Source organism: Eleutherodactylus coqui, chromosome 1 (genome assembly GCF_035609145.1).
Source record: "Eleutherodactylus coqui strain aEleCoq1 chromosome 1, aEleCoq1.hap1, whole genome shotgun sequence".
In the NCBI taxonomy this organism is placed as follows: domain Eukaryota; kingdom Metazoa; phylum Chordata; class Amphibia; order Anura; family Eleutherodactylidae; genus Eleutherodactylus; species Eleutherodactylus coqui.
The window spans coordinates 467962669-468241538 of record NC_089837.1 but is presented as its reverse complement, the minus strand read 5'-3'; the positions used below and the strand labels follow the sequence as shown (position 1 = coordinate 468241538).

Sequence of the window (278870 nt, the reverse complement as noted above, 5' to 3'; positions counted from 1 at the left end):
GTCTGGTCCTTAAGGTACAAAACAGCCTGGTCCTTAAGGGTTTAATAGTATAAAGACTAATATTGAAAGTGTTGGCCCTTTAATAAATAGTGTAGGAAAAAATGTGGCGAAAGCAAATATATTAAATAGTTTTTTCTCCAATATTTTCACAGAGGAAAATGAAATGTCAGATGAGATGCAGAGAGATAAAGTAAACTCTATTTAAGGACTCTATAGTGATAGGGTCTGTTCCACTGGATTGGCACAAAGTCAGTGTGGTGCCAATATTCAAAAGGGGTTGAAAAGTGAGCCTGGAAACTATAGGCAAGTCTTCAATTGTGGATAAAATATTTGAAGGGCTTCCTGGAGTATCTCAATGAAAATAGCTGTATAACTCCATATCAGCATGGGCGCTCCTGTCAAACCAGCCTGATCAGCTTCTGCGAGGAGGTAAGTTGTAGACTGGACTGGGGGGGAGTCACTGGAACTTGCGTATCTGGACTTTTTCAAAGCGTTTGATACTGTGCTGCATAAAAGGTTGGTTTATAAAATGAAAATGCTTGGTCTGGGTGACAATGTGGGTAAGTAACTGGCTCAGTGATAGAAAGCAGAGGGTTGTTATTAATGGTACATACTCTGATTGGGTCACCGTTTCTAGTGGGGTACGACAGGTGGCAGTATTGAGCCCTATTCATGTTAAAATATTTCTTAATGACCTGGTAGAAGGATTGCATAGGAAAATATCAATGTTTGCAGATGATACAAAACTGTGTAAAGTAATTAACACAAGAGAGGACAGTCTGTGTCAGGACTCAAACCCAGGAGCTCCTGTGCTCCAGGCAGTAGCTCACCCTGCTGAGCTGTTCAAGCACTCTGGATAGCTCCCCTGCTGAATCCTGTCCTTGTTCCCTGCCCCTGTTCCTGTTTGAGTGCTTGGCTCCGCCCTGTTCATTGATTGTACAATTTAAGCCTGGCCTTGTACCTCTTTCCTTGTAAGATCATTGTGCTCTCCGCTCATTGTCAAGCTCAGCTACCAATTCCTCCTCTAACTACAATTGCTACTTCTGTGTACTGACCTCTGGCTTCTCCCTGACTACGCTACCTGCATGCCCCTTTTCTACCACAACCAATACTACCCATGTACCAACCTCGGGCTTTCCCTGACCACGCTATCAGCCTACACTGGTTGCAACAAGAGACTCTGAACCTACACCTGATCATAACAATAAGGTTACAAATAGATCTGGATAAGTGGGGATTTGGGCAGAAAAGTGACAAATGAGGTTTAACACTGATAAATATAAGGTTATGCACATGGGCAGGGAAAATAAATGTCACAATTACACACTAAGGCCGCGGTCAAATGAGCATTTTTTTATGCATGAATAGGTGCGCGAAAAAAGCAGCTCCATTAGAATCAATGCTTTCCAATGAAAGTGTTCACATGTCCGATTTTTACAAGCCCGAAAAAAAAACGCATCGGCAAAAGATAGGACGTGAGTGCAAATGGACCCATTCACACAATTTTTCTACACGCGATGTGCGTTTTTTTTGTGCGGCTATTCAAGCGTGAAAAAAACGCTTGCCTGACTGAGCCCTAAAAGGGAAATCACTGGGCAAAGCTGACATGCAAAATGGTTTAGGGATTTTAGTTAACTATAAGCTTAACTGGAGCAACCAGTGTCAGGCAGCTGCTGCCAAGGCAAATAGGATCATGAGGTGCATCAAAAGAGGTCTAGGAACACATGATGAGAACGTGGTTCTTCCTCTTTACAAGTCACTGGCCAGACCACACATTTAGTATTGGGGACAGTTTTGGGCACCAGTACTCAAGAAGGACATATCAGAGCTTGAGCGGGCACAAAGGCGGGCAACTAAAGTAATAATTGGAATGGGCGGACTACAATACCCAGAGGGATTATCAAAATTGGGTTTAGTTTAGAAAAAAGATAGCAGAGCAGTAACTATGTATAAATATATCAGGGGTCAATACAGAGATATCTCCCATCATCTATTTATACCCAGGACTGTGATGTAACGAGGGGGCATCCTTTACGTCTAGAGGAAAGAAGGTTTCTACACTGACATAGAAGTTGGTTCTTTACTGTAAGAGCAGTGAGACTAAGGAACTCTCTGCCTGATGGCAAATTCCAATTGCCAGACTTGAAGTCAGGGAGGAATTTTTTTCCCCTTAAATGTGTAAACTTTGCTTCTACCTCTTTGGGGCTTTTGCCTTCCTCTGTGTCAACATGAGAGGATGGGGGGGGGGTGACAGGCTGAACTAGATGGACATGTCTTTTTTCAGCCTAACTTATTATGTTACAAGGACATTTTTGGGATGGTTTTTCCAATTTAAGGCTTCATGTCCATGACAAAAATGTAATTTTAAAAGCGGATCTTTAAATACCTGCAGATATCATTCCCCCCCACCCAGTGTGCGGGAAAACAACCGCAGCACGCTCCGCACGGACGGCTCCCGCGGCTTCCATTAAAGCCAACGGAAGCTGTACAGATCCGCGGTACAGCGAAACCACAGGAAAGCGGGAGTTTTAAAAAAAGATGGCATGGCGCATGTGCCCGGGAAGCCAGAGTCCTGAGCACATCCGCTATGCAGAAAAAAAAAGATCCAGCTGCCATGGAGGAGAGCCTCGCAGCGTCCAGAGAGGTGAGTATAATTTATTTTCTGGACTCATGTCTGCGGGCCGGGTAGAATCCGCTGCATGATTCTGCATGGGGAAACCGTGCGAGCCCGTGGACATGAGGGCGTTAAGGCCTCATGTCCACTAGGAAATTCGTACCCGCGCGGATTGTCCATGCAGAATTCTGCAGCAGGACCCTCCTTTTCCAGGGACATGAGGCCTGAAAATAGATTTTTCTTACCTGTCCGGACGCTGCGGATTCCTGTCCGTCGCGGCCGGATCTTCTTTCTCTCTGCTTGGAGCATGCGTTCGGCACGCCGGCAGTGTGCCGAGCACTCTTTTTTTTTCCTGCGCCGGAGAGTAGCAATTTAGCTGCGGGTGTACCGCGGGACCGGACGGCTTCCATAGGCTTCTATGGAAGACTGCGGGAGACCCGCAGAAAATGGAGCATGCTGCGTTTTCTCTCAAGTGCGGGAGAAAATGCAAATCCATTAAAATGCCATCCGTGGCTGCAAATTACAATTTAATTGCCCGCAGATGGCTAATGGATCCCTATGGGCAAAATTGAATGCGGATTCCGCAGCAGAATCCGCAATTCGATTTTGCCAGTGGACATGAGGCCTAAGTATATGTTCACACGTAGCGCAAATGCTGTGGATTTTCTGCATGTAAAATCTAAAGTATTTCAATACAAGCCATGTGGATGAGATTTTACCATTTAACATAAATAATAACCTCTAAATGTTGGTGCGCCAGACTATGCCTGTTGGTAAATACGGCTCTGCACAGACATGTCAAGCAGAGTTAGCCTTTTGTTCTCTACAATGGCAGGCGAGCTCTACATAGCACGATATTCCCTCGGCTTGGTTACTGCAGCTGTTTTTGTTTTTTTTATAACAAGCAAGCAAGCTGAATTAATCGAGAACACAAAACCAAATCTAGGCTTCTGTACATCTAGAGCTGCCAGCAACTGTGCAAAATAAAAACAGTGACTAATAAAGAAAGTCATTCAAATATGTTTCATTTCTAAATGTAGATATGATACCTTTTAATGGCTAACAAGAAGACATGATGTTATCGCAAGCTTTTGAACCTACTTAGGGCTCTTCCTCAGGCTAGATGGAATATAAATATACGTATAAGAAGGCATAGACATGGTGTGATTGATTTGCACTTACAACAATACCAGAACAGGATGAGCAGAGGAGTAAATACTTAATTAGTCCACCAGTAAATTGGTGTTAGGGGGTCACCAGACCTGTGTGCTATCTGTGCTACAGATTTCCCATATGCCTTCCCACCTAGCATGAAGCCTCTTGGGATATTGATGCCTGTGTTGAGAGTGTCAAAAATGGTTATAAAGTTGAACTCTCAAGATTCTTCTATGACATTGAGATTTAAAATTGCCTTTTAATATAGTAACCTTCATATGTTCTATATTATGTCCGTGGCTAGAAAAATGCTCCACCACAGGTAATTTGGTCTTTCTTTCTTTAATTGTGTGATGATGAGACCTCATCCTCACCTTAAGTTTTCGTCCTATTTCTCCAACATAAAGTCCCCCAACATTTACTACACAGGATCAGGTACACAACATCAGACGTGGAACTTGTGAAGTCCCAGGGATCTTATAGTCCTGTTGTGTGTTGGGTTCTGTATCTCAGCTGTGTTGGAGTCATCCCTATACGCCGGTCCCATGCCCAGATAAATGGGGAGGGTTACAGAAAGACCTGGGAACCTACCCTGTAAAAACTTCAGCTTGGAACCCCATGAAAGAGCTCTTAAATGATTGAGACATGGTATCCGATAATAGCTCCCCTCTCAATAAAAGGATACTCTAAATGCAACTGGGGAAGAGCAGAATTTGAGTACAAGTAGTCAGGGTTTTTCCCATGATGAAACTGGGAAAAGCCCTTGGGAAGCCCAGCTGCTGATGCGCCTCATGATGATGATGAAAGGAAAGGACATACTAGCAACATGGAATGTGCATGGCATGAATCTAGGGAGATTGGATATTGTGAAACGTGAAATGACAAGACTTGACATTGATATTCTTGGGATTAGCAAATTGCACTGAATGAGGATGCGGCAGCCGCGAACATATTTCAAACCTCCGGTGGGCCATTGAAAAAGCTTGAGAATACCAAAACAATATCTACATGTGCTTCATCGACTACATCAAGGCCTTTGACTGCGTTGACTATAACAAGCTATGGCAGCCCCTACAAGAGCTGGGTGTATGGGCACATCTAGTCAAGCTGATTAAATCCCTTTTGTACCAATCAAGAAGCCACTCTGAGAACACAGTATGGGGACACAGATTGGTTTGGGATCGGCAAAGGTGTCCGACAGGACTGCATCCTCTCACCCTTCTTGTTTAACCTATATGCGGAAGTGATAATGCGGAAAATGGACCTTGTCGAATTGGAAATCAGGGTGAAAAAAGGGTGGAGGAAACATCAACAATCTCCGTTATGCGGATGACATAACTCAGAAACAGCTGATATGTGAGATTAAAACTGAAAGTAAAAGAAGACAAAAATTATGACAACTGCTAAAAATGCCAAATTCAAATCATAATTGACAATGAGGCCATAGAATGCGTGCGAGACGTCATCTTTCGTCATTCAAAAATTGGCCAGGCTGGAGAATCTATGCCAGAGATAAAATGTAGGATAGCATTGGGGGGAAGAGCGATGCTAAACATGGACAAAGTCTGGAAAAGTAGGGATATCGGTATAGCAAATAAACGCAGGATAGTGCAAACCATCCTATCCTATCCCATTGCCATGTATGGATGTGAAAGCTGGACTGCAAGGGAAGCTGATAGTAGGAGGCTTGATGTGTTTGAGCTGTGGTGCTGGCGAAAGCTGCTGCGTATGCCCTGGATGGCGAGAGTGACAAACAGAGAAGTCCTGAACCGTATAAGATCACTGGAGGGGAAGATGACCGGGCTCAGGCTCACGGATTTTGGCCATGTAATGCGAGCAGACTCGCTAGAAAAACTATAATGCTTGGACAGATCAGCGGTAAAAGAAGACCCGGCCACCAAAGAACACGATGGCTGATACGGTCAGAGCTGATACAGGCATGGATATCACACAACTGAAAGAAGCAGTGCTAAACTGAAAAACATGGAGGGAGCTCGCCTTTAGGATCGCCGAGGGTCGGGAATAACTTAGCGATTAACAAGAACAACAACATCTTATCTGCGGTCAGTACATATGTGCAGGTTTTGCAGTTTAAACGAATGAACTTGAGCAATAATCATCCAGCGTACATGCAAAAAAAATTTGTTTACTATTCGTTCACTATTTATTATCACTGACTTTCAGTCAGCATTAAAAACACTGCTGGATTGCGGGCTTGTCGTTTAGTGTCAACGCTCACTGTTCGGCACTACACAGCCTTAGCTGTGACGTCGGCGCTCATGGAGTCGTTTCGATGAGTGTCGTCCTGTCTAAATGGGACATTAGAAAAGTATACACAAAGCATAAACAAACAGTGCGAAGTACAATAATATACATGATAGATGCTGTTGATGCTTATTTCGTGTGCGGCTGATCATAAAAAGATAGGAGACAATATAACTCTCACCGAAATCTATATTTAGTGACTATGAAGAATAAAGCATAGCCTTAGTTTCCTGTATATGAAAAAGCTTTGAGAAGACCAACTTTATTCTGTTTCTTTTAACCGCTATCCGAAAGTTTCACAGAATAAATCCTCCTTTAAGTCGGTCTCCTACACATCTTGTATGGAGTTCGTAGTTCAGTGTCACCATTCAGCACTTAAAAGTTGACTTTGATCCATCAAATCTCTTCTTGGACTTTGTGTCAATGTAACGTTCATCTTTGATTTATGAAAGCGATGCACTTTAGTGAGATGGACTGGAAGGAAATGCAGCAGATAATGGGTATTAATGTTGGCCATGTACAGTATGTAGGGGAGAAGTGAGATTGGACGAGCAATCTGCCAATCTGAACTGAACAACATAACTTCTGAAAGCAAACAAACTGTTGGCTTTAGAGCCAGTCTGGTATTGATAATAATGACATATGTTGATTTTCCACATCAATTACAGTCTGCCCGTCGGATTATAAAGAAACCTGCTCCATTCACTTTACATGTAGTTAAGCCGCATAATTTTGTGGTTACCATAGAACATATGTCAATCAGCCATAACATAAATGACCACTGACAACTGAAATGAACAACATTGATTACACTGGGGTACACAATTTTTGCTGACTTACATGTTAGAACTTTTGTGGGGTCTTAGATTCTGAAAATGACATTAGTTTTCCTCCATCAGGTCTGCTTATCCAGATATGACATATGTTCATATAAATGTATACATTGTGCACATATTGTATTATACATGTAATGACTGCCAATCAAAAGCTGAAAGTACAAAGATAAAACCCAAGAAGCCTTGAAGACAAATGTTGATGAAACTACATTGCTGTGATTTTCTGTGATGAGATGTTCTGGACATTCGCACTGGATGTTCCAACTGTATATCCCATTGTCCGCAGTCCTGTTCTTCCGCGGTCACCAGTAGTCCGCCATCATATGCGTATCCCATCGTCCGCAGTCCTGTTCTTCCGCGGTCACCAGTAGTCCGCCATCATATGTGTATCCCATTGTCTTCAGTACTGTTCTTCCACGGTCACCAGTAGTCTGTCATCATATGCGTATCCCATCGTCCGCAGTCCTGTTCTTCTGCGGTCACCAGTAGTCCGCCATCATATGCGTATCCCATAGTCCGCAGTCCTGTTCTTCCGCGGTCACCAGTAGTCCGCCATCATATGTGTATCCCATTGTCTTCAGTACTGTTCTTCCACGGTCACCAGTAGTCTGTCATCATATGCATATCCCATCGTCCGCAGTCCTGTTCTTCCACAGTCCTTATTTCCTGGTGAAATTGCTCACCCTGTTCATCACTTACATCACCAAGACAATCTCGAGATAGATCTAAAATGACTGTAGGTCCTGCAATTTGATGTTTATGTTACACCAAGTGTTCAAAAACAGGAGTGTGCATATTCTCCACAGGTTCACCGTAATTAGCGGCCTTATATTTCCCAAGAAAATGCTTTACAGCTATACAAAACAATGACCACCAACGTGGCTCAAAGTTGTCCACTGGATCTTGGAAATGCTGGTCTTTCATGAGTTCCCGGATTTGTGGTCCATCAGACTTTGCGATGGCCAATGGAGTTTCCAGACATTCAGCTCATCATGCCAAGCCTCAACACTGAATGCTGTATAACATGGAGCTTGGTCTTGTTGGTAGACACACAAAGGTTTACCAAAGTCTGTATATCCAGTGCCTTTGAGGGCGGACTTCACTACAACCAATGACACTAGTCCTTCCTGCAAAAACACCCCTAAATTGCATATCCCCTGCACCTGAGAGCACAGGATTGGTAGGTGTCACAATACTTTTGTCAAGATAATGTATTGGGCAGCAAGTGAACAGTCAGCTTTTTAAGTTGGTGTGCTAGTTGCAGGAAAATGTATTAACCTGAGTGACTTTATTAAAGGCCAAATTGTGATATTTAGATGACTGAGTCAGAGCATCTACAAAACTGCAGACCTGGTATGGTGTTTTTGATATGTAGTGGTTAGTACTTACCAAAAGTGGTCCAAGGAACGGCAACTGGTTAACTAGCAACAGGGTCATGGGCACATCAGGTCCCAGGGCGCAACATGATATAAGACATTAGTTCTATGGCTTTTGGGAACACACTGTTGCAGGTGTGGTTGGTTTGACTGGCTGATGGTGTGGAGTTCTCCAGCCAGCCAATTAACATCAGTCTTGTGCACATAAATACGAGCCCCTCTTACTAGAGTGTGCTTGACATTTATCCATTATACCTTCCCCTTTCTGGACTTAGTGTTTTGTATTATGCATACTGCTAGTTTGAGTTGCTTCCTCCACCTTCCCTGAAGATGGTCTGGACACCTGATTTTCCTGTCTGCATGTTCTGTGGGCCCCTTATTCCTTCCCTTTTATCAGGTGTGGCCTCCAGACATCTGATGTCCTGTTGTCAGGTGTGTGATATTTGACACTGTTCCTTTAACCTTAGTTTGCTGTCTGATGCTCTTTCCCCTTTCTTGGTGTGTGGACACTTGAACTAGCTCCTTTTTATCTATGAATGCGTCAAGTTCTGAATGGGGTTTCCCTTGGTCTTTGAGGGGAGCAAACTTTAGGTGTGAACAATGACTTGTTCAGTGTGTGTCTGAAGGTGTGGACTACATTAGATGTGGAGGGTCCTGTTCGGTGTACGTCTGAATGTGTGGACTATACTAGGTGTGCACAAGGTCCCATCCAGTGTAAGTCTGAAGGTGTGGACTACACTAGGTGTGAACTGCCCTGTTTTAGTGTGTATGTTGTATTTCCCTTGTCTGGTGTACCTGCCTTTTATAATCATAAATTTACAGTGCTTGGTCCTGGGCTCTAATCCCAGGCCAATGGTAAAAATATAGCGTCGAATTAAAGCTTCTGCAATGTATATGGGGCAGGTCATAACCTCGACTTTTAGTCCCACTCAAGGAACTGGATGAGAAGACTGAAGCAGTTTTTAACTGCTGCCTTCTTTATCGCAGACTACACAGCACTCAGTGACTGCTGTGTAGTGAAGAGAGAAAGCGGAAGTGCCTGGTCTTAAAGGGGTTAAAACTATGGGGAAAATTTACGAAACCCAGCATTTCTTGTGCCAATTTCCCCGGGTGCATGGTGTGCTAAATACATGAAGAGGTGCACGCCTCTTCATGTATTTGGCGCATCCACCAGTAACTTTATGTGCCTAGACAGAAATGTACGCCAGGTCAGACCTAGCTATAATTTACACCAGTTCTTAACTTCAATTATGCATAAATCTGCCTGTATGGAGCAACCACACCCTCACTGGACAAACCTCTCCACTTTTAAAAAGTGCAAAAAGGAGAAAAAGTTGCAGATTTCTGCGCAAATACACGTTTGCACAAACATCTGCAACTTTTTAATGTCAGAAGTTGGCGTAACACCTTTCATAAGTGTGGCTTTATGTTTACTCTGAAACACAGCAGAGGAAAATGTAGTGCCTTATTTATCAAAAGTGTCTAACAGTACAACCGGCTTTGTTGTTTAGAGCAACCAATCAGAGGTCAGGTTTCATTTTTTTTTAACAAATGCAGTTTTACTGTTAGGCAGTTTGGATACATGCGTTCTCCATAACGAGGGAGCCTGTTGGTATGTCATGCTGCCCATGGTTGGGGGCACTAGGTAACACTGCAGGCTTGGCCGTGCCATTCATCAGTGGGAACATACAATATTCACTCCAATGCAGAAATGTTTCATATGATTAAACAGAATGTGGAGCGCTTCCAGTTCTGCTTGTTTAATAGGCAGTCTTCTTAGTTATAAATGGGTTAATGTATACTTTATTCATGTATTTTCATTTCTTCTGCACTTTGACAGTCTGGGGGAGTTTGGGTAAGGCAGAGTTTTCGGCACATACAATGTCCTCCTACATGGCCACATGGGGCTTTAGATGTTACAGACACCTTGAGTGGGAAGAAACCAAGAATAATCTCGTCAGTTGTTTAGTGCCGTTCTGTTAGCAATTATAGTGCGGTACACAATCAATACGACCCGTTATCTTTAACGTGATGCGATCCACAGTTCTACCGTATCTAACCAAACACTACTTAGACTCCATTTACAACAAACGAATGAATGACGTTAGTTAGCTTGTTCGCACGGTCAGCCTGTTTAGACAGGCGGATACATCATTGGCTCGTTCAAACGAAAGTCATTCAGCCGTTCACATTCACTGTATAAGTGAATGAGAATGTCTGGACAAGCGCTATTTAACCCTTTCCAATCCACTGTCTGACGTCTGAAGACATTCTGATTGAAGACTGTACAGCTCTGATGTCGGAAGACGTCCGTCAGGGTATTCTCACTGTATTTTGCCGGCCGCTCTGTTGTCAGGGACCTCTCCAGCATGTCACGTACCGCAGTACTGGCTCTAGCCAGCAGATGATGCCATTGTATAATGGCAGAAAGAGAAAACCCCCTAGGAAACCCTGAATCGAAATCGGATCGCAAAGGGTTAAACTGAATTATAAGTTCCAAATGTGTTTTCTCTGCGTATTGCACGCGCTAAATTTTGCATATGCAACTATGTCCATATGAATCTAGCCTTAGGGTTTCTTTTACACAGGTGGAATTATTCCACTAAGACGCAGGAGAATTTGCAGTCTTAATGAAAATCCTCCACCAAAATCCGCAAATTCCGCTGCATTGTGGTGAAATAATTCCACCTATGTGAAAGAATCTGTAAGACTACACTCATATAAATGTACAATTTATGTTGTTACGCCACTTTCACAGGGCTGAGAAAATTGCGTAGGATTTGTGCGTTGCGAGACGCACAAATCTCGTACAAATCTGAACCCCATTCCTTGGAATCGTGGCATGTCCTATCTTTGAGCGTTCCCTCAGAATGCCTCGCTCATTATTTTCAATATGGCTGGAAAACACATCACACGGTGTGCAATGTGCATGTGAGTACGATGCAAAGTTTCCTATTGAAAACAATGGGAAACATTTGCTGATCCTTTGACGCGGCTGAAATCTTCCCCGGAGGTTCGTAACTGTACTGAAGTGATAAGAGGCATTTTTCACACAAAACGCCTTGCATGCACGGGCCTCAATCTGCCCTAAGTTTCCACATCAAAATCCACAATGAAATCCGCGCATGATTTTGTTGTGGATTTACTTGCAGAAATAGTCACAGATTTCACTCATTGTATTGAAATGAATGAAATGGTCTCAGTGTATATAGAGTATATTGTATAAAGATCACGAGGTCTCAATATATAATGTGACCATGCAAAGACATAAAATAAGACCTATTTAGAAGTCCAGTATACTGGATGACCTGCAGAAGGCTACAGACAGGCATTCTGAAAACCTGAAAGGAGAGGTAACACATGTAGGTGTGGTAGGATGCAATTTAAAAGTGTCAGTTCCTGCCACACTCAGGGGGAGGTTGATGGCTCAGTGGAGCTAGAAGGGCTACAAGCCTGAGGTCCTGTGTAGTCCAGTGGAGGCATTGAGACTGACAGGGAGGATGGCCCTAGACTCTCACACTGGTGGGGTACAAATAGATTGTGATATCCTGTACATATTTTCTGTGTTATGGAATAAAACTGGCAGGCATCAGATTTAAAGAAAGACAAGCCTCCCGAGTGTTTCTACACATGTGGTGCCCATTTCCTCATGGAGAGGTCGGATCCAAGAGGCACATAACCCCGGCTTGCCACATTTCTTAAAGTAAAATCAGGCTTGCAAAGGGCTGCAGGTTCAAGGATAGACCTAGGAGGTACTGGTGCGGGTTCCACCCTGCTCCCTAGCTGTGTCTAGTCGCAACCTCCATTCTGCCCTTTTCCACCATTGGCATCCCATATGTAGAGAAAGCACCCGTGTCTAACTGGCTGACCCACTGAAGTGTGTGTAATCACAAGGACATGTAAGATTCTTGTTGGGAGAAATCAAGTGACTGCTGCTTGGCAAACACCTTTATTTTCAACAGCAAACCGGGAACCAGCTTTGGCTTGTGTAAGGATAGACACATAGCACAGGTCTCAATGGTGTCTCTCATTGTTATGGACTTCTGTCTGAGCAGTCTCTTTTGTGTTGCCTAGGAAACTCTTCTATACTCTCCAAGCAGCCAGGAGAGTCTCATCCCAACTCCAGTGGACCACTTTAGCATAGGCCCATTGTCCTTGGTGGCAGCCTATGCGATACAGCTCCTTTCTGCCAAGTTGAGGCTCACAGACTGTGTCACATTGTGCAAATCTTGCGTCTCTCTTATAATACCTCCTCTTGTCCTATTCTCTGGAGAACTGCTGTGCCGCATGGGATTCATCACTAGTCACTAAACCTCTTAAAGAAACCTGTCACCAGGTTCATGCTGCCTAAACCACAGGCAGCATGTATTTGGGGTAGATCTATACAATGCCCGCATGTAATCGCTATAACGTAACGTTCACTACCCTACGGGAAGGAGACTGCTGCGAATGGACGCTACATAACAGGAAGACGAGAATCTGGCTGGCTGGAGGTGACGTGACCCCGGGGCACTGGAGGAGCCAGGAGAAGATTGGCGAGAAGATGCGGTAAGAACACTACCCGGGGAGGGATAGGTAAGTATAAATTTTTTTTTACTAATGACAAAACCCCTTTAACAACAGACAGCAGACTGGAGATGGACTGTACTTTAGCCTTGATTTAGGCTGCTTTCACACGGCCCAGAAACTCACGCAAGATTTGTGCTTTGCGAGATGCACAAATCTCGCACAAATATGAACCTCATTCTTTTGAATGGAGTCATATACATGTCCTATCTCTTTGTGTTCTTCGGAACTTATCGCCCATTAATTTTAATGGAACCTTTAATGCATCGCCAGGCGCTCGCATGCAGTGCAATAAGCATGCGAGTGTGATGCGAGGTTTCCCATTGAAATCAATGGTAAACTGTTCCAATCATTCAGCCGTTCATATTTACTGTATAAGTCATTGAGAATGTCTGGATGAGTGCTATTTAAACTGAACGATAAGTTCCAGATGTGTTTTCTCTGTGTATTGCACGTGCAAATACGTCCGTGTGAATCTAGCTATAGGGTGCTTTGACACAGGCGGAATAATTCTACTAAGACGCAGCAGAATTTGCAGTCCTGCTGAAAATTCTGCACCACAATCTGCACTGCTAATGTGCGGATCGGAACTTCACAGATGTGATGTGGGGCGTTCTTGCCTGAAAAACGCCTTGCATCCGCTGATAAATCACACGTTCACAAGCGCAGTATCAGGCCGAGTTTCACAGCCCAATATCGCACTAGCCCATGTAAGACCAAAAAAGTGAATGCAAGTATTTAAAGCAAGAAGCTTGATGAGATACACAGGCCAGGGCTGCCAACTGTCCAGAAATTCCTAGGCAGTAAATAGGGGATTTTTCCAGTTACTGTGATTTTTTTAAGGTGATGGTACTTAAGCAGTTTATTATGATTGCAAATTGAATCCTTTAATAGCCGTAGTAAATACTAATAATGAGATCATACCTGTATCTGACCTATAGACACTTATGAAGTTCAATATTGATAAATGTAAGGTGATGCACATGGGCAGGAGAAACGGAATATCACCAATATACACTAAATGGGGTACTGCCAGGGAAAAGTGATATGGAAAAGACCTGTCGGTACTAGTGGATTTTAGATTTAGCTGGAGCAACCAATGCCAGTCAGCTGCTGCAAAAGCAAATAGAGTCTTGGGGTGCAATAAAAGAGGTATAGGGGCGAGGGATGAGAATATTATTCTGCAACTATATAAGACACTTGTCAGGCCTCACATGGAATACTGTGTACAGCTCTGGACACCGGTGCTCAGGAAAGATGTAGCAGTGCTTGAGGGGGTTCAAAGAAGGGCAACTAAATTAATAAATGTAATGGGAGGACTGGAATACCCGGAGAGGCTATCAAAATTGGGATTATTTACCCTGGAAAAAAGACTGTTAAGGGGCGCCCAAATAACTATGTATAAATACATAAGGGGACAATACAAGGATCTCTCCCATGTTCTGTTTATACCCAGGACTGCGACGGTAACAAGAGGGCATCTGCTACGTCTACAGGAAAGCAAGTTTCATCAAAACAGAAGGATTTTTTTTTACTGTAAGAGCAATGAGACTGTGGAACTCTCTGCCTGAGGACGTGGTGATGGCAAAATCAAGTAGTTTAAGATGGAACTAGACGTCTTTAGACTGCTATGATATTACAGGATATAGACATTAAATAACCAGCGGGGTTGTTGATCCGGGTTTTGGAGTCAATTTTGAAGGAATTTTCACCCCCAAATGGGCTGAAATGGCTTCTGTCCCATTGGTTTTTTTTTATCAATAAGGGAGGGGGAACAGGCTGAACTAGATGGACACTGTCTTCTTTCAGCTGAACATACTATGTTTCTATGACTTAGACTCTTTATCATTCATTGCGGTTTTCCAGTTTGTGCATAAAAAACACCAGCTATTGGATGAACATAAATTGTCTAAAAAGTTATTGTCCCTTGGTCAAACAATACAGTCTCCCGAACAATCCACTGTACTTACAAACTAACATGCAACACCCATAATAGACCGGAGAATCCTCCCTATGACTATATATATATAATGTGTATCCATTTGTCATTTTACAATTGTGGATCGGAGTAGTGGAGAATTATGATTTATAGCAATAAATACCTTTCATGACTGTAAAAATAAAAGGTTTTGAACAGCGCTGATGAAATTATAGAGCCTGGTGAGTCAGTGGTAATGATACACATGTACCTGGAGCTTTGGTCATTTGAGATATGTTTGCCTCGAGGGGCCTGACGTAATGTACACTGAATAACTAAATGTAATCAGACAGGCAATCAGAAAGTCCCATCATTAGGAAAATCACAGATGTCCTTCAGCTAAACATACTAACTGGAATCTTTCGAATGTCTTCTTAGAGTAGACATTTTTGTCGTGACAGACAGCCTTTGTAGCTTAACCGTAGAACCGTGGACCTGCAATGAATTTTAAGCCTTGCATTTAAGGCCGCTCTCACACCGGCCGCTTTTTACCACGATTAGTGCGGTATCTCAATCAATTATATTGCCTTATGAAGTTCCGATCACATTAACGTTTCGGAATTGCAGAATACGCAGCATGTTCTATTTTGCCACGTATAGAGCCCATTGTTTTCTATGGTCGCATACTGGGACTAAATCACACCCATGTGTTTACGCCCTTAGACTACTGATACATAATAATACACAGTGTGCATTGGGCAGTCAGAGAAGCCGTTGCGGCCATCTCTGTCAATGCCCAAAGGGTCACTTTAATGGCCATGGCCGCAATCTACTACTTGTAAGATATTGTATATCACCAAGCAGCAATTTTTCTAACCCTGGACAACCCCCTCAAGCATTACACAATGCGCATTTAAAGTGAACCCAACAGGTTCTATGACAAGCTGCATACCTTTGCAGTTGCTCTCCTGTCCTGCTGACTCCATTACTGTTGTTATTTTTCTTGCAGGCTCCCAGTTCTCAGCGGAATACCAGCTGAAAACTCTGAGAACAAAGCAGCTGTTTGCATATACAAAGCAGCTGCTGTTTTCAGAGCTGTCGTCAGTGTCGCACTCTGACTTCATTTAACTCTTAAGTAGCTAATTAGCTACTTAAGAGTTTATGCAAATATAATCACTCGAAACTGTCACGAAGGGCTCTTTCACACAAGTGTGTATCGGCCGGCAGTGAAAATGCTATGGCATTACATCATACTGCAGGAGCGATCAAGGCATCACAAGTTCTTGTTCCCTCTGGGTACTTAAAAAAAAGTAAAAAATAAGTTCAAAAACATTTTACTAATTATTAAAAAAAGGGTAATAAAAGTAAAAAAAACATTTTTGCCATATTTCTAATAAAGGAGTCTAAATAATAAAACAAAAATACATATTTGGTATCGCTGCGTCCATAAAAGTCCAGTCTATCAAAGTAACGCATTATTTACCACGCATTGTGAACATCGTTAAGAAAAGATAAAGAACAACAGAATTGCGCTTTTTTTGGTCACCCCCGTCTCCAGGAAAAAACATTTATAAAAAGCGATCAAAAAGTCGTATGTAGTCCAGAATTGTACCAACGGAAATTACAGAACGTCTCGCACAAAATGAGACATCGCACAACTATGTCAACTAAAAAAAAAAAAGTTATAGCTGTCAGAAGATGGTGACAGAAAATAATTTTAAAAAATTTAATATATTTAAATAAAAGTAGTACTGCAAAAAAAACCATAAAAGTTTGGTACAGTAGTATTTGTAATGACCCATAGAATTAAGTTATCAGGTCATTTTTATCATTTCATTCCATTCAGAATTTTTTTGAAGTTTTCCAGTACATTATAAATTTAAATAAAAACTCAGCCCGCAAAAAACAAGCCCTCATACAGTAACGTCAATGAATAAATAAAGTTTTTAAAGGGGGCCGGGGTGGAAACGAAAATGGAAAAAAAAAGGGTTGGTCCTTAAGAGGTTAAATCTTCTCCGCTGTCTGCATAATGAGAATTTTTATAGAGATGTTTATGTGCAGTGATTTGAAGTTGTTTAGAATGAACATTTGATTTCTGTCTCCTCTCTCACACCTTTTTGCAATATACAAATGTAGCGGAGCTGAAAAGGCTATTATGTGCTAATAGTTAAAAGTTTCTTAAATGTATCTGTATCTACTAGAGATGAGCGAACGTACTCGTCCGAGCTTGATACTCGTTCGAGTATTAGCGTGTTCGAGATGCTCGTTACTCGTAACGAGTACCACGCGATGTTTGGGTTACTTTCACTTTCATCTCTGAGACGTTAGCGTGCTTTTCTGGCCAATTGAAAGACAGGGAAGGCATTACAACTTCCCCCTGCGATGTTCAAGCCCTATACCACCCCCCTGCAGTGAGTGGCTGGGGAGATCAGGTGTCACCCGAGTATAAAAATCGGCCCCTCCCGCGGCTCGCCTTAGATGCGTTGTGACATAGCTGAGGGACAGTGCTGTTGGTGCCGGAGCTGCTATAGGGAGAGCGTTAGGAGTTAGTGTAGGCTTCAAGAACCCCAACGGTCCTTCTTAGGGCCACATCTAACCATGTGCAGTACTGTGGAGGCTGCTTTTTGCAGTGTTGCACTTTTTTTTTTTTGGGTATATCGGCTGTGGAGAGCATTGCGCCCTGCAGCAATACTCCAGGGACAGAATTGTGTAGGCAGGGCCAGAAGACATATATTATTGATTGAATATACGCAGTGGTCCTTTCCAAAAAAATATTGGGCAAAAAATCTATTTGGCCTGCCTGTCACTGTGCTGCTCAGTGTTCTGGGTCCGTGTGTGCTGGGTGTAGTAGTTCTACAAATAAAGACGCAGCCAGCTAAGTGTTACAGCAGGAATGCGCCAAATTATTTCCTGGCTCAGAAATCACCGCTCTGTTGCAGTTAATAACAGTGCGACACTCTGCAGTTCTGTCACACACTCCAGGGCCAGAAGACATATATTATTGACTGAATATACGCAGTTGGCCTTTTCAAAAAAATATTGGGTAAAAAATCTATTTGGTCTGCCTGTCACTGTGCTCAGTGTTCTGGGTCCGTGTGTGCTGGGTGTAGTAGTTCTACAAATAAATACGCAGGCAGCTAAGTGTTACAGCAGGCGTGCGCCAAATTATTTCCTGGCTCTGAAATCACCACTCTGTTGCAGTTAATAACAGTGCAACACTCTTTAGTTCTGTCACACACTCCAGGGACAGAATTGTGTAGGCAGGGCCAGAAGACATATATTATAGATTGAATATACGCAGTGGTCCTTTCCAAAAAAATATTGGGCAAAAAATCTATTTAGCCTGCCTGTCACTGTGCTGCTCAGTGTTCTGGGTCCGTGTGTGCTGGGTGTAACGGTTCTACAAATAAAGACGCAGCCAGCTAAGTGTTACAGCAGGCGTGCGCCAAATTATTTCCTGGCTCAGAAATCACCGCTCTGTTGCAGTTAATAACAGTGCGACACTCTGCAGTTCTGTCACACACTCCAGGGTCAGAAGACATATATTATATTGACTGAATATACGCAGTTGGCCTTTTCAAAAAAATATTGGGCAAAAAATCTATTTGGTCTGCCTGTCACTGTGCTCAGTGTTCTGGGTCCGTGTGTGCTGGGTGTAGTAGTTCTACAAATAAATATGCAGGCAGCTAAGTGTTACAGCAGGCGTGCGCCAAATTATTTCCTGGCTTTCCGTAAGCGAAGTCAGCCTCCAACCACAGGCCAATAAGCGGCACATTTAATTACAGCGTTCTGTTTCTGCATTACTGGTAATACAGCATGCAGAGGGGTAGGGGTAGTCCTAGAGGACGTGGGCGCGGCCGAGGACGCGGAGGCCCTAGTCCGGGTGTGGGCACAGGCCAAGCTCCTGATCCAGGTGTATCGCAGCCGACTACTGCGGGATTAGGAGAGAGGCACGTTTCTGGCGTCCCCACATTCATAGCACATTTAATGGGTCCACGCGGTAGACCTTTATTAGAAAATGAGCAGTGTGAGCAGGTCCTGTCGTGGATGGCAGAAAGTGCTTCCAGCAACCTATCATCCACCCACAGTTCTGCGCCGTCCACTGCTGCAACTCAGAATCCTCTGGCTGCTGCTCCTCCTTCCTCCCAGCCTCCTCACTCCATGAAAATGAGACATTCTGAGGAGCGGGCAGACTCCCAGGAACTGTTCTCGGGCCCCTGCTCAGATTGGGCAGCAGTGGTTCCTCTCCCACCAGAGGAGTTTATCCTGACTGATGCCCAACCATTGGAAAGTTCCCGGGGTCCGGGGGATGAGGCTGGGGACTTCCGGCAACTGTCTCAAGACCTTTCAGTGGGTGAGGAGGCCGATGACGATGAGACACAGTTGTCTATCAGTGAGGTAGTAGTAAGGGCATTAAGTCCGAGGGAGGAGTGCACTGAGGATTCTGAGGAAGAGCAGCAGGACAATGAGGTGACTGACCCCACCTGGTTTGCTACGCCTACTGAGGACAGGTCTTCAGAGGGGGAGGCAAGGGCAGCAGCAGGGCAGGTTGCAAGAGGCAGTGCGGTGGCCAGGGGTAGAGGCAGGGCCAGACCGAATAATCCACCAACTGTTTCCCAAAGCGCCCCCTCGCGCCATGCCACCCTGCAGAGGCCGAGGTGCTCAAAGGTCTGGCAGTTTTTCACTGAGAGTGCAGACGACCGACGAACAGTGGTGTGCAACCTTTGTCGCGCCAAGATCAGCCAGGGAGCCACCACCACCAGCCTCACCACCACCAGCATGCGCAGACATATGATGGCCAAGCACCCCACAAGGTGGGACGAAGGCTGTTCACCGCCTCCGGTTTGCACCGCTGCCTCTCCCCCTGTGCCCCAACCTGCCACTGAGATCCAACCCCGCTCTGAGGACACAGGCACTACCGTCTCCTGGCCTGCACCCATACCCTCACCTCTGCTGTCCTCGGCCCCATCCACCAATGTCTCTCAGCGCACCGTCCAGCCGTCGCTAGCGCAAGTGTTGGAGCGCAAGCGCAAGTACGCCGCCACGCACCCGCACGCTCAAGTGTTAAACGTGCACGTAGCCAAATTTATCAGCCTGGAGATGCTGCCGTATAGGGTTGTGGAAACGGAGTCCTTCAAAAGTATGATGGCGGCGGCGGCCCCGCGCTACTCAGTTCCCAGTCGCCACTATTTTTCCCGATGTGCCGTCCCAGCCTGCACGACCACGTCTCCCGCAACATTGTACGCGCCCTCACCAACGCGGTTACTGGCAAGGTCCACTTAACAACGGACACGTGGACAAGCACAGGCGGGCAGGGCCACTATATCTCCCTGACGGCACATTGGGTGAATTTAGTGGAGGCTGGGACAGAGTCAGAGCCTGGGACCGCTCACGTCCTACCCACCCCCAGAATTGCGGGCCCCAGCTCGGTGGTGGTATCTGCGGCGGTGTATGCTTCCTCCAGTAAACCACCCTCCTCCTCCTCTTCCTCCTCCAACGCAACCTCTGTCTCGCAATCAAGATGTGTCAGCAGCAGCAGCATGACGCCAGCAGTCGGTGTCGTGCATCGTGGCAGCACAGCGGTGGGCAAGCGTCAGCAGGCCGTGCTGAAACTACTCAGCTTAGGAGATAAGAGGTACACGGCCCACGAACTGCTGCAGGGTCTGACAGAGCAGACCGACCGCTGGCTTGCGCCGCTGAGCCTCCAACCGGGCATGGTCGTGTGTGACAATGGCCGTAACCTGGTGGCGGCTCTGCAGCTCGGCAGCCTTACACACGTGCCATGCCTGGCCCACGTCTTTAATTTGGTGGTTCAGCGCTTTCTGAAAAGCTACCCACGCTTGTCAGACCTGCTCGTAAAGGTGCGCCGGCTCTGCGCACATTTCCGCAAGTCCCACACGGACGCTGCCACCCTGCAACATCGGTTTAATCTGCCAGTGCACCAACTGCTGTGCGACGTGCCCACACGGTGGAACTCTACGCTCCACATGTGGGCCAGGCTCTATGAGCAGCGTAGAGCTATAGTGGAATACCAACTCCAACATGGGCGGCGCAGTGGGAGTCAGCCTCCTCAATTATTTTCAGAAGAGTGGGCCTGGTTGGCAGACATCTGCCAGGTCCTTGGAAAGTTTGAGGAGTCTACCCAGGTGGTGAGCGGGGATGCTGCAATCATTAGCGTCACCATTCCTCTGCTATGCCTCTTGAGAAGTTCCCTGCAAAGCATAAAGGCAGACGCTTTGCGCTCGGAAACAGAGCCGGGGGAAGACAGTATGTCGCTGGATAGTCAGAGCACCTTCCTGTCTATATCTCAGCGCGGTGAGGAGGAGGAGGAAGATGAGGAAGAGGGGGAAGAGACAGCTTGGCCCACTGGTGAGGGTACACATGCTGCTGGCCTGTCATCCTTTCAGCGTGTATGGCCTGAGGAGGAGGAGGAGGATCCTGAAAGTGATCTTCCTAGTGAGGACAGCCATGTGTTGCGTACAGGTACCCTGGCACACATGGCTGACTTCATGTTAGGATGCCTTTCTCGTGACCCTCGCGTTACACGCATTCTGGCCACTACGGATTACTGGGTGTACACACTGCTCGACCCACGGTATAAGGAGAACCTTTCCACTCTCATACCCGAAGAGGAAAGGGGTTTGAGAGTGTTGCTATACCACAGGACCCTGGCGGACAAACTGATGGTCAAATTCCCATACAACAGCACTAGTGGCCGAAGGCGCAGTTCCGAGGGCCAGGTAGCAAGGGAGGCGCGGAGATCAGGCAGCATGTACAGCACAGGCAGGGCAACACTCTTTAAGGCCCTTGACTGCTTTATGGCTCCCCAGCAAGACTGTGTCACCGCTCCCCAGTCACGGGTTGAGTCGGCGGGAGCACTGTAAAAGGATGGTGAGGGAGTACGTAGCCGATCGCACGACCGTCCTCCGTGACGCCTCTGCCCCCTACAACTACTGGGTGTCGAAGCTGGACACGTGGCCAGAACCTGCGCTGTATGCCCTGGAGGTGCTTGCTTGTCCTGCGGCTAGCGTCTTGTCAGAGAGGGTGTTTAGTGCGGCTGGGGGAATCATCACAGATAAGCGTACCCGCCTGTCAACCGACAGTGCCGACAGGCTAACACTCATCAAGATGAACAAAGCCTGGATTTCCCCAGACTTCTCTTCTCCACCAGCGGACAGCAGCGATACCTAAGCAATATGTAGGCTGCACCCGCGGATGGAAGCATCGTTCTGTATCCCCATGAAAAACGGGGACCTTTTCGCTTCATCAATCTGTATATAATATTCCTCCTCCTCCTCCTGCTCCTCCTCCTGAAACCTCACATAATCACGCCGAACGGGCAATTTTTCTTAGGCCCACAAGGCTCAGTCATATAATTTTTCTAAACAATTTTTATACGTTTCAATGCTCATTAAAGCGTTGAAACTTTCACCTCAACCAATTTTTATTTTAACTGGGCTGCCTCCTGGCCTAGTTACCAATTAAGCCACATTAACCAAAGCGATTAATGTGTTTCACCTGCCCTCTTGGTTGGGCATGGGCAATTTTTCTGATGTACATTAGTACTGTTGATACAGCAATTTTTGGGGGCCCTCGCCTACAGTGTAATCAAATTAATTTTTAGCCCACCTGCATTACAGCTGACGTTACATCAGCTGTGTTGGGCACTGCAATGGGATATATTTATGTACCGCCGGTGGCTTCCTGGCACCCACCCATGCTGTGGGTCCACAGGGAGTTGTAAATGCATCTGTTTCCACTTCTAAAGAACCCCAGTCTGACTGGGGCATGCAGTGTGGGCCAAAGCCCACCTGCATTAAACATGACATTACTACCTCAGCTGTGTTGGGCAATGCAATGGGATATATTTATGTACCGCCGGTGGCTTCCTGGCACCCACCCATGCTGTGGGTCCACAGGGAGTTGTAAATGCATCTGTTTCCACTTCTAAAGAACCCCAGTCTGACTGGGGCATGCAGTGTGGGCCGAAGCCCACCTGCATTAAGCACGACATTACATCAGCTGTGATGGGCACTGCAATGGGATATATTTATGTACCGCCGGTGGGTTCCAGGGAGCCACCCATGCTGTGGGTGCACACGGAATTCCCATTGCGGAGTTGTACCTGCCTGTGACTATATATAAAAAAACGCGGTCTGACTGGGGCATGCAGACACCTTGACAGAATGAATAGTGTGTGGCACATAGGTTCCCCATTGCTATGCCCACGTGTGCAGCTCCAGATGGAGGTGGCACAGGATTGGATTTCTCATTGCTTCTGTACAGCATTGTGGGCTATCGCCCCGCCCCTTTTAAAGAGGGTCGCTGCCTAGCTGTGCCAACCCTCTGCAGTGTGTGCCTGCTTTTCCTGTGGCAGACGCACTTATAAATAGACATGAGGGTGGCGTGGCATGAGGGCAGCTGAAGGCTGGGCAGGGACAGTTTGGTGTGCGCTGTGGACACTGGGTCGTGGGGGGGGGGATTTGGCAGCATGTAACCCAGGAGAAGTGGCAGCGGAGTGTCATGCAGGCAGTGATTGTGCTTTGTTGGAGGTAGTGTGGTGCTTAGCTAAGGTATGCATTGCTAATGAGGGCTTTTCAGATGTAAAAGTTGTTGGGGGGGGCCCACTCTTGCTGCTATTGTGGATTAATAGTGGGACCTGGGAACTTGAGATGCAGCCCAACATGTAGCCCCTCGCCTGCCCTATCCGTTTCTGTGTCGTTCCCATCACTTTCTTGAATTGCCCCGATTTGCACAAATGAAAACCTTAGCGAGCATCGGCGATATACAAAAATGCTCGGGTCGCCCATTGACTTCAATGGGGTTCGTTACTCGAAACGAACCCTCGAGCATCGCGAAAAATTCGTCTCGAGTAACGAGCACCCGAGCATTTTGGTGCTCGCTCATCTCTAGTATCTACCTCACTCCCACTGGTGATTTACTGGAGTCCACATGCTTAAGGGAGGGGGAAGAGTGTAACATTGTGGTGGGAGTGTGTTGTACGCATCTCATTGGGGAACTATACACTGACTATACACTGCTTTGCTTACGCTGAATAGGGCCGTGCAGCGTATTGAGTTAATTGAGGTGTTTAATGCTTAAACACTAATATAATAATAAGACTGTCATTTCTTTATAAAAGAGATGTGTTTGTCTCTCTTTTCTTTGCCAGGTGTGTTCTCATAGCAATAAGGAACATCTGTTGTTTTTGGGTTATTATCACAGGCATTCTGTCTTTACAATGTGTCTGCTTCTTGTATTCACTCCAGACTCCCCTGTCACTGCTAACCCTCTTACCTTATTTGCATAACCACACCCTACTCTTTGTCTCTATCTTGAGGTCATAACTAAGGGTTCTTACCAACTAGCATTTTTTTAATGCCACAGTCAATGGGACTTTCTAATGTAAAAAAAAGGCATCGCACAAAAAACACAAAGCACAAACTTGTGAAGCGTTTTTAACATTAGAAAGTCCCATTGATATTTGCGTTAAAAAAATGCAAGTGGGTAGGAGCCCCCAGGGAGGTAGAATGGGTGTTAACCAGTCTAAACGTACTCCCTTACAATGTATGTATTAAATAAATAAATAAATAAAAAAATAAAGGCATACTCAGGAGATTACAGTGTGCAATTAATCAGATGGAGAAATATGCATGTTTGAGAAGATAGTGAATTAAAGTGTCTCTGCAAGTGTATGATGAAGGTTACAAGGAAATTGAATTGAAGGGATGTTTATTAGAGATGAGCGAACCTACTCGGCCACGCCCCTTTTTCACTCGAGCACCGCGATTTTCGAGTACTTCCGTACTTGGGTGAAAAGATTCGGGGGGCGCCGTGGGTGAGTGGGGGGTTGCAGCGGGGAGTGGGGGGGGGAGGGAGAGAGTTCCCCCCTGTTCCCTGCTGCTACCCCCGCTCCGCCACGCCTCCCCCCGCCCCCCGAATCTTTTCACCCGATTACGGAAGTACTCGAAAATAGCGATGCTCGATCGAGTAATTACTCGAAACGAGTATATTCGCTCATCTCTAATGTTTATGTACAGTAATTTAAAAGTTGTCCATATATAAAAGAAAATGGGATTTGAAAATGTGTGCTCCTTGCTTTACAAGACAATTAGGATGCAATACGTAGTGGTTCAATGTGAATAGTCTTTTTTTTGTAAATTTGAGTGTTAGTGTGAAGGGCCTGTACATGTGTTTTATATATATATAATGTGAACGTCAGAGTATTTGACCTGAAGTGTGAGAGATTGGCTCTAACAGATAGCCAGACTACAAGGAGTGGAGGTAGATGATGTAAGAAAGGGAGGGAAGAAGAGTATGTAATGGTTTTGCCTTCTCAATACAGACCAGTCTATCAAAGAAAGAACCAAAAATGTGTGATGCACAACACAAGAATATGGTGTATTCAAAATATTGGGTTTTACTTACTTAAATATTATTGACGTACGAAGCTAATACATAATGGATAATGGTGATCTTGTAAAAGTAAAAAACAGTTGAAGTTTACTCTCCCATCATTGATGCAATTGGTGAAAGGAGATGAAACTTGTTACCGGAGGCCTCCGCATTTGAACCCCAACGCAATGCTCTTCCACGAACCCTTCCCGTCTTCTGTGTATGCGCGTGCGGGCAAAATGATGGACACATGCGCAGGAGCCAGGGAGGGCCTGGAAAATTGAAAATCTCCTTGCTCCCGGCTACCAACGGTAGGCGAGAGCCTGCAGCAGTGACCGATGGCCTCGTTCAGCGGTCCCCAGTCATGTGATAAAAAAGTAGCGATCTACCTTAGGCTGGTCTCATACGACTGGATAGGAATTGCGAACTCCCCATGCATATATCCGTGGTAATACGCGGTTCAATCAAATGCATTGGATTACACAATTCTGCTTACATTAGTGGGTTGGAATTACGTAACCATGTTCTATTTTACAGCGCATATTTGTGACATAGAGCCCATTGTGCTCTATGGTCGAGGATATACCCACAGCCCATACGCAACTACATTGTGTACGGGCTGCATGTACCCACGTTATCGCTAAGTGATGGAGCAGGAAATATAAACAACAAAAAACACTATTACTACTGAAATCACTGTGGGGGATGCTATTACTACTGAGATCACTGTGGGGGATGCTATTACTACTGAGATCACTGTGGGGGACGCTATTACTACTGGGACCACTGTGGGGGACGCTATTACCACTGAGACCATTGTGGGGGACGCTATTACTACTGAAGCCTCTGTGGGGGATACTAATACTACTGAGGCCACTGTGGGGAACTCTATTATTATTGAGACGTCTGTGGAGGACGCTATCATTACTAAGCTGACTGTGGGGGACGCTATAACTACTGAGACCACTGTGGGGGACGCTATTACTACTGGGGCCACCAATATAGGGGTCACTATTACTGCACGGGATGATTTGCTGCGGAATTTGCAGTAGCTGTAGCAGCAAGTAGATGAGATTTTGAAAAACTCATCCACACGCTGTAGAAAAAAATCAGCATAAGACCCATGCGGATATTGACATGTGGTGCGGGGTTTAATTCCGCAGCATGTTAATTTTAAATACAATGTATATCAATTGCTCATCCAGCACTCCAGTGTTCCTCCCTGTTTTGTTTTTTTTAAACAGCCCTGTCCTTTTTATAACAACGGAGGTAAAAATCATATGTCGTGATACGCCAAGCCCCAACTCCTCCCTTGACCACATCCTCTGTCCCGCCTCGGGGCTCCACAAGAAACTTTTGCTTCAAAAAGGGCTTAATTGCTGAAAAAGTTTGGGAACCACTGCTCTATAGATATATTGAGTATCAAAGGGGGAATGTGGTAGCTGGGATTTGGATAAGAAAGGGTTAACGCAAGTAATATGGTGGGTGCTGTAAAAAGGAGGGCGGAAGTATGCCTATTTAAGGGCAGGAGATAAGACAGCAATTGTAGGGTTAAAGAGTATACTGCGCCTATGTAATACTATAGTGAAAAGTAACCAGTTTGTTTCTAGATAGCAAAAGAATGTCTTTGTGTGGAGTATGTATCCTTTTGTTGTTAGTTCAGTCTTGGGAAATAATTCCACTGAACACATATGTATTGATACAATTAAAGAAACTATATCTCCTGAGGAAACTGCCTCGGTATCTTTTAATCCCACTACACAACCACTTGACAAACGAGTGTTGGGTTCCAGGAATTGGCGAGAGCTAGTGTGGGTAGGAGAGTCTACAAGATCAACAACAGTGGTGATTGAGTCAGCGGGATGGCGGCAATGATGAGGTATGCTAAACCCTACTGTTGAGCGCAGGGATCTGTGGCCGAAAATGAAAGTAAAATCGCGGGAAAGCTCCGCAATTGAAATCAAGGCGCTGTGCAGAGCTGCTGTGTGAGGGAGGCCTTAGGGTATATTCGCACAGGGCAGATTTGCCACAGATTTTCTGTGAAGAGCATCTGCAGTGTTTCAGTAGGTAAAATCTGCTTTGACTACTGATGCGAATGTTACATATTTTGCTACAGATTATCTGTATATTTTTCATGTGGAGAATCTGCTGCAGAAATCTGCTCTCCGAATCCACAACTACTGCTTCAAATGTGCTGCGAATTTTATCCTTGGCATTGAAGTCTATGGCAGAAATTTGCAAATTTTCAGCACCAAATCCACTGCTAAAATTGACATCCTGTGGATTTAAATTTCGCACTACAGGTCAATTTCTACACTGACTTAGGCCAACTTCACACGGTCGTAAGTGTGGTATAAAGATATTGATAAAGTGTCACCCAACTCTTCATATCAACTTGCCGTTCAGGGCTATGGGAGAGTTGTGTGGAACAACTTAGTATTCTTAATCCCCCCTCCTTCCACTCACATCTCTGATTACATTTTCCTCAGGAATCCTTTGATAAGGATAGCAATAAAATTAGCTAGTGACAGGGGGATGCTAATCGCCCTCCTCCAGTGAGCATCCACACTTTGGATATTTCTCATAGACATCCTGGCTGCAAAATTCACATCAGAAGGAAATTTCTTAATAAGGATGATTGATCGTGCAGAGGTCCTAGCCCACTATGAAATATATTTTCAGAATCAGACGGGCCAGATGATTAAAATGCATCTACACACATTGAGGTGCGGGCCCCAGAACACCCCCAAATGGTGTATCCATGTACCTGGGTATAATTTTCACGTCATGCCTGGTATAGATAAAATCATAACTGGAACTATGCAAGGTATATATTCCCAATCGGAGGATCTCTCGCAGAGATATGGCCGAAAAAGGGGAATTATGTTTTTACACAAGTACCTATGCATTTACTCCACCCCTTCCTGGATGACATCAGAGAGGGTGGATGGAGGTGTGTTCTGCTGAATCTTTTATAACTCGGAGATCAACAAACCCCTATCATCAAACTTCGGAGATGTGCTACGGCGAATCAGAATCTTGGCGAATATCCCAATTCTGGTATCTTTCTTTATTTTCTCCTTGCTTTATTTTAAAATACTGTTTGTTGTTTATGCCTTTAAGCCTTATCTCATTGTAACATCCTTATCTGTATATTTTTGTGTACATATAGATATTTAGCATTGCTAGTCTTTTTTAGATTTAATCTGCAATTTATTAGTCAAGCCTGGTCAGTTTTAAAATGAACCATAACTTTGAAAATTGTGTTTATAATTCATAGTCCAGGTTCCAGCTTACTGGTAACATACAAACTGGTGGTTTCCAAAACTGTATTCCCAGCAGCATTCAGTATCATCCAATAAGGCAGGACCCAATTGATGCAATTGCGGCTTCAAGGGACTTGAGCCATAATCCCAATAGTAAAGTTCCAATAAAGAAAAGAATATGCGGTAGCCTACAGAGGTGCAATAGTATCAAAAAAGCTTTATTCTTCCAAAGCTATAGTAAGTGCTATGTTTCGACTCTAATATTGGGTCTTTGTCAAGCTCAGAATCTATATAGCCTCAATCTACAATATATATAAAACCTTACAGACTTTAAAACCAATCACATTAAAAAATCCCAAATACAAAAGACGTGCACAATCAGTTACAAAGGTGTAGTACATTTACATAAATTACATTCAGAACATACAAACAATACATTTAGTGATCAGGTGTGATACCTGCATCATCCAGACTCTCTGCAGGTCGGCGTCTTGTATCATCACTCGACGCAAGGCTGTTACTGATGACGTTTCTTTACAGGGCATCCGGTCTTTTTTAGTATAACATACTTGTTTGTTTCAGCACATGCGCCAAACGACGGCACTATATCAGTATTAAGTGTCGCCCCATATCCATTCACGCATGCGCGAGAACTCTCACACCTTCTGTAATCTCCAATGGGGCAGTCCACAATATCAACTCCATAGACTACAAGATGCAGGGTAATTGGTATAGCAACCGAATCGCAGATACCGTAAATACTGGCGTATAAGACGACCTATTAACCCCGGAGAGTCTTCTCCAGAGTCGGGGGTCGTCTTATATGTCGGGTATAAGCTGTAGAAAAAAACAAAACAATACTCACCTCTCGCGGTAGCCTGTAGTAGCGCCGCAGAACTTCGCTCCCTTCTCCTCGCCGACAGAAAGCTAATGCTGTGATTGGCTAACTCAGGCGGCGTCAGCCAATGAAAGCTGGCACTGCGTTAGCCAATCACAGCCATTCAATGACACCATTGAATGGCTGTGATTGGCTAACGCAGCGGCAGCTTTCATTGGCTGACGCCGCCTGAGTTACCTCATCGCAGCATTAGCTTTCTGGAGGCGGGGATTTCAAGCCCTGCGTCCAGAAAGCAATGCTCTGTCGGCGAGGAGGAAGGAGCGACAGCCTGCAGCAGAGACGCAGAACGCCACGGGAGGTGAGTATTGTTTTTTTTTTTTTGGTTGCAATATATCATAGAACATCAAATGGAATAGATCTTAATATGACTCCACAGGGATGTAATGTTCCATATTATATATATATATATATATATATATATATATATATATATATATATATATATATATATATATATATATATATATATATATATATATATATATATATATATATATATGATCACCAGCCGCATGTCTCTACATAGGGACAGATCCTGATATACCCAAAAAGTGCACCATCAATTATAGGATCTCCATGGACATTTGTCCTCGGTGCATCTTCCATCCACCAATAGGTGATATACCAATCCATGCATATCAAATATACCATTATGTACAGTCTACATACATTGGCCAAAAGGGCAACATATACAGTCATTAATATCCATCTCCCCCACCATTCGTATTTAACAACCGACCATAATATTCCATGCAGTCATTTATTTTCAGAAAAGTCAAAATTACATTATTTTCATAATCAGCATTATATTTAATTCATGAACACCAAAAGGGATGGGTGCCACTGCCGCAGGGGAGGCAGAGATGGACGGGATCGCATCCGATTCACCTTGTATATAAGTCCATAATAAAACAGAATAAAAAGGATTAGTCTACAGTATACCAATCATCCTATATACAGAACAATCTTCATATATAGAGAGCAAAACACAGAAGGATTCATGCAATTACAAGTGGGGTATATTCAAAGTTTAAGCCACATTGTATCTAATTCGAAAATCCACTTAGAGGGGTTGTCTGGCCATGACAAATGCATGTATACACTTCTGTATGGCCATTAAAAAGCACTTTGTAATATACTGGGTGCTTTGTAAATGACCCATACAGAAGTTATATACTTACCTAAACAGCCCCCCCATGCTTAGCATTCCCTCGTCCCTGGATACGACAAATTCCCCAGCCGGTCTTCTTTTCTTGTCGCGCAGGCACAGTAGCGCTTGTCGGCTCTCGGGAACGTTCGATTGATTCTTTGCGCATGTGCAGTTCAATCAGAAGTCTGAGCTAAAGCCAATCCTGACAGCAGCGTCCACCGGCTGACTGTCCTCAGCTGAAGGCTGTGTGTGTGTGTGGGGGGTCACTATTACTACTGGGGGCAGTATCGGTGGTCACTATTACTAGTGCTGCCACAGGGGGAGGGGATGCGTGGTGTCACTATTACTATTGGGGCAAATCTTGGTGGTTACTATTACTACTGGGGCAGTTATTGGGGGTCCCTAGTACTGCTGGGGCAGCAATGGGGGGCCCTATTACTACTGGGTCAACTATTGGAGGTCACTATTTGTGCTGGGGCAAATACTGGGGGTCACTTTCTGCTAGGGCAACTATTGGGGGTCACTATTACTGCTGGGGCAACTATTGGGGGGGGTCACTATTCCTGCTGGGGCAATTATTGGGGGCCACTGTTACTTCTGGAGCAATTATTCGGGGCCACTATTTGTGCTGGGACAATTATTGGGGGTTACTATTAATGCTGGGGCAATTATTGGGGGGTAACTATTTGTGCTGGGCAATTATTAGGGGTCACTATTTGTGTTGGGGCAACTATTGGGGGGGTCACTATTTCTGCTGAAGCAATTATTGGGGGTCACTATTACTTCTGGAGCAATTATTCGGGGCCACTATTTGTGCTGGGACAATTATTGGGGATCACCATTACTACTGGGGCAATTATTAGAGGTCACTATTACTGCTGGGGCAATTATTAGGGGTCACTATTTCTGCTGGGGCAACTACTGGGGGTCATTATTACTGCTGGGGAAATTATTGGGTCACTATTACTGCTGGGGCAATTATTGGGGGACACTAATTCTGCTGAGGCAACTATTGCGGGTCACTATTTCTGCCATCTCCCTTCCGCATATTTCCGCAGCAAGAAGATACCAAGCATGGGAAGCTGCCATTTTTGCTTGGTATTAATGTCAGCTGCACACGAGTAACTCCCTGATTTACCAATGGGTGTACCAACTTGTTTAGATTACAAGCTGGTGGTGGCAGCGATAGCGTGTAGGTATTGCTGAGTGCGGGCACAGTTAGACTACATCAGGTGGTGATTTGAGCTTTCGATTCACATGCGTGTAGTAGCCCGGGAAAACTGGGTACAAATCAGCCGGCATTCTAACGACTCCAAGCTTGCAATCCCGCAAAAGTAAGCGATGGAGACTCTGCCGTGACAATTGGTAGTGGCAAGTGTGCTCCAAGTACTTGATTTGTGACAAATCGTCAACAGAGGTTGGATCGCTCGGGGCCCCTCCGCTCTCTAACAGTAAGTGCAGTTATGCTTGCATTTCCGCAATGGGCATTTTTTTTTTTGTGCGTGTGTATTTTCCTCCCCCCAAAAAACACGTAAGATTCCAATTAAGTTAAATTACATTAACCCTTTCCAATCCAATTTGTATCCTGGTTTTCCTAGGGGGCTTACTCTTTTTCTGCTGTTATACAACACCGCTATCTGCTGGCTAAAGCCAGTACTTCATGAGGTGACACATTGGATAGGCTCCGACAGCAGAGAGGCTGGCATTCTACAGTAAGAGAACCCCGACGGATGTCTTCCAACATCAGAGCTGTACAGCCTTAAATCATAATGTCTTAAGACGTCAGAGAATGGATTGGAAAGGGTTAATATGTGCTATGTTTGTGCGCAATTTGCACATAAATAGTACATGCTGTGTATTTTTTTGCACCACGAAATGCGCACTCAAAATACGCTCATGTGAACAAACGCATTGACATCAATGGGTTATAATCACTGTGTATTGCGCACTCAAAGTCTGCGTGCGCAATGGCTTTCGTGTGAATAAGCCCTTACGCTTCCTACACGCGGGCGAACGTGATATCGTGCCGTGAAATTTGATTATCAGCAAGTGTTTCCCCTTTTTTTTCAATGGGACACCATGTGATGTATTTTACAGTCCCATTGAAAACCAAAAATTGGAGCATGCCACGATTTTTTCCCACAACGTGATGCGGTGCGGGGGAAAAAAAATAAAAAATCGCTCATGTATATGATTCGATTCAAAGCAAATGAATGGGGTTCATATTTGTATCAGATTTGCGCGTCTCGCTACGCACAAATCTGGCGAGATTTTCTCGGCTGTATAAAAGACGCCTTAGGGCTCCTACCGTGTTTCCCCAAAAATAAGACAGTGTCTTATATTAATTTTTGTTCAAAAAGGTTGAACTTTTTTACATGTATAGCTGCCTGGACACTATTTAAATTGACTTTTTTAAATTAACTGTTAGCAGGGCTTAATTTTGGAGTAGGGCTTATATTTCAAGCATCCTCAAAAAGTCTGAAAAATCATTTTGCATCCTCAAAAATTCTGGAAAATTGTGCAATGTCTTATTTTCAGGGTATGTCTTATTTTCAGGGAAACAGGGTATATCAACCTCGCCATGGCAGAGTATCGCGGAGTACTTCCATTGTGCCAAACATACCCCTACATGTGCAATCTTACGTTAGGGCTATACAACGACTTTTGCTACAACACGTGTTCTGTGACCAAAGACCAATGGAGTCGCAGTGGAGCCGCAGGTTGCCACCATCGCAGTAGCAAAAAATCCAATCCAGTTGGACGTTTTGTGACCGTCGTCACCACAACCTGTGATGTCAGCGCATTCCACAGCGATCTCTAGTCATGTGACCCCCATCACAGCAAAAGTCGCCATCTAGCTCTAGGCTTGACACTTGCGATTGTGATTTTAGCTGCGTTTTTTTTAACGCAAACGTCAATAGGTCTTCCTAATGTTAAAAACGCACAAAAATCGGAAGTTTCTGCGTTGCGATTTTCCTGCAGTGCGTTTTTAACATTAGAAAGTCCTATTCGCAGTCGCGTTAAAAAAAAAATACAACGATATCACAATCACAAGTGTGAAGGCACCCTTAGGCCAGCTTCACACAAGCGTATGCGGACCGTGTTTCCCAGAAAATAAGCCCTACCCTGTTTTTGCGGTTTTCGGGGAGGCTTGAAATATAAGCCCTATCCTGAAAATAAGCCCTAGCTAGACTACATAAAAAAAGGAATACATTACCCAGCAGGCTTGGTCCGTGTCCCTCCTGCTGCTCTCCGTAGCTCCGCCGCGCTTCTTGCACTCCTCGGCCGCTGACAGAAGATGACTTCCTGGTTGTGGCATTCATAAATCCCGCCTCCAGGAAGCGATGGCTCTGATTGATTTTTCAACCACTGCATCGATTGGCTAAGCACCGGTTGAAGAACCAATCACAGCCATCGTGTTGTGGAGGCAGCATTTATGAATTGGCCAATCAATGCCGTGGCTCAGCCAATTTATAAATGCCGCCTCCACAACGCGATGGCTGTGATTGGTTCTTTGACCGGTGCTTAGCCAATTAATGTCGCGGTCAAAGATCCAATCATTGCCGTCGCGTTGGTTCAGCGAGCGCTGCATTGATTGGCTTGGTGAACCAATCAGAGCCATCACTTCCTGGAGGCGGGATTTATGAATGCCGCAACCAGGAAGTGATCTTCTGTCGCCGGCTGAGGACGGCAAGAAGCGTGGCAGAACTACGGAGAGCAGCGGGAGGGACCCAGACCGCATCTGATAGGTATTGTAAGACATTCCCCGAAAATAAGACCTAGTGCAAAAAATTTATATAAGACAGGGTCTTATTTTCGGGAAAACGCGGTATTTGCGCACGCCTGAGCACAGCACTTTTGCGCACTGAGATGATTGCAGGCTTTCGCGTAGTTTGCTGTAATTTTTGCGCCAACAAGGCATGCAGGAAAAAAAGACGCAGCAATTAAAATGGCGACTTAGTCTTATGCGTTCCGGATGTCTTCTCTTTACAGTGAAATTACAGTATTTCACGCATGCCTTTGCGTATTGCACACATTTGCGACCCCCATTAACTTCTATAAGGAACATTGGTGCGCAAATCTTCAGAAAAACCAATATGTTCCTTTTTTTTTGCGCTATTGAAATGCGCTCGCAAAATACGGAAATGTAAACGAACCCATTGAAATCATTGGTTTCTATTCTCCGTGTATCGCACGGGTGCAAATACGCCCGTCTGAAGCCAACCTAGGACTCCTGACACGGGTGTATGCGCAATTGTACATACCTACGCAACGTATTTACGTCATGAGCAATTTTTTTTTAAACGTGTCGGCACATTTCACCTTTAGCGCCCGCAGGCCACGTTCATTGGCACGCGGCAGACAAGCACGCCTCGATTTAAATTAGTCTAACAAGTTCCAGATGTCTTCTTTTTCCAGCGCGATGACGCAGCCTACGGCGCATCTCCTTGTATATCGCGCTTACATTTGCGCACCCTCCCTTGGTTTCCATGGCGACCTTCGATGCACAAATACACAGAAAAATGCACGCTTGTGAACGAAACCCAAGAAATCAATGCGTTTTATTATCTTGCGCGCATAAATGCTGTGCCTGCCAAAAGACGTGCGAATACGCTGCGACGCAGAAAAAAAAAAGCGCTGCAACCTTGCATTAAAGCGAAAGCGGCCGGGACGTTGCAGCACGCGAAAAAAAATTCCATTCGCTTGTCCGTGAGTCGTCGCGGCGCTATGGCAGTGGGTTTTGGTCACCATATTGCCTGCTTTCTAACACAGGACTTCCATGCCAGCAGTATGATGGACGGCAGCCGCAGGGGACTATATACATGTGCTGTATACACGGCCGCGCAGCCCTGTCTCCTAGCAACGCTCACCAGTCGCCCCCGTTATATTAACCCCTCCGCTCACATCTGTGCTGCATCGCAGCCGGCTGTATGTCGTGAGACATGTCGTGGGGATGAACGACCCCTCTATGGGACAGCGCTGTCCCCGGGCAGAGAGGTGACGTTCTCCAATGGGCCTGCAGTGGGCGTGGCCTCCCCTGGTGAACCACGCCTCCTTCTCCTCGCGCGTCCCGGCCGCGCTGGGATCCTCATTCCCTACGTTGGACGGACCTGCAGTGCCCCATCCTCGCCGGGGTAGCTGACATGCAGTGAGCGGCTGCCCTCCGCAGGTGGCATGGCCATACCCTGAGCAGTGACACAGCAGCTGCAGCTCCTTCTCGTCCATGGGAGTGCGGAAGACATCTTCTCTGTACATCCACCAGCAGAAGGCGAATTAGCAATTCCCTAGAGCGGAGGCAATAACAAGGCGTCAGCCATGCCCGCGGGAAGCACCGAGCCCGAGTGTGCCCTCAGCTACCAGGTAAGATGTGCTGCCAGGATGCTGCAGGGAGAGAGAGAGGCTGCTGGCACTGGGCACAAATATGTGCTGCAACCTATTAAAGGGGGCAAGTGGGGGTCCTGCACTGGAACTTACTGCAGTGCAGGCACAGAGGGCTCCGGTGGACTTGGCACCGGCTGCAATGCATGGGACCTTTTTAGATGGCATCACTGCCAATGATGGCAAAGTGAGCTGATGGCATGGGCATATGCCCGCATGTTGCTTTGTAAATGCAGCCTATGTGTGTTCCTCTTTGTAATGTCACCTTGTGTGGAGGTCATTGGAGAGCGGTGGGTTGTGTAGCGTCCCCAATATCTTTCTGCATGGGCACTGCCAGCTGGAGAGGTGCTGCACCGAGCATCCATGCCATTTAGGTGCCCACATTCTCTATGCTTGCTCTTCCTAATATTAACTAGCCGAGCCTACATTGTGACGACGCTCCTGCTTTTAGGCCAGGTTGTTTATCTGGAATACCCATCACATGTATCCGTGTGCCCGTCCTGATCTGACGGCGTAGAATGGTCTATAAATAAGATCAGGGTGGCACATTGTTGCCTTCTGCAGGCGTGCTTCTTGCTTCTTTTGTTATTGGCCACTTCGGGAATTATCCTTTTGTTTCTCTAGGACGTGTTTTGCTTTAGTGCTGGATACAAAGTAACAATGACAGTTCCAGCTGGGAGCAGAGAGTAACATGTTCTCTCCAGGAGGTGCAGATTTATGTGGACGATTACCCCCTATGGGACCACTTGGGTTAACGGGCGGACAGAAATAGTATTCTGATTGACGTAGGGCTGTAAGATTTTATAACTTGGGCTATGGCAGCTAAATGGTTCCTGCCGTTTAGTTGGGATTTTGGGACTATTGTTCTCCATTTTATGTCCTACAAACAAAGACGTGTTCGTTGAAGATTTGTAAAGGGGACCATTACTTGTTTAGGTGATGCAGAACACAATGATTTACTGTCCAGGGGGACATGACCTTAGATCTGTCGAATGATGGAGAGGACATGCAGAAGGGGCATGCTGTATAATAAGGCTACAGTGGATATAATGTGGTTGCAGAAGTGTAAACACCCTCTTATATTTGGGGATATGGTTGTGTTTAGCATTAGGCTGGCTGCACATGATCGGGTCGGATTCCGCATGCGGGAGCCCGCTGCAGAATCCGACCCTGTGCCCTGCTGGCATCTGCAAGTACCTGTCTTTTCCTGTATTGTGGATGGTCCGCACCGCAAGCAGTCGGACATGCGCAGTACAGTTTGTTTTTTTAAATCCCGGATTTTTCCACGTCGTCGCTAGGCGATAATGCGGGTACCTGCGATCTTTACGCATTGCTGATGGCTTCCATTGACTTCAATGGAAGCTGTCCATGCGGAATCCGCACTAAAATAGATTCCGCTAGTTGAAAATAGCAATTGGTTTCTGCTTGTGTAGAGAAAAAGCGTTTTTACATAGCATGCTGTGGTTAGTATTTGCTGCGGTATCTGGAGGGGGACGCCCGCTCTGAATTTCGCAATGCAAATCCGCCCATGTGCAGCTGGCCTTAGGCAGTCACGTCTAGGCCTTGATCACACGGGCGATAGTCGCGCTGCGACAATGCTACAGATCGCATGTATGTGACGCTCATGCTGTCCTATGGGTAAATTCACACGTGTGATGGATTGTAGCATACGAAAGCCATGCACGAAAACTTCCTGGGTCCGGCGATATGCCTGCGATTCGTGAGGTTTTGTAGCCCATGTTTACCTATGGAGCCTCCCTCTCTGTTGCATCACACGAAAACATGATTTTCCTGTGGTGTGATTCAACTTTGACAGTAGGAAATCCTACCGTCAAAGCCATAACCTAAGCCCTAACTGCAGGCAAAAAGAAAAAAAAAGTATATATCACCTTAGAATGGCTGTCATCTCCGGCCGCTTCTTCTCCCTGGCACTATTCTCCTTCATCTCTTCTGGCCGGCGATTGAAAAATCCCCACCTCCTGGAAGCGCTGCCTCTGATTGGCTGACGCTTAGCCAATCACAGCCAGCGCTCGATGAACCAATAATAGCCATCCATCGAGTGCTAGTTCTGGTTGGCTAAGCGTCAGCCAATCACAGCCAGCCAGAGTGTGACTTTGTAGTGCTACAAAATCGCAGTATAAACGCGACAAACCCCAGCGATATCGCACGTACCAGCGATGCGATACCGCTGTGTCGGCTGTGTGAACGAGGCCTGAAACTCATGTTAAATATGTAGTCAGTACTCTGGTGCCATTATGTAAGATTCTGATTTATCCCATAATAAGTTCAGCTCTTTTAGGAGGATTTTCCTGACATTTTCTTAGTTGGTCTGTAAAGAGCTTCCAACACATTAAAGGGATCTGAATGTTGAAAGGTATCAGTCAGGAGATGGAGACCAAAAATTTCCAAGGCATTACATAAACCATGGAACACAGTGAGATGTCATCAAGAAGTGGATTACATTTGGCACAATAGTGACATTGCCAAGAACTGGACATTCCTTGAAGATTGGTGAAAAGACCAGAACAAAATTGGTGCGGGAGGCTGCCAAGAGGCCTACAGTAACACTAAAGGAGCTGCAGGAATTTCTGGCAAGTACTGGTTGTGTAGTGCAGGAGTCCCCAACTCCAGTCCTCGGGGACCACCAACAGGTCATGTTTTCAGGATATCCTATAGTAAGAACACCTGTGGCAATGTGTGAGGCACTGACAATAATTACATCACCAGTGCAACACTGAAAACATGACCTGTTGGCGGTCCCTGAGGACTGGAGTTGGAGAAATCTGGTGTAGTGCATGTGACAACCATCTCCCGTATTCTTCAGATATCTGAGCTGTTGGGTAAGGGGACAAGATGAAAGCCTTTTCTAACAAAGAAAAGCATCCAAGCCCGGCTATGTTTTGGCAAAACCTACATCATCTGCCAAAAGTATGTGGGAGAACATGTTGTGGCCTGATGAGACCGAGGGGGAACTTTCTGGCCATAATTCCAAAAGGTATGTTTGTGACAAAGCCAACACTGCGCATCACCAGAAGAGCACGATACCCACAATGAAACATGGTGGAGGCAGCATTATGCTTTGGGGATGTTTTTCTGTTGCTGGAACTGGGGCTTAAGTCAAGGTGGAGGGAATTATGAACCGTTCCAAATATCAGACCATTTCGGCACAAAACCTTCAGGCTTCTGCTAAAAAGCTGAAAATGAAGAGAAATTTCACCTCTCAGCATGACAACGACCGAAAGCAGACCTCCAAATCAACAAAAAAATGGCTTCGCCAGAAGGTGATTACTGTCTTGAAATGGCCCAGCCAGAGCCCAGACCTGAATCCCATTGAAAATCTGTGGGTTGACCTGAAGAGGGCGCTACACATGGATGCCCTTGCAGTCTGACCAATTTGCGCTTTTGCAAGGAAGAGTGGGCAAACATGGCCATGTCAAGATGGTTCAGACTGATAGACACTGACCCAAAAAGACTGAATGCTTTCATGAAGTCAAGGGGTACATCAACAAAGTATTAGTTTTAGAGTGTGCATATTAATGCAACCCCATTATTATATTTTTATTTTTGTTTTTCCATCCTAAGGCCAGCTGCACATGACCGTGACGGGCTCCGCCGTGGAATTCCGCGGCGGAGCCCGTCACGGCGCCCCCCAGAGACCCCATACTTACCTGCGGATTCGGCGGAAATCTGTCCGTGGGAAGGAGCCCTAAGTGATACCAAAAAAGGATTTTGTTTTTCAATAGAATTGTGCAATGGGTCACATTGAAGGTGAACATACATCTGAAATGATTCATCTTTGTCAGATTTTTTTTTTCTTTAAATGACAAAAACATGGCATTTCAACACGGGCATGTAGACTCTTTATATATTCTGTATTTTCCAGCCTAGCATTTGTAACCTCATGAAGCCACTGAGTACAATTGCACCTACTTTGTTTCGTAAGGTTAGGCCATATATAAGAACCCTAAATGTTAAAGGGTTTTTTTTGAGTTCTGTATTTTATATAGTTTTTGGCTCCTCAACACTGCGGCACCTGACAGGTGATGTCACCCGGCCAGAAGGTCTGGTGACGTCCCATAAACCTGTCACGTGGGTTTCTAATGTAGAAGCGCTGAGACAGGTTTACAGGACATCCCTGATGATGTCCCTGCCGGTCTTCCAACCCACGTGGCTGTTGCCACCGATGGAAATGGAGGACCAGAGAGGTGATTGGCGGCACTGAAAACTGAAACGGGCTGAGTGTAGGCACAGGTGGAATGATGTGTAAAGCACTGGGGATAGCAATGATATTAGGGGTGCAAAACAATTTAACAGACAGTGATGGAAACTGAAAAAGACCTAAGTTCTTCCTCTATATCACCCCTAACTGGACCTGACAGGAGAGCGGAGCACCTGCCCCAAAAAGGGCAACCCCGTGGCTGGAATCTGACTAGATTCCCTTACTATCCCTACATATAAAAGAGAAGATATAACAAAAGAGCAAGACAGATAAGACAAACAAAGGACAGTGTATGAGAGAAACAAAGATTGGTCCCAGAAGCTTGCATGCGCCTGGAGCCCATCAGTTGTCTCAGCATTGATATGGGTGCAGTGCCTGAATATTTGTCTTATTATTTTACAGATTTTACCCCCCATGCCCATTGTACTTTACTGCCATCGCTGTATGTGATTTCTTTCTGGTTGGTGGTGAGGGAGCTAATTTTAAAAGGTTACTTCACCAAAAAGATTTATGATGAATGTATGATCGGCGGAGATCTGACTTCTCTGACCCCCAGGGATCATGAGAGCGGCACACCCTGAATTCCCCTGCATATGTGTTATATTTATGGGACTGATGGAGATAGCCAAGAGGTGCTATCCCCATAGACAGCAAATGGCGTTGTGGTCACAAATGTGCACCTAGGAGTAAAGGCCCATTTACACCAGCCGATGATCGCTAAAAAAATTGCTAATCGGCGATCGTTTTAGCGATAATCAGTGCGTGTAAATCTTCTGCTTTTCAGGCACTGTTAGCAGATCGTTAAATTCAAGCTAACCTAAAAATCGTCATTCACTTTTATCAGTCGTTCTCCATGGGTTGTGCTGATAGCATTGTTTCCCTCTGGGAGAACAAAGGATCTGAGCGCATATAATAGCCTTGGGCTATTAGCTGCATTCAGGGAGGGCTTCATTTGCACACCTAATTGATATTTAAGTAGCTGAGTAGCTACCTAAATACCAATTAATTTTTATGCAAAATGATCGCTCAAAGCTGTCGCTCAAACGACAGAGCGTTCATTGGTCCGTGTAAGCTAGCCTTAAGATGTGCGCATGGACAGCCACTGCAGCAGGCAGCTTAACAACCATGTACAACAAACACAAGGTATGACTGCAATTTGTTGCCATGGAGACACACAGATTTGCATAAAAGCGGTCATCAATGAATGGTAGGGAAATTTTAATCAATGCAATTTGCAATTTTTTTTTTCATTTTAGAGGCACTGGAGGAAAAAAAAATGGTCGCAATCAGAGGCGTAACCCGAAGCTTTTGAGCCCCAATATAAAATCTGTAACAGGGCTCCAACTATAATGCTTTAGTCGTAGTACTTGGCTCCCCATGCGGGGAAGTTATGGCCTCCCTAAGGCCAACTGTACACAGGCGGGTCGGATTCCGCATGCAAAATCACTCAACGGAATCAAGCCCTGGCAGTAGCAGTGTCCGCGTGTACCTGCTGGCTTTTTTTCTTCATCTGTACTGCGGATGGTCCGCACGGCTCGCTGTCGGATATGCGCATATTTGATATATATGACGGCAATGTTATAACTTGGAAAGGGAATACAGGCAACCAAAAAAGGTTCCCGTCTTATTAGAAGAAGTTGGAGGTGTCCTCATACTGCAGACTATGTGCGTATACCATCCAACTCCTGCAGATTGATGATTAGGCGGATGCACGCTAAAAGTACGGGCTTTGGCATACAACTCTTCCATAGAAGTTTGTGGATGCGCCCCATATATACATTTCTTTTAACAACGTCTATACATTAGAGGGGTTTTCTGGGCTAATACTATTGATGACCTATCCTCAAAATAGGTCCCTAATAGATGATTGTCGGAGGGTCCACCGTTCAGGACCCTGGGTGATAAGCTGATTAGGCCCCCCACACAGGGGTACAGAGGGGAAGCTGATGTTCCGACTCCTGTGTAGTGACCGGCACTGGTAATTGCCGACACAGTTCTCGTAACGAGCGATGGACCCCAACAATCAACTATTAATGACCTATCCTCAGGACAGGTCGTCGATAACATTTGCCTGAAAGACCCCATTAAATGTGCTGTAGCTCAAGGCAATTCACACAGATATTTTTAGTCCGTGTATTTCACGAACGGCACGCGGTATAGCTATACGCACTGGCAAATTTTTTTTTTGCATATTTCAGTCCAGAATCGGATATGCTGTGGCCACTGCCTGTGGGAATTGGACAGCGCACGGATGTACGTCCATATGCGGTTAGCTGCGCCTACGTGAATACGGCATTAATCTTAGTTGTCAGCTGGATGTATTAACGTGTACCCATCATTATGTGTTTTTCATAAAGTAGTAGTACATGTAACTGTAGTATGAGTTAGCAGCCTATATTCCCTGTCTGTACATAGAAGGCAGCTGCTGCGCTGCGAGATCAGCTAGGGGACATCTGCTAAGCGGAGTGTTGAGGACGGATGGTATATCACACCTAGAAGAGTCAGGCCTGCGCGCTTCTGTCCAGCGTTAAGACTGGCAGGGGGGAAATTTACTAAGCTCTGCATTTCCGACACTGAGCTTAGTATAAATCCCCTAGTGCTTAATACATAAAGATCGGGAGGGGTAACATCACTGCTTAAGGAGAGCACCAAGAAGGTTAGTGAGAAGACTTATAAGGCCATCCATGCTCCTCTGGGAAATATGTAAATAAGAAAGATGGAACAATCCCTTTGCAGCGCCACCTATTGGAAGGCAGCATTCCTACAAATCAATGCCTGACCCTATATATATATATATATATATATATATATATATATATATATGATTTGCAGGAATTCTGCCATCCAATAGGTGCCGCTGCAGAGGTATTGTTGCATCTTCCCTATTTGCATATAGTACATGAAGAGTTGCACGCCTCTATGTATAAAGGTACATTTACACACAACAATGATCGCTCAAAAGCCATCTTTTGAGTTATAATTGTTGCATGTAAATGTGCACCCATCGTGTACTTACCGTGCACTTTTCATCCATTGCTGAGTTCAGCTCCGCTTACATTCCATCGTCCCTGATAAGAGGGACTGCATGCTGAGTTCTCTGCGAGCAGCGCTGATGACATTTTTACACTCACTTGTTCCACTATAGAACAATAGCGATATATTTAGAGAACAGACCACCCGCTGTTCTCTAAATACATGCAAATGAAGCTAGTTAGATACTAATGGGCTGATTAACCTATTAGTAGCTAATGCAAAATGATCACTCAAAACTGTCCGTTTCTGACAAATTGTGAGCGATCATCTGTGTGTGTAAATGCACCTTTAGACACTTTTCTGGCAGCTTTGTTTGCCTGGACAGAAATGTGTGCCTGGTCCCAACCAGGCGTACGTTTTTGGCATAATGTATTTTTAATTTGCGCTCTCAAAAAAAACCTTGCAGCTACAGTCCATACATTGAAATGGCTAATTAGCCTAATTAGTTTCATATCTTCTATTTCCTTGCGCAAATGTACAGGAAAATAGAACATGCCATGTATTTTTTTTGCACGACAGAATTGTGCACGCAAAATACGTGCTTGTGAACAAACCTATAGAAATCAATGGATTCTATTCTCTCCATATTGTGCAAGTGTTGTGTTTGCAAACACGCTTGTGTGAATCTGGCCTACCTAGGATAAGGGTGTGATGACGGGCACCAGGACCAACTGATTTTTGTGTGGGCGGCTTCCTCTCTCACTATGTGATATATTTGGTAACATGCCATTCTTGTTCTGTGACTGTACCGCCATATATCTGCTATTGTCTGCTCCTGCTATGATTCTGTGCAGAGATGGCGATGTGACGGAGCGACAGAATGTGACCTTCCGCTATCCCGGGGGGTGACGGCTCGCTCGCTTGGAATAAGAAGTATGATAAATATATTCTAATACAATCCCATGACCTGGTTTAGATGTGTCACTTACAGATTCTTTATCAGTTCCCCTCCTAGCGTAAATCCTTGTTAACCGACTAAGTGCAGGCGTAGATGCCAAAACCACAGCAAAGCTGCCTGGAAGGAAAGATTACGCAGATCAGATGTTGGAAAAGCAAAAATATACCAATTTTGGTTATTTTCCAGTGAGGCTTTACATATCGAGTAGATCATGAGGGTGGGTTTTACTAATAGTTATACTTCACTATTTCATCTGATGGTTTTGCGTTTTTATGCTGCCAGCAATATCCGGCTAGTACATGTATTGTAAGTTCTATAGGAACGGTAAGTCCGCAACATGCGTGTGTGTCAATCCTAGTAGAGCAAAATGTGATTGTTCTCAATAAGAGAAACCAAGTAATCTTGTAGATATGGTAGCTTTTAATGGCTAACAAAAATACATATTGTTATTGCAAGCTTTCAAACCTCTCATGATGCCTGAGGAAGAACCCTGAGTAGCTTGGAAAGCTTGCTGTAACATCATGTATTTTTGTTAGCCATTAAAAGGTATCATATCTACAAGATTACTTGGTTTCTCTTACTGAGAACGATCACATTTGAATCTTATGGAAGGTAATGTTTCAATGTATAGGGTGAAATCCACCATGATTCGGTCGTACAGTTTGCGCCGGAATCCACAGCAGAGGAAAGTATGTTGTGCTTTTTGCAATTACATTAGTCCTTTTTAGGGGATCTGTTACAAAGTGTATCGTAGCAAACATGTAATATCCATCATGGGTTTTGTGAAAACTGAAGCCATGATGCCCCTATAACCAGAAGCTCGTGCCAAGTGCATGATGTTTGATGTTTTTTACGTTTTACAGAAATATTGCCTCAAAGTAGACATCAAGTACATGGAGGACCACAATCAACCGTCTGTATCACCATTTTTCTTGTTTTCATATTCGCCTGCTTTTTTCCCCGGCTACCAGCTCTGTGAATTTGTCACCACCGCTGATGCCAAGTCTGCCTATACACGGGCATGTTTGCATTGCGGAATCCGGAGCTGGCATCTGCCTCCAGGTTTTACAGCAAATACTATCTATAGCAGTTTTTCCCAACCTTTTCAGCCTTGGGGCACCCCTCGGAATTTTTTTTGCTACCAAAAGGGGGTGTGGCTATAGTGTGGTCAGGAGTGTGGCTTATTATGACATGATTTTTACCTCCATTGTTATAGAAAGGACAGGGCTGTTTAAGAAAAAATACACAGGGAAGAGCGTTGGATGAGCTGTTGATATACATTATATTTAAAATTAACATGCTGTGGAATTAAATCCGACACTAAATGTCAGTATCCACACGGGTTTTGTACAGATTGTTTCCACACCGTGCTGGTAATTTTCAAATTCTCATCCACTTTGCTGCTACAGCAAAGTGGATGATAAATTCCACAACTAATCCACCCCATGCAGTAATAGTGTCTCCCCCACCCATGTTGGTGGCCCCAGTAGTAATGGCGACTCCCTATATTGGTGGCCCCAGTAGTAATGGCGACTCCCTATATTGGTGGCCTCGGTAGTAATGGTGACCCCCTATATTGGTGGCCTCGGTAGTAATTATTGCGGCCCCGGCAGTGATAGTTGACCACTATTGCGGTCCCGGCAGTGATAGCTGAGAACTATTGCGGCACTTTCCCCCTGCCGGACTGCAAGGTCCACTCTGGACACCCCTTGTCACTGTGATGGGCGACCTTCCAGCATGTCCCGTTGACCCTCCTATCAGTCACCCCCCCCCCCCCTGCCGCTTGCCTGTCTCCCCGCCCTGCCTGCAGTGCTGAGTGTCCCCGTCGGCCTCCTGTCTTTAAATCTGCTGCTCAGCCGTCTCGCCATCCTGGGTGCAGCGCTGAGTGGCCCCGCCGGTGTCCTGTCATTAACCCCACCACTCAGCCGCCCCCTCCCCCTCCTGGCTTGCCGTTCCTTTTTCAGCAGCAAAGTCCCTCCACCAATGCTGCGGACTTGAGTAAACCCCGCTGCAGTACAACAGGACCATTCGCCGCCACCGAGACAGCGAAGGAGCCGATACGCTGGAAGGTAGAGCACTGTGGTGAGTGGAAGACACTTCCATCATCCAATCCACTGCTTGGGGTGTGAGCTAGCCCTTCCCTGTTGGAGATAAGCCAAACCCTTGTCTCCACCTCTAAGTTAGCGTGGAGACAAGATACAACAATACTATACAACATTACGTGATTTCCAGCCAGAGAGCCGCGGCACCCCGGTTGGGAATCACTGGTCTATAGTATTCTATGAAAAAGCGCTTTTTCTTGCACACCAGCAGAAATCACTTGTGATCTTCTGCTCGCGGAGGAAAAAAAATCGCAGCGTTATCTATTTTAGTGCGGTCTCCGCATGGACGGCTTCCATTATAGTCAATGGAAGATGTCCAACCTTGCGGACAGGTCACGGATTCCACGTCATCGATTAGCAACGGCACGGGAAAATGTGTACTGCGCATGTCCAACGGCGAGCTGTCCGGACCATACACAGCACAGATGAAGAAAGAAGACAGGTACCTGAGGTCACCGGCTGGGCACAGGGTCGGATTCCGCATCTGGAATCTGACCTGGTCGTGTGCAGCCGGGCTCACACGACTGTAAATCGTGAGAGGCACATGCGCGGGATGCTGAAAATGCACAATTAAATTAAGTTAGAACATGGCACAATTTTCTTTTCACATGCATTTTGGGCAATATATGTGAGCTGAGCATGATTGCCTTTCAAGTATAGGGGCTTAGCGGTGGGTCCATAGGTGATTATAGAGACCTATTCTTGATCCTCAGGTTCTTTCAGAGAGGCAACATCAGTTTCCAAGTGGAAGTTGGTCCCGGCAAGGGTTGGGTTGACATTCCTTCCTCTTAATACGTTTCTCTTTTTCACCATCTACTTGTGCCTCTTTAAAATTTACAGTGCTGTTGGTAACGGCTGACCCCCAACTTGAGCGCTCGAGGGCCAGCGCTTCCCAGTTTTCGATGTAAATGCCACAGTTTTTAAGGTTAGCTTTAAGCCCATCTTCAACCCTTTCCAATCCACTGTCTGACGTCTTCCTACATTCTGATTAAAGCTTTTACAGCTCCAATGTCAGAAGACGTCAGACAGGGTATTCTTACTGTCTATTGCCAGGCACTCTGCTGTCGGAGCCTCCCTGTGCGCACACACTGGCTTTAGCCAGCAGATAGCACCATTGTATAACAGCAAAAAGAGAAAGCCTTTTTGGAAACCCGGAATCCAAAATTGGATTGGAAAGGGTTAAATCTCTTTTGCTGTCCACCAACATTCCGTTTTCCATTCTTGAGTTGAGAGTATAGTAGTTGCTTTGAGAGACGGTAGTCGGGCATTCGCACAATGTGGCCCGTCCAGCGAAGTTGATGGTGAAGGATCAATGCTTCAATACTGGTTGTGTTTGCTTCTTTCAGGATGCTTTTTGTCCGCCTGTCTTCCCAAGAGATTTGCCGGATTTTTCAAAGGCAACACTGATGGAATCGTTCCAGGAGTTGAGAGTGACATTTGTAGATGGTCCACGTTTCGCAGGCATATAACAAGGTTGGAAGGACAATGGCTTTATAAACAAGCATCTTAGTATCCTTCTTAATCTTCCGGTCCTCCAACACTCTGCTTCATTCGAAAAAATAGCTGCACTCACAGCTCAGTCGGTGTTGTATTTCAGCATTGATGTTTGCTTTTGTGGATAGGTGGCTGCTGATAGAGCACTTTGGTTTTCTCGATGTTCAGTGAGAAGCCAAGCTTTTAGTATGCTTCTGCAAGGATGTTTAAAGTGGCTTGTAGATCATCTTCTGAATGAGCACAGACTACGTTATCATCAGCATATTGGAGTTCAGTAACAGACCGTGTTGTGACCTTGGTTTTGGCTTTAAGTCTGTTAAGGTGAAATAGTTTGCCATCTGTCCGATAGATGATTTCCACACCGGTGGGAAGCTTCCCATTAACAAAGTGCAGTATCATAGCTATAAAGATGGAAAATAAAATTGGGGCAATGACTCAACCCTGTTTGACGCCTGACTCCACCTTAAATGGGTCATTTTGGGAGCCATTGCTGTCCACGACCATTGCCATCAAGTAGGAGCCGCAGGATATTCACAACTTTATTAGGGCATCCAATTTTCTTTTTTTGGAGGATGGTCCAAAGGGCATTGCTGTTCACTGTGTTAAATGCCTTTGATAGGTCAATGAAAGCCATGTACAGTTGGTTTTGTTCCCTGCATTTTTCTTGGAGCTGTCGTGCCGTGAAGATCATATCCACTTTTGCTCTGGAAGGGCAGAATCCGTTGTTGGATTCCTAGAGGATGTCTTCTGAAATGGGTAGAAAACGGTTTGCAAGGACCCTTGCAAGGATTTAATGCAATGTAACATATCATCATCCGCCTGCTCCCCATTGAGGAGATTGTGCTTAATCTGATTACTCCCCAGTGGTCTTACCGCCCAGGGAGGCCCTTCTGGAGTCAAATGACTCCGACAGCTTCGCCCACAGGTTCACTGGAACCCACAAGCCCCCTCACCACGACAAGGTGACAATTAGAGATGAACGAACGTACTCGGATAGGCACTACTCGTCCGAGTAATGTGCCTTATCCGAGTACCGCTGTGTTCGTGCTGAAAGATTCGGGCGCTCCGCTGCTGACAGGTGAGTCGCAGCGGGGAGCGGGGCAGAGCGGCCGGGAGAGAAGGAGAGAAAGATCTCCCCTCCGTTCCTCCCCGCTCTCCCCTGCAGCTCCCCGCTCCGCAGCGCGTCCCGAATCTTTCAGCACGAGCACAGCGGTACTCGGATAAGGCACATTACTCGGACGAGTAGTGCCTATCCGAGTACGTTCGCTCATCTCTAGTGACAATCCATCGAGGGGATTGGCCACCTATGGCAGATTGGTACAGTGTATTCTGCACGCAAGACCCGCATGCAGAATACGCTGTACCGACAGTCGTGTGAGCCCGGCCTAAATGGGTGACATTGAACTCTTAATCAGATCTAATGTCATCCATTGACTGTGTACAGCGGTTGCTTGATAGATTCATAGTGCTGCGAGCTGGATCAGAGAAGAGCCCAGACAGGCAAATGCAGGTGAATATAGAAACAAGAAAAGCAGAGATGTGGCTACAGCAGTGTTATATCTTACCTTAGTACTTAATTTGCATCTACACTGCCCTGCACTGCTATATAATTGCCTCTATGCTCCTACTTTTGTGTGTTAGAGATAAGGCCCATTTACACTCAATCTCTCAAAGATAATCGTTCAAAAGATTTTGAAGGTTTTGAGTGATTGTTTTGCATAAACTGCTAATGGACACTAATGTCCATTAGCCGCTAATCACCTGCATTTGCATGTAAATGAGCCTCCAGGACCTGTATGCAGAGATCCGCTCCTTTGTCCTGCAGCTGGGCTGCAAGCAGAGTACAATGGAATCAGAGCTCCCGAGGAGAATACAGCACCATGGACAGCAAACACGGCATGCGGTCTGTTTTATCTTATCTTCTCTCCGCTGAACGATAGATTTTATGCTCCCCTAAAAATCATCGTTCAGCCATAGAGTGAAGGATGGGAACATTTACATGCAACGATTATTGCTCAAATGATGGCTTTTGAGCGAATTTTGAGCGATAATCGTTGCGTGTAAATGGGCCTATAGGGAAGAAGAATCTCCTCTTTTCACAGTGTAAGCAGACCTCATAGCAGCTAGTTTCCACTCACCAACTCAGAGAAAGCTAAGAATTAGCAATAAAGCCTGCAGAGAGAAAAACTGGGGGAAAAGCCATACACAAGTCTTATATAATGACTAGAAATACCGACACTTCTCAAGTGCACAAACAGCTTATTCTGAAAAGCTAGATACGCTTTAAGCAGTTGTGAAATGAAACAAGTGGTATTTGTTTGCCCTTCATATCCTTTCCATGAAGCCAATCCCTAACCTTGTTTGTTAACAATGTGCTGTAGTTTATCTGGAAACCTACGCTGCCGCTCAAAAGTCTTTGAACACTCTTACGGTTTAAGGGCAAAAACATTCAAGAAGAACACACATATTAGGGAAAAATAAAATGTTATATTTATTCATAGAGTATAAGAAACAAAACCAAAACATCGACAGTCAGACCTTTTCGATTGGGAAAAAAAAAGCAAAACTTTTTTTAAAGAAACCAAAAGAACCACCTTTAGGCCGGCTGCACATGACCGGGTCGGATTCTGGAAGCAGGATCCCGCACAGAAATCCGACTCTGTGCCTGGCTGATGACCCCACGAACCTGTCATTTCTTTTTCTGTACTGTGGATGGTCCGGACGCATATATTTATATTCCACAACACTTCTGCTCGATTCAACCCAAACAACCAATCACTGTGAATCAGCCAACCCAAACAACCAATCACTCTGAATCAGCCAACCCAAACAACCAATCACACTGAATTAGCCAACCCAAACAACCAATCAGGTTGTGAATCGAGCAGAAGTGTTGTGGAATATAGATATATGCGGTCCGGATGGCTTACAGTGTTAATTGCGGAAGGGGCACAGTTCGGATGGCTTCCATTGACCGCACGAAAATAGAACATGCTGCGATTTTACTTTTTTTTTCTTTCCTCTGCCAAGGGAGAATCACAATTGATTTCCGCTTGTGTGCAAGAAAAATACTTTTCCATTACATGTTATGGACAGTATTTGCTGCAGGACCCGGAGGCGGATGCCTGCTCCGGATTCCGCAATGCAAATATGCTTTTGACTACTTTCGGCATCTTAAGGACAAGATTTTGTAAAATGGTTGGCTCTTATTGCTTCCCTGAGGCTTTTAATATATTCCAGAAGCTTTCTTGAGAGGCTGTACGCTGTTATTTCATGGTTCAGTTCTTCCTACACAAGTTTGATTGGGTTTAGATCAGGCGATTGTGGTGGCCATTCTGTTATTTTCAGGGTACCCTCTTCTTTCTTCACCACGTAGCTCTTACAAAGCTTTGAGGTGTGCTATGGGTCATAATCTTCCTGCGTAATGAATCCCTGGTTGATCAGTTGTTTTCCTGCTGTTAGGTGAACAAGAATTTTGTGGTGCACTTTGTGTTAGAGATTTCCATTTGATTCAATACAGTGTACTCGCTCCACCATAGGAAAGATGCCCCTAAACCATTATGGACCTTAACAGTTGGCGTACCACAGTTGAACATCATCGTTTTGTTCACCGTGCGTCATACTAATATTTTTCTTATGCCCCAAGCACCTCAAATTGTAACTCATTCGTTCACAACACATTTTAAAAATCTTCTTCGGTCTAATTCTTGTGTTTCTGCTCCCATTGCAGTCTTTTCTTTTCATTTCCTGCCTTGAGAAATAGATAGAATTGCTGCGTGGAAACCAACAGGTCAACTGATTTTAGGTCTCTTCTGGATAGTTTCCACAGTTACCTGCTTCTTACGGCCCAAGCTGAAATCTGCTTGAATTTCAGGAGCAGCGTGACTATGAAAGCAGTGACTTACCTTCTGGTTTCATAATCACCCAAGGTCTCCCACTTCATGATCCTAGTTTCAGGAAAACACTTGATGGTGTATGCGGCAATGTCACCAATGGAAAGACCTAGTAAATACGATGCTAGTAGCACAATCCAATTGCCCCACTTTTAAAAGTGGGGCAATTGATGGCAGTCACCTGGAGCCAGAATCCATGGATCCAATCTAAAGTGATAGAAGGAAGATGTGATGGCATTCAAGGTGCAAAATTCCAAAGTTTTTACTCCTCCAATGACCTAAGAGCCGCACTGTTTCGACCATGCTTGACAAAGACCTTCTTGTCAAAACGGTGCTACTGTTAGGTCATTGGAAGAACAAAGACTTTGGAATCTTGCACCTTGAATGCTGTCACATCTTCCTTCTATCATAAATGGGAAGACCGTCCTTGTTGTAGTATGCATTGATTAGAGCTCTTGATTCTTGATCCACATTTGCTCGCAGCCGGGGAACCATCTCCTATAATACCCCGACTATAACTCTTTATGACCATGTTGGTTTCTATTGGTCACATGATATCAATAATAACGATAATTATCTTTATTCCTTGTTATGAAATACTCATCTCTCACCTTTCTATAGTTGATTTCAAGTAGCTAAAGTATCAATAACCCACTAGAAATGCAGTGGAAATATTTGCAAACAACGACCCGGCACCTTTTAGTGGCTAACAAAAATACATGATGTTATTGCGAGCTTTTGAAACTCTTGAGTCCTTCCTTAGGCATTACCTTTAGGAGGCTAGAGATTATGATGAGAGATATGTAGCTGTTAACCTACAGTAAGGCACAATGTCCACTTGCACGCACTGATTCCATCTGCTGAATCCCGCAGCAGAATCCAGCCGTGCCCGCAGACATGGACAGGAAAATACATTTTCTTACCTGTCCTGCTCCAGCGCGGGTCTCCTCTGTGCCGGCCGGATCTTCTTTCTTCAGCACGGCGGATGTGTCCTGACGTGCTGGCCCACGCGTCGGACACATGCGTGGTGCAATAAGTTTATTTATTTAATTTTTTTAAAAATCCCCATGCTTATTTGCGGCACGTTCACAGTTACAGCTGTGGCTGTGCCGCAGATCGGACGGCTTCCCTTGAGTTCAATGGAAGCCGTCCCTGCGGGACCCGCAGAAAAGTGGAGCATGCTGTGATTTCTTCCCGGGCGTGCGATCTGCACGGCGTGAAAAAAAATCACATGCTTTAAATTGTCTTGCGGATGCTAATGCATCCCTATGGGTAGCTTGATTTGTAGATCTTCTGCACCAAATCCGCCGTGGACATTGGGCCTAAATGTGATCTTATAGTAAGACAATATCCTCAGGTTTTACTCATTAGTATTTGTCTCGAAACTCCAAATGCTCTTGGTGGCCAAAGACTTTTAACAGGTAGTATAAATGGGCTCATAATGACTAACATCAAATGGGGTGGAACATCTAGGGTTAGAGTCCCCCTTCCAAGTGCCCCATGTACTGCTTCTACAGTGTGAAGGCTCTTGCATCTAAGGGTCTGTTTAGACCTGCCAATTTCTCGTTTGAATGAGCCAACGATGTCAGAATTCGCTTGGGCAGCCTGTTTATACAGACAGATACATTGTTGGCTCGTTCAAACAATAAATCTTTGTTGTTCACAGTCGAATGAGGAAGGACTGAACGATCGATTTTTAAACCCAACTATTAGTGAACGAGCCAACGATGATTTTTATGTCTGCATAACATGAAAGAACAAAAAGCAAAACAATTTTTGAATGATAATTCGTTCCGTGTAAAAGGGCATTAAAATAACCTTATTGCCAGGACTGACGGACAGCCGCATACTGAGCAAGGAAAATTTCAATTTCTATGAATTTTTACAGGATAATAGTGGATTTTCATGCTATAGGGCTCACAGCTGTATTACTGCTCCGTTTTGTACAAAGCTGTAAAAGTTGTCCATGGGGTTTCCATTGTACCTCCAGTATCCGATGTACAGCAGTAGTGCTGTGGGACATCTCTGAACATAAGCGGTACGGATCCGTGCGCTGCCCTACAGCCAACTGTCAGCTATAGATGAGATCTAAGGCTGTCTCATTTTTCTGATAAGTCTTGCACCTTTCACATCTGCTTATGTTTTCACCTCTAGGCTGAAGTTAATTTTTGTTGCAGACTAAAGCAAATCCACAAAATTGTGCAAAAGAAAGCTGCTCACCCTGCAAGGATACAATGGAATGGGGGGACATAAACTTCTTGTGACCTGAGCGGTTGACGTGCTTTTCTCTTGTACTGTCGCTTCACATTGAAGTGCGACATTTCTTTTCTGGAGATAAAATGAGCAACAAGCAGAGCTGGTATTTGGCGGAACTTCATAGAGGCTTCTGAAAAGACCCCGACACAAAGGAGATAGTCATATCTAGAGTGATTACTCAGCTATTTCACTTCCCAGTAATTCTGTCTATTTCTTCTTATAGCTGGGAACCCAGCACAGTAAAACTCTATTAACCCTGCACCCTGTTGTATGGAAATCCTGAGGAGATGGCACGCAGCAAACTTATCTGATAGTCTAGCAGTTGTTGGGTGCATGGAAGGGGGTGCGATAAGTCTTTGGCCACTCCAATGGTTTAGAATATTGGATAATTATTGGAATTTGACTGCAATATGAAGACTATGTATCAACCCCTGGTTAACCGTTTAGGCTGCCTTCACAGAGAATAGATAGAGAATAGAACCCATGGATTTCTACGTATTTGGGCCCCATAGAAGTTGATAGATGGTGCACTAATGCATGTGCAATACTTAAAGAGATACGTGAAACACTGCATAATTGTGCAGGAGAAAAAACGTATCTGGAACTCCTTAAGCTTAATTAGCCATTTCAATCGGTGCGTCTTTGATTGCTGTGCACAAACGAACATGCCTTGCAGGAGTGAAAAAAACAGTAAAATACTCTGATGGTCTCGCGAAAAAAGCATCATTCATTACACCCCCCCCCCCCAAAATAGCATTTAGGAACACACAAATTATACATGCGCTCAAGTGAAGCCGACCTTAACGACATGCCCAATTTACACCCTCAGGCCTCTTTTCCATGAGTGTAGGTAAATTTACGTGTGCCCGCTGGCACCGTAGAAACGCGTGAATGGGTGCACAAATCTAATGTTTGTGCGCCCGTTCAGACTGCACGGGCCTAGTGTATATACGCCGAGGCTGCATTGCTGTTGCCACCCCTTCCCTCCTCCTCGGCGGCTCACCTCCTCTCTCCTTCCCTCTGTCTGTTTGCAATGGGAGTGGGCGGGAGCGGGATAGAGCTAAGCCCCCACCCCCTCCTGTCCCGCCCCCTCCCATTGCAAACAGCCGGAGGGGAGGAGACAAGGGGGAGGAAGTTTAGCAGTCACACTGTTAAACTCCCTCCCACCTTACTTCTCTGGCCGCTGACATAGGCTTCCATAGGAGCCCATGCAGCGGCCAACGTATTCCGGCTGGGAAGATAGTTCCAGGACTATCTTTGCTGCCCAGCATAAAAGCGCCCAGCACTATATTTTCCGGCCGGAGGCTTTTACGCAGTTGGAATATGCCTGTGTGATCTGATGCATTGGAATCCAATGCATCGGGTGGTAGTGTATATCGGCTGGCCGTGAAAACGGCGGCCGATATATGCTCATGTGAATAAGCCGTAATGACAAACTAGTTTTTGAGTTTCTTTTATCACATTCCTAGAAAAATTAAAATTTATGGTTCTATCAACATAAGGCCCCCTGTCCACGGCCATGATTTTGCGGGCGGTAAATCGCCGGCGAATTACGCAGGCTGAAGCTTTTTACAGCGTTGCTATGGAAAGCGCCAGCACCGTGTCCACGAGCGGAGAGTCATTGAGATTCTCCGCTCGGGGCCGGCAATTCGCAGCATGCTGCGAATTGCCCCGATTCTCCGCGGTCAGCCTTTCTGTCAGATAGGCTGACCTGCGGAGAACCGTGTGCCGCCTCCTGCTCACGGGCGGCGGCTCCCACGGCTGAGATCCACCGCGGGATACCGCAACGCCCGTGGACAGGGGGCCTAACTGTATTATAGAGGGATAAATTGGGATAAATTGTGTTTTTGACATCATTTTGCGGTACATATAATGTATTGTGTAACTTTATGAATTTTTGGGGGGAGATTGAAAAGAAATGCCATCTTTTTGTTTTTTGTATTTCACTTTTACGGCGTTCGGCTTGCAGAAGAAATGTGATAACTTTTTTTCCGGCAACATCAAGTTTCTAAAACGTTTTATGTTTTGCTCTTTTGTATACCTCAAAATCCTTAATAAAATCTACAATTTTGGCATGATTTATAATAATTTTAAAAAACAGCGTCCACCTCGTGACCTAAATTCTGCAACTTAGTACAATTACATTAATAAAATTTTATATAGTTTTAATATTTTACTACTTTTTCAAGCTTAGTGTTTTTTCGTATCGACGCATTCAAAGATCCCCTAAGATATTTTTTTTTCTCTTCATCAGTGGTGCCGTGTAAGGCGTTTATTTTGGTAGGACGAGTTTGTATTTTTATTGGTACTATTTGGTGATTCATATGACTTTTGATCGCTTTCTATTCCGTTTTTTTGTGAGGCAAGATATGCAAAATTAGCTATTCTAACCATGTTTTCCTATTTACTCTTTATTTTCATGGTGTACATCATGCGGGTTAAATAATCCACTAACTTGACGTGGTCATTATGAATGCTGCAATACCAAATTTGTGAAGATTTTTTTAAAAATAGTATGGGGTCTAGTTTTTATAATACACTGCAATACCTCAGTATTGGCCAATAAGACCCAGCCAATGGCTGAACCTCGGCCACTGTAGATGGTAGACCTGGAGGCCATCTTCAAGCGTCTGTATGCCATAGCAACCAATCAGAACCACTTCCTCTGTCAGCCTTTTACATGTCGCGGTTGCATTGTCTATGCCATGTAAGAGTTAAACAGCTGGCATCAGAGATTTCTCCAGCTCCAGTCATTAGAGCTGGAGCCTAGCTGTTGTCAGACAGCTGAGCCCCTAATCTTACTGGTATGGGAGGTCCGTGTCTGTATTCTGATGCAGCACCATGAACAGGCTTCGAAATAAGGCCTTTGGTAACCGCCGTAAAAAGGCGTATGGGTGGTCACTAAGAGGTTAAATTACTTTGCCTGCATAGTGCCCAAATGCTTCTAATATTGGATTAGTCACCCTTTTTATCGCCTTATCGCTGATGAAGCTTGACTGTATAGGTTCACAGGGAGCCACGTAGAAACGGACCTTCATTTGGACTTTACTGATTGAGTTCTGATCCAGATAAATAACGGTTTAGGCCTCATGTCCACGGGCAAAATATGATTTAAGATCCGCAGCGGATCTCCCGCACGCGGATCCGCACCCCATAGGGATGCATTGACCACCCGCGGGTAGATAAATACCCGCGGATGGTCAATAAAAGGGATTTAAAAAAAAATGGAGCATGAAAAAATCTGGACCATGCTCCATTTTCGTGCGGGTCTCCCGCGGGGACGGCTCCCGCGGGCTTCTATTGAAGCCTATGGAAGCCGTCCGGATCCGCGGGAGACCTAAAATAGGAATTTAAAAGTATTTACCCATCTGGAGCGGACCGGGAAGGTCTTCTCTTCCTCACGGCCGGATCTTTCTTGCTTCGGCTCGGCGGATGTGCCCGGCGCATGCGCGCGGCACGTCGACGACGTGCCGGCGACGTGCCGCCGGCGTGCCGAATTCATCCGCCGGCCGAAAAAGAAGATCCGGCCGTGAGGAACAGCTGACCTTCCCCGCCCGCTACGGATAGGTAAATTCTTTTAAATTCTTATTTTAAGCGCTCATGTCCGGGGGGCAGGAGGGACCCGCTGCAGATTCTCCATGTAGAATCCGTAGCGGGCCTGATTTTCCCCGTGGACATGAGGCCTTACACTTCCATATTGCGCTGGATGCTCATGTGATGCTAGTCATTCACTGGCGGTTCATTGCCTGTAGTTCACATTCATTCTGTCCTAGGGGTTTATGTAGTTGCTTCTTTCTGAGGTTGGGATGGGCTTGTGCTTCTACACAGTAGTCAATCTGAACAGACCGAGCTGCGGTGCGTTAGTGATGGGGCAGCCACTTACTAGTCTCATCCCAGACTACACATGCATTATGGCGATTACATGGAGCGATTCTTGGGCGCAGAAATGCCAGCGATTATAGTTGATTCCTGCAAACTGAATTATCATTCTGTGTAAAAGGGTGCTATCTCTTTGGCTTGACTCTTCACGCGATGTACTGTCACGGTGTGCCTTGCTATCTGGGGGGTTTAATTACATTTTGAATTACTTTGCAATGGGTTTTGTTTGTTAAAGCGACCCTCCCGTCCTGGAGAAACAAAGATGGCCACACCGCTTCTCTGACAACCTGATGAACACTGTGTATTAGTATGTATTGGCAGTCCAAGACAATACATGCTGCTCTGATTGGCCACTGCTGTCCACATGAACATCACTGGCCAGTCGGAGCAGCATGCAGACTGCCAGTGTATACGAATACACAGTGTTCATCAGGTAGTCAGAGAAGTGGTGCAGCTATCTTTGTTTCTCCAGGCTGGGAGGGTCGCTTTAAAATAAGAGATTAATAATAGAGATGAGCGAACGTACTCGGTAAGGCCGATTTCACAATCGAGCTCCGCGATTTTCGAGTACTTCACTACTCGGGTGAAAAGTACTCGGGTGCGCTGTGGGTGAGCGGGGGGTTGCAGACAGGAGTGAGGGGGAGAGGGAGAGAGAGAGAGCTCCCACCTGTTCCGCGCTGCTACCCCCCGCTCCACCACACCACGCCACGCCCCCCGGCGACCCCCGAATCTTTTCACCCGAGTAGTGACGTACTCGAAAATCGCGGTGCTCGATTGTGAAATCGGCCTTACCGAGTACGTTCGCTCATCTCTAATTAATAACTTTTCAATGGGTTGCTATCACAATCGAGCTAAAATGTGCCCCATTTGTAGCTTTGACTGCTTTCAGACAGTGTAGTTAAAGGGGTGGTCCACTCCCACTCTGACCTGCCCTTTTCCTCATCCTCTCTCATTTCCTGCTGTAGCGATGATGTCCTGACACAGGGACATGTGACTGCTGCAGCCAGTGATATCAATGCTCTGCTGCAGCAGGAGGTAGAGTGCGGTGGGGAACCTGGCACATTTAAACCTGAGCAATGCGGGAACGGGGGAGATGAATATGGCTATTTTATGTTTTTACACCATACTAAGAAGTTTTCAAATTTTTGTTTTTCAGCCAGACAGCCCCTTTAAGCTGCTGTCACAGATCATATCTGCGTCCACTGGGCTAATGTCAAGGCCCATTTAGACACAACGATTATCGCTCAAAATTCATTCTGTCTAAATGCACGGCCATCGTTCACTGTTCACGCACTATTCGTTCATTGCTGATTTCTAGCAAGCTAGAAATCACTGATGACTGTTATCAGCGCCGCACACTGATTCTCTCTGCGGGATACTAGCTGATGGCATTCTTTCAGCTGGTATCCCGCTGGGACTTTTCAGCAGGATACCAACTGATAGCTTTGAGGACAAAGCAGCTGTTTGCATATACAAAACAGCTGCTGTTCTAGGAGTTATCAGAGGTGTCCCGCTGTGCCTTCATTTAACTCTTTAAGTAGCTAATTAGCTACTTAAGAGTTATGCAAAGATGATCACTCAAAAATGTCACTCAAACTGTCATTTGAGCGATTTTTTTTTTTTTTTTTGAACGATCATCTTTCAGTGTAAATGGGCCTCAAGACCAAATAGACCATAAAAAAATGGCATTTAAGCATCACTGAATGTTAATGACTTGTCCAGTTGTGGCCTTGAAAAGAGTATACTGCATATTTGGTTAAACCTATGCTTCCCAGTTATACTGATGGTTCAAAAATATGACATGAAGTCAACTTCCAGTCACTATATGAAATCCACTATAAAGTCAGTAGCCAAAAGTATAATGTAGTACATAAATAAAAATGGAAAAAAGAAGTCCCTAGCATATTTTTTTAAAGGGTAATAATCTCACGGGTGATTTTTCAACGGACACCACACTGATGTATTACAGTCAATGGGGCTGTACATACATGCTTTTTTTTTACGTGAACTCTAAAAAAAAAAAAAATTGCAACATGTTCTAATCTGGACCAGCTTCTCAGAAAACAGCCATCCATTCAAGTCAGTGGGTGCACCAAAAAAAATACCCCCCAAAAATGAGCACACACTTGCACGCTTTGTGTATAACAGATCATTGCTAAGCATACACAGAACACATATGGATGCAACGTGGACATGCAGCATACACACGACATATAGGGATGCAACACGGACATACAGCCCTCTCTTCCACCCCTGTTCTTGCTTTTCCTGTCATTCATTATACAACAGGCAGTGGACAGCATGCTAGGAGGAAGAGGCACAGCACTTAGAGGGGATTTTTTAAGCATAAAACCTCATTTAGGGTAAACGAAGTAAACAGCAGTTCTGCTAATTACCACATTGGCTGTCATACGAGCACAAGCTCCTTGCATCCATTTAGACGCGGTTTAGCCTTGTGTCATTGTCATGTATTTTTAGAATATCTGAATGACTATTTTGTATAGATTTTTTGCATTGTGTTGTAATATGTACTTGGTTGAAGGATTTGGTTTAGTTGTAACATTGGCCTTCTGTAGCGATTTGTATTTCTCACAGTATAGTATGTTTTTGTTTCTTCATGCTTTCATGGAGCTTGTTCATAACATACGAGCACGGCCTTGATTGTCACACAAAGTTACCTGCTTGAGTCTGCAAACTGTTTGTAACATTTCACAAAGAAAACAATCTTTTGTGCACTCTGAATTATAGCCATCCGCATACTACATGTTATTTCACAGAGAATCCCACAAATTGCAACGTTATTATCATAACTTATAGCATTGAAAGGGAATGTTTTGGAAAATTATGTATCGTTTAGGCTGGGTTCACACAGGGCGTATTCCCGCAGCAAAAACCGCGAGATTTCCGCCGGGAGAACCGCCGCGGAAAAACCGGCGGCTTTGAAGCGGCCCGGCCGCTCGCTTTTCCGTTGTGGCCGGCGCTCCCATAGAGGAGAGCGCGGCCGCGGCGGAAAGAAAAGATAAACAGACATGCTGCATATTCTGAAACCGCGGCAGCCTGACTTACCGCAGCGGATTGGCCGTCCCGTGTGGACGAGATTTCTGAGAAATCTCATCCACATGGCTGGCTAATCCCGAGATTAGCGGCCGCGGGCGGCTTTGCCACGGCAAAATTCCGCGCGGCAAATCCGCCTTGTGTGAACCCAGCCTTAAAGCAAGTTTTTATTTTAAGCATTTTTTTCCCCCCTTTTTTAGTCCCCATCGGGGATTTGAACTTGCAATCATTTGTTTTTGAGTTGCCATTACATTAGGACCATGGAAAACCTCCATGGCTGCCCTGGGGAACTTCACAAGGCCCCAGGCTGCCATGACGAACAAATAGCTGTTGACAATTCTGTTGCTGGAGAGTCGTTCTGGTGAGCGGCAGCGCTATGCCGCTGTCGGGTCATTTATATGCTGCTACAGAGTTTTCAGTCAAAGACAGCTGACACCCGCTGTGAATAGAGCCGGTTCAGCTCCCACGCACACACCTGACGTACTGTGTATGTATGTTGAATGTCACCAAGGGGTTAAAGCTTTATTCTTTTTTTACTTTATTTCTTTTTTTAATTGGTAAGATTTGTGCAGACATATTAAAAAGCGCAGCCCTCTAGATTTTATGCCTTTTAACTTTTCACACTGGCAAAAAAAAAATGTATCTTTGCCCGCTGTGAGAAAATGTAGGTTTGCAACCCAAGGTTTTTCCAGTTTCCCTTAGTGTAAATGCACACGGGCGGATTCGAATTGCGGAATCTGGAGCGGGCAATCGTCTCCGGATTCCACAACAAATACTGCCCATAGCATGCAATGCAGAAATGATTCTTCATGCACACGAGTGGAAACCAATTGCGGGTTCTGCTCACGGATGAAAAAGTCGCAGCATGCTCCATTTTCCTGCGGATTCCGCATGGACAGCTTCCATTGAAGTCAATGGAAGCTGTCTGACCCACAGGAAAATCTGTACTGTGCATGTCCGATAGTGAGCCATGCGGATCGTCCATAGTAATGAAAAGAAAATGCGGAATCCAACCTGCCCGTGTGCATGCGGCTTAGGCCCTCCTCACTAGTGCGTTTTTATAAAGTGCCATGATTTAAATCGTGGTGCTTTGCCGTGTTTCACTTTTGGCCGCAGCAATGTTGCGGCCGTCGCCTGCACTTAGCACTCCTCATCATTGATGTGTGTGAGAGAGGCCTTACTCTAATTAAAGAGACTTTCCGGTCCTGGATGAGTAAAGATGGCCGCACAGCTTCTCTAACTGTCGCCGTGCAGGCCTCACGCACACTGTAGTATCCTGCATAAGGGTGGCTTCACATCGGCGTATTTGCGCACGCAAAAATTGCATGTGCAAAAAGCAGATAATAGAACCCACTGATTTCAATGTGTTTGTTCCTATTTCCTTTATTTTATTGCTTGCACATTTTTCACACATGCAAAAAAATAGAATCTGCTCTATTTTGTGCCCCAAAGGACCCCATAAAATTCTCAATGAGATGCGTCAAATACAGCGCAAGACCGCGGGGAAAAGAACATGCAGTATCTAGACCTCATGACCCGGGTATGCTAGAGTCACCTTCACTGTGACCTGACCACCTTGCTACTTTGCCCCCCCCCCCCCCCCCCAATGATACGTGGAGACGATAGAATATTCGTTATATATTTTGGCCCCAACAGCCATTTAACAAAATAACAATACATATTCACTCTTGTTAGCGTACGGAGAGGAGGTCCTAGGAGCCACAACAAAAAAGGTCTGGTGTTTCACACACAGATCCTAACCTTGCCTCTAACCGTAAACCCGGCTCAGAGACACCACAAGCCTTCCCCACTGGGGGGCTAGAACATCAGAAAATGATCCAGGCCACCCGGGATCCCTTCCCTGGCCTTCCCCAAGGTACCAGACCCAACCATGATGACCAGACGGGTGGTAAGTCTTAAAGATGAGGCCGTACCCACCAAACTCCCTCCACCCAATATAAAAACCCGGCTCCAGGGAATCCCCCACACGCTGCCACGACCGGACATGCACAATTACCACCAGACATATTCATATCACTTGAACTTCTTAAAACTTATGGAATGCTTCCCATCACCATTCACCTTTCCAGAAAGGGTGGGCAGGACTCTTCTCGCTTTATTCTTTCCTAAAATGGCGTTCCCACCTAAAACTTCCCCCTGTTATCACTTTCCCTAACTCACTCCCCCAATCCCTATCTTTCCCTTCCTCAATCTTCATGCCCCCTTTACCTCCTACTTTCTCTTATTAACTCTTTCACCCCTTCTAGCTCCCCGGCAACCCTGTCATGTAGGGCCCCCGATCCGGCCTTGTACTTTACGCTAAATAGCCTTTTAAATCGGAGGGGGTGAGGTGCCCCGCGCCCATGTGAGCATACCCTGTGTGCGCAAAAATGTATAGTAAAATGTGCAAACAAGGTGCAAAGGTGCCTTGTTCACGGCGCAAATGCGTTGCGCTGAAGCCAACCTATGTCTACCAAAAATTGCCTAACTGGTAACAAATTCTATTTCTTGGCTTCTAAGTGAAATAAACCATACATCTTGTATGCACCTTTTCAGACTGCTAAAACTAGTTTATGTAGAAGACTTGGCATAAAAGTGGACTTTTTATAGCCTTACCAGACATGGAGTGCAGCTGGCCTGTCCTACTTCATATTCACATTAATAGGCACAAGGAAGTTTCTGATTGGTTGCTATTTTTATAACCGTTTGCTCTGATTTATTAAGTAGGCCGAGCAAATGGATTGTTTGCATTTCCTTCATAAACCTGTGTGGGGGATCCGGTCTGTCTATTTGTCTCGGGAGGGGCAGGCGACACAGGAACAGGACACCATGTGGGCACCAGGCCTCCAAAAACATCTACATGTTTATTATAACAGATGAACTTGAAGAATTTGACACATGCAAAAAGTTGGGCAGTTAATACGGAAACATCAGACAACCTAACTGACTCTAAGGCCTCATGTCCACGGGGAAAATCAGGCCCGCTATGGATTCTCCATGGAGAATCTGCAGCGGGTCCCTCCTGCCCTGCGGACATGAGGGATGAAAATAAGAATAAACTTACCTCTCGCCCGCTCCAGATCTTCCCTTCGCCGTGGCGTCATCTTCTCTGCGTCGCGGCCGGATCTTCTTTCTTCGGCCCGGCGGATGCGCAGGGCACGTCGGTGACTTAAGTAGTAACCAATGACTTGTCCGTAACTGGCGGGGTATGTATTTGTGCAATATGAGTGTATAAGTTCCTGGCTTGTCTCCGGTCACACTTTTGTATTTTTAGTATCTTCTTGAGCCCTTACATTGTCACTGGCAGGCCTGTCTACTTCGTGATGTCTAGTGGTATGCACACGTTTTTTTTTTTTTAGGACTGCCCTCAACTTACGGTTCTCCAGGCCTTTTCGGTAGCACAGAGGAAAAAAGAAGTCTTACAAAGTTTGGAGGAGATGGTACTGCCAAGTATCATGTCTCTCTCTTGTCCTTGTGAACGACATCGCGGTCCTACAGGCAGCATCAGTCAACACACTCAGCCACAGACTGTCGCTGTTCACCTGGGGCTGGTTCTCTGTTCAGCTGTGCAGTGTTCTTTCCCTACTGCTGCCACCATGCACAGGCCTCAGACATACACCTCCTCTACCTTCCTTTCTCCAGGAACTTGCCCCCTCGGACCACATGACCCCAAAGGCCAATACCTGTTTTTCTTTTATAAAGGAGAGGTGAGCAGCAATATAACACTGCTACTATTGGAGGTAACTAGCGACCCACATTATACACAGATCAATACAATGGTAGTAGTAGAATTAGCAAAATCCACACGCTTTCAGCAATGGAAGGAAGGTATTGAGGTGTTGGTTTAACAGGACCGTTTCCTTGTTACATATTTATATATAGCCTGTCTTTATCTGCGCTTCTGAATTAGATCAGAGAATTGTAGAGTTGGAAGGGACCTCCAGGGTCATCGGGTCGAACCCCCTCCTCAACCCAAACAGATATTTGTCCAGTCTTTGTTTGCACACTTCCATTGAAGGAGAACTCGCCACCTTCCATGGCAACTTGTTCCACTCATTGATCCCCCTCACTGTCTAATATCTAATCTGTGTCTCCTCCCTTTCAGTTTCATCCCATTGCTTCTAGTCTTTCCTTGTGTAAATGAGAATAGGGCTGATCCTTCTGCACTGTGACAGCCCTTCAGATATTTGTAGATATGTCTCCTCTCAGCCTTCCTCTTTGCAAGCTAAACATTCCCAGATCCTTTAACCGCTCCTCATAGACATCTATGAATGACATAATCAGAGTTTCCAACGTGATGTCATAGGGGGGACACATTTTGTTCTCCCTGCTAAACGCTGTGTTTAGTGCTGGGTTTAAGAATGACGTGATGGCCAACGTTCCTCATAACTCATGCAGGTGAGAAAGTTTAGACCTCTAGTACTTGTATGTCCAAATGCATTAGTGCACTGAAATAAATCTTAGCGTATACAGTATGTATGTTCAACTGCTTAGGAGCTCATCTAACGACAGACTTTGCTACCAACTGCTGCGATCTCCATCCGCCGCTAGAATGAACGGATGACTGTGCTCGGAAACTGCTGTACACCTTTTACCTTCTGCATTTTCCTGCACGGTGGGCCGATTACAGCTGACAAACACTGCAGCTTCCGGAACGTTTGTTAATAATTCCATATTTATTTACTTGTAATCGCAATGCAAACTGTTAATAAACTTGCACTCCCAGCATGCAGATCCCACCATCTACAGTCAGCACCAGATTGATTGCTTCTCTCCAAAATAAATCCTAGTTGTCACCGGAGAGTAAATATTATTGTAGCAATGCATACGTGATCACATGCAGAGCCGCAGCGCGCCATATGCCGTGCCAGCCAGTGCAGCCGGGCTGCTTAACATTCAGGAGATGCATTAGAATTATGGTAATGCGAGGACGCATTGTACGATTACTTTTAGTATTCATTATTGTGGACCATTAATTGGCTGTCAAGATAAGTAACAGAAAGTGTTCTTTGTGAGCAGAAGTCGCCGAGCAGAAGTGACTGTAAAAGCCGGCTGGATGTCTTTATTGGTGGAGACTGTTGCTAGGCAAACCGGCTTCTTTCTTGGAAGAATTAGACAGTAGATCCACCTTGTGGTCTATTTTAGGTGAGCATTGAATAATCACATAGTACACGCATATATATATATTTTTTTGTTTCTGCAATTGTTGGCGCATGTCATGATTATTTCACGTAAGCTCTAAATATTTTATCTTCAAGTTAAATATTTTATATTCCACCAGCATCATATCTATAGCAGGTTCCGCCGTGCAGTGGGGTATGCAATGCTTGTAGTTCTTCAGATCAGTGCAGCATAACTAAAGGATCGTTTACTTGACGCGATGTAAAGGCAACGCAGAAGTATACAGGTGTAAGCTATATAAATATACAAGAATGGCTGAAGAGCACTTAATAGAAACTTTCCTTCTAGTAACTTTTTAATTGGGGATGTCTTGAGATCCGAAGCTTTTAAGTTCGGTTTCAAATCTGGCTGGAGGTTCCATCGCAGGTCCGGCTGAAAATACGGATTCTGCGACAATAACCCTTATAGCATGCTTTGGAAAAATGATTTGTCAAGCACACGAGCAGAAGCCGATTGCAGGGGAAAAAAATCGCAACATGCTCCATTTTATTGCGGTTCCCGCACGGACGGCTTCCAGCGAGGTCAATGAAAGCTGTACGATCCGCGGCGTGTCCGCAATTGACTTTGTGGACGGGCCTCAGATACCACGGGGAAAGCAGGAGCTTGAAAAGGAAAAATCACTAGTGCACATGTCTGACGGCTGGCATTTTGGCACATACTGCAGTACAGAAAGACACGGACAGGTACGCAGGATAGCCGGCCGCAGGTGGATTCCGTGCAGAATCCTTGCGTGCCCGTGGACAGGAGTGTTTTCTGGTTTTCGCAGATGGAGGTTATTCCTTGTGTCGTGAAAAGTTTGACAATCTTCCAGAATACATTCTCTATGAATTCTTATGGTGTTCAAGATCTCTGCTTGCAGTCATTCAGTGGGAACCTTCATTGTTTACTTCGAGTGAATAATACTCTGTCCTGGCCATGTGATAGGCACACAGACGCTTGGTTTATTATAAGCCGGACCTCTCGTGCACATAATCTGTATCTGTGTGTTCACATGGTGGAATTGGCCATGGAATGTTCTGCATGAATTGCGTCTTTCTGACGTGGTTTTTGCCACAGATCCACTTGCTCATTAACCCGGTCACTTGGCAAATCCATGTGCGGAACGCCAACGTGGAAAATCGCATTTCTGTGGCATTTCCACGTCCAGTAGGGACATGTCATTTCCTGTCATGGAAACAAGAGGAAATGCGTCAGGATTCCACACACAGATTTTGCCCATTGACAGGGCTAAATCCGCACGTGGGTCTGCGCCAAAAACCACGGCAGAATGACATAGAATTTGCCTGCTGATCAGCTGTCTCTCAGCCAGCGTGCTTGTACATTGAGCTTATTTCTGCAGGAAGCAGACAGCTCTGGTCTTATTGTAGTGGCCAGGCGTGGTATTACAGGCAAAGTTCCCATTCATTTCAATTGAAACTTTGCCTGTAATACCAAGCCTGATCACTATAGTAAGACTGGTGCTGTCTGCTGCTTGTAGAAATCAGCTCAGTACAGAAGCACACCAGCCTGGCACACATCTAATCGGTAGGATGCCTGGGCAACGGACCCCCACCAATTTACCAATGATGACTTATCCTGAGGATAGACCATCAATAGTTTACAACCGGACAAGACCTTTAATAAAGAAAAATAAGCAGATAATGTATGCAGCTGTACCAATCCTTACATATAACAGAACTGCTGGAAGCCATAAATCACTTCCCATGTCAATGGCAGGAGCTTCTTCAGGGTCCTGCAAATTACACAGAGGAGCTGCCCTCATCTGGATCCAAAGGAGTAGTTCTTCCTGGCACAGGTAGATGGCAGCACAGTGCATGTAGTACTGCACTGTACTGTTGAGAGGCGCTACTAGATAATCAGTGCATGCACTGCACTAATATACGGGATTTGTCAGTGTAATGCTCATGCTGATTGGCTGGATCTCTAGCAGAGAGCATGTTCCGCAGATCCGGATTGCCAGTGACATTGTATGTTCAATCTGGTTTCATGTATCCTGAGGCCATTGTACCTGGAGAGATCTCAATACAAGCAATGTGGAGGAGATTTCAAGAAAACCCATCCACACTGGAGAAAAAATCTGCAGGATAAACTGACCTAGTTTTGAAAGAGAAAATGTTATAATTAAATGGTTTATTGTATATACTATATACCAAGTTTTTATGTTTAAACATTATTTTAAATTGTTTTAAAATTTTTAAATGTTTTTTATACTCATTGTCACAGTGTGTGTTACAAAAAAAAAAAAAAGGTGAAATTCTTCAGTTTTCACACTGACCAGTAAGCCTAACAATACACTGACACTTTCTGTTCTTTAGGGGAAACTTTCAGTGATCAACTTATGATTGTCACAACAAAATTACTTTGAAAGGTTGACACAAATAGATAACACAGGAACACAGCCATTCATAATATGTGGTCACAGCTCACCTCCTCCACTCCCTGCACGATGACTTTATTACATGTCACAGAGCATGCCAAGCACTCTCCCATCTAAGTCAGTGGGTGAGGACCTGTCCATTGTGAAAATGCTCCATGTATGCAGTAAAGCATATCTCTAAATGCTGCTAAGTGCAGCTCAGGCAAAATGACCATTTATTCATACAGATGACTGAATTAAAAGATCTACAATCAGAAAATCAAAAAACTAGAAAATTCACATTAGAAAATTGGAATATGTATTATCTAGTTTTAATTAGTGAAAAAAATACAGTTGATGCATTTCCTTTAAATTTGCAGCATGTAAGTTGGTACTGCGGATTCAAATCCACCGCAGACCCAAAATGCCTAAACATGCCCGAATACCTCTTAACCACTTTATTTTGCTTTTAAAGCTGGATTAGAAACTATGTAAAGAGTCCGTTATGTGCCAATGGGTTCTTGGAAACAAAATAAAATGCCCCATTGAGGCCGACTGCACACGGCGGAGCCGGATTCTGCATGCGGGTTCCCACAGCGGATTCCGGCTCTGACCGCAGCTGGCGACCCTGCGTACCTGTGTTTTCTTCTTTTCTGTACTGTAGATCAGGGGTCCCCAACCACCGGGCCGCGGACCGGGGCCGGGCCGTTGGGTGGTTAGCGCCGGTCCGCGGCACCGCCGGGAACTTTTGCTCTAAACACAAGGCCCGCGGGCCGAATCCGGCCCGCTGCCTTGTGCTATGTGGCCCGCGGCGTGCCGACGCCGCTGACCACTGAAGCGATTACCAGCGGGGGCGCTGCAGCTCCCCGCTGGTAATCGCGCTGTTCCCGGCTCACACACTGACGTCTGTGCAGCCAGATTCCCCTCCCCGAGTCCCCTGCTCATTAGTTCCGCAGGAGAGGACTCGGGGAGAAAGCGTTCCGGGCTGCACACTGACGTCCGGGCAAGCAGAGAGAGAGTGGCAGCAGGGAGGAGGTAAGTATATGGGTTGGGGGGGCTGCCTATTACTGGGGGGGTGGAGGCTACTTATTACAGGGGAAGGGGCTGCCTATTACTGGGGGGACCTGCTTATTACTAGGGGGGGGGACCTGCTTATTACTAAGGGGGCTGCTTATTACTGGGGGGGGGGGGCTACTTATTACAGGGGAAGGGGCTGCTTATTACTGGGGGGGGGGTGGTTATCACTGGGGGGTGGGGGCTACTTATTACAGGGGAAGGGGCTGCCTATTACTGGGGGGGCTGCCTATTACAGGGGGGTCTGCTTATTACGGGGGAGGGGGGGCTGGTTATTACTGGGGGGGTGGGGGCTACTTACTACTGGGGGGGCTGCTTATTACTGGGGGGGGACCTGCAAATTACTAGGGGGGGCTGCTTATTACTGGGGGGGGGGCTACTTATTACAGGGGAAGGGGCTGCCTATTACGGGGGGGCTGCCTATTACTTGGGGGGGGGGCACTGCCTATTACTGGGGGGGGGGACCTGCTTATTACTGGGGGGGGGGTACTTATTACAGGGGAAGGGGCTGCCTATTACGGGGGGGCTGCCTATTACTTGGGGGGGGCACTGCCTATTACTGGGGGTGGGGCGCTGCCTATTACTGGGGGGGGGACCTGCTTATTACTGGGGGGGCTGCTTATTACTGGGGTGGGGGCTACTTATTACAGGGGGAGAGGCTGCTAATTACTGAGGGATGGGGGCTGTCTATTACTGGGGGGGAGATAAATTATATGCTGCCCTATGTGTGTACTGCCAGGACATTCTAAATGTCATAATTAAATAAGAATGCACTAAACTCCAACCCCCTTCATAACCCCGCCCCCTATAACCAAAGCCCCGCCCATGTCCCGCCCAACCCTGCCGGGCCTTGTAAAAATGGTCTTGCTTGAAGCTGGTCCCTGGTGCCAAAAAGCTTGGGGACCACTGCTGTAGATGGTCCATCGAGTCGGCATCGGACATGCACAATATAGCTTTTTTTTTTTAAACTCCTACTTTTCCTGCGGAATTTGTGGCCCGTCCGCAATGTTAATTGCAGATGGGTCGCGGGTCATACGGATTTCATTGACTTTAATAGAAGCTGTCCATGTGGACACCGCAGAAAAATGGGGCACGCTGCGATCAAATGCATGCATAGTGCTGGGAACCATATTATGCAATGGAGGCCACTGATGGAGGGGCACGTGACCAGAGTTGGCCATTAGTGACCATGTTTAGGACTGCAATGCTGGCAGTGTATAGGCAAGGGGAATGGGTTTTGAATGGATGCATTGGCACTAGTCTGAAGACATGAGAATATTAGTAAGTGATTCATTACATAGTTTCTAGCCCATTATTAAAATGAAGTGGCCAACCCCTTTAAGGCTTGGGCTGCACACAGATTTTGACACGACATAACATTGTGATGGTCATGCGCTGTACTGCGCATGCACGCCAGCACGGGATACGATACGTCGGGCAGCGGATCCGGAGGTGAGTATGTGGTCTCTGGGGGGAGCCGTAACGGATTCCGCTTGCGGAGCCCGTCACGGCCGTGGACACTAGGCCTAGGTTGGCGCTATAATAAGATTTATTTATTTTTTAGATCATTTCTCCACATTTTCATAGAACAGTTTGCAAGGCTCTCAGGGTTGTTTGGAGGACGTTATTTAAATGCACTATCGTTCATAAAAGAAGTCCAATTTTGGAAATTATTGTGCCGTAAAGTCATGGTCAATCCATCCGGCATGGGAATAGAGCATTGATTATGTTCTTGACAGATAAAGCTCCGCACCCAGCCTTCAGAAATAAGGCTGCAATTCAATGCAGAGATCTTCTGTTTTGATGAATCACGTTGAGGCACAATGGATCTCATGCATAAAAACATTTCGAACAATGCGTTGGTGTCCCATTGGAACCAATAACATTGCTATCATTTGCAAACCTGTTGTTGAATAAAAAGCTAAAATTTCTACATTTTGGCCTCTGGTCTAATAAAAAAAATGCCAATGGCAATCAATTGTGTTTTCAAGGTCCAGAAGTACATTGTGATTGCGAGATGGACAGAACTTGTACATGAAAAGAATCTATTCATTTCAATGGGTTCATACACATGAGCGATTTTTCTCTCGGACATGAGGAGAAAGAATAAAATGTCATATTTTTGCAAATATGTCATTTTAAAAGGCAGTTTTTTTCTATAGCGCACATGAAAATGAGCATTTACACCCCAAAATGGATACCCCCGTTTGTCCTGTGTTTAGAATCATACCAATTGTGGCCCCAATATTATATCTGTATGCACAACGGGGCCCAAAATGAAAGGAGAAGCCAGTGGCTTTCAGAACAGACATTTTGCTCTTTGTGTAGATCGCCGCTAAACAATGCCTAGCCGACTAATGAATTAAGTTTCTTAGATGTAGGTGTTTTTAGTTTGTGAGATTCTGTATAGCTTGCAGACACATAGTAACAGCTGCCATGGCATCCCCGCCACACAGTGTAACACAGTTACACCGAAGTAGTAGCTTTTGCCAAGGTACACTTTTATGCAATAAAATGTTCACATTATAGATCAGGGTGTGAAATAACATGGAACACCTCAGTGATAAGACTTTATACAAACCTTTCCATCTTCATCTACAGCCGCACAGACAAGAAGGATGTACATAGAGGAGCAGCCCCATAGCAAACATTATAATAGGCTTCACCTTAGCCGGTCTGGTTCATTCCACCATGTCCTTACATTGTAAGACCGATTGACTTGACAAAGACTTGTTTCCTCAGTCTCCCCTTCCTTTCCTTTCCTTCCAAAAATTAAAAATCTAAATTAAGTAATGGGTCTCTGTTATCACGCCTAAGAAATGTAATGATGTATTATGCTGGCCACCATTGAGCAAACTGAACCATAGAACCCCGTTTCGGGTTGAAATTGCTAAAAGTTTGGTTCGCCATGACCAGGAATCAAACTTTTAGTAAACTTCTATCCGAAACGGGGTCCTACTTGTTGGGTTCTCTCATCATAGTCCTGAATACTGGTGTCTAACACTAAGAGCCATAAAAGCCCTGTAGAACACTCTCTTAGCACATTGATTAAAATATTTCTCGGAAACAACATTCAAGCCAGGTTTGTTGTAGAGGGTCGGCCACGGAAAATTATGCCGACACCACGCTCTAAGGGCTAATGCCAACGGCCAGATTTCCGCTGCGTAAAAAGCGGCGGAAATCCGTGGCGTTATACTGCAGCTATTCGGTTCTATTGAACCTAATAGCTCAATGTTCACGCTGCGAAATTCCACCGCGGAATTCCGTAGCGTGAAATGAACGGGTATATGCGTGACTGGCTTCCATTGTAGTCAATGGAAGCCGGCCGTCATGCTATACTTCCGCTGTCAGTATAGCGGGAGTATCGTGTGAATATGCAGCCCCGCCCACAGCCGCCGCGTCATGTGCTGTACTGCACATGCCTTCACTTACTTGGCATCTTATATCTAAAACACAAAATCTGTTTGTTTGTGTCGTATACAAATCCTCAGTTCTGGTCCGATTTGAGTAAAACTTGGCATTTTTTTGTTGCCAATAACAACCAATCCTAGCTCAGCTTTTAATTGTTATTCTGCTGAGGTAAAATAAAAGCTGTGCTGTGATTGGTTGCTATATATTATACTGCTGTGGTAAAATGAAAGCTGCTCTGTGATTGGTTGCTATGGCCAACGGTATTTAATCCTGTTTGGTGAGGTAAAATTAAAGCTACTGTGTGATTGGTTGCTATGGCCAACAGTATTTAATCCTCTTAGTGCTGAGGTAAAACTAAAGCTGCTCTGTGATTGGTTGCTATGGCCAACAGTATTTAATCCTCTTAGTGCTGAGGTAAAAAGAAAGCTGCTCTGTGATTGGTTGCTATAGGCACCAAAAATTGATTTTTACTGTTGTTGATTTGCTATTAGACAGTTTTGATAACTGAGGGCCGGTGTTCATCAATTTGCTCCATGTATTCCTGTCCGGGGACATTTTGCAAACTGCTACCCACACGGATATCCAAGGTGGAATTAGGAAGGACAAAATGGGCCAATGATTGGTGGCCTCCAGCAGGGTTAGATGGGGACTAATAAGCAGTCCTGAAACACAAATTGTTAGTGCTCAGTCTGATTCTTCTAGTGGGAATTACTTGTTGGAAATAACCAGAAATACTAAACCGAGTCCGTAGAATCCATTGGTGAAAGCAAATTAGGGGGTTACTGCATTAAAATTTAAGCAAAGGCAAATAAGGTTGCCAAGACAACAAAATTTCAGAATTTTTTTTTTTATCCTATAACCTTCTTTGGGTCGAGATTATACTGTGTGCAAAATGTCATATTGGTCAGTCGTACAGGTTGTGCGTGATGCTCCAACAAACAGACATATATATATATGTATTGTGTGTGTGTGTATGTATATATGATGTGTTTGTGTGTGTGTATAATATATATAATCTTCTTTTTTGTGGTACCAGAAAGAACTACCTCTAGAGGATGCACTCAAGATACATTATATTTTATCTGTGCGCTCTTCACGTTGGGAGAACTGAGTCACTCATATTGTACTGTTTACATTCTTACATTCTCTTTAATTAGATGTTTGGACTTTTTGTCTCTGCTAGGAGTTATTTTCCAGCGGGCAGTGCCCGATGTAGGGTGAGTGGCAGCAGTGTTGTGTTCTAAATGTTTGCACCAATAAATAATGTACTAAAGGTCTCTGCTGGCACGCTGCGGGATACAGATGAATTTTATGAGGGCACCATTATGCCCAGGGGGCTTTTCATCACCAGTTTGGCAGACTGCAATGATTTGTTTACAGAGCGATTTCTGCAGCACTTTAGATGCAGATGTGAGGGCCAGTTGTCTCTGTTCAAAGAACCCAATTTTAAATGTATCGATGGAAGCACATAAAAAAGATGGAACAATACCTCTGCAGCGCCACCTATTGGATGGCAGCATTCCTTTAAATCAATGTTTAACCCCTTTATACAAGCCTTTAAAACAATGATTGCCACAGGCCACTCGCTAGCCAACCCAGAAACCTACGGCACACTGATGAGGGGCAAAAACCCCGAAACAGCTGTGTGTATGGCTTTCTGGCTTGGTTTTCAATTCCTAATCATAGTTTTAAAGACTTTTTTAAAGGGTCTGACATAGATTTGAAGGAATGCCGCCATCCAATAGGCACCGCTGCAGAGGTATTGTCCCATCATCCTTATTTGCATATATTTCCCACAAGAGCATGCATAAGACAGAAGTAGTTAAAAACCGCTTCAGTCCTGCTAGATTGCAGAAGCTTTAAACCGTCACCATATTTTTAATCTAAGCCAAGATTAAAGCCCAGGACCAAGTGCCGTATATTTACCGTTCTTGGTCCTTAAAGGGGTTGTCTGCCATCTATTTCACTATTGGCAGGGGTCTGCCACTCAGGACCCCTGTCCACCAGCTGATCGTCCGGCCCTCTGTCCAGTGTAGCGAGCCAGACATTGTCATAAATGGACTAGGAAGAACCACGCTGCTATTCCACTTCCTGCTGCTCAGAATGTCCCATCCAGTCCTGACCAGGAGAGAAGCAGGAAATGCAGCGGCTTGAGGATCAGCTGCTGGATAGGGGTCCTGAGCGGCAGCCCTCCGTCCATAAACTATTGATGACCTATATAGAGGATAGGTCATCAGTGAAAGAGAGGGCAGACAGCCCCTTTATCCTGATAGGGACCAAGTGCCGTAAGTTTACGGCGCTTGGTTCTGGGCTAAAATCCTAACCAGTAGTAAAAATAAGGCACAGGATTAAAAGTCCTACAATCTAGCAGGAGGTGATACGGCTTTCTGTTTCTCTTCGACAGCAATGGAACTCGAACTGGTCGTTTGCTGTTATAGCCCATTCGTGCAAAGAAACGACAAGTTCTCCGCTCGGACACAGTTGGAGCACTGGTATTGCATTCAGATGAAATTTGCTCCTTTGACCCCTTTCATAGAGGACTTGTTTCTGTCCACAGGATTCCCTTTGGCTGGATGTTTTTTCTCAATCACGTTATTCTCTGTATAGTCTTCATTAGAGTTGAGCGAGCACCCAAATGCTCGGGTCCTCGTTATTAGAGTTGAGCTTTTCGTAAAATTGGAGAGCTTTTACTCGAGTAACGAACCCCATTGACTACAATGGGAGACTCGAACATTTTTGTATGTGGGCCACCGGGTGCTGAGCTTTTTTTTTGGCTCGTGTGTGTTCTCTCGCTCTCTCTCCATTAACCCCTTGAGTGGCACGGCCGGAAATTTTCCGAGACGAGCTCCACTGCTCATAGCGACATAGCCCGGAAGATTTCCGGGCTATGTATCACTATGGGAGCTGCAGAGCACAATGCCACAAGCTGTGACAGTGTGCTCTGCCTGCACAGACCCACAGAGAACAAAGCAAGGGCTTTGAAAAACCAGCAGAAGATATTGCCGATATGCCGGCAATCTCCTGCTTTATTTACAGGTTGCCATAGAGACCATCGGCTTGTCAGAAGCAAGCCGATGGTCTCTGTGGCAGGGAGAGCTTGGTGCTTGGCTGTCAGAGGACAGCTAGGTACTAGCTTTTACAGCTGAGATCAGAGAAAACCTCCGATCTCTGCTGTTAACCCTTTACATGCTGCAGTCTATGTGACTGCAGCATGTAAAGGGCTGTCACTGCAGCATGTAAAGGGCTGTCACCATCGGACCCCCGGAATGTGATCAGAGGTCCTGATGGGTCTCTGTGGAAGTCCCCTAAAGGGACAAAAAAATAAAAAATTAAAAAAGGTAAAAAAATTATAAAAACACTTGTCTCCCTTTACTTTGTAAAAAATCAAAAATACAATCACACATCTGGTATCCATGCGTCATAATGACCCAGAGAAGGAAGTTAATGCATTATTTAACCCCTTAATGACATGCCCCCTTTTTTTCTTTTTTTCCCCATTTCTTTTTTTCCTCCCCCCTGTTTAAAAAATCACAACTTGTCCCGCAAAAAACAAGCCCTCATATGGCCATGTCAATGGAAAAATGAAAAAGTTATGGCTCTTGAGACGCAACTGCAAAATTAGTTGAAATTCAATGATTAGACCATTTTAAAAAACCTGCCCTGGTGGGCACGACAGGGTGGTAGGAAACCCGCCACTCAAGGGGTTAAGAGAGCTGTGTTGAGGGCTTGTTTTTTGCATGATGAGCTGTAGTCATTGGTGCCATTTTAGTGTAGGTACTTGGACTTTTTTGGTCTTCTTTTTTTTTTTTTTTTTTTTTTTTACTACCTTTGTGGGAAACGAAATGAACAAAAGCAGTATGTTTTTCCTTTTTCAGTATTTGCTGTACAGGCAAAAAAAAAATACATTCAATTTATTGTACAGTCAACACAGATGTGGTGATATCAAATACGTTTAGCCCATGTTATCCCGTGCTGAATTCTAAGGATTAGCAGACAAAGTACCAGACTAAAGGAATTTAACTGCATTAGAAAGCAGCGGTCTTCAGACGTCTTATGAAGCAGTGACAGATTCTTTATTAGTATATCACTTCCACGTTATCAGTCTTTCTCTAAAAAGATTACGCTTTCTGTCTCTCGCATTGGATGCTCAATTTATTTCCCTGCAGTTAATATTCAGAATGTTGAGTCAAGAGTCTCTGCGGCGTGTGGGTTTGTTAAGGCTAAAGGACCCTCAACGCTTATTGTTGGCTGGAAAGTAGTCGTCGTGACACTTATCTGGAGGATGCGTGGTTGGTTGCTCATGTACCAACAGCAGCTATAGTAAGACGTTCAGCTGAGCTCTAAAACCTTTGTTTTTGGCTTTTTAGAACAATTGCGCCCACATACTCCATATTGCATATACACAAAACCTTGTAATTCCATTTAAAAGGTCTTTATCTAATAGGAATAACCCTCATGGGATCTTCATACATCTGAAAAATCTTGAGTTTGATTTCTACTCTTCAGATAATTTAATATGTTAAGCGTCTCTATTTTTTGGTCTTGTTCTGTATCATTGCCGTCATTCTATTGGAATGAATTTCCAGTCTAGAACTCCTCTCCAAGGTTGAAGTCGACTGCAAAAAATCCACTGGCTCAAATATTACTTAACACCTCTACCCAAGCGTGGTACCATTGGGGGGTTTCCTTGAACATGTGTACGTTTATTGTGTGCTGTGTCTTTAAAAGCTTATTATGCTAATAATGAACTGTATCTACCAGATGTAGCCAAGTTAAACTTGACCGATATGTAAATACCCCAGAACTACAAGATAGGGTATAATTTTAGAATAAGTGGGGGTCTGACTACTAGGACCTCCATCCATTTGAAGAATGAGGGCCCCACAAGTTACTGCATGAATGAGCGGCGCTAGAAAAAAGGAAATGCCAGTTCACCTGCTGTTTCTGGAAATCAATCACTGAGCACGGAAAGATCGTTGTTCAGGTCTCCAGATTTCTTCAAGAACCAAAACACTCCAAGACGACTCCATAAAATTTTTCTTATTGCAACATATCGTCTAAAAACTCTTGGACACGAGAAGTTCCAATGCATTCAAAGGAACTTAAGCATTCTTCCTAGTTACATGCCTAAATACAAACATCACTCTAATTACCTCATACAATACCAGCCCACTGCAAGAGGTGCAGAAGACACGGAAATGGAATCCCTTCCCAAAACCGCTGTGTTAAAAATGTCCCAAGTAAAGTAGGACAAAGGGCAGCGCATGGGAACATATACACAGGCGCGATAATACATAACCCCGACAGACTATCCATTCACTAAATACGAATAATCATTCCAAGAATCGGTAACGGTCCTGATAACTGTCACATGACTGAAGAGGGAATCGCATGACCATCACTGCCATGGAAAGCCAAGAGGAAAAGCTACATGTATCATACGAATGGAGTAATAGCGTATACACCCATTCTGGCATCCTAAATTTTTTAAAATGCCGACCTCCAAGAGACTGCAAAATAACATGGCCAACACCGCTAGTAAAAAAAATATATTCTTGGCTTTGCAAAAAACGCATCATTTCCATAAGAGAGGAAAAAATATATGATCATAACCTCCATTGTAAAGTTCAACCCCAATTTCACAAAGGCCCAGTGTCCACGGGCGGATCTGATTTGCGGAAGATCCACAAATCAAGCCACCTATGGGGATACATGGGCGTCCGCATGTGAAATAAAGCATGCAGATATGATTTGCAGACCTTTTGGTCTGAAAAAACAAAATTGCAGCATGCTCCAAATGAACTGCGGACAGGCTGTGGATTCCGCGAGAAACCCCATAAGCCATGTACCTCAAGCCCAAGGAGGAAAACATGACCCATAATTGAATAAGGTCTAACTCGTATTTAGATCATGATGATAAATATAAGGAACGACTAGCCGAAAAATGCAATATCAGTAAAAATTCACGTTTTAAGATTTAAACCTTGTGGAGAAACAGTTTTTTTTACATGGAAGATCCATTATGCTTCTGTAGTAAAGAGTACTCAGTGATGGTCACCACCTCTCCTACCTCTCAATAGCAAAATCCTTCAATTCTGAAGAGTCCCCATTATGCTGTTCTGTAATATGTCATGATGCTCCTGATACTTGCCGACCATCCCTGGGATTCTGAATGTCATTTATATGCTCAAGCACCCTGAATTGCAGTCTGTGAGTAGTACTTCCTATATGAGGTTTATCACATTGTAGTACATTGAATAGCATAGCATTTCAGTGCATGTGTTGCAAGTAATAGAGGTTTTAATACCAAACCCATGTGCGTGACATGAACTTTTTAAATGTTTTGCATGGTCACGCATATGAACAGGTTTTACAGCGTGATTGGCCACATTTATAGAAGCCTTTGGGCTTCTATAAATTTCCGGGATCCGCGTGGGACACCTGCGCGGATGATCCGGAGTTCAAGCTGCTCATAGACAATTATGGGTTCCCGCAGCTTAATTAAACCATGCGGGTTTAAAGGGGTTGTCCCGCGAAAGCAAGTGGGGTTCAGCACTTCTGTATGGCCATATTAATGCACTTTGTAATGTACATCGTGCATTAATTATGAGCCATAGGCCGCCTGCAGACGAGCGGAAATCCCGCCGCGGGATTTCCGCCGCTGAAAGTCTGCATAGGAGTGCATTACAATACGCACTCCTATGCAGACGGCCGCGGTTTGGCCACGTGAAATCTCGCGCGGCAAACAAACCGCGGCATGTTCTAATTTTCTGCGGGGCACGCACTCACCTGGCCGCCGGCTCCGGTCTGCGCATGCGCCGGGTGCGCGGCAGCCGGCACATCAAAGAGCCGGGGCCGCCAGGCGCGAGTGAGTACGCGCTCGGCCCTGCAGACTCTGGGGTCGGATCGCGCGGCGAGATTTCTCGCTGCCGGATCCGACCCGCTCATCTGCAGGCGGCCGTACAGAAGTTATTCACTTACCTGTTCCGTTGCTAGCGTCCTCGTCTCCATGGTGCCGTCTAATTTCAGCGTCTAATCGCCCGATTAGACGCGCTTGCGCAGTCCGGTCTTCTCCCTGGTGAATGGGGCCGCTCGTGCCGGAGAGCTGGTCCTCGTTGCTCCGCCCCGTCACGTGTGCCGATTCCAGCCAATCAGGAGGCTGGAATCGGCAATGGACCGCACAGAGCCCACGGTGCACCATGGGAGAAGACCCGCGGTGCATCATGGGTGAAGATCCCGGCGGCCATCTTACTAAGGTAAGGAAGAAGTTGCCGCAGCGCGGGGATTCGGGTAAGTACTAAACGTTGTTTTTTTTTAACACATGCATTGGGTTTGTCTCGCACCGAACGGGGGGCCTATTGAATAAAATAAAAACCCGTTTCGGCGCGGGACAACCCCTTTAAATCTCAGCATGCTCCATTTTGCCGTGGGTCCTGCAGGGTTGGCTTTCAGTGAAGCCAATGGAAGCAGTCTGATCTGCGGCACACCCGAAACTGTCACTCCGAGTGTGCTGCGGGAAAGCAGGAGACTTGAAAAAAAAAATCTCCACTACGCATGTGGCCCACCCACATGCACAGAGGAGACTCCATACGACCCGCACGCATCCTGACTGGTAAATAATGTACTCATGCCGTAGGCAGGGTGGGATCTCGCGGCGGGCCTCCCACCCACAGAACTTGACCTGCTTGTGGACATAAGGCCTTTGAGACAACCAGGTGTGATGTGTACATGTGTTGCACACCATGCCAGGTGACAACTCATCTGTGAGGGTAGTAGCCAATCGGGAAACAGCTATACAACCTGTTTCAAAATCTGGGACAGGTTATAATTTGCATACTAAATCTGTGTGTGTTTATGTAATATGTGATTGTTCTCAGTAAGAGAAACAAAGTAATCTTGGAAATATGATAACTTTTAATGGCTATCAAAAATACATGATCTTATTGAAAGCTTTTGGATCCTCTCAGAATCCTTCCTCAGGCATAATGAGACCGATTTGGATGGGACATATATAAATAAATACAAATGTTCCCACATGAAAAGGCAAAAAAATCGGAGACTAATCTATACATAAAACAAAGTGATAGGCCTGTGTGTTATCTCCCCTTCAGACCTGCACGTAAGGAAGATGAAACAATACCTCTGCAGCACCACCCGTTGGATTGCAGCATTCCTTCAAATCAATGTGTGACTTTTTTACCAAATCTTTTAAACAATGATGCCATCCCCCGATCCACCTACCCAGCAGGCGTCCTCAAACCCCCCCAGTGCGCTCTCCCAAAGGACAACTCTTTTGACCTCCTTCACATTTTTCATATTCTTCACTGATGCAAGAACCCGACACTGAGGTTCATTCCATTCTTGAGGCTATCAAAAATGGTCATAAATTTAAACTCCCAAATTCTTCTGCGACACTGCGTCTTAAAGTTGCCGTTCAGTATGATAAGACTACTCATCTGTTCCATGTTGTGACCGTGACAAAGAAAAATGTTTTGCCACAGGTAATTTCGTCTTTCCCTATTTAATTTTGTGGCACCCTCAAGAATGGAATGAACCTCGGAGCAGGGTTCTTGCATCAGTGGAGGAAGGATTCTGACAGATTACTTAGTTTCTCTTGCTAAAAACAATCACATTTAGCTCTACTGGCTTTTTTCATTTTATTTAATATGTGTGATATCTACAAACTGAGCACTTTATTGTAGAACAGGCTTACCATCCACAGTGGCAAAATCATGAGGAGATCATCAATGTACCAGCCATACCTGGCTAAGCATCCCCGAAAAGCATTATCTGTGGAAAACGCATATTCCTCCTCCGATAGTAAGACCTATCGGGTTTTCGGGGTAGGCTTGAAATATAAGGCCTCCCCCTAAAATAGGACCTATCTCGGGTGCCCCACAAACAAACAAAAAATACTCACATGGTCTGCAGCATCCCGATGGAGTCGGCGGTGGCGTCGGCGTCAGTGGTGGCGTCAGCAGCAGCGGTGGTATTGGTGGCAGCAGCGACGGCGGTGTCAGCGGGAGCGGCGGCGGCAGCGGGAGCAGTGGCGGTGTCTGGCATCCTCCTCCGTCTCACAGCTGCCTTCTGCTGGCGACGGGGCTTTGAATACCCCGCCTCCAGCAAAGAAAGCACTTTGATTGGCTAATCGAGCACCGGCAGCCAATCACAGCCGGCGCCCGATGAGCTAATCACAGCCATTCAGTGAATTACATCACTGAATGGCTGTGATTGGCTCATCAAGTGCCGGCTGTGATTGGCTGCCAGCGCTCGATCAGCCAATCACAGAGCTCGCTTTGCTGGAGGCGGGGTATTCAAAGCCCCGTCACCAGCAGAATGCACCTGTGAGATGAGAAGGACGCCGCGCCGCCGGCGGACACCAGTGGGAGGCATCGGGACACCGCGGACCAGGTGAGTAACCCCCCCCCCCTCCCCAAATAAGACACTGTGCCCTTTTTGGGGCAAAAAAAATATAAGGCAGTGTCTTATTTTCAGGGAAGCATGGTATAAGCCACATAACTTATGTTATGGTACTTATAGTTGGTGACAGGTTCCCTGTACGATAACTTGTGGCAGAAATTGGTTACACTTAAGTTAAACTTAATTAAATCTGTATGCAGTTTGCAGTGAAAATCATCGGGTGCCTGGGTGGCGGCCCTCTTGGATAAAAGTAGGAGGAGGAAATGAGGTAGTCTAATATCTAATATTCTTTACAGACTTTGTTGCATTTTTCCTTACGTAGGAACTTAGGAAAGTTTTTAGATGTCCTATGACTAAACGTATAGTATATTGCATATTTTACCATTTTTAGTAAAGTTTTGTGTTCTGAAATGGTATTCCAATAAATACATTTTATGTTCTATCCACATAGCTTGACTTTTGTATTATAATTACGATGAAACAATTAAGTGCTGACCTATGTAGAAGGTAAAAAGAAGAGTGCAAGCTTCAGCCCTGGGGCAAGGGCCGGCTGTGCTGGACCGTTGAGAGAGAGCGAGCTTTGGAAGGAAAGGCTGTTAGACTGTGATTTATTTTCCCGTGGCTGAAGGATACACGACGATGTGCTTGATTGACAGGAGGATGGAGAGGAGAGCCTTCCCACGTACAGAGAAGTGACCTACTTATTACTAATGTTAGCAGCTAAAGGGACCACCGTCATCACCAGTGTCTTATTGTACTGCAACTGTTCTAGTTTTGTTCTTCTAAAGAGAACCATTACATTCATGTGCCTTGGCTGTGAGTAAAATTGCCTTTGCAACAAGATACTCCAGGATCTGTTTTGTAACACCAGCGTATGAATCGGCAGTATAAGAAAACTGTACACCAAGCTAATTGTGGCAAATATATAAAGAGGCTCCTCTTAATATTTTTTGCGCATCTAGCAGAACCTCAGTATGCTAGATAGAAACCTACATCCGCTCCAAACTATAGTAGGTTTCTGCTATAATTTACACCAGACTCTAGACTGTCTGTAATGAGACAGGTCAGGAGGCTAGTGTCACGGTGGCTAATGTCTCTAGCTCCCACCCGGCCGTCCTACCTTGAATGATATGGGACAAAATGGTATGTGCTGGTCTCTGCTCCTGGGGATGATGTTACAATGTAGCATGGTGCTAATTCCCCACTGGAAAGGAGCTAAGAGTCAGAAAAGGGTTAACAGCAAAACTTTTTATTGTAGCTTCAGGGGCCATACAGAGTGATGTTCAATACAGTCCATTTGCCCACAAATTCCTGCTTTCTTTATACCATTTGTTATCTGGTCTCCTAGCAAATTGTGTATGAATCTGTGTCCAGGTACTGATGCATCTTGTCTCCACTGGAACTATGGTGGAGACATGGATATGTTCTGGGGTACCTTCACAGCGGCTGAACACAGCAGCTGTCACCTGTTGGAATATGGGGAGACAGAGAGCCAGGACTGCTTCTGTGGGATGCTGGTGGTCCCCAGGACAAATTGCAGCTGAGAAGGGAGGCGGCAGCGGACGCTAGGACACATTCCAGCTGAGGAGGGAGGCCGCCAAAGATACATTATTGGGGAGAAGGGAGGCCGGCCATGTCAGTGACAGCGGGGGACCAGAGCGGAGGTGATCCACTGCTTATCTACCTGCAGTTGACTGCTGCGCTGGCTTCAGCGGCGGCGCTGGCCTCCATTCAGCCATGGTGATAGCGGGGCCGACTTCACCATGGCTGGAGTTGGGAGGGGAAAAGTGAAAGGAGCTGTGAGGGCAGATCAGGAGCAGACAAGGGAGAGGGGCGGGGTAAGTCACAGGAGCCATGGGGGGAGATCAGGAGGTGCACTGGAGCAGACAATCCAGCGCATGTGCACGAGTACTGCCAGGAAAACACTGACAATGTAGGAGGCAGCAGCAGTGGACAAGGGAGAGCGGAGGGGTGAGTGACAGGAGCCAGGAAAAGACATGATGGAAGTACGCCGGGGACACTGACAGGAGCCATGAGAGGGCAGATGATGGCAGACCCAGGGAAAGTTACAGCGGGGTCGGGAGTGGACATAGCATTCTGCCTAAGCCAATCCACTGTTGTGGGCATCACCTGGCCCTCCCTTAAAACTCAACCTGGCCAACCTATGTCTCCACCCATAGCTCCGGTGGAGACCAGATGCACCAGTACCCTGTGTCCATACACAATGTAAATTGCATATGCACTGCGGATCAATCACATCCATAAAGATCAATGTAGCCCATATGCTGCGATTTATTTATTTTTTTTCCACTCATGGAATCCACAATTCTTACTTGCAAGTGTGAGTGAACCGGTGAAAGTCCATTCATTTCAATGCCAGCGCATTACCACGTATCGTCAACATGGATGGCGATCACAGAATCCGCAATTCAAATCTGTTTGTTTGAGACCCTCCCAATAAGTAACTGATCCCTCTGGATCAAAGAGTTAAATATAAAGAGCAAGATTAAAACTTAGTAGTGACAACTCTGGAACACTACATGTCCATTTTTTTGAAATTGCCTGGGCCTGACCTAAAAGTTAAAAAAGCCTTAAACAACAAGCATACTTTCTTAGCACTGCTTCATGTAAGATTAAGTGCTTATTCAGTTCCTTTTCCTTTTAGGCTGCATATACACGGCCGAGGCAGAGTATCACTAGCGATATTCCGCCGCAGGGGATGAGGGAGGGAACGCTGAGAGGTCTGAGCGGTGAGCCTATCTAACAGATAGACTCAGCGTAGAGAATCGTGGCAAATCGCAATTTAGATCCCACTAGTGGAGAATCGCTATGATTCTCTGCCCGTGGATGCTATGGAAAGCTTCACACAGTATAATCCGCTGACGGATCATCGCCCGTGGACACGCAGCCTTAGTCTCTCCCCTGCAGTGTGGTATTGATGAGAGTTGCTTAAAGATGTTGCGAAAAATCTAATTGAATCTATTTATTCAATAGCAATTGTTTGAGGCCATACATAAAAATTGTGGGTTTCTTTCTTGGGTAGAGAGCTAAATTGCAGGGCCAGATACATAAAAGGGCAAAAGATGCAATTGCACTGAGGTTTCTGGCACCCTAAGGCCTCATGTCCACGGGGAAAATCAAATCTGCTCCGGATTTGTAACGCGGATTTGGGCCGCGGATGCAGTGCGGATGAGCTTAAAATAGTATTTTATTGTATTTTATTGCATGCGGATGACACGCGGATGCGTTTTTTTTCACGCGTGTATGCACGCGGATGGCATTTTTGCATCTGCGCATGAAAAAAAAGCTGCATTCCAAGTCCTGTAACTTTTTTATTTTTCTAAATACGGAGCTCTATGTGGGCTTATTTTCTGGCGTCCTGTTGCCATGGCGACAGGCCGGGCTCTCGCGAGAGCCGGCCGGAGACACCGAGGGAGCGCGATCTCTCTGTCAACTCTTTCCCTGTCGCGATCTACTTAGATCGCGGCAGAGAAGGGGTTAACAGCAGGGGGGGGCATGCCCCTTCCCCCCCCCCCCCCCCCCCCGCTGTTGCAGCGGGACGCCGGCCGTGACTGACAGCCGGCTCCCGCTGCAGGATAGCGCGGGATCTTATGTGATCTCGCACTATCCCCAGGACGTACCGGTATGTCCTGTTGCGGTAAGTACCATGCTCCGAGGACGTACCGGTACGTCCTGGAGCGGGAAGGGGTTAAATCCGCAGCGGATCTCATGCACCCGATAAATTAGTATTTACAATCCGCAGCGGATCTCCCACACCCATAGAGGTCTATGGGGGCCATCCGGAGCGTGATCCGCACTAAAATGGAGCATGGCACGTTTTTTTTCATGCTCCAGATTTTTTTAATTCCTTTTTATTGACCATCCGCGGGTATTTATCTACCCGCGGGTGGTCAATGCATCCCTATGGGGTGCGGATCCGCGCGCGGGAGATCCGCTGCGGATTTTAAATCTCATTTTGCCCGTGGACATGAGCCCTAAGGCCTTGTATATCTTGCACCCTCTAGCCCTTACTATACAATCTCGCAGGTGAGGCACCCCTACTTGTTGGGAAGGTGTAGTATGGAAGGCAGTTTTGACCATCTTGATGTTTGCAGCAATCTTTTGTTTAAGGGGAAAATACCATTGATGGCCTACCATCAATAGTTAATCACTGGGAACCTGGCTTTTGGAGATCCCCCCCCCCCCCCCTCCCCTACCGATCAACTGATCACCCGGCCTGCTGTCAATGCAATGTGTCCAGACTTCATCATCAGGTTCTAAGCAGAAGCATCATAGACGGCTTCACTGCCATTGAAATCAATGGCAGCTGGAGCCTCTTATTACATTTCTGACACTTTCGACTCCAAAACTAGGTCGGGCGTGGACGTGTAATAGGAGGCAACTCTTCAGCTGATTTCAGTGGATGGGAGTGAAGCCCTCTATGATGCTTCCACTTCCGACCCCAATGACTTCATCTGGCCCTGCTGCACTAAAAGTAGACCGGACAATCAGCTGATCGATAGCGGATCCCAAGCACTGGGACCCTAGCGATCAACTATTGATGACTTATAGGATAAGCCATCAGTAGTATTTGCCCAGAGAACCCCTCTAACAACATCATTGACCCATTTTATACCTATTTTGCTGCTGTTCTGGGTTCAGAAGATTTTAAGATTCATTGATGTAATATTCACAGTTTTCTGGCTCATGAGGCCCCAGTAGAAAAAGATTGAATATAAAAGTATTTGTATTTATTTAGCAAGTGTCTGAGGTCCATTCTCCGGTCTACACTGCCAACTAGAAAAATCCCAGTGGTTGATCATGCATGTTTATTGCTGTAAGGAATGGGAGCTAAGCAGCTAACGGATGACTCTGGAGGCGCTTATCTTCCTTTTCAAAAAGGGATCTGAAATTTTAAAATCCAACACGCTGAACCATGTGGCCTCCAACAAGAAACCTGGGGCCACATTAAATTGTCATCCCACCCTGTTGATATTATCAGAACCTGGCAACGTTTATCTCTTTAGGCCCATTATAAGCTAGACATGTATTATAGGATACTGTTACTGGGGGTGTAAGTCCCTCAACATATTTTTTGTTTAGGGTACTTACCCTACTTTAATCCATCCCTGCAAAGCTTAATTTATCACAAATCATATTAATTAATGGAAAGAAAATCTTTCATAAATTGCCAGATCTATAAATAAAGATTTAATGCGTTGTGGACTTTTAGTATGGAGCTGCATTACATGATGGAACTATAGGGGAGGGGTGGGGGGTACATTATTTAATCCTTTCTACCTCCAATTCCGATCTCTGTTCCTTTCAAAGTGCCTCCAGTACATTTGTGTCCTTGGTTAATAATGTATGAACAAATTGTTCTTTTTTGCTAATCTAGATCTGAACCCACATCTTGGTCAGGAGAGGAGATAGGTTAATGTTACGTGTAATCATACTCTCAAGATGCATCATTAGGCCTGTTGCATCAATGTTTTATAAAAGAAAAACTCTTCCCTGATGGTGTTGATATACACAGAGCTTCATTGGTGTTTCTTATCTGTTTTTTTTTACCCATAAAATAAACAGAAAACAAAAATGTAAAAAAAAATGAACTGGATGCAAATATCCTATTTGGAGGTAGAAAGAAGAAAATGTAGTTTATTTGGAATCACTCTGCTATATGTTCTGGACTGTATAGCCTAAATTTAATAGTATGGGAATTTCCCTATTTATGGCCTTTCCTCAGCAAAGGCTATCAGTAGCTGATTGGCAGATGTCAGTCACTCAGGATCTCCACCGATCAGCTGATTTTTGGTACCGCTGTCTGGAAGCAGAGAGTCTTGTTCATATTAAAGTGGCCTGGGTTGGTACTGCAGGCACAGTTTATATTGAATTCAAAGGAAGTTTTGCCTGTAGTACCAACCTGGGCCACTACAATACAAACAGCGATGTCTGCTTCTAGTACTATTCTTGCTGACACCGGTGCTGGAAGTCAGCTGATCAGTGGGGATCCCAAGGGTCAGAACCACCCCTCCCAATTACCTATTGATTACTTATCCTGAGGGATGGGTCATCAGTAGGAAACTTCCAAATAGTCCCAGACAATCCTAATACTAAGATTTGCAGTCTGAGGTTATTATTAGAGATGAGCGAGCATACTCGTCCGAGCTTGATGCTCGTTCGAGTATTAGGGTGCTCGAGATGCTCGTTACTCGAGGCTAGCACCACGCGGTACCCGTCTCGATTAAACTAGCACTGACCATTGAATTCAATGGAGCCGGCAATACAGCCGGTTCCATTGAAAGCAATGGGCTGCCGGCTAGCGCGGGATGAATTTTCGGGAAGGGCTTAAAAATATAAGCCCTTACCTGAAAATCATCCTAAAATGTGTAAAAAGTAAAAAGAAAAATATACTCACCTTGTCCCGGCAGAACGATGTTAGCCCATTGAATTCAATGGAGCCGGCAATACAGCCGGCTCCATTAAAAGCAATGGGCTGCCGGCGATCGCACAATGAATTTTCGGGAAGGGCTTAAATATATAAGCCCTTCCCTGCAATTCATCCAGAAATGTGTAAAAATAAAAAAAAAATATATAAACTCACCTGGTCCTGGCAGACGGAGTTCAGCTGCGGCCAGCTGGCAGTTCTCCTGAACTGCTCTCTGTAGTATTCAGCAGCCGGGGATTTAAAATCCCCGCCTGCTGAATGAGCTGCCTCTGATTGGTCACAGCCTGACCAATCAGAGGCAGATCTCACTCACACCCATTCATGAATTCATGAATGGGTGAGTGAATGCTGCCTCTGATTGGCTCAGCCCAGCTCTCAGCTGAATGACAGTAGTTCAGCACCACAGTGCAAGGGACAGCAGGAGAAGACTTGGCTGTGCCCAGCAGCTGAAGGGAGGTGAGTATCTATTTTTTTTTTGTTTTTTAAATCACTTTTCATTCATTTCCAGGCAATGGCTTATATGTAAAGCCCTTCCCTGAAAAAGAATTCAGGTGTGCCAGCGGACCATTGTCTTCAATGGAGTCGCCGGCAGCAGCAGCGGCTCCATTGAAGAGAATGCCTGCATTTTTATTCTTTTTTACACTAAAATCTTTCTTTTTCCGGTAAGGGCTTATATTTTTAAGCCCTTCCCGAAAATTCATCCCGCGCTCGCCGGCAGCCCATTGCTTTCAATGGAGCCGGCTGTATTGCCGGCTCCATTGAATTCAATGGGCTAACATCGTTCTTCTCTGCCACAGCTGTTACAGCTGTGGCAGAGGAGAACGATCTAAATGCTGACAGGGGGGGGGGGGGGGGGTCTCACTCTTGCCACTATTGTGGCTTAATAGTGAGACCTCGGAGCCCGAAATGCAGCCCCGCATGTTGCTCCTCGCCTGCCCTATCCATTTCTGTGTTTTTTACATGACTTTGGTGATTTGCTAAGATTTTCACAAATGAAAACCTTAGCGGAGCACCAGTCATATACAAAAATGCTTGAGTCGCCCATTGACTTCAATGGGGTTCGTTACTCGAAGCGAACTCTCGAGCATCACTGAAAGTTCGACTCGAGTAACGAGCACTCGAGCATTTTGGTGCTCGCTCATCTCTAGTTATTATGGTTTTCTGCTAGCCAGCGTGGAGAGTTTTTGCAACTAATGTAGTCGAGAATAACTTTCTATTTTTTGTCTTGCATGGTTATATATATTTTTTTCTATATACATTTAAGGGGTTGGCCCACTTAAAAACTAAAAAAAAATTAAGCAGCTGGCTATGACCTGAAATAAAAGCAAAAGAAGCAATATATCACAGTCCTGCACATCTGGCATCATGGCACGCAAGATGGCAGTGCTAATGCCAGGAGAACGGACTGTGACGCTGAACCGGCCACCTGAGTTTCGCTATAAACACAGACTAGGAGAGCCATAATAATTTAGAATGTGGGACAACCTCTTTAAGGGTTTACATTTTATGTAGCCATCTGATTCTTGAAGAATAAGAGAACTTTTGCAGTATAATGTTTGAAGAAGAAAAAAATGCTTCTGATGTGCGGTGCCAAAACTCCTCTTATTGGGTGTTTGTTCTAGTTTTCTAAGTCTGTGTTCAAACCTGCATTAGGAATTAAGTTTTTTGTTTTGTTTTTGTTTGTTCCGTATGACACCCACCGGTAATGGACACAATCTAAGCTAGCTCTGATTGTGGCTTTTTAGGGCTCAATGAGAAAATAAGTGGTCACATGTTCAAGTTCTCTAGTGGGACTAAGATCACTGCACGGTAAAAGTCTAAACTATTACAATATCACATCATGCATCCCGCTAAATACTGGAATCACAGTTTTTTGGTCATCCCGGCTCTTAAAAAAAATAAATAAAAAAATAATTGAATAAAAAGTGATCAAAAAGTTGTATGGAACCCATATAAACTACAGGTTGTACCACAAAATACAAGCGCTCAAACACAACATTGACGGAAATATAAAAACAATTTAGCAGTCTTAGAATATGGTGACAAAAAGTTATATTTCAGTTCTTTAATTTAACAGTAAAACAACAAAAAAAAACCTAAAGAAATTTGGTATCTCTGTAATGGTACTGACTAGAGATGAGCGAGTATACTCGCTAAGGCACATTACTCGAGCGAGTAGTGCCTTAGCCGAGTATCTCCCCGCTTGTCTCTAAAGATTCGGGTGCCGGCGCCGGTGACAGGTGAGTTGCGGCGGGGAGCCAGGGGGAGAGAGGGAGATAGAGATCTCCCCTCCGTTCCTCCCCGCACTCCCCCGTCGCTCCCTGTCACCCGTGCCGGCCCCCGAATCTTTAGAGACGAGTGGGGAGATACTCGGCTAAGGCACTACTTGCTCGAGCAATGTGCCTTAGCAAGTATACTCGCTCATCTCTTGTACTGACCCACAGAATAATGTTAGGTCATTCTTCCCACACTATGATCACTGTAAAAACTACGCCCAAAGAACACGGTCGCAATTACTTTTTTCTATTTCACTCCAGTTAAACCTTTCTCGGTTAATTTGTACCATTAAAAAAAAATAAACCAAGCCATTATATAGCTATGTCAACTGAAATATAATAAGGTTATAGCTTTTGGAAGGTGGGGTCAGAAAAATGACAATGAAAAATGGCTTCAAGGGTAAGGGGTTAATAATGAGCTTGCTATTCCATGATGAAAATCCATTATACGATGATGAATCCAGTACTTTTTTTTTTTTTATATCTATTCCCTGCTTATAACGAATTTTTACCTTTTTTGTGTCAACTGCAGCACAGATCAGCTGAGTCATGTCTGGCTCTTTTCTACTCTGCAAAGTAAACAAGAAACATTGTTGCCGTTGTCTATAGTTGAATGATGGGCGTAGATTCTGTTTATCTACAGATACATTGTGTCTAATGTTTCCCATAGCAGTTAATGCCCTCAGTGCAGGTTGCTGTGACCTTTTTGTCAGGACAGTTCTGTATGATAGCTATAGTTGGTCCAGAATCGAACATTATATATATTTCAGTATCCAGAATAAGGCTGGTCTCCCACATGCATATTATCATTATGGGTCATGCACGCTACGCGCATGATCGGGTAACTTACTCTTGCAGTTTGTTTTTTTTGCGCAAGTGTGCAAAAATCGGGGCATGCGCTACCTTGGCGCAGATTATGCGCGCACACTCCAAGATAGTGTATGGGCATTGGTGGCACACAGCTAGTACAGATGTCCTTGCCTACTTGCTGCATGTGACGTGCAGCTACTTCCGACTGTGTGAACCCGGCTTAAGCCAAATAAAGCAATGTGCAACTATTTATCTGGAACAGGGTTTTAATTTAAAAATGTTAATTGTTTTCAATGTCAGGAAGTTCAAAGTAAAGTGTTGTTGCCAAGGAAGAAACAAACTGATACTGCATAATACCCAACTACTTTATTGATCTCTACCTTCATGTTCTATTCTTATGTTCCTCTTCTGTACATTATATTGAGATATATTAAGATTAGTTTACTGATCAATGAATTCTCCTGGGGAACGGAGTTTTAATTTCAGAACACAAGTTCTGAGGGCTAAATGCATTAATGAAGGAATGGATGAGTGAATTGTGTGTCTGTGAAACCTGCTCTTCATTTATTACTTGTCTTATGTCAGTTCTTAAAGCGGGTTGTTAAGAAAATTGTAGATCAATGTATCAGTTAATTGTTTTTGCTATTAGATTTTAGACTAGGAAGATATAGCATCCTGTTAGTGAAAGTAGTGAATGGGTTAAACAAAACCTTTTCTATATACCAGTGAGTGGTAGGGGATAAAGACAAACAGAAGATAAGACAGTCTCTCAGGCCGCCTCCTTTGCATTCCTTTTTACTGAATTCATAACGATTTCATTGTATTTTATAGTTACACCTTAAAGGTTTGAACTTATGTTAAACATTTTAGTTGTAGCCTATTATGTATTCTTATTAATCTCGGAGGTTATGTACTTTTCCTGTGCTGTCATTTATGGTATATAAACCACACACAACTTTGAATACATAGGAAATTATTTGATACCGCAATAGGCTGGTGTGATTTTGTATTTCTCCTATGGGTCCAGCCTTCTACACGACATCTGAGATGGTCTTCTCTTTGGTAAACACATAAATTCTCCTTACACGCTTGTATCATCAGATGAATGCCATATTAGGGATTCTGTCACATTAAATAAGCACCATAAACTAGGAGGAGCCCGAGTGTGCATTTTTTTTCATATGCTAACCTACCAAAAGTATTTGGACACCTGAACAAAAATCAAAAGTAGCATTTATTTACATATGATAAATACTTAGTGGGGTCTACTTTGGCTTTAATTATATCAGATACTCTCCATGGCATACTATCTACTAACATCTGATATACTTTAGTTGGTATTTCCCTCCATTCATCCAGTATAATGTCTGGCGAACACTGTTCATATTACCTGACCCGATGGATCAGGTCTTTCCAAGGATGTTCATTAGACTTCAGGTCGGGACTGTGCAGCCAGTCCAATCGTAATACCTCCCTATCCTCAAACCAATGTAAAACAGACTTGAACTTGTGACAAAGGCACGTTGTCTTCTTGGAAGTATGGTTGACCATTGCCAGAGTGTTCATACATTGTCAGCAGCACATTGTCTAGAATGTCAAGGCACACCGCCATGTTTGTGGTTCTTGCCAACGCACAATGCCACATATTACATCCGCAGACCCTAAAAGAACCTCCACCGTGATTAACTGTTGGCACAGCATACTCAAGCTAAGAGCGTTCCATGGCCTTCCCCCCCCAGGTACTTCCATCTGATTTGAAGATAGAGTAGTGAGATTTCTTCCATTGTTGAACTGTCCAATGATTATGCTCCTCACACCATTGTAGACGGACAGATGTATAGCACTGCATGATGGACAGCTCGTGTGTTGCAGCATAACCCATATATCCAATAGCATGCAGTTCCCGTCACAATATGTCGCTGACATCTCTAAGGGTTTGCATCTAATGTAGCAAGGTTTAGAATACATGACAGTCTTATTAGACACTATCCATTCTGATTACTAGGCTCCCATTTCACTCCATCCTGGAAGGTTGGCACTCCATTATGAGGGTGACTGTTCTGTACGAGAGCGCGTTCATGCAGTCTGAAGAAGAGTCACACTTGCAGACTGAGTGCTGGATTCCTGGGGTGACAGCAGAGGAATGGGGAGCTCAGTTAATATAAAAAGTGCACCCTTTAACTCTTCAGGACCTGTCCTATAAGTACCCTGACTTAGTTTTTGGCACTTTCATGACATAGCAGGTTCACTGTAAATCAGTATATGTGTATACTAATCTATATATATAAAAATGTCTGTCTGTCCTTTATGCATTACTGCAGCATTCATCCAATCGCCATGAAACTTTGGAAAGTTGTTAAATACACTCCTACAAAGATTACTGGCATAGCCTCTAGCCTACGATAGGTGGCGCTCGTGCGAGCATCGTCGACCGTTATGCCCCCCAGACGTAGATTGACCAATCGATTTCCATCTCAGGCACGAAAGAAAAAGGCATTACGAGCAACGGGATGCGCGTTCAACTACAAAATGATGCATTCGCCGAACGGTTCGCAAGACAATTGCTGGATATTGAGAATGCTGAGGTAACATGAAAGCTGTGCTGTGATTGGTTGCTATTTCTTATACTGCTGAGGTAACATGAAAGCTGTGCTGTGATTGGTTGCTACTTCTTATACTACTGAGGTTACATGAAAGCTGTGCTGTGATTGGTTGCTGTGCCTTAAGGGCTCCTTCCCACGGACGGCTTTCCGCCGCGTTGCCCGCAGCTATTAGGTTCTATTGAACCTAATAGCTCAATGCTCGCGGTGCGGAATTCCACCGCGGAATTCCGCACCGTGAAATCTCCCGGGTGTACGCGCGGCCGGCTTCCATTGCAGTCAATGGAAGCTGTCCGCTCACGCTATCTTCCGCTGTAGCACAGCGGAAGATGGCGTGAAATCGCCTCTCCGCCCACCGCCGCCGCGCCATATGACGCGGGCGGCACGTCATATGACACGGCCAGCCGTGTCATGGGACGCTGTGAGCGTGTCTTGTGACGTGGCCGGCGTGTCACGTGACGTGGCCGGCGTGTCACGTGACGCTGCGGCGCGTCACGCCGAAGCGTCATGCGAGACCCAGGATGCCGGATCCGCTGGTAAGTATGGGGTCTCTGGGGGGCGCCGTGACGGGCTTCGCTGCGGAATATTCCGCGGTGAAGCCAGTCACGGCCGTGTGCAGCCGGCCTTATACTGCTGAGGTAACATGAAAGCTGCGCTGTGATTGGTTGTTATATATTATACTGCTGAGGTAACATGAAAACTGCGCTGTGATTGCTTGCTGTGCCTTATACTGCTGAGGTAACATGAAAGCTGCACTGTGATTGGTTGCTATTTCTTATACTGCTGAGGTAACATGAAAGCTGCGCTGTGATTGGTTGCCACTTATACTAATGAGGTTACATAAAAGCTGCGCTTTGATTTGTTTCTATTTCTTATACTGCTAAGTTAACATGAAAGCTGCAATGTGATTGGTTGCTATTTCTTATACTGCTGAGGTAACATGAAAGCTGCACTGTTATTGGTTGTTATATATTATACTGCTGAGGGAACATAAAAGCTGCCCTGTGATTGGTTGCTATTTCTTATACTGCTGAGGTAACATGAAAGCTGCGCTGTGATTGGTTGCTATTTCTTATACTGCTGAGGTAACATGGAAGCTGCGCTGTGATTGGTTGCTATTTCTTATACTGCTGAGGTAACATGTAAGTTGCGCTGTGATTGGTTGAGATATATATATATATATATATATATATATGTATATATATGTATATGTGTATATATATATATATATATAAAGCCAAATGTCTGTCTGTCTTCGCAGTAACGCGCGACGGGTAAGCTAGTTCTATATATATTAAACTGGTAGATACATGAGGCTGATATTTCCTGTTTTCTGCAGTACACTTTTCAGCTTTGCTGTGTAGATTGTGGCATAGTCTACAGAGGTGGATGATGTAATGGTAGGTGTATTGTGCTACTGATAAAGTAGGATACCAATATTGTGCACATAAGTAAGGCACTTTCTGCAGCTGCCCATCTCTGGAGATTAATTTTGCATTGCATTGCTTCCTGGAGACTGTAGTAATGTGGGAAGTGAGTGTCTCCAACATGGCCACCCCCCCAGGGGAGTCTTTTAATATTTAACAAAAAAAATCTTATTAATGAAACTTAAATTAAATACATGAGACATTCTTTCAGAATGCAGAGCTTCCTGCTTATGTTTCAGCATTGTGGGGAGTTAATTAGGCAAAGCTTGGGGAAAAAAAGGCAACGAGATTCAAAATATGACTTTAAATAAGATGAAAGCATTTAGAAAATCATGTTCTGTAAACCATTTCAACATGCCTGAGACATATCCCCAAGCTTATGATTTGCAATACTAACTATATTTCAGTAATACCCCTGCTAATCCCCCACATTTAATCTACCGGGGCTCTTTTAGCTTAACGGAGAAGCAAAACTGATTAAAAAACAGTTTTCTGATATTTATAAATGCATGTTGTGTAAATCGGTAATCTCACATTTTCTCTTTAATGGACAGATTGTTTATAGGAGTATAGTGCAGAATGCAAAGCAGATTGCGGTCATTTAAAGGGACACAGTTCATGGGTCTCACAGGTGATGACAATGTTATGAGACTCAAAGGTGAGCAGGAAGTCCAGAGAACTGTACTACATGCTCACGGGGAACCCTGGTCCAACACTATGTCCCCACGAAGTTCGTGCGCGGCAGCAGCGTGACTCTTTCTGTACACGCCCCTCCCATAGAAATGAATTGGAGGTATGTGCGCGACATCTTCAGGGGGACATAGCACTGAAACGGGGCATCTGGCGAGTATATATAAAAAAACGCCTCTCTGGACTCTCCGTTCCTTTATCTATGAGCCACATAATGTAGCTTTTGGGACTCAAAGATGACCACAGCGTCCCTTTAAAAGTTTAGTAAAGGACTAAGACACAGGGGCCCCTCTATCGTATTGTTGCCGTTTCCGCAAAGCTGGATTATCTAACAACCTAACCTAAGAACCTCGTTACGCTGGATAAAAAAAGCAGTCGAGCATAGAAAATAACAGGTCACTCTCCTCCACCCAAAAATGTAGTATAAAAATGATCAGAATGTCTTGTATTCCCCCAAATGCTACAAAGAGAAATTAAAAAAGAAAAACAGGACGAGGGAGGAGCTATAAAGTAAAATAAGACAAAACCTATATAAATGTAGTATCCCTGTACTCGTACTGACCCACAGAATAAAATGGTCATTTTTACTGCACAATGAACACTACTTATTTTTACAATACTTTATTTTTTTTGCATTCCTTTGTATTGTACCAGTAGAGGACCCAACATGTGGTTAGGTATGTCTATAATCCTCAGCATATTACAACCTATTTATCTACTTATTGAGGGCAAACAATACTGCTGTCGTCATCAATGCTGCAGTCGGAAGTGAAGACCAGTGGGGGACCACTCGCAGGCAGAGCAGGAGTGGCAGAGGACTGTTGTTCTACTACTGATTTAAAATATATATAGATATATAGATAGATAAATAATAAATATTATAATATTATAAAAATGTAATCACTGGATAACTAAGACTGTGCATAACTGCTTGGCTTAGCACACTGTCAAGTTATTAGGGGTTAACTGCAATACTGAACATAATGCATGGACAGAAGCAGCACTTTTAATGAAAAATGTAAGCATGTATTTTATCTGTAACATTTTGGAGTTCATTTTTGGAAGCATTCTAGTCTTATTGACTCAGTTAACATCTGTGGACAACGTGATTGCCACAGAAGACTAGCTCTATGGTAGAGAATGGAAATATTAAATTGGTACAAAAAAATGCTGTGATCGCTCTCATCATGTCAAGGAAGTCGACTCGCCAGGTATGGCAGCCCCATCTTAACTGTGATTGTGAAGAGCAGAGCTTTTAACGCTGACAAGTAAAGTACAAAAATGGATTAGGTGAAAATATTTGGGAACTTTTTGCATATTAGTGCTTTGACTTCAAATGGAATCTGTCATCATGCTGTCCAGTCTGCAGGCAGCACGTTGTAGAGCAGGAGGGGCTGAGAAGATTCAGATACGAGTTCTGGGGGAAAGCATTCAGTATAACTTATATTCTTTTAGATCTCTACTTATTCTTATGATTAAGGGTCCAGTGGGCGGTCTTACCAGTGATCGACAGCCGCTTACAGAAATAGCGGTCAGTCACCGATAGCTCCGCCCACTCAGAATAAGCTCAGAATAAGCAGAGATCTAAATGAATATAATACAAGTTATACTGAATCTTTCCCCACTTGGCTCCTTCTGCACCAGAACATGCAGCCTGCACATTGGACAACATGATCAAGTTGACAGGTTCCCTGTAAGGTCTACTGATGAGTAGATTGTCATAAAAACTGCATATCCGCATGCAGAGGATTATTTTATCATATTTTTAATGGGAGTGATTCAGGTTTTAAAAATTGATATCTTCAGGATAAACCAACTAAATCTGATCAGTTTGACTCCTGGCATTCTGCCGTTCACCTATTTGCAAGGGCTGCAGCTCGATCCTGTTAGTGCTCAGAACACTGTACTTCTCCTAGTGGCCGTTCTGAGTACTGCAGCATTGCCCCACTGAAATGAATATTAAAACCTCCATAGCCCCTGTAAGTTATATTCATAATATAGAACAAGTCATTTAATTGTATTACTGCTAAGTTTACTATGTGTATAAATTTGAGGTTCTTAACCTACATTTTCATCAAATTGATTTTGTAATGCACCGCTGATTTTCTGCCCACCAAATCTTGGAAGAAAATCCTCAGCGTATCTTGTAAGTGCGAACATACCCATACTTGGGTCTTTTTCGCATGGTTGAGCAACTCAAGTTGATGATGCAAATTTGATGCCATTAGTTTCTCCGAATAATTGTGCTACTGCTGTGCAACACTGTCTGTTTCCATTGAGTAGCATGAAATACAATTGCACCGCAATTTTTGGATAGACAAGAAGATGCAGTCAGCTGCTGCGTAATGTATTGTGGCCATACAAATGAAACTGGAAAATACATTTTCTAACCCATAGTGTGACTTTATTTGTCATCCTCCCAACCACCCATGGCTGCAACATTATATATATATGCCATAAAAGTCTCAGGTGGGCATACTCCTTTAATGATGAAAAGCGTAGTCTGCTGTAGGGGGCAGCGCTGCTAGAAATCTTTCCATTGTCATGTGAAATGCATACATTCTGGCATTACTATATATATATACTGCATAATGAGCTGTCAGGTTGACAAGTACTGTTCTAGGAGATGGCCTTTGAGCTCACTGGTATATTTCAATATGAATACACATTCTACTACTTCATCTTTAAACATTATTGCTTTAGAGAATAGATTCCGATAGTGTAGGCTCATTAAAGGGGTTTGCCATGCAAATACTATCGATGACCTATCCTCAGGATAGGTCATCGATAGTTGATTGTCTGGAGTCCGCTACTTCGCACCCTGGCCTTTCAGCCGATCAGACGCCTGCTTTCGGGGCCGAGATACACAGGGCTCAGAGTGGAAACTGCTGCTTCGACCCCTGTGTAGTAGCCGGAACTCATAAAATGAATGAGGGCTATGCCTGCAATTATCAGTGCTGGCCACTTCACAGGGGCACACACAAACATACATGCAACAATGTTCCCATCCATTGAAATAGTCAATAAGCATGCTGCATATTTTTTTTGCGCAAACGAAATGCGTGTTCAAAAAATACGCTTATTACATGTGAATGAACCACTATGCTTGATTGGATTGTGATCTGGGAAATTTTTGCAGTATGGCAGGGCGTATTATTCTGCTGAAAGAGGCCACTGCCATTAGGGATGACTGGTGCCATGGAGGGGTGTACTTGGTCTGCAACATTGTTCAGGCAGGTGGTACATGTCAAAGTAGCATTCAGATGAATGCTAGGACCCATGGTTTCCCAGCAGAACATTTTTCAGAGCGTCATACTGCCTCTGCCAGCTTGTCTTCCGCTAGAGCATCCTGGTACCATCTCATCACCAGGTAAATCACGCACCGCCTACATGTAAAAGCAAATGTGATTAGTCAGACCAGGACTGAATTGATGGGAAACTGATCTAAATTGTAGACGACTCAAAGCTAGGAGGTATAGATAACACTAGGGAAAGGAGAGAGCGTATTCAAAAAGATCTAGACAAGCTTGAACAGTGGGCGGCAACTAATAAAATGGTATTTAACAAGGATAAATGCAAAGTCCTACATCTAGGCAAAAAAATAAATAAATAAAAACACATACAGGATGGGAGGAATTGGGCTAAGCAGCAGCACGTGAAAAAGACTTGGGTATACTAATAGATCATAGACTGAACATGAGTCAACAATGTGATGCAGCAGCCAAAAAGGCAAACACAATTCTTGGATGTATTAAGAAGAGCATAGAGTCTAGATCACATGAGGTAATTACCCCCCCTCTACTCTTCCTTAGTCAGACCTCATCTGGAATACTATGTCCAGTTCTGGGCACCCCACTTTAAAAAAGACATAGTCAAACTGGAGCAAGTTCAGAGAAGAGTTACCAAGATGGTGAGCGGTCTGCAAATCATGTCCTATGAGGAACGGTTAAAGAATCTGGGAATGTTTAGCTTGCAAAAAAAGAAGACTGAGAGGAGACTTAATAGCTGTCTACAAATATCTGAAGGGCTGTCACAGTGCAGAGGGATCAGCCCTATTCTCATTTGTACAAGGAAAGACTAGAAGCAATGGGATGAAACAAAGGGAGGAGACACAGATTAGATATTAGAAAAAACTTTCTGATAGTGAGGGTGATGAATGAGTGGAACAGGTTACCACGGGAGGTGGTGAGTTCTCCTTCAATGGAAGTGTTCAAACAAAGCCTGGGCAAATATCTGTCTGGGATGACTTAGTGAATCCTGCACTGAGCAGGGAGTTGGACCCGATGACCCTGGAGGTCCTTTCCAACTCTACCATTCTATGATTTTTCAATTGTTTTGTGGTCTAGTTCTAATAGCAATGTGAAAATCTCAAAATGCGGCCATACCAACTAGCATAGTGATAGAAAATACAATGGAAGGTATATACACTGCATTCCCTCAATATGCAGGCGAGCAGATTGCTATATGGAGAAGCATTGCACAGGCGCAATATACTGATGGACAACAACTCACACACCTACCACACATAAGGGGGAGGGGGCTGCTTAGTATTGTACTTGCACGTAGATAAGGCATACAAAGGGTGGCAGCCCCAACGATGCCTGTAGTGCCCCATGCAGGCTTACAGCATATTATAACTTGTGCGGCACCTCAAAAGTGAGCTACACTGACATCGTGGGCTCACCCAGCATTTAAACCCAGACCACTTGCTGCAAAAATATTGATAAATACGAGGTCTTGGCTAATATTTTGGCCAAAATAGATAAGCTCGTAACCTATGTCAAGGGTCCTCGTTTTCTTGTGAGGCCCTACACTAACATTACATAAAAAGGACAAATCAGCTAAAAAAATTAAATCAGGTAGCCATAGTTGCTGATATACTGATAGAAAATACAAGGGCAGGTATAGACATGACATCCCTCAGCATACAGATCGGCAAATTGCTATATGGAGGAGCATTGTACAGGTGCAGAATACTGATGAACAACCACTCACATACCTAACATATATTGGTGGGAAGAGATGGGGGAACTTGGTATTATATTTGCATATAGACAAAGCAATAAAGCATCCAGAGCGTGCCTTTCCCACTGATACGTGTAGTGCACCATGCTGGCTCACAACCTGTTAATGACCCCACAAATAATGCCTATGTGCCAATTGTAGGTACATTCTGTGGTAGACAGGGATCAGCATGGGGCAGTCTGACCAATTTGCGTCATCACAGCAAGCTACGCTATACTGTGACTTCTTACACCGTTCTATCATAGCCAGCCTTCACATACTGTACCCAATGGACATGCCATACAGATTTAATGTCGGAGTATGCACACTAAAGTCCTTCCAGAATGCCGACTGTGTGAATATAGTTTAAAGGTCCTTTTTCAGTAGGTCAGCTTTACATTTACCACCAATAAACTTTTTTTCACAGGGGTGTTGGGCTTCAACATTTGCTGAGACATAATAAAGGTGACTTCACACATGGCAGATGTGTTGCAGAAATTTCTGCGCCTGTCCCAATGATCTTGAATGGGACTTGCCGAAATCCATATGTTCTCTGCAGGTTCACCACCATTCAGATGAATAGAACAAATTTTCAGTTGCAGAAATATTTGCTTCACTTACTTGGGGTTCTTTCACACGGCACGAGTTGTCAGGCTCGCAGGAACAAGCTTAGCTGACTGAAGGGAGGCTTAAAGGGTTGGGAATCGGTATACAGTTAGCAGGCAGTTGTTCATAGGTGAACGACTACCTGTTTACACAGAATATGTCGTTCAGTTTTGTACATGCAGAAACTGAACGTCGAAGTAGTGAAAGGCTTCTCGTTCGATGGACAAAGACTCTCCCTGGGAATGATGTTTCAAATAAAGGTCGTTTGTGGACAAACTAATGTTTGTCCGACTATTTGGTTAGTTTTACACGCGGCATGCTTCTTTCCAGGCAATGATTGATTTCTCATTGGTCAGCTAAAATGATTGTTCATTCTTACATTTCACCTGGCAAACAGTCTGGTTGGTTGAAATTGTTCATTGTAGTCTTCTTTCATCTATTGTGTATGGGTACCTTAGAATCACCCTCCGGTTTTGGGAAAATAATTGTATCCAGGGACAGGAGGAGTGGGGGAAAATGATACCTGCAGATGTTCCAATTTGCTTATTCCATACTCCATTTTTGGCAGTTAAAGGTGGCTGCAGCAATTTTCTAACTACCTAATGCTCTGGCCAGTTGGAGAGCAGGTACAGCGTATTAGCAGTCTGCGAATTAGGTAGTCTGAAGACTGTTGGCCATCTTGGATGGATGAAATTAGTACCCAGAATTGGCGGATCGATAGAGAAGAACTGTAGGCAATATATACCCTCTTTTCCTGCGGCAGAATTGTGTTCCAAAACTGTAGGGCTGCTTTAAGGCATTGTATTTTCAATTACGCTTACATTCCTATCTGACCCTACTAGCAGATTACTTTGGCCTTATTCTGCTTAGCCTTCGTCCCCATGCACTTATATATTGGGGGCGGAGATGCTGTGCTATTGGCATCTTTCATCAGCTCTTCAATTGTCCCATCCTTTTAGTCAATCAAGTGAAAGCGGCATGAAATAGAACTGTATGCCAGCAGATCTGCGTGGTTCGGAGAGCTGATGTCCCCAGTCTGGGTTCGGGCTGTTGCCTTCACATTGAGTACCACTACCCTAATAGGTTTCTCATTAAGCAATCACAGACTGTGCTTTTTAAATCCTCACTTGGTATTAACCGTTTAAGGACCCAGCACAGTAAGTTAACGGCACAAAAATTACAGAATTATATATATAATATCAGCCAACCAAAACTGTCGCCGTATGCACCCTGTAATCCAAAAACTTTACATCAAAACATTGGAAACAAAATGAGGAACCTGTTCCTGTACTTTAAAAATAATCTATAAAATTAGGAAAAGGAATAGTATCTTTTTTTTTTTTTATAGTATTTTTTCCCTACTAAAACTGAAAAAAAAAATCTGTGAAAAAAGATATTAAAAATTACCTTGTGTGTCACATAAAAAAAAAAAATAAAAACTCAGCAAAAATAATTTTAGTAGCTGGAGGGGAAAAAAAATAGGACCGTAAAACCCCCACATGGGTAAAATCCCTAAAAAAATGTCTGGTCCTTTAGCACCAAAACACTCTGGTTCTTATGGGGGTTAATGTAAAGTGCCAAAATAGAGAGTTAATCATCTGAGCTCTAATGTATTGATTCCAAAGACTGAACATAGTAATGTATGATTTTGCATCTCTTCTGTAGAATTACTCAGATTTAATCTTTTTAAGTGCTTTTCATTAATTCTAAAACCTTCAAGGCTAAATGCTACAATAAAATCTGGGAGCCGGGCCAGGTAGCCTATTAAATGTGTGTACAGTCATACGCTGTAATTAAAGATCTATTTTGTTTTTGCAGTTTTTGTTGTATTTTGTTATTATGTTTTTTTTTACTTGCATCATCCTATATGCTGCAACTGGAAACAATAAACCAAACATGCTGATCCATAAACGATTAACATTTCGGTACCTTGAATAGCTGAGTGCTAGATAATTGGAAGAATTTCCACCATTATAATTGTGTTAATAGCAGTTACCGGCTCTAATGTTAATTATTTTCATTTGGGAGTATTTCATAATCACATTGAGGACTGTGGGGGATGTTCAGTTTCCCGGGGACTCCCTGGGGAGTAGTCAGCACGATTCACAGCTCTCATGACCACCTGCAATTGCCGTGCTTTGAAAATGTACAGGGATGCTGTGAACGGCAGACTGCATTCTGCAAAGCTACCTCTTCAGATTGGAACCCCCCTCTACCTGCAAAGGGAGTCTTTTCAATAACAATGATAGTGTATTGGGTCTCATTGACACAAATTTCTACAAATGCTTTCCTACTGTATATGGTAGATATGACCAATATAATCGCTATTACGGCATCCCACTAAATATGATCTGTTACATCCTCTGACCAGCGGGGCAAGCTGCAGTCCTTTATGTTGGTACTACACACACATTCCCCCCTTTTGGGGCCCGATACTAGTTTATTGTCAAGTGGGCCGGTCTACACTGACATTGACACTGGGTAGTGGAGACTTCCCATTTGATAGTGAAGTACTACTGAAAGTAATCGGAGGCAATGCAGGCGAATGGGGGGGATCAGTACCAAAATAAAGATATCAGAGGAATCTACAGGGAATGTAAAGTTATGCAATTACCTCTGCTGGTCAGATGACGTGTCAAGTCTTAAAGAACAAAACAAAATTTAAGAAATGGGACAAATGAAAAAAGGAACTGCCACTAAAATATGTTCTTTAACCAAATGTATTGCCTATCCACATCAAAAAAGATACTTTTTGGGACACGCAGCCCCCAATGATCACCCATTCTCACCCTAGTGGACCCACGTCTTACTCTACTTTTCCCTTGGCCAGGTTTATGTAGAATCCTCTACTTTCTGTCCTTTACAATCACTGCTGTCTTATTAATACACTTCTATGTATGTGTAATGTACAGAAGGACAGTCGGGGGCACATCTCCAGTCCTCAGGGCACCCCAGCAGGTCATGTTTTCAGGATATCCTATAGTAAGAACCCCAGTGGCAATGTCTGAGGCACTGACAAAAATCCCATCACCTGTGCATTACTGGTGAGATCCAGAAAACATGACCTGTTGATGTGCCCTGAGGACTGGAGTTGCACCCCTGGTCTGGGTGACCATAGTTTCTGATGGCTGATACATTGGCCGTCCATCCTTCTTGTGGAACCCCATTACTAGCCATGCAGCCATATTTGATACTGAGCCGGCCTTGGTTTTTACTCGCCTGCTCATCTTACTGAGGGCCTTTACATCTCACACGGTCATGCCGCTGAAAACGGAAGCCACTTGGGACACATATTAATAGAAGAGGACAACTGTTCCCATGAGAAAGGAAGAAGATATAAAACCGCTGCCTGATGTTGAGGGCAGTTGGTATTTGATTTTTTTTATAGCTTTTTCTACATTTGCATATCTCTTTCTGAGATAATGCAGTAAGTTTCCTTCAGCCCCCGCTTTAAATCCACTATCTTCACATCACCGTGAGGTTTGCCGTTGACACATTGTGCCACTGTTGCCGTCTCGAAGATTGCTCTGCCTTTAACCAGTGAGCTCCCATCTTAGTCTTGTGGAGAAAGCCCAATCTAATTGCTGTAATTATCAGTGTTCCATCCTCGCGTGCTATTAAAGCGTCTTTTTTTGGCAATCATTGTACTATATCTAAATTTACTTTCGGGGATAATTATGTAGTGCTCCACGGGGTTACAGCAAATCCTACTTGCGAACCGGAGCCCTGTAGAATTGTCTGTTGCTCTCCGTCATTAGACAAGCCTTATATTTACTCTTTGGCAAACTACTTAGCGTCTTGCTGTGCACTTTTAGTGCAGTTCCCACATGTTCAGTAATCTAGCTTTTGCATTCACACCGAAAGGAAAGAAAATCTTTTCTATGGCGTGCTGTGCATTGTTGTTCAAGATGTAGCGCTAAATCTGTCGCCTAGTGCCGGTGCAACTACTTTCTCCTTATTTGAGCAGTAATTGTATGCTTATGATGTACAAAGAGATAGGGCATGCTGCTAGCTGGCAGGAATGAGCAGCACGGTTTGTCACTCAGCATTAGGAAGGGGCGTATCACTGGGTTAATTCACACTTGCATTCAACGGTCACATAAATAGGTTTTCCAGTTGTAAAGTACTTATGGCCTATCCTTAGACTAGGCCATCAATAGTAGATCGGCAAGGGACCCTGGCAGCACACCCCTGCCCATCAGCTGTTTGCTGGAGCAATGCAATCAGATGATTTTTGCAGGAAGCAGACAGCTCCGTTCCCACTGCAGAGGCTGGTTTTGGTATTACACGTGAAGTTTCCATTCACTTCAATGAGAACTTGGTCTGCAATAGAAAACCTGGCCACTGCACTGGGAACGGAGCTGTCTGCTTTCTGCAGAGGTCAGCTCAATGCATGAGCACGCTAGCTTGGCGGTGAACAGCGGATTGTCGGGGATCCTGGCAGCAGACTCTGTTGGTGGCCTATCCTGTATATAAGCTATCAATAGTTTACAACTGGACAACTCATTTAATTAGAGACACCTACCCTTTCAAAATTGGAGCTTCCCTATATGGAAATTATACCTGCGACCCTGGAGTGCATTTTAAAATCAAATCGGCACGTTTTCTCTGGATCCGTTGCAGTGTGAATCTACATTAGAAGGGGAAAATCGAGGAATTCAAGTCTTCCAATGACGACTGATCGTCTGTGCTAGATCAGCTGGGACTAGTTTTAAAAAACTGCCAACTTTGTGGGGTTTTCTCATCTAACCGTTTCGGAAGTATGCAGAGAATGATGTGATCGAGGCGAATCACAGAGCAAAAGGGGATCTTGTGGATGTGAACAACTTGTCGATGAAAGGGGTCAGAGGAGGATGTCTAGAATCTTTTTGATGAACAGGCCATGCACAGCCCAGCAACGCTGGTGTTCCTACTCACATGTCCGAACACACAACTCCTCATTCTTTACCATATATGGACCAGAGTTGGACAGTTTGAATGTCATTGCTGTCTATGAGAAACAGAAAGGCAAGACTCTAGTGGGCAAAAGAGAATAAAAATTGTGTAACCGAGCAGTGGAAAAACATCAGCTCTGCACCATTATGATGCATCGTGTTGATAGGAGCTTCAGAATTTGGTCTACGATAGGCCATCAATATCTTATTGATGGGGTGGCTGTCTGGGACCCCCGCTGACCAGCGGAGGTTAGACAATCAATTTCTAAAATGTGAATATCCCCTTGAGTCTGCATTTACATGCACGAGAATAAAGCCTCTTTCACATGGGCGATGCAATATTGCCGCGAGAAAATCGCAGCGATATCTCGATTTTGTTTCGCTCTTTTTCCGGGATTTTTGGGATTTAAGCCCTTCCCTGAAAATAAGCCCTAGCTGTATAAAAAAACCAAATACATCACCTAACAGCTGCTATTCACTTCCCTACCTCTTCTCTGCAGCTCCCCGACATTTGTCTTTCGTTTTCTGCCAGCTCTTTCTGGATTGGAGTTTCAAATTCCCTGTATCCAGCAAATGCTGACTGTGGTTGGCTCTCGAGCGCCACGGGTCAGCCAATCGGAGCCAGTGCTCAATGAACCAATCACAGCCAAGTGCCGGGTAGATGCAGAGTGAACAGCGGCTGTTAGGTGATGTATTTGCTTTTTTTATGCAGCTAGGGCTTATTTTAGGGATATATAGTAGGATTTCCTACTGTAAAAGTTGCATCGCTCCGCACGAAAACTGCATTTTAGTGTGATGTGATGCAACAGAAAGGAAGGCTCCATAGGAAACATGGGCTACAAAACTTCGCAAATCGCGCCAATATTTAGCAACCTGTGTTTTTTTCCCCCCTGCAATGTCGCAGGCGACAAAACATTGCTAATATAAAGGAACCCATTGGAAAGCATGAACTTCACCTACATACGATTTGTAGCACTGTCACATTGTGAGAAAAGCGCGCGATTTTGTCGCCCGCGTGAAAACGGCCTTACACATGAATTCTGTGCAAAATGTCAGACACGTTGTAGTATCCCATTATTTTGAATGGGTTTCAATTTCCCCTACAGATAGTGAGATCAAAAAATCGCAGCAAGTCCTGCTTTTGAGTGAGGGTCGCAAAAGAATATGATTTGTAATGTGCGGTGTCCTATACATGGGTGGAGAGACCTTGTGCTGTGCAATGAGAGCTGTGCCCGAGATTCTCGGATGCACCTCACTCTTGCCTGTGTAAATTTGTTAATGAGGCATTTTCCTGTCAAATCAATGCCTACGGCATTTAATGGTGCCCAGATGAAACACCTGACCAATGTACACGCATGGATATCTGATGAATGCGTCCCTATCACTAAAATGTCACTCTTGCCTTAAGGCCCTTTTACACACAACAATTATCACTCAAAAGCAATTATCACTTTTGAGCGATAATCGTTGCTTGTAAATGTGTGCCCATCATGAACTCACCGTGCACTTTTTGTCCATCGCTGAGTTCAGCTCCGCTTAAAATCCTTCAACCCTGATAAGAGGGACGGCACACTGTGTTCTCCATGGGCAGCACTGATAACATTCTTTCAGCTGCTGTCCCACTGAAGAACAATAGCGATTTATTTAGAGAACAGAACACCCGCTGTTCTCTAAATACATGCAAATAAAGCTAGTTAGCTACTAATGGGCTGATTAGCCCATTAGTAGCTAATGCAAAATGACCCCTTAAAACTGTCAGTTTCTGACAAATTGTGTGTAAATGCGCCTTAACCCTTTGCAATCCAATTTTGGATTCAGGTTTTCCTAGGGGGTCTTTCTCTTTCTGCCATTATACAATGGCGCCATCTGCTGACTAGAGCCAGTACTGCAGTATGGGGCATTCTTGAGAGGCCCCCAACAACAGAGTGGCCAGTAATATACAGTAAGAATACCCTTCCGGACGTCTTCCAACATTGGAGCTGTACAGCCTTCAATCAGAATGTCTTCAGATGTCAGACAGTGGATTGGAAAGGGTTAAGGGTGAGATTTGACGCTCCGAACAATGCAATTGTATTCTATTTAGAATAGTCTTCTTTTCCTGCCTTAAAATGAAAACCGGAAGGTTGCTGCCTTTTACTGCTCAGTAACAATCCTCAATAGAGAACATATTGGTTCCCCTATCAGTTACTGCTGATGATTAGAGGTTCTTGTCACACAGTTAGAAAGGCTCATCCTACTGACTGTATCGTTATGGTTTGTAGTTTATGTAGGTGAATACAGAAGGTAATGACAGTGTCCTCTCAGCAGGCAGAAATGGTACTAACTGCAACTAGTCATTGGATGCTGTGCTGATGCGTTATGGGAATGTTAGAATAGCATAGAGAAAAAGAGCAGGGAGAAATCACAGCATCAAGATGGTGCCTGATAAGTATCAGACAGGAGGCTGCATTGCATGGAAGTGACTACAGTATACATAGAAGTGCAAAGTGTGATAGGCGAATCAGGTTGGAAAAATGTGTTTTCGCCAGAGCGGCCCTTTCATTTTCAAAGACTACGTTTTTAGATGCCCAATGTCTGTATATAATAGAACCATCCACAGCTGCAATATATAGTGGCTTTATCCCAAACATCTATTTTCTCCTTTTTGTACTGTTCCCATTTTTGATAGATAAAGAGTATAAGGTAAAGCAGATTTCCCAGACAAAGCATGAAAGCAGTCTAACAGCACTAGTCTTGGTAAGTGCCACCATACAATTGCCCAGTACTATTAATGGTACCATAAAGTTACCCACCACTGTTGATAACTTCATAACATTGCTAGCCCGTGTTGGTATGCACATAACATTACCAGCCGCTGTCAGTGTCTTCATAGCATAGAGTATGTCGGTAAAAATACGGTTTTATTATGTTCATTCCATGACTGCCTGCAGCGATCTTTCAGCACCGGCGAATAATATATGCCGAGCTCCAGCCTGGGGGCCTGTCTGTGTCAATCACGTCTACATTTGGTATTTTAGCACATGGTAGAGTGTGAACTACTGTATGTGCTGCTCCTCGCTGCTACACCTCCTGTTGTATATCCATTACTAGAGTATATCTAATACATATGTATTGCACACATTACCTTCTGCCCCAGCGACTATTCTGCTGTTTAAAGTGGATACTTACAACTCCTACCTAATCTTGGGTTCTGCTGCAGTTTTTGTAGATGAGTCACATTGATGGTAATCTTCTTCCGACCATGGAGGAAAGTTGTTGGAGCTGGTAACGCAAAAATAATTAGCTATTCCTTTTCCCCCACGCATTTCAGTGTTTCATAAAGTCGGGTTCTACTTGTTGGGCTGACTCATTTCCATTGAGAAAAATATGATTTATTTCAGCTTGGCTCCAGCTGACATTTTCCATTTTATTTTTGTCAAAGGAGGTATTCTCAGAGGTAAGCTTCAGTAGGTACAGACACACAATAGAGAGAATCCACCTCCCTTATGCCGTCTGCATGAGTAAGATGAGAACAAATGGAATGAGCAGATCCTCATCTATTCTCTGAACAACACTAGATACTTCTTGAATCTGTTTGCTATTCTCAACAATATAGCTAAGGAGTATGAATCAGGCCGTACTATTAACATCCTCATAATAACATACAAGACACCCTAGTTTGTCTTTGGCCCAATGTCCAATATTCCTGTATTGAGAGCAGGGTTGAAGTGTCTACATTACCCTTCCCAAAAAGTGGTAGAGTGGTGGCCATCTGTGCTGGTTTGGCTGTCCCTATAAATGCTATACAATTCAGTGGGGAGGGTCCCACGCATACATAGTCCTTTTCTATGTTTGGCTGTGCGTCTGGGTTGTAGAAGTGGGGTCCCCACAAAAAGTTTTGGTCCAGGGGCCTCCACTAACCTTATTCCAGTGCTGATTGAAAGTACTTTAGGGTCCACTTTACATATCTCATGTGCTTCCCAACCTAATATCGGGTCTAATATATTTTTTTACGATACTTAGTTTAACGTTATTAAATACCCTAAACAATCACTGCATAGGGAATTGCTGGTACGTGACATCTAGTGATCAGTAATGCTTTATAACATGATGGACACGTCATGATCCACTCTTGGATAATGTGTTGACCTCTCCTCTGCACAGCAGACATGAGTAAACATGGTGACTTGAGTGATTTTTGACTGCGGTCAGATTGTTGGCGCTCGGAGGTGAGGCTCCAGTATTTCTGGAAAAGTTGCACTTGTTGGCTGTTCCCAAACCATGGTATCAAGAGTGTACCAAGACTGAACCATGGACAGACATCCAACAGAAGATCACACAGCCGTACACAATGTGTGGTTGATCCTAGAGGCAAACGTTTGGTGGTATGTCTGGTACTTCAGTAATCATATGCCACAGTAAACCCTCTGACCCAGCAGTACAACAGCGGAGAAGTAAGACAAATTTCCACTATTGCCATGCAGCGTACCTTGTGTAGACTGAAGTTCAATAGCAAAAGCCTCCAAAGGGTACTTCTGATGACCCTACGTTATCGCCAATAACACCTTGCATTGGCCAATGAAAGACTTCAGTGGACCTTGGACACATGGCAGAAGGTCAACTAGAGTGATGAGTTTTTTGCTGAACATTACAGATGGTTGGGTCCACATTTAGCATAAATGACATGACGCCGCATCGCATGGGTGTACTGTTGGGGTTCAGCAGGCTGGTTGTGCAGATGTTATGATTTGGGGAGCATTTCGCTGCCATGGCCTAGGACCGTTGCTCCTCCTACCATAATCTTTGATTGGTGAATGCTGCAGAAACCTATTAGCTGAGCATCTGCACCCATATCTTCCGGAAGTCTTTGCCAACCACAGTTCCATCTTTCTTTCAACAGGACAACGCTCTGTGTCATCCAGCTTGGATCACTAGGGATTGGTTGAAGGAACACAACAATGAATACTCCACATTGTCTTGGCCTCCAAACTCTCTGGACTGTAACCACATTGAATATGATATGCTGGAAAGTACTGAGAGATCTACTCCCACGTATCCATAAAGTGTGCACCGCACCCTGACAGTAGTTATGCCATGGATCCAGGGTTTTACTTTAGGGGTTGGGGGGGTGAGCTTTAGCTACAGCCAAGTTTATTGAAGAATATCTGTCTTGGGCAAAGAAGCACCCAGCGCTCTTAGATGTGAAGAAAAGTTAAAGGGGTTTTAAACGCGTTTCAGTGCAGGGCGGTACCTTCATCAAGCCATACATACATAGACAAAACAATCATTTAAATAGCAAAAGATAATTTACCTAATGCATTCCTGTGGGTCGAAGCGTGGGGCACTTCTGAGCATCTTCCGCTCACTTTGGAAGTAGGGGGCGGTCCCACGATGAAGTCGCTTGGTGGCTTCAACACGTAAGCGTGCCACATACGTTTCCACCTAATTGAAACCCTGTTGGAAAACAATGCACTCACTAGATGACACGCTTACGTGATGACGCCCCATTTGCGACTTCACCATGAGACCACTTCCCCCATTCAGCGAGAATGACCGACGTGTGTTCCACCTACATGACCCGCAGGGAGAACAGTGGCACGCTTACGTGTTGACGCTTCCAAGCGACGTCATCGTGGGACCGGCTCCTCCATCCAGAAGACACTCAGAAATGCCCCACGCTTAGACCCACAGGAATGCATTAGGTAAATTATCTTTTGGTATTTAAATGATTGTTTCCGCAGTCTCCTTTAATACTATATGAATAGAGACCTCCCGCGGCGTAAATCTGCGGCAAATAGAACACAACGCAATTTATTTCCCGCTGTGAAAATCCAGGGTAGAGTTCCACAGGTAAGCATTTAACAGGCAGAAAGCTAGTGGGTTCAATAGAACCTAGTAGCTACGGAATTCACGTGCGGATTTCCGCCGCAGGAAACGCAGCAGAAATCGTCCGTGGGCATTCACCCTTAATAGAGATGAGCGAACGTACTCGTTACGAGTACTTACGCACCCGAGCACCGCCATTTTCGAGTACAGCGGTACTCGCGCGTAAAGATTCGGGGGGCGCCGTGGCGGCACGGGGGGTAGCAGTGGGGCGTGGGGGGGGAGGGAGAGAGAGAGGGCTCCCCCCTGTTCCCCGCTGCTCCCCCCCGCACCGCCGCGCCTCTCCCCGCCCCCCGGCGCCCCCCGAATCTTTACGCTCGAGTACTGAAGTACTCGAAAATGGCGGTACTCGGGTGCGTAAGTACTCATTACGAGTACGTTCGCTCATATCTAACCCTTAACCCAGCTTTGCACTGAGGCTGAACTGACCCAAGCAGTGCAAACGTTGTGTTACAGCACAGTCGGTCTCCCATCATCATGTACTTGTACTTTGTTACTTCTGCTTACAATGTAAATTGCAGCCACTCGCTCGCTGCTGTTGAGCAGTCGGACTCTGGGAGAGCTGGGTTGCAGCAGTAATGTGAGAATATGAAAATGTCTGCACTTATAATTGAGCAACTACAGTATAATACCCGCTCTAGAAGTTTGGTGTACTTTCCAATAATTCTCTTAACTCACACTACAATTGCAATTTTCCATAATTCTCTCTAGCCTGGGATGGCATGCGGGTAGATTAGGGGCGACTCTATTTGTTCTACAGTGATTGATTCCTTTGAAATGACATAATTGAACTGCGCGGCTTCTAGGATATTGACTGATGGTGATACAGTTCTTCATTTTATTAAGCGCCTAGTTTCACCTGCCATAATTGAGTTAAAAATAGCGGAGCGGAATAATGTGACCTCCGGCATCTCGTCGTTAGGACACATTTAATACAGTGATTGCATTATGATGTGCATTTTAATGCGCTGATTATGTTCTTCATCCTCGTGCAACTTTTTTTTTTTTTTTCATATTGCTTTTCCTCAGCCGCATCCATTTCTAAATGATCCAGAAGTAAAGGTTAATACAAGTGGAATGAGGAGATACGAGAGCAAGAAGATAAATGGTCATGAAGTCGATATAATGCAATGGTTTGTACAGTATGCTGCCATGTTTGAAATAACACTTTTAAACAGCAGGTCCCTGAAATCTTCACATATTCGTTCTCCACTTAGCAAGTCATCATAAAATGATCTTAACTAGAAAATGTTCTGAAGTTCTTAGGTATAAACTAAAAGCAAAATTTTAATTATATACACTGTTTCCCTGAAAATAAGCCCTACTATGAAATTTTTTTTAAGATTTGTGGGGAGGCTTGTGATATAAGCCTTACCCAAAAATAAGCCCTAGCTGCATCACGTTAAAAGAAAAAAAAGGAATACATTTCCTAGCAGGCTCGGTAATGTTATGGTACAGCCAATTCATAAATCCCCCCTCCACAACGTGATGCTTGTGATTTGGTTCTTCGACCACTGCTCAGCCAATTAATGCAGCACTCAATGAACCAATCACAGCCATCGCATTGGTTCATCGAGCGCTGCATTGATTGGTTCTTGAGCGCTGCTTAGCCAATCAAAGCCATTGCTTCCTGGAAATGGGGTTTATGAATCCCTAAACCAGAAAGTGATCTTATGTTGGCAGCCGAGGAGAGCAAGAAGCGCATCAGAGCTCCGGAGACCAGCAGGAAGGACCTCCTGGACTGAGCCTGCTAGGTAAGTATAAGACATCGCCTGAAAATAAGACACTGTGCCTCTTTTGGGGCAAAAATTAATATAAGACAGAGTCTCGTATTTAGGGAAACACTGTGTGTGTGTGTGTGTGTGTGTGTGTGTGTGTGTGTGTGTGTGTATGCGTGTAATATATATATATTCTGTGTGTGTGTGTATAATATATATATATATATATATATATATATATATATATATACACATACACATACACATAATTTACTAAAAATTCTGTTAATGAAAATTGGTTTAAGTGTCCTTTTAAACGCTGAGTGATATTGTTGACATATGAGTTACTACTGCGGTATGGCCACATGGGGCATAAACACTTCGGAGTGTTTATGTGGTGCGGAAAAAAATGCATGTTGAATCTATAGCTGAATTGACATATAGCGCACATTTGTTTGCTGAGAATTGTTAGCAAATGCAATGCAAAGTGTGAAATCTGCAGGAAATCGCAACATTTCTGCATCGAAATCCGAGCCAAAAACTGCACCACTCGCTCTGGTGTTTGGGGCTGCAGATTTTCTACAGATTCACTGTGGATTATCTGCATCGGATCTGCTCATTGCGCACATATCCCCAGCACGTACGCCTGCATTTTGCATAGCTCTACGGCTTTTCTTTTAGAGGCGGGATTTGTATATCAAGGCTCGTAGTTGATTCTACTTTTCTTCTGGCTTGCAAAAGGATCAAAAAGCGAAACTGGAATCTATAGGCCGGTAAGTCGGGGAAAGTAAGGCCGTTTTTACACGGCCGAGAAAATTGCGTAAGATTTGTGTGTTGCGAGACGCACAAATCTCTAATGAATATAAACCACATTATTTTTGAATGGAGTCATATACATGAGCGATTCTTTTTCCCGCACCGCGGCACGTCTTATTTTTAGACAAGCCCACACATCGACCATTATTTTTAATGGAGCTAGCAGCAGCGGTGCAATGCCATGCGAGGTTTCCCATTGAAAACAATGGGAAAAACTCCGCAAAGTGATGCGAGGCAATTTTGAGATAAAAAACTCCTTGCATCCACGGGGAAATCGCATGTTGGCGAGTGTGATATCGCACTCATGAATCATGGGCTGATATCGCACTCGCCCGTGTGAAGTTAGCCTAATACAGGCCAGGACTCTACGGGTCACCTACTTTCAGCCAATAAGCTTAGCTTGTAGGTGACAGAGTCTCTATAACACGGATGAATGTAAAGTTATGCACATGGGTAAAAAGCACACTGAATGGGAAACCTCTGGGCAGAACTAACATGGAAAAGGACTTGAGGATTTTAATCAACTGTAAACTGAAATGGATTTTTCATTCAACCCCTTTGTAGCGACAGAGAGTCATATTTGAAGTCGCTGCTCTCATTGACATCGGTGGGAGCTGCACTTGTTGATTCATGTTTTTAATTGAGTACATTGAGTAAATAACCACAGTGCAGGGAGAAAATGTAAGCAAACCCTTGAATGTGACCGCCTGTAGATCGCCCTTTAGCAGAGATCACCTCCTCCAAATATTTTTTTGTAGCTGCAATAAAGATTTGTTTGACTTAATGTTTTTGGGATGCCTTGCATACACCGTCCTCTTCTTTGAATGTATCAAGTGGGGTACCACAAGGCTCTGTCCTAGGCCCAGTGTTGTTCAACATTTTTATAAATGATTTAAAGGAGGGAATTGAGGGGAAATTGATCACGTTGGCCGATAACACAAAGCTAGGAGTAGAGATGAGCGAACGTACTCGTCCGAGCTTGATACTCGTTCGAGTATTAGGGTGTTCGAGATGCTCGTTACTCGAAACGAGTACCACGCGATGTTCGAGTTACTTTCACTTTCATCTCTGAGACGTTAGCACGGTTTTCTGGCCAATAGAAAGACAGGGAAGGCATTACAACTTCCCCCTGCGACGTTCAAGCCCTATACCACCCCCCTGCTGTGAGTGGCTGGCGAGATCAGGTGTCACCCGAGTATAAAAATCTGCCCGCCCGCGGCTCGCCACAGATGCATTCTGACATAGTTCAGGGAAAGTGCTGTTGATGCCGGAGCTGCTATAGGGAGAGCGTTAGGAGTAATTTTAGGCTTCAAGAACCCCAACGGTCCTTCTTAGGCCATAGAAATCGCAGATCGCACCTATGTGCGATCTGCGATTCCTGTTCTCTTCTCTATATGCGCTCAATGGGGCCGGCGGCAGCAGCGCCGACCCCATTGAGCACATATAGAAGACAAATCATTCTTCTCTGCCACATAGCTGTTACAGCTGTGGCAGAGAAGAACGATGTTAGCCCATTGAATTCAATGGAGCCAGCAATACAGCAGGTTCCACTGAAAGCAATGGGCTGCCGGCGTGCGCGGGATGAATTGTCGGGAAGGGCTTAAATATATAAGCCCTTACCTGCAATTCATCCAGAAATGTGTTGAAATAAAAAAAAAAATATATATATATACACTACCGTTCAAAAGTTTGGGGTCACATTGAAATGTCCTTATTTTTGAAGGAAAAGCACTGTACTTTTCAATGAAGATAACTTTAAACTAGTCCTAACTTTAAACAAATGCACTCTATACATTGCTAATGTGGTAAATGACTATTCTAGCTGCAAATGTCTGGTTTTTTGTGCAATATCTACAAAGGTGTATAGAGGCCCATTTCCAACAACTATCACTCCAGTGTTCTAATGGTACAATGTGTTTGCTCATTGGCTCAGAAGGCTAATTGATGATTAGAAAACCCTTGTGCAATCATGTTCACACATCTGAAAACAGTCTAGCTCGTTACAGAAGCTACAAAACTGACCTTCCTGTGAGCAGATTGAGTTTCTGGAGCATCACATTTGTGGGGTCAATTAAACGCTCAAAATGGCCAGAAAAAGAGAACTGTCATCTGAAACTCGACAGTCTATTCTTGTTCTTAGAAATGAAGGCTATTCCATGCGAGAAATTGCTAAGAAATTGAAGATTTCCTACAGCGGTGTGTACTACTCCCTTCAGAGGACAGCACAAACAGGCTCTAACCAGAGTAGAAAAAGAAGTGGGAGGCCGCGTTGCACAACTAAGCAAGAAGATAAGCACATTAGAGTCTCTAGTTTGAGAAACAGACGCCTCACAGGTACCCAACTGGCATCTTCATTAAATAGTACCCGCAAAACACCAGTGTCAACATCTACAGTGAAGAGGCGGCTGCGGGATTTTGGGCTTCAGGGCAGAGTGGCAAAGAAAAAGCCATATCTGAGACTGGCCAATAAAAGAAAAAGATTAAGATGGGCAAAAGAACACAGACATTGGACAGAGGAAGACTGGAAAAAAGTGTTGTGGACGGATGAATCCAAGTTTGAGGTGTTTGGATCACAAAGAAGAACGTTTGTGAGACGCAGAACAAATGAAAAGATGCTGGAAGAATGCCTGACGCCATCTGTTAAGCATGGTGGAGGTAATGTGATGGTCTGGGGTTGCTTTGGTGCTGGTAAGGTGGGAGATTTGTACAGGGTAAAAGGGATTCTGAATAAGGAAGGCTATCACTCCATTTTGCAACGCCATGCCATACCCAGTGGACAGCGCTTGATTGGAACCAATTTCATCCTACAACAGGACAATGACCCTAAACACACCTCCAAATTGTGCAAGAACTATTTACAGCAGAAGCAGGCAGCTGGTATTCTATCGGTAATGGAGTGGCCAGCGCAGTCACCAGATCTGAACCCCATTGAGCTGTTGTAGGAGCAGCTTGACCGTATGGTACACCAGAAGTGCCCATCCAACCAATCCAACTTGTGGGAGATGCTTCTAGAAGCGTGGGGTGCAATTTCTCAAGCTTACCTCAACAAATTAACAGCTAGAATGTCAAAGGTGTGCAATGCTGTAATTGCTGCAAAAGGAGGATTCTTTGACGAAAGCAAAGTTTGATGTAAAAACAATGTTATTTCAAATACAAATCATTATTTCTAACCTTGTCAATGTCTTGACTCTATTTTCTATTCATTTCACAACGCATGGTGGTGAATAAGTGTGACTTTTCATGGAAAACACAAAATTGTTTGGGTGACCCCAAACTTTTGAACGGTAGTGTATATACACACTATTACTTACCTTGTCCCGGCAGACGGAGTTCAGACGCGGCGGCCGGCAGTGGGTGTGAAGGGGGTGTGAGTCAGACTCAGCGCTGAGCCAATCAGGGGGCAGGTCTGACTCACACCCCCTTCACACCCACTATAGGCCGGCCGCGCTGAACTCCGTCTGCCGGGACAAGGTAAGTATATACCGTATATACTGGCGTATAAGACGACTTTTGAACCCCGAAAAATCTGCTCTGAAGTCGGGGTCGTCTTATACGCCGGTAATACAAAAAAAAAAGAAAGTGTCCAAAAAAAAAATTCATTACTCACTTCCCCCGGCGTTCTGCGGCGCTGCTGCAGGCTGTCGCTCCCTCCTGGTCCCTGGCAGAGCATTGCTTTCTGGACGCAGGGCTTGAAATCCCCGCCTCCAGAAAGCTACTGTGATTAGCTAACACACGCAGTCAGCCAATCACAGCCATTCAATGACATCATTGTCATTGGCTGTGATTGGCTGAAGGCACGTGTGTTTTCTGGAGACGGGGATTTCAAGCCCTGCGTCCAGAAAGCAATGCTCTGCATTGGACCAGGAGGGAGTGACATCCTGCAGCAGCGCCGCAGAACGCCGGGGGAAGTGAGTAATGATTTTTATTTTTTGCTCCGCTGTATTCCCGGCGTATAAGGTGACAGTTGGGGAGTCGTCTTATACGCCCCGTCGCCTTATACGCCGGTATATACGGTATATTTTTTTTTATTTTTACACATTTCTGGATGAATTGCAGGGAAGGGCTTCTATATTTAAGCCCTTCCCGACAATTCATCCAGCGCACGCCGGCAGCCCATTGCTTTCAGTGTAACCTGCTGTATTGCCGGCTCCATTGAATTCAATGGGCTAACATCGTTCTTCTCTGCCACAGCTGTTACTGCTGTGGCAGAGGAGAACGATCTTTATGCTGACAGTGCGGGGGGGGGGGGGGGGGGCACTTTTGCCGCTATTGTGGCTTAATAGTGGGACCTGGGAACTTGAGATGCAGCCCAACATGTAGCCCCTCGCCTGCCCTATCCGTTGCTGTGTCGTTCCCATCACTTTCTTGAATTGCCCCGATTTTCACAAATGAAAACCTTAGCGAGCATCGGCGATATACAAAAATGCTCGGGTCGCCCATTGACTTCAATGGTGTTCGTTACTCGAAACGAACCCTCGAGCATCACGAAAATTTCGTCCTGAGTAACGAGCACCCGAGCATTTTGGTGCTCGCTCATCTCTAGCTAGGAGGTATAGTTAACACTAGGGAAGATAAAGAGAGAGGTTTCAAAAAGATTTGGACAAACTTGAACAGTGGTTGGCGACTAACAGAATGGTATTTAACAAGGAGAAATGCAAAGTACTGCATACGGGCAAGAAAAATGAATAAAGCACATGCAAAATGGGAGGAATTGGGCTAAGCAGCAGCACGTGCAAAAGACTTGGGTATACTAATAGATTACAGACTGAACATGAGTCAACAATGTGATGCAGTATCAAAAAGGCGAACACAATTCTGGGATGTATTAAGAGAAGCATAGAGTCTAGATCACGTGAGGTAATTATCCCCCTCTACTCTTCCTTAGTCAGATCTCATCTGGAATACTGTGTCCAGTTCTGTGGTACCCCACTTTAAAAAAGACATAGACAAACTGGAGCAAGTTCAGAGAAGAGCTACCAAGATGGTGAGCGGTCTGCAAATCATGTCCTATGAGGAACGGTTAAAGGATCTGGGAATGTTTAGCTTGAAAAAAAAGAAGGCTGCGAGGAGACTTAATAGCTGTCTACAAATATCTGAAGGGCTGTCACAGTGCAGAAGGATCAGCCCTATTCTTATTTGCACAAGGAAAGACTAGCAGCAATGAGATGAAACTGAAAGGGAGGAAACACAAATTAGATATTAGAAAAAACTTTCTGACAGTGAGGGTGATGAATGAGTGGAACAGGTTACCACGGGAGGTGGCGAGTTCTCTTTCGATGGATGTCTTCAAAGAGAGGCTGGGCAGACATCTGTCTGGGATGATTTAGCGATCCTGCATTGACCGGGGGGTTGGACCCGATGACCCTGGAGATCCATTCTAACTCTTATCTTTCATGCTACGGCATCTAAATATGGTTAAAGGATTTTTCCAGTTGTAAACGATTGTCTATCCTTTACCAGGCTAGTGTGCTAATGCATTAAGCTGACTTCTGAAAGAAGCAGATAGCTCCGTTCCCACTGCAGTGGCCTGGCTTGGTATTACAGGCACGGTTCCCATTCACCTTTATGGTAACTTTGCCTGTAATACCAAGCTATCGGCTTCCTACAAAAAATCATCTTGGTGTACAAGTGCAAACAAACGGAGACTGTTGTGAGTGATAGAAAATGTGTAGGGCACTGTAGATTATTTTGTTGCTATAAAAGCAAGAGAAATAAATAAATCTTCACTGTTTAACCCATTAGATGCCTCTTAGTGCGTCTTCAGTACCCTGATCAGTCACAGCGTCACCGAGGCCTAACAAAGACCGCTAGTCTTGTGATGGTAATATTTCTATTATACCCCACCTGCAGCAGGCTGTAATAGGGCAATAGCGCAGGGACAATGCACTGCAATACATTTGTATTACAGTGTATTGTACAAGCAACCAAAAAATAGCATATAAAATAAAGCATAAATTTGATGTCTTCCGCTGTTTGGTTTTGGTCAGTGATACCTACAAATCTGCGTTTGACAATACGGTCTGACAGTAAAGGCATCTAATGTTGCGTAAATTTAAAAAACTGCTTTGAAAACCTTCTATTATGTACATTTCAGTCAGGCCTGTGTCCCTTTTCACACTGAAGCTGCCTGGCCTTGATCTCTGCACACGGAAGCTGTAATTGGAAATGATTTGCAGAAAAGGCCGTTGCAATTGATTTTCTTTTTCTTTGTGTTGCAGCGAGTTGAAGGTCGAGTTAGACGGAGGGTAAAGCAAAGAAATGTGTAAAGTTGTACGGTGCATGTTGGGTCTGCCAAAAAAGGAAAAATTTGAGCTGCTCTATTTTTACTCTTGACTAATTATGTATTTTTCACATCTGCAGCCAATATTGTAAATCAATTATATAGAATATAAAGTATGATCAAACAAAAGTATCAGAAAAGTATAATTAACATGTGTATATGATATGTGTAATGGGAACTTCAATAGGGTCATATTTTCACTGTGCTGAATGGAATACCACTATAGGATATCAAAAAAATTAAAAATGGGCTAGGCTATGTGACCTGTAGCCTAAAACTGATTGCCAAGTAGGTGAACTGAATTATCCTTCTGGAGTAACAGTAGGTAGGGTCCATCATGTCTACAGGCAAATCAATGGATGATCAATAATGTCATTCACTGAGTGGCTGTGATTTTCTCATCGAGCGCCGGCTGTGATTGGCTGGCTGGCTTGGGCTCGATGAGCCAATCACAGCTCGTGCTTTGCTGGAGGCGGTGTATTCAAAGCCATATCACCAGAAAGAAGCTCAGCTGTGAGACGGGGAGGACGCAGTTTACCGCAGCGCCGCCGAAAACCATCAGGACGCCGCAGACCAGGTGAGTATAAGCACACCCCCTCCCCAAAAATAAGACACCGTGCCTCTTTTGGGGCAAAAATTAATGCAAGGCAGTGTCTTATTTTCGGGGGAAACTCTGTAGCTCACAGGGTATAAAATGTTGGGGGTCTCTGCTGTAATGCATCTACAGGGAGTGTACTGTGATATCACGATGTGCAATATTACCATCTTGCAACATTGTTGCATGCAAAACCCCTTGTCCTGTGACTTCACGTTGCTCATTATCTGTGTACCGTAGCTTCACAGTAGTCCTTCCCTTTGGGGAACTCTACTCCGTCCTTCTCCAACCCTCCGTTGGCTACCATATCCAAGTGGAGGCCGGGTTTTGCAGAAATAGTGGAGCACCTTATACTACACTGTTTTCAGAAGTGCCATACAAGTAAATTAGAGTTGTGTAAACATGGGTAGCACAGTGAGCTCGTTATTATTATTCTTTATTTTAGAGTTTCATACTAGGCGCTATATATATGTAATTGGGGCTTAAAATACGTTATATAAGATGACAAGAACAATAAGCATGAACTGAATAAGCAATAGGCTGATAGAGAGAAAGAGGACCCTGCCCACGAGGGCTCACATTCTACAAGGGAAGAGACAGTATGTCAGTTTTTTGAGCAGCTGGTTTGTTTGTCTTCACCTGCCATCAGTAAACTATGTACTCATTGTGTATGCAAGACAATGTACTCATTGTGTATGCAAGGGAGAAGACAATAGAATCTGCTGGCCAGATAATTTCTCGCACGAACACACACCCACCTGAACTAACTGCTACTGAGTTTATTTTAGCTAACGAGGGAAAATATAGATGATTAGATGCGAGTATTTTATGCACAAAATGTCAATTCTTTCAGTCGTTAGGCCATTTTTGCGATTATCTTTGCGTGTAAAAGGGCCTTATAATTTTTGCTCAGTATGTGAACTTCAGTAGAGGGAACCAGGAAGGCGGTGAGTAGGAATAATACACCACCTGGCTCCCTAGCACCTGCTCATACAGCACCATAAGGCCGGCTGTCCACGGGAGTTGCGAAGTCCCGCGGCAGATCACCGCCGCGGGAGCCACCTCCCGAGGGCAGGAGCTGCACACGAAAATCTGCCGGTCAGCCTAATCCAATAGATAGGCTGACTGTGGAGATTTGGGGCAATTGCCCGCCGCGATTCTCCGCTCGTGGACACGGGGCCGGCGTTTTCCATAGCAACGCTATGGAAAGTTTCAGCCTGCTTCTGCCTGCATGATTCGCCGACGATTTACCCCCGGCGAATTCACGGTCGTGGACAGGGGGCCTGAGTTAGTTTATAGTGCTTTAGGCAGGTGACAAGTTCCCTTTGTATTTACATTGTTGCATTACAAGAACCATAACCTTTTTAGTTTTCTGTTAACTGAGCTATGTGAGGTACTGATTTTTGCGGAATGAGTTGTAGTTTGGGGTCCACCAGGGCTCAGTCCTCGGCCCCCTCCTTTTCTCTATCTACACAGCCCCTATTGGACAAACCATCAGGAGATTTGGCCTCCAATACCACCTGTATGCTGACTACACCCAGCTATACACCTCTTCCCATGACATCTCTGCACCTTTCCGACAAAACAGCACTGACTGTCTGCCCGCTGTCTCTAACACTATGTCCTCTCTACCTAAAACTTAACCTCTCCAAAACTGACTTAGGGTGACAACCCACTACAGTTTTTTTTCACTGCGAAATTCGCAGCGTTTCTTTTTCTGCAGGGGTCTATGGGACTTGTAATGTTGAAATCGCGATTTCGCGGTAAATTCCGATTTTGCGCGATCGCGATTTTAACATTACAAGTCCCATAGACCCCTGCAGAAAAAAAAATGCTGTGAATTTCGCAGTGAAAAAAACTGTAGTGAGTAGTCACCCTTACTGGTATTACCACCCTCCACTAACCGATCTCCATCTCAGTGTGTGGCGCCACCATAACTCCTAGGCAACATGCCCGCTGCCTTGGGGTCATATTCAACTCGGATCTATCATTTACCCCCTACATCCAATCTCTCGCCCGAACATGTCAGCTGCACCTCAAGAACATCACAAGAATCTGCTCTTTTCTCACTGTAGACACGCTAAAAACGCTTATTATTGCCCTCATCCACTCTCGGCTCCATTATTGCAACTCGTTGCTGATCGGCCTCCCCTTCACCAGACTCTACCCTCTCCAATCCATCCAGCCAGGCTCATCTTCCTGTCCAGCCGCTACTCAGACGCCTCTGCCCTGTGCCAGTCACTGCACTGGCTGCCCGTTAAATACAGAATTCAATTTAAACTCGCTACCTTCATCCACAAAGCCCTCCACAGTGCAGCGCCCCCCTATATTTCCTCCCTCATCTCAATCCATCAACCAGCCCGGGCTCTCCGCTCTGCTAACGAAACCATACTGAGTGTCCCTTTAATTCGAACTTCTCATTCCCGCCTCCAAGACTTCTCCAGAGCAGCACCGGTCCTCTGGAATGCACTACCAAAGGCTACCCGAGCAATCCAGGACTCGCAGAACTTCAGGCGTGCTCTAAAAATGCACCTCTTCAGGTAGGCATACCGAATTCCCTAAACAAACCCCTTTGTACTCCGCCTGGTAACATGCTCCCTGACCTACTGACTGCAATCCCTGCTAGCCATCATAAACCGCTCCTCCAGTCATACTGTTTCTGCCGTCACACGGCTAAATGTCTGACCATTGTCTGTGTATAACATCGCTCACTCTCCACCCCGCCATACCGTGCACATCTCCAGCCCTTTACCTTCTGTATCACCCCATTACTTCTAGTATGTAAGCTTGTTGGAGCAGGACCCGCACCCCTATTGTTTCCATCAACTCATTACTATGTAACCGTGGTTCTTTAATTTTTGTACTTCTGTCTTTCTGTTTTCCCCCTGTTTATGTAAGCGCTGCGGAATATGTTGGCGCTATACAAATAAAGTTTATTATTAATGTTTCCATTGGTGACATTTAGGATGACGTGACAATTTATTTATTTATTTTTAAATAAATTGGCAAAATAAAAACCTTTTTCTTATAAATAAAAAAAGTAGTATTTACAGAACTGCATTTCACAACACTTATTTTTTCACCAAATTTGCAGTGGAATGCCTTGTTTGTTGCAAGATGAGCAGTAGTTTCCATTCGTACAATTCTGGGGTACGTTAGACTTTTTGGTATTTTTTAATTACGTTGTTTGAGAGGCTGATGTTTTTAAAAAATTATAATTCTTGCGTTGTGTTTTTTTTTTTTTTTTTAACGTAGCGCCGTGTGGTGCACTTGTGACAGCTCAGCCTGGGCTACTATGTGTAGTAGATCTGAAGGTCTGATCAGGCCTTCGCTTGCAATTGGAACCCATCCACACCCCATAATTGTATTGCAGGGTACTAATGGATTACTGGGGGAGCCCCCTCCACCTGTCACCTGTTTTTTAGGTGTAACAGCAGATGAGGTAAAGGCGGGATGGCGTCAGTGGCCTGGGGATATGTCATAAATGCCTGTGATAGGACATGGCGAGTTCTGTTGATCAGCTGATTGGCTGTTTTGGTGCCTGCTGTTGGCGCCCCATACAATGTGCGGAGGGTAAGCAAATACCTCCGAACCCTGCATAGTGGCCAGCGCTGGTAATTGCAGGCACAGCTCTCACTGATTTTAACAGAAGCTTACATTGTTTCATCCTAACAATAGTTGTCCTAGCAGAATAAATATTGTAACGTGGAAGGACCAGTGTATACAGCATCGCTACATGTAAGGCTGCTTTCACACTGGTGTTAGGGCTCAAATCAGGGATCCAATCCATTTTTGGAGGAGAGAAACTGAAAATGAATCCACTTTTTTCTCCATTGATTTCAGTGGGGCATCAAAAAAAATCAGAAAGCAAACAGAAAGGCTTCTGTCCCGCTAAGTTTCAGTTTCTTTGGATGGGAAAATAGCGCGATCTGCAGCGTCACCCCAAAAATGGAAACCTGATGGAATGGAAGTATTTTTTTTATTTTTTTTATTTTTTTTTAAGAAGCCCTATTGAAATCAATGGGGAAGAAAACATCATTTTTTTTTCGTTTTCTCGCTTCCAAAAATGGAGCAGAGAGATGGAAGCCCTATATAAGCCCTAACGCATGTGCGGAAGCAGCTTTAGCTATTGAGATCAATGGCGGTGTGTTCTGTAGCATGCTCCATAAATGAGGGGGACCTCATTTTCAGTGCACAAGTTGTGGTTTTAGGCCACCGTCACACCTGATTTAAGCTTCTATAGTCCTTTTCGTTCAGCACATTGACTGACTACAGCGGCGTTCGTCTGGCTTCCTGGGATGCAGCTTGAAATATTTCCAGATGAAAAAGTGCAAGATGTTGCGTATTTTGTCTAAGACTTTGTGCCGGATTTGCGCTGTGGGCTCTGAACGGAGCGTTCGGCGCAGATGTAAGGATGGCCTTATTCTGCTGCTATGTTGGGTGTTCTAGTCCAGAATATCTGATTTCTTGTATTATTCTATGGCGGATTCCATTATAAAAATAGCTTCAGAACAATAAGTGAGCGCTGGAGTTTTTATCCTCTTGCCAATAATTGTAGAATTTCTGCTGCCATTAATTTTAATTTTTTGGGTTTGGAAAGCTTTAGTCTCATTAGTGTGGATTGTTACGTTGAGTGTATTATCTAGGCTGATGAATCTATGCGAGATTAACAATTAGAACTATAATGAGACTTCATGCTCTACTAAACAATTACGTAACGCTCTGCATCCAGGAACCTGGTTAACATATGCTGCATTGGTTGTGAATTTGATGGCCCTTATCGGGTATGAACTGCTCATACTTGCCGTTTTTTGTTAAAGAAGTTATGCCACGTATAAGCAAAACTGAGTATTGGACCAAACTGAGCATTTCTGGCATATTTAGTCCTTAGTGAATTTTTTCGCGCCTTGTTTTCTACTGCTTTCATGCGTAAATGTGCATGTATTATGCGTATTTATTGCAATCCCATTGACTTGGATGGGTAATTTCAATCCGTAATGCAGCCCGAAATAGGACATGGTGCGTGGTGAAAACGCATGTCTAAGTACTCCAGTGCAAATCAATAGGGTTTAAGCTATCCGTATTACATGCGTAAAAAATACACGCATAATTCGGAGTGCAAACACGCCCTAAGGCTGGACTCACATGGGTGTATGCGTTTTGACGGGCACCTGCCGGCGCTGTAAAAGCACGTGAACGGGTGCACGAATCTAACGTACGAGGCCTCAATGCCGTTGGGCATGGGGAAACAATTTAGCTCTGCTAAGCTGTCTCCCCCTTACCTCCTCCTCGCCGACTCACCTCATCTCTTCTCCACTCCAGCTGTTTGCAATTGGAGGGGGACTGGGTGGAGCTAAGCTCAGCCCGCCCCTCCCATTGCTGGATGCAGGCAAGGAGTGGAGCTGAGCTCCGCCCCACCCCCTCCAATTGCAAACAGCGTACTGTATTTTTAAGGTTTTTTTGTACCTTTTAAGATTCATGCTCCATATTTATGGCTTCATGCAAAGTCTGAATATCTCAGCGTGTTTTCCATTTCATTATGATCCAATCCTGTCTGAGTACTTCTGCATTTAATAGCATTACAAAGAAGTCGGCTTTGCTAGTTTTGCTAAAGTATGATTATGCCATTTTCTGTATTACATTCATTTTCCATGGCAGACTTGAAAAAATGTTCACAATTATTTTTTATTTGTATTTTTGTTTTAACATTTTTTAAATTTGTCTGCTATCTATAGCGGCTGAAAACGTTTGTATTTAAAATCTGTTAAGTTACTTTGTAAGCAGCCAGCTTCTCTTCCAGATTCCTTCTCCCCAGTTAAAAGGGGCTGTCCAGTTGTAAAACTATTCATGGCCTATCCATAGGATAGGCTAACGCTAGTAGATCAACATGGGTCTGCCACCCATGAACCCCGCTGATCAGCTGATCGCTAGCCCAGTGTGCCTATGCACTGAGCTGATTTCTGCAAGAAGCAGACAGCTTTGTGTTCCCCCTACAGTGGCTAGGCTTGGTATTACAAGCAAAGTTCCCATTGAAGTGAATGCTCTGCAATACCAAGCCTTGCCACTGCAGTGTAAACGGAGCTGTCTGCTTCCTCCAGAAATCAACTCAGTGTATGAGCACGCTAGCCCAGCGAACAGCTGATGAGCGTTTGTTCCTATGGGGTGGGAACCCCACCAATCTACTATTGATGGCCTATCCTAGGGATAGGCTGTCAGTGGTTTACAATTGGACAACCCTTTTAACTAAAGCAATACTAAGAAAATGACTTATTTCCTTCTCTGAGGTTTGTCACCCATTGGGTCCTTATGATGCAATTACATGGTTTTGATGGGATGCTATTGCACCCAGAGGCCTAACAGTGTCCTTCGAGCCATTCATCTACAGTGACCTATTAGGCACTGCCATAAGCAGGGTGTAATAGGCTTGTAGCATACTTGGCAATGCTGAAATATTGCTGTGTATTCTAATAACAATCACCTAATGAGACAAAAGTAAAATAAATAAAGTGTAATGTAAAAATGTAAAGAAAAACTTAAAAAAATTAAAGCCTCAAACCACTCCCCTTTCACCCCTGATTATGTAGATAGAAAAAAAAAACTGAAAATTGTTAGCGATACTTTTGGAATGACCCCAATGAAAAATCATATTATTTAACCTACACAGAGGGACATACAAGTGGCCAAAATAGCTAATTCTGCATATCCTGCCTCACAAAAAAAAAAAACAGACTACAAAGTGAATGTTGTAAAAAAAAACAAAAAAAACAATGGCAGCATTTTCTGCTCTCCCCTTCAAAAAATAACATTAATAAGTTACACAATACATTATATATTCCTAAAAATAATGCTAATAGAAATGCAACTCGTCTGGCACTAAACATGACCATGTCGAGAGAAAAACAGAAAAGGTACAGCTCTAAGGGCTCTCTCAGACCAACGTATTTTGCAAGTATGCGATGACATGCGTACCGGCTGCGTGCTGACAATGACCATACATTATCTTGGCGTGCATGCCATGAATGGCCTTATAAGTCTCCTCACTCACCTTCTAGGTGCTCTCCCTAAGAAGAAAAGATGGCGTTCCTGACCCCCATCACAGGCCTCTCACTAGCAAAGCCAGACTCCTACTGTACACTGATGAGGGGCAAACAGCAGTCTGTGTACGGATTCCGGCTTGGCTTTCAATTCCCAGTCATTGTTACAAGGCTTGTATAAAGAGTCTAACATTGACTTGCAGGAATGCTGCCTTCCAATAGGTGGCGCTTCAGAGGTATCGTTCCATCTTCTTTATTTGCATGGTGTGTGTCGAAAGCCAAGGTTAGATCAGTACTATGTAATACACAGTAGCATAGGCTCGTGTGAGGGAGCCCTTATAATGCAGTGATGAAAAAACTGTAATGTTGGTTGGTCATTAGGGGTGAATAAAAGCCACCAGCCGTTCTCTTCAATGCCGCCACCAATAGAATAAATAAGACTCCTTTGAATATAAATTAATAATAAACGCACCATAAAATGATGGTGAATTGTCAATTACCATCAAATGCCGTGATGATTTAGCCATGAAATTTAACTAATAGGGAAGTTTCTGTTTCTAAAGGTTTGAGTATGTAACCACTTGGATAAAGTCACCTGTTCACTTCTCGTTACTACTTCTTGTTAAGTGTATGTGTGCAGAAAGTTTGCGGAACACACTCAAAAATATCTATAGATCCATTGGGCCCCATATACACAGTTTATAGCAAGAGATGGACCCATATAAAGGGTCGGACATTGATTTGTAGGAATGCTGCCATCCAATAGGTGGCGCTGCAGGGGTATTGTTCCATTTTCCTTATTTGCACAGCTTATTCACCACGTTTACTTGTTGTATGTTATTACATTGTTGCTTTGTTATTCTGACACTTGATTATATTGTTTACCAGAGATCTGATGAAGAGGCTGTTGTGGACCAAGGTGGAACCAGCTCCGTCTTCAATATTCATTATGAAAAAGAAGAGCTTGAAGGTAAGACCGAATGCAAACAAATTGTAACTTGAAGACCTGAATGTCATTGTTGATTATGCAGATGGTAGTTTTGTTATTGTCTTACTGTGTACAGCAGATTTCCATTTAAAGACTATTGAGACCCTGTTAATTTCACGTGCCCTCATGTTACATTTATACATGATGACTAAGAATGGAGATCATATTAATTGCAAGCAGAATGTGCTTTTCACTGCTTTATGTAATGTAGAAGCCAGAAGCTGGAATGTGTGTAGGAATACATCAAACTAAATAGCGGCTAGGACTATAATCATCAGGGCTGAATTTAACCATAAGGGTGCTTCGACATGGAACAATTACACTGGGAAACACAATTTTTGCTGACTGAGATGTTAGAACTTTTGTGGGCTCATAGATTCTGAAAATGACAATGGTTTTCCTCCATCAGGTCTGCTTATCCAGATATGACATATGTCCATATAAATGTATACATTGTGCACATATTGTATTATCCATGTAATGACTGCCAATCCAAAAGCTCAAGGTACAAAGATGACAATGAAACTACATTTTTGTGATTTCCTGCGATGAGATGTTCCTGGACATTCGCACTGGATGTTCCATCAGTAGTTCGCCATCATATGTGTATCCCATCGTCTGCAGTCCTGTTCTTCCACGGTCACCAGTAGTCCGCCATCATATGTGTATCCCATCGTCTGCAGTCCTGTTCTTCCACGGTCATCAGTAGTTGGCCATCATGTGTATACCATCATCCGAAGTCCTGTTCTTCCACGGTCACCAGTAGTCCGCCATCATATGTGTATCCCATCGTCCGCAGTCCTGTTCTTCCATGGTCACCAGTAGCCCGCCATCATATGTGTATCCCATTGTCCGCAGTCCTGTTCTTTCACAGTCACCAGTAGTCCGCCATCATATGTGTATCCCATTGTCCACAGTACTGTTCTTCCACGGTCACCAGTAGTCGGCCATCATGTGTATCCCATCATCTGCAGTCCTGTTCTTTCACGGTCACCAGTAGTCGGCCATCATATGTGTATCCCATCGTCTGCAGTCATGTTCTTCCATAGTCACCAGTAATCTGCCATCATATGTGTATCCCATCGTCTGCAGTCCTGTTCTTCCACGGTCACCAGTAGTCGTCCATCATATGTGTATCCCATCATCTGCAGTCCTGTTCTTCCACGGTCACCAGTAGTCCACCATCATATGGTTACCCCTCGTTCGCAGTACTGTTCTTCCATTGTCACCAGTAGTCGTCCATTATATGTGTATCCCATCATCCACAGTCCTGTTCCTTCATGGTCACCAGTAGTCAGCCATAATATGTATATCCCATCATCCGCAGTCCTGTTCTTCCACGGTCACCAGTAGTCCGCCATCACATGTGTATCCCATTGTCCACAGTACTGTTCTTCCACGGTCACCAGTAGTCAACCATCATATGTGTATCCCATCATCCGCAGTCCTGTTCTCCCATGGTCACCAGTAGTCCGCCATCATATGTGTATCCCATCGTCTGCAGTACTGTTCTTCCACAGTCACCAGTAACCCGCCATCATATGTGTATCCCATCGTCCGCAGTACTTTTCTTCCATTGTCACCAGTAGTCGGCCATCATATGTGTATCCCATCGTCCGCAGTACTGTTCTTCCATGGTCACCAGTAGTCTGCCATCACATGTGTATCCCATTGTCCACAGTACTGTTCTTCCACGGTCACCAGTAGTCGGCCATCATATGTGTATCCCATCATCCGCAGTCCTGTTCTCCCATGGTCACCAGTAGTCCGCCATCATATGTGTATCCCATCATCTGCAGTACTGTTCTTCCACAGTCACCAGTAACCCGCCATCATATGTGTATCCCATCGTCCGCAGTACTTTTCTTCCATGGTCACCAGTAGTCGGCCATCATATGTGTATCCCATCGTCCGCAGTACTGTTCTTCCATGGTCACCAGTAGTCTGCCATCATATGTGTATCCCATCGTCCGCAGTACTGTTCTCTTACGGTCACTAGTAGTCGACCATCATATGTGTATCCCATCATCCGCAGTCCTGTTCTTCCACGGTCACCAGTAGTCGGCCATCATATGAGTATCCCATCATCCGCAGTCCTGTTCTTCCACTGTCACCAGTAGTCGGCCATCATATGTGTATCCTATCGTCCGTAGTCCTGTTCTTCCACTGTCACCAGTAGTCCGCCATCATATGTGTATCCGATTGTCCGATTGTCGGCCATCATATGTGTATCCCATCGTCTGCAGTCCTGCTCTTCCATGGTCACCAGTAGTCGTCCATCATATGTGTATCCCATCATCCGCAGTCCTGTTCTTCCACTGTCACCAGTAGTCGGCCATCATATGTGTATCCCATCATCTGCAGTCCTGTTCCTCCACGGTCACCAGTAGTCCGCCATTATATGTATATCCCATCGCCCGCAGTCCTGTTCTTCCACGGTCACCAGTAGTCCGCCATCATATGTGTATCCCATCATCTGCAGTCCTGTTCTTCCACGGTCACCAATAGTCCGCCATCATGTGTGTACCATTGTCCATAGTCCCGTTCTTTCACGGTCACCAGTAGTCGGACATCATATGTGTATCCCATTGTCTGCAGTCCTGTTCTTCCATAGTCACCAGTAATCTGCCATCATATGTGTATCCCATCGTCCGCAGTACTGTTCTCTTACGGTCACTAGTAGTCGGCCATCATATGTGTATCCCATCATCCGCAGTCCTGTTCTTCCACGGTCACCAGTAGTCGGCCATCATATGAGTATCCCATCATCCGCAGTCCTGTTCTTCCATAGTCACCAGTAGTCGGCCATCATATTTGTATCCGATTGTCCGATTGTCGGCCATCATATGTGTATCCCATCGTCTGCAGTCCTGCTCTTCCATGGTCACCAGTAGTCGTCCATCATATGTGTATCCCATCATCCGCAGTCCTGTTCTTCCACTGTCACCAGTAGTCGGCCCTCATATGTGTATCCCATCATCTGCAGTCCTGTTCTTCCACGGTCACCAGTAGTCCGCCATTATATGTATATCCCATCGCCCGCAGTCCTGTTCTTCCACGGTCACCAGTAGACCGCCATCATATGTGTATCCCATCATCTGCAGTCCTGTTCTTCCACGGTCACCAATAGTCCGCCATCATGTGTGTACCATTGTCCATAGTCCCGTTCTTTCACGGTCACCAGTAGTCCGCCATCATATGTGTATCCCATTGTCCGCAGTACTGTCCTTCCACAGTCACCAGTAGTCGGCCAACATATGTGCATCCCATCATCTGCAGTCCTGTTCTTCCACGATCATTAGTAGTCGGCCATCATAGGTGTATCCCATTGTCCACAGTCCCGTTCTTTCACGGTCACCAGTAGTCCGCCATCATATGTGTATCCCATTGTCCGCAGTACTGTCCTTCCACAGTCACCAGTAGTCGGCCAACATATGTGCATCCCATCGTCCGCAGTCCTGTTCTTCCACGGTCCTTATTTCCTAGTGAAATCGCTCACCCTGTTCATCACTTACATCACCAAGACAATCTGGAAATCTATCCAGAATGACTGCATCATGTTCAACTAATTGGCCATTTCAATTGTTGCATTTGTTTGCCACTCGCAAATAAACATGCCCTGCAGGCCAAAGTAGTACAGTGTATTTCCCCAATACATACGCAAAAAAGCCTCATTTATAGCACACATTGTGTTAAAGTGTGCACAATTGCGCCTACGCTCATGTAAATCCAGCCTTACTTCCATGTTCAGTCAGAGCTGGAGGTGTAATAAGAGGCATTGCTCCCGTTGATTTCAATAGGATTGAAGCCGGCTATTGCACTTCCGGCTCTGACCACAGGTGATGATGTCCAGCCCCTTGCACTGACAGTGGGCTGGAGGATCAGCTGATCGTGGGGGTCCGCTGTAAGGGACCTGAGGATTAGGTCATCAATAGTAAATGCCCAGATTACCCTTTTTAGAGCTTTTCAAGATATTTATCTGCGTTGCCAACATAGCATCTTCTTTGTCAGTCAATTATGATAATGCTACGTCAAGGTGTGTTACACTGCTGGCACTGCATATGTCAAGCATATCCATAGGGTCCAATACACCCTGATGGAGGCCAACACAGCACCTTTTAGAAAGGTATATACTGATATATAGAGCCTTGTGTGGCACAGAGTGTTAAGGTAGCAGAATTGCAGTCCAAACCTGAAAGTTGCGGGTTCAATCCCCACGTGGTTCAGGTAGTCTGCTCAAGGTTGACTCAGCCTTCCATCCTTCTGAGGTCGATAAAATGAGTACCCAGCTTGCTGAGGGGTAGAGATGACTGGGGAAGGCAATGGCCAACCACCCTGCAAAAACAATCTGCAGAGAAAACCTCACAATGTGACTCTGCCCTAGGAGTCAGTCATGACTCGGTGCTTGCACCCCTGTATACTATTTTTTTACTTTTTTTTATTTTAAGCATGGGAGTCTATGGACCACATATGCCACTGAATTTCCATACAGCCGCATAGCTCATTGAAGTGAATGGAGCGGAGTTGTACACCCTCTGCTTCCCAACACCTCAGGACGTTCGGGACCTTCTTACAGCTTACATTTAAAGCCAACCAGTTGTGAAATGTTTTTCCTTAATTTGAGAATTTCTGTTTCATTTAAACAGTTTTTGCAAACTTGAGCAGTCGTTTGTTGCTAAACAATCTATTTACCTAGCCGCGTTTTAAAAAGTGCGATTGCTTTCTGTTTTTTTGGTTTTTTTTGACGTCTTATTATATTACATGCTAAGACGTACAAAGGAGACCTTACAGAAAATCAGCCTGCTATTGTTGTAATTTGCATTATTGTTTACTGACGTTTCTATGGAAACACAGCTTGACATTGTGCCCACAATCAATAATTCATAGCTGCAAAAGGCATATTACAATTTCAGATTGTGCTCTTTTGTATGTCGGAGCTTAATAGCAGTCAGCTAGGGTCCCTAATTATCATGGCAGGGTTATCCCAGTCCATCATGTATATTGAGATTCCAGTTATATTGTAATGAAAGTTGGATATAAAAATGGAAGAAGAAATCCTACATACCCCCCCAAAAACTACAGAAATGTCTCATACAATATAATGTGAAATGAATACCATTGGATGGGATGACGTACAGCGTCTATGAATGTGGACCCCTCTCCAATCAATATATTGATGGTCCATCTAAAGCATGAGTGTCAAACTCATTTTCACCATTATGGTTGCCTTCAAAGGGCCGTTTGTAAAAGACTGTATAAACGCAAGTACTTCTTAACGTATGCTTAAATAACCTGAGACACCGGATCACACACCATCCTCATCCACTGATCGTCTTCCACCTCTTTAGCACCGAGCTTGCTACCTTGGAGGGTGGCTAGGGTACCTGGGTAGGGCTGCCAGAGCTGTGCCATCACCTGTAAATTGCTGAACAGCGCAGTGTGGAGGTACGCACCAGAGCTCAGAATCCAAGATGGCACCCTGTGCCGGTGTCACCTCCTATGCCAAGCAGTGGCTGCATCCAGAGAGCCGATCCTTCTGCGTCCGGACCTCACGGGCCACATAAGATGACATGGCAGGCCAGATTCAGCCAGCGGGCCTTGAGTTTGATACACGGGATCTAAAGGATAGTCCTGGAGAACCCTTTAACAAAGGCTTAGATATGTTATCTCTAAATGACACCTGTCTATTGGGGTTCTTGTTCTGATATCAAGACGAGGTTCCTTTCTCAGAACCCTGCTGTTTTAGCCAGATTGAAGAGCCACTAAGTGAAGGGCCTTTTACATGGTCCAATAATTAGGCTACACACAAGTGCAAACTAATTAATTCATTGACTGAACTGTTCATGTGTGCCAAGATAAAAGTGTTTGTTGATCTTCTGTACATGTTTCGATGGGACAGGGACATTTACAGTTGGGCAGTGACCGCTCTATGGGGATGAACAGTCGTAATAATGATCATTTGTCCCCATAGTGCAAATAATTTGACTGTGTGATCGGCATGCTCATTGTCAGTCAGCTTTCATAGTAGGGGCCGATTATCTGCCCATGTAATAGGACCCCAAGAGCTGCACATACTCAGCTCAGCCATGCATGCTACCCTATTCATGTGAACTGGATCATATTTTCCTCCAGCAGGTTTCGGGGGATTCTATAGCTTCCTAATTGTGTAATACAGTATGCGCACACTGCCCAAGTTAGACACAAGATATCAGTCTCATGTCCAATATGGTTCTGAGCATACAACGCCCAAAAGCCTCAATTTATTGAAACAAATAATACCTGCCCTTTATGGGCGTTTAACAGATTGCATCAGTAACGTATACATATTCTTATTCGCTGGGTCATATAGAATTCCCCGCCCCCCTTCCCACACCTCTCTCAAGCCCAGTGTATAAGCCAGTTCTTTTGTCTGAGAAGTTGGAGAGTGGAGGAGGGGCTGGATACACTTCTTCAGTATTGGAATGTGATTTAACTCTTTCCTTATGCAGTAGAGCTTCACATTAGGCTAAAGTTATAAAACACACATCTTTCACCATGCCATTGTCCAGCAATTACCATAATGAAATTATGCGACCATTAGCCTCTACAGAGTTAAATCACTACAGCTGCGCAATACTTCTAGTTTATTACAAATCAATAGACATTTTACGCTAACTAATCATCATGTCTACAACAGATGGACCCTGTCATGTAATAATAGAGTTTTCTTGCATTGACTGATGAAGGTTTTCCCAGCGATAACATTTGTTTGCTGGGTTTCAGATTTTGGGCCCACAACAATCTGCATTTCGTTGTTTATTACCACTTCTTCTTCTTTCCATCCATAGTGATCACGTACTTCACCCCAACTCTGCACGGATATAAGCCCACTTAGCTGTCGGGCCCTGTAGCACTTGCTCCACTATCCTACCAAAAGTAGTATTTATTTCCATGTGTTACTACTTGGTGAGGTCTCCTTGGACCTTAATGACATCGGGTAGTCTCTGTGGCATACTTTCTACTAACGTCTGTTGCACTTCAGCTGGTATGTCCCTCCTTTCATCCTGCAAACAAAGATGATTGATGCTGTTCATATTTCCCGACTGACGTTCCAGTTCATCAGTAGGGTTCAGGTTGGGACCAGTCCGATCGTAGAACATCCATATCCTCCATCCAACGTAAAACAGTGTTGAATTTGTGACAAGGCTCGTTGTTCTTGTTGGAAGTATTGCTGACCGTTCCAAGAGAATTACCATATTGTAGGCAGCACATTATTGTCTGGAATGTCAGGGTCCACCTCCGTGTTCATGGTTCTCGTCACTACAACCAACAAACCATAACCATGCCACGTAAAACATCCCCACACCATAACGGAACCTCCGCTGTACTTGCCTGTTGGCACAACACACTCAGACAAAAGGCTCCTCCACACCCAGGTACATTCATTTGGTTTGAAGATGCTGTAGTGCGATTCATCACTCCATAGAATGTTCTTCCATTGCTCAACTGTCCATTGACTATGCTCCTTGCACTATTGTAGACGGGCCGATGCATTGTGCTTCATGATAGACGCATGAAGCATATATCAAGAAATCACTGGAGCAGGAGGAACACCAGATGGTCAAACTGAATTTGTCACTGTAGGGTTCAGAACTAAAATATAACTTTTATTAAATCTTTATAAAAAAGAACTTGATGAACAAGTCTCAAATAGGACACACATATAGCTAAAAGAGAGTACTCCTTAAACAAAATTCCCAGAGATGACGGAATGGCCGTATTTCGGGATAGAGAATTTAAAGCTATACAGCTTTAAAAGGAGTAGACCATAGAAGGTTCAAAACAATCAGTGATTTGCTACAGAATTATGTAGTGTAGCTATAACCTTTTACTCAAAGGGTCAAACTAGCTAGTACGTTCAGAAGTTTCTCAGAACACCAACAACCTCGAGAAGTCTCCGTAGCCCTCTAAACGAGGGGTTAACTCGGTGATTGGGTTCAGAATTTTTGGAACTTCACACGTTACCCCAGCCTAGTTTAGTGCACAGAGGTATACATAAATCCCTCTAAATTGCACTCCAATAGAGACTTCAGGGTAATCTCAGCAGAAAAGAGAAGATCCACTCCTCCCAGATCTAGTCCACTATATATAGATAACTTCCCATGTGGCTATATCTGATGGAGAATAGACCATTGATAACTTAGAAAAAATTCCAAAATTGATTACTTCCAATCCAAAATAAGGAGAGGAAAGATAATCCATCAATTATATGGAATAGTCTTAGGACGTCACTTCTTAAGAAAAATTACGCGGTTCGACGCGTTTCTGCTACAGTTAGAGTAGCGTCATCAGGAACCAAATTCCATATCTGGACGTCAAAAAGTCAGTAAACAACGTCCTTAAACTGCTCGACAAAAATTAGATTGTAGCGGAAGTTGTAAAGGTAAAGGAGAGGTAGACGATGCTAGCATTCAAAGGGTTAAATATCCCCCAGAGATTCCCCCCTAGAAAGCAATAAGAACGAGAGAAGGTAGCAGCACCAGCCTCTGTGGTAGGCTGGCGGCTAATGACCCATAGTGTGTCTCAACAGGGTTTAAGTAGTGGATAACTCCTCCCTTGATTCAGGGGTGTGTCGTCATATAGCCTATTAAAATAGAGTGCCTTGTAGCTCCACCTAATCTGACATCATTCACCTGTCACTACTTTTTTTTTTTTTTTTTCTTTTTCTTTCTCTTTTTCTATCTCCTATCTTTATTGAATTCACCTGTCACATTTAACTGGTTGTTGTACTTATCCATATTAATGCTGTGGGGTAGCTGGTCAGTTTTGGAAGTATTCCACAGACTGTCCAGGGACTTGTTTATGATGCACCTCCTTGTTGTGATCCTGTTGTAAGCGTGCCGTTGTTATGGGGGCTCGGCTCCGCGTGCAGCGCTACCACGGTCCCATGTGATCAAACGTGGTGACGTAGGACGCTGAAAGGGTGCATAGGGAGAATTGTCATCCCCTCACCGTGCGCGCGCCCACGTGATCAAGCGCGATGACGTGGAGTGCTAGAAGAATGTACTGGGAGAACTTTGAAAAGTTATAGTTTCCCTGTGCGCGCGATCACGTTTCTTCTCTGACTACAGGACCGAACCTGGTAGGAGACTAATCAGAGGGAGGTGTAAATATCAACCCCTTACATCAACATGGCTTATGTTGTACTTCTACTCCGATCAAAAGACCGGTCCTGTTGGTGAAAATGATGAATGAGCCGTGTCTGTAACCTCCCCTAATGGTCACATGATCATGGCCGAGGATATGACTGGTGGTGTCCTATAATGCTGTTGTGTAGTGCCCAAATAGACAGCGCCGAGGTGGATCGTCCACTCAGTGCCCCTATTGGTAATTTGGTACCAGAGTGTCCCCAACGGTACACATAGGTAAGTATATCTTTAATAGTATGTGATCATAAGACTTCAAAGTTGGGCAAGCTTGTAGATAAACAGCTATCATATAATGTATTGCCAGCTAGTCCGGGTGCCGACATAGTGGAAGACTATATCTACCCCTGTATGTTTTTAAGTATACAGGTAACAGGGTTGGATTTTTTATTGATATCAACATGATGATGGGCTTAGAATCATGTTCCACCATCAAATCTAATACGCTTGTGGTCGGAATAGATGTCCAGGGTTTATTAGATACATATAGGCAGATAAAGTCAATTTATGATGTTAACATCTGGTGCAATATTAGGCATACTCTATTAAGGCTGTATTCATATGACGCTTATAGGAGGAGGGTGTATTGATAACACCTCATATCCTCTTAATAAATATCCGAAAAGAGAACAAAGTGGGCTAGATTACTAGAATGTATTGCTCAACTCAGGAAAGAAATATGACAGAGTTTAGTCCCAGTTCATATAAAGCATGCAAAAGAAAGGGTTTCATTCAGGCCCTTTGGTTGTATGCAGTCCATACGATAGGTCCATTGTGACTCCTTTTGAAGGAGCCTCTTGTCAAGGTCACCTCTCCTCCCATAGCTCCTGATGGATTCTACCCCCTGAAACATTAGTAGGTCAGGGTTACCTCCATGGTGTTCTCGCATGTGGTTTGCTACAGGTGTTTTGTCGCCTCGTCGTATATTCCCAAGGTGGGCAAGAATTCGTCGCCTGAATTCTTGCCTCGTCTTCCCTATATAGTTCTTCTTACAGGGGCATGTTGCCATATACACTAAATGGGAAGAGCGACAGTTGAAAAACTCTCTTAGCGTGTACATCTTACCAGTATAGGCACTCTTGATAGTGTCTCCCTTAAGGATATTTCGACACGCTAAGCAGTCAGAACATGGGAAAGTACCCATGGGTCTCGATATAGTCAGCCAGTTACCAGATTGTGGTGTCTTCAAGTGGCTCTTGACTACTCTATCCTTGATGTTACGACCCCGTCTGAAGGTTAGGAGCGGATTTGGAGGTAATATAGTTTTAAGGTCCGGGTCTTCTTGGAGAATCCCCCAGTATTTGGAAAGGATGTTGCGCATATAGGGAACTCCATTGTCAAAAGTGGATATGATACGTAATTGACTATCTGGGTTCTTAATTTTAGGGACTAGCAGTTCTGGTCTGCTTTGTTGTTTAGAGAAATGATATGCTTTCTCTATGGATTTAGTGGGATAACCTCTGTCTGAGAATCTGTTTTTCAACTCCGTGCTTTTATCTTCAAAGTCCTTAGAATCTGAGCAGTTTCTCCTAAGGCGCAAAAACTGCCCTTTAGGTATCCCATTTTTCAGGGAATAGGGGTGGGCACTATCCCAGGCAAGCAGGCTATTGGAAGCGGTTGGTTTCCTGAAGAGAGAGGATTGTAGGTAGCCATCGTTAGTTTTGCTGATACAAACATCCAAGAAAGAAATAGCGTTCTCTTGGATCTCCATGGTAAGTTTGAGGTTGATTGAGTTGTCATTCAAAACATCAACAAACTCCATGAATGACTCCTTGGTTCCAGTGTATAGGATCAGGATGTCATCAATAAATCTCAACCAAAGTGGGATGTTATCTGTCCACTTGGTGTGCTCTTCTGTGAAGACCATCTGTGTCTCCCACCAGCCCAGGAACAGATTTGCGTACGAAGGGGCACAGGGACTCCCCATCGCGGTGCCCCTGAGCTGGTGGAACAGATGGCCTTCGAACAGGAAGTAATTTTTAGTGAGCACGAAGATCAGGAGATTTTCAACGAACTGGTTGTGATGTATGTATGCCGTTCCTCTCTGCTTCAGGAAGTGTCCAACCGCTTTAATCCCTATATCATGGGGGATAGAACTATACAATCCTTCTACATCTAAACTTGCCAATAGGGTACCGGGTTCAACATGAATTCCATCTATCAACCGTAATACGTCCGTAGTGTCACGGACGTATGATGGAAGCGCCGTGACAAATGGACGCAATATACGGTCTATGTAGATTCCTGCATTCTGTGTGAGATTCTCTACCCCAGAAACTATGGGTCTGCCCTTTAGGGGGTCCAGGCCCTTATGGACCTTGGGCAGACTGTAAAAGGTGGAGATCCTGGGATGAGCTGGCAGGAGAAAATCATGTTCAGAGGAATTAATACAACCCCAAGCCTTGGCCTGTTGCAAGATTTTTCTGAGATCAGTTAGAAATGTATCGGTTGGATCCGATGTTAATTTACGGTAAGTATCCCGGTCTTCCAGAATTCGTTTGCACATTGTGATATATTGGGATCTGTCTAAAGCAACGATGTTACCCCCTTTGTCTGATGGTTTGATTATGAGGGTTTCATTTTTTTCAATTAGTTCCAGAGCTCTTAATTCATCAGGTGTAAGATTGTTTTTGATTCTCTGTGGAACTTCAATGTCCCTTATCTCATTGAAGACAATTTTCTCAAAAATGTCAATGTGCGTGGAGGTGTTAGCTGGTGGATTTTTTGAGCTCTTATTTTTAAGCTTGGTGAACGGGCCATCCCCTTCTTTTCTAGTATTTTCTCTCTCAAGGGCTTCAAGAGCTTCCAGACCAGGTAAGTCATCAGAGTCCAAACCCAATTCTTTCAATTTTCCCCTATTTTGCACGGCGAAAAACTTCTTCCATCTAATTTTGCGAAGAAATAACGCGATGTCCTTCGTCCAGGCAAATCTGTCAAATCTGCATGCTGGGACGAAGGACAAACCTCTCTCAAGGACGGAGATTTGATTCTTTGTTAAAGTCTGTGATGATAAGTTTATAACCCTCAACTTATCCCCTGCTGCATCATTTTCCCCATTAGGGTGGACACTGGATGTAGCGATATTCATAGATGTGGAAGCATATATCCAATAGCACACAGTTCCAATCACAGACTATGTATATGACACCTCCAAGGATCTGCATATTATATAGCATGGTTTATGATACTTGACACAATCTTTTCTACCCATAGGGCGTTCAGATACTTTGGCAGAGTAGTGTATACTGTACCTGATACTCTTGTAGTTAATGCTCAGCCCCCCCAAAATAATACTCCTATATTAATTGAAAGCAACATTGTAAATGTCATGACTCTTATGTGCTACATATATACATTTTTTCTGCGTCTGGATGTGTGCATGTATATTTCTACATACCGTGTTTCCCCGAAAATAAGACAGTGTCTTATATTAATTTTTGTTCAAAAAGGTTTAACTTTGTTACATGCATAGCTGCTTGAACACGATTTAAATAATTGTTAGCAGGGCTTAATTTTGGAGTAGGGCTTAGATTTCAAGCATCCTCAAAAAGCCTGAAAAATCATTTTGCATCCTCAAAAATTCTGGAGAATCATGCTATGTCTTATTTTCAGGGTATGTCTTATTTTCAGGGAAACTGGGTAGTAATATATGACACATTTAAGCATGTTTCTCTTCCGGAGTATGAATGGACTTTCCACCTTATATAACTACGGCACTTATTACTTTGTGGTTTGTGTGATGTTGAGTGTTCATTACTCCCACGCCTTGTATAACTAATCAAAGTGTTAATGTGCTGTTTTCCACCTCTCTATTGAACTGACTGTGTATAGACTCGTCTCTAATAACAACTGCCTCTCCTGGTAAGAGCGTTACGCAAGCGTATATCCAATAATATCAAAGAGATGGAAGACTAAGCGATAAGCGCAGAATATATCTCTGGTTGGCTCTAGTCTTTCAATGCCACATTTTTTATCCTCGTCCTACTGGCAGGTCATTATTCTTCAGCTCTGACTATTTTAAAACCCTACGCAGAAGAAAAGCGGCAGCAAAGTGAACATTGGGTCATTTCCTGCAGCTCCGCGCTTTCAACAAGCTTTTTATTGCTAGGAGGTTTTCCTCCCATTTATTCCACTATTTACAGCGGCATATTAAATGTAATTGGTATTGCAGCGCTCTGCAGTATTTTTCTATTTAAGTGCACAGCAAATATTACCCTGATCTCTTCCAAGCATTGTCTTACTGAATGTTAAACCGCTATTAAGCATCATTTTAAGACACTCCCCCCCCCCCCCCCCAGTAGTAATTCTTTTGGATTCAACACGGAGCCACAGTTAGAATTCCCTGTTTCTCCATTTGAAAGCTGTATGATATATGATTTGTTATAATATCATTTAATATGATGGAAGGAGTTTAATTTAAAAAAAAATTCAAGTCTGCTTTGTATATTTTCTATTATAAAACATTAAACATTTTAGAATTGGGAAAAAAAAGCTCTTCTACATAATTTCTCTTTTAATTACCTTTCATCGTTCTTTTACAACTTGGAACAGGAGCTATATAGTGGCAGTCGTCAATTGTTGACTGGTAGATTACCATCACTGACCAGAGGCAGCGCTGCGTTATGCTATACCCCCTTGGCTGGAAATTACATGGGGCTTGGAGAGGAGCTGGCTGTAAGTAAGGGGTCGCGCTTGTGGTGGGCTCTATTTAGGGGGCTTTTGTACAGTAGTTGGCTCACTACAGGCTGGCACAGTGCTTTAAGGGCACTTATGGCTGGCTCACTGTTGTCTGGGCATGACCGCTAAGTTCTTTTTGGGAGGGGAGGCACTTTTTGCTGGCTGGCACTGGTACGAGAAGCCAGGCTGTGGAGTCAGTCACATTTCAGTGGAGTTGGAAGATATGTAGTGACTCCGGCTTATAAACAAAAAAAAAAATGTTATACATTATAATATATGATTATATATTATAATATATGAATATATATATATATATATACACTTTTAGGCCCCTGACCACGGCCGGATCAGATTCTGACTGCAAAATCTCGCAGCTGAATCAGAACCAACGCCCCCTAGAGACCCTATACTCACCTCTCTGGATCCGCCGCAGGCGTCTCGGTTGGCGAGCCGGCGCGCATTCGCAGTGCAGCTCATGACATGTCGGCGCTGGGTGGTGACGGGATTTCCGGCGATACTTCCGCAGTGATCACAGCAGAAGTATCGCAGCTGTCCATGCAAATTTATGCACAAATTAGAACATTCTGCCATTCTCCCCCATGAGCAGAAAATCGCAGTTGAACATGGCATGTCTATGGACTGACATTGCTGCGGAATTTGCTGCGGTTGTCTGACCTCTAATTCCGCAGCGATAATCCATTAGTGGGCATTAGCCCTTAGTGTGTCAGTTTACTGCCATGGAAGCCTTTTGGTAGTTGTAGGCCTCATGTCCTCGGGCGGGTCGGATTCTGCATGCGCGAGCCCGCTGTGGAATCTGCCCTTGCCCACAACCGAGGACCCTGCGTACCTGTCCAGGTCTTCTATTTCTGTACTGCAGATGTGTGCGGAAACGCCGGCGCACATGCGTAGTACAGTTTTCTTTTTTTTTTTTTTCAAAACTACTGCTTTTTCAGAACTCTAATGGAAGCCGTCCATGCGGGAACCGCACTAAAAAGGGAACATGCTGCGATTTGATTTCCACATCCAAAGATCGTCAAATCAAATCTGCATGCTTTAATTCAGGTGCGGACGCCCAAATTCCGCAATTCAAATCCGCCCGTGGACATTGGGCCTTATAGTAGTTGTAGTCATAGTGTGACTAGAACTGGTATAGCCTGCTTTTCTGTGACAATATTAGGCAGGGTTACAGAGAGCCTTTAGGGAGGGTCCAGACGGGCGGATTTGCTGCAAAATTCTGTGTGGACCCTCTGCACGGCATTTACAATAGCAGTGAAGTGTATGGGATATTGAAACTCCCGTCCATAAGCTGTGGTAAAGTCTTTTCCGCTGTGGCATTCAACTCTTCTCAATGAGGGGGTGAATTCTGCAAAGTAATATGCAATAAAACCCGCTTCAAAATCCGCACCAAATGGTATGGGATTGGAGACGGGCTTTCCGCTGCCGGTCTGCGTTGTACCGCATTTTTACTGTGTTTCACGCACCCCATTCATTTCAATGAGCGATGTAGTGCATGAAAAACACGCCGGAATGCTGAAAAATAGAACATGCAGCGCTCAACTTAGCATGTGTTAAAAAAGCTGCGCTAAAACCCTTGTCTGAGAGGCCCCATTGAAATGAATAGAGGATTAGTGCTGCGTTTAAAAACTGCGTTGAAAACGCACGTAAATTGCAGCAAAAAAAACTTCCCATGTGAGAGTGGCCTTAGGGTGGCTGTACTGATACTGGGACTGCAGCATATAATAGTGCTATAGCGTATAGTACTAAGCAGGGGCCACATTTGCACTTTCAATGCCCCTTCCATTGCTCAGTGAATGTTGCCTTCTTCAGGCCTCATTCAGACGAGCGTGTGTTTTTCACGCACATAATGCATGCTTCTAAAAGAACCAATGGGTTCCTATAAAACCGTTCATCTGCGCGGAATTAGCAGCGCAAAACAGCGCGCACCTAAAAAAGATAAGACGTAGGTGCGTTTTGCCAGAGATTCCATTGACTCCTATGGGAGCAGGAGTTAATGGAAACTTTTGCGCACGGAACAGATTCCCTGCTGCTTACAGTAGCGCATTTTAAAAGCTGCTTCTGGCCAGAAGCACCTAATAAATGTCCCACTGTTAACCCCACAGTTCCTGTGGGTATGCGGGGACTCCCTGAGGGTTTCATTAATCCCCGCGGGGAGTCCCCTCATCACTGAACTCTAACAGCACGGTTACAGTGTTCAGTGATGAAGGGTCTGCAGCGGGGATGAAAAAATCCCCTGTCACAGAGGGCTGCGATGCTATCCCATTGCTTTCAATGGGGCCGGCGCTGCTGACGCCACATTCAAAGCAATGGGATGAAGGCAACCTCCACCGGGATTTTGGGGGAAGGGCTTGAAATATAAGCCCTTCCCTGAAAATAAGCTGTTAAAAAAAAAGAAATCTATATCACCTAGCAGTGCTGTCGGGGTTCCAGCGCGTCTTCTCCCCGGATCTCCGACACTGTTCTAATGCATTTTTTTCTGGCCGGGGATTTAAAAATCCCTGCCTCCTGAAAGCGCTGGCTCTGATTGGCTGAGCACTGTGACCAATCGGAGGCAGCGCTCTGCTGTCATTCAGTGACTTTTTAATGATCGCTTTAGGTGCAATCTGCACTGAATTTCCATGCAGTTTGTAACATAGTATAATAAACTCATTTGCCCGTCCGGCTCCGCCTATTACCCCCCCAGCGTTGACCCATTGACTGTCATGATGCACTTGCTGTTATCAGTGTCGGTGTCTATGGGCAGCCCTGCATAAAACCTCATTTGCTATTTATTCATTTAGCTGTTCTGGACAAATCCCTTTGCTGAGACAAACATCCTGCTTCGGATTTACTGTCATTACCTAATGTTGTGTCACAACAGCTTTCAAATTAACAAACAACTTAAAAAACAATTAACCTTGAAGTGCTCCGCTTGCAGTATTTGGGCAGATGGAAAATGTTCCACAGCCAACAGCTCTGTGCATTCTGTCCTTCCTTTACTTTGTAAATTCTCCGGCTTCCTCCGTCTCTTGTTGTGTTTCACTAATGATCGAAACTTGATTTATGTCTAGTTTCTCGAATGGAATGGACAGTAGTAAATGAGCCCGGGGTTAGTGGAATAGATGGCTGCTGTCTGCTTTCATCGCTCATTTTTTTCTCTTCTACATGTAAATGTGGCGTTTTACGGACAAATGCAACAGCCGTTGGCAAGATCTTGTTTCTTTTTGGTTGTAGCTAATGGTTGATTAGTCAGATTGTAAGAATCACTTAAGCTTTTTTTTAAAAAAAGCTGCAGTGGTGAATAAAGCCTCATGGCTTCACGGTTAGGTCATTATATTATAGGGCTGTAGGCAGGGGCGTGACTATAGAGGGTGCAGGGGATGCGGTTGCACCCGGGCCCAGGAGCCTTAGGGGGCCCATAAGGCCTCTCTTCTCCATATAGGGAGCCCAGTACTATGAATAAAGCATTATAGTTGGCGGCCCCGTTCCAGGTTTTGCATTGGGGCCCAGGAGCATCAAGTTACGCCTCTGGCTGTAGGTACTCCGTCTGCCACTCTACAACATACAGTAATATGGGGTTATTGCTTGTCCCATGCTCGACGGTTGCACAGAGCTATAATACAGCTCTGCACGCTACATGAACCTTGATATCTACTAAAACCAGAGAATTTCTATATTCATGAAGAGGCATGCTTTATCTTGGTTGTAGTTATTGATAAAGTATTTCATTCAAATCTTTAATTGGAAAGTTTTCAAAAATGTAAGGAATAGAGGAAAAAATGCATAGATGTAGAAGTACAAAAGTCAATGCAAAAACAAGGGGAATACTAATAATATAGGCCAACACAGGAGCCCTGGTCTCCGCTGCTGTGGTCCTGGAAGAAACTGCGGCGGTCACATGCAGTTCATCGTACTTTCCACCGCTCAGCCGTTTATGGCAATATTGCCATTGAAGCCACTGATTGGCTGAGTGGTCACATGTAAAATGAATGGTGCGTGATTGCTGTAGTCTCTTCCTTGACGGACCAGTAGGAACTGGGGATCTTGTGTCGGATCAGAAGAAACATTTAACAGGCGAGTATTGGTTATTTTTATTTTTTTTAACCCAATCATTGCTTATACAGCTTTTTTTCTTCTTTAAAGTGACCCGCCAGTTTCAGTACAGAATTCTGTCCCAGGACCAGAGTGGACGGGGAGTTTATTCCCTGCAGTTGTTGTCATCTTCCAGCCCTCTAATCTGGGGGTTCTGGGTCCCATTCTGTCAATATAAGATGAACAATTCACGCAGGCGGCTTGTAGCAAGCCTAGCATTCTGCCAGTACTTTACTGTCCTGTACTTTCTTTTCCTCACTTCCGACGCTGCATTGCTCTATATCTAGTCCAATAAGCAGAGAGGCAGTATCTGAATGCCCAACCCTTTGCTATCCTAGGGTGATTGTATGAGTCAGGCATTCAGAGACAACCTGGAAAATGGTTAGTAAACCGAATATAATATGCGCACACTCACACATGTGCTATAACCGCAAGAGAAGCAGAGATTGTGGAGATTGCAGTCACAGTGTCTGCAGACCTGTCAGCTTGTGAGATCATGAGAGCTGCCTGTGAAGATAGCCCATCCCCCACAGCTAAGAAAAAAAATCGCAGTAACTACAGAAGCTCAATACCTACCAGGCAGTGGATTGCAAATCTGCTGGAAGGGAGATCCCTAGTGGCAGCCACTTCAAACTTAATTTAGAGTAGTAAAACAACATTTTTAATGCAAGTATATTGCAAGTTTGATGAGATACACACAGGCTATTACATGAGCATAAGTTGATTGAAAAGTTAGTACCCTTTTAACCCCTTGAGTGGCGGGTTTCCTACCCCCCTGGCGTAGGTTAGGTTTAGGTTCAGGGTAGGTTTTTCAAATGGGCCAATCATTTAATTTCAACTAATTTTGCAGTCGCATTCCAAGAGCCATAACTTTTTCATTTTTCCATTGACCAGGCCATGTGAGGGCTTGTTTTTTGCTGGATAAGTTGTACTTTTTGATGGCATCATTTTTGGGTATATATAATGTATTGCATAACTTTTGTGAAAAAATTTGTAGGGAGATTAGGGAAAAAAAGTAATACAAGTTAAATCACCCTCCTTTTGCCATATCTATGATAAAAAATCTAAATCATAAAAGAAAAATACATATTTGGTATCGCCGCGTTCGAAAATGTCTGATCTATCAAAATAGTGCATTATTTACCCCCCACGGTGAAGGTAATCCGAAAAAAAAATAAAGAAGGCCAGAAATGCACTTTTTCAGTCACCCTGTCTCCCAGAAAAAATGCAATAAAAAGCGATCAAAAAGTCGTATGTATTCCAAAATGGTACCAACATTAACTACAGGACGTCCCGCAAAAAGTGAGCCCTAGCTCAAGTACGTCGATGGAAAAATAAAAGTTATTGCGCGCAGAAGATGCAGCAGAAAATAATTTAAAAAAATTAAAGGTCTTTGAAAAAAAATTCAACTGCTACAGTAAAAAAAAGTAAACACATTTGGTATCGTAGTAATCGTACCGACCCATAGAATAAAGTTATCAGGTCATTTTTGTTGCAGTTTGTGTGCCGTAGAAACAAAACGCACTGAAGGATGGTGGAATGTCATTATTCTTTCATTTTACTCCACTTAGATTTTTGTAAAAGTTTTTCAGTACATTATATGGTACTTTAAATGGCACCATTGAAAAATATGACTCATTCCGCAAACAACAAGCCCTCATACAGCGACGTCGATGGATGAATAAAGGAGTTATGATTTTTTAAACGGGGGGAGGAAAAAAAGAAATGGGGAAAGAAGAAAAAAAGGGACCGTGTCATTAAGGGGTTAAATAATGTACTAACCTCCTTCTCTGGGTCATTACAATGCAGGGATGCCACATGTGTAATTTTATTTTTAATTTTTCACAAAGTAAAGGGAGACAAGTGTTTTTAATTTTATTTATTTTATTTTTTAAATAATTTTTTACTTTTTTTTAAACTTTTTTTAAATTTTGTCCTTTAGGGGACTTCCACAAAGACCCATCAGGACTCCCTGATCACATTCCGGGGGTCCGATGGTGACAGCCCTTTACATGCTGCAGTCACATAGACTGCAGCATGTAAAGGGTTAACACAGCAGAGATCAGAGGTTTCCTCTGATCTCTGCTGTAACAGCTGGTACCTAGCTGTCCTCTGACAGCGAAGCACCAGCTCTCCTTGAAACAGAGACCATCGGCTTGCTTCTGACAAGCCGATGGTCTCTATAGCAACCTGTATACAAAGCAGGATATTAGAAGCAGGAGATTGCCGGCAGATCGGCAATATCTTCCTGCTTCTCAATGTCCTGCTTTGTTCCCTGTGGGACTGTGCAGGCAGAGCACAATGTCACAGCTTGTGGCATTGTGCTCTGCAGCTCCCATAGAGATACATAGCCCGGAAATCTTCCGGGCTATATCGCTATGAGCAGTGGAGCTCGTCCCGGAAAATTTCCGGGCGTGCCACTCAAGGGGTTAAGGTGCCCATACACACCTTGCCAAGCATGACTATTTCTGTGTAAATTGCTGACCATCAAGGGTAACCACCCAACTCTCACCCCATTGTAGATGTCGAGGTTGGGGTAAGGATCCGACATGTTGAACATACCAATTGTTGGCAGAAGAAGTGTTCAGCTGACCGTTACTATGTATGATCTATCTTCCCAATGAGGCATGGAGTGCCGGGAACTACTAAATGAAATGTTTAACATATTGCACATACAATGTTAGTACCTCCTTAGTTACCATAATGAATCGAAACATAATGTAATAAGTAAATGCATTCGCTAAAGAATCCCTATTCCAGTTGGTAAGCTTGCCAATAAAGAGTATCGCCTATATAATGATACATGTATGATAACTGTTCAGTCATTAAATGTCATCACATGTTTTGGTTCTAGGGCACAGAACTTTGTATGTTGGCGTTCGCATGCCAATGGGTCGGCAAAGCCATAGACATCATCGAACTCATGGACAGAAGCACAGAAAACGAGATCGCATGAAGGGAGTTATACAAGAGGAAGGCCATGATGAGTCATTAGCTCATGGTATGTAGTCGTCTTGCACTCCTATACACCGGTTAGCTGCTTTAGACCAGGCCGGCTTATATTTGGTCTTTGAGCAGCTGGACTACATGGCCATGACATGTCAATGACTGTCGGGTGAAGATGCAGCATGCATTTGACCCTTAATCAGTGGTGGAGTGTCCAGTCAAGTTTCCAATATAGGAACCCAATGAGTTTGGCCATGTATCAAAACTTAAAGGAGTTGTCACGCGGCAGCAAGTGGGGTTCAGCACTTCTGTATGGCCATATACATGCACTTTGTAATATACATCGTGCATTAAATATGAGCCATACAGAAGTTATATACTCACCTTCCCTGCGCTGGCGTCCCTGTCACCATGGTGCAGTCTAATTTCAGCATCTAATCGCCCGATTAGACGCACTTGCGCAGAAGGGTCTTCTCCCTTCTGATCGGTCCGGGCACGAGCGGCGTTCTGGCTCCGCCCCCTTCTACGCGTCATCGCGTAGCTCCGCCCCGTCACATGTGACGATTCCAGCCAATCAGGAGGCTGGAATCGGCAATGGACCGCACACGTGACGGGGCGGAGCTACGCAATGACGCGTAGAAGGGGGGGAGCCAGAACGCCGCTCGTGCCAGACCGACCAGAAGGGAGAAGACCCTTCTGCGCAAGTGCGTCTAATCGGGCGATTAGACGCTGAAATTAGACAGCACCATGGAAACGGGGACGCCAGCAACGGAGTGGGTAAGGGAATAACTTCTGTATGGCTCATATTTAATGCACGATGTATATTACAAAGTGCATTAATATGGCCATACAGAAGTGTATAACCCCACTTGCTGCCGCGGGACAACCCCTTTAAGATGCAACTGGATTATTTATATTTTATTTTTTTATTATTTAGTACAACTGGTTGAATGGAATATATTATGTTTCTATGAAGATTTGCTACTGATGTATTTGCTGCTTATATTTCTCATACCCATGAATTAGGTGTGGTTATCATAATTAATAATTAGAGATGAGCGAGTATACTCCCCGCTCGGCAGAGAAGGTTCGGCTGCTGGCGCAGGTGACAGGTGAGTTGCCGCAGTCAGCGGGGGGGGGAGAGAGAGGGAGTGAGAGATCTCCCCTCCGTTCCTCCCCGCTCTCCCCACCAGCCGCCGGCAGCCGAGTCTTTGCTCCCGAGCGGGCAGGAACTCTCTAAGGGCAATGCTTGCTCGAGCAATTGCCCTTAGCGAGTATGCTCGCTCATCTCTACTCATAATTCAACATAATCTCTTTTCAATGTCCAGAGATATGGCCCTCTAAATCAAGTATCCTAAAAAGAGAAGACCATCCTCTTAGTGATTTGTCCTAGCAACGTCAGATATACCTGATGCAATTAATGTGCTGCTGCCTTGCAAAGCAATTGTATGTTGCTAGGGGTACAATAGGTCGCCTCCTGGTAGCATTGATTCTCTCCTACGCTCTCAAAAACTGCAGACAAATCTGGTACAGGGCTATCAATATGCACAAAAGTTGCAGCACCAAGGATAAAAATTGCAAATTTAGCTGTAACATATGCAGATGGGTATTGCGGCCGGGAACCAGTGCGATGTCCTTGGTTTATATTGGCATTGAATAAATGATGGAGGAAAATAAATCAGTTTATGCTTGTCATTAATGCAGACACCCCATCCCAGAGAGTACAGTTCATTCTTGGAACGGAAGAAGATGAAGAGCATGTGCCCCATGAGCTGTTTACAGAGCTGGACGAAATCTGTGTCAAGGAAGGCGAAGATGCTGAATGGAAAGAGACAGCAAGGTAACTAAAAAGTAGCTAAGAAATGCTATGACATTTAATAAGTAATGTGACATAAAAAATGTTACCATGTGTACAGTGTGACATTAGCAGATTAGTCATGACCACAATTTTTTTTTTGTTTTTTTACACACTATGGTTAGCAACACTCAGAATCTCCATTCCACCATGATGCTTTCCTTTAAATCTGGCTTCCACAAGTCTCTATTGCTTCACACAGCACAGCAATATCCACACTGTATAACACATTCCACAGTGCATAGGTACATAAACAAAACCCTGACCATCTGGCCTCTAGCTAAACATTTGGTATTTACTAATAAGCCCAGCTCCTGAATTCCAAACACCCATGTTAGCAACCATTTACCTTGTTTTAGCACAGGGAGTATCCATCCCGTCTTGCGTTGCTCTCCATAGCATAGAAAGCCTCTCTACAGACAGATTGGAGCCAAGAAACCGCAAGATCAGAGCTATTCCCGAGAGGCACCCGTTTTTTAATTGGGCTCTGTCAATTAGGTTCATTAGCTAGCTTAACGCCTCACAAAACTCCACACTTTTTTGCCCTCTGGTGGCCACCTTACTAACTGCACTCCTACAATATATAAAGCGGAACATATTATTTGGCACAACGTATGGCGGTATAATACCAGGCTATGTTACAATGTGCTTGCGGCATGTATTTAGTGTGTGTATTGGAAACGCTCCTGTTGCATATGCCAAATACAGCCATAGGGCCCTATTCACCCAATAAATGCCACGAATGTCTTTTTCAACAATGGACTATGCGTTTCTCCAAGTAGCAATATATCATGTTGTATTACGGTCAGCAATTAACCCCTGAATGCTACAGGACATAAAGTTACATCCTGACTGCGGGGTACTTAACACAACCGGACGTTAACGTGCATCCCATAGATGGTTCAGAAGTAGAGCCGGCGCCATCCCACAGCCGGAGTCAGCGGATAGCTGGTCTTCCACTGCAACCGCGGGGATGGATAAGAACAGCCATCTGTGCTGTTAACCCCCTGCATATTGCGATCTACATAGAGAGGCAGATGAGTTGCAATGGCAACAGGACACCACATACTGGTGACCCGGCTTGCCATTGCCTATGATCACTCTTGTAAGCGATAGGGCATTGCAGTTTTGCAATGCATTATCATATCAGTTATGGTTCAAGTCTCCTACAGGGACATAAAAAATGTAAAAAAAAAAAAGAAACAAAAACAACCTTTTTTTGCGCACTTTACCCTAATAAATAAAAGGTGATCAAAAATGCGGTGTGTACCCAAAATAATACCATTAAAAACTACAGCTTGTCATGCAAAAAAACAAGCCGCCACAAAGCCCCGTCCATGGAAAAATAAAAACGTTATAAGGCTTTGAGTTCAACAATGTAATAACTTTTTTTTTTTTTCCCCAGAAAAGGGTTTCTTAGGGCTCCCACCCACTGGCGTTTTTTTCTCCACTGCGATGCGATTCTAAAGGTAAAGTCTCGCATCACAGTGCGAGAAAAACGCAGGCAGATATCCCAAAATCGCTGGGATATCGCTGCGACATCGCCAGTCTTTTCAATGGGGCCAGAGACAGCAGCGCTAGTCCCATTGAAAAGATATGGAGAATGCCGCGGACTTCTGCCACAGCTGTCATGAATGAATAGCTAAGAGCTATCTGTCATTGGCTGAGCGCTCAGCCAATAGCTAAGCAGTAGCTGCTATTGGCTGAGCCCTCAGCCAATCTGCACAGCCCTTTCAGTAGGCAGGGATTTTTAAATCCCCGTCTGCTGAAAGTGCTGGACAGCAGTGCCGGGGAGCCAGCCGGAGGACACGGCTGACAGCAGGAGAGGTGAGTAACTGTTTTATTATTTTTTTAACCACTTTTTTATGATTATCAGGGAAGGGCTTATATTTCAAGCCCTTCTCTTATAATAATTCTGCAGGGCTTGTCAGAAACCACTGCTTTCAATGGGATCGACAGCAGTGCCGATCCCATTGAAAGCAATGGGATAGCATGCCGCGGACTTCTGCCGCAGCTGTCACAGCTGTCACAGCTGTGACAGAGGGTTCCTTCATCCCCGCGGTCCCTGCAGAGATGAAGGAAACTCCTGTCACAGCTGTGGCAGAAGTCCGCGGCATTCTTCATATCTTTTTAGTGGGGCTAGCGCTGCTGCCGCTGGCCCCATTGAAAAGACTATTGCAGCGATATCGCAGCGATTTTCTCGCACTGCTCTGCGAGAGTTTTCATTTACTCTCGCAGCGCAGTGGAGAAAAAAACGCTAGTGGGTGGGAGCCCTAAATCTGCAAAAGAGGAAAAACCTAAAATAACAATAATTTTTGTATCGTTCTAATCGTACCAGCCTGTAGAAAAAATGTTTCATATGTCCATGTTGAGGGAAAAATAAAAAAGTTATGGCTTTTGAAAAGGGGAGATGAAAATCACCCCCAAAACATCAGTGATAGGACTGCAGTTCATGCTATGGCCATCAGATGGCAGTGTTTGTACATGTGCAAATGTATTACCAATTCACATCCACTTGGAGAGCATTCATGAAGCTTAGGTTATGGATGGCATAGGGGTAGTTTCCTTGCTGAACAGTTGATTTTGATTCCTACTTGGGGATGGAAGTAATTACACATATTCTCATTGATATGCATCAACTAATAGACATGTATTCTGCCACATTGTTGGTGACTTAGTGGTAGAGTGCCTGTCTACCATGTCTGAGGTCTGGTTTCGGGTCCCAACTGATGCATGTGTTGTTCTTATACCCAATATATATCTGGATTATGATACAGTATAGGGATACTTGGGTGTATAAATGAGTTGTACTATCCATTCATGTTCATAATTATTACATATCACACCTGTATGAGAATAAGCTAATTAAAGCCTAGGTGATACATTACCAATGATCATTCACTACATAATTTACCATTGTAAGCACAAGGCAGAAACACTGTTTTCATTAGCTCCTATTTAACAGGGGTGTCTCCGACACATTGCAAGTTCCAAATGGTTTCCTGAGAATGAGAGCACTTAAATCTCAGCAGAATTCAATTGACAAAAACAATTAGCACTTTTTTTGTCTCATTAAGAAGAAATTTCCTGATCTCCAGGTTAAAAAATAGAAATGAATTATCTTGCTGCTCCAGCCCTTAAGAGCAATAGAATATAAATAGATGTATGGGGGAGATGAGTGCGGCAGATGGATGGGACGCTCTGCTCCATGACTCTCAGCGAGTCACCCTGGCCTCAAGCCTGATTTACAATTCACTTACTAAGAAATGCAGCAAACAATTTGGCTATTAGTAGTTCTAGAACAAAGTGGGCATGATTTGGATGAAAATGTTTGTTCTTTAAAATATATGTTCGTCTTTGATCGTTATTTCGCAATTGATATTTGCATAAAATGCTCAGAAAAGTTCTGTTGATGTTGCAGTTTGTCTTTATACTCAGAGCACGGGCATAACTATAGGGGATACAGTTGTACCCAGATCCACTAGTCTTAGGGGGCCAATAAGGCCTCTCTTCTCTATATATCGAGCCCAGTACTATGAATAAAGACCCATTTACACACACAGATAATCTTTCAATATTTTGAAAGATCAGCGATCGTTTTGCATAAAGTACTAATAGGCACTAATTGCTATTAGCACTTTAGCAGCTTCATTTGCATGCAAATGAGCTTCGGGGAGCTGTTGCAAAACTCAGCGGGAGCTCTGTAATTAGCTCCATTGTTCAGCCATGGGCTGCTAAGAGAAAACAGTTTAAACTCTAGCTCCCCGTGGAGAATTCAGATATAACCTATCTTGCACTATCCTGTTTTATTTTGCAGACTGTAATCTAGTATTCAGAATTCCATTCACAAATTTGCAGTTTTTAGAACTGAAAGGTTATTGAAACCTTTGTATATGAAAAATCAATACACACATAAGTCCCTGCAGAAGAAAATGATGCAAAGATCTGTTTTTTTTTGTATGGAGTTTCCTTCTCATGCATTCAGAAAACATCAAACTTGGTTTGCAGTATCTCCTACATTCAAGTCTCTGGCTCAGGGACGTTCCCAGCACTTGTCAGCTGTTCTCTCTTGTCAATGCACACAGGCTCCCCTCTCTGAGGCTGTGTAGCATAACCACACCCACTCAATACTACACAGCTATTTCTCCTCTACCTCATTTTCTTTCTGAGTAGCTACTGGTCCAGTTACTCCTTACTGTTGATAAAAGCAAAAACTTCACCTATAGTGAATTACAGCCCTCTGTAACAGTAGTATACTCTACTCTGCTCCCTCCACAATTCCCCAACACTGTCATACAGCCCTCTGTAATATCTCAGGGGAAGACAGTCAATGGAGGTTTACAACATGGGAGCTGGCTAGAAGAAGAGCTGTCTGTTTACTGTGGAGGACTGAAATCTTAGCGAATTCTGTCAGTCAGTCTGCAGTGTCTTTAAAAACATTACAAGCATACAAAACCAGACAATCAGAAAATTTTCATGAAAACCAATTCTGAAAAATCTTCATTTTCAAAAACGCACAAACGTACAAGAATATAAAAAGCCTTGAGGTCTCCCCAGCAGCCCCTGTTGCTTCAGTGTCTGCAGAGTACACCGTGTTGTTAATCTTTACGTTTGAACTTGACTGAAGTGTTACTGGTAGTTGGACTTCACGAGGTTGTTTTCATTAAGGATTTTAGAACATTAATACTTTTACTATTCTGCATGAATCTTCTGTTTGCTTGTTACTTCAGGTGGTTGAAGTTTGAGGAAGATGTAGAAGATGGAGGAGAACGCTGGAGTAAACCATATGTCGCTACGCTGTCTCTACATAGCCTTTTTGAACTGAGGAGCTGCATTATTAATGGAACCGTTCAGCTGGACATGCGGGCAAACACCATAGAGGAAATAGCAGGTACAATAATTCTCTTTTGTCAGAAGTTCTTTCAAGGACATTGATGTGAAGTTCCAACTTTTCTTTTGTGGTGGCTGCGGACAGGACATGGGACAGGATTCTGGAGCTTCTCGGTGGATTAAACTAAATCTGTCACCCTGTCAGCAGATAAGTGCCCTCCAGTCTTAGCCCCTTTAAAAACATAAAATAATACAGTAAGTTATCCTAGCACATTCATGCATAAGGTTTAGAGGAAAATGAAAGAAGGTGAAATAAGAGTTTAACCCACCTCCCACACACTGATTACCCCGAAATCTGTTCATTCGAAAGGAAAAGGACATCATAGATTTGGACAAATAATGCTTGTTCTGTTTCAAACCTCCATAGCTTCAGTGGTACTGGCATGAGTCTTGACTTTAAAACGAGACCAAAAGCTTCTCCTTAGCACTAATAGAACCAGTGCTGCAGACGTTTGAAGTGGGGCCGGCAATACTGAATTTACAGTTGCCATGTCAGTCTGTGTGCAGGGCAGAAGGGGGTCAGCAGGGGACGAGCAAACAGCAGAAAACGATATATGTGATCTGCCTGCCTATCCCGCTACCAAAAAAAAGTACAAGTCATCACTAAGTAGTTGAAAGATGGACTTAAGGAGTTCGCTGCCAAATATATTTACATGAGACATAAATTAGAAATCCAAGATTTAAAAAGTGACATTTCAAGCAAGGTTTTTTCCAATTTTAACAAGTACATGCACTCCCAATGAAATAATTCTGGAGCACCTTTTTATAGAACTCAGTGTTGTACATTTCCTCTGATATTCCTCCTGGAAATACATAAATAAGTTGACAACTGGGTGTTTTCATTCCCCTAGTCAGTGGGGTGTGTCCCTGTACGTTGTCCAATCAATCAGTGTGCAGAGACACACCCCATTGACAATATATTCATACAGTTCCAGGAGGGATAATAAGGGAAATACACAACACGGTCCTAAGAAAAGATGCTCCAGAGCGGTTCTTTTTGGAGGACTACAATTATTTACTAGAACAGACGTGTCGGGAGAACTAAAAGGTCCTCTTTAAACAGTTCACAGTTAGATTTCTGGAATGTGTGAGATGGCAGCGCAAGATGTCAGGTTTTCCACTGCTACAGCGTGTTGGGAGTTCCGAGGTGTATTTGATGTTTCTGTGAAGAGGCGGCAGTGCGCTTTGTGTTTTGTGCGAAGAATAGAAAAACACATTTATCAAAGCAAAACAACTGATTGCTTTTTTCTAGGCTTGGAGCAATTAATAAGTGGCCGTGGGGAGATTATCCGAATCCTTTAATGTCATCCAGCATCTTCTTTGAAGACTCACTTGTGTATTGGGATGTGTAGTTGAATCGTAAAGCACACGTTGTCCCCATGTTTCATGTAAATGCATTTCAATTTAATGAATAATGGTTATTCAGCCAGCCGTAACGTGAAGGCCACAAAATACAGTTGGTTAATAAGAAAACCCCAAACAGCCATACTGTTTATACAGGGCAATATCTCCTATACAACATGTGAAGAAGGGGGCATTATATTTATGTGGACCAAGGGGGGAAAATTGCATTTAAATACACTCATTGTCAAAAAAAATCAAGCACCTAGAAGAAGTCGGAATCAAATGAAATTTTCTCTGTGTGATTGTAACGTTGATATAAGTGATTTACAATATCAGAGCAAAATAATGATTTATTGCGGAAAACTGCTCTTGAAGGGAGGCTCTAATACCCTGTTGTACTGCCTCTAGCTTGGATACAAGATGTGATACAGGTGGACATGGAGGCTCTAGTACCCTGTTGTACCGCCTCCAGCTCAGATAAAAGATGTGATACGGACGGGCATGGAGGCTCTAGTACCCTGTTGTACCGCCTCCAGCTCAAATAAAAGATGTGATACGGGCGGGCATGGAGGCTCTAGTACCCTGTTGTACTGCCTCCAGCTTGGGCATAGCGGCTCTAGTTGCCCCATTATACCGCCTCCAGCTCAGATACAAGATGTGATACGGGCAGGCTTGGAGGCTCTAGTACCCTGTTGTACCGCCTCTAGCTTGGATTCAAGATGTGATGCGGGCGCACAGGTTCTGTATGGTATATCGGTCCACATTTGCTGTAATTGAGCTTCTAGATCGTGTAAACCCATAGTCTGTCAAAGTTGGCATCCCAGATGGTCCCAGACATGTTCTATTGATGATAAATCTGCCGACCAGGCAGGCCACAGAAGAGCAACAATGTTGTGGAGGCATTCCTTTGACAACTTTTCTGTGTGCAGCCGAACATTATCCTGCTGACTCTTGGAAGCCGCCATGAGAGGAACAGATGTGGCTGCAGGATGCCCTGAGCATATCGCTTAGCTGTCATTGTCCCTCAGACTATCACACCAGCAGTGGGGGCAGTGTGCCGCTCCACAGCAAAAGTAGGATTGAGGCGCTCACCCCTAGGTCTCCAGAAACTAACAGGGCCATTGCCAATGCCCAAACTAAACCTGGATTCAAGGCTGATGACAACCCAGTTTAACTCCATAACATCCATTTTCGACTTTCATGACACCACTGCAAACGGAGGCAACGGTTGGTAGGGTTCAAAGGCAGAAAACATAATGGACGCTGTGGGACCAAATGTCCTTCAGCTGAGCATCTGGAAATAGTTGCGGCAGACACAGGAGCCCGTAACAATGGTGCCATCTGTCTGTGGATGATGGACAATGGAACAGTTGGAGCTAGTTGTGCTTGTCGGACGATCAGACAATCCTCTCTACTGGTGGTCTGTCGAGGGTGTCCTGAGCCTAGTCGTCTGAATGCTTGCCCTCATGCACGCACTGTTCCTAACACTTCCTAGCAATCTGGTCAGAGGGCAATTCATCAATAACACCATCCAACTTGTCATATTCCAATAATTCACCCCCTCTCAAACTCTGTTAACTGGGTGAAATCTCTTTGATTCCATCATGGAGGCATCTAGTGGTCATCAATCTCTACACATGCGGGAAAAAAAGTCCACTACACATAGTGGCCATGGGTGGGGAACCACTTTTAGGGTCTCAGATGACAAGACTGTTCATCTAATCACGCCACAACTCTTAATATCTGCCTGAGATGTAACTGCATGCCGAGTTTTGCAGCAAACGACCACTTCTTCTAGGTGCTTGATTTTTTTTTTACAAAAAGTCTAGTTCTGTTTAGCGCTTAATTGGCTCTGTAGCCAGTTAAAGTTTAAGCCTAATGATATAGTAATAATGATGTTGTGCAAAATGTGCTGTCATCGTCTTCAGTCTGAGGACAAGCTTCAGATGATTCTAACTAAGGAAGAGCAAATGAGTCACTTGCTGCAATTAGTTAAGTAAATGCAAGACTACCCAGGATAACCCTGGAGGGCTTGGCTCTGCCTTCTGTAACAAGCTCAGTCTTCGCAGCAGTCAGGCACAGGACACAATTAACATTTCGTACAAGTATTTGTGTGCAATGTCATTTAAATGGCTTCATCTTAGGAATTCACAGACAATATTACATGTTCTCATAATTTTTGTTCCTGCAAAGGCACATTAGACACAATTAGGAGTGAGAAGATGATTGTTTCCTCTCTAGGATATTATAAGTGCCGCTCTTTTTGTAACTCCGGCACTCTTATGGAGTCTAAATACTTGTCCAACTTTTAAGACAGTGAAATATGTCTTCTGCAGAGATGACTTTATGTTATGGATTGGGTATCAAAGAAAATATTTACAGGAACATACCTAAGGGCCAGTTCACATGACTTTATTTTCAGGATATATGTTGTCCATGTATTCCATGGGCATCTTCATTATGGCTTATGAAGACATTCACATGAACTTCTTTATTGAACACCAAAAGACTAAAAGCTGAATTAAATTTCTTAAAAACATAGCAGTTCATCTAGACCAAGAATCATAATAAGGTCATCAAGTCACTACAGGTGCACCCAAGAAAAAGCTCTCTAGCCAGGAGCGATTAAGAAAAAAAAAATAGGCAAATGACCATAAATTCAGTATACCTAGAATGAGAATAAAGTACATATGCATATACTAGTAGAAAGCCCTGGCTGTAATAGCAAAAAATTTAATGGACCCTGTACTAGAGACCCCACTCATACGGTACTGTCACAATTGCGGCTTCATCAGGGGAAGCCCATAGTCTATTGTGCCATTTGTTGTTCAATAAAGAAATATTGCTTTTTGTGTTTTCTCTTTGGAAGTGCATAATTTTTGTGTGTTGATGTAACATCTCTCTATCACAAACAGAATGAATCTTGGAGGGGGTGTTAAGGACCGCTGCCAGTCACATAACCTTTCAGGTCTTAAGGTCCAAATTAGAGCCGTATCTGGATGCATCCCAGAAACCAAGAACTAGACACTGAGACAGTTATCAGTTTCCTCAGATACGTAGAGAAAAGCCACGGCAGGTAACAGGTGGCTCTCTCTGTAGGGAGGCGCGCCGTACTCTGAGCGTTTATTACCTTTGTATAGTTTTTTATACAGGAAAGGAATGGTTGATTAGTCACAGCGTTAATCTCATTGGGTTAGACACAGATTATGAATCATGCATTGTTCGGCAATCGCATAGTGTGAGAGTCTATGAAATGTCCTTCAAAATATCTGTTTATCCGGCGTGTCTGGTTCTTCCCTTGTGATTTAGATGGCCGTAGTGTCTTGTTACCACAGTCAGTTCTTTTGTCCAAATCTCCGAATGGAGCTTCTTCTGATAACAGCTACACATCAGACATCCAGACTTGTTTTCTCGGAAAAATAGAAACAGATCATGAGACACTGTACCGTACCTTCTGCCCTAAGCTTATCTCTGCTTTGAATTATTTGTTCTAGTACACACAAGCCTATTCACATCTTATAATGCTCCATTTTGTATCTAGTGCCCATTTTGAGGCAGATTCTATATTTTAATACACATACTTTCTCAATCCCCCCTATAAACTGTCTCAAAATAAATAATACCTTTATAACTCTACAGGACGGGGTAAGGTTTGCTTTCCCTATCTCTAGCTTATGATCTATGCCCTACCTATCATTGTTGGTCAGCTGTTCAAGGGCTAATGCCTTCCCCGACAACTAATCCTAACTAACTAAACGCGAAGACGTAGTAGACACAGAAGGGATCTACAACACACATGCTATTCTATTCTAATGGCTGGGAGACTAGAGTGGTCACCCCTGTTTCTGCTGAGACCGATCCATAAGGGGGTGCATTGCTCTGTTGTATTATAGGCATGTAAAGGATATGCAGGATCATGAGTCCTGTGCTCCGGGACCCAGGGCCTTTTTGCAGTGTGAGGTGTGGATCCAAGTGGGCTTTCCTTCTAGCTTGAATGCAGTTGGGGTGGTGAGCAGCACCTGGTAGGGACCTTCAAACCGGGTTTCTCTCTCAAACCTTTTCACATAGACCCTGTCACCTGGTTTCAGATTGTGACACTTGTCTGTAGGACCTGGGAGAGAAGCAGAGACTGCAGAATGCGTTATTGACAATTCCTTGGAAAGACCTGTGACAAAATTAACAAGAGAATCATTTCCCAAACTCTGCTACTGTGGTATGTACCCTCCTGAGGAAAAACTAATGGAAGACACTCAATTCAAGATTTGCCCGTTTCCTCCATTGCCTTTTGTATCTTAAATTTTAGGGTACCGTTCGTGCTTTCTACTTTTCCCCCTACTCCGTGGATGGTAGAGTGTATGAAAGGCCTGGGATATACCCAGAGCAGACATGATGTGTTGCATTACTTCACCTGTGAAGTGTGTACCTTTGTTTGACTCAATCACTTCTGATCCCCCGTATCTGCGGAGTACTTCATTTATGAGCTTCTGTGTGGTTACCTGCTTATTTACTTTGGTAACAGGGTAGGCCTCCAACCTGAAAAGAAATCAACAACAAGCACATATTCATACTTCCAAACAAGTGGGAGCTGAATGTAGTCAATTTGCAATCCCTGAAATAGGTAGAGTGGCCCCGGCAAGTGTTATGTGGCAAATTTACTTATGCCCTGTTGCTTACGGCAAAGATCATGCAAAATTGGACAAATGATGCAGCAGCTACAGCGAACCCTGGAGCCACCTGTCCTCGTTCAAGCGCCGACATCATTGCTGCTTCGAGAGGTGTGTCTTTCCATGCATCAGCTGGGCCATCATGGGGCATAGGGACCGTGGCAGCCAAGTTCTATTGACTGTTCACCATACGCCGTCCCTTTTTATTCCATTTTTCCTTTTCTTCCTTGCTGGCTTGTAACTGTAAAGTCCAAAGTTTTTATCAAAGTCCAAAGTTTTTATCAAAGTCCAAAGTTTTTATCAAAGTCCAAAGTTTTTATCAAAGTCCAAAGTTTTTATCAAAGTCCAAAGTTTTTATCAAAGTCCAAAGTTTTTATCAAAGTCCAAAGTTTTTATCAAAGTCCAAAGTTTTTATCAAAGTCCAAAGTTTTTATCAAAGTCCAAAGTTTTTATCAAAGTCCAAAGTTTTTATCAAAGTCCAAAGTTTTTATCAAAGTCCAAAGTTTTTATCAAAGTCCAAAGTTTTTATCAAAGTCCAAAGTTTTTATCAAAGTCCAAAGTTTTTATCAAAGTCCAAAGTTTTTATCAAAGTCCAAAGTTTTTATCAAAGTCCAAAGTTTTTATCAAAGTCCAAAGTTTAGTCAATGTCTTCTTTTCTTCTTTTTTTCCACGACTTAAGGGCCGCTGCCTTTGCTGTGTGGTCTGCGAGGGTTTTGCCTCTTGCTTCTCCAGTGTAGAAATTGGTGTGAGCTCTCCACTTTGTCAGGTAGAAGTAGGGTCTCCATGAGACTCTGCACCGCTGCACCATTCTTAATTGGCTGTCCTGCTGAGGTAAAAAACTGTCTGGCCTCCATATTGGGCCGTAATCATGAGCTATGCCAAATGCATACCGGTAATCAGTGTAAATGTTTGCCGTCTTACCTTCTGCCACTCTACACGCCTCAGTGAGGGCCTTCAGTTCTGCTTCTTGTGTTGAGACATGCGGAGGCAGAGCTTCTGCTTTCAGGACATCTTGTTGTGTGACCACTGCATATCCGGTGTGGAGTTGTCAATCACCCTGGGACCATCTATAAAAATCTCAAAATATGCATGGTTAGCAAGGGGTTTCAGTAACTTTTTAAAACTTAAATTTTCTTGTTGCATCACTGCTTGACAATCATGCTGATATTCTATTTCAAAAAGAATCTTGTTGGAAAAAATTTAAAAATAGCTAATCTGCAGTACCTAGGTCACCTATGCCTTCTCCTCCCCCCTTTGAACCAGGATACTCAATTGGAAGAAGAGCAGCCGGGTTCAAGGTAGTAGCAACATTGGAAAAAAATTTGATACAGATAAGGCTTGTAAGATGTTAGCACCAATAACAGAGACATGAGTTACATCAGGGCAGAATAATCTACAAACACCTATTAATATTTGAAATGTGATATTCTTTAGGCAAATTCATAATTAATCTGATCCTGCCTGCAATGTCTCATCAAATTTGAGGAAATAAAAACTTTTACTAGCTGCACAAGATTCTCACCCCCTCCCTTGTGGACAAGAGGGATGACCCATTACGTACTTTTACATCATCTTAGCTCCACAGCAGAAATGAGCTGGCTTCTTATCTCCCATCTATGTATGTTTTTACCTGGCATACCAATTCTTTGCACTGCAATGATGAGTGCCTTTTCTGAATTTTGCATAGGAATATTCAAATCCCTTCATCCCGCCTGCAAACAGCCTTCTCCCGATTATCTGTTCTGCAGTCTGTGTTTAGCACCCCCATCCCAAGTAGGTTTGTGCTTAAAATTGCCCACAAATGTAGTTGTCACAAGGAGAAACATGGGGAAGAAATGTGTCCTGACATGAAGCAAGTTCATGCAGAATCTGTGAACTATGTGACAATTAACCACAGTACTGTTTGTCCTGTATATTTTAATGTCCTAACATGTGTTGTCCATTTATCATAAGTCAGATACTGCTGAGGAGAAAGGTCACTATAGGTGCTAGGATCGCAGAAGGCAGTAGAAAAGCTTATAGAGAGAGAGAGAGGGGGTCAGTGGAGAATATGATAAACCTAGAGCAGAGGTCACATGCTGGCCTGTTGGAGACCCCCTAACCTCAATTTAAAGACCATAAAACTTTCACATCCCTTTTCACTGGGCTAATTAAGTCTTTACTGTTCTGCTCATCCCTTTCTGGTATTTATCTAAGTGCTAATTAATCACACCATGTCTGTGCCCTCCCTCTTATCCTGTTCTGGAATTCTTTTCAAGTGCAAATTAATCACACCACATTTGTGCCCTCCCATGTGATCATGTGTATATGTATTTATATAAATGCGTCTTCAGATCTGTTCCATTATGCCTGAGGAAGAACCCCGAGTAGGTTGGAAAGCTTGCTGTAACATCATGTATTTTTGTTAGCCATTAATAGGTATCATATCTACCTTTTACTTGGTTTCTCTTACTGAGAACAATTACCTTTTGCTATACTGGCTTCACGGTACTAAACTATTTTCATTTCTCTCTGGATGATATTACTATGTGCAGGTCCACAACTTTTCACACCCCTTTTCCATGCAGTGCCCATCTGTAAATGCTAGGGTTCTCCCATCAGATTTAGCATTTTCTAGAGATTACACTGGTAAGAGGGATTGAAACTGCTAATAAAATCCTCTTTAGTTCAAAATACCCTATCATCTTTGTTAAAACATTGGCTTCCATCACAGAGTAGTAACATTTACATTCGGACAGAACCGGCAGTTTTTCCTGTTGTCAGCATCTCCAACAGTTGTTTGACACTGTCCGAGAGAACGGCCTACCATGCAAGTTAGGATATGACCTGAAGGCGTTCTGGCTTTTCAGTCATATTTAGATTTTCTATGGCTCGGTCTTTGATTTGGAAGCAATTATGCAGGAAACCACAGCAGTGAATCATCAATTAGTTTTAACAGTCTAGTGCAAGATAAACATTTACAGGAAGTCCTCTCATGGTTGTTATGATTGGGCAGTTTTAGTTTATAACTGAAGTAGAAACTATCGTCATCAGTGGTGTGAGCAGCTGTCCTAAAATTGCGGCTGTGTGCATAGGATTGCATTATCTAATGCAATCCTATGGCAGCGGGCACGGGCGGAAATTCTGCGGTAAATTCCATGTGGAATTTATGGTTCAAAATATTTTTATTGGTTTTATCTTGTATACAATAACTTCTTTTATCAAATAAATCAAAATTGTTACTTAGAGAACTGTTGTTGAGCTCTAGTCTTTGATTCTCCTCGAGTGTCCATGTATCTTCTGTGAACTTCTCCCCGATTACCGGGGTGAGAACCATCGCCTGCGGTTATTTACGTAAATCTCTCAATCTCTCAAAACCGGAGGGTGGGGGAACATATAAATAGCATAACTGCTTATCGTACATTTTCACTCTAATTGTATTTAATATAAACCAGCTCAATAGTATATACTTTGGAGAAAGAGAAAAATTTCAATAAAGAACGGAGGTGGAAATAAAAGAGAGTTGGGGAAAGAAAGAAAAAGAAAAAGGAGAGGGGGGGGGTGACGTGTAGGAGGATATAAGGAATATGTATAGGGGGGGGGGGGAGGGACTGACCTAGTCAGCTTCTGTTTGTGTATATGTGGCTCCCCTACTCTTGGGAGCCCGTGGCAACCAGTTGTTGGCGTACCCGAGGTGGCGGGGTGGTTCCATTCGCCACCCATGTGATCACCTCCTGTGAGTCTCGGCGCTGGTTCCATTCGAACCAGACTGATAGATACTTATTATATCTCAGCTCATCTCTAGCACATATTTCTTCTAGATGCCTTATGTTGTCTAGGGCTTCCAGCCACATTATCCGGGAGGGAGGGGATGTAGACTTCCATTTTCTGGGTATTACCAGACGTACTGCTAGGATGAAAAATCTTAGTAATGAGTTCTTGGCCTGCGCCAATGATCCAGGAAACATTGACAATAGTGTAAGTTCCGGAGTCAGATGTATCTGGTTGCCACTGACCCAAGCATATAGGGTACCCACCTCCTGCCATAGAGGGCCTATCATCGTACATGACCACCATATATGGGTAAGCGTACCTTTTTCTGAGTTACATCTCCAGCAGACATCCGAATGTTGGGGGCAGAATCTGGCCAAACTCTCCGGTGTCCTATACCATCTCGTTAGGACTTTATAGTTTAGTTCTTGTAATTTGCTTGATATGTTTATTTTAAATGTCAGTATGTATGCTTTCCTCCATGATTCTTCCGTGAGTGTGGTACCCAGTTCTTGCTCCCATCTCCTTTCTAGGTTCCTCCCCCTATCTTTTGTTTCCTCATCTAGCAAGAATTTGTATAGATCTGAGATTTTTTTGTTCTTCGCCTGATTAAAGACGAATTGATTCTCGAATGGTGTCAATGGGGTGTTTATGTCCTCTAGCTTTCCCAGGGATCTTATGTAGTGGCACAATTGGTGGTATTGATACCATGCTCCGGTCGGGGGCCCCCCTTCTCCTGACACCTCTCCCAAAGGCCTAAGGCCCTCCGTCCCCAGCATGTCCTTGACCCTCGGGATCTCTGTAGGGTGTGTGGCTGTCATTAAATCCGTGAGAGGTGAACCTTTGAAAAATAATGGGATGTCCTTGTTGCCTACCAAGGGTGTCATGGGGCCCGGTCTTGCTATTAGTTTTGCTTTCGAAGCCGGCCCTATCCATGCCGCTAAGATATTTTCTGTGAATGGTGACAGTCCCATGTTTCTAAAGCCTGAATGTCCCGGTAGCCATAGTAGTCCCTGTCCCTTATATGGTATCGCCCCCTGCTCCATCATCACCCACCGTTTCCGGGGGTTCCTTTGTGTTAGTTCTAGAACGCGTCTTGCTAGGGTGGCCTTGTAATACAGTGCTATATTCGGGATTCCCATCCCACCCCGTTCCCGGGGGCCGGTGAGAACCCTCCAGTTGCGTCTAGGTTGCCTGCCGCCCCAGATGAAACGCATCATTGTCTTCCTGATCTGATTAAGGAAAGTCCCCGGTAATCGTATCGGTACGGTTTGAAGGGCATACAAGAGCCTGGGAAGGATGTTCATTTTGACCGTGCTAGTTCTACCGAACCAGGAAAGGGGCACTGTACGCCATTTTTCCATGTCTTCTTCTAGTTTCGTTAGGAGGGGTTTATAGTTTTTTTGGAAGAGGTCAGCTATGTCAGGTGTAATTATGATTCCCAGATATTTGATACTGTGCTTGTTCCATGAGAATGGGAACGCTGGTCTAATGGCTTCTACTTCCTCCTCCGGGATGTTTATATTGAGAATCTCAGATTTGCTCAGATTTACTTTAAAGTTTGAGAGTTGGCTAAATTGATGAAATTCTTTTAGGATGTTAGGGAGGGCTATTCTAGGATTAGTTATGTACATTAGCAAATCATCAGCGTATAATGCAGTTTTTTGCTCCTCGCTATTTGTCTGAACTCCCTGAATGTTCTTGTTTGCCCGAAGGGCGTTTGCCAATGTCTCCATAACAATAATATATAGAAAAGGGGATAACGGGCAACCCTGACGGGTACCATTTTTAATCTTGAGCTGCTGGGATAGTCTGCCATTAACCCTAATTCTCGCGGATGGGTGTGTGTACAGTGCCATTACCCACCCAAGAAATCTCGGACCTAACCCGATTTGCTCCAGGGCTGCCTCCAGGAACCCCCATCCCACCCTGTCAAACGCTTTTTCCGCGTCGACCGTTAGGAGACAAAGTTGTTCTCTCGAGCTCTGAGCTCTGGACAGGAGTGATAATGTTCTTATTGTATTATCTCCCGCTTCCCTGCCAGGTACGAATCCCACCTGATCTCCATGTATCAGGGTGGGGATGAGGGGCTGGAGGCGAGCCGCAAGCATCTTGGAAAATAATTTCGTATCGACATTCAATAACGAAATTGGCCTGTAGCTTCCACATTGAGTAGGGTCTTTCCCGGGTTTGGGTAGGACCGTGATGACCGCCTGTAGGGCTTGTTGCGGGAAGGGGCATTCCCTGGTGATAGCATTAAAGGCATCTAGTATTGTGGGGGCCAGTTGGTCGCTAAGTGTTTTAAAAAAGCGAGGCGTAAAGCCATCCGGGCCCGGGCTCTTGCCTATCTTTAGTGAAGATATCGCCTCTTTTAGTTCCTGCAGTGTGAAATCGCCTTCGAGGGCCTGTTGATCAGAGTCCGATACCGAGTTAGGGGTGTGTGCTGCAATGTATGTTTTCCTCTCTTCATTTAGTTCTTGCCCCTGTGCTCCCTTGCCTTCCTCCAAATTATATAAATCTTGATAGAACTTTTGAAAGCTCTCCAAGATGCCGGTGTTATGATGTATTAGCCCCTCTCCTGGTTTGTTGATTGCAAATATGTGCGATTGTTGCGTTCTGGGATTTAGGGCCCTCGCTAGTCCCCTGCCGCACTTGTCTCCGAATTCATAGAATCTTCCCCGTAGTTTATCCCGTTGACAAAGTGAGGCCTGATCTAGTACCCTGAGTATTTCTGTCCGTTTGGAAGATATTTCTGCCGCTATATTATCCGCCGGGTTCGATTTATTTGCTGTCTCTAGTCTGTCTAGATTTGCTAGTAGTTCTTCTATCTTAACTGTTCTGATTTTTTTAAGCCTAGCCCCATGCGCGATAAATATGCCTCGTAGGACACACTTGAGTGCCTCCCATTTAATGGGGGCTGGTGTGGGGTCTGTTTCGTGATTTGCTCTGAAGTCTTCTATTGTCTGTTGTATCTCTTGTTTGCATACCATGTCCTCCAACAGGTTATCATTCAGTCGCCAGCTGAAGGACGTGCTATCTCTTCTGTCTGCCCTCAGAGACCCCCAGACCGGAGCATGGTCCGACCAAATAAACTTGCCTATTGTTGAGGAAGGGGACCTGTCTAGTAGCCCATGTGTTATGTATAGATAGTCCAGTCTGTGATAACTGTTGTGTGCGTATGAGTGATAGCTGTAGTCTTTCTCCCTTGGGTGTAGTGTTCTCCATAGGTCTATGAGCCTGAGGTTTGCTAGTTCTGATTTGAGTTTGCGTGTGGTTGAGGGGGAGACCCCCGACTTACCCCCTGACGAATCATGTGCTGGATCCATGCTTAGATTAAAGTCGCCTCCAAGGATGATGTTAGATCCGTCTGCGAGCTTCGCCAGTGCCCCCAACATTCGGATGCCAAACGGCAACTGACCCTGGTTAGGAAAATAAGCATTCGCCACAGTTAAAACTTCGTTATTCACCAAGATCTTTATAAATATAAATCTTCCTTTTTTATCTATTTCAGAGGATATCAATTTGTGGGACAGGCTTTTATGGATGGCAATTGAGGTGCCACTCGCTTTTTTATTTGGGTGAGGGCTATGGAGCCAGGTGGTGTAGTGACGATGTTTGCATCTGGGTACTTTCGTGTCTTGAAAATGCGTTTCCTGAAAGAGGACTATCATGGTTCTTTTTTTGTGTAGGTGGTCGAGAATTTGTCCTCTCTTAGCTGGCTTGTTCAGCCCCCTTATATTATAGGAGCAGAAAGTTATGTCAGCCATCTGGTTTTGATTTTGAAGGGCTCGCATATGGGTCGGTCTGTGGGAGGATGAGGCCTGTTTAGGCTCCCGGAGGCGGGGTAGGGTAGAGGGGTTGGGAAGGAGAATGAGGTTAGGTAGAGAGATAAGAAAAAGAGGGGGGGTCTGTCTCGCGGACCCTGTGCAGCATTAAGCCGCTGCACGTGCTGAACAGGTGAGCTACTGGCCTGTTAGCTGCCAGTCTTTGCACGAAGTGCATTTGGTCACCTGAGGTGGGAGGCGTGAAGGAATGACAGTAGCAAGCTTTGTCTTCCCGCGTCCCCCCCCAGGCCTGAGAAGAACTTCTTCTCCAAATATGCAATAGGCCACTATCATGGGCCTTGAGTGCTAACTCTCGAGGCACCAACATCCACTTTAACTTCAATATGAACTATAACATTAACATAAATGCAACCCGGACTTTTTTTTTTTTTTGGTCCATGGACTAACAGCGGGAATGCATGATCCACATGGGGCTGCCATCATTAAACTGTAACATGTAAGGAGTGTTATGTAACCAAAGGTAGGAAGCTGTAGTATTCGCTCCCTGTGTCCTTTTTGTTAGGGGTTATTCCCTCAGGGTCATGGCTTCCAGAGTCAAGTAGCCTCCTCCGCTGGCCTCCTTCTCTCGCTTCTGGATTTTGGTTGTACTGTCTGCCATTGTTCCTGGGCGGTGGGGGCCACTACTGTCGGCGTTTCTGGCCAGTCTGGCAGGGATATCATAGGTAAGTTTAAAGTGCTTAGGAAGTTCGGCAGGTCCCCCAGGGTGCGGAACGTGGCCGACTTCCCGTTCCTCCTGGCCATTAGCGAAAAGGGGAATCCCCATCTATATGGGACTCCCTGATTCTGTAGGGTTGTTAGAAGCGGTCTCAGGGCCCCCCTCAGCCGCAGGGTATGTCGAGCTAGATCCTGTAAAAGCATTAATGGTCTGCCTTTGTGTTGTAAGTCCCCTTTTTCTCTAGCTTTGCGGAGTATTATGTCCTTTTCTCTGAAATAGTGGATCCTGCAAATAACGTCCCTGGGTCTGTTGGGATCCGCTGATTTAGGACCTAGTGCTCTGTGAATACGATCGATCTCAATGGGGGCGCTCGGGAGGGTAGTCTATTAACTGTTGAAAAAACGATTGCGCCCATGCCTCTAGGTGTTGCCCTTCTACTTCTTCTGACAGGCCGCGTATGCGCAGATTATTTCTACGGTTCCTGTTTTCCAGGTCGTCGACATGCATTATAATACTTGTGATTTGATCGGCTTGTGCTTGTATTGCCTGACGATGTGTTTCTAAAATGGCCGCCGTGTTCTCCTGTGTCTCCTCCACCTGTAGGATTCTATGGCCTAAGTGCTGCATGTCTGCATGTATCTGCTCTATGACCTGCTTATTAGATGTTTCAAGTCTCTGGAACAGACTGTCCAGCTCTGATTTTGTGGGAATGGCCATTATACGGCTCTTCCATGCCTCCTCTTTATCTTCTGCCTGCTGGGTTTGTGTCCCTTTTTTCTTTTTAATTGCAGAGCTCACAGTGTGGGGTTCAGGGGTCTGTGGCCATGTATGTGGGCTGCCGTTTCCACCTTCTGTGGGGTCTATTGCTGAGGGGGAGAGTGTTTTGTGCGGGGTGCATGGGCTGCTGCCCTCACTACTCACGGTTCCCCTGCCTGGGGGGGTTGCCGGCTCTTCCCCCTCCATGTCAGACCCGCTCCTGGAATTTTCCTTCTCCTCTTCTCCTCTGTCACTCCGCTGGTCCTGTCCCCTTTTCTCCGCTTGCTGCGCTCTGTGCCGCTGCTCCTCACATGCAGGAGCCGGTGCTGGGGCATCTGTCACCGGCGCTGGGACCTCTGCCTTCGGCGCCCGAACTCTCGCGAGAGCGGGCGCCATTTTGGATTTTACCGGCGCTTCTGCCGGGGCGCCGAGAAACCTCTCCATAGCGCCTTTTCTCCCACTCGTCGCGGGGCCCGGTGTGCGCGGCTGTCTCCTGCTCATGTTGCTGCGTCCGGGGGTAGGTTTTTGCTACCGCTGGGTGCCTCGGAGCTGCTGGTCGGGTGGGTGGCGCGGGAGCTCGCTCTAAGTGCGGCTTACTCCGCCATTAGCCGGACACGCCTCCCCATGCGGAATTTAAACCCGTCTGCAGGAGGCCATATGGAGATTACCTAAAGCATGAAAACCTGTTCTTATATTGTGTACGATTCTGCAGATGATATCAGGAAACATTTTAGTCCAGGATATCCATTAAAAATTATATTCTAAGTATTTATGAATAACCGCTACACTAAAAAATGTTTATTAAAGGGGTTAAAAAGTCAACAACAATTCTCTCTATATAGTAAATGCTTAAAGCTATACTGACCAGTCTGATTCCCTCCCACTCTTCACCGGGCTTTGTTAACATGGCTGCAGCAGTGATGTGCCTGTATATCCAGGTGAGTGCAGTCAATCACTGGCCTGTGCAGAATATGGCGCGAGACGCTGAGGCCAGTGATTTGTTGCAACGGTCAGGTGGGTATAAAACTATGTCGCCAATGCAGCCATGTTAACAAAGCCCCATGAGGACAGGAACAGCACCAGTGGCTCAATATAGTAAGTGTAGCTTCTGTATTATTTTACAACTTTTTCTACATTTAGAAAAAAAATTTATATTATAGTCAACTCTTTGAAAGGGTTCCTCGTAAAGAAATCTTGTTTCCATGAGTCAGGCCTCATAAACATGGCAGACCCATGTGCGTGGAGCCTATATGGCTCCTTAGTACAAAGCCACCTCTGTGCCCTGTTGTACATGCTCCATCTTATGCCGAACCATTTATATATGGCATCTGTTGGAGCATGTGAATTTTTTTTTTCTGTTTGATTCATACAGAAGCTGACAGAAATAAAGTTAGACAGTAGAAATCCCATAGACTTCTATGGCAGACAGCTCTGTACAAAACAGAACCAGTCCATAACATGACCATGTGTATGAACCCTAAGAGTCATTATCTGCATAAGAAAGTGATTGACTACTAGAAAATGTTGTTAATCCAAAAGCATGTGCGGATCTATATTAGATACACAGTGTGATTTCAAAAAGAATGGTGAAAAAGTACAGCAGACAGAATGACATAAAAAGTTAGAAGAACTCTTCAAGTTTTAAATGCACCTTACAGATGTTCAATGCGGGTGTCATTGATGTCAAGGCGGTAGTGCAGTTCAGTAGAATCGGTAATAGAGGATATGCCAGGATGTGTCTAGGTAGAACAGGACTATCGACTTGATATCTGCCGTGTCAGCAGCGGCACCCACATCGAACATGTGTAAGGTGCAATAAAAACTTGAAGAGTACATCTACCTTTTCATGTCATTCTGGCCGTTGTATGTCAGTTCATGTATGTAGAACTCCACTTTACTTTTGTTCCATTCTTTTTGAATCACTCTGTATTGTGAAGTGCTCTGTTATATTAAAAGCCAGTATTAATGATGTTTTTCTCATTTTTATTGTCAGACATGATCTTGGATCATCACTTTTCTGCTGAGGAAATAGGAGATAATATTAGGGTAAAAGTGAAGGAAGCACTTTTGAAAAAGCATCACCATCAAATTGAGAAGAAACGCAACAATCTCATTCCAATGGTGCGCTCCTTCGCAGAAGTTGGGAAGAAGCAGTCGGAGCCCCATTTACTAGACAAAAACAGTAAGTATCTCTTGTGTTACCAGCAGCTATTACAATAGTTCTACACAGATCGTGTCTGGATGGATTTCTCATAACCAATCCTTTTGTTTTCAGAAAACTGAAAGTTGAATATTTCAAAAACAGGATTTTATTGTTCTACTGTTTCTTTAAGGAAAATCGGGCACTAGGTTTCAGCTTTCTAAAGTGTTTGTAACAGGATATTGTTCATTGCGTCTATTACAGCACACTATGCCTTCATGCCAGTGGAAAAGATATTGTTAAATGTACGAATTAAAGTCAAACCACCGCATGCGCAGAGGAGCCTGATGAGTCGGCCCACAACAGGGCGGGCTCCTCTGCGCATGCTGCAGTCCCACTTTTGCTTCCATAACATTGGGGTCTTCACTGACCTGTTGATGTTATAGAGGACGTTATCACTCAGAGGTAGAGGGGCAGGATTACACAGAAGACTCTGGCTGGATGGAACCGTCTGGGTATGTCCAATGGACCGTGACTAATTTGTATGCAGCTCAGGAGTTTCCAAACTTCTCTTCTAGAAGTATGAAGGCATAAGATGCTGCAATAGAGACACTGTTAGAAGACTTTTTACATAATTGATAAACTGCTGTAAACCGTTTTGAACAGTGAAAACTGGTGAAAAATGTACGATAGTCAGATAAGACCAACATTTTATACACCAGTCTTCGTGCAATGCCCACTGGAGTGAGAGGTAAATATCTCTTTATACATTTGCTCCATCTCTGGCCGTATTTGTGCCAGAAAGTCAATTCTCCGACAACTACGAAGTAGTACAGATTCACTCTATAATTTACATCAGTGTCTGGCGGTGTTGATAAATCCTTGGCTTTGACCACAAAAAAAATGTATCTAGAACAACGAAACTTCACAGTTGGGGTCCTTTTAGACAGGACGATTGTCGGGCGCTTAAGTGCCCAACAGACAGGCCAGCGATTGCTGGGCATATTCACATTGGACAATGATTGGGAATGAACGTTCTTACAGTCGATCATTAGTTATGTGTAAAAGGGCCTCTAGTTTCATTGTCTGAGACAATGTATTTCAGAAGATAGGTGCAGCTTGAGAGATGTTTTAGTGGTTGGAGACAAGGAGTAATGATCATTGGACTTGGGTCATTGGCTCGGTACAATAACGGTCATCATAAGATTGGACAGGTAGCATTGCTTAGAGTTGTATACCCAAGACCCAGGATGTTATTGTAGAAGAAGCAGGCAGCTGTGTAGACAGCAGTGGACCTATTAAAATGAATGCTTATCTGGCTGCTGCGTTGAAAATAGATTGAAGCCAAATTAATTGAAGATGACAGATGCTGGTTAAAAGAAAACAGATTGCTGACTGTAAATGGTTGTCCCTGCTCTGTACTAGAAATAAATGAAAATTCATATGAACAGCCATTAATACGTCTACAATGTTCACCGTAAACATCTGAGTCATTAACATAAGTATTATTGCCTTGCAGCTCTGTCCGTTTCTCCACAGCCTACCCCTTCTACTTTAGATGTTAAAAATGGCGCAAACCATGAGAACAGCAGTGCTGTAGATCTTAGTAAGGTGGGTGTCATCTATGTACGGTACGTCCGGGTGAAGATCATTTATAATTTCATATCCTCCTTGTTTAATGAAGCCTGTATAGATTGGGCAATTCCTTAGGGTATATGCACATGGGCAGCACTCACCTCTCTCACGGCTCCGGCTCTTTGGTGTGCCGGCTGCTGGACAGCCGGCGCATGCGCAGAGCGGGGCCGGCGGCCGAGGAGTGATATTTCTATGCGGGCCTCTGTGAGACCCGCACAGAAATTAGAGAATGCCGCTATTTGTTTTCCGCGCGTGATTTCGCGCCGACAAATCGCGGCCGTCTGCCTAGGATTGGGTTTTCTAACGCAATCCTATGGCAGCTTCCATGGGTGGAAATTCTACGGGAAATCCCATCACGGAACTTCGCCCGTGTGCAGGGGGCCTAACTGTGGTTTTGTTTTTGTTCCCCCTGTTTTTTAAGTGCTGCGGAATATGTTGGCTCTATATAAGGCTGCCTGCAGACAGCTGGGTCCGGGACCAGTGCGGCGCTCACCTCTCCCGCGGCTCTGGCTCTTTGTGCCGGCTGCCGGACAGCCGGCGCATGTGCAGAGCTGGGGCGCCGGTAGAGACGTTTCTGTGCGGGCCTCTGTGAGACCCGCACAGAAATAGAGCATGCCGCGATTTGTTTTCCACGTGTATTTTCACGCGGACAAATCGCGCCCGTCTGCATAGGATTGCATTTTGCAATACAATCCTATGCAGGCGTCCAGAGGCGCAGAATCCCGCCGCAGAATTTCCACCCGTCTGCAGGGGGCCTAAATGAAGATCATTATTATCTTCTGTACATAGTTACGATTAATGATCTAATGTTAATTTTCTGAATATTTAAGGTGGACCTTCATTTCATGAAAAAAATACCTACAGGAGCTGAAGCCTCCAATGTACTAGTTGGAGAACTGGATTTCCTAGAGCGACCAATTGTAGCCTTTGTCCGTCTTTCCCCCGCAGTCCTTCTCACTGGACTGACGGAAGTCCCTATACCCACAAGGTACGACAAATTGATTGACCCATCAAAAAACAGATTGCTTTTGAGCCTGGGTTATTATAGAAGTATTCATCATTGCACTCTGAACATTCTCAGAGTGTTGAACACATGCTCTGGCTGTGCATCATCATTACTATAGTGATTACTATCGGACCGATATTGCTCTTGTCCGTGTGAATTCACCGACTTGCTAATAGGTTCACAATAATGGTCTGTCTGTTTTCATTTCCATTTTAATTGCCTCCGTTTCATGCCAGCTCCTGACTGATGCATTTTATTTTGTTAGCGCTCTGTTAGGCTATCGCTGCTGAGATCTAATTCCGCTTCCACTGCATTCTTCTAGTCAAATGGTCTCATTACCTCATACCAAGCTGCCAAATTACCCTTTTATTTATGACATAATTACATACATATTGAGGTTGGAAGATAAACTCAGATTAATTAAGTTTATATTTTTGCCAAGTTTTTGTTAGGTTTTGAGGAGTAAAAAGCGAAGCGGTTCAGGGAGAGTCAATACACTCCTGAATTAGCGGAAGCGCTTGCCTTATTTTTAGTTGGCACCAATGAAATATGCAATCACATCTGAAGTTTGAATTGCTGTAGAGGGATCTGCAGGTGCCCAAAATGCATGATGACTGATTATATTTGTCACCTGAGTTCTACCGGGGCTTGTGTTATATAACAAATTGTCGCCTTATGGTGACCCTATAATGTACAGCGCTGCCCAATATGTATGCACTAGTAGATTAAAGAAATTGATTAGATTTGATTCCATTGGATGCCTGTCATTTTACTGGAAAAAAATGGTGCTGCATGCTGTGGTATTTCTTCAGGCATTTACAAAGGAAACCCCTGAAGGGAGGCATGAACACAGTCTAAAGGCCCATTTACACGGAACTATGATCGCTCAGAATTCGCTCAAACAATAGTTTGAGTGACAGTTTTGAGGGATTGTCTTGGCATAACGCTAAGTAGCTAATTAGCTACTAAAGAGTTAATGCAGGCAGAGCGGGATACCGCCGCGATAGCTCCAGAGAACAATACAGCTGTTTTGTATATGCAAACAGCTGCTTTGTTCTCGGCGCTTTCAGCTGGTGTCCCACTGAGAACTGCCAGTGAGATACCAGCTGAAAGAATGCTATCGGCACCACTCGTTGAGAGATCAGGTGCGGCGCTGATGAGACTCATCGCTCATTTTTAGCTGGCTAGAAATGAGCGATGGACGAACGCTGCATGAAAAGTGCACGATGGCTTTTGAGCGATAATCGTTTTGTCTAAATGGGCCTTAAGTGTCTTGCTTAGTTTTTGTAGATCTGTTATGTATTAACTATCCTTGTGAACAGACTATGGGATATGGGAGCAGAAGAACCACCATGGTGCCTCTGTTAGTACCACCACAACACCAGGCACAGAACCTCACCTGGGCTCATGAGATTGCTAACTTGACCCTAAAGGACTGGCAACATATGGCATGGTCCAATGAGTCACTGTATGAATTGTTTTGAGCTGATAGTAGAGTTCATGTGTGGTACAGACCCCATGAAGCCATGGACCACAGTTGTCAACAAGGCACTGTGCAGGCTGGTGCTGGTTCCATACTGGTGTGGGGTGTGTTCTCATGGCATGGGTTGGGTGCAGCTAAAGATAGACTTTTTCGGTGCCCGCTACATTTTACAGTTTGGTGACAATTTGCAGCCCTTCATGTACCACCACAATGATGAGTTATTCTAGCAGAATATTGCACTGTGCCATCGGACCCTAGTTGTGCAGAATTGGTTTGAAGAGCATTTTGGATAGTTCTTATTAATGGTGTGGCCTGCACATTTACCCAACATGAGCCCAATTGAGCATTTATGGGATGTTGTGGAGAGGTACATTCACTCCCAATATCCTGCAGTGACAAATGCCACAAAACTGCCGGGGGCTATCCAGACAAAATGACTCGACTTCTCTCCAGACGTGTTCCGCCCAGTGGCTGTAGTTCACTAGGCTAGAGGGGAACTACACGACATTAGTTCCTGTCCCCTTAATTTTGGCATGGCCGTGTCACATCTTAGTAATACACAGTATTCACATGGCGCATGTACTATATATACAACTTTTATGCCATCTACAAGAAAAACTGCTCTTAGGAAAAAAGTTGCGTATAAATAGTACTGCCACACAAGATTTCCTATGGACTGTAGCTCTCGTGTAACAAGTCTTCATGTAGTCCCAATCTAAACAAAGGGTGAACTCGACTATTCGACTATATGAGAAGCGGGCGCTTCCCGGTTTTAGCTCTGCAACAGTTCGTGTTGAATATATAACATAATAAAAGGATCGGTATGTGAGCTTGCACAATGCTTATTCAACGGTAATGAACAATTTTCCGCAGTGTGAATGCCTTTATATACTTTTATTCTTCAATTAATCAGGATAAAGTTAATTTTTTTTTTTAGTTTTATATCAGGTCAGTTTTTTTCCTTCTGTTTGATTTTATGTCTTTTAGGTTTTTATTCATCTTACTGGGGCCAGTAGGAAAAGCACAACAATATCACGAGATTGGCCGATCAATGGCCACCATAATGACGGATGAGGTATAGTATAACATAAGCAAACGTTCGTAGACATGTAAATACAATAGATTGGGGTGAAGCTTTAGGAATGCGTTGCATTTGGTGTTCTGTTCTAGTATTATATGATAGAATTATATACTATTGATTTCTTTAATAACTCATTTTATTGTAATAGGAAACAAATAAAAATGGCTTCTTTTTGTTTCGGATTTTCCTGGACTTAAGAAAAAAAAAATTCCAGGTTTAAAGTGGTGTAAAATAAAGCAGCCCCACATCCCGGCGCTTGGAATCTTAAAAAGTTGCGTGCATGTGACATGTGACAAGTCAGCCAATCCCAAGCTTCAGCAGTGATTCTTCCATAGCCGCTAAAGCCTGTGACTAGCTGAGCGGTCTTGTGCACAATGTACGGCACATGACCGCCTGACCACTTCTGGGCTCTGAGCGGTGGGAATTGGGGCTCCAGTGCTGGATGGGGAGCCGCTGTACTAGGGGAGTATGTAACGAGTATGTATTCACATGGGAGCGTTTACGGCTGACTGTCATCCCGCGTAAATACGGGACCCAACAAGGCAATTGAATGAGAGTCATTTACTTGTTGGAGTTGCTTGGTTTGCAGCTCACCTAAAAACCTAGCGACTATCAGCCCATGTATATAGGCAGTTGCTCATCTATGAACGACTGCCTGTTTACTCTGGATGGAGGCGGGTGGCTGGAAAAGTTCTCCGGCGCTTTCTGCTTCCATTCATTGAGCAATCCTCACTCCTGTGTGAAAGCACAGGACTGATAACCAATGGGGCGGCTGTCGGGCACTTAAGTGCCCATCGGATGTAAAAGCACCATAAGACTGTAACGTTTTTCTTTTTAAGTTCTGGAAAACTCCTTTTATATTTATTGTATGTTTTTTGCACCTCAATACATAATGGTAAACTTATAACTGTGGTTTAGGTCCCAATATGGAAATTTCAGAACAACCTGCATTGTAATGACTTTTTGGAAGGGCATCGTGAATGGCATGGGTCTCAATCTGTCACTTACAGAGCAACCTGTACTGCTATGTATTAGAATAAAGTTCAGTAAGCCAAATCCGACAATGGTGACAGGATTCTGTTAAATGTCCCCCCCTGTCCTTACCAGGTACTGTAATAAAATTATAATGCTTTTAAAGATTTTCCATGATGTTGCTTACAAAGCAAAAGACAGAGGAGACCTGTTAGCTGGGATCGACGAGTTCCTGGACCAAGTAACGGTGCTCCCACCGGGAGAATGGGACCCATCGATCAGGATTGAGCCACCAAAGAATGTTCCTTCTCAAGTGAGTGTCCGATACAAGATAAGAGCCAGATACTCATTATGCTGAAAATCCATTTACTGTAATATAAAGTGGAACCCTATTTGTTTAAAGGGCAGCTGTCACCGGCTATGAGCACCATAAATCTGTGTTATAAGGCTGGTTCCCAGGAAGTCTGAGGGGTATTTTTTTATACTTGCCTGCCTCTCAGTGCCCACGCTGTCAGCACACGGACAATGCAGCGGACTCAAAGCTGCAGACTGTGCGCATGCGCTCCCATACAGATCAATGGGAGTGCAAGCTCACAGCCTGCAGCTTTGAGTTCGGTAACGCAGTCTGCTTGCTGATTTTCGGGGCTATAACATGGGCATCGGGTAAGTATAAAAAATACCTCCCAAGCTATGCTGTTCATAGCTGGTGAAGGGTGTATTCTCAAGTGCAGTTTTTCCATGCAAGTTCTGTCCGATTCAGAGATGGAGAGAACTTGCACGGGGAAAGAATCCATTCACTTGAATGGGTTAATTCATATGCACAATTAAAAAACAAAATTCGAACAGAAATCCAAGTTAAATAATCGCTGCTTGTCCTATTTCCGTACTATTTTTCTTCAATAACCCCCCCATTATTTTTTACATAGGAGCGTTAAAAGAAGCATTGCTTGCTATGTGATTTTCATGCGAATGCGATGCGTTTTTAACACAGGTTGCTATGGGGACCACATGAAAAAAGAACCAGAAAGTGCAGAGAAAAATATGTGAAAATAGCACTGACCCAAAATTGCACTTGCCAGTGTGAATACAGCCTTGGGTTGTCCGAGTTTAAAGTTTTTTTTTGTTTTTTTTCTAAAAACAGCTCCCCCGTGGCCACAATATAACAAATAGCTCATCTTAACATTTCTCTGCAAGATCCCTGCTCATGGCTCCAGGTTGGTTGTTAACACGCTGCACTCAGCCTGTGACATCCTGTAAACCTGCTGCTGCAGCCAATAAGGGAGCTCAGCAGGGATCGCTGAGCTCTGTCATTGGCTGCAGCAGCAGATTTACGGGATATCATAATCTGACTATAGCATGTTAACAATACGTTATCAGGGACCCCCGGAGCCGCTGGTGGGGGGGGGGGGGGGGGGGCTTGTCGCAAGAGGTGAGTATGAGCTATTTGTTGTGTTGTGGCAATGGGGGAGCTGTTTTTAGACAAAACTTTAAACTCTGACAACTCCTAGGCTATATTCACACTGGCAAGTACAATTTTGGGTTAGTGGACACCTGACCATTTTTGATACGATTTTCATTCTATTTTTGCATAAAACTCGGACATCCCCTCTAAGCATTGTTGCTCTAAGCAGTTTTACATAGGCTTCATTATATACAGAAGCATCATTTTAGCTTCATGGGGTTCTAAAGTAAAATCTAGACCCATCAAGAGTCTTGCGTCTGTCATGTAGCCTTATGTAGCAGAGTTGATTTTTGGTCCGGTGTGGTACCAGAACCAGCCAGCATCTGCTATATCTGCACCAGCTATAACCACGCTCATATATGTAAGCGCGCTCGGTTCTCCAAAGACCCTGATCTCTTTCCTATGTTCTAAGCAATTGGGTATCAGAGTTATGGTGGGAAAAAAAGTGATGAGAACAATGACTTCAGCACATTTTGTACTCCTCGGATTGGTCATTTATCAGTGTAATGAAGTGACGTTGAGTGCAGTTATGTGGAGCCACTGACCAGGTTTAAATAATATATAAATGTGTTCTTCACAGAGCAGTAAATGTTTCCCTTGGTTAAGCAGTGATGTGATCCTGAATAATAGTCATGCACTGTAAAAGGTTTTATTACATAATCACCATTCAGGAGAAAAGGAAGATGCCTGGAGTCCCCAATGGAAATGTCTGCCATGTGGATCCTGAACCTGAGCACGAGCACAGCGGACCGGAACTGCAACGCACCGGGAGGTCAGTGAATGTGGCGTGTAATAATGTGAACTATCAGGCGGACAGAAACTCTTTGCTCCCTCAGGAGAATAGTGTTATGTGCCTGCGCCCTCCTAGATTATAGCCCGATTACAACAATCTTCGAGAAGGAAAGTTAGCGCCACATCCGGTTCATTGGAGCCGTGACAATGTAGAAAGCAGATGATATTGAGGGAAATGCCTATGTAATGTGACATTTATCAGGAGTTTTTAACCTATTTCTATGTAACATGATAGAGATGGTGGGGGAATTCTTTGTTAAAGGGAACCTGCCAGGTCCCTTCATAGTGGCAGGCACACTGATTTCAGCAGTTGACATTTAGAACTATCAGTTTAGTGGTTTTTCAAATCTCACTTTTTGAAACTTTGCAGGACTGGACTGGAGATAAGTCCAATGAAGCTTATGTATATCCATATATGTACACTCTCCGCCCTCTTTCCTCCTTCCAGAATCTGATTGGTTAAAATGTAAAGAACCTAAGGCTCTGGCACAGCCTGACAGAGCAAAGTGAGGAAACCAATGATAAAAAGTAGTAGAAACTTGACTGACATGATGTGTTTCGAGGCTAGATGCCTCTTCCTCAGTCTGCTGGATTCCAAGAGTTGATCAAAGTCTTCATAAACTGAAGTATTCACATATAAATCCCCAACTTCATGTAGCATAGTACCGCTGGTGGTCAACGGTTAAGATCTTATTTGACGTTAGCATAAAGTAAGTAAATAAAATGTGTTTCCCTAAACCTGTACTTGATGGATTAAAATCTGCTAGCGAAGGCCTAACCAAGCGCTCATGCACAGCACATTTCTCAATAAAGTTTCCACTATCTTTCATCAGTTTTCTCGGTTTGGTCTGTCAGGTTGCGCCAGCACCTGAGCTTCTTTCCATTTTACCCACTCCTTGCTCTTTCTCACTATATTACCTTTTTTGGCTAACGAGTGCTATTTAGCCAGAAGCACCTTTTAACCCTTTCCAACCCACTGTCTGACGTCTGAAGACATTATGATTTAAGGCTGTACAGCTCTGATGAAGGAAGACGCCCGTCGGGGTTCTCTTACTGTATATCACCAGCCTCTCTGCTGTCTGAGCCTATCCAACGTGTCACCGCATGCAGTACTGGCTTAAGCCAGCATATAGCGCCGTTGTATAACGGCAGAAAAAGAATAAGCCCCCTAGGAAAAGCAGGATACAAATTGGATTGGAAAGGGTTAAAATAAGTTTTGCTTCTTACTTCTTAGGGCTCACTTATGTTTTTCCCACACAAAAGTAAAATTTGCAAAACCATTAAATCAATCGCTAGAAGTGACGGACTGCTGAAATCGGCTTGTCTGTCTCTATACCCTGCTGCCCTTGGCCTGGCTAGCTAAGGGGTCCTTACAGGTTCCCTTTAATCATTGCCGAGAGCGGAGTCCGCACCGGCACAGTTCTCCCCCATTTCTCCATTAATGCTCCTGGAAATGTATGTATAAATTGACTACTGGGTGTTACCTTTCTTCTTGCCCTGCATTGCTTGTTCTAGATAACATGCTGACTTTCATCCTGGTGGTGCGGACATATGTATAATTACATCATAGGTCTGTATGCAGGTCCGTAAGCATGTACTAAGAAGTATCCAGGAAAAATGTTTTCTACAGCAGCTGATATTGATGACATAATGGATCATATGTGTATGTTATATATTGTATATACCAGCCACTGCTTTACAAATCTTACCATGTTACCAGTACTAACAAGAATCTGTATATATCAATGTGAACATGTAGCAGCAGTCACCTTGTACATTGTATCTGCTAGTGCTGATTCTAGGGTAGACAGCCTATTTCTAGAAATGTAGTATCTCCATGTATCTGTAACCGTGCACACTCATGGTGGCCATTGGCTGTACGGTTTTGCCAATAAGGCCTCATGTCCACGGCCAGGTCGGATTCCGCATTCGGGAGCCCGCAGTGGAATCAGACCCTAACGGCAGTGGTGTCCATGCTTACCTCGCATTTTCTTTACTGCGGATGGCCCGCACGGCTCACCGTCGGACATGCGCAGTACAGATTTTATTATTTTTTGTTAATCTCCTGCTCTTCTCGCGGAATCCGCGGCCCATCCTCAATGTCAATTGCGGACTGGTTGCGGATTTGAAAGCTTCCATTGACTTCAATGGAAGCCGTCCGCACTGAATCCACGCTAAAATGGAGCATGCTGCGATTTGTTTTCTGCACGTGAAATCCGGAAAACAAATCCACATGTGTAAATTAAGGTGCAGACACCTATGCTTCCCTATGGGCGGCTTGAACTGCGGATCTTCCGCAAATCAAATCCGCCTGATCATCATCAAAACTGATGATCCAGAATCTTTCATAGTCTAGAATGAATTCACCCCAATAAATAAAAGAACACTTCAAACAAACCGAATTCCCTGTGCGTTTCATATACTGCCCCATAGGCCATGCCTGGATTGTTCCTTTAAAGGGGGTTAAAGTGGTGTAAAATAAAAAATGGATGCTCGCCTACTTCAGTGGCTCCCTGTCCAGCGGACACCACTTGGAACCCGGAAGAAGTGGCGGACAGTCATATGCCGTTCATTGTGCACATCAAGGCTCAGCCAATCACAGGCTTCAGTGGCTATCGAGGAATTACGACTGAAGCTTGTGATTGGCTGAGCAGTCATGTGCACAGTGTACGGCTCATGACTGTCCGCCACTTCTGGTTTCTGAGCAGCTGACACTGGTCTGCAGGCTTGGATGGGAAGCTGTTGGAGCAGGTGAGAATCCATTTTTTTTCTTTATTTTATATCACTTTAGGCCCCTTTCACTGAAATTTACTGAACAAGTGTCAGCACTGAGCAATCCTCAATAAGAACTTTACACAGGCGAGCACGATCTAGATCCAAGAAGCTCCATGAGTCCTCCTTGAGAAACTCGGACCGATATTGCGCTTGTAAAATTACAACTTTCTATGTGAGTGTGATGCGATTTGCAAGAAGATTGCATTACATCGCATGAGTGAAGAATTGTGAAAAATGCAGGTTTTTTGAATAGGCAAATTCAAAAATTGCATATACATGCGGGTGCGATGCGATTTTTTAAATTTGCCTGTAGGAAATAATGGGTGAGTTTTCTGCAAAACTGCATAAAACATAGAAAATGCTGTGACTTCTCTATTCGCAGCACCGCTGCGAGAGAAAAGTTGCACACCTAAATACACCCATTGAAAACAATGAGGTCTGTTTCCGTGTTTGTTTGAGCATCTCGCAATGCACAAAGTTTGCATGGGAAACTCGCCCCCATGAAAGCACCTTAATCCTATCATCAGGTGTATGAAATCAACAATAACACTTGTACTTAAAGGGGTTTTCCAGTGAAATACTATTGATGACCTATCCTCAGGATCCTGACCAATCCGCTGGGCAGGCGCATGCTGTCAGCGCTGCAATAACGCAGAAGTCAGAGTGGAAGCCTCCGCGCCGCCCTCCGTGTAGTGGTCGGTGCTTGTAACTGTAGGCACGGCTTTCATTGAAATCAATGGGTTTCAAGCGCCGACCACTATAAGCATATAGTCGCGGAGGCTTCCGCTCCGACCTCTGTATTTTGAGCAGAAGTCTCCCCGCCGACCTCCCATGTAGTGGCCGGCACAGATAACTGCAGGTACGTCGCTCATTGATTTCAACAAGAGCCATGCCTGCAGTTACAAGCGCCCGCCACTACACAGAGGTCGGCATGGAGGCTTCCCTTCTGACCTCTGTGTTTATTATAGCGCTGACAGCACGCGCCCGCTCAGCTGATCGGTCGGGGTGCTGAGCGACGGTCCCTGGCTGATCAACTATTGATGACCTATCCTGATGATAGATCATCAATAGTATTTCACTGGAAAACCCCTTTAAAGACTAACTTGAATACTAACTCCCCTCCAAAATTGAAAATTCAGATTTCAACTAACCCCAACATTGCATTCTCCTCATGTCCCACGGTCATGGGTCCAGGAAGCTGAGATATAGCATGATCACCGTGCTAGAGAGATAGTTACTAATGATTTTCTACCTTGCCACAAAATAGTGGCATGGTGAACAGAAAATCATTTAGTGACTTTGGGTTGTAACTTTTCCCCACTTTACGCAGACTTTTGTAATGAGTTCACTAACATATTTGTGCTGCCTAAGGATGTAGTAGAGATTCACGCTCCAGGACTGTAGATTCTAGATGAGTTCATGGGGAATATATTGATAATCTAACTGAATGATTAATTCTGTAGAGCAGGGATCCCCAACTCCAGTCCTCGGGGACCACCAACAGGTCATGTTTTCAGGATATCCTATGGTAAGAACACCTGTGGCAATGTCTGAGGCACTGACAATAATTACATCACCTGTGCAACACTGAGTAAATCCTGAAAACATGACCTGTTTGGGGTCCCTGAGGACTGGAGTTGAGGAACACTGCTGTAGAGTACAGTGAGTAGAGTAAGCCAACTTTTTACAGTTGCCTACGATGGTTGCTCTAGGTCCACGTAGTGCATCTGATTCGAGCCATTGTACATGTTGGCAAGTCAGTGGCTCGCCAACCTAGCAGTAGCCTTCTTCTCGCATGACAGCTGATTTCCGTACTCCCTAGATTATAGCTTTGCCCCTGGTGATCTGCCTGGCAGTGAAGCACACTCTCTATTGTTCATTGCAGGCTATTTGGCGGTCTGGTGGTAGACATAAAAAGGAAAGCTCCTTGGTACTGGAGTGACTACAGGGACGCGCTGAGCTTGCAGTGTGTGGCTTCTTTCCTCTTCCTATACTGTGCTTGCATGTCTCCGGTCATCACATTTGGGGGTTTGCTTGGAGAAGCTACAGAAGGTCGAATAGTAAGGAAATTCCATGTGCCTAATTCTGCCTAGATCCATCCTCACCTATCTTCTTGTTGATTACAAGTCAGCAAATCTTGCTCATTAGATCAGATGTTTAATTGCCATCATTTACCTCTAATCAGGATAATCCAAATTTCTGGCTTTATTTAAGCACTGAACATTTCTGCCTATTGCCTGTTTAATGACCAATTAATGGCTTTACAGCTCAGCAGTTTCCATCGCCTTGATGCCGGTTTTTGGTAATATACAGCTAAATAAATATCCCCAATTATTCGACTCCAAAACTGTTACATGACAGCCTTAATTTACCAGGGTGGGCAATCACTTCAAGTAATCTATTACAGTAATTCAATCCCATCTTCTGTGAAAGGCCTAGTCACATTGAGACTGCTCTCATTGCAGCTGCATGTTGTCTTGTAAATAGGGTTTGTATTGATGTGTTTTCTTCCATGACGTGCACTGAATAAACTGGTGTTTGTTCCCCTACAGAGTGCAATAGAATCCCTGTTTGGTGCTTCTATGACAGGAATAGCTTATTCGTTGTTTGCTGGACAACCCCTCACCATCTTAGGGAGTACAGGACCCGTGTTGGTGTTCGAGAAGATTCTTTTCAAGTTTTGCAAGTAAGGTCAACTTTTTCTGCACGTCAATGTCAGACCTTTTAACAAGCCTTGTAACAGTAACTGGGAACTATAAGCCAAAGCCAAAATCTTCTCCACAAGGAAAATATAACCATTGTTGGACTGCAGTATACAGAATGGCTTGCAGAGAGCTACAGACAGGCACCTGGAACCTGAGAGACGGTTAACACTGGTGAGTGTGGCAGAAACGTAAGATAAAAGTGTCAGTTTCTGCCACACTCAGGGGAAATTGATAGCTCAGTGGAGGTGAAAGGGCTGCTAGCCTGAGGTCCCATGTGGACCTCTGGACGCCTCAAGTCGGTCAGGGATGACAACCCTCGACTCTTACCCTGGTGAGGACTAGTGGAAGCCTCGAGCCGGACAGAGACGGCAACCCTCGGCTCTTACCTTGGTGGGGGTTGACAAATTAACTTTGTGTGTGCTGTATATCCTTGCTGTGACGTGGAATAAAAACTGGCAGGTGCCAGATTTAAAAGACAGACAAGCGGTTGAGCACGCATGCTGCTGCATCACTCCTTTTTGTGGGACTGCCAGAGGTGGCCAAGCACTTGAACTCTACTATGTCTGCAGTCCCATTGTAATGTATCGAAGCAGTAGTGCCCATGCGTGACCACTGCTCAACTCATTAATTCAGGGACCTTTGGGATCCCCGTTCCCGTGATCAGTGGAGATCAGATCCTCGTTTCTGTGATCAGTGGAGGTCAGATCCCCTTCAATCACATAGTCATCATGTGGAGAGGCGATAACGTCTTTTATTGGGAAAACTACTTTAATCAGAGCATCACAAAGCATCCTACATGATGCCAGCTTGACAAAGCTCTGCCGAAGAATACCACCTGGGGCAAATAGTTGGGAATGGTGTGCAGCTCTGGACGTCCGTGAATGAGAGCCGCAGGCTCTCCAGTATGCAATTCACAGCAGCAATATAGGGAGCAAACATCTCTGAACTTTTTATTATTTTGAGGAGACGGCATATAGAGCAAAACATCATAATTATCTTTCCATTGTTCTCCGGGGAACAATTACCCTCTCAAACACTGTTTGCGCTACGGGGCTGAACCGCTGTCGCTATAGACATGGCAAGTGACAGCATATACCAATTTTTCCCTTCTAAATGGCACATCAATTTACATAATTGTTCCTGTACGTTCACGGAACATGTCAACATTGATACTGCAATTTCCTTCATCGTGCGCTCATGTTTTATTTATGTTCTGACTAATACATAATGACACCTTTGATTAATAAATGTGCTTCTTTCCTTCCTGAGATGCAGAGCGATTTTCCTTTTCTGGCTTCTTTTAGGCATTTTGTTATTTTTTTTTTGCCTGCAAGAATCCCCAACTGAATGTCTGGATTAGTCATCATCTGGTTTAGAACAGATTTTTTTTCAGCCTGATCACATGACCGCGTTTGACGTCTTTTATGTCTTTAATTGAATAATTCATTGTTTTGTATTTGAAAAGAACAGCGCAAATCAGAGGAGAGCAAAATCATCCGAACAACATTTCTTTGAAGGTGAAACCTCAGTTGGATGGAATAGAAAGTTCCTGCAAATGTTCAGATCTCTAGTGCCGCTTTCTTCCTGCGCTGATTGATGAGCATGTTTGTCTTTCATTGTTCTATGCACAAGCGCCGGCTGCCGCTTCCCATTATATTAACTGTTGCCGTTCTCGCTTCTTTCGCAGAGAGTACGACCTGTCATATCTATCACTGAGGGCATGCATTGGGCTGTGGACGGCTTTCCTCTGCATTGTTCTAGTTGCCACTGATGCCAGCGCTTTGGTTTGTTACATCACACGATTTACAGAGGAAGCATTTGCCTCGTTGATTTGCATTATTTTTATCTACGAAGCCATAGAGAAGCTGATACATTTGGGAGAGACATATCCTGTTCACATGCACAGTCAACTGGACAAGCTGACTCTTTATTAGTAAGTGCTTTACCGTACTACCAATGTATGAAGGTCATGATTGAGGAATGCTGGCACACTATAATGGCCCATTCACCTGGGCATATGCAAGCTGCAGGTGAGATCCACTGGTGTAACTTGCAAACGGATGTCTGAATGGGCCCTGAACTAGAGCAAGATGGTTGGATGGTGGAAAGAGAATTATCCTTCTGTAGCATTGAATTGATAGGTCAACTTGGGTCCCACTCCTCCCCACTAAGAGCTCCATTAAATGTTCTTCATCATTAAATAGATTACCTATCTTCTGAAAATTAGGATATCTGATTGGTAGCCGTTCACTGCTCAGGATCGGTGTCGATCAGCTGATTGAAGGGGCCTGTGGCATTCTTGCAAGTATCGCAGTCATCTTCAGAGTTTCGATCATGTCCATACTCGAAATGGCGTGTAATTTATAGTGGCCATTCTATAGGCTTCTCCCATTCGCATCACTTGAGTACAAAGATGATTGTGCTCAAATATAAACATCGAAGAAGCTGTAAGAGCACTGTGGCCCTTCAGTCAGCTGATCGGTCCAGGCATCGGACCCCCACTGATCAGATATTGATGTCCTATCCTGAGGACAGGCCATCAGTTTATAAAGGCTGGATAACTCCTTCTTAAGCCTTTAAACTTTATAGCTACCATTCTGTTTTAAAGGGCCAATAAGATTTGGGCTTTTTGCAGTTACCTGAAGGGACGCTAACACATATTGATTTATACCGTTAGCTTTGAACTACATTAAAAGTTGTATAAATCTGTGTGCAGTGAGTCCCCACTATTGATGGCTGAAGGCAGCCGCTTTGACATGACCCCGCTAGTAGTCAACTGTCCTGTACACAACTCTATATGAGGCTCTAGTCTGGACAGAGGATTGGGAATTAAGATAAACCTTAATTATCTTGTGAATAGGGCATAACTTCTTTTGGTGGATCACTACTTTTAAGCCCTCATGTGCAAGGCCACATTAGAGCTTATTCAAATGGGCAAAAGGTTCATACATTGTGCTTGATTTAAAAAAATAAAATAAATTTTGTTATTTATATAGCGCCAACTTATTCCGCAGCGCTTTCAGGTAATTTATTTATTACCCCCCCCAACAAGCAGGGTACTCCTTTTACTGACCTTGGAAAGATGGAAGGTTGAGTCAACCTTGAGCCGGCTACCTGAACCAGGCGGGGATTGAACTCGCAACCTTCAGGTCGTGAGTGAGTTCACTTCTGCATTTCTGCTGCCTTAGCACTCTGCACCACACAAGGCTCCAACAGATTTAATTGGAGCATCATTTCTAAGTGCATATGGTGCTTGCAGATTGGGGAGTTGTTCTAATGGTGCGTGGCTGACAAATATAGATTCTTTTTTGACTAAATGAATGGGAATTGTCAGAAAAGTATTTTTTGGGGTAAATCACATTATTTCTGGAGAACACGTCATCCTCTTTGAGCGCCATAAACTACATCATGGGCTCAACATTGAGGGAATGGAGAGGTATGTTTTGTACTCATTGGGTGCCCCATTCCTGCGCTGTGTCCCCTTGACATTGGCACGCACTCACAGCTTGACTCTGTTCAGATGGCTCTGTGCACATGCTTTCCCATTCATCTCTATGGGAGAGCATTTGCACAGAGCTGTCTGAAAAGAGTCACTATATGCACGTGCCAACTTTGCAGAGACACAGTACAGAAACAGGGAGCCCAGTATCAAACATAGCCCCCTGGACTGTCCATTCCTTCACCTTTGAGCCCTATAATGTAGCTTATAGAGCTCCGAGGTGACGACCGGTTCCCTTTAAATACACTCCGCAAAATTTGAATTGACTTTCCAATGGTTTTTGTTGTGGTAAGTGTTCATTTCAAGTTTGCTGAACCTGATGCTATGCGTCGATTAAACTGTATGTGAACTCTCTCATCTGCTTCACAAGTCCGGGAGCTGATATCTGCATATTGCATATACATGTGGGGACATGTATAGGGAGTGATGCCAGCATTGTACACTTCTGTACTAACCTTCATACAAGTGACATAGTTTCGGAAAACCAGTTAGTTTACTTTCATCTGTGTAGGCACCGTGGGAGCTGAAGTTGAACAACCCCTTGAGAAAATAATGTGCGATCTGAATGACCTGAGTATTTCAGTATTTTTTATTTTTAATAACATTAAATTTACTCAGAAAGTAAAAATTCCTCCATATTTCTTCTCTCTAGCTGTAAATGTGCCGCTCCGGAAGTCCCGTCCAACAAGACCTTACTGTACTGGAAGGAAAATAACATCAGTCTTTCTGAAGATGATTGGGCCAACCTCACAGTTAGTGTAAGTGCATGAAACGGTTTGACATCCGCCCATGAGGTCCGGGGGTTCATCTACTGTAGGTAGAAACAACTTGGACATCTGTTTCCTAAGCAAGTTCTGTAAATCGTAAGGTTAAGTAAAAGAGAGGGAGGGGATCTGTAGAATTTAGCCCCATTCAAAGAATATCTTCTCTACATCCTTCACCCCCCCCCCCCCCCCCTTCCCATGTAAGTCGGGATGTTTGTAAAGTTAGTGGCCCTCGGATGGCTTTCCATAAGCTTGCAGGCTGAGATAATACAAGTGTGCATGTTTCAATGAAGGGAAGGAAGGAGCACAGAAAATGCATCCCTAAACACTAGAGATGAGCGAGCGTACTCGGTTCGGGTGTTTTTGCACTCGAGCACCGCTTTTTCCGAGTAACTGACTACTCGGATGAAAAGATTCGGGAGGCGCCGGGGGTGAGCCGAGGGTTGCAGAGGGGAGTAGGGGGGGAGAGAGAGAGAGCTCCCCCCTGTTCCCCACTGCTACCCCCCGCTCCACCACGCCACGCCCCGAATCTTTTCGTCCGAGTAGTCAGTTACTCGGAAAAAGCGGTGCTCGAGTGCAAAAACACCCGAACCGAGTACGCTCGCTCATCTCTAATAAACACCAAATCCTTAGATCCACGAAGTTCGTCTAAAACACTTGATGCCCGTTTCCTGATTCTTCCATATATTTTGTTTTTAAGAATTGTAAAATTATGCATGGAGAGTTTGTGGGACCTGCCTGCGGACACCACGGACCGTACACTCCAGATGTCCTCTTCTGGTCTAGCATCCTGTTTTTTACCACATTTGCACTGTCTGGCACTTTGAAAACGTTTAAAACAAGTCGCTACTTTCCTACGAAGGTATGTTCTATGGAAACTGAGCTCTGTTACACCGTATGAGAGGAATGTTACACTTACAGGGGGAAGTCAGAAGTTTCCTAATTTTAGGACTAGATGACAACCTACGATATGGCCCCAAACACCAGTCTTATAGACCCTGCAACTCAATGTGCCCAATTGCTGGCAAAAGTTGATCAGCTGATTATCCTCTATCTGGATAGGGTATAACTTGATCTTACTGGAATACCTATTTAAGCTTCATTTTGGCCCCTTGATTACCAAAATGAAAGCCTTTTTTACTGCAATTACAGCAACTTGATTTTATTAGAACTTCTCATATGTGCCCTAGCTGTAATATTCTGCCCTGTAACCCATAGATTTTAAGATTCAGACTTTAAGGGATTGTCCGATTTATTCAATTGTTATGGCAACTTGCTCCCCATGTGTTAAAATAACCTACCAGCTTATACTCTCCATGCCATATTAACTCTCACTGCATATATATGAGCAGTGTATACGGCCACTTCAGGAAAAGCAACTTTAACCCAATCAACATTGCTTTACAGAACTCAGCGATCGATTACTAACCTGTGTCATTGGCTGCAGCATCCTGTCACATTCCATACACAGGCTGCTGCAGCCTGTAAACATTATGTCTAGAGAGAGACCCAGAGCGGGTGCTCTGGACACAGCAAAGAGCCATGAAAGGTGAATACAAGCTGGTTTGTTATTTTAACACATGGGGAGCTTGTTTCCATAACCAATCCCCTTTAAGCTATCATTACTATACATGTGTACTTGTGTGCTACATATATGTGTGTAAGTGACTGAGTTAATGAATGATGATAATTAGAGATGAGCGAGCACGCTCGGTAAGGTCAGTTACTTGTGCGAGCCTCGCTCATCTCAGGTAACTGCCTTCTCCTCTGAGCGTGCTCGGGGCGGGGGTGGGGGTGGGGGGCAGGGGAGAGCAGAGGGGGGCGGGGGGGGGGGGGGGAGAGTGAGAGAGATCTCTCTCCCCGCCACTACCCTCTGCCGCTCACCCACTTACTGACCTTACCGAGCGTGCTCGCTCCTCTCTAATAATAAGATATATTCTTTTTAAGTATATAAATCTTTGTACTTGTTCGTTATCTATCATGTTCTGTTATGTTGTCTTCTACCTTCCACACTGAAATTATGTATCTGTACAAACTTGGCTCTGCTACATTTGTATCTGAGCAGAAAAAAAAATTTCTGCTTATAATGTACATTTTTTGTACTCAGGTGCGATCGATGGTGAGTGACTTTGCAGTGTTCCTCACAATCCTGTCTATGGTGATTTTGGATTATTTAATTGGAGTGCCCTCACCAAAGCTTCAAGTTCCAAATGAATTTAAGGTAAAGAAGTTTAAATCTTTCTCTCTCGCCTCTCTCACTGTAACTCAGAGGAGAACATTTCAGCTGCATCTCTTTAGAGTTAAAAGAGAAAATGGAACCTATTTCCTTTCTGGCACTTTGGGAGGTGCTGTCAGGTGTGATTTACATCATGCATTTGATTATATTATTAATGATTTATAGTATTATTTGAAGCAGTTGTAAGAGAAAAATACTCAACTTTTTGACCTGCAAAAACAGCGCCAGTCGTCTTCAGTGGCTTTATCTGGTATTACAGTTTAGCCCCATGCACTTGATTGGAGCTGAGCCACAATACCACAAATGATTGAATAAAATGGCACTATTTTTTGAAAAAAATCAAAATATACCTCTTTTTTTTTATTTCTAAACTCTGACAACCCCGTTGCACATAAACCTGACCGTATCATTAAGGGAAGTCTTTCACTTGAATCGAAGTCCCACACATTATGATAGGACTACTTTGGAGTGCTAGATTCAGGTGACAGCCTTCTTTTAATTGTAACTTTCCCTAAAGTTTGTTACTATGGTAATAACTATAAAAATGAGTTCCCATTCCTGGAAATCCCACTGATATTACACATGTAGATGGTAGTGGCGTATAGCAATAGGAAACATACATGCATTGTTTTGTCTTGTGTTCTTTTATTTTAAAGCCAACCAGAGATGACAGAGGATGGATTGTGAACCCTATTGGAACAAACCCCTGGTGGACAGTGTTCCCTACAGTAATTCCTGCGCTCCTGTGCACCATTTTGATATTTATGGACCAACAGATTACTGCTGTCATTATCAACAGGAAGGAGCATAAACTTAAGGTAATGCAGGCTTTTATACTTGTTGGTCATGGCACAATAAGATACAACTGGCATTGTGTGGGCATTTCGTCTTTTATATGTAGCACAAGTGTTCTATATAAAGTAATGTTGACCTAGTATACAAGGATTAGGAGCACCTACTCAATAGCTCATTGGTCCACCTCTTTGGGCAGTCATGGCTTTAAGATGCCGGGGGACAGATTCCACAGGTAGGCAAACCTCCTCCATACTCAACCTGACCCATGCCGGCTGAAGCGGTTTCGTTAGTTGGTGCACATTTTGTGGATTAGTGGCAGCAGATCTCACAGCCTTTTCCAGCAAATCTCAAATACAGTGTGTTCAATGAAGTTACAGTCTGGTGAGCTTGGGGGTCAAGGTAGAGTAGAGAATTAATTGTCGCGTTTCTTCAACCATTTACTAGTGATCTGAACTTGATCACACGGAGCATTGCCCTGTTGAAAGAGAAGCTGCAGTCAGGGAAGACTTATTGAAAATACGATGATGAATGGTCTTAGGCCCTGCCAGGACCCCAGACCATGCCACCACAGCTATTGACCTGTTGAACCCCAAACTTTCACCCTTGTGATACGGCTTTATGCTGTTTACATGTGAGCCCAGCCATACTTATGGTTCAGCAGGAAAAGGGACTTGTCACTTCAGTTCACGTTCTGCCATGTCCTAGGTCAATCGATGTATTTTGGGTTTTTTTTTAGGCCCATGTGAGGCGTTGCTGACAATGACACGGTGTCATTAGGGGCACCGTTATCAGTCTTGGGGTATTGAACCCCAGTCCATGCAAGGTACACTACATGCCATTGTAGGAACTAGTCTAACTTTCCCACTATTGTACTGTTGGGTCAGTTTGTCCACTGTGGCACGTTGCTGCTGAGATACCAGACGTGCCATTCGACGCTCGTCTCTAGGATCTAGAACCACACGTGGCCTGCTGCTGTGAGATCTTTTGACGGATGTCCATCCATGATTCAACCAATCTTGGTGCACTCTTGATACTTTGGATCGAGAACTACCAAGAAATGCAACTGTTTTAGAAATACTGGTCAATCTCATACCAGTCACCACGTATACCCATGACTGCCAAATGTTGTCTTCTGCTACACAGAGAAGAGGTCAGCACATTACCTGAGAGCAGATCGTAATACGGCCCTCATATGTTATCATGTCACTGATCACATGATGTCAGACACCAGCTGATCTCTAATGTAGTGATCATTCAGTGTATAAAGTAATGTAGTCAATGTACTATATTTGCATTACATTACTGAAGAGCCTAATTCCTATTTCCATTCCACAGAAAGGATGTGGCTACCACTTGGATCTGCTGATGGTGGGACTGATGCTGGGAATCTGCTCTATCATGGGATTACCATGGTTCGTTGCTGCTACTGTCCTCTCCATTACGCATGTCAACAGTCTTAAGTTGGAATCTGAATGTTCAGCTCCAGGAGAACAGCCCAAATTTCTTGGTATCAGGGAACAGAGAGTGACCGGCCTGATGATATTTGTGCTTATGGGTTGCTCTGTATTTATGACTACTGTATTGAAGGTATGTAAATGAATAATGCCCCCAGGGACTGTGAATGTTCTTCCAGTTCTTGCACAGGTTTCTTCTATGTTCTCTGGTTTCTGTCTATATGCTAAAAACATATTGATGGTGTTTTACCTTTTTTATGAAATAGACCTTAATAAAAATGAATAATAGTGTTTGAGCTGTTCAGGTTGGATCCCCGAAGATCTTAATATTATAGCGTATCACTAAAATATGCCATAACATTCCATAATGGGAATACTCCTTTAAACCAAACGAGTAACAAAAATAGTCTACAACAGAAAACATTTACAGTCAAGGGGGTGTTTTCATTTCCCATGGTCGAGATGGGAACCTTGCTGGTTACCGGCTGGCTGGGATGACAGTAGCTGAGCTTTATAGTATGTTGTTTCCATAACTCCCATTAAAGTCAATGGGAGTTACACAAACCGCATAGCACAGCAAGCTACACTACTACTACCGCTCCCGTGTCATGGAAACGGCATAACTTGCTGTGCAATGTTGTCTGTCCAACTCTCACGGACTTCTTTGGGAGTCACGTAGATGGTGCAGTTTAGGGCTGTTTTTATGCCCCAACCACCTCCATCCAACGCATTCAGGGTGGCTGGAGGACAGTGGGAAGCCCTAATTCAAGATAGGTGTGAGTCTTACAGGTGGCACCCACACATATCACACTTTTATGCAATATCCTGCATAGATGCCATGAAAGCGCTAAGTCCCTTTAATTCATTAATGAGTTGCATTGAGTATAGTAATGTGGTGTCCTGATTTTATGGCATCAGACGTATGGTAAATGAATAATTCTCACAACCAGCTTTAGTATCTAGTTTTGTAATCCTATACACCAGCATCCGGCCCAAATCAAGTGAATTAAATTATAACTCAACCAATTTCCATAAAGTAGTTTTATGGGCCACTCCCTTAATCTCGCTGACCTACATAGACAGAGATATGATTGTACTGCTGGGCTATAAATTCTCACCCAGCGCACATAGAAGAAGCTTGTTTTATGTCAACCTTCTGAAAACCTGCTTACGGGATGGATGTCTTACATGTGAATTTCGTTGCGAGTTTGATTTCACCCTAATGTATTTCATACTAACGTCGCAAAGGGTGAAATCGGCAATGCAAATCCACCAAAAGAATCGACACGCTGCAAACTTCAAAATCTGCACCGCCGGTCAATTTTTGAAAATTTTCACCGCATGTAAAATCTCATCTACTTCTGCTGCATTATGGGCAGATTCCACATTGCAAAGTTAGCATTGGACTGTGCAGTGCAGAACAAGCAGGGGTTTAAATGGATAACATACAAGTTCTACTGAATCCTTCCCCATAAAGCTATATATCAGTCTGCTCGGCTCCTCCTGCTCTATAACATCATGTCTGCGGCCTGGACAGCAGGTTGGAGCCGACAGATTCGCTTGTATAGTAATATTCTTTCTGCTATTCTCTCACAAGATCTGATAGGTTGGGAACAGGAAAAGGCACTGCTAAAAAATAGCAATAATAACATAGTTTAAGGAGTTGTCAGAGTTAGTTTTTCTTAACCCCTTAGTGACGGAGCTTTTTTGTTTATTTCCATTTTCGTTTTTTCTTCCCCCCTTTTTAAAAAATCGTAACTCCTTTCCTTATCCATCAACGTCGCTGTATGAGGGCTTGTTTTTTGCGGGACGAGTTGTATTTTTCAATGGTGCTATTTATTGTATCATACAATGTACTGAATACAAGTAGTATCAGAACGTGCCTCATGCAATTATAGGGTATTCATAATTGTGGAAGGTAAAGTTAGACTCACCTGGTGCTCGAAGGGTTAACCCTGTATATGGGAGAACTGTTGTCCACGTCGGTTTGTAGAAGTTTCTCTAAGTCCGGTATCTGCTTGAAGAAGAAGAGGCGTCCAAGGTAAGCAAGCTTAGCTAATCAGTCTAAAGCTTGCAATTTATCACTGATACAATGTACTGAAAAACTTTTAAAGAATTCTAAGTGGAAAAAAATGGAAAAAAAATGAAATCCCGCCATCTTGTTTCTACGGCACACAAACTGCTACAAAAATGACATAACTTTATTCTATGGGTCAGTGCGATTACTTCGATACCAAACGTATATAGTTTTCCTATACTACTTATATTTATTTTCAAAAATATTTAATTTTTTAAAATTATTTTCTGCCGCCATCTTCGGCTTTTTTATTTTTCCGTCAACATAGTCGTACGAGGGCTCATTTTTTGCAGGACGTCATGTAGTTTGCGTTGGTACCATTTTGGAATACATACAACTTTTTGATCGATTTTTATTGCATTTTTTTCTTGAAAACAGGGTGACTAAAAAAACACATTTCTGTTGTTCATTTTTTTCTGACGACATTCGTCGTAGAAGGTATATAATGCGTAACTTTGATATATCGAACTTTTATGGACGCAGTGATACCAAATATGAATTTTTGATATATTATTTGGATTCTTTTATTGTAAATATGGCAAAAGGGGGATTTTTAAAACTTTTATCACTGTTTTTTTTTTTGTTTTTTTTTAATAATTGGCAAAACTTTATTGATCTTATTTTAACTTTTTTTTTTTTTCTTTTTTTAGTCCCCCTTGGGGACGACAACTTGTGATGCTTTGATTGCTCCTGCAGTATGATGTAATACCATAGCAATTACATCATACTGCTATCTAACAGGCAGTCTATTAAGCAACCCCACAGGGATGGCTTCATGGGCATTCTGCCATGACAGCCCTGGTGCCTTTCAGAAGGCCCCTGGCTGCAATGATACCTGCATGGCTCCCTGCAATCTCATTGTGGGGGCAGTACAAGACCCCCGAACATCGTTCAGGGCATTTAAAGGGTTCACAGTACCAATGAGCCGCATGGCTCATTGCTACTGTTGCTGCCGGGTGTCGGCTGTAAGAAACAACCAGCATCCAGGATTGTATAGAGGGAGGTTGCCCTGCGATCTTCCTTCATACATGTTCTGCATCTGTAGGACATAAAAACACTATAGGCTGCCGTAGCCTGTGACATTCCATACATGCGTCAAGCCAGGAGAAGTGAGTATAACCTGTTTTATTATGTTTTGCTGTCTGGCATTCCCTGCTATTAGGCAGTGGGGAGAATCATCCACTAAGACTTGGCCTGGCCATGTATTAGATGGTCCTTTTAATATTTTGTTATACCTGGTTATAGCAGCGGAAATATGTGTCCTGCTGGAACTACCCCAGCAATAATAGCTGAGCTCCAAACAGCAATATTTGATATCCTTTCTTATGAATATCAGCTAATTGGAAATGTTTAAAGGGAAACTGTCATGAGTTCTGCAGCTGTTAAACCCGTAAACTGATGAAACAATGATGTGATGCAAATTTATAAAGTTATTTTGAAAGACTTCCTGGGCAAAATATACCTTAAAAAAGAAGGTATTTACATGCAAATTACCACTGAGAGGGCTGGCCCTTCTCTGCAGGCCTGCTTATCTTTCCTAATGCTGCCCTTCTCTGCTACTGTGATGTGGGCATCCTCATCGACGCGACAATCAAACTCTAGGGCATACGCTGGAAGCAGCCTGAGCATAGTTGATCTGTCGTTTTTGTGGGCAGATTCAGTAGAGCCAACTGCGCACTTGCTAGTCCCAGAGCCCCCAGCGCATGCATGAGAGTTTGGTTGCCACGTTAATGAGATGGAGGACATCTTCATGTGACAGTAGCACAGAGGGATGGCAGTAGGGGAGGTACGCAGACCGGCAGATACTGCTCAGCAAGCCTGCCAGTGAAGGTCCAGCCTACCCACTGGGCCACTTGGTGGTAATTTACATGTGGAGGGGGAAGTGAAAATACCTTTTTTTTTTTTTTTTTTTTTTTTTTTTTTTTATAGGTGTACTTTACCCAGGAAGTGTAGCAACATAAGTTTATAAATGGGCATCACATCATTGTTTTATATGTAGAGGGTTTAATAGCGGTAAAACCGATGGCAGGTACGATTTAATAATTTAGAGCATCTTTTGAGACAATAAAAATATAATAATTCTCATTGTTTGGAAAGTATTCTATAACTTTTACATAAAATGTCTCCTTTTTTTCAGTTTATACCTATGCCAGTACTCTATGGAGTATTTCTGTATATGGGGGTGTCTTCATTAAGAGGCATACAGGTAAATATCCATTTTTTTTATAAGTAGCAAAAATACTTTTTTTGAATGTTTTGAGTAGGTGTTCCTGGCACTGATGGCAGAATAGCAAAAACATCATAGTTCAGTGACATCAGTATTCGTACATGACTCACGAGTATATTCACTTGCATTAGTTTCTTCTTTGTTGGCATACTATGTGATCAAGGTGCCAGGGGCTCCTTGAATCTATAAAAGACAGTAGGCATTGCCTAATCTGCGATATTGATGGAATATCCTAATTATAGGTTGTCTATATCAAAGTTCTGAAAAACCTTTTTAAAGGCCACTTTACGGTGTGTTAAGGCAGCAGTATGCAGTCCTAAGCTCTCGCTCATGACCTGAAGGTTGTGAATTCAATCCCTGCCTGGTTCAGGTAGCGGCTCAAGGTTAACTAAACCTTCCATAATTCTGAGGTCGGTAAAATGAGTACCCAGCTTGGTGAGGGGTAATAAATAAATGACCTTAAAGCGCTGTGGAATAAGTTGGCGCTATACAAATAACAAGTCCCTTCCCCTCCCCCCTATTAACTCTATTACATATTCTAAGGAAAGTTGCTGTTTTTAACCTCTGAAGATGCCCATTGCAGTCTATTAAATATACAAGACCCATACTAATACAGATAAGTACGTGATTTGAGCAGAACTTCATTAAAAAAAGAAAGAGCCGAGGTCAGCAGAGGGGACTTTGTGAATCTCTTTATGGCGGTATCAATTTTAATAATTAACACAGCTGGCATTTCTGCCAACTCTTTAATGTGCTTCATCCTGCTGTCTCCTGCCAGGCTGGCCAGCGCACATACATTAGTACAGTACACAGAACGTCACTTCACGGGAGCTCGAGAGGCAGCACTTCTGTCTTTATTGGAGGAAAGACAGATTATGTCTCAGAGCTCAGGAAGATTGGCAGACGATTATTCCCATCTTGCAGCTAAATGTTCCCAGGTGCTTGAGTAATTGCTTATGGGAAGTCTGCAGTGAGATACATTATATGCTGCCTATCTGTGGCAGCTGCTTAGTACTCCTATAGCTGCCAGGGCAAATGCCAGCGGAGTGCTGCTCAAGAATCAGGGCAGCCGAGTGCCTTAAACTTACATTTAGGGGAGATATATATATATATTATAAAAGGGATATTCGAGTCTCAGTACATAAGTTATACTATTTTCTAACATATTTTCTGCACCCGTTCTTTGGAAATTTCTGTGTGCTGATCTTCAGTATGAATATTCATAGGGGGATAAGAAGCTGTCCGAGACATGTAATGAGCATGTGCACAAATCATTAGGGAGGGGGTGTTTGAACTTGTGGCGCATGGAAGTTCAAAGTGCACTGTGGATGACAGAGCAGCAGCCTGGGTGTGCAGGCTTATGCTAAGACCTGCCGCCAGAAGAGACTGCCCAGGCCCGCCCACTGGACCGTTGGCATTTGCATGTGGCACAGGAAGGCCTTAAGGCCTCATGTCCAGGGGCACGCACAGATTCCACATGGGGAATCCTGCACGGAATCCACCAGCGACCCTGTGTACTTGTCCATGTCTTGAAGTTCTGTACTGCTGATGTGTGCGGAAGTGCCGTGGAATCCGCAGCATGTCCACAATGTCAATGGCGGACGGGCCGGGGATCGGACGGCTTCCATTGACTGCAATGGAAGCTGTCCATCGGGAACCGCAGTAAAATGGAGCATGCTGTGATTTTTCATTAGCGAGTGGAAATCGCAATTGGTTTCCGCTTGTGTGCCTGAAAAATCATTTTTCCATAGCATGCTGTGGAATCCGAAGCGGGACGTCCGTTCCAGATTCCGCAGCAAAAATCAGCCCGTGTGCATGAGGCCTAAAGATGTTTTTTTCCAGGTATGCTTAGTAGAGATGAGCGAGCACGCTTGGATAAGTCAGTTACTCGAGCGAGCCTCGCTCTTCTTGAGTAACTGTATTCTTGTCCGAGCGTGCTTGGGGGGGCGGCGGGGGATAGCGGGGAGTAGATGTCTCTCTCTACCCCCCCCCCCATCTTCGAGCATGCTCGGACAAGAATGCAGTTACTCGTGAAGAGCGAGGCTCGCTCGAGTAACTGACTTATCCAAGCGTGCTCGCTCATCTCTAATGCTTAGACATAGAACATTTACAAACTTATATTAAAAAATAGACTTCCTAATCCATAGTTCACCCCAGTCTGTTTAGTATGGGTAAACGCACTGACAGGTTCCCTTTCACATAGCTCTAAATATTGAGTGCCACTTTAAAACTTTGTTTTAGTTGTATGAGGTTAGTACACTGAGGCCACTCCATCCTAGCAATAGCACCAGTCTTGTCCAAGACTTGTGTCGGCTACTGCAAAGTCGGCGCCATTAACATCAAGGAGACTGAACTGCAATACCAGGCACAGTCTTCAGATAAGAGTGGTGCTGTAGAAGGACAGAGCCATGACTTCAGAATCTTCCACATCCCCAACTTTGTTATACATGAATGTTAGAAGAAAAAAGTAGTTAGCATTTAAGTCATTGTGAGTAACATACATTTCTACATTTCCAAAAATCCCTCAGTCCCAGTGATCAAAGCTGAAATATGCATTAAAACAGCTGCTGAATTCAAGGCAAATCTGTTTATACTACTAAGACTGACATACAATTAACATAGTAATGAGGCAGAAATCTAAAGCCAGTAGCAGCTCATCTGTGTCTTTGTCAGAATGGTTCACGCTGGATCTTTTCATTTCCTTTTTGCAGTTCTTTGACCGTCTCCTCCTGTTCGCGATGCCGGCCAAACACCAGCCTGACTTCATCTACCTGCGGCACGTTCCTCTGCGCAAAGTCCATCTCTTCACTATAATCCAGCTCAGTTGTCTGGTCCTGCTCTGGGTTATTAAGGCTTCTCCAGCTGCAATTGTGTTTCCTATGATGGTAAAATACGTCTATTGACGATCTGGAAAGACTATGGAACTATTCTGCTTGCCTTTTCTTTTTTAATGCCTAAAGTGAGTTTTTGGGCTCATGTACAGCTGTGGCAAAAAGTTTTGAGGCTGACAAAAATTGTTATAAACTCCAAGCACTGATCAGGCAAGAATGGGTTGCCATCAGTCAGGATTTGGCCCAGAAGCTGATTTCCTATATGCCAGGATGAATTACAGAAGCCTTGAAAAAAGGCTAATGTCTTAAATATTGAGTCTATACCTAAACGTAATGTATTTCTCAAAGTTGAAAAACTTTTGAAATGCTTAGAATTGTACTTTAGTAACCATAGAAACATCTGACTGCGAGATCTAAAAACACTGAAGCTGCAAACTTTGGGAAAACAGAGTCTGAAAAACTTTTGACCATGATTGTACACCTATAGCAGCTCATAGGATTCCCATTAACCCTTTCCAATCCACTGTCTGACGTCTGAAGACATTACGATTTAAGTCTGTACAGCTCTGATGCTGGAAGACATCCATCTGGGTTCTCTTACTGTATATTGCCAGCCTCTCTGCTGTCAGAGCCTATCCAATGTGTTACCTCATGCAGTACTGGCTTTAGCCAGCAGGTAGCGCTGTTGTATAACAGCAGAAAAAGAGTAAGCCCCCTAGGAAAACCAGAATACAAATTGGATTGGAAAGGGTTAAACAAGTGAAGAAAAAAAATCAGAAACGTGTCACCTGGTGGGAGGACACTGATGTGATGAATGAGTGTTAGGTGTGAGAGTTCTGGCTTGTGTCATAAGTAGTAATTAGAACTTGTGTGATGTATGTCAGACGCCCTCTGTGCCTAGAAGTTGTTGTATCTGTCATTCTGAGAAGTTACTCTTACTTCTAGCGCTAGTGACTGTTTGCCTTGACAGGTCCTAGCTCTGGTGTTTGTCCGCAAAGTCATGGATTTCTGTTTCACCAATCGGGAGCTGAGCTGGCTGGACGACTTGATGCCGGAGAGTAAGAAGAAGAAGCTGGAAGATGCAAAGAACAAAGCCAAGGAACTGGAGGTAAAGGATTGGAGGCATGCGATACACACAACATGTAGCTGTGCAAGAACATATTATGCATAGAAGACTACAAAGTTTCATTCGGTGGAAGAACTTTTCAGTTCATTTGAGCATTAGTTGAAACATTCTGGATTGCAGCCTTTTAGCATACTATATTGGCTTGGGGGGGGGGGAGTTTTTAAGCACAATCCACCACAATTCTGTCTGAAAGTGCGCGAAGAACTAGTGCACATACTGTGCATCAGTTTTATTAAGTCTTTTAGATACTTTTTGCACCTTATTAGGCAGCGTGTCTAGAAAAGGGCACGTGGAGCAGTAGAATGTGACAGACTTAGTAATGGCATGTGTAATGATGTTGGTGCAAAATATTGGTGGAAAGTAAGGCAGCCGAGAGGTGGCATAAGTATAAAAAGGAGTGTCGTAGAGGTCTAGCAAGATATACCAAATCTCTTACCCAGGATGCGCCTCTATGATAAACTTGCTGTAGTTTCTGCCAGTTTGCTTTAGTTTTATGCCATCTTAATTTAAGACAGTATTGACAAATCTCCCCCACTCAATGACATGCGAATGACACACTTGATTGACTGAAGCATTTTATATGACAACAGTTTAGTAGAATCTGTGCAAAAAGATAAAAATCCGCTTTATAAATCTGCATTACCTATTCCTGCCACCAGATGTCACTACAGTACAATAAAAGTTGTAAGGATCTCTGGAAATATTGTTCACTTTACTATAATTGTAACACTTGAAAATGCTCTGAACATCAACAGACTGATCTACTGTCAGATATCACTTTGTATAGCACGTTCTATAGTCTGCCGATTCTGCACCCTGCTTTCAGCAGTCCAAGATGGCCATGGCAATTTTTTAACTACCTAACACACGCTGTGCACTGCTTTCTGATTGGACAGTGCTGATCATGTAAGCAGCTCGGCCCAATCGGAGAGCAAATATAGTGCATTGATATAGTCTAACACTACCAATGCACTGTGGGGGTTAATTAGACTGAAGATTGCATTAGCCATCTTGGATGACCCAAAACCAGCAGATGGGAGGGATGGCAGTGAAAGACAACTGCAGAGAACACACCTTCATCCCTCTCCGGCCCTGGGACCCAAAGGATCACTTTAAGGTTACACATTGAATTCATTTCTCAATTAGGAGAAACCGCCCCAGTCCTTATGTAGAGTCATAAACATGGGGCAGAAATAACCCACTTCATTAACTACTGGAAACTTTTTATAGGAGGCAGAGAAAATGTTGCAGGCTGCAGATGACAAAGGAGTACAGCTCCCCTTAGAAACCAGAAAGTTATTGGGAAGCCCTGGGAGAAACAATAATTCAAGGTAAGCCTAATATATACATGTGTTATTTTATATTCCTAGATTGTAGACCGCACACAGACAAATTTCCTGTTTTTCCTTCACTTTTTATTGTTCCTTTTAATACATATATTCTCTGTAATGAGAGTTTTATTAAAGTATGTTCCTCTTGCAGTAACATAACAAATTGTCATATAACATAGTAACATAGTATGTAAGGCTGAATGAAGACAATGTCCATCTAGTCCAGCCTGTCTATCCCCCTGTGTTGATCCAGAGGAAGGCAAAAAACTCCAAGGGCAGAAGCCAATTTATCCCTTCTGGGGAAAAAATTCCTTCCCGACTCCCTAATGGCAATCGGACTGTTCCCTGGATCAACCCCTAATAGTTCCTACCTGCCTGTATACCCGGATTAACAAATAACCTTAGATTTATAGCCTATAATATCCTTCCACTCCAGAAAGACATCAAGTCCCACTTCCTCCCGGCAGAGGGTTCCACAGTCTAACTGCTCTTACCGTAAAGAATCCCCTTCTATGTTGGTGATGAAACCTACTTTCCTCTAATCGTAGCGGATGTCCTCTTGTTACCGTCGCGGTCCTGGGTGTAAACAGATCTTGGGAGAGATCCTTGTATTGTCCCCTCATGTACTTATACATGGTTATTTGATGACCTCTTAGCCGTCTTTTTTCCAGGGTGAATAATCCCAATTTTGATAGCCTCTCTGGGTATTCCAGTCCTCCCATTCCGTTTATTAGTTTAGTTGCCCTTCTTTGAACCCCCTCAAGCACTGTGACATCTTTCCTGAGCACCGGTGATCAACTCTACTCTCTCCCGCTGTGTACAAGGGCACTGATTGATTCCCAGCTGCTCTGTTTATTTACAGGCTTTGTCCCGCCCACTTTAGGGGACGTCACAGGCACTGCAGCCAATGACAGAGCTCTGCAATGGAGAGCCATTATTGGCTGCAGCACCTGTGACGTCCCATAAACAGGCTGGGTCACCTGTGAATGTAATGTCAGAGGGGAGACCTGGAGCGGCCCTGCGGGACACAAGGGGAGATGTGATTTATATGGTGATCTGTTATTTTACTGCAAGGGGAACATACTTTTTGTGTGAACTCGGACCCCCCGTTAAGTTTCGCATATTTGTGTGACTTATGAAGTCATTGTAGGAGGAGCATGCAACAGGTTCCACTTCAGGGGGTAAAAGTAAAACCTATACTTGAAGTTTCCGTCACTTATTATGACGGTCATATTTGTTTTTTTAGATGTGATCCTTCGGATATCAATATTTCTGATGAAATGCCGAAAACTACCGTCTGGAAAGCACTTAGCATGAACAACGAGAAATCAAAGGACAGAAGGTGAGTGAAACCCTGGATCTCGCACCCTCCATATACTGGCGGGCATCCTGTAGTCCATGTAAAATCTTGTGAGGATAGAAGGAGACCCAGTGAAGATGACTAGTTATAAGAGTCCTCTGAAGGAAAGACTTGTACATCCTCTTCCTGTATGGAAGATTAACCTTTTCATGACCAAAGGCCATGGATGCTCCTCTGTCCAGGTCATGTTCTACAGTTCCCAGCATGACCACTTCTTTTTTTTTTTTTTTTTCCATCGATTGGGCTGAGTGAAGTCTCTCTTTTTGTGGGGAGACCTGTAGTTTTTATTAGTACCATTTTGGAGTTCACCAGACTATTTTTTAATTGCTTTTTATTTTTTTTTCTAGATAGGGTGACCAAAAAAAGCGCAATTCTGGCATTGCATATTTGTTTTCAGACGATGCTTACCATCTGGGATTATTAATTTACTATTTTAACCCATTAAGGACCAGGCACTGTAAATATACGGGTCCTGGGCTCAAAGCCTGTCCGTATGTAAAATTACCGCGGGGCTTTAAGCTTCCTGCCTTCTGCAATTAATTAAGAGGCAGGAGGGGTTGTCAGCTGTTAGTAACAGCTGATAACGCGGAGGAGAAGGCAGGAGGGGTTTTCAACCCTTTCTGCCTTTTCCTTCCCCGAGTACACAGCGCTCAATGAGCACTGTGTGCTCCAAAAGTGAAAGTAGAAGTGTAACTTTCACTATGAGAGTCGGGGGTTTACATGAACGCCGGGATTCCCTGCTACAGCAGAGCTGGAGGGTCTTACTAAACCCTTTTCAGCTCTGCCAGTGACTCATGTCACCACAGGGGTTGCTTTCCCCTGCAACTAGGGCTCCTATGGATGTCCCAGCTACAGTGGGAAAGTGTCAAATTTTTTTTTTTTTTTAAATGTGAAGGTCCCTCAGAGGTCTTATATGACGTCATGGGGGACATACAGTAGATAGTAAAAAACATAATTGCATACATAAGTAGAACAATAAAACAACAATAAGAAAGAAAATAACACAAAAAAGACTTCAACCAAAACCATCGCTATAAGCGCCCTGTAAACCAAAACTATGCATATTATATATCAAAAGGTCTGAAACAAAATGAGGAACCCTTTCCCATACTTTATTTTAATGTAAATATACTAATTAAAAAAAAAATTACTAGAAATGTTTAAAAAAATAAATTTTTTTTATCCCCAATGAAAGCAGAATGAAAGTAAAACTTGTGCTTCTGGACATTCAGGGGAAAGGGGAGGCGAGTCAGCGGTGGGATTGGGGGAGGCCAATCGGTCATGGGCCTATTATTAGCAGTCATGTGGTTTACCTACATTGGTGACACATCACTATATAGGCTACTCTGTATTATATAGTGAGGTTCCATAAATCCAGAGTTCTAGAATTGAGAAGTATGATCATTCTGGAATGTTTCTCAGGACAAAATTGCAATATACCATGAAATTTGACAAGACCAGAAGACTCATCAGAGATTATAAATTAGGAAATTCCTCTGAAGTTAGAGTGACATCACACAGTGTTCTTTGGAAAGACGTTGCATTTTTGTAGCAGTTTTTCATGTACTTTTTTGAGCTAAAGCCAGAAGTGGATTAAAAAGAGATGGTAAATGAGAAGGAAGGACTTCTACTTCTCCTTCCTGCTGGATCCACTTCTGATTTAGGCCCAACATTCACTGCATCAAAAACTGCAAGTGTCGCTGACATTATGTGATCCCCACCTGCCAAATATATTGCAGAACTTTTGTTGAAAATGACATTTGTCCTGTATTCAGCCATCGTGATTGGCCGACTTATGTACGTTTGCGTCACGATTGTTTCTGACTATTAACCATTCCATTTCCATTTCTTGCAGCTTTTTTAAATAGGCGTCTTGGCATGTGATGGACAGCACGATGACTCAGGGAAAGGCCAAGACTCCAATGTGGCATAGCGTTTTGAAAGGAGCTCCCCGTATTCACGCGAAGGATCCATGTTAAAGCCATTGAAAAAAATTTTTTTTCTTATAAAAATATATAATTTTTCTATTCACTTTTCAGTGCGTGCTTAAACAAGCTGGTGTCATCCTGTGCCGTCCGTGCACACGGAAAGAGGGATTCTCCACCACAACAACGTAGACCTGGGACTTTATATGGATTCAGTGGAAGCATGTCAAGAAGGATTCTGAGAATCTCACCAAGTTCCCCTTTACCCCATTGGGGGGTACATTTAAGACTGTATATTTCCAGTTCTAGTATTTGCCATCCTAAAGAGGAGTGTTACTATATACTCCTAGTATAAGAGTATAGTCTAGGGTAACGGAAAACCACAATATAGCGGCATTCGGTGGGAATTTGCTGGTCGTCTTGTAAAATCCAGATTCACAACATCTAGACTGCTGACAGTGGCCTGAGCTTAGTTTGTGTTTCCTGCAGTTCCGTAGGATGTAATATATTCCAATCAGTCGGTACGCAGATATAATGGATTGTGCTTTTATTTAGTTTAGATGTCAAGAAGTTCCAGCCCTTTTCGTCATATAGACCAAGTGTGAAGCCAGAGCGCCATACAATGTGTAGATATAGCAGGGTTGAATTTGTCATCTAGCATGTTGTGCCATGATATCATAATGTATTACCTGTGGTTTTACATAGGACTGCAGATAAATCTTCTATATACCATCCAGCAGTGCTCCTTTCATGGGACTGCCCTGAAAACTGGTTTTGGAGGGGGGGGGGGGGGGTTGTAAAAAGAAAAGTTTCCTTGCGGTTTTGAGGGCATTCCTGGTGGAGCCTAAAATGTCTTGGGATTTTGGGATTCAATATATGCAACTACAATATGTTGGCAAGTTCTCACATTGCATCATTAAAAAAAGGACAATTTCAGCTCTGCTACATCTGGGCTATTTTCACCTTTGCAAGAAATTTACTTTTATTGCTTCTAAAAAATTTTTTAAAATTACACGTCTTTTGACATAAGAAAAACAAAAATTGGACTCAGTGGTGCTCACTCTAATTTGTGATTCGTAGAGACAATAGACTGGCAGTAGGGACCCACCGGATGTGTGGCACACTATAATCCAGTGGGGCTCTCAGTATAGGGTGGAAGGATCTTGCGTGATTCCTTGGATAAACCTTTCTGAAATACAAGTGGGTGAGCTGCCTCTTCCAGAACACACCCGAGGGGGGTAAGCCAATATGAACATGTACGAAACAGGAAGCATATTAAAATCTCAGATTAAATAAATAGTGGGTAACTACTGATATAAGAATGCTCACATCTTAGGAGAACCCTGCCTCACCCCCCAAAAAATCCAGAAGAGCCTTATAGTGAACATTGCAGTAAGAATCTAAATGGAATTGGGTAAAGATGATTGAGTGTAGTTTATTGGCGAAAAAAGCCCAACACAGTTTGGGGGTAGCAGAATCCCCTTCTTCAGGACGTATAGAAACATAGAGTATGTACTTCCATTTATAGTAGATGGAATCCTCACAAAAGCATGAGATGGCAGTTCCTGCCGGCTCTAAGGTAAGCAGAGACATCCTGCCCGGCACAGTGCCTAGAAGTGGAAGTCACCCTACGTGGAGGAGGAAATGGTGTGCCTTCCTTTGCTGGATTGTTGCATTTCCTGCTGGTGCAACGCCTGCCAACTTTCTGTGTGTAATGCACGCCATTTCTGGTTCTGAGACTTCTGGGTGGGGCAACCTCTTCTTTCGGGCAGGATGCTGCTGATCGCCTGGGAACCGATGGGAACTCTCATCTTACAGTTTTATCAAGATTCCATCTACTAGAAGTATAAGTACATACTCTTTTTGTATATGGTCCTGAAGAAGGGGATTCCACTACCACCAAAATGTATTAAACTGTGTTCACCAATAAGCTACACTCTATCCAGTTCCATTTGGATCTTTACCACAACATTCATTAAAAAGCTCTTCTGGATTTTTTAAGGGGGTCGTGCCAAGGTTCTCCCAGGGCCAAGGTTTAAGAATCCATTGTATATCAATACCTACCCACTACTGAATTCATCTGAGATCGTGCTATCCTGCTGAGTGTCATTTCCTGTTTCCTTCATGTCCATCTTTTGAAAAAGTCTTAAAATCATTACCATTTAGTGTCTACAGCTCCTACATGTCTCCCTGGCTACTATCTACTGTTGAGTCTAGTCTTATTCACTTCTATTTGTGTCCTACTTCATGCTAACCTACTGATTGTATGCCAGCAAAAAGTAAGAGTCAGACGAAAAGCAGAACAATATCAGACTACACAAGAGTTTGTAGTCTGTAACCATGGAAACCCACAAATCTGCGTATGAACTGCAGACTCAGAACGGTAGAAGATTTTCAATCAGCACTACATATGAGCAATAAAAAAAATTCTTACAAGGGTGTCATTTGCCTTTAAATTTGATGGAAAGCTGCTTTTATTTTAAACTAGTGTAGTGAATAATTTATTTTGCTTCTTATTGGATAGTGAAAGGCTATAAATTTTAAGTTTTCTGTGCATCCCCCTTTTAGTTCGCCTCTTTAATGACATGGCAATAAGAGCGCAGAGACCAATGTTTTTGTTGCGCGCCTCTTGAAGATATTTTCTTAATATTTTAGGTTCCTTTATACCAAGCATTCTAGGCATGTGACTTGGGTTTCCTGTAAATATATATCCTGTTACCAGCATCAGCCGAGAGATTCTAGACAGAGATGAATATATATAATCAACAGTTATTTGTCACGGGCTCTTGATGTTGTCTATGGCACATGCTTATGTGAATATCTGTGCATCTGTAGACCTTGTATAAACTGGACATCCGGCATAGTGTATCGCTGTGGGTGAGTTTCAACCTAAAGTCGTAGGCAAATGTGGCAGATGTTTAGCACTCACACAAGATGTTGTGATTACAATTTCAGTGAAATCTAGAAATAATTTTTTTGTTTTTTGATCTTTAGTAAAATTTTCTTGATTTTCACTGTATTTTTCTGTATGCAATAAGAGTTTATATAACTTTGTAAGAACCGTTTAAATCCAATTCAGGTGATCAGAAATTACACCTATCATCTGCCAGGATTATACTGCGTTTTAGAAAATCAATTAATAAAGTCATAAAGATATAATTTAATTATTAGCTGCTACAAGCCCAAATCACTGTGTCACCCACTTTCAAATCGATCAGGTTGTATGCCGATCGCCAAGCGATGCTTATCATAAATAACAGCTCCACCTAGTGGATATGTAAGGTAGTACAGTACCAGACTACAGAGCCAACAAATAAACACTGTAATATCTCATGTACGCGCCCTAATGGGCTGTGTTATGCTGGAATATTTAAACTATTCTAATTGTGTTCATAGAACGTTATCTCGAACTGCTTCTGGTAAGCGGGCGGCTATCTTGTGTCTAGCTAGCACTTACATTTTTTTTAAGTTGATTTTGTTTTTATTCCATTTACATATGTCTTTGTAAATATGTATGCATATTTTTATTACTAAATTTTGTTTTGTGACCGTTTCCTACTATTATAGTTTTAGTTGATGTTCTAAGTAACAAACAATATAAGGTGACGTTTCACCTGCGCACTGGTGAAAACTTGTCTATGTTTAACTAGTCATCTTAGGTACAGTGTATTAACATCTTACCCCTTCCAACATGCACGCCCCATTTTTTTTTTTTTGGTCAGACTGTCAAATGAACTGGGTCACAGAAGGGGCAGTGCTTGTGAAAATATACATAAAAAGACTAATTTATCAATTTGAGGGTGTTCTAAAAGTGGAACAGGGGCAGGGGTTAAAACTTGGATTAAAATATTAGGAGGTAGGTTAACATAGTTAAGGAAAACATGACACTAAGACCTATTAAAAAGGGACATTGATACTGTGTTATATTAGTGGGTACAAAGAAAGTACTTTCTGATTTGTTGGAATCATATGGTGTATCACATGATACTGATCAGCGAATCCGCAGCTAGGAGAAGGCTCATGTCTGTGATTTTTGACTCACGTGTATGGGTTCTTTTACACGTGATGACTATCATTCCTTTGCTTTCACACAGGAGCGATAGCCGCTTGCTGAATGGAGGCGGAGCACTCTGGGGATGTCTTCCGGTTGCCCGTCTCTATTCAGAGTAAACAGGCAGTCGCTCATGATGAACGACTGCCTGTTTACACGGGCCAACAGTCACTTGGTTGTTAGGTGGTTCTCAGTTACTTGCCCTTTCGAGTCCCATGTTTACATGGGCTGATGGTCACCTGTATTCACTCTAGGGTGATTATTCGGGTGACTGTTGGCACGTATAAAAGTATCCTGTGCCACACAGCTACCTACCGGCTGAGAAAGATCATATGATATCAGATAGCATGATAACTTTAGAAAACCACTAATGCTTTCCTCTGTGCCACTTTGGGTGAAACTACATTCGTTATATTACTCTTATTAGGCTGGTTTCACACAAGCGTTTCATGGGCGAGTGTCCTGGCCTGACCATTGGTTTCTTCACCCAAAATTGAAGCATCATTCGAATCTAGGATACTCTTTTTGCGTCAGGAAATCCGCGGTCATGCCGGGAAACTTGTCCGTATTACAGGCTCATAAAGGTGGCCGTAATGCGTTTGTGTGAAGCTGGCCTTAGGGTTTCTTATTGATGTCCTTATTTTAATAGGTATGTCATAATGACAAAGTCTGTTTATTGCAGTGCTCTCCGACCTGCTTCTCTCCAGCTGTTGTGAAACTACAAATCTTAACTTGCCTTCATAGCCTCACAAACTTGAAGACCACTGCTTTAAGCAACTAGAATACATATGGGCAGTAAAGTGGTGTTCTCTAAAGTGGTGTTCTTGTGTACTCTTGGGCAAGCACATATCTCATGTGCATTACCCAGATCTGTGCCAAGTTCAAAAATAATTGACAATTTTCAGTTCATTTACATGTATGTAAAACTTTTTTTTTTCTAATTACTGCAAATAATAACCGATGAGTCATTGCTGTTTTTCTTTAACCTCCCCCTACAAAAAGCCTTCAGTGTGTTGTGTTTGGCTAAGCTTCAACTCATTGAAATAAATTGTAGTATTAGATTAAAGCAAATTGTACCAAAAACTAACAAAAATGAATTTTTTTTTCTTCCCCTTCTCATTATATTAATAATTGATGTATCAGGCTGATGGTCAATAATACTTCAGGTCAACATATATCTGGTCATTTATACTTGGGTCCAGAAGTATTTGGACAGTGACACAATGTTTGTCTCTGTAAACACCACAATGGATTTGAAACAAAGTTAACCAATATGTGATTGAAATGTAATGGATATAACTACTTTCCACTACCTGAAATCTGGAATGCATGGACATAACCAAATACTGAGCATCCTATCTCGAGATGCTTTGCCATGCCTTTACTGCAGCTATCTTCAGTTTCTGTTTGTTTGTGGGTCTTTCTGTTTTCAACGTTGCCTTCAGCAAGGGAAAACCATGCTCCATCTGGTAGGATGCAGGTGACTGACTTTGCCAAAGAAGAATATTCTATTTCCCTGCCTTAAAGGAGTTCTTCAGGCCAGTCCTTAAGATAAGCCATCAATATAGATCAGCAGTTGTCCACTGCGCAGAACACCTGCCAGTCAGCCTTTCCGTGGTTGGTGTGCTAATTCACAACTCTGTGGATAAGTGCACTAGCTGAGGAACAGCTGATTGCCTAGGGGTTCTGGGTGGGGGCCCCTCAATGATCTACTATTAGTAGTCTATCTTGAGACTAGGCCATCAAAAGTTAATACATGGACAACTCATCTAAGAAGTTGGGTTACTTTTGTGGTGTGTTTTAGATAATTATCCATCTATAGTTCATCCTACTACATCTATTCATAGTCATCGATAAACACCAGTGACTCAAATCCTTTGACAGTCATACACGTCCATGCCATAACACCGCCTCCACCAGTTCTCTTACCATCATTTTGATACAAGTTCATCTTACTTTCATCTGTCCATTGAATCTTGTTCCAGATCTGGGCACCTTTTTTTTTTTTTTTTAGATATTTTATCTTGCCCCACTGTTCTTGAGTGTTACCAGTGGTTTGCTTCTTGAGCTAAACCTTCTGCATATACAGTCACAAAGGTGTAGACTTTGAAAGTGATATGCCGGCCTTCTTAAAGGGGTTGTCTCGCGGCAAACCTCAAAATTTTACCTTACCCCATTCCCCCTGTTACTCCACTGGCATAAAATAGCAAAGTAAAGCGGTTTTTAAGCCGCTTGCTACTTACCGATCCGACGAAATAAGGACTTTAAAAAATCTCCCAAGATGGCCGCCGGTCCTTTCCCAGGGATGCATTGCGGTTTTCTCCCATGGTGCACCGCGGGTCTTCTCCCATGGTGCACCATGGGCTCTGTGCGTTCCATTGCCGATTCCAGCCTCCTGATTGGCTGGAATCGGCACACGTGATGGGGCGGAGCTACGCGATGATGCGTAGAAGGGGGCGGAGCCAGAAGGCCGCTCGTGCCTGGACCGAGCAGAAGGGGAGAAGACCGCACAGCGCAAGCGCGTCTAAAAAAGCAAGAAGACATCAGAATTAGACGGATCCATGGCGACGGGGGCGCTAGCAACGGAGCAGGTAAGTGAATAACTTCTGTATGGCCAATATTTAATGCACGATGTACATTACAAAGTGCATTAATATGGCCATACAGAAGTGTATAACCCCACTTGCTGCCGTGAGACAACCCCTTTAAGAGTCTTCCTAACTTATGAGGGGATTTTTCTTGACGGAAAGAATTCTACAATCATTCACTTTTGAAGTCTTTTGTGATCTTACAGGCAATTTGGTAGTGTTGAGCTTGACAATGCCTCTCTTCTTTTTAAGGCTCTACTAGATTTATTTGTCCATTTACAAAGTTTTTGTACGTCTGTTAGATTTGAAATTTTTTCCAACCTAATGATGGCCTTATTCACTTTTATTGGCACGTGTTTAGATCACATATTGAGTGTTTCGGTAAATAGCTACAAATGCAAATTCACCACTTGGAATCAACTTTAGACCTTTAATTTCCTTAATTGGTCATGAAATAATGAGGTAACCCACTGCAACAATCCATAAAACTACTTGTCGGTCATTTGTCCAATTACCTTTGAGCCTGTGAAAATGGGAAACTATGTAAAAATTGCTGCTATCCCTAAATGGTTAATTAAATATTTTTTTGGTAAGCTCCTTGAATTAAAGATGACAGTCTGTCCCTCAATTCCACATTTATGGCTTTGTTTCAAGTCCATTGCGGTGATTTGCATCAACTAACATATTAAAATTGTGTCACTGCCCAATTACTCCTGTAACCAACTGTATCTAGATTATCAGCAGTTGTTCCCACGATTGTATTCTTACTTCACATATCATACATTTAATACTTTTGTAACGTTTTAGGATGATTGAGTATGGATCAAGTTTTGTACATATGTAATTAATGGATATTGTGATGGAAAGTCTATCAGACCACTCAGAACATCAAAGGTTAAACTATGAAGAACCTTCCTTCTCCCTCTCTGTGCCCGGTTGCCCCTTGGCTTTAGCAGCTACGTTTGATTAAACACTGAATTGCCTCCACACATCTTTTATAAGAAATGACTACATAATGTTCCTGAGCTGAGCTCTTTGAAGTAAAATAGAGGCACTCTGCCTACCAAAGCCACTATCAAATACAAAACCACCTTGCTCAGATCTAGATATCCACGTCAAGGCAGGTCTTTGTCCCTCTCCCCACCAGATTACCTCTTCACTTGAGCAGGTCGGTGGTCCCTTAATAAGGAAGGAATACAAATACGGTGCTGGCACAATAAACGTTTCTTCCTTAACCACTAGTAGAAATATAGATTATTTTGTTTTAGAGATACTGAATATATATTTATTTTGTTTTAAAGAATGTAGAAACAATTCTTGTTGTGAGTGATGTACAAAGCAATGTGTTTTGGTTTTTTTATCCTAATTTTCACATGACGTGTTGGTAAGACGCAGAAGTGTGCTTTTCATCCATTCTTCTCCGAACACTGTGTCTTCTCATAGTTGAACAACCAGGTTACATATTGAGGCGTCGTATGATACTATTATGTATTACCATAGCTAATTTGTGCCCTATTCTAGTAGCTAGTCATTTGCTCTATGATATCTTAAAACTTGGTCAACTTTGGGTGGCCAATGTGCCGTAGGTTGGACGTCTATATGTCAATCTAGAGATTAGCATTTGGTCTACAGTTCTCTCACTCTCCAGCTGGAGAACTGGAAGTTTTCTGAATTTCGTAAAGAGCGTCTAAACTTCTACAGAAACATTTAGACCACTAATAGAACCTTTTACAAGAAGTCTGTAGGTAACCTAACTTTACATTGGAGTGTTGACTAAAATTCGATGTTCTTCAAGTTCTTCTACATGTTCAAGCACCTTTTTTGAACCTGGTTGCTCTTCTGTCTCTCCATCATTCTTAGCAGGTGATTGTGGTTGTGTGTTCCACTGTCTAAGTTTCGTCATTCTTGGGTATATCTGTTGTTCTCCTTGAGTAAAAGTATAAAAAAAAAAAAACCTGTATGTAATGTACCATCTGTTGGTGTAATGTGAAGAGACAAATCCTTAACAAGATATTTAGGTAATTTTGATGTACGGTATACCAGTATTGCAGTCGGTGCCGTTTCTTCACAGCAAAATAACAATATAATATACTTTTAATTGTTTCCTATGTGTGTGACAATCAGAAATGTCATTTCACTCTGTGCAGGTTGAAAGTTACCAGCAAAGCACATAGGTGATGATTGTGTATATACTTAACATGCTTTAAGTTATTGTATAATGCAGTACAATTGACTCTCTCCAATTACTGTCCTATGTATTGTTTTTGGTGAAATGAAGATACATGTCTACAAGAGTTTCATAGCTAATACAAAAAGAACATTGTGGATTAATATGTTATATCGGTCGCATTTTGAATTTTTTTTTAACCCACTGGTGTAGCACTGATTAATTTTGTTTAATACTACAATTATTTGATGGAGACTTGACAACAGCCACCACTTGACTCAACGGTATCATAAGAAGACAGATGTCACAATGTGGAGTCAAACAGGACATCGATTTAATGTCCCAGCTGGATGATGTTACATCGCTTCCGTAAGGGGGGTCGGTTGGAGATCTTGACCTTCACAACGATGGCTTACTGAGGTGGTTGTTATGTGGTAGACCAAATGATGACTTGTATATAGAATTATTAGGGATTTGTCTCTTCAGCACTACTCGCATACACTGTGTACTTTAGTTGAGGGTACATATTATAAAATTATTGGCAAACTTTAATAAATAGACAAAACTTGCAAGTGTGTGGGTTTTTTATTTGCCGGGAAACACAGATTTGGGGCACGTTTCTTTCACGTAAGGTCAAAAACGATAAAATAATTCTGTATAAGGTTGATTTCTGATGAGCATATTTTATTTGGTCTGTGGTGCTAATGGAAATCTACGTATCTATTCACATTGTCGTATTTTTCATAGCTGTTTTTTTGTTAAATGCAGCATGACCTATTTTTTTGCGTTTACCTCCGTATTGGTATTATTTACTCTTGGGTACACATGGAGAACGTACATTATTCTCTGGTGCAACACACAACCACGTTTTTTCACGCAGACACGGACTGCATGAAAGAGCATTATGTCACACTCTATGCTGATGCATGCAATACGCCACCGCTTTTTCACAAAGTTGGCGCAGCACCTCACATTTACTACAATGTAGGCCAGGGACTGGCTACATTATAGTAGCTGGCATAGGTTTGCATTTGGTTGTGCCGCCAGATGAGACTAATCTATTGCATCTCTTACTACATCTCTTACTACAATTGTTGCTGTGAGCCTGGTGAAACATGGATCTTAGCCAATGTGTCCCTTTGTTCTTTTATTACACATCAAACAAGGTTTATATCAATATGGTGAAATATTCCAAAAAAAAAAATCTGTGACACCAATAAAAAGAAAAAAAAGTATATTCTAAGCAAAATACATGTTTTATTCATAATACACAATGTGCACCACCTTTTAAAAAGTGCAGACAGACAGTAGAACATGGGATACCTCTAAAAGAGGGGTGAATGTCTACCCTACTTCCCTGTGAAGAGTAACAAAATGCCTCCAAACATGAAAAGCCACATATTTAGCTTCTCAGTACAAGATTAGTAAATGGCGCATATATAATAATTCAAAATAAACCCAAAAGGCACAATTTTAGGCTTACAGGGGTTGAAAACTATTGATGGCATATGTGCATAATAGGGCATCAATAATTAGATTGTGATGGCCTGCTGCTAGGGATCCCTGATGATTACCTATTTGCCGAGCTGGTGTGCAGAAAACACACAGCTCAACCCCTACAGCAGTGACCAGGCTTGATATTGCAGACCAAGTTCCCATTGAAGGCAATGGGAACTTTTTCTGTAATACCAAGCCTGGCCACTGCAATGTGTGTGGAGCTGTGTGTTTCCCGGAGAAGTCAGCTTAGTAAAAGAACACACTGGCCCAGCAAACAGCTGATCGGCAGGGTTCTCTAACGGCAGACACCCACCGATCTACTATTGATGGCCTATCCAAAGGATAGTCCATAAGTAGTTTATAAATGAACAACTCTTTAAAGTGCCACTCCAGCAAAAACACATTTTTCCATCCATGCACCCCTCGCCTGATTGCCTGTCACACTATTTCTCCTATGCATACTGCAGTCACTTTCATGCAGTGCAGCCTCCTGACTGAAGCTTTTCAAGCATCACCTTGATGCTTTTTTCACTATTTTGTGCTATCAATCCCAACATGCATTAGCTACAGGCTGTAACATCTGGAAAGTGGGGCAGATTAATTATTAGTACCTTCTATCTTCACCTAAATAAGCTACGGACCAGAAGTATACAGCCAGGAGAATGAGCGGTTATCTTCTTTATTATGACTGTGTGACAGGAGTTGTGTGATCATCATCAGTGACTATGATAAGAGCGTCTGTGTCCACCTCTGAAGTTCCTGTGTGGTACAGATGTATCAGAGTTTAACAGAATATTTCATGTGTTATAACTGTGCCAAAGTTTATTTAGAGTTTTAATTGCTTTACAATGGGTTTTGCTGTATGAAGAGAACATAATGTATTTTTAATGGCTAATGTCACAATGAAGTTAAACTTTGCTGCATCTGTACACCCCATGTAATATCACACATCAGTTATTCTGACTGAGAAATTGACTAGTTTGAGAAAACATACACCCAAGTAGATCTGAGCTTATCAGAATTGAGAGCACATGACCATCCAAGAACAAGGAGGCCAGGAGTTTCAAATAGGAAGGAATAACTAGCCAAGGTAATACTAGCATATATATATATATATATATATATATATATATATATATATATATATAGACTTCCTACCTAATGAATGGGAAACAAAAACACTGAAATGGCCTTTTAATGGTATGAAAAGCAATACAACATAGATGCAGTATGAAGTTGGATATATAAATGGAGGTATTCATTCCCAAGCATATCCCCACTGCTGTTGGGGCTTCCTCACCCCTAGCATACAGGATGTAGAATTGTACTAAATTGTAGCTATTATGAAAATAATATTTTTTATTTTTTTTTTTACAAACGTGTCCAGGGTGTTTTACGTACATGTGCCTGGTAACACTATAGGCGCAGTTAATTTAAATTCCTGATGACCGAATCCCTATAAGGGATCATTCACATCAGCGCTGTGGGCACGCAGTATAGCTGCGTACAAAGATCGCAGCTATACTGCACTGAAGATTGCAGCCGCTTGAATGATCCCATTTACAGGATCGTAGGTGCATGTCTATGGAAAGCACGCACCAGAGATAGGTCAGGTCCTATCTTTGTGCGCACCACGAAGCTTAGATGCAACCTGGAGTCGCATGTCCTAACTTCGTTAGGTGCGTGAAATTAGCGTGTCTAACATTTCATGTGAATGCTTCTATAGGAAACCATTGATTCCTATAGAAGCGCTTCTGTGTGCGGCTATACTGCGCGCCCATAGCCCTTGTGTGAATGAACCCTTAACGAGCTAATGGTTTCCATAGGCATACTGGTATTCTGTATTGAGGATTTCATGTACTCCCACCTTCTCTTCACAATGGGTCCTTCAGAAATACCCCTTCAGGCAAGTGGCTGCAGTAATGTCCTTCATATGTGCAGACATAGATGTTGGCATCAATTTACAGTATACCACTTTTCAAAAAAAGGTCTCTTAAAGGTGGCACTAACAATATAGTTAATGGCGAACCCACTACTGGGCCATGCTTTATTCCACACAAAATATTGGAGTTTTGTACATAGACCCTTCAAGAATGGAGAATAAAAAAAGCAAAAACATGATATAGAGCTTTTCACATGAACCTGAAGTCAAAGGACTTGGACAGTAATTTTTATTATATTTGACACACTAGACTATATTTTTACTGACAAAGCCTTCTCTTCATCACCTGGGATTTCAAACTTTATAGATACAAGTATATAACTGGAGTACTATTATCCCTTGGAACACCAAGTAACCTTTGCACTAATATCTGTAGCTGAGCTCATAGAATTTAATGCTTTATGTTTTACTGCATCCTGTGAGATCAAAATCTGTTGCACACATCTGTGGTATGGCTGCATTACAGTGTTCACATTATGGCTGTAACAACTAGTCTTCGGGGTGGTTCTATTGCAGTGAACTTGCTGTAGATAATTTGATTGGAAGTAAAGTATTGGACACTGACCATGGACGGACATGTTTCTCTAATCTCATGTAGCCTGGTCAAATCGGTTTTCTGGTTTTATGCAAATTAAACTTAAAGGGTAGTCCAACTCTAAATGATTGATGATACATGCCTCTGTCTCATAAAACAATGCCAGGTGCTTAGCTCATATTTTGATCAAAACATGAACACCCATCTGCCATGTACAGATGAGCTTTATTGGATGGGTTCCTAACTCTGAAAGACACCTGTTTGGGCATTTTTATGCTGTTTGTATTAACAACAGTTGAGCAATGTAATTCAGATGTTAAATGTGTATGAGTGCTGAGGCATGTATTTCTGTAACTGCATGGTTTACCTGCACCTTTGCATTTATTTTATTTGTTGAAAGTACTAACTTTGTTTTTCATTGCTATTCTTTAGAGTAGGTCATCAATAGCTGACCAGCAGAATCTGCTGCCCGGGATCCCTAGAATCAGATGTTCACTAGGCTTGTGTGTTAGTTTGTCATTGAAGTGAATGCAAACTGTGTTGCAATACCATACCAGGCCACTGCAGTGTGTATGGAACTGTGTGCTTCTAGGCGCATACACTGATAAAGTGGCTCAGTGAACAGCTGATCGGCCGGGGTCCCCCACCGGTCAGCTATTTGTTAGATATTGAGGATCGATTTGGGGAGGAATAATACCTCTAAAGGGGTTATGCCATCAGATACAACCACTCTCAGAATGTAGCATCCCTGCAACTTTAGCAAATAGCTGATTTTGGCTGAGGGACCTCAGGAAGTTCACTTTCAGTGGCTGCTGCAAGAAAAATGTAGAACTACAGGGCACTTAATCAGATGAATGGCCATCTTGTAATACAAGGCTGGTTTGATGTCCACCCGAGCAGCTCATAGAGAGTTGTCCTGAGCAGGGGACCCCACTCTGACATTCATTTGCTCTAATAGTGCATATGAACAGGGGTTATGATCTTGGCACAACCCCTTCCTGTTGGAGTGCTTTTTCATTTTCTCATTTTCATTTTTTCTTCTCCACTTTAAAAAAACAAGTTGTGTTTTTCAATGGTACGATTTGTCGTAAAATAAAGTACTTTTTGATTGCTTTTTATTACATTTTTTCTTGGATATGAAGTGACCGAAAAAAGCTCTATTGTAACATTGTGGGGGTTTTTTCTGATAGTGTTCACCTTGCGAGATTAATAATGTGATGATATAATAATATGGTCTTTTGTGAATGCAGAGATAACAATTTAATTTATTTTTTTTTATATGATAACTAGGAAAAGTTTGTTTTTTTTTAATTTTAAAATTTTGTTAATTTTAATAACTTTATTTTACTCCTCTTTACACTTTTCTTTAGAACCCAGTGGAAACTTGAACTTGCAATTGATTGATCACTCATACAGTATAATGCAATACCACAGTATTGTTTATATAAGTGATTACAATATCACAGAAAAAGGATAATTTATTGCGAAAAACTGACCACTTGAAGGGAGGCTCTAGTAGCCCCTTGAGCCACCTCAAGCTTGGATGAAAGATGTGGTAAAGGTAGGCATGTTCCGTTTGGTATCCTGCGGCACATTGGTCCATAATGCTGTAACTGAGCCTCCAGATCATGCAAACTCCATAGGCTATTGAAGTTGGCGTCCCAGATGGTCCGATACATGTTCTATTGATGACTCTGGATGGCAGAAAACATGCTTGCCAGATTATCCAGTGTATCCTCTCTCCTGGAGGTCTGTCGTAGGCATCTGGAGCTCAGTCACTTTGGGTGCGTGCCCTCATGCATCCACTGATCCCAACATTTCCTAGAAGTCTGGTTGGAACGGTCCAGGTGGCGGCAATTTGTCAATACGACCATCCAGCTTCTTGCGTTTTAATAATGCGTCCATCTCAAACTCTGTTAACGGGGTGAAATCTCTTTGATTGCATCGTAGAGGCGTCTAGTGGTCAACAAGCTCTACACAAGCTGGAAAAGAGGTCACTACACACAAGTAGCCTCTGAAAGCCTTTTTATCAGCTAGGAGTGGAACCAATTTTAGGACATGAGGTGGCAAGACCGTTCATCTGATCAGTCCACCACTCTAATCATTTGTATATCCGCCTGTTTTTTTTTTTGTTTTTTTTTTACAAAGAGTGTATATAGTTATTATGCTTAATTACCATAAAACTAGAAAAATTATTTTAACAAAGTACAAGGAATAACTTTTTGCTTTGATTATAAAAATATGTGAATGCTGTATGTCTACAGAGAGATGTGTTATAATCTCTCATATGCAACACAATACATATACAATTTGAATTTCACAATCAATAGCAAACAAAAAATAACTACAGTCTTACATTAGACAAAACACAACCATTCTGCTCTGCATTTGGCAATCAATCACCTTTCCTAATGGAGCCTCAACATGATACAATGGCCTTCTATTTTCTAATATTTTCATGGGTTACAATATCTGTCAAAATACATAACAAGGTGATGATCTACAGTATTTTGGATTATTTTTGTCTTTATGCACTACTTTTTTGTTTATCAATACAGAAATGTAAAATCATCATAAAGTGATGTTAACCCCTAATGAAAGAAGTTTTGTACCGTGTTAAGGCCCATTTAAACAGGACAAGTGTCGGGGAAACGATGCCTGACACCCTGGCCTCACGCACATACTAGCTCAAGTGCACCTGCACGGGCGCTAGTATCGCTGGCTCACAGCGGGGAGGCTGGAGGAGTTTTCTCTCCTTGCGCTCCCCCATCTCACTCCATTGCCTTAATGTGGCAGCCGTTCAATACTGAACAGCTGCTATTTGCACTGAAGGATCGTCGTTCAGCTCATCGTCCATCGTTTACACAGCAGTGTAAATAGCAGCTGTTCAGTACTGAATGCCCGCTATGTTAAGACAATGGAGAAGTGGTTGAGGAGCACAAGGAGAGAAATCTCCAGCCTCCCCGCTGTGAGCCAGCGATACTAGCTCCTGTGCAGGTACACATGAGCTAGTATGTGCGGGGACAAGTGTCAGGTATTGTTTGCTCGGTAAGAGAAACCAAGTAATCTTGTAGATATGATAACTTTTAATGGCTAACAAAAAGACATGATGTTATAGCAAACTTTCAAACCTACTCGGGGTTCTTCCTCAGGCATAATGGAACAGATATGAAGAGGCATTTATATAAATACATATACACATGATCACATGGGAGGGCACAGATGTGGTGTGATTAATTTGTACTTCAAACAATTCCAGAACAGGATAAGAAGGCATAGGCATGATGTAATTAATAGCACTTAGATAAATACCAGACAGGGATGAGCAGAACAGTAAAGACTAAGATAATTCAGTGACGTGAAAGTTTTATGGTCTCTAAATTGATGTTAGGCGGGTCACCACCAGGCCAACGTGTTACCTTTGCTCTTGGTTTCTCTAATATTCTCCACTGATGCAAAAAGCCCCCTCCGAGATTCATTTAGTTTTGATCAATCCCTTGATAAATGTATGGCGGGAAGTCATGGGTGGCGTATGAAGCCGGCTTGGGAACAGAACCCAGATCTTTCTCAGATGTTTCTGACCATTGACATTTGTCTGCAACAGTCACGATTGGAGCTATCTCCAGTTGGGGCCATTTCAATCCTTAGATGCAGCAGTCAACTGAACAGCCAGAGGTGAGAAGCCCCATCGGCAGTCCCTGCGCCACAATTGCAGGGTGCCAATGTGTTCACATAGCAGCCAGGAGCCTAGCAAAGGTTGTCAAGACTGCAGTGTATCGCAGTTTATTAAGCCCTGCCACAGACAGGATTTAAGAAACAAACACTGAAATGCACAATATACTGAAATACAGAAGTATTGCAGTATATTGTAGAACCAATCAAGTGATCGCAAGCTCAAGTCTGAGGACTAAAAAACAAAGGAAATGTAGTAATAAAAAAAAATGTTAAAAGGTTTTTAAAAAGCATAAAAAGCATTTTCTTTTTTTATATAAAAATATTAATCGTATCGCCGTATCCATAAAAGTTTGACTTATTAAATATAACATATAACTTTTATCACACATGGTGAACATTGTAAGGAAAAAAAAACATTATGGCAGAATTGCATTTAGGCTGCATTCAGACGACGTATATCGGCTGGCTTTTCATGCCCAGCCGATATATGGCGCCTCTCTCTGCAGGGGGAGGAGGCTAGAAGAGCCGGGAGCAGTGCTCTGAGCTCCCGCCCCCTCTCTGCCTCCTCTCCACCCTTATGCACTATTTTCAATTAGGAGAGGCGAGACGGGGTGGGGCTAATTACCGAAACTTAGTCCCGCCCCAGTTCCGCCTCCTCTCATTGCAAATAGTGCAGAGGGGCGGAGAGGAGGCAGAGAGGGGGCGGGATCTCAGAGCACTGCTCCCGGCTCTTCCAGCCTCCTCCCCATGCAGAGAGAGACATCGTATATCGGCTGGGCGTGAAAACCCAGCCGATATACAGTCGGCTGAATGCACCCTTAATTAGACAACCGATTGCTTTAAAAAAAATTGAATTAAAAAAAAATAGTGATCAAAAATCTGTATGTAACCCAAAATGGTAAGAATAAAAATGATAGGTCACCTCACAAAAAATAAATCCTACATAAATAAAAACTGATATAAATTTGATATTGCCACATGTGTACTGACCCGCATCTCATTTTGCTGCACTATGAACACCATAAAAATCCAATAAACAATGGAATTGTAGGTTTTTACGCCACTTAAACATTTTAAAATGTTTTTCAATACATTATATGGTACATTAAATGTAAAACAAAATACAGTTTAGCCAACAGAAAAGCCCTCCAACTGCTATGTCAACAGAAAAACAAAAAAATTCTAGTTCTTAAAAAGCAAGGAGGAAAAAAATAAAAGGAAAATTCGAAAAATTGCTGATCTTTAAAGGGTTTATTTCCTTTTTTTTATAGCCAATGTTTCTTTGGTGTAAACATTCACTGTAAGGCCTTAGTCAGACGGGCGTTTTTTCACGCATCGCATGTCGCATGCGCAAATCGCGTGACCGTAGGCGAAAAATCGCGGGAAAAATCTGCACCTAGCCGCGTTAATCGTCGCAGCAAAACTCCCGTCTGACCGGAGAAAAATCGCCGTGCGCATCAAAATGCGCATGAAACTTCGACTGGCCGGCGAAAAAAATTATTTTGGTGCACACATAAAACGCCGAACGCAGATAGGCGCGATCTGTGAATCGTCGTGCCCTATAATTTATCGCATATCCGCATAAAAAGCGGACATGTGACCGATACCATAGCGAACCATTGGTTCTATATATGCGCGAATCGCATGCGCGTGCGCAAATCGCGCGAAAAAACGCCCGTCTGACTAAGGCCTAACTTGTTAATTCTATATTGCAACCTACTTAAATTGCAGTTATATGGGAATATGTTTTCTGGGGAGTAATCAAATGAATAATTTATTTTTTACTTTTTTAGTGTTCTGTTGTGACGGATTACAGAAAATGTAGCTGATTACTGAATGAGCCTATAGGGTTTGTTTCTTAGTGGATCTAAATAAAACTCAAAGTTTGGAATGTCTATTCAAGCGCCACTCCAGTGATTTTTTTTTTCAGAATGTAACTATCCCCACAGTATACGTGAGTCGGCTAGTATTCCCTTGGTTAGTTATGTCTATCTGAAACTCCAGGCCTTTCTCCTCATGTGATCTCAATTCCGACCAGCTCAAACGAGTCAGTTTTTCACCAAGCTTGATTCCTGTTGGATCCTACCACACATGCTCTGCTGAGGGGGACACAGATACTTCTATCATAGTTACTGATCGTAATCACACAGCTATAATAGAGGAGATCACAGCTCATCCTCCTAACTGTATACTCATGGTCTGTAGCTTATTTAGATGAATATAGAATACAGATGATGATGGCAGTGTTTTCCTGCAGTATAGATGGTACCGTCTCTAGCTGCTCATGTAAGGGTGAATGCAAACGGCCAGGTCGGCCCCGTGCCCCTGCAGTGACCTGTGGCTCGTCTTCTCTCTGCTCTGCGATGTGCTGGCTGGCGCACAGGCGCAAATGCACAGAGCTGGCGCTGCCATTTCTGAGCCGGCCTCTGCGAGGCTCACACTGAAATAGGACATGTCGTGATTTGTTTACTGCGCGAGTTTTTATGTGGTCAAATATCGGCTGTCTGTATAGGATTGCATAAACCAATACAATGCTATGGCAGTGTGCATGGGCAGAAATTCTGCGGGAAATCCCGCCACGGAATTTCCTCCCATGTGCATTCACCCTAATTCTGTGCTGATGTAGCAAGGGATTACTAGTAGAGATGAGCGAGTATACTCGCTAAGGCACATTACTCGAGCGAGTAGTGCCTTAGCCAAGTATCTCCCCGCTCGTCTCTAAAGACACGCCCGGGGTCAGGGGAGAGCGGGGAGAAACGGAGGGGAGATCTCTCTCTCCCTCTCTCCCCCCCACTCCCCACCGCAACTCACCTGTCACCTGCGCGGCTCCCGAATCTTTAGAGACAAGCGGGGAGATACTTGGCTAAGGCACTACTCGCTCGAGTAATGTGCCTTAGCGAGTATACTCGCTCATCTCTAATTACTTGCACAGCATAGAAGAGAAAGCGAGGGTTGGGTGAGGGAGGGGGAATCTAGAAATCAAGATAGTTACTGAGCATCAGATAGGGGGCTGCACTGCCGGAAAGTGACTAGAATACACAGAGGACACCTTCAGAGTGTGATAGTCAATCAGGTAAGTGGGGCAGGGATGGCAAATGTGTGTTAGCCATAGTGGCCCTTTAAAGAAAATTATCTTTATTTTGTACTAAACATTTATTCTAACAGGATTGGCCTAAACACATGGAATCAGAGAAATCTGGTGACCGACACATAAAAAAAATAAAAAAAAATTTACTGTCACTTCAATAACATTTCCGAACAAATATATCTCACCCAAGGAATGAAGCATCTGATTGGGGTTTGGGAAGCTTCATGTCATTGCCAATGTGTCTTTTATCACTATTAAAAAATATAAAATACATTAAAATCAGTAATTGTACAATTTTGTTACTACCGTAGTACTAGAAAAATCATTCAATCGAAAAATAAAGAATATATACAAAAAAGAAAACTCATTCCACCCCCTAGTAATAATCTCTGGTGGCAGTATATTCCATGCAGTTAGTAAATGTGGCCATGTATATCTACTAATGCATCTACCTAAAGTTTAAAGGACTATTTCAGAACACACTGATGGACTGTTTTATGTTACTCTTAGCACAGGCCTATATCAAGCACCGTCCGTTCAAACTCCACATTTGGCATAACACAGTATGAATTTAGGATTGAGTGCGTCCAAGTACAATCCATCACTCCTCTACAGTTATTCTCTTAGGAGTAATGAAGACTGAGATGTGTCTACAGAACTGACATGGAGGAAGTATAAGGGGGTTGAGGAGCACATCCAGCCTTCCACGCTCCCCCCACTGTTACAGCAGCTACGGCAGTGGCCAATGCTGCTGATGGGAAGAAACAACCACCCTCCTGTCTTCCAACGGCCAGGGAAGAGAGAAAATTACAGGTACAACACTGTATAGAAGACCCCACACCCTTGTGATGGCAATGACTAGCTCATCACTGCAGTGATTAGATGGCCTGCAGCCTGGAAACTGAATGGAGTTAGACCCCACCTACGCCAAAAGAGCAAGAAAGCTCTCGGTGCTGCTCAAGCACTCTATAAAAAGGCCAGAAACTGCCAAAGAGTGTGTTATGCAGTATCAGAGAGACTGCAGTATCATACTCAGTCACTGATTTAAAGTGGTGGAGGCCAGACAGGAGCATTGGTTGCATAGACCATGACCCAATGCTGGGGAGCGGTCAAGAGGCCGGCCGCAGGAGTTGAGAGTTGCAAGTGCAGCGCTAGCCATATGGTAGGGAGCAGCACAGATGGATTAGAAACACTGAAAATGGTCTATGCAGCCACAGCTGCGCAGATCAACATGAGGCAGCTGCATTACTGAAGCAAAGGATCCAGCAGAGCACGGAAGAAGGAGTCTCCCTCCCCGCTATCACCTAGAGGCAGAGGTGAAATGGATGCTATAAAAAAAATGCTGCATAAGGGCTCACACCCACTTGCGTCTTTTTTAGCGTGATTGTCAATGGGACTTGCGTTGCAAGCTGCTGCTTTGCAATTTTTGTGCGACGCCTTTTTAACATTAGAAAGTCCCACTGACAATCGCGCAAAAAAATGCAGCAATAGCGCAGCGCTTAAAAAAATGCCATAGGTGTGAGCCCTTAGGGTGGCTTCACCCTGGAGAGAGAATCGCACAATTTCCAAGCGCTGCGAGAAATCACAAAATTATGAAGCCAAAGGCTCCATGCTCACTTGCGATGTTACTTGGGTTAAACAAAATCACGGCATGTCCATTCTTTTTGTGATCTCGCCCATTGTCTCCAATGGGGCCGGCGGCAGCAGCGTCGGCTCCATTGAAATCAATGGGTGAGAATCACAATCCTCTGCCACTGCTGTGACAGCAGTGGCAGGCGACTCTCCACGACAAGGATTTTTGGGGAGGGAGGGGGCTTGGAATATAAGCTCCTCCCACCCTCCCTCCAAAATAATCAATAACTGTAGGAAAAAATAGTAAAGAATAAAAATACATCACCTTAGTAGCGCTGTCATCTCTGGCACGTCTTCTTGCAGGTCCGCAGCACTCTTCTTCTGCTGCTCTTCTGGCTGGGGATTGGTCTGAGCGCTGTAACCAATCAGAAACAGCACTCGGCATTGAATGTCAGCTGAGCGCTGCCTCTGATTGGTCAGTTTATTTTTTTTGGGGGGGGGGTCTATATTTCAAGCCCCTACCCCCCTGAAAATCCTTGTTATGGAGAGTCCCCTGCCACTGCTGTCACAGCAGTAGAAGAGGATCGCGAGCATCTCCCACTGATTTGAATGGGGCTGGTGCTGCTGCCGCCGGCCCCATTGTAATCAATGGGAGAAGAACAGTATCTCCTGCAGTGGCTGTGACAGCCGCAGCAGGAGATTCGTTCAGCTCTGCAGGGATGGGAGTCTGTTTCCCTGCAGAAACACCTCGCATCCAGGGCTTCAAGAAGGATTGCGAGAGCGATATCGGGGCGTCAATCACATCTCGATATCGCTCTCGCCAGTGTGCAAGAAACCTGTGCAGGCAAAGACTTGTGCAAAAGCAAACTGCTGAAAACGGCCCCATGGAAGAATGAGTGTGCTAATTCCCCAGGACTGTGTTGTATGAATCACTGGCCAAAGTGGAGGTATCAGGCTTATCGGGACTATCCGATTGGGAGTAAAACGAGCGAGTGTAGTTGAATATGGTACCATAGTTAATGCAAGTGTGAATGTAACCAATTAATAGTTTAACCCCTTAATGACACGGCCTATTTTGGCCTTGAGGAACAAACAATTTTTGGTATTTTTCCATCTCCATTTTTCAAAAGCCATAACTTTTTATTTTGCCGTTGACGCGGCCGTATAAGGTCTTGTTTTTTGCGTGACGAACTGTAGTTTTTATTGGTACCATTTTTGGGTACATACACTACATTGTAAAACTTTTATTATTTTTTTTTATGATCGTAGGGAAAGAAAACGCATCGATTCTGCCATAGATTTTTTTTTTTTAAAACATTAATTATGCAGCATAAATGACACACTACATTTTTTTCTGCGGGTCAGTATGGTTACAACGATGCCAAAATTCTTATTTTTTTTTAGGTTTTTCCACTTTTCCACAATAAAAACCCTTTTTTTTTGGAAATAATTTTTTTCTAAATCGCTGCTTTCAAAGTCCTATAACTTTTTTATTTTTTCATGGACGGAGCTCTATGAGGGCTTAATTTTTGAGAGATGAGCTGTAGTTTTTATTGGTACCATTTTGGAGTACATATGTTTTTTTTAAAATCACTTTTATTGAGTTTTTTTGGGAGGCAAAATGCTAAAAATTAGCATTTTGCCTTAGGTTTTTAGAGTTTTTTAAAACGCTTTTTGCCGCGCAAGATAAAAAGCATGTTCAATTTATTGTACACGTCGATAGCAAATATGTGGGAATTTTTTTTATGCTAATAAGAGAAAAAACTTAAAAAACGGGGGGTTTAACATTCTTTTTTATATTTTTATTTTTTGTACTTTTTTTCTCTTCTTTTTACATCATCTGTGTCCCTCTGAGGGACTTACACTGCAACACTGATGATTGCTACGATAAGGCATGGCAGGACTTCTCTTCTGCCATGCCTTATTGCTTATTATAGCGATCATAGGCAATGGCAATACAGGACGCCGGTATCTGGTGTCCTGTTGCCAAAGCAACCAGCCGAGCTCTCGCGATATTATCGCGAGAGCCGGCTGAAGTCACAGAGGGAGTGCGCTCCCTCTGTGAACCCTTTCCTTGCTGCGATCTACTTAGATCGCGCAGGGAAGGGGTTAGCAGTGGGTTGGTGCATCTCCGATGCCCCCCGCTGACGCAGCAGGAGGCTAGCTACTAGTGACAGCCGGCTCCCACTGCGGGATAGCGCGAGATCTGCTATGATCTTACGCTATCCCCATGACGTAAGGGTACGTCATTTTGCGGGAAGTACCCCGCTCCCATGACATAATCTTATGTCATGGGGAGGGAAGGGGTTAAAAGCACTTCATTCCTTTGGCCATTTTGTCTCTTTTTACAAAGCAATGGGTCATTAGTAATAAATATAATATAAAATAATATTCCTTGTGATAGATGCCCTTGCATTGTGTCTTATCGGTTTGAAGGCACAAGGTGTAAAACCAAGAACAACTCATACACCCCAGATGTACTGGCATTACTCCCAGACAGTGTTCTCTAAAATGTGCTTAAAGAGGATACATTTCCTCAACTTTGATTGTTTTATGTTACTGGTAAGAAATTCGGTATGAAATGCTTCACACACAAGAACATTACTAAGATTTACTGTAAAACGCTTCTTGTAATTTGATTGGATGCTAAGGGGGTGAGGTGAGCTTGTGATCAGTCTACGTCATGTTTACTATATAATATGTATTCAATAAGCATGCTTCAGAAGAGAGGTCTGAGGCACCATTCTGCGTCACGGGTTTCCTTCTCCGATGCTTTGTAATAATAATTAGGCATATCTGATTGATAAGTCTACGATACCCATTGAGTATCACCTAAATTAAGTGATTACTTGAATACAAGGCCCCGCATAGTAGGCCCAGAAAGAGAATGATGACAAGAATCGTGGCGCAACTTTTAAGTATACAAGCCCTCCTATGAAGAATAATAATGTAAATACTGTTTTTGTTCAGTAAGTTGATTATTTTTTTGGAACGTAGCGGCCTCCATCATAGCGCCATCATTTACCATCCACCCGCTTCAAAACGCACGATAACACGAGGCTGCATCTTTGAAAAACTATTTCCTTAGGCCTCATTCTCGCCTCTATATCCAACGCGGCTATTCATCGCGGGTGTAATACGCGCCGCAATCACAGTCGTGGGAATAAGCCCTTAATTAGCTAAAGAAATTTACTGCTGATTAGTTTGTTCCTTACATGTCAGTTCTGGAGCCACAGGGGTATCTAAAGCTTCTCTCCATTGCGAGGCCCTTATGAAAGAGCAACTCAGAACCAAACTTTTGGTGCTCCTCGGCGAAAAAACGGGAAACGTTGCATCGCTGCTTTTTTTTGATCAAATAAATTCCAAAACATGAATTACAATTTTCATCACAGAACTAGAATCGCCGTCATGTATATGTCCAGCACAATATAATGAATACAGACTTAAAGTTCAAATAGTTTCTCAGTAGAGATGAGCGAGCCTACTCGGTAAGGCAATTACTCGAGCGAGCATTGTTCTTCTCGAGTAACTGCTTAGTGTTCCGAGCAGGCTCGGGTGCGCTGCGGGGGTGAGCGGAGCGGAGCAGGGGGAAGAGAGAGATCTCTCTCACTCTTTCTCCCGCTCTGCTCCCCCCCCCCCCCCCCGCAGCCCACCCGAGCCTGCTCGGAACACTAAGCAGTTACTCGAGAAGACCGATGCTCGCTCGAGTAACTGCCTTACCGAGTAGGCTCGCTCATCTCTATTTTTCAGTTATCTCATTCGAATATATTTTCACCTGAATCGTTTTTTGTTCATCAACCACTGCACAAAGTCCTTCGCTTTCATCTTGTCTAGATATCTTGTCAAGTCACTGGAGAAAGTTCCTTCAGAGTGCCGCTTAATGTTTGATGTGAAAACCTGGGACTGGTATTCTTGCCACCTACGATCATGGCATATAGAATGAGATTTAGAAAATAAAATCTACTCACTCATGTAATTCATTACTTAATTTCATGATTTGTGTAAGGGCTAGAGATGAGCAAGCGTACTTGCTAAGGCAAACTACTTGGGAGAGTAGTGCCTTATGCGAGTACCTGCCAGCTTGTCTCCAAAGATTCGAGTGCCGGTGGGGAGGGGGGCGGGGAAGAGCAGGGAGGAACGGGGGGGGGGGGGGGACATCTCTCTCTCTCTCTCCCCCCCGCTCATCCCTGCTCACTCCCGAAACTCACCGCTCCCTCCCGCCGGCACCCAAATCATTAGAGACAAGCGGGCAACGAATAGTTTGCCTTAGTGAATACGCTCGCTCATCTCTAGTAAGGGCTTATGGACATCTTATATGGAGCCATAACAGGTCTTCCGTTGAGGTGCACCAGCATTCTTTTGTGCCTTCAGATTTCATACGGATTTCATGGTTTCTAGGATAGAACATCTCCATACACACAGAACCTAAATAATACTTTGCACAAGACAAAATGTATAGGATCCATGCACTTGCCATACAGGATCCCCACCAGCGTGCATGAGCCCAAATTCTTTTTTTTGCATTATTAGAGAGTATTGCTTTGTGATCTGTGAAAGAGTGGTATATCCTGATGTTTGCTGGTTGCAGTAGGGTTACAGGATTTTTCTGATCCATATCATAGATCTTGATCGTGAGCCTTTAAAGGAAGTCTGTCAATTGATATTTCCAGGTATAAGCTAATTGTATTAGAAGATGTGCCACAGGTACATGGTAGTGGTACCTCAAATTTTTTCATCAGATGTGGCACTGCCAAAAAATATCTAGCTTCCTGTGTGGTATATAAATGATAGCTAAACCATTCGATGGATGGATCATCTTCTCCAGTGGTCCGGACTCTCTCCTTCTTCAGTCTGAATGTGCTCCTCTGAGACACCATGTATTTCCGTCATTCTGTGCATACACCAAACTAGGAGATCCTAGTTCCTTCAGAAACCCCTTGCTGCTAACAAAGCGTTAATGGCAGATTCATACTATTTACCAAGTGTCATAAAGAACATAGTATGTAAGGCTCAAAAGAAGAAATATATTCATCCAGTTCAGCCTATTACACCCACAATGTTGATCCAGAGGAAGGCAAAATAACCCAATGGGGTAAAAGCCAATTTTCCCCATTTAATGGAAAAACAATTTCTTCCTGACACTAATCTGGCAATTGGAATAATCCTGACTGTGAGTTATAGCCAACCTTGTACTATTAACACCTTACATGCCGCAATCAAGGCTGATCGTGCCATGTATAGGGTTCACACAGGGACACACTCCCTCTGTGATGTCATCAGCGTGCCACAATGTCATCGCGGAGGGCCGATGAGTTGTCATGGCATCCGTACACCATTCCCTGGCACCTGGGACTACCATGGCATATCATTGTTAGCAATAGCGATAATGCAATGTCATTATTATAGCGATCATACAATTGTAGATTCAAATCCCCTAGAGGAATTTTTTTTTTAAATAGCCCTCTCCCGCCTCCACCCTCTTTTTTTAATTTACGTACATGTTTGGTATTGCGGCATCAATAACGACCTGTACAATAAATTGAACACACTTTTTATTCTGCATGGCAAAAACTGTAAAAAAACAAAAAAAAAACAAAACTAAAAAACAGTGAAAATGTTTTTGTTCATTTTCTTTTCCAAAAACAAAAACATAAGAAAAGTGATCAAAAAGCCATGTATACCCCAAAAATGGTACTAATAAAACTACAGCTCGTCATGTGAAAAATAAGCTCTCACAAAGCAGCATGGATGGAAAACTAAAAATATTATGGGGCTTTAAATGCAGCGATGCAAAGAAAAATTATCTAAAAAAAGGTGTTTCGTTGTGCGAAAGTGGTAAAATCTAAAAATATATATATAATTTGGGTATTGTACCAATCTGCAGAGAAAAAATGTATCATGTCCCTGATGCTGTTAAAAAGCAAAAAAAAAAGGAACGTACAAAACATTGGTAGAATTGATGTGTAAACGCCTGATAGTCGTCCCATCGAATATCACTCCCGTGGAAGGTGTTCCTGCTCTCTGTTGTGGGAGGATTAAGGCCGTCTGCTCACTGCAGCAATTACAAAGGCTGCAGAAGCAGAGAAAGTAGAGCAGGTGCCGGCGGTAGGTAGCCCAGCATAGCCAAGTCTCTCAGCGCCAAGTTAGTGAGAAGGGAAGGGCGCACACGCCCTCCTGCCCCCTGGCCCAGCCCGCCCCTGCTTCCAATGTTCTTTATCTGATAACATGCTCAGATTGTAACCTTAATACAGAGGGTGCACTTCCAGTCCACAGAAAGGCAGTGCATACCCCAGACCCTTCACCCGCTGCTACTTAGCACTTTTATGATGTCAATGGAGGTGATAGAAGTTTATTCTGTTTTCAGGGCATTGAGAAGGTGTGTCATCAATTAAGGGGTGATGATTCAAGAAAAGAGTTGCTAAACTGGATCTGGTGCATGCGCAGTGACTAATTGACAGATGTCTATGTCACAAATGACATCACATGCACAAATGACATCACATGCATGCCATGGATCCACTAGCGACGTGCAGAAGATGTCAACCACGATTCATTGGGGAAAGGAGACCAGACGATTGGAGGAGATAATCTGTTGGACAGTTTGGCTATCATTTATATACTGGGCAGGAAGCTGGATATTTCGGCAGCGTAGCAAATGGTCACAAAGTTAATGGCACATCTTCTGATACAATTAGCCTACACTGGTAAAAGCGAGTGGCAGACTTTCTTTAAGGTTGGTAACTACTATGAATTTTGCATTATAGACCGGAATTTTATTTTTTTGTGTTGCGCTACAACTCATGCAGTTAAGAAATACCCAGCAGAAAAAGTGTTACCATGCCAGCTCATGTTCGTCATTCAATTAAGGGAGATGGAACAATACCTCTGCAGCGCCATCTATTGGAAGGCAGTATTCCTGCAAGTCGTGTAGCTCCGCCCCGTCACGTGTGCCGATTCCAGCCAATCAGGAGGCTGGAATCGGCACATGTGATGGGGGCGGAGCTACGTGATGCCGCGTAGAAGGGGGCGGAGTCAGAATGCCGCTCGTGCCGGACCGAACAGATGGGAAAAGACCCTTCTGCGCAAGCGCGTCTAATCGGGAGATTAGACGCTGAAATTAGACGGAGCCATGGAGACGGGGATGCCAGCGCAGGGAAGGTAAGTGAATAACTTCTGTATGGCTCATATTTAATGCACGATGTATATTACAAAGTGCATTAATATGGCCATACAGAAGTGCTGAACCCCACTTGCTTTCGCGAGACAACCCCTTTAACTTTTTCGGTTTCTCTATTAAAACACTAACAAAATAGACTAGATTATAATTCATTACTGAACCGGAATGAATAGATTTGTTTAATTTAAGGTTTGTTATAAATAAGTGCAAAATTCGCACACTAGTAAATAATAATAATCTTTATTCATGACTGCAGGGGGCCATTGGTTAGGACTAGCAGGGATTGCAGTTAGTAGGACAATCACAGAAAATGGCCGTTACTCACTGACTGAGGAGTGCATATAGATGCAATCTCCTCTCACCATGCAGGTAGCTGACTGCCAAATGAGGGAGCAAATTACACCTGTGCAGGACACCGATGAGACAGCCACTCGCACTACCTCCTGATAATGAGGGGGGTGGATGCTTGGTGTACACTCCCACACATAGTGGATACAGGGTGCCAGACCATTCTGATATATGTAGCTCACCATGCAGACCAGCAACCTATTAATAACGCCATAATAATTCGGCGGGTTGCCCTGCATATCCATCAGTGAACCACATTGGTACTGCCACCCTGGGCTCCCCCTGGAGTCTTAATGCCACACTGCATATGAATGATAGATAATAAATGCAAGGCATTGGTTGGATGTTGGCCAACATACATGAGCCCACTAACCACTTCACGGTTCCTAATAAAAATAGACAGTGTGAGTGGGTGTCTCATCAGTGTCCTGCACAGGTGTAATTCGCTCCCTCATTTGGTAGTCAGCTACCTGCATGGTGAGAGGAGGATGCATCTATATGCACTCCTCACTCAGTAAGTAATGGCCGTTTCTGTGATTGTTTTTATGTTACTGCCAGGGTGGCAGTACTAATGTGGTTCACTGTTTGAAATGCAGGGCAACCCGCCGAATTATCATGGCGTCATTAATAGGTTGCTGGCCTGCATGGTGAACTACATATATCAGAATGGTCTGGCACCCTGTATCCACTATGTGTGGGAGTGTACACCAAGCACCCACCCCCCCTCATTATCAGGAGGCAGTGTGAGTGGGTGTTTTATCGGTGTCCTGCACAGGTGTTATTGGTTCCTCCATTTGGTAGTCAGCTACCTGCTTGGTGAGAGGATGCATCTATATGCACTCATTACCCAGTAAGTAATGGCCGTTTTCTGTGATTGTTTTTAATTCTCTATATTTCCCTTTCTGTAATGCAGTTAGTAGGACAAGGAGCAAGTTATCAGGTGGAGAACAGAGGGGTTTGGTTTAGGAGATATGGTATGCCTCCCTGAAGAGGTGCATTTTTAGAGCACGCCTGAAGTTGTGTGAGTCAGGGATTGCCCGGATAGTTTGGGGTAGTGCGTTCCAGAGGACTGGTGCTGCTCTGGAGAAGACTTGGCGATGGGAATGAGAGGCTCGAGTTAAAGGAGCGCTTAATCGGATTTCGTTGAAGGAGCGGAGGGCACAGACTGGGTGGTGGATTGAGATGAGGGAAACAATATAGGGCAGCGCGATGCTGTGTAAAGATTTGTGGATGAAAGTAATGAGTTTAAATTGAATTCTGTATTTGACAGGCAGCCAGTGCAGTGACCGGAACAGGGCAGAGGCGGGCACAGGGCAGTATATGCTCCCTTATGTGCACCTCTTGGCTGGTAAACTACTTATTATTAGCTTCAAAAAATGTTGCACGTCTTTCATGCGTCTGGTGCATTTTAGCCATAGACCTTATCTAGGCACCTTTCAAAAATATTAAAAATTTACTAAAACACAAAAGTTTGGAGTGGGCATTGCACTCAGTTTCTTGGTGAAAATGATGACAGAATTGTGCATTATAGGCTTGTTCACATCAGCATTAGGAATTCTGTTTTCTTTCTTTGTTTGGTGAGCAGGAGAATTGCCCTTTCTAGCTGAACAGTTCCTTCTTATGATGGAACTGAATGGTGCTGCATGGACCCCCACTGACTCTAATGGGCTCCGTTCGATTTATAGGACAGGTAGCACTGCTGGCTGTGCTATGTTGTCTTGTTTTCTAGTGGAGTGATTTAGATTGCAAACGGGACCTCTGATGCTGATATGAACAAACCCTATAGTTGGTAAATCTTACCCACTGACTGCAATGACAAAATAAACTGCATAAATAGTACTTGCTGGGGAAGAGAGGACGCCTGCGGCTTAAAGGAAATATGTCATCAGAGAATGACTGATACAGCAGCCTCATTGGCCATTGATACAATAAACTGGAGAGGAATCATTGACTTCTATGGGACACTGTTCTAGACCTGTTCTGTGCAGAAGTCACTGTAGAGGGCGAGGGATCTGTGACCATCACCTATTGTGAATGGTAGACCCTTAGTTGTATATAAATGTTATCTTTTATTGTAATCATGCCTGTGAAGATAATAAGTTGACTACTGAAGAGTCATATCTGCAGAAAATCTGAACCTATTACATTTAGTAGCCAAATCACAAGATATTAGAATTCTTTTAAATATAGATAGTGACATGGAAACTTAAAAAACTTAAAAAAACAGAAAAATAAAAAATATAAGATTAGCATAAAAACCTCATTTAAACAATGTGCAATTTTCTGATTCCTGACACATTTCCTTTAAGAATGTTGCCACATATTGTCATTCACTGTAGTATCAGCATGATAAATTAGTGACAGCTCCAGTAGTTGGTGGAGAGGCCAATGTAATATTATATCTGAACTCAAGTGCTTGAAATCCATCTGTAGAGTATAACAGTCATGGATTTCCAATAAAACCTTTTCTTACCTGGTTTCATCTGAAGAATCTCTTACCAAAATCTGCAGACTTTCTGAAGCCATAGCCAAGACGATTGCTCCTATCAGGTACATGATTTGTGTCTTCTTCATCTGGGAAGCTGTGAGCAAACAGGCAGAACATGAGAATATTATCCCAAATTCCATGAAATGAATGTATCATCATCCAGCAGCTGGTACGGACTCAGTTCTTATTCATTGCTCTATTTCTATAGTACATGGATTGCCCCCATTATGGGAAACACTCTTGACTTTCTGCAATGACTAACACAGCATAAACAGTAAGCATCAACAAATGAATAAAGTTTTACAAACTTTTTTTCTAACTTTTCACTATTATTTCGTATGTTGCAGCTTGTAACGTGTGGACCTTAGTTTTGTTTTGCACTCTATGCTGATGGTTTGTGCTGGGGTTTTTAGGTTTCAAGTGTATGCCGGTCTCAGACAGTTCTAGTGCATGATCAGTAACACCTATATCATATTGTATGTTTTTTTTAATACTTATATAACTAATATAATAATAATCTTTATTATATCTAATTATCAGTGCTTGTCTACATATTATCTGATATTTTTCTTTTAACCCTACAATACCTGATTTTTTTTTCTACTGTGTCCACTTTGCACTTGAATCATATGTATCTAAAAGTCTACAGCATGTATTATAGGGTTAAATTAAAAATACTACATGAATACAAGTAAAAAAATAAAATAAAGAATAAAAATTATATACATATACATATATATATATATATATATATACATACACATCAATTTACACTAAACTTACCTTGTAAGGAGTCTAATTACGGCCCCCCTGGTTTCCTCGCCGTTAGTTGATTTCGACTGCTCTAGAACTGCTTCCCCTGCCTTGTCCTTTTATGCAGTCACCAAACCCCCAGATGACAGGTGGTTCAACGATGTGTCTCCTTTTAGACGTCTAGTCATTATAATTTCCACTCCTTCTCCTTCACTGAGTTTTAACAAGAAGGTGTTACTGTGCCCCTTTACATGATCTACAAGAATCTGCAAGACTAATCATATTAACTATATAGTCTTCCTAGATGTTGGACAAGAGAAAAGGTCATTGGAAGTTGTCAGAAGGAATCATAAGTTTGGTATTAAATTCACTGCCTAAAGGGAAAATTAAAGTCCTAACAGTCATAAATCCGTATAACAAGTGGACTTATAGGTTATGAATGTCGCAAAAAGCACGATGGTCACAAAGTAGATGGGTGTCTAATCCCTTACTTTCTGCTGAAAAGAGATATACCTACACCCCAACTGCACAACTAAAGTGACTCTTCTGGTCTGATATTTAAAGCAAAACTCTGGTTATATAAAATGATTCCTGTTACAGCAGAATATATTTTAGGCACCTTGGGAGAAATTTACCAATCCTGCATTTCTGACGGCAAAATTAGTACAATTTTGCGTATTAGCGAAAATGTACGCTGCAGCTCAGAAATCCCTCGGTTGGTATAAATCCTCGGAATGACTTCTAATGCTTAACTAGAGCCAGCTATAACCTTTACCAAGTGTTGGACGTTGCTAAACTCCCTCCCCCTCCCTTTTCTTTCAGCTCCCATAGAAGTCAATGGGATCCTTCAGAGCAACAATGCAAAAAGATAGGGTAAGACTGATCTTTTCTAGCAGCGTATAAAATCGGTTGCCATTTTCGGTCGCCGATGTCTTATTTTTCCTGGCGTGATGTTTTTAGGCGGTTAAAAAAAAATCGCTCATCTGAATGAATGTATTGGAATGCAATGCTTCAGATGGTCGCAATTTTTTATCACAGCTAAATTAGCTGCGTACAAACTCTTGTGTGAATAAGGGCTTAAGCGCATTCCTAGCACCTCCGTGTGCCTTCAGAAAAATGTATGTTAGACCTGTCATAGAGTATATTAGACATGTCCGACCTGGCATAGAGTTCTAGTATCACTTACACCAGTTTCTGCGCAAATATGCATAAATCTATCGGTCCAGAGCAGCCATGCCCCCTCCTAAAAAGTCCTCCACACTTTTTGGAAAGGTGTCACAGCCATCACAGAGAAAGGAGAAAAGTTGCTAATTTTGCACAAATACTTGCTTGTGCAAAAATGTAAAACATTTTTTTCTCCAGAAAATGGAGTAAAAAGTTTTGAAAATAAGCCTCATTGTTTGCAGAGTAAGAGTCTGAATATCATTGAGCTCCTGCTTAGTAATGCCACGTAAAGCAGGAGACACCATTGGATCTTCCCACTCATCTGGCGCCCACTTTCTATACTGCATGCAGGTTTTTGGCATATTTGGATGATGCTCTTATAGAATTTTTTTTAAAAACCAGCCTTAAAGGGGTTGTCCCGCGCCAAAACAGCTTTTTTTTTTTTTCAATAGGCCCCCCATTCGGCACGAGACAAACACAAGGGATGGGTTAAAAAAAAAAAAAGTTTAGTACTTACCCGAATCCCCACTCTGCGGCGACTTCTTACTTTCCTTACCAAGATGGCCACCGGGATCTTCACCCACGATGCACCGCGGGTCTTCTCCCATGGTGCACCGTGGGCTCTGTGCGGTCCATTGCCGATTCCAGCCTCCTGATTGGCTGGAATCGGCACACGTGACGGGGCGGAGCTACGCGATGACGCGTAGAAGGGGGCGGGGCCAGAACTCCGCTCGTGTCGAGACCCAAGAGAAGGGAGAAGACCCTTCTGCGCAAGCGCGTCTAATCGGGAGATTAGACGCTGAAATTAGACGGCACAATGGAGACGGGGACGCCAGCAACGGAACAGGTAAGTGAATAACTTCTGTATGGCTCATATTTAATGCACGATGTATATTACAAAGTGCATTAATATGGCCATACAGAAGTGCTTACCCCCACTTGCTTTCTCAGGACAACCCATTTAACATAGGTCTTGGTAACTGATGGGTACATTTTGGGCTGCGCAAATTGCTTGCTATAGGCCTTTTTGTAATGTTAATTGAAACCGCAATAATGCCAGTGAGAGGCTGCATATAAAAAGGCTATTAATGTAGCAATTACAGCAGGGGAATAAGTACATGGGTACAGAGATTGCACTAGCCTCTGGACTCTGGCCTTAGAGAAGATTTAAAAGTTCTTCAGCCCCTTTTATGAGGCAAGCGGTACTATTAAAGATGCACTATAGTTAGGTATCCTATTACTGGGTTTATATTCAAATTATATGCTCTTTGTAAAAAAAAAAAATCAAGCACCTATGAGTTGTTGTTTTGCTGCAAAATTCGGCATGCAGTTACATCTTATGCATACATGCAAATGATTAGCTGACCCAAGCCCCTAAAATTGTTTGCACCTTTGGCCTACAAAAAGGCTCTCAGAGGCTACTTGTGTGTAGTGACCTCCCTTTCCGCTTGTGCAGAGCTTGTTGACCACTAGATATGCCCAGTTAACAGAGTTTGAGAGGGGGTGCATTTTTGGAATACAAGAAAGTAGAAGGTCATATCGATGAATTGCCTGTCATCTGGGCTGTTCTGACTGGACTACTAGAAGGTGTTGGATACATGGTGACCAGACTCAAGACTTCATTGACAGATCACCAATAGATAGGATTGTCTGATCGTCCAACAAGCGCAAGCAACTCCAACTGTTTAGTTGTCCACCATCCAGAGAAAGATGGTACCATTGTTACAGGCCCAAGTCTGTCAGAACCATATTCAGGTCCTTGGCTGAAGGACATTTGATCTCATGGCACCTATTACGAGTACTGCCTTTGACACTCACGCACAGTCGTCTCCATTTGCAGTGGTGTCGTTAACGACTACAGAGTGGAACCGGGTTCAGCATTGAACCCAGGTTTATCTTGGGCACTGATGACAGCCATGCTCGAAGCCTGGGTGTGAGCGCCCCCAATGCTGGTGTGATGGTCTTAGAGGGGCCATTGCATACGACAGTCAGTCACCCCTAGTACCACTATGAAGGACAATGACAGCTCAGCGATATGTTCAGGACATCGTGCAGCCACATGTGTTTCTCTCATGGCGGCTTCCAAGAGCCATTTTCAAGCAGGATAATACTCGGCCACACACACAAGGGTGCCGCAGAAAGTGACTTCACAATATAGCCACACTTTCATAGCCTGCCTGGTTGACAGATTTATTGCCAATAGAATATGTATTTGACCATCTAGTATGCCAAGTTTGACAGCCTATGAGTTTGTACAGTCTAGAGACCTAGTGACAGGAAATGTAGACCGATATGTCGCAGAATACCATGTGGAACCTGTATGCCTCCATTCCCACCCATATCACATCTTGTATCCAAGCTAGAAGTGACACAACAGGGTACTAGAGCCTCCATGCCCACCCGTATCACATCTTGTATCCAAGCTAGAGGCGATACAACAGGGTACTAGGGGCTCCATGCCCGCCGCTATCACATCTTGTATCCAAGCTAGAGGCGGTAAAACAGGGTACTAGAGCCTCCATACCCGCCCGTATCACATCTTATATCCAAGCTAGAGGCGGTACAACAGGGTACTAGAGCCTCCATGCCTGCCCGTATCACATCTTATATCCAAGCTAGAGGCGGTACAACAGGGTACTAGAGCCTCCATGCCCCACGTATCACATCTTATATCCAAGCTAGAGGCGGTACAACAGGGTACTAGAGCCTCCATGCCCCACGTATCACATCTTATATCCAAGCTAGAGGCGGTACAACAGGGTACTAGAGCCTCCCTTCAAGTGTTCAATTTTCTGCAAGAAGTTATCCCTTTGCTCTGATATTGGAATCACTTACTTATTTAAACGTTACAATCACACAGAGAAAGTTTCATTCGCTTCCTCATTCTAGGTGTTTGATATTTTTTTGACAATGAGTATATTACTGAATGAAACCATGCACACTTTCAAACATAACATACTTTTATTTATGCACATCTCTGGTACGTTCATCATAATTCTAGGCAGAAATGAAAAAAATCCAGTGTTCACATATGTATATCCATCAGAGATGTTTCCCCTAATTTAGAGTTTCTTATTTAGAACCAATATTGTATATTTTTCTTAAATTGGACTGATCAGCAAAGTTCCATTTTGACCCCAAAATACACAACATATTCTACACCAAGACAAGAGTTTCTCCTCCTACATCCATATGGTCATTAGCCATCTTAGAATATATTAGTACATTAGACAAATAAGGATAACAAAGATGAAAATAAGCACAGGTGTCATCAATCCACCAAACAACAGTTGCTCTAATTAATCCATTCTGTGGCCCTTGAAGCCCTCAGCAAAAGGTTGAGCCAATTAGTCAGATTGACGCATGTATTCCAAAGCTCATTACCCTAAAGGAATTTTGAAGCATTATTAATGTAATTACATAGATAAATGCCATGTGTGATGCGGGGCTGTGCATTATACCAAAGTTAGAGCTACAGAAGTATAAAATATAAAAAAACAACTTAGACTATAGCAGCATTGCCACAATTTAGATTTCAAACACCAACAGGCTTACACGGTCAAACTTCCTTCATCTAACAGATGTTCTACAAGTCTAGAAGTTTTGATGACATTTTCAAGCTCAAGTCATACTATTACACCACTAGGATCATATGTTGATAACATTTTATGTAGTTTGTTATATATAATCATTCCTAACACAATGAGGCTTGAAATCTCATGTTTATACCACACAGTCACTGTAGTAAATTTCTTCAGAAATCAGTTCACAGGCCATTATGATTTCAACTGTATTAATACACTTGGTGGACAGAAGGGTTGTTGGGTCAGCATTGACCATGCTATGGACTTTAGGCTTGTGCTTTGGATCCCAGGCTTAGTGGCAGTTGTAATCAAATGAAGAGCAAAAAGTAAAAGGTCCATTTACACGCAATCTATTGAAAATTTGACAGTTTTAGCGATCATTTTGCAAGGAGTGTTAATGGACACTAATATCCATTAACACTTTATCAGCTTCATTTGCATGTAAAAGGGCCTCCTGGAGCTGTTTGCAGAGCACAGCATGTGGTCTGAGCTCTGCACACAGCTCCATTGTTCTCGCACGGGTTGTCCGCTGAATAAAATGCAATCTCCGACTCCCATGGAGAACACAGCATGCAGTCCCTGCTATTTCTCTCCGGCTGAGGGATGGATTTTAGGCTCACATTGAAATCATCGTTCACCAAAGAATGAATGATGGCAGCATTTACATGCAACGATTATCGCTCATATTCCATTGTTTGAATGAATTTTGAGCGATAATTGCGTGTAAATGGGCCTTAAGGCTTCTCCATTCTAACTTACATCATATTATACTCAAAAAGAGCTAGAACAAGGTTGGTGTGGACCTTGGTAAAGGTTTTGGTGTGGGGGTGTTCACATTCCCTCTTATTGGTACCATTCAACTGCAATTACTTCACATTCGACTTACATCTGTAAGGTTTACTGATCTTTAATAATGATCACAAAACATAAATTGAATGAAAAGATTACTTAAATTTCTTGACAACAGTTGCGCAAATCACACTGAGGGGCACAATAAGCTTTGTGGTTGCAAGTTACTTTTATTGATACAAATCATTTGAAGGTTGCAAAAGCTAATACAAGACCAATTCTGAGCGATCCGCTTAAAGGGCTCGTCTAGCCTAGAAACCTATTGTCATACATCATATCCAGGATCCTTATTTCTGGATTCTAGCAGAGAGCGGTTGCAAAGAGTGCTTCTTGCTCTGGAGACACTTTCTGAGTTTTGCTATGGGACCACATGAGTTCTTTGTACGCTCCTGCTTCTACTCTCAGAACACTCACTTCATAGATCTTTACCATGCTGTGAGTTTGGGTCAGTAGATCCACAGCAGAGCTGGGACACACAGCACAGCAAATACCATCCATAGTATGCTATGGGAAATTGATTATTCCTGACACAACCGGAAATCATCAACACAGAGAAAGGGGTCGCCAGCCTTGGTCAGAGGCGGAATCTGTTTCTGCCATGTGCAGGTGGCCTAATTGTTATAAGCTTTGTTCTGGTGCTGTATTTGTGTACTGAGCTTATTTTTGGTTCTATATTTATGTTATCAGTTTGGTTCTTGCATTTTATTTATGTACTGAGCTTGGTCCCTGTACTGTATTTATGGTTAGACCTTAGTTCTGGGTCTGTATTTATGATAAGAGCTTAGTTCTGGTGCTGTGTTTATGGTAAAAGCTTAGTTCTGATGTTGTGGTAAGAGCTTGGTTCTAACAACATAACACAAAGGTGGGCACAGCTAAATATAACTAAAGAATAATTAAGGTAAGGAGTGCACAAAAAACACAACATGCATTAAACAGCATAAGGGTTCTTTTACACGAGTGTAGCGATTTTCGTGCGCCCGTTCAGATGGCCCGGGTCTGGCGCATATACGCTGAGCCTGGATTGCCGTTGGGCGGGGGGAGGCAGTTTAGCTCTGCTTTCGGCAAGGGAAGGGGATGGGACAAGCCGGAAGCTAGTGTGCTAAGTTCCCACCCCCCTCTCCTCCCCTTGTCAGTTGCCAGCAAGGATGTATGCCATACATTACCATTACCATTTCACCAGCCATGTATCAACCAGTTTAAAAGTTAATAAAGGACATGGATTGTGCAAGAAGATGAATCAGACCATATTAAAGCTTCTCAGGACCATACCAGCGCACAAGAAAGCAGACTGGCCTATTATCCTGCCCGAGCTAATATAAACCTATAACAACACAGTACATTGGATATACTCCTTATTACCTCATGTTAGGGAGACAAGGCAAATTACCTGCAGACTTATCTTTGGGAATACAAATAACAGATGATATCAACCAGTTACCAACCACAGACTGGGTGCATGACTACTAAAGATGCTTGCAGGAAGCCCAAGCAATAGTTGACTATCGCATGGAAGATGTACAACAAAAACAGGCTTTAACCGTCAGGCCAAACCAGAGCCACTGCACAAAAAGTACAAAGTTTGGTTAAAAAAGGAGCAAAGAACTGGCAAACTCAACACCCGTTGGGAAGATCAACCTTATACTATTCTGGACTTACCATTCCCTGACAAGGACTTATACTGCATAGCCCAAGAAAATGGAGGAACAAAACTAGTCCACAGAAACAGACTTAAAGGGGTTGTCCCATTGTGGCCATTACAATGCACTTTGTAATATATATTGTGCATTGTAAATTGGCCATACAGAAGTTATGTACTCACCTACAGGGGTGCCCCCCCCCCCCCCGTGTTGACGATCCCGTCACCCTGGCCACGACTAGTTCTTCCAGCCGGCTTCTCCAATAGTCGTACATGCGCAGTAGATGATCCTCCTTCCATGGCTGAGCCTGGTATTCTCCGCGCATGCCCAGTAGCTGTCTTCAGTCCAGGTCTGCTGCGGTGAGGATTGCAAGTGTCCAGCTGTCAAGGGGACGGAGGGTGAGTGTAACGGGGAAGGTGGGGGGCTCAAAGTGTAGGTCGGGTTGACGGCGGTGGGGAGGGGAGGGGAGCGTGTTGATGTCAATGTATTGGCCGAGACGGGGGTCACATAGATTTGTCTCCGTAGAGTGCTGTCATATAGACTTGTCACTGTTGAGTGCTGTCACATAGACTTCTTGTGGGGGTGGGGGTGCTGTCACATAGACTTGCCGCGGTGGGGTGTGCTGTCATATAGACTTGTGCTGTGGAGTGTGCTTTCACATAGACTTGTCGTGGTGTGGTGTGCTGTCACATAGACTTGTCACTGTTGGGTGCTGTCACATAGACTTTTTGCCGGGAGGCGGGGTGCTGTCAGATAGACTTGTCGCTGTGGAGTGTGCTGTTCCATAGCCTTGTCGCGGTGGGGTGTGCTGTCACATAGACTTGTCGTGGTGAGGTGTGCTGTCACATAGACTTGTCGCTGTGGAGTGCTGTCACATAGACTTCTTGCTGGGGGTGGGGGTGCTGTCACACAGACTTGTCACTGTGAAGTGTACAGTCACATAGACTTGTCGCGGTGGGCGGTGCTGTCACATAGACTTGTCGTGGTGGGGTGTGCTGTCTCATAGACTAATCCTGCCTGTGCAGGGAGGGGAGGAGGTGCGCTGTGTCTGTTGTGAATGGTGGGTCCTGTGTTATCTATATATAGGTGTCACTGTACTTGTAGAGGGGAGGGGTGGGGGGTGCTGTTAGTGTACTTGTGTGTGGGCACTGTGAGCGGCGGCACTGTGAAGGGGGACACTGTGGAGGGGGCACTGTGGGGGAGGTCACTGGGGGGTACTGTAGGGGGGCACTCTGGGGGGGGGTCACTGGGGTGTACTGTGGGGGGCACTGTATAGGGATGCTGTGGATGGGGGCCCTGGGGGGGGGAATGTGGAGGGGGGCTACTTTGGAGGGCACTGTGGGGTGGGACTGTGGGGGGGGGGCATGTGTAGGGGGGTACTGTGGGTGGGCACTGTGGAGGGGGTCACAGGGGGGTACTATTGAGGGGGGCACTGTGGAGGGACGCTGTGGATGGGGACACTGGGGGGGCATGTGGAGGAGGGCTACTTTGAAGGGCACTGTGGGGATGACACTGGCGGGGCACTGTGGAGGGCACTGTGTATGGGCACTGTAGGGGCGGGGACTGTGGAGGGGGCACTGTGGCTGGGGACACTGGGGGTGGCACTGTGGAGGGCACTGTGGGGGGGCACTGGTGAGGAGGAAATGTGGAGGGACGCTGTGGAGGAGGGGGGCACTGTGGGGGGGAAAGTCGGGGGGCGCATGTGGAGGGGGGCACTGTGGGGGGGACTTTTGGGGGGCATGTGTAGGAGGGTACTGTGGGGGGATCATTGTGGGGGGCACTGTGGAGGGGACACTGTGGGAGGGTGCATTGTGGGGGGTTATGTGTAGGGGGCACTGTGGAGGGGGCACTGTGAGGGCATGTGTGTGTGGGGACATGTTTTGTTTTACTTTACTTTCAATGGCAGAGGATTGCAATCCTCTGCCATTGAAAGTACTGCTAGAGATCACAATCTCCTGCTACTGCTGTGACAGCTGTAGCAGTAGATTCCTTCATCTCCCCAGCATATCCCCTCATCACTGGACACTGGGACACTGCTGTCACAGTGTCCAGTGATGAGGGGACATGCTGGGGAGATAAAGGAATCTCCTGCTACTGCTGTCACAGCAGAAGCAGGAGATCGCACTGCTCTCCCATTGCTATGAATGGGGCAAGGTGGCTGCTGGCTCCATTCAAAGCAGTGAAGCGTGCGCCTCCATAATGACGCCAGTCTTCCAGTCATGTGACCTGCGTCATCGGGAGCGCGCACGCTTGAGGAGAGAGAGGCAGCAGTGCATCATGGGAACTTCCCAGCGGTGCCATCTTTGAAAAATTCTTCAGGGCATCTTTATAAAGGGAAGAAAAAGAATAAAAAGGTGAGCAAAATATTGTTTTTTATGTGTAATGCAGTAGTGTGTGATGCTTTTACTCTACAGGGCATTAAAAATGGGAAAAAAAAATTCAGTTTGGGCGGCGGGACAACCCCTTTAAGACATGTTATTTAGACCAGACCCTGACAGAAATTCCTGAACCAAAAGACTAGTTACCCCAACCAAAGAGGACAGAGACTAAAATGACTGTCCCTATGTTTGACCCAATGAACCCCTTGACAGGGTACTTAGGACCATCTGTGACCTTGACCATGCCACATCATCCAATCCACACTACTGTCTTATTATCCAGTGAATTACAAACATCAATTGATCTCCAAGAGAATGAAACCGTCCAAATCATTCAACGCTCACAGAGGAGCAATATTTGTCAGCTTCCTGCAAAATACAGGAACTAAAGAAACTACTAACCATTTTGTTTCGGAACATGTTTAAGAACTGTGCCCTGAGGGACTACTCAGCGAAGTGGTTGCAGCATTTTAAGGATTGTACCCTGAGGAACTTCTCAGAGAACCATATTACAGTTACCATTTTTTTGTTTGTTTCTCCTGTAAATTACAAATTTCTTACAGCTGGCCCAGTAATTTGTTTTATGGACTGTGTACCCCAAACTGTGCCTGGAGACAATACCACTCCAAAAATGTAGTTAGACTGTCTACCTAGGCCTTGAGATGGCACACATAGACTCCGGTTGAGAGGTTGCTTGCCTAAGCTCTGAAAAATGAAGACAAGAGCAATGACTTTAGTGCCATTATTTTCAGCTTTTTTAAATATTATGTAATTAATTTTTCTAATGTTTTTCTCTCCCACCAGGTGGATCGCTTCAATTTGTACTCTCTGGTCTTAATAAAATGTTATTGTAATGCATTGCTAAATAATATACATAGTACAGACTTTGTGGAGAAGTGTATGTAAGGGCCCTATAGCTCGTTGAGATCTGGGTGGTTCAGCCCCTACTCAATTAATTCTTCCTTAGTTGAGGATCCTCATCTGAGATTAATTGTCAGCATCCAGCCATCCATCTGCTCTGTCTTTTTGAAGGACGCCGAGGACAGCTGCTTTTAAAGTAGGGGGAAGTTGTAGTGGCCTAAATGGGTCCAACAAAAGCACCTTGCCATTAAATGGTGGCGCTTGGTTCCTTTTAGTTCAGCAGAGTTTAACCACTACTTACTTTGCCCTATGACAGCTATTAATAATCTGCCAGGTGGACAGTTAATTTTGATTGGTTGCCAGCAGATTGAACTCTGATTGGCTGGAAGCCAGTGGAGTGACAGTTGGGAAGCAGTTGATTATGCAGGTCAGGGGAGTGAAGAGAGAGAGAAGTAGGAGAGACGTTGCGTCGTAGTTATAGTAAGAAGATCATCAGTCAGTGAGATTTCAGTCAGATCAGAACTGTAAAATAGTCTATATCTGTGAAGGGCTTGGTTAAAAATTATATAGACATTTCCTACCACTGGGAATTCAGATCAGAACAGTAAAGCGCGCAGAGAGTTTGTCAGTAAGTCGGCTGTTAAACAAGTGAACCATACAGTTAGTCGGTGTGACCATGTGTATAGTTGAGAGGAGTTAGTCAGACAAGTGAGAGAGTCAGATAGTGAAAATATCCGGGTGTCCATCAGAGAGAAAGAGAGACAGTGTTAGCGTGTATAGAGAGTGAGGATTACCGGGAGAAGAAAGATCCCCATCAGTATTGCAGTCAGGAAGCTACCAAAAGAGTTGTTGGATCCGGAGGCGAGTTACAGCCTGTCACAGGAGAGTTGCTGCGAGGTGGCTGAGACACGAGAGGCAAAACACAGAAGTATTCATTTTACCGTGAGAGGGCCCCAAATACAGAGCAGAGTTATAATTGCGGACACCAGAGCTGCGGAATACCCTCACAACCTGGGCCAAAACGAAGGTGTATACTGCTCACAGTTCACGCCACTGAAGAGCCATTAAACTGTCCTAAGAAAACTACCACCACTGCCATATGTTACCCTGAGCATCACCTCTGTCTGTAACCTGAAGAATCCCATGTACATTACTCCTGGTAATGATACTACTAACATGTAAAGAGAATAACCACTTTTAATGAAAGGCTTGTATGTGCCCACTGATATATGATCACTACTGACATCAACAAGGAAATGGAAAGGAAAGTTATTACGTTTTAAACCCTGGTTCTTGTGATTTCTTAATTGCATCACATTTAACATTCTGGTGCTAATGTAGCACTGGCGTCACGAATGATTATTAATAATAAAATAGCAATAGCGCCATGAAGAGGCCGTTGTGGCTCTAACGCAGATGACAAGGAGTCACTTCAGAGCACCTAAGCATGGAACGGAACCTGTTCGTAAGTCGGGGACTACCTGTATGTTTTTTTATTGTTGTAAAAAGATAAAGAATATTAAATATTTAAAAATTCTCCATTTCGTGTATGTATAATAATACTACCAATAAAACAAATTTGGTATTTCCACGTTCATAAAAGTCTATTAAACTAATGCATTACTTAACCTGCATAGCGAACATTGTCAGAAAAAGAATTACACAACACAGAATTGCGCTTTTTTGGTCACCCAACCTCCAAGAAAGAATGTAATAAAAAGCAGTTCAAAGTCATAGGTAATCCAAAAAGGTACCCATAAAAACTGCACATAGTACCACGAAAAATGAGCCTCACATAGCTATATTGACAGGAAAATAAAAAAGTTATTGAAGTGAGAAGATGGTGGCAGAAAATATTTTCCAAACATATTTCATTTTCTAAAAGTAACACAACAACAAAAAAATAAAAGTAAACTAAATAAATTTGGTATTGGAATCATAACTAACCTACAAAATAACGTTATCTCGCCATCTTTACCACAGTGTGTACATCATAAAGACAAAACCCACAAATAGGACAGAATTGCAGGTTTGTTCCATTTCACTCCCCTTGGGAATTTTTCAGTACATTAAAAAAAACCAAGGCCTCAGACAACATCGATAGAAAATCAAAAGAATAAGGCTGGGCTCACACACGCGGTTCCGATTCTGCCTGCGGGTGGCGTGCAGCGGAGTCTGGCTGTGAGCGCGGCCGGTGACCCTGCATACGTCACTAGCTTGTATTGCGGATGACTGTGTAGGCTCACAGGCAGTCATGCGCAGTTTTTTTGTTTTGTTTATATTTTGTGCGCGGCGTCACTTAGCGAGGACGCAGGTACCTGCAGCCTATTTTCAATGTTATTTGCATTGGGCTGTGGGTTGGCGCCTGCATTGACTTCCACGGAGGCCATCTGCTCGGATTTCACTGTAAAATAGAGCATGCTGAGATTTTTCTTCTGCTCGCGGAATATGCAATTCGTATCTGCGAGTATGAAGGGAAATGTAAAAAATGTATGCCTTTCAATACCCGTGTTTTATCATGGAATGTCCGCACGGACGCAATGTGAATCCAGTTGTGTGAGCCCAGCTTTATAATTTTTTTAAAAATGGGGAGAAAAAGCCAAAAATGAAAAAATAAGGAAACGAAAAAACAGCTGGAGCCTTAGGCCTCATGTCCACGGGGAAAACCAGGCCCGCTACGGATTCTCCATAGAGAATCCGCAGCGGGTCCCTCCTGCCCCGCAGACATAAGCGCTGAAAATAAGAATAAATAAGAATAAACTCACCTGTCGCCCGCTCCGGATCTTCCCTTCGCCGCGGCGTCATCTTCTCTGCGTCGCGGCCGGATCTTCTTTCTTCAGCCCGGCGGATGCGCAGGGCACGTCAGTGACGTCGGTGACGTCCCCCGCGCATGAGCCGTCCCGAAGAAAAAAGGTCCAGCCGCGACGGAGAGAAGATGGCACCGCGGCGAAGAGAAGAACCGGAGCGGGTGACTAAATTCCGATTTTTGACCCGCACCTAAATGGGGCATGGTCCAGATTTTTTCATGCTCCATTTTTAAAAAATCCCTTTTATTGACCATCCGCGGGTATTTATCTACCCGCGGGTGGTCAATGCATCCCTATGGGATGCGGATCCGCGGGCAGGAGAAGAGTTAAAATCTGCTGCGGATTTTAATTCTTCTTTTGCCCGTGGACATGAGGCCTTAGGCTAAATTTACACGGCCAAGCTAGATATGGGGCTGTGAATCGCGTGGCTGTCACAGCGCGGCAGGGGATTGCAATGTTCTAGTGTTGCTTTCAATGGGGTCAGCGCTGCTGCCACCACCAGTCCCGCTGAGGACAATGGGGCTGCGATGCGAGATCACGCAGACAGATAGAACATGCCGCAATTTTTTCCCCCACATAGCATCACTCATGTGTATGACCCGAATCAAAAGAATGGGGTTCATATTTGTGCGTCTCTCAATGCAAATTTTGATGCCTGTGTGAAGTACTCCGTAAGGATTAGTTATGGAATATGAAGAAATACAAAAAAATGAGTAACCATTAATTTATCATTTTGTCTTTATTAGGGGGCATTCACACGGACGAGTTTTGTGCGTTGTCAGACTCGCAAAAGTCCCACTGAAATGGACCCCATTGTTTTCGATGCTTGTTCTATTTTTCTGAAAGTCCACAGAAATCTTGTCTATTGTTTCCAATGGGTGAGAAGAAAAATCCCACTCATGTGTACATGAAAATGTAATTTTGAATATATCATATTGAAAATACATGTGCTTTTCACAATCGCGTGCAAAACCACATATTCAGCATCGCAATGCGATTTTCTCACAAATTGCAAAGCACTCGCAGTGATCATCGCAATTTACAAGCATGATATTAGTCTGAGTTTCTTGGACCGATATCGCGCTTGCTTATGTGAATGCAGTTGTTTATAAAAATCATGAAGCAATATCACTTTTTACCACCAGAGGGCAGTATAGGAAGGGAAATGACAAGGTGGAATTCTGCGTCGTTTCATTTCAAGAACTCAGTTTGTGGTTATAGTGCAGCATAGGGGTTTAATTTAAAAATAGGGGGCAAAAGCGGAGAGCATGACGTGTGCTGATCGCTGTATAATTTGTGTAGCGTCAACGTCTTTCGCACCACGCTGAACACTGTATGAATACGCGAGTGGAAACCTCTACTACTTCACTTGCTAAGAGTACCTTCACATGGCAGAATCTGGGGCGGATTGTTCAATGTGGATCCCGCCTCTAAAACTGCAGCAGTAAACTGTGTCTATGCGGAAGTCGCTGCGGATGCAAATTAGATTTAACCCTTGTGAACGCGCAAAATCCACTTGTGGAACTTTCAATGCAGATTTTGTATGGATTTACTTCTTTTTTTTCTGCGACATGGATTTCAAATTGTAAAAATCTGCAGCATGAAGACAGCAATGCAGATTCTCCTAGGATATGGATTCGGCACCGACTTCAGCAAGGAATCTGTGCCAAAATCTGTGCTGAAATCAGCCATGTGAGCATACCCTAGTACAGTGATGGAGAACCTCTTAAAGACCGAGTGCCCAAACTGTAACCCAAAACCCACTTATTTATTGCAAAGTAACAACATGTTCGGGGGCGGGGCTTATCACAACGTACGATTTTTACCTCCGTCACTATAAAAACGACAGGGCTGCTTCAAAATAGACAGGTAGGAACACTGTGCTTTTGTCCCTAATGGAGCCCTGGAGCGGGTTTTGACTGGAAATCAGTTGCATATCTGCAGCTGATTTCATACTATGCGGTGCTCCCCCTCACCTCCTCCGTAGGTTTACTGCTGTCAGCGCTCCCCGGCTTCTGTTTCTCAGTGGCCTGTAGTGGCATTATCTGACCAGCGGTGTTGCACCTGACTAGGCCAGTGGGGATCGAACGCCGGGGAGCGCTGACATCAGGAAGCCTTCAGAGCAGGTGAGGGGAGCACCACCTAGTATGAAATCAACTGCAGGTATGTGGTTGATTTCCAGTGAAAATTTGCACCAATGGTACAGATTTTGACTGCTTTTGGATGCAGAAATGCTCCGGAATTTGCCATGGAAATTTCCACTGCAGACCTTTTTACAACATTTCTGCCACGTGTAAACATACCCTGTCAACTTGAGATATGCTGCCAGATGCAGAGTGGCCTCAGTAGTAATAGTGACCCCCACAGTGGCCTCAGTAGCAATAGTCACCCCCACAGTGGTTCCCCCACAGTGGCCTCGGTAGTAATAGTGACCCCCACTGTGGCCTCAGTAGTAATAGTGACCCCCACAGTGGCTTCAGTAGTAATAGTGTTCCCCACAGTAGCCTCAGTAGTAATAGTGACCCTCACAGTGGCCCCAGTAGTAATAGTATCCCCCACAGTGGCCTCAGTAGTAATAGTGACCTCCACAGTGGCCTCAGTAATAGTGACCCCCACAGTGGCCTCAGTAGTAATAGTGTTCCCCACAGTAGCCCCTGTAGTAATAGTGACCCCCACAGTGGCCTCAGTAGTAATAGCCTTCCCCACAGTAGCCCCAGTAGTAATAGTGACCCCACAGTGGCCTCAGTAGTAATAGTGACCCCCACAGTGGCCTCAGTAGTAATAGTGTCCCTCACAGTGGCCTCAGTAGTAATAGTGTTCCCCACAGTAGCCCCAGTAGTAATAGTGACCCAGACAGTGGCCTCAGTAGTAATAGTGTCTCCCACAGTGGCCTCAGTAGTAATAGTGACCCCCACAGTGGCCTCAATAGTAATAGTGACCCTCACAGTGGCCTCAGTAGTAATAGTGTTCCCCACAGTAGCCCCAGTAGTAATAGTGACCCCCACAGTGGTCTCAGTAGTAATAGCGTTCCCCACAGTAGCCCCAGTAGTAATAGTGACCACACAGTGGCCTCAGTAGTAATAGTGACCCCCACAGTAACCTCAGTAGTAATAGTGTCCCCCACAGTGGCCTCAGTAGTAATAGTGCTCCCCACAGTAGCCCCAGTAGTAATAGGGACCCCCACAGTGGCCTCAGTAGTAATAGTGTTCCCCACAGTGGCCCCAGTAGTAATAGTGTCTCCCACAGTGGCCTCAGTAGTAATAGTGTCCCCCACAGTGGCCTTGGTAGTAATAGTGACCCCCACTGTGGCCTCAGTAGTAATAGTAACCCTCACAGTGACCTCAGTAGTAATAGTGACCCCACAGTAGCCCCAGTAGTAAAAGTGACCCTCACAGTGACCTCAGTAGTAATAGTGACCCCACAGTGGCCTCAGTAGTAATAGTGTCTCCCACAGTGGCCTCAGTAGTAATAGTGTTCCCCACAGTAGCCCCAGTAGTAATAGTGACCCCCACAGTGGCCTCAGTAGTAATAGTGTCCCCCACAGTGGCCTCAGTAGTAATAGTGTCCCCCACAGTGGCCTCAGTAGTAAGTGTCCCCCACAGTGGCCTCAGTAGTAATAGTGTCCCCCACAGTGGCCTCAGTAGTAATAGTGTTCCCCACAGTAGCCTCAGTAGTAATAGTGACCCCCATAGTGGTCTCAGTAGTAATAGTCACACCCACAGTCAGTAGTAATATGTTCCCCACAGTAGCCCCAGTAGCAATAGTGTTCCCCACAGTGGCGCCAGTTGTAATAGTTACATAGTACTAAAGTTACATGCATTTAGGGCGGTTTCACTCCTGCACCAGGGGTTCTGGTTTCCTGCTACATTCGGGAAGCAGAAAAGGGGAATCCCCACTGACAAATGACTCCATCTCTGGAGGAAACCAAACAGTGCTAAACGAACCCCATTAACTATAATGAGGTCAGTTCAGTTTCCGCCTGGCTGCCCAGCTTTTAGGCAGAAGAAAAAGCATGCGGCACTTTTTCTTTCAATATTTGGGCCGGATCTGCGACAGAACCCCCAACTGGAAGTCTCAACGAGGATGTGAAGCCACCCTTATTTCATCACAGCATTCCAAAAGTCATAACTGTCTTTTTATTTCCCTATTAATGTAGTCGCATCAAGGCTTCTTTTTCAGCACCTCCATTTGGGGCTTTGCATCATTAATTCGTTCACCGTTATTAATTTTTTTGGCGAGAATGGGGAAATAGTAATCACTATTTGGCTTTTTGTTTACGACATGAATCCTGCTATAAAAATAATAGCTATATTCTGCAGGTTTTTTTTATTCCAAATAAGTATTTGATATTTTACTAGAAAAATGTGCATTATGCAACAAAAAAATTATAATTTTTGCGTCAAAGTTTTCCAAGAGTCAAAACTTTAATTTTCATTCAAAAAGCTGAATGTCGGCTATTTTTTGTCGATGAGTTGTATTTTCTATCACCATTTTGTGGTACATAAAATCTATTATTGATTGAAGAGCTTTATTATATTTCTCTTTTCAATTTTGAGCTATTTTTTAAAGCTTATTTTTAGTCCCACTATGGGACATGATGCTGCAATCATTAAATTATGTCTTTAAGGCTATGGAACAATGATCCCGCTACCATGCTACCACTAGTACAAGTACTTTTCAAACTTATTCTACCCAGGCCCCACTAGCCAATCCATGATGATACCGGGACATTTTGGCATCACCAGCAACTAACTACCCCCATGCAGAAACCAATATTACCTCTGTAGCAGCAGTAAACAAATATCAACATGCAGTGCCCATATAACCCCCAGCATTGCTAATCAAATCCCATTATATGGAGCACATAATAACCCCTAGCAACACCTAAATACACCCTCTGTTCCTGGACAAACCAAGATGGCCACATTGCATCTCTGACTACTTGATACACTCTGTGCCTTAGGATGCATTGGTGGTCTAAGCCACTGCATGATGCTCTGATTGTTCAGCACTGTTCATGTGAGCAACAATGGCCAATCAGAGCAGAGTGTAGTGTCTTAGACCACCAATGTACAGTGTGCATCAGGTAGTTAGATAAGCTGTGCGGCCAATCTACTCTGTCCAGGACCAGAGAGCTGATTGATGTGCATGTTCTGGAGACTACTTTCTGATAATTGATCTTAGGGTTTTCATTAAAGGAGTTTTCTGAGATATATTTTAAACAACTGACCATGGTAATAAATAACAATAAATACAATCTGCAGTTAGTCTGTATACAGACCATCATAGATGGCTCCAGCCAATCACAAGCCTCAACAGTGCAGGGGACTTCTCCAGTGGCTGGAGTGCTTACCAGAGGGGGTGGAGCTTGGCACAATCATCAGGTCACCTATCAGAGCGGTTATAAGCTGCTTCGGTAAGAGGGAAGCGGGTCACCACTCACTCCTCTTTCATGATAGTGTGAAGAATTATACCAAGATAAATATTACAGCATGTCGAGTATTTTTCTGTGGAATTCCACATAAATGTATTACTTCTAGGGAAGACAACAGTATCCGCTGGAGATTGCACCGCAGTGTATGGATGATTATGGGCCTTAAACGAATGGGGGTAGATTTACTGAGGGTGCTTCACCATATTCATTAATGTATGTATAGATGTTGTACCTGGCATTATCCACCTTGATGGACATGGCAGTGATGAGTGCAGAAGGCTGGAGGAAGAAGATGGAACCCCCTGTGTACTAGATACATACTATAGCTGATGGGATTTCAAATATTGCTGTATGATGGTCCATTGGGTGCTTTATGTGTAGGTAAAGTCCCCTGGTGCAAGCACCGTCTCATGACTGACTCCTAGGGGGACGTCACATTGTGACATTTCCTTGCAGAGTGGTTTGCCATTGCCTTACCCCATCATCTTTAACCCCCCAGCAAGCTGTGGACTCATTTTACCGACCTCTGGAGGATGGAAGGCTCAGTCAACCTTGAACTGGCTACCTAAACCAAGCGTGGATTGAACCCGCAACCTTCAGTTCGTGAGCGAGAGCTTAGGACTGCATTTCTGCTGCCTTAACACTCTGCGCCTCACAGGGCTATATGTATAAGTTTATATATATTGCTTCAAAATATGACATGATGGAGCATATAACATTTTTTTTCAGATTCCATGTCTCTATGAGACTAATGGGGTACAATAAGACCCCTTTGGTGCCACAGCTTGAACAACACAGAACCATTATATGGCCATGTCTATGAGGCTGTTAGAAAGATTAAAAAGTTAACCTTCTGTAGACGAATAAATACTGTACTTGCTGGAGTTTATTTGGACGGATAGCATAGAATACTAATATATATGGAGGGAAATTCTATTAATGCTGAGTAGAGATGAGCGAGCATGCTTAGTTAAGGAAATTACTTGAGCGAGCATCGGCATTTTCGAGTAACTGCCTGCTCGTCCGAAAACATTCGGGGGGCGGCAGAGGTGAGCAGGGGTGAGCAGGGGGAGAGAGATCTAGCCCCCGTTCCCTCACACTCTCCCCCGCCGCCCCCCAAATCTTTTTGGACGAGTAGGCAGTTACTCAAAAATGCCGATGCTCACTCGAGTAATTTCCTTAACCGAGCATGCTCGCTCATCTCTAATGCTGAGGCTTATTAGGAGAAATGCTATAGTATTGGTGACTATTGCATAACTGCTAAAACTTGCTGTGCATTGTTAATGTGTATTATGCAACTGATTTATGTAACAGTCTCTGTCATGGGCCTTTTGGACATTGTGTGAGTGGTCTCGATTTCAGTCACCGTAGCCATATTGGAGATTGGTATAACCAGGTACCTGCTGGGCAGGCATGTGCATCTGATGGATGAATGGTGCATCTTGCTCATCAGGGTGGTGTCTATTTCTTGAATAAAAGATAGCTGTGGATGCAAAGATGGTGTCGTGTTGGCCATGATGGTGGACAAGGCTGAGGAAGCTATTCTTTCAAGAGTGAAACGTGTTTGTGACTCCCTGCTATTTTATCTGACTGTCTATCTAGTTTTAAATAAAAGGATTGATACTTATTTTACTTGGGTCCCGTTGGAGCTTCCTGGTTTGTTTTCCGTGGTGGTGGAATGAGAAGCAATTACTTGAAAGCTATGAAAGGTTGGGTGTTGCCTGAGTTCCAAGCAATGAAAGTTCTGGAAGAGGTTGCGCATAGCATGAGCTGTTTGAAGTGCTGGAGCCCTTGGTCGGAAAGGATCTCCAGTTGTAGACGTGCTTTGCATACTGAGTGCATACCATTTTGAACCATTTAGAGTGACCTCGGAGTTATGCCAGGGCTACAACGACTGTGAGTATCTAAAGAGACTATGAATGCATAAATAAAGAAACTGAGGCTTGATCTCGCATGGGCTGACAAGTGTTTCCGAGTTGTAAAGCAAGGATTGCCTAAGTGTTAAAACTGTTCTGAAACTGTGTGTTGAGTTAAAGTGACTGTACCACTAATTCGGCTGCCAAGTAAAGACTGTTATTGTATACCGCAACATCTTCTCCGACTCCTGCATTGTGGAAGCTCTTACACAAGACCTTAGATATTGAATATTGAGATACAAGAGCTCAGGATTAAAACTGATTGCAGAATAATCTGGCAAACTCTTCATCATTTAGACCCCATTTTTACTAAAAGATGATCGCTCAAAATTCGCTCAAACGACAGTTTGAGTGACAGTTTTGAGCGATCATCTTTGCATAGTCTATAGTAGTAAAGTAGCTACTTAAGAGCTATGCAGGCAGAGTGGGACATGTCCGCTATTGCTCGGCAAACAATACAGCTGTTTTGCATAAGCAAACAGCTGCATTGTTCTCCACGCTTACAGCTCGCATTCCGCTGTGAACTACCAGCAGGACACGAACTGAAAGAATCTTATCAGTGCTGCCGACTGTGATAACAGTCTGCATCACTGATAAAAGTTCATTGCTCAATTCTGGAAAACTAGAATTGAGTGAGGAGCGAATCGTGCACGAAAACTACACGATGTCTGTGCGTTTAGAAGCAATAGTTATCGCTTAAAAGATAGCTTTGAGTGAATTTTGAGCGAGAATCGTTTTTTTTCTAAATAGGCCTTTAGCTGTTGCCGGAGATTTACTTACAGGCGAATGAATTATTCTGTCGGTATTCCAATGAATGTGGAAAACTGTATTAGAGAAGTGACAATTTGGCACGAGAGTTTTTTATTTTCCCGGCATTGTTCATATATTTTTATTTTTAGATAGACAAAGCTATATGGGACCTTGTTTATTGCAAGACGAGTTATACTGTCTTCCTGCATTAGTTTGTTAGTAGATATGCGTTCGCATCCAATCGCATATATATATTTTTATTTTGAGTGAATTGCTGAAAAAAAAATCAATTTTATTCTACTTTATTTCCTTTTTTATTCTTTTCATGCAGTACACTGTTCATAAGTTTGGTATGAATTTATTGCACAAGTTACACAATGGCAGAGCTCACGTGATCACAAACATGAGTCATGGCGCATTCACTGCCTGCTGTTCTTAGCGGCATACTTGTCATAGGTCACCAACAAAATCAGCAATTTTTTTTCCAATGTTTTGAGCGTTTCTATTTCTGAAATTTTACCATGACTTTTCAGTTTTGAAAAAGAAGACGCTATTGATTGTATTAACCCCATAGTTATACATAAAAATCTATAGTTACAGTTTTGATTACTCTATAGAAAAAAATGTATTACTACAAAAAGTCTAGGTGTGGGGGTAGCCTGATTTAACAAACCGCACCTTTAACAAACTGTAGTTTATAAAGCTCCTAACTACTCTTCCCTGCACTTCTTGGTTTTCCCTTCTCAGGGTTACATTGTTTATATACTTCTCAAACTGCGACACATATCTTCTATATTATATAGTATACATAACAAGATGTGTCACCACTTCACATATGATCAGTGTAAGGCTCCATTCATCTTGTTTTTAGCTCATCCAGGAGTCCTGTTACAGTGTCCGTTTAAAATCCCAGGGTTACGAAGGGTATCATTTCTCCTTAAGGAGAGCACCTAGAAGGTGAGTGAGGAGACTTATAAGGCCATCCATGCTCCTCTGGGAAATATACAAATAAGGAAGATGGAACAACACCTCTGCAGCGCCACCTATTGGAAAGCATTCCTGCAAGTCAATGTTGGACTCTTTATACAAGCTTTATAGCAATGACTGGGAATTGAAAACCAAGCTAGAATCCATACACAGACAGCTGTTTGGGTGGTTTTGCCCCTCATCACTGTGCATCACTAGCCAAGCCAGAAACCTACTGCACACTGATTTTACTGCGAAAATCCTGAAACAGCTGTCTGTGTATGGATTCTGCCTTGTTTTATTTCATCTTCCTTATTTGCATATTTCACAGAGAAGCATGGATAGTCTTATAAGTCTCCTGACTCACCTCCTGGGTGCTCTTCATAAGGAGAAACAATAACCTTCCTGACCTACATCATAGGCCCCTCACTAGCCAAGCCAGAAACCTACTTTACACTGATGAGGAGCAAAAACTCTGAAACAGCTGTCTGTGTATTGATTTTGGATTGACCAATAGGTCTTTCTGCAGGTTTCAGCTATTAGGCCTCAAACCTTTGCCATGTCACACTAGCATGCCTAGGACTCACCAGAAGAAACAACTCTGAAGATCTATCTATCTATCTATCTATCTCATAGGTATGTCCATTTTTAATCTTATTCTTAATTTTAAAGTTATTGTATATCAACCCATTTAAATTGCCCTTAGTAGTAGTATTCCAGAACTCTGTTTCGGGTTGAATTTTGCTGAAAGTTCAGCTTGGCACAAACTAAAACCAAGCTTACAGTAAAGTTCTGCCCTAAACAGGGTTCTACCACTTGGTTCGCTCAACTCTAGTCCAGAACACTGCTGTAGAACTCTGTCTAAAAGCCACCAAGGCCCTGCATAACACTCTAAATGTGTTATGCTGGGCTTTTATGGCTCTTAGACAGTGTTATACACTAGACTTAGGGGTGTTAGGGAATTTACGGTTTGGTTCAAACTAATGCGGACCGAAATGAATGTTTTGCAAAAGTTCAGTAAATCGGCCGAACTTAACTTTTCAAAAGTTCACTCAGTACTGCTTAGCAGCAAGTGATTTGTTATAAAATCAGCTTCAAACGGAGTAGTCTTTCGATAGACTTAATTCAGTTTTAACCTGTGCCCACCGGCGGATCCTTTGATACTCAAGCAGGCTACCCTAGCATTGCTCTTTTTACATGAGTTTGAACCTGTGCCCACCGGAGGATCCTTTGATACTCCAGCAGGCTACCCTAGCATTGCTCTTTTTTTACATGCGTTTGAACCTGTGCCCACCAGAGGATCCTTTGGTACTCCAGCAGGCTACGCTAGCATTGCTCTTTTTTTACACGAGTTTGAACCTGTGCCCACCAAAGGATCATTTGGTACTTCGGCAGACTACCCTAACATTGCTCTTTTTTTACATGAATTTGAACCTGTGCCCACCAGAGGATCCTATGGTACTTCGGCAGGCTACCCTAGCATTGCTCTTTTTACATGAGTTTGAACCTGTGCCCACCGGAGGATCCTTTGGTACTCCAGCAGGCTACCCTAGCATTGCTCTTTTTTTTACATGAGTTTGAACCTGTGCCCACCGGAGGATCCTTTGGTAGTCTGGCAGGCTACCCTAGCATTGCTCTGTTTACATGAGTTTGAACCTGTGCCCACCAGAGGATCCTTTGGTACTCCAGCAGGCTACCCTAGCATTGCTCTTTTTACATGAGTTTGAACCTGTGCCCACCGGAGGATCCTTTGGTAGTCTGGCAGGCTACCCTAGCATTGCTCTTTTTACATGAGTTTGAACCTGTGCCCACCGGAGGATCCTTTGGTAGTCTGGCAGGCTACCCTAGCATTGCTCTTTTTACATGAGTTTTAACCTGTGCCCACCGGAGGATCCTTTGGTACTCCAGCAGGCTACCCTAGCATTGCTCTTTTTTTACATGAGTTTGAACCTGTGCCCATCGGAGGATCCTTTGGTAGTCTGGCAGGCTACCCTAGCATTGCTCTTTTTACATGAGTTTGAATTATGTAATAAACCTTTGAAGTTCTCAAGAAGTTGCTTCCTACAGATGACTTCCTCTTGGCCTGCAGGGAGCCATGCTCTGCCCCATCCTCTGCTAAAATAAATAGTCCCCCTGCTGGATCCTCTATTATCCACCAAAGCAAATGTATTCCTGAAAACTAAATAGGATATAGGGGGTTTCATGACTTTAAGGAAGCAAACCAGGTAGACTCTGAGCTCTCTACATTGCGAGCCACCAGGAAAATAGTTGTACGTTAATCATACACTGCCTTCCATTTTAGAAAAAGGCAACAATTCCAATGACAGACCAATGTCAAATGTCACGATTATCATCATTTTTTTTACTTTCTTTGAACTTCTTTTGTTTAAAAGGTTGTGACCCATCATATTGGAACTCATTCCGCACACTTACATCTGTAATATTATTTCTTATTGTAATCAACAGCCCAGCGATACATTTTGTTGCAGATGTGGTGCTTAAGTGTGACATTGAAACATGAGTGTCAAATGAAAGACGTTTGCCCGACTCTTGCTCTCCTCGCCGCCTGCACTGGTTGCACAAACCCCAGCCTATTCTTACCTGCCAGCCCAGCTGCTTTCTTTGACGGATCGCTAGGTTGCTTTTGTGCTGCTTGTCCAAGTATGAAGCAGTCATTGTTTCTGGTGGATTAAAAGAGTGCTTAAAACCATGCACTGTGAGGCAAAGGGATTATGACTTGCGGCTTGCTAGAGGCATTCTCTGAGCCATGCTTTCAGTAGGTTTAATAATTGCTTTGATGTTAGATGTTGATGTTAATACAGTTTACTGGTATGACTGGATTACTTGTAAAACATGCTATTGATCGGAGAACAGTCCGCGCTGCGTCATGTATTTGTTCTTAAATTAACCCCATCTGCTCAGCGAGACACGGGATGTTTCAGTTAAAATTATTATTGGGACTGGTTTAACTGCTTATTACCTTGGATTGAGAGTAAAGTGATGGGTGATTAGGTGGGCTAACATATGAAGCATATGGAATATAAAATTGATACATATTAAAGCAGCAGGAAGCTGACATATGTGCAGAAGCGAGGGCCAAGCTACCCATTGAGGCCGACTAATCCAGCTGTCAATCCGTATTTATTCAATACATGTATCCTGCTGATGAGCCTGCCAACAAATGCCTTCCATAGACGAGTGTATATAGGCATCATACATGCTTCCTTTCTGTATCATATCTGGAAATTGCTTGTGATAATAATTACCATAGGTTGGACAGTCCTGTCTTTAATGAAGGCACTTTTTCCTGTATAATGAATTTGTGAAACTTTTTAACTTTTCAGGTTCTAAATTTTTAAGATCAGAGCCATAATTTGAAGCTCTTGAGCTTTAACCCTTTCCAATCCACTGTCTGATGTCTAAAGACAGCTCCGATGTTGGAAGACGTCAGTCAGGGTTCTCTTACTGTTTATTGCCAGCCTCTCTGCTGTCGGAGCCTATCCCATGTTTCACCTCATGTAGTACTGGCTTTAGCCAGCAGATAGCGCCATTTTAGAACAGCAGAAAAAGAGTAAGCTCCCTAGGAAAACCAGGATACAAATTGGATTGCAAAGGGTTAATAAAAGATCAAGGGTCTACCTATATACTATTCATAATAATACTTTAGCCTTAGGGCTTTTACCCACTAACGTTTTTTTTTATCACAGTGTTAAAAAAAAGGCTAGTGGCTAAAAGTCCTTATTTGGCAGAGAGGGATTTGGGCTCTCGTAGACATCAGAGCCCAGGTGTGACTGGTACATCTGTGAGGGGTTAAGCGCATATATGTATATCTATGATTATTAGTGCTGTAGTTTATATATATTCTCGCTAGTACCTTCAGAAAAGTCACGTGACTTTTTTTAACTCTAAGGAATGTTCACACAGTGTATTTGATTGGGCACAGATACCTGGCTACAAGTATTTTTAAGTCCCATTGATTGAAAAGTCAAAATCGGACGTTGGAAACTAAAAAAGAAATGAGATGTCACTTCTTTTTGTTCTACAAGGTGTAATTTAAAGACGGCATTCCATTGCAAATCAATGGGACCCTTATTTTGGTGAGGAATATGCACCAAAATATGCCGTATGAACATAACCTAACTTCGCAGCTGTGGATTAGCAGGCAGTGAACTGCCTGTGAATTGCCTGATGGGTTGGGTATAAAAGGGACGCTCTGGATAGTGACTTAGCAGTTTTCGCGGGGACTAATAGGAGTTTACAGCAGGACATTTAAAAGGTGCTTTTGGGTGTAGCAGTGCCGCTGCAGTTGGGAATTCCTTCTGTGGGCAGAAAACCTCCTAATGACTCTTCTTTTCCTTACAGGAGTTTCCATAGACTCCTGCGCAGCTCGCACCAAAGATAGGTCAGGTCGTATCTTTTCACGCAGCACGGACCTTAGATGCGGGCATTGTAGCCACGGATGTCCTATCTTTTGATGATGCAAGTAATTTGCGCGTCTAAAATTCCTTCATGTGAACGCTTCTATAGGAAACAATTGGTTCTAATAAACACAATCTTTTCACGTGCCTCTAATGCGCTAAAAACACACTTATGTGAACAAGCCCTAAGGGTACATGCATATGGGCAAGTGAAAAGCTGTGTTCAATAATAATAATAATCTATTTGTATAGCGCCAACTTATTCCGCAGCGCTTTCAGGCATGGGAAAAATGCAAAACAATACAACAATTACAATGTGAGGCACAATCAATTTGAAGCAAATGGGATGGGAGTGGTACAGGAGGTACAAGGGGGGGGGGTGAGGCATGGGGAACACAAACAGTAGGGGATTTTAAAAAGCAAATGGGGGGGCGGTAAGGAGGTGCAGGCGTAGAGGTCGCATGTAAATAGGCAGCATGGAAGGTGTGGGAAGCCATAGGGAGGGGCGGGGGACTAGGTCAGGGGATTTGGTATGACTCCTTGAAGAGGTGCGTTTTTAAGGCATGCTTGAAGTTTTGTGCATAGGGAATTGTTCGGATGCCTTGGGGTAGAGCGTTCTAGAGGATCGGTGCTGCTCTGATAATGTCCTGTAGGCGAGGTTCGTATCAGAGAGGAGTTTAGTCTGAGTGTGTTAGCAGATCGGAGTGAGCATGCTGGGTGGTGTACAGACAGGAGGGAGGCGATGTACGATGGTGCGGCGCGACGTAGAACTTTGTGGGTGCGGCTTTGGAGTTTAAATTTAGTTCTGCAGTGGATGGGCAGCTAAGGCAGCGACTGGCATAGTGCAGAGGCGTCTCTTTACTCGGAATCTAAGTCCAAGTTAAAAAAAAGTCTGTGTGTATGTACCCATTCAAATGAACAGGTGCGATTTCTGTCTGATTGTCAGACCGTTTTTTCAGTGTGAATCGGACAGAAATATGGTCCATGTTTATGTACATTGATATGCTGCAGATTTTAGAGCACAAGATCAATTTACTCTGTATATTTTTCTGCAGCATGCAGAAGAGATTTGAAATCCCATCCACTTGGCCTGAACTGTAAAACACTGCATATTTGTAATAGTCCTGCACCTGTATGTCATGCCCTAAAGAGTCCATATCTAACTCAGGTCTACACCAACCATGTCGATTTTTGATGAAAGGTTGAAAGAAAATGGCTAAACATTTGGCATATATACCACTTGTTCTAGAGAACATCAAAGCCTGGTAGTAGGGATGATTGAGGAGATAAAAAGACATAATTACAACAATTCTGCTTTAAGCGCAGTCATCCAATGATCCCTTTACCTGATCTTTTCAAGTCATCTATCATTTTTGTAATTTTTTTCTGTCAACTTTCTAGCTGAGCTTTCATCATTGTACAATCCTTTCTGTCCCCTTGGGTGGAATTAAGATACAACTTGTTCATACTTAGATACATATCGTTGATTTCTGCAGTCTCTCTAATGCTGACGAACCCATTCTTGCAACATGAACAATCCATAGTTTGAAGAGTAAAAAGTCTGCATATAGTTGAATCAGTAGGAACAGAACCCTTGTGAAACAGACACCAGAGCGGCATCCATTTGACTGGTAACTAGAGATGAGCGAGCACCCAAATGCTCGGGTCAGTGTTATTCGAGTTGAGCTTTTCAGAAAATTCGAGAGCTCTACTCGAGTAACGAACCCCATTGACTACAATGGGAGACTCGAGCATTTTTGTATGTGGGATGCCGGGTCCCGAGCTTTTTTTTTTTTCTTCTTGTCTCTCTCTCTCTCCCTCTCCCTCTCTCTCCCTCCCTCCCCGCCTGCCAAAAAATTTGCCATTGATGTGCGCTGCGGCAGGGAGGGGCCAAAACAGTCACGTCACAGCAGGAAGGAGCCAAAAACTGGGGCGGGGTCGAACACGGCGTGATGCTCGTTCGAGTAACGAGCACCATCGAGTACGCTAATACTCGAACGAGCACCAAGCTCGGCAGAGTACGTTCGCTCAACTCTACTGGTGACCATGGATGGTTCCACTTCCGGGTTTCGTCACAATGACGATTTTGCCACCGCAGACGGAAAAACGCAGTGTGCTAAAAAGTGCGGCGTGAATGATATCTATCTTAAAATATGATGCAATAACTTTACTGTGAAGGCCAAAAATAAACCTTTTACTAAAATGCATGTCAACTCGAAAAGCACAAGTCACCCTGGTCATCATACCTTTCCATACTTCATGTTAAAGTAGAAGTATACCCCTCTCCATATTAGTGTAGGTCCAATGCACTGGTTTAAAATACTCCTCACTCCATTATAATATACAGCGGTAAATCTTGGAGCCTATGTGTAGACATACTCTGTAAATAAAAATGGGAACTTGTAAACTTTAAAAACGACGAAATGACACAAAATACCGAATTTGATAGATTCAACCCCCTTATTGACTCTTCATTTTCCAGTGGTATTAGTTGCTACAAACGCCTGGTATGTGTAGGGCACAAATCATGTTTAGACACATACAACAACATTCCCTTATCTCTCGCTCATAGAACCAATGCTGTTCTGGTTTATTCATTGTGCTTTGAAGTCCCCAGCACAGCTTTCAGAGGAATTTCTGGAATTTGAAGAACTGTTATCCCAGTTACACCACCTTATTGCCTTATGCCTGCTCTCTTGATATTTGATATCATGCTTATGACTGCTATTATTTATTTTACTCATTTATATAGCGCCATGTTCTGCAGCGCTGTACACAGATTGTTATCACTTACATCAGGCCGGTCCCCATAGGGGCTTACATTCTATATTCACCTATTATTATGTTTTTAGAGGAAACTGGAGTACTTGGAGGAAACCCACACAAAGACAACGAGGACATACAAACTCCATTGGTTAACATTATTTGGGGTTATGTAGTCTACAATTCAATATCCAGAATGCAGAACTCTTCATGAAGTAAAAGAATATGATATATTGTATTCATAAAATTATGGGTCTGTAGAGAGGAGCAAACTTTTAAAACGTTTGGTTCAATCGGTTCGAATTTCAGAGGAATTAGTTTAGACAGAAACTTCACCAATAATAATGATCCCAACCAGAGGTGTAACTAGAAGCTCTTAGGCCCCCGATGCAAAATCTGTAACAGGGCTCCCACCTACCATGGGCTGTTATAATACCAATGTCTTCTTATGTAATAGAGGGGCTTTTGGGCCTACTAAGGCTCCAGGGCCTGGGAGCAACTGCTACCCCTGCACCCCCTATAGCTACGCCCCTGAGATTCCCAACCAAACAGAGGTGGTGGTTTCCTGTGGCTCATTGGTTAGCAGTTACCTTGCAGTGCTGGAGTCCTAGGTTAAAATGTGACATCATCCGCATGCTGTTTGTATGTTCTGCCTAGGTTTCATAATAAATCACCTCCATGCAGATGTTTCTGTTTGGTCAGATTTGAACCTAGGACTTCAGTGCTGCAAGGCAAAAGTGCTAATCACTGAGGCACAGAACTACTTCCTTCTCCTCGTCCTCCTCAATAAATGTATGCACTGTGTAAAAAAAGGTGATTATTATGAAGAAGAATCCCACACAAACTGCATGCAGTTGTTGCCCTTGGTTAGATTTGATCCTAGGACCCCAGTTCTAACCACTGAGCCACCATACTACATCCTTCTTCTTGATAAATATGTATACAATACAGACAAAGGTGATTTCTATTTAAAAAAAAAAAAACAACCGAAACACAGGGAGAACATAAAAACTCCATGCAGATGTTGTCCTTGGTCAGAACCCAGAACTCCAGTGCTAACCACAGAGCCACTAATCCTCCTCCTCCTCCTCCCACCTAGATTTGAATTCACCACAAACCAAAGTTTTTAGAAAACTTTGAGTAGTTCAGTTCATTCAACACTTTGGGTTTGTATTCCGTATAAGGAGCATTTCTATAGTTCAACGTATGATGGTCTGAAAATTCTGAATAATACAGCAGAGTAGAACTTAGTACCGTAACATCGTAGTCCTATTATGTGTCCATCATTTACTCTTTAGCTTTTTGCTTCTTCTTGTGTTCTATACAATAAATGATGACTACTTATATTCTTTCTGTATTGAACATTTATTCATGCAGCACCAACATATTTTGAGCGTAAAACTGGTAGGTTATCTTACATTATAGATACCCTTTTTTAATGTTCTCATTCTAAGTCTTTATAACCTTTACAAATTCAGTTAGCTAGTCCCAATATCTGCAGACACCGAATGGAAGAAAACTACATTGTATTAGAATGGGAATGTAATGTATTCCTGTAATCAAATACAATCTAAACTATATAACTAACTGTCTATACTACAGTGTGGTATCAACCGTCAATATTATTTTATCAATAGTTCCTACTATTCTATCAACAGTCCATACTATATTATTCAGTTGGTATTGCACAGAACTTGACATTTAACGCTTTATATATCTCAACTGCACATGTACTATAATAAAGTTATTTGAGTCCTGTTAACGATTGCTATATCTGGACTGTCAAGAATCCATATTATGTTATCACTAGTCCATTTTATATTATCAATAGACCATATTGATGATATATTAATCCAATAATTATAGGATCATAATCCTATATTAATAACAGTCCATACTTTATATTAAATACTCTATATTAAATGATCAATTGTCTGTAGTATGTTATCAATAGTCTATATAAATATAATAATTTTCCTATAGTATTAATCTATAAATCCATGCTATATTACCTTTAAACCGGTTTCCTCCAAAATAAGCCCTACCCCGATAATAGGCCCTACCTCTATTTTCGGGGAGGGGGTGTTTAATATAAGTCCTCCCCTCAAAATAAGCCGAAACAAATTGGAAAGAAAATTTAAAACAGCAATACTCACCTAGCCGGCGGGTCTCTCGCACTGGTCACCGGAGCTGCAGCAGGTTGCCATGTACTTCGCACTTACACAGAACTCTCCTTCTGGTGACGTGGGTTTGAATACCTCACCTCCAGCAGGTGAGTGCTGTGAATGGATCGAGCGCTGGCTCTAATTGGCTGAGCCATGGCGCTCGTGAGCCAACCACAGCATTTGCTTGCTGGAGGCAGGGTATTCAAAGCCCTGTCACCAGAAGAAGAGTTCTTTGTGAATGACGAGGACACTGTATCCTGCATCCTGCCACATCGCCACTGCATATCAGTAACGCCAGGGACCCAGACGCCACGGACCAGGTGAGTTTAAGCCCACCCCCCGAAAATAAGACATTGTGCTTCTTTTAGGGCAAAAATTAATATAAGGCAGTGTCTTATTTTCGGGGAAAACCAGGTATCAATAGTCCATATCGCAGAGGTCCTCAATCTTTTGTATCTTATGAACAACATTAACCTTTGAGTGATACTCAGGAGCCACAATCAACTCAAACATGGAGGAAATAATTTTTTATTCTAGGGCTAGATGGTGAGTTTGGGCACAACTCTGCTGTATTGCATCCCAATGTAAAGTGAATTTTTTGTGATTGTCATGTTGCAGCAAGTTGCATTAGGATGTGATGCAGCAGGGCTACACCTGAAGTCACCATGTGGAGAAATATTTAGCAAATGCTTGCAATGTGAAGCACAAGTTTTATAATATAAACAGGCTATATGATATTATCAAATTTTTCTACACTATATTATCAACAGTCCATACTACAATCTGAACCATCTAGTTTATATTACCAACATGCATATTATATTATGAATAGCCCATATTGTATTATCAATATTCCTTACTATGCCAACAACACTACCAAGGATTCTGCCATAGCAGATTGTTTAATAGAAGTCATTAGATGAGGAAAAAATGTTAATTGAGCAAACCTTTCTCAGTTGTCCTCACCTCCAGTGCAGATTATCAGGTTACTAGAAGCTGCTACTTATTAACCAAAGTGTTTCACTTACATTCACCAACTGAGGGTGCGTTCACACGAACGTATATCGGCTCGGTTTTCACGCCGAGCCGATATACGTTGTTCTCGGGTGCAGGGGGGGGGGGGGGGGGGATGGAAGAGCCAGGGCCAGGAACTGAGCTTCCGCCCCCTCTCTGCCTCCTCTCCGCCCCTCTGCACTATTTGCAATGAGAGGAGGCAGGACGGGGGCGGGGCTAAGGGGTGGGAATTAGCCCCGCCCCCGTCCCGCCTCTCCCCATTGCAAATAGTGCAGAGGGGCGGAGAGGAGGCAGAGAGGGGGCGGGAGCACAGTTCCTGGCCCTGGCTCTTCCATCCTCCCCCCTCTGCACACGAGGACAACGTATATCGGCTCGGCGTGAAAACCGAGCCGATATACGTTCGTGTGAACGCACCCTGAGGGTGCGGGCAGACGAGCGTAGGCGTATTTACGTTCGCACGAGCGCAACGTATAATCGCCCGAGCGATCGTTTTTCACCGATCACGACCAGAGCTAGAAAGCGTATTTTCGTTTGTTCCTACTTTGCAAACGGTCTTTTCGGCGATCGAATATGCGTTGGTGCGTATTTCGGTCGCATATGTTCCGTTTTTTTTCGAATTGCCGTTTTTACGCGCCGTAAAATCGCCCATGTGAACGAATACATTCGAAACCATTGCCTCAGATGGTCACGTATATACGTTTGGTCGCAAAAACGCGCCGTTTATGCGCTCGTCTGCCCGCACCCTTACTTGCAGAAACATTTTAACTGCAGAGCATCAGTCATTGGGATGGGACAGAAGGATGCTTGTTTGTTACTTATTGTTGGATTCCTTCGATTATCAGTTTATTAAATCCTTCACACAGTGTGTGCAGAGATGCAGAACCCCACCATGTTTCAGATGAATCCCAGCATCTACCATGCTGCTGCATTAAATTGTTTCTACTAAGGGACAGCCACTGGCGTTTTTTTCTCCATTGCGCTGCGAGAGCAAGTGAAAACTCTTGCCTTGCAGTGCGAGAAAAAAAATGGGATGACGCCGGGATATCGCCAATCTTTTCAATGGGGCCAGCGGCAGCAGCGCTAGCCCCATTGAAAAGATATGGAGAATACCGCGGACTTCTGCCACAGCTGTGACAGCTGTGGCGGAAGTGCAGCATGCTATTCCATTCCTTTCAATGGGATTGGCGCTGCTGCCGGTCCCATTGAAAGCAGTGGTTTTTGGCAAACCCTGCAGTATGATTTTCAGGGAAAGGCTTGAAATATAAGCCCTTCCCTGAAAATCATCAATAAGTGGTTAAAAAAAAAAGTACTCACCTCTCCGCCGGCTGGCTCCCTGACACTGCTATCCAGCACTTTAAGCAGGCGGGGATTTAAAAATCCCCGCTTCCTGAAAGGGCTGTGCTGATTGGCTGAGCGCTTAGCCAATAACAGCTAGTGCTTAGCTATTGGCTGAGCGCTCAGCCAATTACAGATAGCGCTTAGCTATTCATTCATGAATAGCTAAGATAGTGCTTAGCTACAGGATATTTGACAGGATATTCCAGGCCCTACAAACAATGACAGAGCTCAATGATGAAATGCGAAGCTCCCTAATTGGCTGCACCACCTGTGACATCCCATGAACAGGCTGGGGAAGCCTGTGAACATGGTGTCAGACAGGGAGACCTGAGGCTGTGGTGCAGGACACCGCAGGAGCTGGGAGAGGTGAATATATGCCAGATATTCTACAGAGGTTACATTGCTGCTGGTGTGAAAGCCTGTATACCAGGGTTATATTGGTAGGCTGTTTTTCCAATATATATGCACACGGGCGTATTTGATTTGCGGAGTCTGCGGTGGGCATCCGCCTCCAGACTCTGCAGCAAATACAACCCACAGTATTCAATTGCAAAAAGTCATTTCATCTCCACGAGTAGAAATCGAATGCGATTTTCCGCTAGCGGAAAGTAAATAGCAGGATGCTGCGATTTTGTGCGGGTTACGCACAACCGGCTTCCGTTGAAGTCAATAGAAGCCGTCCGTCTCTCGGCACTTCCATAGTGAGTATTGCGAAAGTATCGCGGGATATGCGTCACCCCTCCAGCACTTGCAGCTACTGCGCATGCGCGACGGAGTGCCATCTGGTACATCCGCAGCGCATGTAGAAGTCGCTGGAAAGGTAAGCTGAGGTCACCAGCCGGGCACCGGGTTGAACTCCGCTGTGGGAATCTCTCATGCGGGGTCTGACCCTCCCGTGTGCAGGAGGCCTTAGGGACAGATATGCTTTAGTGGATATATTCCTGCTGGGTGTGTAAGTTTGTACACCAAAAGATAACTTAAATGGGATTCTATTGGAGGGATCAGAAAAAGAAGCTGCATCACTTTTTTATGTCTATACAAATGTTGTCTGTACATTGAGAGAGGGTATATTTCTGCAGCTGTCAATGTATATAACAGCAAAGCAGACAGGCAAAGTACACTTTGGTGTGGGGAATACTACTTTGTTATACAGACATTGTTTAAAGTCATCAGTTTGGCCACTATGAATTATTTGCAGATTTTACGCAGCTAGCAGTTAGGTTTGGGGAATTCAATTACGCTGTGCCAAACAGGGACAGTGCACAAAAATACAAGAGGCACTGTGTGGCCTGCTTTTCTCACATATCCTGCTGCCTAGAGACTGCGGCTTATTTAGTTGGCAGTGGTTGTTTTTGTTAGTATAAAACAAAAATAAACCCAAACAGGGAAACATTAAATACACACAGTGCGTGTCAGCTGCCTCAGATGACGTTCAAAGTCGTCAGTCTGGCCACTGCAAATTATTTGCAGATCTTACACAGCTAGCAGTAGGTTGGGGAATTCAATTATGTTGCGCCAAAGAGGGGCAATTGACAAATATACAACCTATACTATGTGGACTTTTGTTAATATAAAACGAAAAGAAAACTTAGCAGGTAAAGATACACATACACACAGTGCGAGTCCGCGGCCTCAGACATTGTTCAGTTACAAGTCCAGCCACTACAAATTATGTGCAGGACGTATGCAGCTAACAGAGGTTTTCTGCAAACAACAAAGTTGACTAGTTAGCACACTGGCAATTTTTTACTTACATATGACTGAGCATAAATTTATATCAAAGACCACCCTGTACCCTCAAAGTGGTGTTAGTGGTGGAACTGCTGCTCTTCTTCTCCTGCTTCCACCATGTTTCTTCCTACTTTCCCCTAAAAGAAAAATATGTATATCAATATGAAAATATGGAACTACAGCTCTTATGTTTCCCGGAGGAGCGCACTCTGCCCTCAAAGTGGTGTTGCTGCTGGAACCACTGGTGCTCTTCTCCTCTTTCTTCCGCTATGTTTCCTCCTCCTTCTCCCAAAATGAAAACTTTCTAAAGTGCAAGAAACTGTAGCTGTAGCTCTACATTTGGCTGTTCTGTTCACCTGGTAGAATTTGCCCTTGTAAAACTTATGACATTGCTGCTGTCTTCCTTGGCACAATTTTTGATCTAGGAGACCCTATGTGGGCCTTTTTTTGTGTTCAATGACAGTCATGTGTAACGATTGACCCCTACATTACTGTACACTATTTTGACCAATTTTGGGGAGGAGCACTGTGTTCCCCAGATGCATGGCTGTATTCCCATGCAATTTGTAGGGCTTTGACTGCATTGGGGACCTTCTGGAGAGCAAATTATGGAACCCGATTTTTACTCCCATTGACTTAAATGGGAGTTGGAATCGGCTTTCCTGATTCACATTGATTTTAGTGAAATCGTCTCAATACCGATATG

The 278870-nt window shown here is 43.8% G+C and overlaps 1 protein-coding gene across 1 annotated transcript; it reads left to right on the top strand.

The window, feature by feature from the left end:
* Nucleotides 1-35610: 35610 nt before the first annotated feature.
* On the top strand, nt 35611-211839 carry LOC136585065 (electroneutral sodium bicarbonate exchanger 1). The gene is made up of 25 exons (XM_066584362.1): nt 35611-35800; nt 130077-130158; nt 150982-151128; nt 152778-152913; nt 157659-157819; nt 174826-175014; nt 176492-176583; nt 177438-177595; nt 180084-180171; nt 181316-181462; nt 183283-183383; nt 188064-188238; nt 188731-188864; nt 190571-190816; nt 193035-193140; nt 193847-194008; nt 195254-195367; nt 196039-196200; nt 197513-197764; nt 201846-201914; nt 204647-204820; nt 205737-205874; nt 207123-207223; nt 208470-208565; nt 210439-211839. The coding sequence occupies exons 1-25, from the start codon at nt 35756-35758 to the stop codon at nt 210449-210451; spliced, it is 3288 nt and encodes a 1095-aa protein (XP_066440459.1). The 5' UTR covers nt 35611-35755; the 3' UTR covers nt 210452-211839.
* The last annotated feature ends 67031 nt before the right edge of the window (nt 211840-278870 follow it).

Coding starts and splice junctions, on each gene's coding strand:
- LOC136585065 (XM_066584362.1), top strand. CDS start 35,756: ATGCCCGCGGGAAGCACCGAGCCCGAGTGTGCCCTCAGCTACCAG. Junction 196,201..197,512: donor GGAAGGAGCATAAACTTAAG/GTAATGCAGGCT, acceptor TCCATTCCACAG/AAAGGATGTGGCTACCACTT. Junction 204,821..205,736: donor CAATTGTGTTTCCTATGATG/GTAAAATACGTC, acceptor TTGCCTTGACAG/GTCCTAGCTCTGGTGTTTGT.